Raw genomic sequence first — 288,358 nt, 5'->3', positions numbered from 1 at the left:
ATCTCTGTATAGTAACATCCCACACAGAGATGGAATTGAGGCATGCTCACTGTTCCTCTCCTCCCAGACCAACAACCAGAAATACAGCCCTCAGATCATCACAAAACTTATAGAATTCATTCTCACACAAAACTACTTCAGCTTCAACAGTGAAATATACCTACAGATGATGGGAACTGCTATGGGGACCAGGATGGCACCACAATATGCCAATCTGTTCCTGGCTGACCTTGAAGAGCGATTCCTGAATACCCAAATTCACAAACCCTACAGATACTACAGATACATTGATGATATTTTCATTGTTTGAACTGAAGGAGAGGATAAACTCAAACAATTTCATGATGCCTTCAACACATTCAATCCATTCATCAAACTCAAAATGGACTTTTCTACAGAAAGTGTAAACTTTCAGGACACCACTGTAACTATAAACAAGGATACAATACAGACATCTGTATATAGAAAACCCACAGACCGATCCAGCTATCTACACAATTCAAGTTCCCATCCGTCCCACACCAAGAAAGGCATCATATACAGCCAAGCCATCAGGTACCACCGCATCTGCTCCAACCCTGATGACAGAGACACACATCTACAAACGCTACCTGAGAAATTTAAACAAAATGGTTACAAACCAAGGACCATCCATAAGAAAATCCACTCTGCTCTTCAAACACCACGTGAACACCTGCTGCAATACAGAGAGAAACAAACCTCATCACGCATACCACTGTAAACCACATACAATCCTACCCTTGAGGAAATACGCAAAATCATCAAGGACCTGCAGCCAATACTAGCAGAAGATGAGGTGTTAAAGCAAATCTTTCCTGAACCACCCATCTTGGCCTTCAGACAACCACCCAACTTAAAACAAAAGCTGGTCAATAGGAAACTACCCACAGAAACATCAGATACAGACAATGAGACCAAACCCTGCACCAAATCGCGCTGTAAACTCTGTCAACACATCTGCACAAATTCTGAGGCCTCCCACACCAACAACACATACAACATCAAGGGACAATACTCCTGCACCACAGAGAATGTAGTCTACATGATACAATGCACCAAGTGTGACCTGGGATGTTACATTGGTGAAACCAGTCAGCCACTCAATAAAAATATGAACCTCCACAGATCGTCCATCAACAACCATAGAGAAAAGGACTATTGCACCCCAGTTGGACACCATTTCACCCAAACAAGTCACTCCCTACAGGACCTCAAAATCAAGATCCTGAAAGGAAACTTCAAGAACACCCAGGAAAGAAAGACATTTGAAGCCAAAATGATAGTTTTTTATGACTCCAAGAACAGAGGACTTAATGTGGATTTAAGCTTCTTATCCCATTATCAAAATTTCCTATAACCTTTGCTAAACTGTTTTCCCTCTCCCTGCTCTAACACTATTGCACCCCTGCTCCCCCTCCCCTGTCTAAGTCTTATCTTCAGTCTATGGTTCTGCAGTAAAATTGTCCTCTCTCCTCTGTCCAGCATAATCACCGTTCTCACCTCTGCTCTTCAGCCCCCCCTCATCCTTATCTGCAGTCTATCGTCCTATAGCTATACAATTTATGGCCCAACTTAATGTCCATTCTCCACATATGTTGTTTTAACCCCTGCATATTTTGTGAGATAGAACGTGTGTGTTATGATTCGGCTAGCTGGATGTGGATCCTCTGTGTCAGCGAGGGATTGGCGTGGACCGTGTCGGTGGACCGGTTCTAGGTTGCTACTGGTATTCACCAGAGCCCGCCGCAAAGCGGGATGGTATTGCTGCGGCGGTAGCAACCAGGTCGTATCCACCGGCAACGGCTCAACCTCGCTGACTGCTGAGAAGGCGTGGGACAGAAGGACTAGACAGAGGCAAGGTCAGACGTAGCAGAAGGTCGGGGAAGGCGGCAAGGTTCGTAGTCACTGGCGATAGCAGAAGATCTGGAACACAGGCTTTGGACAACACTAAACGCTTTCTCTGGCACAAGGCAACAAGATCCGGCAAAGAAGTGAAGGGGAAGTGAGGTTAAATAGACAGGGAGCAGGTGGAGGCTAATTAGACTGATTGGGCCAGGCACCAATCATTGGTGCACTGGCCCTTTAAATCTTAGAGAGCTGGCGCGCGCCCCCTAAGGAGCGGAGCCGCGCGCGCCAGGACGTGACAGCCGGGGACCGGGACAGGTGAGTGACTTGGGATGCGATTCGCGAGCGGGCGCATCCCGCTATGCGAATCGCATCCCCGCCGGCAATGTCAGTGCAGCGCTCCCGGTCAGCGGGTCTGACCGGGGCGCTGCAGAGAGAGGAACGCCGCGAGCGCTCCGGGGAGGAGCAGGGACCCGTAGCGCTCGGCGTAACAGTACCCCCCTCTTAGGTCTCCCCCTCTTTTTGTCCAGTTGTCACTCCACATGGGACGAGGACATTGGGAGCGATTGTAGAGTCTCCTTCTGGAGGACAGTGAAGTCCTGGGTATGCTCATCAATGGCAGGCAGTTCAGAAGGAGTGGGAATGGGAAGGGGGGGCAGAGGGTGAAGCTTGGCACGGGGCAGAGTGTTACCAGGACGGGGGCTATGAGGAGGCACGGCATAGTCCTGATAGGCCTTGGGGAGACCAGGTATAGAAGGAGACACTGAGGTTTGACAGACGGGCCTGGGAGGAGACGTGAGGCATTTTTTGTGGCAAGAAGCACCCCAGCTCTTGATCTCCCCGGTGGTCCAGTCAAGGGTAGGAGAGTGGCGTTGGAGCCATGGCAGACCGAGGAGGACTTCAGAGGTGCAGTTGGGCAAAACAAAAAGTTCAATTTTTTCGTGATGCAGTCCAATGCTCATGAGCAGGGGTTCTGTGCGGTAACGCACAGTGCAGTCCAATTTCACTCCGTTGATCGAGGAAATGTAGAGCGGCTTGGCGAGACGGGTCACAGGGATGTTGAACTTATTAACAAAAGAGGCCAAAATGAAATTTCCCGCAGAACCAGAGTCCAAGAAGGCCACAGCTGAGAAGGAGGAGTTGGCAGAAGGAGAAATCCGTACGGGCACAGTGAGACGTGGAGAAGAAGACTTCAGACCAAGAGACGCCACTTCCACATGAGCTGGGTGCGTGCGTGCGTTTCCCAGACGTGGAGGACAAATAGGGCAATCCACCAAGAAATGTTCGGTACTAGCGCAGTACAGACATAAATTTTTATCTCTGCGGCGAGTCCTCTCTTCATGGGTCAGGCGAGACCGATCCACTTGCATAGCCTCCTCGGCGGGAGGCACAGGGGTAGATTGCAAAGGATACTGTAAGAGAGGTGCCCAGAGATCAAGGTCTTTTTCCTGGCGGAGCTCCTGGTGTCTTTCAGAAAAACGCATGTCAATGCAGGTGGCAAAATGGATAAGTTCATGCAGGTTGGCAGGAATTTCTCGTGCGGCCAGCACATCTTTGATGTTACTGGATAGGCCTTTTTTAAAGGTCGCACAGATGGCCTCGTTGTTCCAAGATAATTCAGAGGCGAGGGTACGAAATTGGATGGCGTATTCGCCTACAGAAGAATTTCCCTGGACCAGGTTCAGCAAGACAGTTTCGGCACTACGACACTACGAACCTCAGCGAAGAAGGACTGTACAGTGGCAGTGACAGGACCATTGCGGTCCCAGGGCAGTGTGGCCCATGACAGGGCCTTCCCAGACAGGAGACTGACCACGAAAGCCAACTTTGACCGTTCTGTAGGAAATTGGTCCGACAACATCTCCATATGTAGGGAACATTCAGACAGGAAACCACGGCAGAGTCTAGAGTCCCCATCAAATTTGTCCGGCAGGGACAAGCGGAGACTAGGAGCGGGCACTCGCTGTGGAGGAGGTGCAGGAGCTGACGGAGGAGATGGTTGCTGCTGTAGCAGTGGCAGAAGTTGCTGTAGCATGGCGGTCTACTGCGACAGCTGCTGTCCTTGTTGGGCGATTTGCTGAGATTGCTGGGCGACCACCGTGAGTAGGTCAGCGAGACTTGGCAGTGGCACCTCAGCGGGATCCATGGCCGGATCTACTGTTATGATTCGGCAGGCTGGAGGTGGATCCTCTGTGTCAGAGAGGGATTGGCGTGGACCATGTCGGTGGACCGGTTCTAGGTTGCTACTGGTATTCACCAGAGCCTGCCGCAAAGCGGGATGGTCTTGCTGCGGCGGTAGCAACCAGGTCGTATCCACCGGCAACGGCTCAACCTCGCTGACTGCTGAGAAGGCGTGGGACAGAAGGACTAGACAGAGGCAAGGTCAGACGTAGCAGAAGGTCGGGGCAGGCAGCAAGGTTCGAAGTCAATGGCGATAGCAGAAGATCTGGAACAGAGGCTTTGGACAACACTAAACGCTTTCTCTGGCACAAGGCAACAAGATCCGGCAAGGAAGTGAAGGGGAAGTGAGGTTAAATAGACAGGGAGCAGGTGGAGGCTAATTAGACTGATTAGGCCAGGCATCAATCATTGGTGCACTGGCCCTTTAAATCTTAGAGAGCTGGCGCGCGCACGCCCGGACGTGACAGCCGGGGAACGGGACAGGTGAGTGACTTGGGATGCGATTCGCGAGCGGGCGCGTCCCGCTATGCGAATCGCATCCCCGCCGGCAATGTCAGTGCAGAGAGAGGAAAGTAATGTTTTAAAGGTTCCCTATATTTTCAAAATCTTGTTAGTCCAATAAAAAAGGTATTACAAGATACTGCAACTACCAATGATTTTGCTTTATATATATATATATATAGATATATATATATATATATATATATAAACAAACAACAAAAAACGTGGTTTCAAAATGGCTGGAAGTGCTCAACCCCAAATGCGGTTGTGCATTTATACTGGGGGAGCAGATCCTGCCCTTGTAGTCCGTTGCTAGGGGCGATCCCCAGCATAAAAATGCATACAATGGAGGATGCCTGCTGCGGACTACAAGTGCCACAATAGAATCCTACACCAGATAAACGGTGTGGATATGTAACAATTAGAATACAATACAAGAATATGGATGCACTACTGTGGTAGATGTAAACAATACATTGGCTATCCCTCAACACTGATGTTAAAATTGAGACATTCGCCAGTGTATCCTTATATGAAGGACACACCAGAGCCCGCACACCAACGCCAAGGTTTCTCATTTTGGTGCGAGACCTAACGCTAATCCTACCTGTGCTTGATAAACAGAACAGGGGCCAGTGGGCAATTACGGCAGCATTCGGCTGGCTCACAACCTCCTTCCAGATACCCTCCAGTGTTACTACGCACACATGCAATGGGAGGAGGGAGGCAAGCTGCAAGCCCCACCTGAGTTGGCTTTTAAGGGTGCCTGGCCTCACAGGTGCTTCCTTAATGCTGCCTGGTAGATATTCAAGGCGCATTAATGTTGGAGTTTACACACCTCCAAATTTAAAATTTAAACAAACAACAAAAAACGTGGTTTCAAAATGGCTGGAAGTGCTCAACCCCAAATGCGGTTGTGCATTTATACTGGGGGAGCAGATCCTGCCCTTGTAGTCCGTTGCTAGGGGCGATCCCCAGCATAAAAATGCATACAATGGAGGATGCCTGCTGCGGACTACAAGTGCCACAATAGAATCCTACACCAGATAAACGGTGTGGATATGTAACAATTAGAATACAATACAAGAATATGGATGCACTACTGTGGTAGATGTAAACAATACATTGGCTATCCCTCAACACTGATGTTAAAATTGAGACATTCGCCAGTGTATCCTTATATGAAGGACACACCAGAGCCCGCACACCAACGCCAAGGTTTCTCATTTTGGTGCGAGACCTAACGCTAATCCTACCTGTGCTTGATAAACAGAACAGGGGCCAGTGGGCAATTACGGCAGCATTCGGCTGGCTCACAACCTCCTTCCAGATACCCTCCAGTGTTACTACGCACACATGCAATGGGAGGAGGGAGGCAAGCTGCAAGCCCCACCTGAGTTGGCTTTTAAGGGTGCCTGGCCTCACAGGTGCTTCCTTAATGCTGCCTGGTAGATATTCAAGGCGCATTAATGTTGGAGTTTACACACCTCCAAATTTAAAATTTAAACAAACAACAAAAAACGTGGTTTCAAAATGGCTGGAAGTGCTCAACCCCAAATGCGGTTGTGCATTTATACTGGGGGAGCAGATCCTGCCCTTGTAGTCCGTTGCTAGGGGCGATCCCCAGCATAAAAATGCATACAATGGAGGATGCCTGCTGCGGACTACAAGTGCCACAATAGAATCCTACACCAGATAAACGGTGTGGATATGTAACAATTAGAATACAATACAAGAATATGGATGCACTACTGTGGTAGATGTAAACAATACATTGGCTATCCCTCAACACTGATGTTAAAATTGAGACATTCGCCAGTGTATCCTTATATGAAGGACACACCAGAGCCCGCACACCAACGCCAAGGTTTCTCATTTTGGTGCGAGACCTAACGCTAATCCTACCTGTGCTTGATAAACAGAACAGGGGCCAGTGGGCAATTACGGCAGCATTCGGCTGGCTCACAACCTCCTTCCAGATACCCTCCAGTGTTACTACGCACACATGCAATGGGAGGAGGGAGGCAAGCTGCAAGCCCCACCTGAGTTGGCTTTTAAGGGTGCCTGGCCTCACAGGTGCTTCCTTAATGCTGCCTGGTAGATATTCAAGGCGCATTAATGTTGGAGTTTACACACCTCCAAATTTAAAATTTAAACAAACAACAAAAAACGTGGTTTCAAAATGGCTGGAAGTGCTCAACCCCAAATGCGGTTGTGCATTTATACTGGGGGAGCAGATCCTGCCCTTGTAGTCCGTTGCTAGGGGCGATCCCCAGCATAAAAATGCATACAATGGAGGATGCCTGCTGCGGACTACAAGTGCCACAATAGAATCCTACACCAGATAAACGGTGTGGATATGTAACAATTAGAATACAATACAAGAATATGGATGCACTACTGTGGTAGATGTAAACAATACATTGGCTATCCCTCAACACTGATGTTAAAATTGAGACATTCGCCAGTGTATCCTTATATGAAGGACACACCAGAGCCCGCACACCAACGCCAAGGTTTCTCATTTTGGTGCGAGACCTAACGCTAATCCTACCTGTGCTTGATAAACAGAACAGGGGCCAGTGGGCAATTACGGCAGCATTCGGCTGGCTCACAACCTCCTTCCAGATACCCTCCAGTGTTACTACGCACACATGCAATGGGAGGAGGGAGGCAAGCTGCAAGCCCCACCTGAGTTGGCTTTTAAGGGTGCCTGGCCTCACAGGTGCTTCCTTAATGCTGCCTGGTAGATATTCAAGGCGCATTAATGTTGGAGTTTACACACCTCCAAATTTAAAATTTAAACAAACAACAAAAAACGTGGTTTCAAAATGGCTGGAAGTGCTCAACCCCAAATGCGGTTGTGCATTTATACTGGGGGAGCAGATCCTGCCCTTGTAGTCCGTTGCTAGGGGCGATCCCCAGCATAAAAATGCATACAATGGAGGATGCCTGCTGCGGACTACAAGTGCCACAATAGAATCCTACACCAGATAAACGGTGTGGATATGTAACAATTAGAATACAATACAAGAATATGGATGCACTACTGTGGTAGATGTAAACAATACATTGGCTATCCCTCAACACTGATGTTAAAATTGAGACATTCGCCAGTGTATCCTTATATGAAGGACACACCAGAGCCCGCACACCAACGCCAAGGTTTCTCATTTTGGTGCGAGACCTAACGCTAATCCTACCTGTGCTTGATAAACAGAACAGGGGCCAGTGGGCAATTACGGCAGCATTCGGCTGGCTCACAACCTCCTTCCAGATACCCTCCAGTGTTACTACGCACACATGCAATGGGAGGAGGGAGGCAAGCTGCAAGCCCCACCTGAGTTGGCTTTTAAGGGTGCCTGGCCTCACAGGTGCTTCCTTAATGCTGCCTGGTAGATATTCAAGGCGCATTAATGTTGGAGTTTACACACCTCCAAATTTAAAATTTAAACAAACAACAAAAAACGTGGTTTCAAAATGGCTGGAAGTGCTCAACCCCAAATGCGGTTGTGCATTTATACTGGGGGAGCAGATCCTGCCCTTGTAGTCCGTTGCTAGGGGCGATCCCCAGCATAAAAATGCATACAATGGAGGATGCCTGCTGCGGACTACAAGTGCCACAATAGAATCCTACACCAGATAAACGGTGTGGATATGTAACAATTAGAATACAATACAAGAATATGGATGCACTACTGTGGTAGATGTAAACAATACATTGGCTATCCCTCAACACTGATGTTAAAATTGAGACATTCGCCAGTGTATCCTTATATGAAGGACACACCAGAGCCCGCACACCAACGCCAAGGTTTCTCATTTTGGTGCGAGACCTAACGCTAATCCTACCTGTGCTTGATAAACAGAACAGGGGCCAGTGGGCAATTACGGCAGCATTCGGCTGGCTCACAACCTCCTTCCAGATACCCTCCAGTGTTACTACGCACACATGCAATGGGAGGAGGGAGGCAAGCTGCAAGCCCCACCTGAGTTGGCTTTTAAGGGTGCCTGGCCTCACAGGTGCTTCCTTAATGCTGCCTGGTAGATATTCAAGGCGCATTAATGTTGGAGTTTACACACCTCCAAATTTAAAATTTGTTCTGTTTATCAAGCACAGGTAGGATTAGCGTTAGGTCTCGCACCAAAATGAGAAACCTTGGCGTTGGTGTGCGGGCTCTGGTGTGTCCTTCATATAAGGATACACTGGCGAATGTCTCAATTTTAACATCAGTGTTGAGGGATAGCCAATGTATTGTTTACATCTACCACAGTAGTGCATCCATATTCTTGTATTGTATTCTAATTGTTACATATCCACACCGTTTATCTGGTGTAGGATTCTATTGTGGCACTTGTAGTCCGCAGCAGGCATCCTCCATTGTATGCATTTTTATGCTGGGGATCGCCCCTAGCAACGGACTACAAGGGCAGGATCTGCTCCCCCAGTATAAATGCACAACCGCATTTGGGGTTGAGCACTTCCAGCCATTTTGAAACCACGTTTTTTGTTGTTTGTTTAAATTTTAAATTTGGAGGTGTGTAAACTCCAACATTAATGCGCCTTGAATATCTACCAGGCAGCATTAAGGAAGCACCTGTGAGGCCAGGCACCCTTAAAAGCCAACTCAGGTGGGGCTTGCAGCTTGCCTCCCTCCTCCCATTGCATGTGTGCGTAGTAACACTGGAGGGTATCTGGAAGGAGGTTGTGAGCCAGCCGAATGCTGCCGTAATTGCCCACTGGCCCCTGTTCTGTTTATCAAGCACAGGTAGGATTAGCGTTAGGTCTCGCACCAAAATGAGAAACCTTGGCGTTGGTGTGCGGGCTCTGGTGTGTCCTTCATATAAGGATACACTGGCGAATGTCTCAATTTTAACATCAGTGTTGAGGGATAGCCAATGTATTGTTTACATCTACCACAGTAGTGCATCCATATTCTTGTATTGTATTCTAATTGTTACATATCCACACCGTTTATCTGGTGTAGGATTCTATTGTGGCACTTGTAGTCCGCAGCAGGCATCCTCCATTGTATGCATTTTTATGCTGGGGATCGCCCCTAGCAACGGACTACAAGGGCAGGATCTGCTCCCCCAGTATAAATGCACAACCGCATTTGGGGTTGAGCACTTCCAGCCATTTTGAAACCACGTTTTTTGTTGTTTGTTTAAATTTTAAATTTGGAGGTGTGTAAACTCCAACATTAATGCGCCTTGAATATCTACCAGGCAGCATTAAGGAAGCACCTGTGAGGCCAGGCACCCTTAAAAGCCAACTCAGGTGGGGCTTGCAGCTTGCCTCCCTCCTCCCATTGCATGTGTGCGTAGTAACACTGGAGGGTATCTGGAAGGAGGTTGTGAGCCAGCCGAATGCTGCCGTAATTGCCCACTGGCCCCTGTTCTGTTTATCAAGCACAGGTAGGATTAGCGTTAGGTCTCGCACCAAAATGAGAAACCTTGGCGTTGGTGTGCGGGCTCTGGTGTGTCCTTCATATAAGGATACACTGGCGAATGTCTCAATTTTAACATCAGTGTTGAGGGATAGCCAATGTATTGTTTACATCTACCACAGTAGTGCATCCATATTCTTGTATTGTATTCTAATTGTTACATATCCACACCGTTTATCTGGTGTAGGATTCTATTGTGGCACTTGTAGTCCGCAGCAGGCATCCTCCATTGTATGCATTTTTATGCTGGGGATCGCCCCTAGCAACGGACTACAAGGGCAGGATCTGCTCCCCCAGTATAAATGCACAACCGCATTTGGGGTTGAGCACTTCCAGCCATTTTGAAACCACGTTTTTTGTTGTTTGTTTAAATTTTAAATTTGGAGGTGTGTAAACTCCAACATTAATGCGCCTTGAATATCTACCAGGCAGCATTAAGGAAGCACCTGTGAGGCCAGGCACCCTTAAAAGCCAACTCAGGTGGGGCTTGCAGCTTGCCTCCCTCCTCCCATTGCATGTGTGCGTAGTAACACTGGAGGGTATCTGGAAGGAGGTTGTGAGCCAGCCGAATGCTGCCGTAATTGCCCACTGGCCCCTGTTCTGTTTATCAAGCACAGGTAGGATTAGCGTTAGGTCTCGCACCAAAATGAGAAACCTTGGCGTTGGTGTGCGGGCTCTGGTGTGTCCTTCATATAAGGATACACTGGCGAATGTCTCAATTTTAACATCAGTGTTGAGGGATAGCCAATGTATTGTTTACATCTACCACAGTAGTGCATCCATATTCTTGTATTGTATTCTAATTGTTACATATCCACACCGTTTATCTGGTGTAGGATTCTATTGTGGCACTTGTAGTCCGCAGCAGGCATCCTCCATTGTATGCATTTTTATGCTGGGGATCGCCCCTAGCAACGGACTACAAGGGCAGGATCTGCTCCCCCAGTATAAATGCACAACCGCATTTGGGGTTGAGCACTTCCAGCCATTTTGAAACCACGTTTTTTGTTGTTTGTTTAAATTTTAAATTTGGAGGTGTGTAAACTCCAACATTAATGCGCCTTGAATATCTACCAGGCAGCATTAAGGAAGCACCTGTGAGGCCAGGCACCCTTAAAAGCCAACTCAGGTGGGGCTTGCAGCTTGCCTCCCTCCTCCCATTGCATGTGTGCGTAGTAACACTGGAGGGTATCTGGAAGGAGGTTGTGAGCCAGCCGAATGCTGCCGTAATTGCCCACTGGCCCCTGTTCTGTTTATCAAGCACAGGTAGGATTAGCGTTAGGTCTCGCACCAAAATGAGAAACCTTGGCGTTGGTGTGCGGGCTCTGGTGTGTCCTTCATATAAGGATACACTGGCGAATGTCTCAATTTTAACATCAGTGTTGAGGGATAGCCAATGTATTGTTTACATCTACCACAGTAGTGCATCCATATTCTTGTATTGTATTCTAATTGTTACATATCCACACCGTTTATCTGGTGTAGGATTCTATTGTGGCACTTGTAGTCCGCAGCAGGCATCCTCCATTGTATGCATTTTTATGCTGGGGATCGCCCCTAGCAACGGACTACAAGGGCAGGATCTGCTCCCCCAGTATAAATGCACAACCGCATTTGGGGTTGAGCACTTCCAGCCATTTTGAAACCACGTTTTTTGTTGTTTGTTTAAATTTTAAATTTGGAGGTGTGTAAACTCCAACATTAATGCGCCTTGAATATCTACCAGGCAGCATTAAGGAAGCACCTGTGAGGCCAGGCACCCTTAAAAGCCAACTCAGGTGGGGCTTGCAGCTTGCCTCCCTCCTCCCATTGCATGTGTGCGTAGTAACACTGGAGGGTATCTGGAAGGAGGTTGTGAGCCAGCCGAATGCTGCCGTAATTGCCCACTGGCCCCTGTTCTGTTTATCAAGCACAGGTAGGATTAGCGTTAGGTCTCGCACCAAAATGAGAAACCTTGGCGTTGGTGTGCGGGCTCTGGTGTGTCCTTCATATAAGGATACACTGGCGAATGTCTCAATTTTAACATCAGTGTTGAGGGATAGCCAATGTATTGTTTACATCTACCACAGTAGTGCATCCATATTCTTGTATTGTATTCTAATTGTTACATATCCACACCGTTTATCTGGTGTAGGATTCTATTGTGGCACTTGTAGTCCGCAGCAGGCATCCTCCATTGTATGCATTTTTATGCTGGGGATCGCCCCTAGCAACGGACTACAAGGGCAGGATCTGCTCCCCCAGTATAAATGCACAACCGCATTTGGGGTTGAGCACTTCCAGCCATTTTGAAACCACGTTTTTTGTTGTTTGTTTAAATTTTAAATTTGGAGGTGTGTAAACTCCAACATTAATGCGCCTTGAATATCTACCAGGCAGCATTAAGGAAGCACCTGTGAGGCCAGGCACCCTTAAAAGCCAACTCAGGTGGGGCTTGCAGCTTGCCTCCCTCCTCCCATTGCATGTGTGCGTAGTAACACTGGAGGGTATCTGGAAGGAGGTTGTGAGCCAGCCGAATGCTGCCGTAATTGCCCACTGGCCCCTGTTCTGTTTATCAAGCACAGGTAGGATTAGCGTTAGGTCTCGCACCAAAATGAGAAACCTTGGCGTTGGTGTGCGGGCTCTGGTGTGTCCTTCATATAAGGATACACCGGCGAATGTCTCAATTTTAACATCAGTGTTGAGGGATAGCCAATGTATATATATATATATATATATATAGATATATATATATATATAGCAAAATCATTGGTAGTTGCAGTATCTTGTAATACCTTTTTTATTGGACTAACAAGATTTTGTAGAGACAAGCTTTCGGGATTCCTCCCTTTATCAAGTCATAAGCATTTCTGAGCTCACAAGGAGAAAACACACATTCTATCTCACAAGAAGAAAACACACTGTTACGCCGAGCGCTCCGGGTCCCTGCTCCTCCCGCCAGGGCGCTGCAGAGAGAGGAGCAGGGACCCGGAGCGCTCGGCGTAACAGTGTGTTTTCTTCTTGTGAGATAGAATGTGTGTTTTCTCCTTGTGAGCTCAGAAATGCTTTTACCAAAAGAGGTGCCGGTATTCCCCCCTAACCCCTGACAGCCCCCCCCCCCCCAGTTGAATTATCAGCTGCTCTGTCCTCAAAATAATAAATCCTCTTATTAGTTTGTGGATTTACCTGAGCTAGAAATAGGGCTGTATATATAGACATTGTACTGAGGGTCACCTGTATATATAGACACTGTACTGTGAGTGTGACCTGTATATATAGACACTGTACTGTGAGGTGACCTGTATATATAGACATTGTACTGTGGGGGTGACCTGTATATATAGACATTGTACTGAGGGTCACCTGTATATATAGACACTGTACTGTGAGGGTGACCTGTATATATAGACACTATACTGTGAGGTGACCTGTATATATAGACATTGTACTGTGAGGTGACCTGTATATATAGACATTGTACTGAGGGTCACCTGTATATATAGACACTGTACTGTGAGGGTGACCTGTATATATAGACACTGTACTGTGAGGTGACCTGTATATATAGACATTGTACTGTGAGGTGACCTGTATATATAGACATTGTACTGTGAAGGTGACCTGTATATATAGTCATTGTACCGTGGGGGTGACCTGTATATATAAACATTGTACTTTGAGGGTGACCTGTATATATAGTCAATGTACCGTGGGGGTGACCTGTATATATAGACATTGTACCATGGGGGTGACCTGTATATATAGACATTGTACTGTGGGGGTGACCTGTATATATAGACATTATACTGTGGGGGTGACCTGTATATATAGACACTGTACTGTGGGGGTGACCTGTATATATAGACACTGTACTGTGGGGGTGACCTGTATATATAGACATTGTACTGTGAGGTGACCTGTATATATAGACATTATACTGTGGGGGTGACCTGTATATATAGACACTGTACTGTGAGGTGACCTGTATATATAGACTTTGTACTGTGAGGTGACCTGTATATATAGACATTGTACTGTGAGGGTGACCTGTATATATAGTCATTGTACCGTGGGGGTGACCTATATATATAGACATTGTACTGTGAGGGTGACCTGTATACAGGCCCGTCGCTACCGGAGCGGCAAACCAAGCAATTGCTTGGGGCCCCGAGCTGGCTGGGGGCCCCCAGCAGAGCCGGTGCTTGCCCGTCCTGTAGCGACGAGGCACTTTGGGAGGCCCGCACATTTCAATGAAATTACCTTTATAGGGCGCGGGCCCCTTAAGAAACAAACCGGCAGCGGACAGGTCAGGGGCTGATACGTCACGTGCCCCGCGCAGGCACGCACGTCTACGCTAATCACCTGACCTGTCCCTGCCTACGTCCCCACGCGAACCTCCAGCATCCTCCGTGCAGTCACAGGAGCAGCAGCAGACTCATGCCGCTGCAGCGATCCGCGGCAGGGTAAGTAAACTGGGGCGGGGGGGGGGGATTGTATGGTGGTTAGGGGACTGCAATGGTGATGAGAGGTGTGTGTGTGTGTGTGTGTGGTGGGGGGGTGTTATGGGGGTGATGAGAGATGCAGGGGGGTGTTATGGGGGTGATGAGAGATGCAGGGGGGGTGTTATGGGGGTGATGAGAGATGCAGGGGGGGTGTTATGGGGGTGATGAGAGATGCAGGGGGGTGTTATGAGGGTGATGAGAGATGCAGGGAGGGTGTTATGGGGGTCATGAGAGATGCAGGGGGTTTTATGGGGGTCATGAGAGATGCAGGGGGGGTGTTATGGGGGTCATGAGAGATGCAGGGGGGTGTTATGGGGGTCATGAGAGATGCAGGGGGGTGTTATGGGGGTCATGAGAGATGCAGGGGGGTGTTATGGGGGTCATGAGAGATGCAGGGGGGTGTTATGGGGGTCATGAGTGATGCAGGTAGGGGTGTTATGGGGGTCATGAGAGATGCAGGGGGGGTGTTATGGGGGGTCATGAGAGATGCAGGGGGGTGTTATGGGGGTCATGAGAGATGCAGGGGGGTGTTATGGGGGTCATGAGTGATGCAGATAGGGGTGTTATGGGGGTCATGAGAGATGCAGGGGGGGTGTTATGGGGGGTCATGAGAGATGCAGGGGGGTGTTATGGGGGTCATGAGAGATGCAGGGGGGGTGTTATGGGGGGTCATGAGAGATGCAGGGGGGTGTTATGGGGGTCATGAGAGATGCAGGGGGGTGTTATGGGGGTCATGAGAGATGCAGGGGGGGTGTTATGAGGGTCATGAGAGATGCAAGGGGTGTTATGAGGGTCATGAGAGATGCAGGGGGGTGTTATGGGGGTCATGAGAGATGCAGGGGGGTGTTATGGGGGTCATGAGAGATGCAGGGGGGTGTTATGGGGGTCATGAGAGATGCAGGGGGGTGTTATGGGGGTCATGAGAGATACAGGGGGGTGTTATGGGGGTCAGGAGAGATGCAGGGGGGTGTTATGGGGGTCAGGAGAGATGCAGGGGGGTGTTATGGGGGTCAGGAGAGATGCAGGGGGTGTTATGGGGGTCATGAGAGATGCAGGGGGGTGTTATGGGGTGATGAGAGGTGCGGGGGGATGTTATGGGGGTGATGAGAGGTGCGGGGGGGTGTTATGGGGGTGATGAGAGGTGCAGGGGGGGTGTTATGGGGGTGATGAGAGGTGCGGGGGGGATGTTATGGGGGTGATGAGAGGTGCGGGGGGGATGTTATGGGGTTCATGAGAGGTGCGGGGGGGGTGTTATGGGGGTCATGAGAGGTGCGGGGGGGGTGTTATGGGGGTGATGAGAGATGCAGGGGGGTGTTATGGGGGTGATGAGAGATGCAGGGGGGTGTTATGGGGGTGATGAGAGGTGCAGGGGGATGTTATGGGGGTGAGTGGTGCAGGGGGGGGTATTATTGGTGTGATGAGAGGTGCAGGGGGGTGTTATGGGGGTGATGAGAGGTGCAGGGGGGGTGTTATGAGGGTGATGAGAGGTGCCCCCCCCCTGCACCTCTCCTCATCACCCCCCCATAACCCCCCCCCCCCCCCCTGGTTATAATAGTGATGAGGAGAGGTGGGGGGGGGAGTTATAGTAATGATGAGGAGAGGTTTGGCGGGGGGTTATGGAGGTGATGAGGACACAGAGGATAAGAGGGGTGTATATGTATATATCATGTGTATGCATGTGTGGCAGTATTGTATTCAGTGGATACAGTGTGGAGCGGCATTGTATTCTGGGTACAGTGTGTGGCAGTATTATATTTAGTGGGTACAGTGTATAGCAGTATTTTATTCAGGGTACAGTGTATAGCAGTATTATATTCAGGGTACAGTGTGGGGCAGTATTTTATTTAGGGTACAGTGTGGGGCAGTATTTTATTTAGGGTACAGTGTGTGGCAGGATTATATTTAGTGGGTACAGTGTATGGCAGTATTATATTCAGGGTACAGTGTGGGGCAGTATTATATTCAGGGTACAGTGTGGGGCAGTATTTTATTCAGGGTACAGTGTATAGCAGTATTATATTCAGGGTACAGTGTATAGCAGTATTATATTCAGGGTACAGTGTGTGGCAGTATTATATTTAGTGGGTGCAGTGTATGGCAGTATTATATTCAGGGTACAGTGTGGGGCAGTATTATATTTAGGGTACAGTGTGGGGCAGTATTTTATTTAGGGTACAGTGTGTGGCAGTATTATATTCAGGGTACAGTGTACAGCAGTATTATACTCAGGGTACAGTGTGGGGCAGTATTATTTTTAGTGGGTACAGTGTGGGACAGTATTATATTCAGGGTACAGCAGTATTATACTCAGGGTACAGTGTGGGGCAGTATTATATTCAGGGTACAGTGTATAGCAGTATTATATTCAGGGTACAGTGTGGGGCAGGATTATATTTAGGGTACACTTTCTGGCAAGGTTATAATGATTACTGTCTTCATGCAGAGAATGAGGATCTGCTGACAGTGAGGAGCCAATGATGTCTGGATGTCAGACTCTGCAGAGAAGATAGAGCTGGAGGAAGACCTGGTCTCTGGATGAGATGAAGAAGAAAAGAAGACGTCACTAAGGTCACTGATATCATTGTGTATTCTCCTGACTGTCCCATCAGAGCTGTAGTCACTTGTAAGTTCTGCAGTGATGATGGGTAAAACTGTGTCCAATCTGTGTCTCTCCAGCTGTTACAAAACTACAACTCCCATTGCCTGAGGCTCTCCAGACATGATGGGAGTTTTAGCTTTCCAACAGCTGGAGAACCACTTCAACCGAGGTGATCGGTGGGGGTCTCAGCAGTCAAACCCCCACCAAAAAAAATGGCCCTGGGTGGGGGGGGGGGGGTCTGGACAGGGGGTATGGGTAGGGAACACTGCTGCACCTAATGTGGGGGGAACACTGCTGCCCCTAATGTGGGGGAAACACTGCCTACCTAATGTGGAGGGGAACACTGCTGCACCTAATGTGGGGGGGACACTACCTACCTAATGTGGGGGGAACACTGCTGCACCTAATGTGCGTCGTATCGACGTTCGCTCACGTTGCGCTCCAAGAATTCAAGGGCCGGCGTTAGTATGTCCTGACGCCAGGCCTAGAGCGTGACGTGCGTGAACATCAAAGGGGGGGGGGGGCCTCCATGTCCATTTTGCTTGGGGCCCCCAAATTCCTTCAAACGGCCCTGCCTGTATATATAGTCATTGTACCGTGGGGGTGACATGTATATATAGACATTGTACCATGGGGGTGACCTGTATATATAGACATTGTACTGTGGGGGTGACCTGTATATATAGACATTGTACTGTGGGGGTGACCTGAATATAGACATTGTACTGTGAGGGTGACCTGTATGTATAGACATTGTACTGTGGGGATGACCTGTATATATAGACATTATACCGTGGGGGTGACCTGTATATATAGACATTGTATCGACGTTCACTCACGTTGCGCTCCAAGAATTCAAGGGCCGGCGTTAGTATGTCCTGACGCCAGCCCTAGAGCGTGACGTGCGTGAACATCAAAGGGGGGGGGCCTCCATGTCCATTTTGCTTGGGGCCCCCAAATTCCTTCAAACGGCCCTGCCTGTATATATAGTCATTGTACCGTGGGGGTGACATGTATATATAGACATTGTACCATGGGGGTGACCTGTATATATAGACATTGTACTCATAGGCGTGCGCAGCCTATTGCATTAGGGTGTGCACCCTAAAGCACAAACTCACGCAGCGCACGCGTGTGTGTGATATATATACACACATACACACTCTTGCTTGCATGCACACATACATAAACATACCTACACTCATAAATATCAATACAAACAAAATGAAAAACTTTATTAAAACTTTTTTTTGGATTGGAGGCTCCATTATACATACACTGTACAGCAATCATACCTCCATTATACATACACCGTGACTGTACAGCAATCATACATCCAATCCATTAATAATGGATTGGATGTATGATTGCTGTACAGTCACAGACAGTGTATGTATAATGGAGGTATGATTGCTGTACAGTGTATGTATAATGGAGGTATGATTGCTGTACAGTGTATGTATAATGGCGGTATGCTTGCTGTACAGTGTATGTATAATGGAGGTATGATTGCTGTACAGTGTATGTATAATGGATGTATGCTTGCTGTACAGTGTATGTATAATGGCGGTATGATGGCTGTACAGTGTATGTATAATGGTGGTATGATTGCTGTACAGTGTATGTATAATGGAGGTATGATTGCTGTACAGTGTATGTATAATGGCGGTATGATTGCTGTACAGTGTATGTATAATGGCGGTATGATTGCTGTACAGTATAAGTATAATGGATGTATGATTGCTGTACAGTGTATGTATAATGGCGGTATGATTGCTGTACAGTGTATGTATAATGGATGTATGATTGCTGTACAGTGTATGTATAATGGCGGTATGATTGCTGTACAGTGTATGTATAATGGAGGTATGATTGCTGTACAGTGTATGTATAATGGATGTATGATTGCTGTACAGTGTATGTATAATGGATGTATGATTGCTGTACAGTGTATGTATAATGGAGGTATGATTGCTGTACAGTGTATGTATAATGTCGGTATGCTTGCTGTACAGTGTATGTATAATGCAGGTATGATTGCTGTACAGTGTATGTATAATGGTGGTATGCTTGCTGTACAGTGTATGTATAATGGTGGTATGATTGCTGTACAGTGTATGTATAATGGATGTATGATTGCTGTACAGTGTATGTATAATGGATGTATGATTTCTGTACAGTGTATGTATAATGGATGTATGATTGCTGTACAGTGTATGTATAATGGAGGTATGATTGCTGTACAGTGTATGTATAATGGATGTATGATTGCTGTACAGTGTATGTATAATGGATGTATGATTGCTGTACATTGCATGTATAATGGATGTATGATTGCTGTACAGTGTATGTATAATGGATGTATGATTGCTGTACAGTGCATGTATAATGGACAGGGCCTTCTTTAATTTTGATTGGACCCTGGGCAAGCTATTTTTTTTGGTCCCCCCGGTCCCCCACCCCCATCCCACACACACTCAGGATCAGTACAGGATCAGTAATGTAATGTATGTACACAGTGACCTCACCAGCAGAATAGTGAGCACAGCTCTGGAGTATAATACAGGATATAACTCAGGATCAGTACAGGATAAGTAATGTATGTACACAGTGACCTCACCAGCAGAATAGTGAGTACAGCTCTGGAGTATAATACAGGATATAACTCAGGATCAGTACAGGATAAGTAATGTATGTACACAGTGACCTCACCAGCAGAATAGTGAGTACAGCTCTGGAGTATAATACAGGATATAACTCAGGATCAGTACAGGATAAGTAATGTAATGTATGTACACAGTGACCTCACCAGCAGAGTAGTGAGTACAGCTCTGGAGTGCTGACCAATTAGTTGCGGGTGTGGTCGTGCTTCAGCTGTGCTGTGTGTGTCTGCTGTGTCTCCTGAGCTCCAGGGAATTACCATCTGTTCCACCTGGGGCCTGCTTCCTCCTCCCCAGGGAAGGAGTGGGTTTCCAGGCATGAGTGAGGGAGGTGAGGCCCAGGCTTCTGCTCCTCGGACTAGGCCGCAGGGGAGCAGTAGAAGCCAGCAAGCGGCCTGTACATCGGAGGATTTGGGGGTGAGGCGTTCTACTAGGAGTCGCAGCAATGCTGCTCCAACTCCCCCCACAGAGGTGAGAAGCTGCAAGGCTGGATCCTCCTCGGAAAAGCTGGGTGCAGCCAGCGGAAAGCTGGGTTTGTCTGGAAGAAGGCAGAGTGCTCACGGAGGTGAAGCCGACCTCAGTGAGGAAGGCTGGGGAGTGCTGAGGACCCGGGAGTCTATTTCCACCTATACCTCCCGGGTAAAAAGTCACCTCCGTGAGTATGAAGACGCCTGTAAGGCCATCAGGAGGCTCCGAGAGGAACAGCGGTGTGCCCGTGCCAAGGCCAAGATTACTCCAAAAAGGAAAAAGACAGAGATCCAGGGGCAGATAAAGACACTAATGTCTGAAATACAAGTTTTGGAGGAGAGGAGAGCCGAATTATTGGAGAAGAGTGGTCCATTTAAAGAGAAACTGGAAAATGAGGAGCGCTTCAGGGTGAAAGAAGAAGATAAAAATAAAAGGTTGATGGGGCTGCAACCTGAGAGCCAGGTGGATGATGTGGAGGAGATGGAGGAAGAACAACAGCCAGATCCACCTGGTGGCCTGCGGCAACAGCAGCAGGCCCCGTACAGTGGGCCCCCTGCACAGCAACCAGCAGTATCACCTGCCGACTCAGGGGAGGACAGTGACAGCAGCTACCAGGGAGGGGCGCTAATGGCCCAGATCCGCATGCTGGAATCCTCAGTGTGTCCTCAGAACCTGGTGTTTGGAGATGAGCTCCCAAATGAGGCACCTGGGGGTAAGAAGAAAAAAAAGACCAAGCGAAAGCAGCAAGAAGTGGTGAGTTACATCTACACCCCCCTCCCTGTAAATCCTGAGTCGGCCGCAGGGTCAGCTCATTGTGCAAGCCCCGTTACCCAGCCCAGCCCGTGTTCTGTGGTGGACTCGGTGCAAAGGTGCGGGGAGAGTACAGATACTAAAAGGGCGCAGAGCTCCATGCCTGTTTGCAGTAGCAGGGATGGAGCAGAGAAGGCATCGGCCGCAAGGCCGTACAGTGAGGGCGGCCCAGCGGTGGGCAGAGAGGCAGACTCCGGTGCTGTAGTTCGCTCCCCTGTGGGAGAGGGGGGTGACTCAGTGCCGGAGGTAGTAAAGGGCATAACGGACACTCCCAAAAGTGAAGAAAAACGTTTGTTTTGTATTGGTGCCGCTGATCCCATTGATCAGCGGCGCCATGAAAAGACTGGAGATGATGCTGATGAGGCGGAGGGCACTAATAAGAACAGGGCTGGGGCCTCCTCTAGACCGGGCAAGCATGCTGCCCGGTCCCTTAAAGGGCCAGCGGAGGTTGTCCCAGCCCTAGTGCCCCGTGATGCTGAGGCAAAACGGGAAAAAATGTCATCATCGTCATCGTTTGCCGGATTATCTGTTTCTGGTCCAGCCAGTGTGAATGAGAAGGTAAATGGGGGTACGGGGTGTATGACTGGGGAGCGGATGGAGGTTAATGTTATTGGAGAAGGTGATTTTGCTGTTGCTGAAATTAGGGCTGGTGATGGGACTACAGATGATGTTATTGGAAACAATGTTGTTGGGCGAAGTGCTAATGTTGTTATTGAGGGTGGTGGGGATGTTGTCATTAGAAGTGGTGTAGGTGTAGGGTCTGGTCCGGTTGCCCCCCCAGTGGTGACAGATCATAGGAGTTATGCCAATGTCACTGCTGGGGGAAGTAGAATACTTACCTCGTCTCCTGACTCTAGGGACGGTTTATTGCAGCGACGTCTCCTGGAAGCTTTGAAAAAGGGGAAAAGGTCGATTAATGTAGAGGGTAGAGCAGTTGATCTGTCCTTCTGGATAGAGAGACACGGTCTCTCTGCCTTCCGAGAGGAAAGAGGGGGCGATACTGTGTGGTCCCTCCCAACAGCCAGGGCAGGTAGTAACCGTAGGAATGTGGTCCGTCTTCGGTGGCAGGGCGAAGATATGTGTCCTTCAAGGACCAAAGTGGTTGAGCTCTTGCTAAAGATGGGCTTCAAGGCAGTTGATATCTTTGCCTTGATACATCCCTACGGTGCTCCTGAATTCGATATCAGTTTTGTTCGGCCAGAGGGGCTTGAGCTTTTCTGGTCGAATTATGAATTGGTAAAGAATGAGCCCGGCTGGCGAGACTTTGCCGTACAGGCATTGTCTCGTCAAAAAGAAATCAAGAGAGTGACCGTTTTGACCCGTAACGAATCACTCTCTTGTGTTGACATCATCACCTGGTTAGGACGGTATGGCGAGGTAATGGGGGTCCCGCAGAAGAACAGGGACGAGTTTGGCATCTGGTCAGGAGCCTGGACGTTTTTGGTAAAACTTAAACGTTCAGGAAATACAGTTACCCATATTCCATCCTCTGCCTTTCTCGGCAGGGATCGTATCCAGATTTTCTACCGGGGTCAGCCGAAGCTCTGTCACAGATGTGGTGACCCCACACACTTCAGTGCAAACTGTACGGTGCAGAAATGTGCCTTGTGTGGGGGTGTAGGCCATCTTGCCGCATCTTGTGCAGAGATTAGGTGTCACCTGTGTGGTGACTTAGGTCACCCATTCAGTCGTTGCCCTCGTTCTTTCGCTAATGCAGTCTTGTCCCCAGCGGGTGAAGATCACGAGCCGGAATCTGCTGGGGAGGGGACTAGGAGGGGTGGAGGAACTGAGGGGTCAGTGAGGAACAGCAAGAGAAAGACACCAGCCCAACTAAGACGTCTTGATAAACGCCAAAGGGATAGGGTGATGGGGAAAGCCCGGGTTACTGGGACGACCTCTCATTCTGTCCCAGAGGCCAACCTTGCTGCTGAGACCCTGAGGGATGGCGAGCTGAATGAGGAGGTCAGGAGGATCCAGAATGAGGAAGGTGCCATCTCCTCAGATAGCGTGGAGGAGGATGATATGGGATGGCAGAAGGAGACACGAAAGCGGGGTACAAGTAAAAAAAAAAAGGGAGATTTGAGATCTTCTCCCACCCTGGTCCAGGTGCCAAAGGAAGGCAAAACTGACTCCCCTCTGGTTGGCCTTTCCAATCGATTCCGACCCCTCAGGGACATCTCCTCCTCTTTTTCGGAAGGGGAGGATGAGGGGGAGGTGGCAGAGGGGCTTCCAGGGGGCGCCGAGTCCTCTTCCCCTGGGGAGGTTATGTCCTCGGGGGAAGGGACTGGCCTAGAATCCGGAGACGAGGAAAGTAAAACGAGGTCTGGTGAGATGGACACTTCTATTTCTCTAAAGAGGGTGAAGAGTTCTTCTGATGTGGAGGGTGAGAAGGGGAGTGGGAAAAAGAAAGCTGTCTAACTCAATCACCCTTGATGGCGGCACCCTCTCCGTTGACTCTGGCATCCATTAATGTTGCCAGCATTAAGTCAGAAACAGCTTGATTTGCGGCCTATGATTTTTTTGCCCATATTAATGCTGATATTTTATTTTTGCAGGAGACCAGGCTAACAGATATGTCATCTATCTACAAGGCTAAAAGAGAGTGGAGGAATGGGCCCTCCTACTGGTCTCTTGGGGCCGAGCCGTATAGCGGAGTGGCGGTCCTTTTTACCGCAGCGGTAGAATGCCGACGGGTTATCGAGTTAGAAATGGGGAGGTGCCTGATCTTAGATGTCCTCATGAGGGGACAAGAACTTTGCCTTATTAACATCTACGGCCCACAGTCTAAGTGGGACCGGAAGTGCCTCTTTATGAGGATCAAGCCCTATCTTTTTACAAGTCGGCAGCTGGTCTTTGGAGGGGACTTTAATGCTGTCACGAGGCCCCAAGACAGGGGAGGTGCCAGAGACAAGCTGACTTATGATAGCGTCGCCCTTAATAGCATAGCGAGTGAGGCTCGCCTGGTGGATGTCCACATCCGGCACACCCCAGGCCACGCGGGATTCACCTATCATAGGGGTAGTTGTAGGTCTAGGATAGACAGGTTTTATTTAAAGGAGGAAGCCGTCTCTTCAGCAGTGTCTGTTGTTGAGGTGGAGTTCTCCGATCACTGTTTAATTTTGTTTTCTCTGAATGTCACAGAGACCCCCCGGATGGGCAGAGGCTATTGGAAGCTGAATTCGTCTCTCTTGGAAGAAGCGGAGATAAGACAGTCCTTTGAGGATTTTCTTCAGAGCCAGGTACCATTGCTGGGCCTTTGTAACAGTAAGTTAGAGTGGTGGGAGATCTTCAAGGAAAGGGTTGCGAGATTCTTCCGCCAGCTCTCGGGCCTCAGAAGCCTAAATAGGTACCGCTTGTACCAGGGCCTGAGGAAGAAACTTGAGAACCTTGTCTCGACTGGAGGTAGCCGAGAGGATATCTCCAGAGTGAAGTCCTTGCTGATGAAGTGCCAGTACGATAGGCACGCATCTTTGGTTTTTGAGAGGGATTACGGGAAGTACCGCTCGCCCGACCCTTACAGAAACTGCAAGATGTCAGTGAATAGTAAAATAGTCTCAGGACTGATTGATAGTACGGGATCCTTGAAAAGGTCCAGATCAGTGATCCTGGAGGTCGTCAGATCCTTCTACTCGCACCTCTTGGGAAGGAAGGATCTAGATCGAGATAAGGTATCAGCTTTCTTGGCTGAAACCATCCCTGAACCAGGAGTAGACCCCTCTCTTGACGTTTTGACAGAGATGATCCGGGAAGAGGAAGTCAGGATGGCTATTGATGGGCTTGCCCTCAAGAAGTCACCCGGTCTGGATGGCTTAACATCTGAGTTTTATAAGACCTTTAAGGACACTTTGGTTCCCCTCTTGACTGCGGTTTTTAATGAGTGTCTATCCTCGGGCACTCTGCCAAAGTCAATGAGGAGGTCAGCGCTGATCATCCTGTCAAAGGGTAAAGACCAGTCCCACATTGAGAATTGGCGTCCCATAGCACTTCTCAATCCGGACAGAAAGATTCTGGCAAAAGTGCTGTTTAACCGGCTGGTGGAGTTTGCACCCCGGCTCCTTTCGGGGGCTCAGCATTGCTCTGTTCCGGGCCGCAGTACATTCAGTGCTGTGCTCAGTGTCCGAGAGGCTGTGGAGCAGGGTAGGGCTGGCCACTGGAAGGGGTACTTGCTGTCCTTGGATCAGGCAAAAGCGTTTGATCGGGTTAACCATGAGTACCTCTGGTCTGTCCTTCTGAGATATGGCCTGCCAGGGGGTTTTGTTGATTGGCTTAAGACCTTGTATGTAGGGGCAGAGAGTTTCCCGCTTGTGAATGGTTGGATTGGCCGCTCTTTTGAGGTTGGGTCTGGTGTCCATCAGGGTTGTCCTTTGAGCCCTTTGCTGTACGTGTTTGCAATCGATCCTTTCCTTAGAAGGATTGGTTGTGGACCGTTGGCGGGGGTGAGAATGGACCTGGCGGTGCCGGATTCGGCTCTGAGGGTGGTAGCGTACGCTGATGATATCACCGTGTTTGTCTCCTCACAAGAGGAGGGCAGATGGTTGATGTCAGAGGTGGACCGCTACTCGGAGGTATCCGGGTCCAAGATCAATCAGGATAAGTGTGAGAGTCTCTGGCTGGGAGGGGGAGATCCTGATTTTAATCTCCCGGACGCCCTTCCAGAGCCCCAGGAATCCGCAAAAGTCCTCGGCATCGAATTTGGTCAAGGGGATTACCCCAAACAAAACTGGGACAGCAGGCTTAAGATCGCCGCTCAGAAGGTGGATCAGTGGAAGGGTTGGTCTTTGACCCTCCGGGAAAGGGTTAACCTGATGAAAACTTTCCTGCTCCCTTTGCTGATATATCTGGGCAGTGTATGCATGTTGCCAGAACTTCTTTGGACCCGGGTCTACAGTGTGTTCTTCCAAATGTTATGGGGGAATAGACTGAACCTAGTGAAGAGGGAGGTTACTTACCGTACGAGGAGACTAGGGGGGTTGTGTATGGTCAACCCTGTGGTGTTCCTAGTGAATACCTTTCTTAAGACCAATATAGCAAACCTCTGGTCAGAGAGGGCTCCTCCGTGGGTATCCTCCTGTAGGGGATGGTTTCGGCCTTTCTTCCAGGAATGGGAGACAGGAGGGCAAGTGAAGGATCTTCGCACACCACACGGGCATCTCCCGGCTTACGCTACCCCGGCTCTGAAGGTTATTCGTCGGTGGGGTCTGGGGATGTGGGAGATTAGGACTCTGTCGAGGAAATTCCTTGACAAGAGGGTCCTGTCTTCTCATTTCCAGAGGCCATTGGCGCTCAAGGACTGCCCAAGTCGGGATCTGGAGGTGGGTTTAGAGCTTTTGAATTCTATCAGGATCCCCTTGAAGTTTTGGGACTTGACTTGGCGCTGCTTCCATGGGAAACTGTGTGTGAGGGACAATCTGAAGTGCAGGAGCTCTGATGACCGGGGATGTCCCCGCGAAGAGTGTGGAGGCATGCTGGAAAGCATGGAGCATTTTCTGCTTCATTGTCCCTTTAACACAGAGGTTTACAACAGGGTGGGCGCTTCCATTGGTTGGCCTCGGCTGGCCAGTATCTCCTATGCAGAATGGGCCTATGGGGCATTCAGAAACCTTGGAGGCTGGGACCAGTGCACTTTATTCCTAGTCAGCTCAGTGGTCAGGTATTACACGGTGCACGGTGTTTAGTGTCGACGCACCGTAAAATCCTCCCTGTGGGTGAGGTGGTTAGGAACATTCTTGGTGACCTGGTGAAGGTGCGTTCTCTGGAGTACGAGAGGCTGGGTGCTGGCAGGGCCTCTCGTCTGTGGAGGGGCTCTGCCTTTAAAGTGCCTTAGCCTGTTGTCTCCCCCTGGTGGTGGGCTGATGCTGGCACATTAGTCTTTTTGTTTTGTGCTGTAGATATATGGTGATATAGGGCTTGCAGGCACTGAACTTGAGCTTTAGGGGTTTGTGTGATTGAAAAGCCTTATTGTTGTTTGTTGTTTGGTTTGTATAGTTTGTATTATTTTGTATATATTTGCTTTGTTTGTACATTTATGTATATGTGTATATATGTATATATATTGTTTTTTTTCTAGGGGTTGTGTTGTGTTGGGGTTTAGTGTTAGGTTGGGTGGTGGGTAGATGGGGGGAGGGGGGTTTCTGTGTGGGACCTTTTATTAAAAAAATGGACGTCTGTTATCATGTACTGGGGGCATGGGATGCGGGACCAGCTCAGGGCCAAAAAAAAAAAAAAAAAAAAAAAAAAAACATTGTATATTCTGTTTTTCTGTTTGCGGTGTTTGTTGGTGGTTTGACACATATTTATTATATTTATTATTTTGGGTGGGGAAATGCAACCGGACCAGTTTTTAGTTATTATTGTTGTTATTATTATTACTGTAAGTATTATTATTATTGTAGAGTGTTTAGTAGTTGTTGTTATTATAGCGGTGTGTTTGGTGAGAATGAGGCTGGACCAGAAGATACTTGGTTGGACATTTTTGGACTAATATGGACTCATTTTTGTATATATTATACAGGTGTATGTTGTTTGTATTATTGTTATGGTGATGTTCGTTCTTTTTGTAATGTTTTATATTTTTTAATAAAAGATCTACAGGATATAACTCAGGATCAGTACAGGATAAGTAATGTAATGTATGTACACAGTGACCCCACCAGCAGAATAGTGAGTACAGCTCTGGAGTATAATACAGGATATATCTCAGGATCACTACAGGACAAGTAATGTATGTACACAGTGACCTCACCAGCAGAATAGTGAGCACAGCTCTGGAGTATAATACAGAATATAACTCAGGATCAGTACAGGATAAGTAATGTAATATATGTACACAGTGACCTCACCAGCAGAATAGTGAGTGCAGCTCTGGAGTATAATACAGGATATAACTCAGGATCAGTACAGGATACGTACGGGGGAGGGGATTATCAGATTATGCATGTGAGGGGAGGATAATAATGATTATTATAATCCTCCCCTCACATATATGTAACATCTCCCCCTCACATGTATAATCTGATAACCCCCTCCTCACATTGATAATCCCCTCACATATAATATCATAATTAGATTATATGTGAAGGGATAATCAATGTGAGGAGGGGATTATCAGATTATACATGTGAGGGGGAGATGTTACATATATGTGAGGGGAGGATTATAATAATCATTATTATCCTCCCCTCACATGTATAATTTCCTCCCTTCTCACATTATATAATAAATCCCCCCCACACTATATAATAAATCCCCCCTCACATTATATTATAAATCCCCCCCCCACACTATATAATAAATCCCCCCCACACTATATAATAAATCCCCCCCACACTATATAATAAATCCCCCTTCACATTATATAATAAATCCCCCCCCACACTATATAATAAATCCCCCCTCACACTATATAATAAATCCCCCCTCACATTATGTAATAAATCCCCCCCACCCCCACACTATATAATAAATCCCCCCTCACATTATATAATAAATCCCCCCCCACACTATATAATAAATCCCCCCTCACATTATATAATAAATCCCCCCCCACACTATATAATAAATCCCCCCTCACATTATATAATAAATCCCCCCCACACTATATAATAAATCCCCCTTCACATTATATAATAAATACCCCCCACACTATATAATAAATCCCCCCTCACACTATATAATAAATCCCCCCTCACATTATATAATAAATCCCCCCCACCCCCACACTATATAATAAATCCCCCCTCACATTATATAATAAATCCCCCCCACACTATATAATAAATCCCCCCTCACATTATATAATAAATCCCCCCCACACTATATAATAAATCCCCCCTCACATTATATAATAACTCCCCCCTCACATTATATAATAAATCCCCCCCACCCCACATTATATATTAAATCCCCCCTCAAATTATATAATAAATCCCCCCCACACTATATATTAAATCCCCCCTCACATTATATAATAAATCCCCCCCCACCCCACACTATATAATAAATCCCCCCTCACATTATATAATAAATCCCCCCCACACTATATAATAAATCCTCCCTCACATTATATAATAAATCCCCCCTCACACTATATAATAAATCCCCCCCACCCCCACACTATATAATAAATCCCCCCTCACATTATATAATAAACCCCCCCCACCCCCACACTATATAATAAATCCCCCCTCACATTATATAATAAATCCCCCCCACCCCACATTATATATTAAATCCCCCCTCACATTATATAATAAATCCCTCCTCACATTATATAATAAATCCCCCCCCACACTATATATTAAATCCCCCTCACATTATATAATAAATCCCCCCCACCCCACACTATATAATAAATCCCCCCTCACATTATATAATAAATCCCCCCCCACCCCACACTATATAATAAATCCCCCCTCACATTATATAATGAATCCCCCCTCACATTATATAATAAATCCCCCCCACCCCACATTATATATTAAATCCCCCCTCAAATTATATAATAAATCCCCCCCACACTATATATTAAATCCCCCCCACCCCACACTATATAATAAATCCCCCCTCACATTATATAATAAATCCCCCCCCCCACATTATATAATAAATCCCCCCCACCCCACATTATATATTAAATCCCCCCTCACATTATATAATAAATCCCCCCCACACTATATATTAAATCCCCCCTCACATTGTATAATAAATCCCCCCACCCCACACTATATAATAAATCCCCCCTCACATTATATAATAAATCCCCCCCACCCCACACTATATAATAAATCCCTCCTCACATTATATAATAAATCCATCCTCACATTATATAATAAATCCCCCCACCCCACACTATATAATAAATCCCCCCTCACATTATATAATAAATCCCCCCCACCCCACACTATATAATAAATCCCTCCTCACATTATATAATAAATCCATCCTCACATTATATAATAAATCCCCCCCACCCCACACTATATAATAAATCCCTCCTCACATTATATAATAAATCCCTCCTCACATTATATAATAAATCCCCCCTCACATTATATAATAAATCCCCCCTCACATTATATAATAAATCCCCCCTCACATTATATAATAAATCCCCCCCACACTATATAATAAATCCCCACCACCCACCCCACACACACACACACACACACACACACACACACACACTATATAATAAATACCCCCCCACACACACACACTATACATACTCACATATCCGGCGGTGGGTCCCCTAATGCGGCCTGGATCCTGGAAGCTCTCTCCGCTCCTCTCTATGATGCCGCCCGTGACGTCGTACGTCACGTCACGTGACCATCTCCTAGACAGCCATTGCGGTACTGGCTGCCTGGGGATGAGTGACGACGACGGCGGCGAACATAAAAAGGCAGCGTGCGGCGCAATACGGGCCCATGGGGCAAAAGGGGCGAACTGCTTTTGGGCCCCCAGGAATTACAGGGCCCGGGGCAGCTGCCCCTTTTGCTCCACGGCCGCGGTGATTAGGGTGTGCCTGGGCACACCCGGCACACCCTGTGCGCACGCCTATGATTGTACTGTGGGGGTGACCTGTATATATAGACATTGTACTGTGGGGGTGACCTGAATATAGACATTGTACTGTGAGGGTGACCTGTATGTAAAGACATTGTACTGTGGGGATGACCTGTATATATAGACATTGTACTGTGGGGATGACCTGTATATATAGACATTATACTGTGAGGGTGACCTGTCTATATAGACATTATACTGTGGGGGTGACCTGTATATATAGACATTGTACTGTGAGGTGACCTGTATATATAGACATTGTACTGTGGGGGTGACCTGTATATATAGACATTGTACTGTGGGGGTGACCTGTATATATAGACATTGTACTGTGAGGTGACCTGTCTGTATAGACATTGTACTGTGAGGTGACCTGTATATATAGACATTGTACCATGGGGGTGACCTGTATATATAGACATTGTATCGACGTTCGCTCACATTGCGCTCCAAGAATTCAAGGGCCGGCGTTAGTATGTCCTGACGCCAGCCCTAGAGCGTGACGTGCGTGAACATCAAAGGGGGGGGGGCCTCCATGTCCATTTTGCTTGGGGCCCCCAAATTCCTTCAAACGGCCCTGCCTGTATATATAGTCATTGTACCGTGGGGGTGACATGTATATATAGATATTGTACCATGGGGGTGACCTGTATATATAGACATTGTACTGTGGGGTGACCTGTATATATAGACATTGTACTGTGGGGGTGACCTGAATATAGACATTGTACTGTGAGGTGACCTGTATATATAGACATTGTACTGTGAGGTGACCTGTATATATAGACATTGTACTGTGAGGTGACCTGTATGTATAGACATTGTACTGTGAGGTGACCTGTATATATAGACATTGTACCGTGGGGGTGACCTGTATGTATAGACATTGTACTGTGGGGGTGACCTGTATATATAGACATTGTACTGTGAGGTGACCTGTATATATAGACATTGTACTGTGAGGTGACCTGTATATATAGACATTGTACTGTGAGGTGACCTGTATGTATAGACATTGTACTGTGAGGTGACCTGTATGTATAGACATTGTACTGTGGGGGTGACCTGTATATATAGACATTGTACTGTGAGGTGACCTGTATATACAGACATTGTACTGTGAGGTGACCTGTATATATAGACATTGTACTGTGAGGTGACCTGTATGTATAGACATTGTACTGTGAGGTGACCTGTATATATAGACATTGTACCGTGGGGGTGACCTGTATATATAGACATTGTACTGTGGGGGTGACCTGTATGTATAGACATTGTACTGTGGGGGTGACCTGTATATATAGACATTGTACTGTGGGGGTGACCTGTATATATAGACATTGTACTGTGAGGTGACCTGTATATATAGACATTGTACTGTGAGGTGACCTGTATAAATAGACATTGTACTGTGAGGTGACCTGTATATATAGACATTGTACTGTGAGGTGACCTGTATGTATAGACATTGTACTGTGGGGGTGACCTGTATATATAGACATTGTACTGTGAGGTGACCTGTATATATAGACATTGTACTGTGAGGTGACCTGTATATATAGACATTTTACTGTGAGGTGACCTGTATGTATAGACATTGTACTGTGAGGTGACCTGTATATATAGACATTGTACTGTGGGGGTGACCTGTATGTATAGACATTGTACTGTGGGGGTGACCTGTATATATAGACATTGTACTGAGGGTCACCTGTATATATAGACTTTGTACTGTGAGGTGACCTGTATATATAGACATTGTACTGTGAGGGTGACCTGTATATATAGACATTGTACTGTGAGGTGACCTGTATATATAGACATTGTACCGTGGGGGTGACATGTATGTATAGTCATTGTACCATGGGGGTGACCTGTATATATAGACATTCTACTGTGAGGTGACCTGTAAATATAGACATTGTACTGTGAGGGTGACCTGTATGTATAGTCATTGTACCGTGGGGGTGACATGTATATATAGACATTGTACCATGGGGGTGACCTGTATATATAGACATTGTACTGTGAGGTGACCTGTATATATAGACATTGTACTGTGAGGGTGACCTGTATGTATAGTCATTGTACTGTGGGGGTGACCTGTATATATAGACATTGTACTGTGGGGGTGACCTGAATACAGACATTGTACTGTGGGGATGACCTGTATACAGAGACATTGTACTGTGGGGATGACCTGTATATATAGACATTGTACTGTGAGGGTGACCTGTATATATAGACATTGTACTGTGGGGGTGACCTGTATATATAGACATTGTACTGTGGGGGTGACCTGTATATATAGACATTGTACTGTGAGGTGACCTGTATATATAGACATTGTACTGTGGGGGTGACCTGTATATATAGACATTGTACTGTGAGGGTGACCTGTATATATAGACATTGTACTGTGAGGTGACCTGTATATTTAGACATTGTACTGTGAGGTGACCTGTATATATAGAAATTGTACTGTGAGGTGACCTGTATATATATAGACATTGTACTGTGGGGTGACCTGTATATATAGACATTGTACTGTGAGGTGACCTGTATATATAGACATTGGACTGTGAGGTGACCTGTATGTATAGACATTGTACTGTGGGGGTGACCTGTAGATATAGACATTGTACTGTGAGGTGACCTGTAGATATAGACATTGTACTGTGAGGTGACCTGTAGATATAGACATTGTACTGTGAGGTGACCTGTAGATATAGACATTGTATTGTGAGGTGACCTGTATATATAGACATTGTACTGTGGGGGTGACCTGTATATATAGACATTTTACTGTGAGGTGACCTGTATATATAGACATTGTACTGTGAGGTGAACTGTATATATAGACATTGTACTGTGAGGTGACCTGTATATATAGACATTGTACTGTGGGGGTGACCTGTATGTATAGACATTGTACTGTGAGGTGACCTGTATATATAGACATTGTACTGTGGGGGTGACCTGTATGTATAGACATTGTACTGTGAGGTGACCTGTATATATAGACATTGTACTGTGAGGTGACCTGTATATATAGACATTGTACTGTGAGGTGAACTGTATATATAGACATTGTACTGTGAGGTGACCTGTATATATAGACATTGTACTGTGGGGGTGACCTGTATATATAGACATTGTACTGTGGAGGTGACCTGTATATATAGACATTGTACTGTGGGGGTGACCTGTATGTATAGACATTGTACTGTGAGGTGACCTGTATATAAAGACATTGTACTGTGGGGGTGACTACTATTGTATCTCAGTAGTCTCCTGGGAGTTGTAGTTCACCAACACCTCTATTGTATCTCAGTAGTCTCCAAGGAGTTGTAGTTCACCAACACCTATATTGTATCTCAGTAGTCTCCTGCAGGGCAGTTTGAAGGAATTTGGGGGCCCCATGCAAAATAGACATGGAGCCCCCCCCACATGGGGCATTATATGTGAGGGGCACATGACACGGCTTCCCCCCCTGTCATGTGCCCCTCACATATAATGCCCCCTGGAACCGTTTCCAAGCTTGTTTATAGGGATCTGTATGGCTTTGATGTCCGACACTGATGGCGGTCAGCAACCTGGTACGCTGGTGAAAGTGAACAAGTACCTAGGAACTATATGTAAACAATCAGTACATTTGGAAGTGCATTAATGTGGATACCAAAAACGCATGAAAATGTGAACAAACACCGAGGATTATAAGATACATCGGACACTAAAGTACACATGTGTAATTGAACAAATACCTGGGACTTGTACATGCAAATAATTAGCACAATTGGAAGTGCAGGATTATGGACACCAACAAACGCATAAGAATGTGAACTAATACTGAGTGCCTGGATATATTGGACACTATGTGAAAAAATACTGACTAAGGTTGAATAAAAGGCTTTTTTCTGTATCAAGGAATTATCTATAATAGTGTCTTGAAAGTGTGATTAAAGGATATACTTCAACCTGAATGACCACCAATGTGAACAGTGCACAATTGTGTATGTGGTAATACATATGGAATTTTATAAAGAAAAACATAAAGATTGATATGTCAAACAGCATGGAAAAAAGTCTGAACAATTAATGGACTGTATGTTTAACAATATCTGTGTGACTGCACTAACTTGTCACAACAGTGGATATAAAGACTCGGACACTGGTGGCGGTCATATATTATTTTTGTATTTTTTTCAATTGTTTAATATTTTAGTAGGATGGAGTAAAAGTCATGTTTAAATGTATATTTTATATTATTTCAATTTTTGTGGGAGACTTGTATTTATATAATTTATTATATATATATATATATATATATGTGTGTGTGTGTGTGTGTATGTAATAAACATTTTTTTTTTATATAGTACACTAATGGTAACAGCATGACCGTACAATGAATAATAATAATGATCCAATGAAACCAAAATAAGCTTACTTGGTTCAGATGGTGTTGAGCGTGTGTGGCGGCAACCAGGTAAGGAGTGCAAAGTGTGTCTTGTCTACATTCAAGCATGGTGGTGGGAGTGTCATGGTCTGGGCCTGCATGGGTGCTGCTGGCACTGAGGAGGGAACCATAAATGCCAACATGTACTGTGACAAACTGAAGCAGAGCATCATCCCCTCCCTTCAGAGACTGGGCCGCAGGGCAGTATTACAACATGATTACGACCCCAAACACACCCACCTCCAAGATGACTACTGTCTTGCTAAAGAAGCCTAGGGTAAAGGTGATGAACTGGCCAAGCATGTCTGCAGACCTAAACCCTATTAAGCATCTTTGGTGCATCCTCAAACAGGAGGTGGGAAAGGGCAAGGTCTCTATCATCCACCAGCTCTGTGCTGTCATCATGGAGGAGTGGAAGATTACTACAGTGGCAACCTGTGAAGCTCTGGTGAACTTCATGCCCAAGAGACTTAAATGGGCACTCTCAATAAAACTAATTTTTGCTACTGCACTCCTTATGGTAATTTAAAAAAAGCTGCTACTAGGTGTCTCCCTACTTGTCCATAGCACATTTCCCCCAATCTTTTGCACAGACTTTGGACTCCTGCTGGCCTGGCAGAAGTCCAAAAGCGGGAAATGCTCAGGGGGGTATGTGCAGCCTTATCCAATTATAGCTCATCTCACACAGTTCACTGCTCTGGTCTGTGTGTAGCAGAGTGAGGGAGGAAGTTCTCCCATGTACAGCTTCAGATAATGTCATGCCTGCTCGGGAACGCACCTTCCCAGTCTGTGAATCTGACTGAAACTGAGCAGAAAATACAGAGCAATATCAAGGTAGAAAACTAACAAATAAAAATAAAAAATAAAAGTAGAGGGTGGTTTATCATGATGGGGGCAGTGAACTGGGAGGATAATAACATTTAACAAGATCATGAGAGGTATTCTTTAACCCCTTAAGGACCCAGCCATTTTACACCTCAGGACCCGGCCATTTTTTGCACATCTGACCACTGTCACTTTAAACATTAATAACTCTGGAATGCTTTTAGTTATCATTCTGATTCTGAGATTGTTTTTTCGTGACATATTCTACTTTAACATAGTGGTAAAATTTTGTGGTATCTTGCATCCTTTCTTGGTGAAAAATCCCAAAATTTGATGAAAAATTTGAAAATTTTGCATTTTTCTAACTTTGAAGCTCTCTGCTTGTAAGGAAAATGGATATTCCAAATAATTTTTTTTTTATTCACATATACAATATGTCTACTTTATGTTTGCATCATAAAATTTAAGTGTTTTTACTTTTGGAAGACACCAGAGGGCTTCAAAGTTCAGCAGCAATTTTCCAATTTTTCACGAAATTTCCAAACTCACAATTTTTCAGGGACCAGTTCAGGTTTGAAGTGGATTTGAAGGGTCTTCATATTAGAAATACCCCACAAATGGCCCCAATATAAAAACTGCACCCCCCAAAGTATAAAAAATGACATTCAGTCAGCATTTTAACCCTTTAGGTGTTTCACAGGAATAACAGCAAAGTGAAGGAGAAAATTCACAATCTCCATTTTTTACACTCGCATGTTCTTGTAGACCCAATTTTTGAATTTTTACAAGGGGAAAAAGGAGAAAATGTATACTTCAATTTGTAGCCCAATTTCTCTCGAGTAAGGACATACCTCATATGTCTATGTAAAGTGTTCGGCGTGCGGAGTAGAGGGCTCAGAAGCGAAGGAGCGACAAGGGGATTTTGGAGAGTACGGTTTTTTGAAATGGTTTTTGGGGGTCATGTTGCATTTAGGAAGCCCCTATGGTGCCAGAACAGCAAAAATCCCCCACATGGCATACCATTTTGGAAACTAGACCCCTTGAGGTACGTAACAAGGAATAAAGTGAGCCTTAATACCCCACAGGGGATTCACGACTTTTGCATATGTAAAAAAATAAAAATAAAATTTCACTAAAATGTGTGTTTCCCCCCAAATTTCACATTTTTGCAAGGGTTAATAGCAGAAAATACCCCCCAAACATTGTAACCCCATCTCTTCTGAGTATGAAGGCACCCCATAAGTTGACCTGAGGTGTACTATGGGTGAACTACAATGCTCAGAAGAGAAGGAGTCATATTTGGCTTTTTGAGAGCAAATTTTGCTCGGGGGCATGTCGCATTTAGGAAGCCCCTATGGTGCCAGGACAGCAAAAAAAAAACACATGGCATACCATTTTAGAAACTAGACCCCTTGTGGAACGTAAAAAGAAATAAAGTGAGCCTTAATACCCCAAAGGGGTTTCACGACTTTTGCATACATAAAAAAAAAAAAATCACTAAAAGGTGTGTTTCCCCCCCAAATTTCACATTTTTGCAAGGGTTAATAGCAGAAAATACCCCCCAAAATTTGTAACCATATCTCTTCTGAGTATGGAGGTACCCCATAAGTTGACCTGAAGTGCACTACGGGCGAACTACAATGCTCAGAAGAGAAGGAGTCATATTTGGCTTTTTGAGAGCAAATTTTGCTCAGGGGGGCATGTCGCATTTAGGAAGCCCATATGGTGCCAGGACAGCAAAATAACCCCCAGATGGCATACCATTTTGGAAACTAGACCCCTTGAGGAATGTAACAAGGCATAAATTGAGCATTTACCCCCCACTGGTGTCTGTCATATCTTTGGAACAGTGGGCTGTACAACATTTTTAATTTGCACAGCCCACTGTTCCAAAGATCTGTCAGACACCTGTGGGGTGTAAATTCTCACTGCACCCCTCATTACATTCCGTGAGGAGTGTAGTTTCCGAAATGGGGTCACATGTGGGGTGTTTTTTTTTTTGCGTTTGTCAAAACCGCTGTAACAATCAGCCACCCCTGTGCAAATCACCTCAAATGTACATGGTGCACTCTACCTTCTGGGCCTTGTTGTGCGCCCCCAGAGGACTTTACGCCCACATATGGGGTATCTCCGTACTCGGGAGAAATTGCGTTACAAATTTTGGGGGCTTTTTTCCCCTTTACCTCTTGTCAAAACGAAAAGTATAAGGCAACACCAGCATGTTAGTGTAAAAAGTTTATTTTTTTACACTAACATGCTGGTGTAGACCCCAACTTCACCTTTTCATAAGGGGTGAAAGGAGAAAAAGCCCCCCAAAATTTGTTAGGCAATTTCTCCCGAGTACGGCGATACCCCATATGTGACCCTAAACTGTTGCCTTGAAATACGATAGGGCTCCGAATTGAGAGCGCCATGTGCATTTGAGGCCTGAATTAGGGATTTGCATAGGGGTATTCTACGCCAGTGATTCCCAAACAGGGTGCCTCCAGCTGTTGCAAAACTCCCAGCATGCCTGGACAGTCAACGGCTGTCCGGCAATACTGGGAGTTGTTGTTTTGCAACAGCTGGAGGCTCCATTTTGAAAACAGTGGCGTACCAGACGTTTTTCATTTTTATTGGGGAGGGGGGCTGTGTAGGGGTATGTGTATATGTAGTGTTTTTTACTTTTTATTTTATTTTGTGTTAGTGTAGTGTAGTGTTTTTAGGGTACAGTCACACGGGTGGGGGTTACAGCAAGTTTCCTGCTGCGAGTTTGAGCTGTCGCGCAAAATTTGCTGCATTGCAAACTTGCAGCCCGATACTCACTGTAAGCCCCTGCCCATGTGAATGTACCCTGTACATTCACAGGGGGGGGACCTCCAGCTGTTGCAAAACTACAACTTCCAGCATGCACAGTCTCAGTGCATGCTGGTAGTTATAGTTTTGCAACAGCTGGAGGCACACGGGTTGGGAAACACTGAGTTAGGAAACAATGTTTCCCAACCAATGTGCCTCCAGCTGTTGCAAAACCACAACTCCCAAACATTCTCAGGCATGCTGGGAGTAGTAGTTCGGCAATATCTTTAGAGCCAGATGTTGCCGAACTGCAACTCCCAGCATGCTTGGAGTTGTAGTTTTGCAACATCTGGAGGACTACAGTTTGCAGACCACTAATACAGTGGTTCCCAATCATTGCCCTTCCAGATGTTGCAAAACTACTACTCCCAGTATGCCAAAACTGTCCAGGCATGCTGGGAGTTGTAGTTCTGAAACATCTGAAGGGCCAGATGTTACAGAACTACAACTCCCAGCATGCCTGGACAGTAAGGGCATGCTGAGGATGTGTAGTTTTGCAACATCTGGAAGGGCACAGTGGTCCAAAAACTGTGGACCTCCAGAAGTTGCAAAACTGCAACTCCCAGCATGCCCAGACGCCAAGGGCTGTCTGGGCATGCTGGGAGTTGTAGTTTACAGGGTCCCAATACAGTAAGTATGGGGGCCGGTCCCCAGCACTCCCCCGTCCCCCGCCTTCCTCCCGTCCTCTCTGGACTTCAAGGGGCCGGGCAGGACGGGAGGAAGTAACCGCCCCCCCCTCCTGCGATTGGTCGGTTAACTAACCGACAGATCGCAGGGTATAGGAGGAGGTGGTCGGTTTGCCACCTCGCTCTTATTCTCCAGCATGGCCCTGGCTGTCTGTGACAGCCGGGATCAAGCGAAATTACCGGGCGGTCGGGTCCCAGAGACCCGATCAGCCCACTATCGCCGCTGATCGCAAGGGCGATTTCCCTTGCGATTTGCGGCGATCGCCGACATGGGGGGCCCACATGGCCCCCCTCGGCGTTTACCCTGGATGCCTGCTGAAGGATTTCAGCAGGCATCCGGTTCCGATCTCTGCCCGGCAAGCGGCAGAGACCGGAAAACGCCAGGACGTACGGGGACGTCCTGGGTCCTTAAAGCCCAGGGTGCGGGGACGTCCCCGTACGTCCTGGGTCCTTAAGAGGTTAAAGGGGCATTCCAGGATTTTTTTTTTTTATTTGACTATGCTACAGGGGCTGTAAAGTTAGTGTAGTTCATAATATAGTGTCTTTACCTGTGTGTGACGTTTTCTCACAATTCTTCTGTGATTTTCACCCCAATATTTATTTTTAACAGCATACAAAATGATTGTTGTCTCGGATTTTTCCCAGCTTGCAATACGGCCAAGACCTGACTCACTAGTCAGCTGATGACAGGGAGCCTGTCTGCTTCAATGGGTGGAGGGAGCAATCTGCAACTAATGCAACAGCTGTAGGCATCCTGATTGAAGACCACAGGTCTGCAGCTCATTTATGTTTCAATGGATGGGGTGGCTGATGTGTGGGAAGGAGGAAAATGGTATCATGGGATTTGTAGGCAAACAAGAAAACTGAAAACAGGAAATACAAGTTCAGAGAAAGCTAGCCACAGTATTATGCTAATCTCACAGCATAGCCATTTAGCCCAAGACAAGTTCAGATCCTTCCTAAGCATGTCCATTACTGCCTGGCAGGTACGTACTAAAATCACCTTATGCTGGATAACCCCTTTAACCCCTTAAGGACGGAGCCCATTTTCACCTCTAGGACGAAGCCCTTTTTTGCAAATCTGACCACTGTCACTTTAAACATGAATAACTCTGGGATGCTTTTAGTTATCATTCTGATTCTGAGATTGTTTTTTCGTGACATATTCTACTTTAACATAGTGGTGAAATTTTATGGTAACTTGCATCCTTTCTTTGTGAAAAATCCCAAAATTTGATGAAAAAATTTAACATTTTGCATTTTTCTAACTTTGAAGCTCTCTGCTTGTAAGGAAAATGGATATTCCAAATAATTGTATTTGGGGATTCACATATACAATATGTCTACTTTATGTTTGCATCATAAAATTGATGAATTTTTACTTTTGGAAGACACCAGAGGGCTTCAAAGTTCAGCAGCAATTTTCCAATTTTTGACAAAATTTTCAAACTCGCAATTTTTCAGGGACCAGTTCAGGTTTGAAGTGGATGTGAAGGGTCTTCATATTAGAAATACCCCATAAATGACCCCATTATAAAAACTGCACCCCCCAAAGTATTCAAAATGACATTCAGTAAATGTTTTAACCCTTTAGGTGTTTCACAGGAAAAGCAGCAAAGTGAAGGAGAAAATTCAAAATCTTCATTTTTTACACTCACATGTTCTTGTAGACCCAATTTTTGAATTTTTACAAGGGGTAAAAGGAGAAAATGTATACTTATATTTGTAGCCCAATTTCTCTCGAGTAAGCACATACCTCATATGTCTATGTAAAGTGTTTGGCGGGTGCAGTAGAGGGCTCAGAAGCGAAGGAGCGACAAGGGGATTTTAGAGAGTACGTTTTTCTGAAATGGTTTTTGGGGGGCATGTCGCATTTAGGAAGCCCCTATGGTGCCAGAACAGCAAAAAAACAACACATGGCATACCATTTTGGAAACTAGACCCCTTGAGGAACATAACAAGGAATAAAGTGAGCCTTAATACCCCACAGGTGTTTCACGACTTTTGCATATGTAAAAAAACATTTTTATTTTTTCACTAAAATGTTGGTTTTCCCCCAAATTTCACATTTTTAAAGGGTTAATAGCAGAAAAGACCCCCCAAAATTTGTAACCCCATCTCTTCTGAGTATGGAGGTACCCCATAAGTGGACCTGAAGTGCACTGCGGACGAACTACAATGCTCAGAAGAGAAGGAGTCATATTTGGCTTTTTGAGAGCAAATTTTGCTCGGGGGGCATGTTGCATTTAGGAAGCCCCTATGGTGCCAGAACAGCAAAAAAAAAAAAACACATGGCATACCATTTTGGAAACTAGACCCCTTGAGGAACGTAACAAGGGATAAAGTGAGCCGTAATACCCCACAGGTGTTTCACGACTTTTGCATATGTAAAAAAAAATAAAAAAATTTGTCACTAAAATGTGGGTTTCCCCCCAAATTTCACATTTTTGCAAGGGTTAATAGCAGAAAGGACCCCCCAAAATTTGTAACCCCATCTCTTCTGAGTATGGAGGTACCCCATAAGTGGACCTGAAGTGCACTGCGGACGAACTACAATGCTCAGAAGAGAAGGCGTCATATTTGGCTTTTTGAGAGCAAATTTTGCTTGGGGTGGCATGTCGCATTTAGGAAGCCCCTATGGTGCCAGGACAGCAAAATAACCCCCAGATGGCATACCATTTTGGAAACTAGACCCCTTGAGGAACGTAACAAGGGGTACAGTGAGCATTTACCCCCCACTGGTGTCTGACAGATCTTTGGAACAGTGAGCTGTGCAAAATTTTTCATTTTCACGGACCACTGTTCCAAAGATCCGTCAGACACCTGTGGGGTGTAAATTCTCACTGCACCCCTTATTACATTCCGTGAGGGGTGTAGTTTCCAAAATGGGGTCACATGTGGGTGTGTTTTTATTTTTGCGTTTGTCAGAACCGCTGTAACAATCAGCCACCCCTGTGCAAATCACCTCAAATGTACATGGCGCACTCTCCCTTCTGGGCCTTGTTGTGCGCCCCCAGAGCACTTTGCGCCCACATATGGGGTATCTCCGTACTCGGGAGAAATTGCGTTACAAATTTTGGGGGGCGTTTTTCCATTTTACCTCTTGTGAAAATGAAAAGTATAGGGCAACACCAGCATGTTAGTGTAAAAATTATTTTTTTACACTAACATGCTGGTGTAGACCCCAACTGTTCCTTTTCATAAGGGGTAAAAGGAGAAAAAGCCCCCCAAAATGTGTTAGGCAATTTCTCCCGAGTACGGCGATACCCCATATGTGACCCTATTCTGTTGCCTTGAAGTACGACAGGGCTCCAAAGTGAGAGCGCCATTCTCATTTGAGGCCTGAATTAGAGACTTGCATAGGGGTGGACACAGGGGTATTCTATGCCAGTAATTCCCAAACAGGGTGCCTCCAGCTGTTGCTAAACTCCCAGCATGCTTGGACAGTCAATTGCTGTCCAGAAATGCTGGGAGTTTTTGTTTTGCAACAGCTGGAGGCTCCATCTTAGAAACACTGCCGTACAATACGTTTTTCATTTTTATTGGGGAAGGGGGGTGGTGGGGCAGTGTACGTGTGTATATGTAGTGTTTTACTCTTTATTTTATGTTAGTGTAGTGTAGTGTTTTTAGGTTACATTCACACTGATGGCGGATTACACTGAGTCTCCCGCTAGGAGTTTGAGCTGCGGCGAAAAATTTCCCGCAGCTCAAATTTGTAGCGGGGAACTCACTGTAATCTGCCGCCAGTGTGAATGTAGCCTGTACATTCACACGGTAGGGGGGTCAAAACTACAACTCCCAGCATGCACTGACAGACCATGCATGCTGGGAGTTGTAGTTTTGCAACAGCTGGAGGCACACTGGCTGGAAAACCTTGAGTTAGGTTCTATGACCTAACTCAGTATTTTCCAACCAGTGTGCCTCCAGCTGTTGCAAAACTACAACTCCCAGCATGTACTGATTGCGGAAGGGCATGCTGGGAGATGTAGTTATGCAATGGCTGGAGGCACGCAAGTACAATTCACAGCATGCCAAGACAGCCTTATGCTGTTCCTGAATGCTGGGAGTTGTAGTTTTGCAAGATTTAGAGGGGTTCAAGTTGTAAATCACTGTCCAGTGGTCTCAAAACTGTGGCCCTCCAGGTGTTGCAAAACTACAACTCGCAGCATGCCCAGACAGCAAACTGCTGTCTGGGCATGCTGAGAGTTGTAGTTTTGCAACATCTGGAGGGCTACAGTTTGAGACCACTTAGTGATCTACAACCTGAACCCCTCTAAATATTGCAAAACTACAAGTCCCAGCATGCCCACACAGCAAACAGCTGTCTGGGCATGCTGGGAGTTGTAGTTTTGCAACATCTGGAGGGCCACGGTTTAGAGACCACTGTAAACTGTGGCCCTCCGGATGTTGTTATTCAACAACTCACCTAGCAGGACCCGGAAGTATTGCTGCCGCTGCCGCCGCACGTGGGGGAGGATCACAAACGGGGATCCGGGATCCAGGTAGGGACCTTCGGCGCCGACCTTCCCTGGACGGTTCCCCCGTTTTGCCCGGACACCGAGAGGCACTTTAACCCCCCCTCCCCCGGTCTGCTATCGGTCGGTCGGTCGGCCGACCAATAGCAGGGATAGGAGGGGTGGCACCCCTGCCACCAAACTCCTATCCCTTTAGGGGGATCGAGGGTGTCTCGGACACCCCCGATCCCTCTTATTTTCCGGGTAACCGGGTCACCAGTGACCCGTATGACCCGGAATCGCGCAGATCGCAGGTCTGAATTGACCTGCGATTTGCGCGCATCGCGGTCATGGGGGGGTCTCGGCCCAATCACCGCTACCGGTGACGCGGCGCTCCCGGAACCCTGCGACGTACATGTACGTCGCCGCGCGCCAAGTGACACTTCGCGGCACCGTACATGTACGTCGCTCGTCGTGAAGGGGTTAAAGGGAACAAATCATCAGATTTTACCCCATATAATGCTTGGCAAAGCGTTATATAGGGTAAAACTTTATTTTCACCATTCCTGGGGGACGCTGCTGCCCCCAGGGATGGTGAAGATATGAAGTTATAAACTAGTCACCACCGCCGCCGTAAGTAGTCACCTGGGCGGGGAGCTCTTCTCCCCTACTCCCGTTCTTCGGCCGGGAGCGACGCCCCCTCCGCTTGATTGACGGGCCGCGTCATCACTCTGCTCCGTCTGTTCAGTGAGCGGAACGATGACGTGGCCCATCAATCAAGCGGAGGGGGCGTCGCTGCCGGCCGAATAACGGGAGTAGGGGAGAAGAGCTCCCCGCCCAGGTGACTACTTATGGCGGCGGCGGTGACTAGTTTATAACTTCATATCTTCACCATCCCTGGGGGCCGGAGCATCCCCCGCGAATGGTGAAAATAAAGATTTTACCCTATATAACGCTTTACCAAGCGTTATATAGGGTAAAATCTGATGATTGGTTCCCTTTAAGGCAGTGCTGGAAAATAATCGTGGTCACACAAAATATTAACACTATGGGCCCACTTTGGACATTTCCATTACACACTTTTGTTGCCAAGGTTTAGACATTTATGGCTGTGTGTCAAGTTATCTTGAGGAGAAGGCAACATTAAAGGAGAAATCCAGCCTCAATGGCTATCCACAGGATAGGGGATAAGTAGCTAAGTAGTAAGTTCCCAGCGGTCGGACCACCTGCGATCCCTGATCACATTCTATGGCACTACACCGGCTCTCAGTGAGGAGTGCGTGCTGCAGATGGCACATGCTCCATTCATTTCTATGGGAGTGGCGAAAAAACCTGGGTACAGCACACGGGCATCATCGGCACTCTCATAGAAATGAATGGAGCTTGTTCCGTCTATCGGTAAACTACACACACTGTTCACTGAGAGAGAGGTCGGACACTGGGAGAGCTGTAGAATCCCTGTGATCAGTTACTTATCCCCTATCCTGTGGCAGTGGCGTTGCTAGGGTTGGTGTCACCCGGTGCGGTAGAAAATGGTGTCACCCCATACCTAACCCCCCCCCCCCACATAAAAGTTTTTAGCCTGTTGTGACGGATGCCACTGGTATAGCGCATTGTGAAAAATTCCAGTATAATAATTAAATATACCAATTGCCACAGAATGGAAAAGCGCTAAAAAGGTTTTCACCATTTAAAACTACAACTCCCAGAATTACTTAAATGGGTACTCCGCTGGAAATTATTTTCTTTTGAATCAACTGGTGCCAGGAAGTTAAAATCTGAATCCTTCAAGTAAGTAATTTACAAACCTGTTTAACTTTCTGGCACCAGTTGATTCAAAAGAAAATGTTTTGCAGCGGAGTACCCCTTTAAGCAGTGGTGAGGTTATGCTGGGAGTTAAGTTTCACTCATCTAACTGCAGAACTTACAAGTGACTATAGCTCTGATAGGACATAATGAGGAGAATACACAATGATATCAGTGACTACAGGTGACGTCTTCTCTATAGTGAGGAGAATACACAATGATATCAGTGACTACAGGTGATGTCTTCTCTATAGTGTGGAGAATACACAATGATATCAGTGATTACAGGTGAAGTCTTCTCTATAGTGAGAATACAGAATGAGATCAGTGACTACAGGTGACGTCTTCTCTATAGTGAGGAGAATACACAATGAGATCAGTGACTACAGGTGACATCTTCTCTATAGTGAGGAGAAAACAATAATATCAGTGACTACAGTTGACGTCTTCTCTATAGTGAGGAGAATACACAATGATATCAGTGACTACAGGTGACGTCTTCTCTATAGTGAGGAGAATACACAATGATATCAGTGACTACAGGTGATGTCTTCTCTATAGTGAGGAGAATACACAATGATATCAGTGATTACAGGTGAAGTCTTCTCTATAGTGAGGAGAATACAGAATGAGATCAGTGACTACAGGTGACGTCTTCTCTATAGTGAGGAGAATACACAATGAGATCAGTGACTACAGGTGACATCTTCTCTATAGTGAGGAGAAAACAATGATATCAGTGACTACAGTTGACGTCTTCTCTATAGTGAGGAGAATACACAATGATATCAGTGACTACAGGTGACGTCTTCTCTATAGTGAGGAGAATACACAATGATATCAGTGACTACAGGTGATGTCTTCTCTATAGTGAGGAGAATACACAATGATATCAGTGACTACAGGTGACGTCTTCTCTATAGTGAGGAGAATACACAATGATATCAGTGACTACAGGTGACGTCTTCTCTATAGTCTTTCCTTATCTAATTCAGATGGAACATACCACCGGGTCCAGTTAAATGTTCTCTCTGCAGAATGTGACGCCCAGATGTCTCCTCACTATGTCAGCGCATTCTGATCCTCTATATGAAAATAATAATAATTATTATAAACCTGCCAGACACTGTATCCTCTAAATATAATAAACTAGTATACACTAGGGCTGCACGATATATCGCAAAAACAATCGAATCGCAATTTTTGCCATATATCGATATGGCCCGCGGGAAAATTTGCGATTATCTGCTCGGGCAGATCCCGTGTGCGGCTGCAGTGCGGGCCGGCCAGGGCAGATAAAAACAAAATTTAAATATTAAAAGTCTGTGTTTTCCAACCGGGGTGCCTCCAGCTGTTATGAAACTACAACTCCCAGCATGCCCGGACAGCCAAAAGCTGTCCGGGCATGCTGGGAGTTGTAGTTTCACAACAGCTGGAGGCACCCTGGTAGAGAAACACTGATCTAAGTAAAGGGCGCAGGGATAAAAAATAATTAAAACATTATGCTCATCTCTTCCCGGTCCCTGCATCTGTACACCTCCGTGCAGTCCCGGTGTCTCTATACAAGCTGTAGGACCTTTACCTTTAGCCAGTCACTGGCCGCAGCGGTGTCACATGTCAAGCCAGTGATTGGCTAAAAGGTAAAAGTCCTCAAAGGTCTGCAAACACACACAAACCTAGGGGAATATGTGACAAGGGGTGGAGGGGGCAGAATGTGACAAGAGGGGGAATATGTAACAAGGGGGGGGGGAATATGTAACAAGGGGGGGGGGAATATGTAACAAGGGGGGGGGGAATATGTAACAAGGGGGGGGGAAATATGTAACAAGGGGGGGGAATATGTAACAAGGGGGGGGGAATATGTAACAAGGGGGGTGGAATATGTAACATGGGGGGGGGATATGTAACAAGGGGGGGAATATGTAACAAGGGAGGGCAGAATGTGACAAGGGGGGGAATATGTAACAAGGGGGGGGGAATATGTAACAAGGGGGCGGGGAATATGTAACAAGGGGGGGAGGAATATGTAACAAGGGGGGGCAGGGGGAATATGTGACAAGGGGGAGGGGGAATATGTGACAAGGGGGGGAGGGGGAATATGTGACAAGGGGGAGGGGGAATATGTGAAAAGGGGGAGGGGGAATATGTGACAAGGGGGGGAGGGGGAATATGTAACAAGGGGGAGCAGAATGTGACAAGAGGGGCAGAATGTGACAAGAGGGGGGGAGATGTGAGATGTGAAATGGGCGGTGGGCATAAAATGGGTGAATAGTTGTAAAATTGAGGAGATTGGACATGACATAAGGGGATTTCACTATTTATTTATTACATTGCATCACATACCGAAATCACAATATTTAGGCCCAAAATCGCAATCGCACATTTTTCTCATATCGTGCAGCCCTAGTATACACTACACTCTATGGATATAAACCTCGCACACCGTGCCCCCAGCAGTAGCACCCCCATCATTCACCAGCTGATGCTATTACCACAGAACAGGGGGGTAGGGGGAATGGGGGGGCGAGGGTTGCCCTGGCAACACCCCCCAGCAGTAGCACCCCATCATCCACCAACACCCCCCCCCCCCATTCCCCCTTATGGTAATAGAATCAGCTTCTGGATTATGGGGGTGCTACTGCTGGGGAGGGTGCTGGTGGATGATGGGGGTGTTACTGCTGGGGGGTGCTACTGCTGGGGGGGGGGTGCTGGTTGATGATAGGAGTGCTACTGCTGGGGGAGGGGGGCGGGTGCTGGTGCATGATGGTGGTGCTACTAATGGGGGGGGGGGGTGCTGGTGGATGATGGGGTGCAGCCTCATCATCCACCAGCAACACCTCCCCCCCCAGAAATAGCACCCCCATCATAAACCAGCACCCCCCCACCCAGCTGGATGATGGTGATGCTACTGCTGGGGGGTGCTGGTGGATGATGGGGTGCAGCCTCCTCATCCACCAGCGACACCCCCCCCCAGAAATAGCACCCCCATCATCCACCAGCAATAGCACCCCCATCATCCACCAGCACCCCCCCCCCCCTTCTGGATGATGGTGGTGCTACTGCTGGGGGGGGGGGGGGTGCTGGTGTATGATGGGGTGCAGCCTCATCATCCACCAGCAACACCTCCCCCCCCAGAAATAGCACCCCTATCATAAACCAGCACCCCCCACCCAGCTGGATGATGGTGATGCTACTGCTGGGGGGTGCTGGTGGATGATGGGGTGCAGCCTCCTCATCCACCAGCGACACCTCCCCCCCCCCCCAGAAATAGCACCCCCATCATCCACCAGCAATAGCACCCCCATCATCCACCAGCACCCCCCCCCCCTTCTGGATGATGGTGGTGCTACTGCTGGGGGGGGGGGGTGCTGGTGTATGATGGGGTGCAGCCTCATTATCCACCAGCAACACCTCCCCCCCCCAGAAATAGCACCCCCATCATAAACCAGCACCCCCCACCCAGCTGGATGATGGTGATGCTACTGCTGGGGGGTCCTGGTGGATGATGGGGTGCAGCCTCATCATCCACCAGCAATAGCACCCCCATCATCCACCAGCACCCCCCCCCTTCTGGATGATGCTGGTGCTACTGCTGGGGGGGGGGGGTGCTGGTGTATGATGGGGTGCAGCCTCCCCCCCCCAGAAATAGCACCACCATCATCCACCAGCACCCCCCCCCCCCCTGCTGGATGATGGTGGTGCTACTGCTGGGGTGTGCTGGTGGATGATGGGGTGCAGCCTCCTCATCCACCAGCAACACCTCCCCCCCCCCCTAGAAATAGCACCCCCATCATCCACCAGCACCCCCACCCAGCTGGATGATGGGGTGCAGACTCATAATCCACTAGCAACAACCACCCCCCCCCCCCCCTCCCCAGAACTCCTACAGCACCCATTTTTTCTCTGTACCTGGCTGGCTCGGCTGCTCCAACTGTCCCCGGGCTCACTAGTGTGGGCCTGATCAGTGCGGACGGCGCGTGATGTTAGTGCCGTCCACCTAGCTCCGCCCGCCGACGTGTGCCGGAGCTACGGGGGTCAGCGCTGAGGACCGGGGGGTGTTCAGCGCTGCGGACCGGGTGAGGGGGTGGGTGCTAGCTGTCAGCGCCAACTGAGGACCGGGGGGGAGGGTTGTGGGGTGCTGTCAGCGCTAACTGAGGACCGAGGGGGGGGGGTGCTGTCAGCGGTAACTGAGGACCGGGGGGCGGGGGCAGGGCGCTGTCAGCGGTAACTGAGGACGGGGGGAGGGGGGTTGGGGGTTGGTGCTGGCAGAGTGGTGGTCACCCCATCAGCCTGGTGTCACCCGGTGCGGTCCGCACCCCCCGCACCCCGGTCACAACGCCACTGTCCTGTGGTGATATGTCAGATTGTTTTTTTTGTGGCATAAAAAGGTCTGCACACTACTTTTCTGTACCACTAAAAAAAATTGTATATGAACATATGTGTTTTTTTCCTTCCATAGTATTAATGGCATATGGTGCGGTATAGATATACATGTGTATATGTTAAAAATTACTTCTTCTTTTTTTTGGCTGGTGGAATATTGTTAGGCTGGGTTCACACTACGGTTTGTAACTACAGTTCCCGTATACGGCTGGGAGAAGGGGTGGGCGGGGCTTATTCGGGAACCATAGTTAATGTATGTCTATGAGCCGACCGGAGTGAACCGCAGCCGCCGGTCGGCTGCGTTTTCGGCCATATGCGGTTTCTCGACCGCAGGCAAAAATGTGATTAAGCCCCGCCCACCCCTCCTCCCAGCCGTATACGGAAACCGTAGTTACAAACCGTAGTGTGAACCCAGCCTTACATATGTTGCATATGTTTTTATGATATACGTTTTTGTGGTATGTTGGTATATGAGTGCTTCCATATTATATGTAAAAACCGTAAAACACCAAAAAAAAAAAGAAAAAAAAAGCAAGACGTTTTAGTATGTCACCAATACATTGATATACGTCCGTATATTACTCTTTTATTTAGTGGTATAGAAAAGTGGTGTGAGCAGAACCTTTCTATACCGTATACAAAATCAGAGACAATTGTACAGGAGACAAAACAGAGCCAAAAGTGACTTACTTTAGACTACAATGGAATAATGGAAGTCTATAGGTATACAACAGCATACATTTAGGTATATCCCCACATACTGCTGTGGTACAGATGTGATCAGACAGTCCCCATACAGGCTCCTGCCACTATGGATGGTCCTAGTCTGACTTGGACACCTCTGGCAAAGAGTGGCACTTGCTCTGGATGTTTCCGCCTCACCACCATGTATAAGGTGTCCATAATATATAGAACAATGATTCCCAACCAGGGTGCCTCCAGCTGTTGAAAAACTACAACTACCAGCATGCCCGGACAGCCTTCGGCTGTCCAGGCATGCTGGGAGTTGTAGTTTTGCCACAGCTGGAGGCACCCTGGTTGGGAGTTGTAGTTTTGCAACAGCTGGAGGCACCCTGGTTGGAAAACACTTATATATAATATGTAGACTCTCCAGCATACCTGACACCTGAGCATCAGTGGCAGTCACCCAGACCAGTGTCTCCCGACCTGTGGCTCTCCAGCTGTTGCAAAACTAAAACTCCCAGCATAATCTGACAGCCAATCTTTCAGGGCATGCTGGGAGTTGTAGTTTTTCAACAACTAGAGAGCCACAAGCTGAGGAACACTGATCTATACATTTATAGCCCAGCGCAGCTAGGGGGAGCACTTTAACTAACAGCCCCACGTGCTAAGCGTATGACCAACATAAGGCAGCTCCAACACACAAGGACATTCCATTGTCATGTGATGGATGAATGACTCCGCCTTCTTTTTGGCCTCGCGTTACCAGGGAGACAGGAAGCTCAGTCATGTGACTACTTTTCTCGCGAGATTTCCCCCTTCCCGGATCTTTGGTATGTGGCTGGCACAAAGTGACAGCGCGGCTGAGGGGTGAGAATGTGAATGTAACTAAGAAGTAAGTGGAGGAGACGGGCATGGTGCCCCCGGCGCTGCTGTGTGGTGTGAGCCATGTAGGTAATCTCTCGGTACTGCTGTGTGCCCTTTCCTGTACTCTTCCTCTGTTATTGGCACATATCTATCCTTCCTGAGTAGTAGGGTAGCGGTGCCCTGTGTACATATAGTATGGCTATCTATCTATGTATCATCTATCTATCTATCTATCTATCTATGTATCATCTATCCATCTATCTATCTATGTATCATCTATCTATCTATGTATCATCTATCCATCTATCTATCTATGTATCATCTATCTATCTATGTATCATCTATCTATGTATCATCTATGTATCATCTATCTATCTATCTATCTATGTATCATCCATCTATGTATCATCTATCTATGTATCATCTATCCATCTATGTATCATCTATCTATCTATCTATGTATCATCTATCTATCTATGTATCATCTATCTATCTATGTATCATCTATCTATCTATGTATCATCTATCTATCTATGTATCATCTATCTATCTATGTATCATCTATCCATCTATCTATCTATGTATCATCTATCTATCTATGTATCATCTATCCATCTATCTATCTATGTATCATCTATCTATCTATCTATGTATCATCTATCTATCTATGTATCATCTATCTATCTATGTATCATCTATCTATCTATCTATCTATGTATCATCTATCTATCTATGTATCATCTATCTATCTATGTATCATCTATCTATGTATCATCTATGTATCATCTATCTATCTATCTATCTATCTATCTATCTATGTATCATCCATCTATGTATCATCTATCTATCTATGTATCATCTATCCATCTATGTATCATCTATCCATCTATCTATCTATGTATCATCTATCTATCTATGTATCATCTATCTATGTATCATCTATGTATCATCTATCTATCTATCTATCTATGTATCATCCATCTATGTATCATCTATCTATGTATCATCTATCCATCTATGTATCATCTATCTATCTATCTATGTATCATCTATCTATCTATGTATCATCTATCTATCTATGTATCATCTATCCATCTATCTATCTATGTATCATCTATCTATCTATGTATCATCTATCCATCTATCTATCTATGTATCATCTATCTATCTATGTATCATCTATCTATGTATCATCTATGTATCATCTATCTATCTATCTATCTATGTATCATCCATCTATGTATCATCTATCTATGTATCATCTATCCATCTATGTATCATCTATCTATCTATCTATGTATCATCTATCTATCTATGTATCATCTATCTATCTATGTATCATCTATCTATCTATGTATCATCTATCTATCTATGTATCATCTATCCATCTATCTATCTATGTATCATCTATCTATCTATGTATCATCTATCCATCTATCTATCTATGTATCATCTATCTATCTATCTATGTATCATCTATCTATCTATGTATCATCTATCTATCTATGTATCATCTATCTATCTATCTATCTATGTATCATCTATCTATCTATCTATGTATCATCTATCTATCTATGTATCATCTATCTATGTATCATCTATGTATCATCTATCTATCTATCTATCTATGTATCATCCATCTATGTATCATCTATCTATCTATGTATCATCTATCCATCTATGTATCATCTATCTATCTATCTATGTATCATCTATCTATCTATGTATCATCTATCTATCTATGTATCATCTATCTATCTATGTATCATCTATCCATCTATCTATCTATGTATCATCTATCTATCTATCTATCTATCTATCTATGTTTCATCTATGTATCATCTATCCATCTATCTATCTATGTATCATCTATCTATCTATGTATCATCTATCTATGTATCATCTATGTATCATCTATCTATCTATCTATCTATGTATCATCCATCTATGTATCATCTATCTATCTATCATCTATCCATCTATGTATCATCTATCTATCTATCTATCTATCTATGTATCATCTATCTATCTATGTATCATCTATCTATCTATGTATCATCTATCTATCTATGTATCATCTATCTATCTATGTATCATCTATCTATCTATGTATCATCTATCCATCTATCTATCTATGTATCATCTATCTATCTATGTATCATCTATCCATCTATCTATGTATCATCTATGTATCATCTATCTATCTATCTATCTATCTATCTATCTATCTATCTATCTATGTATCATCCATCTATGTATCATCTATCTATCTATGTATCATCTATCTATCTATGTATCATCTATCCATCTATGTATCATCTATCTATCTATCTATGTATCATCTATCTATCTATGTATCATCTATCTATCTATGTATCATCTATCTATCTATGTATCATCTATCTATCTATGTATCATCTATCTATCTATGTATCATCTATCTATCTATGTATCATCTATCCATCTATCTATCTATGTATCATCTATCTATCTATGTATCATCTATCCATCTATCTATCTATGTATCATCTATCTATCTATCTATGTATCATCTATCTATCTATGTATCATCTATCTATCTATGTATCATCTATCTATCTATCTATCTATCTATCTATCTATCTATCTATCTATCTATGTATCATCTATCTATCTATCTATGTATCATCTATCTATCTATGTATCATCTATCTATCTATGTATCATCTATCTATCTATCCATGTATCATCTATCCATCTATCTATCTATGTATCATCTATCTATCTATCTATCTATCTATGTATCATCTATCTATCTATCTATCTATGTATCATCTATCTATCTATGTATCATCTATCTATCTATCTATCTATGTATCATCTATCCATCTATCTATCTATGTATCATCTATCCATCTATCTATCTATGTATCATCTATCTATCTATCTATGTATCATCTATCCATCTATGTATCATCTATCCATCTATGTATCATCTATCCATCTATGTATCATCTATCCATCTATGTATCATCTATCCATCTATGTATCATCTATCCATCTATGTATCATCTATCCATCTATGTATCATCTATCTATCTATGTATCATCTATCTATCTATGTATCATCCATCCATCTATGTATCATCTATCTATCTATGTATCATCTATCTATCTATGTATCATCTATCTATCTATGTATCATCTATCTATGTATCATCTATCTATGTATCATCTATCTATGTATCATCTATCTATCTATGTATCATCTATCTATGTATCATCTATCCATCCATCTATGTATCATCTATCTATGTATCATCTATCTATGTATCATCTATCTATGTATCATCTATCTATGTATCATCTATCCATCCATCTATGTATCATCTATCTATGTATCATCTATCTATGTATCATCTATCTATGTATCATCTATCTATCTATGTATCATCCATCTATGTATCATCTATCCATCCATCTATGTATCATCTATCCATCCATCTATCTATGTATCATCTATCTATCTATGTATCATCTATCCATCCATCTATGTATCATCTATCTATCTATGTATCATCTATCTATCTATGTATCATCCATCTATGTATCATCTATCTATCTATCTATCTATATATCATCCATCTATGTATCATCTATCTATCTATGTATCATCTATCTATCTATGTATCATCTATGTATCATCTATCCATCCATCTATGTATCATCTATCTATTTATCATCTATCTATCTATCTATATATCATCCATCTATCTATCCATCATCTATCTATGTATCATCTATCTATCTATGTATCATCTATCTATCTATGTATCATCTATCTATCTATCTATCTATCTATCTATGTATCATCCATCCATCCATGTATCATCTAACTATGTATCATCTATCCATCCATCTGTGTATCATCTATCTATCAATCTATTATCTATCTATTCATCATCCATCCATCTATGTACCATCCATCCATCCATGTATCATCTAACTATGTATCATCTATCCATCCATCTGTGTATCATCTATCTATCAATCTATTATCTATCTATTCATCATCCATCCATCTATGTACCATCCATCCATCTATGTATCATCCATCCATCTATGTACCATCCATCCATCTATGTACCATCCATCCATCTATGTATCATCCATCCATCTATGTACCATCCATCCATCTATGTACCATCCATCCATCTATGTATCATCCATCCATCTATGTACCATCCATCCATCCATCTATGTATCATCCATCCATCCATCTATGTATCATCCATCCACCTATCTATGTATCATCCATCCATCCATCTATGTATCATCCATCCATCTATGTATCATCCATCCATCCATCCATCTATGTATCATCCATCCATCCATCTATGTATTATCCATCCATCTATCTATGTATCATCTATACATCTATGTATCATCTATCATATTTATTGCTAATAGTTTTCCATTACTTTCTATGTATAGAACTGTTTCTATCTATCATATTTATTGCTAATAGTTTTCCATTACTTTCTATGTATAGAACTGTTTCTATCTATCATATTTATTGCTAATAGTTTTCCATTACTTTAGTGTTCCATTTCATTGCTCCATAGTTTCCATCAACATGTATAGAACTGTTTCTATCTCTGATGTCCATGCAGGGTAATACAGAGGTCACATGTTATTTCCCACAGTCCCCTCTGGTCTTTGATCTGCCCCATTGATCACACCAACAGGTTTGGGTGGAGCGATGGTTGGGCATACACCCTGCCTTTCCATTCATCTCTGGGGCTGACCAAGCTATCCCAGCATTGATCGTCCATCATTTTCCCATCACACCCACCTTGTTTCCTCTGCCTGGCAGTAGTCAGTCTTAAGCCTTTACCAATGATCCATTGTATAAAATATAAAAGGATTATTGTCCGTAATGGTAAAATAGATCATTGCAGCCGACATTCCTTTTCATTTAGCTGAATTCAGTTTTTTCCCCTATGCTTGCCCCCTTACTACCAGTGCGCACACGCTGTCAAGCTAAGGACCAAGTGGACATTACAGGGTTATGTTAGAGTTCACACATAGCTTTTAGTCAGGTTTTGTAGCTAAAACCAGGAGTGAAACCAAAACAGAGAAAAACTGTAGAGGAGAGATTTGCACCTTTTTCCAGTGTTTTATCCTGGATTTGGGGAAGAAAAGAAAAATATGTGAATTAAACACAGCCTCTCCCTCTATGTCTTTTGCATAACATTGTGTAATAGGCTGACACATTAAATGCCTAATAATAGCTTCCACTCTTCAGACCTGTAATGTGACTTTCTGCTCTTTCGCTGCACTCCTGAAACTAATCCACTATAAATCTATAGGTGCCGTAAAATGCAGCTTCTTCTGTGCTGTATACATACTGTATATCAGATGCTTTTAAAGGAACATTTAGCTTAAAGGAGTATTCCAGGATTTTTTTTTATTTGACTATGCTACAGGGGCTGTAAAGTTAGTGTAGTTCATAATATAGTGTCTGTACCTGTATAAGACGGTTTTCTCACAATTCTTCTGTGATTTTCACCCCAATATTTATTTTTACCAGCATACAAAATTACTGTTGTCTCAGATTTTTCCCAGGTTGCAATGCGGCCGAGACCTGACTCACTAGTCAGCTGATGACAGGGAGCCTGTCTGCTTCAATGGGTGGAGGGATCAATCTGCAACTAATGCAACAGCTGTAGGCACCCTGATTGAAAACCACAGGTCTTTTGTTTCAATGGGTGGGGTGGCTGATGTGTGAGAGGGAGGAAAGTGGCATTGTTGGATTTGTAGTCAAACAAACATAAGTCAAACAGGAACAAGTTCACAAAAAGCTAGCCACAGTGTTATGGTAATCTCATGACATAGCCATTTAGTCCCAAGACAAGCGCAGATCGTTCCTAAGCATGTCCATTACTGTCTGCCAAGTACGTACTAAAATCACCTTATGGTGGAGAACCCCTTTAAGACCAGAGTTTCTTTTCTTAGCTGTGCTGCTTGACAGGATGTGGCGTGGACGTGTTCTAGGGTAGTGGTCTCAAACTGTGGCCCTCCAGATGTTGCAAAACTTCAACTTCAAGTTGTAGTTTTGCAACATCTGGAGGTCCACAGGTTGAAGACCACTGTTCTAGGGGATATTTGGGGTTGTCAATCATACAAGGCTTGAGGTGTCCCTCCTCATATGCCTGTCTTTTATGTCTCTAGTTCCAAGGAGAAGATGAAGATGATGGCTGGGACCAAGCCCTGAATTGTAACTCGTAAATTGTTGGGGATTTGTACAGAAAGCGTAGGCTGTGTTCACACAACATTAACCCCCTGGTTGTCGGAAATATATCAGTGCTTGGAGCGTCCCGGCTTCCTCACCCCCAATCATGTCTTCTGCTGCACGCCGCACTTTATGATTCACATGCAATAAAAGAAAAGTTTTCCTGATCTTCTGAGGTGGTGAGTGCTATCCTTCACATCTATCTTTATGAATTGTAATTGAGCATTATGTGTCCTATTAGATCTAGCACCCCACCCATATAGCTCCTGCACAGGGATGTATTCTAATACACCCATATAGAGCACAGTGCCGGACTAAGGCTGCATTCACATCTCGTTTTTTGCAATACGGTTGTCGTATCCGGTTTCAGCAAAAAAAAAACGTATGGAACCGTATTCCAAACCGTATGCATAGACATTACATTGACAACCGTATGACAACCTTAACATCCGGTTGTGTAAGTTTTGCTTCATTTACGGTTGTATGCGTCTTGTATGCGTCTTTTTTTAAGTCTAGTTGAAAAACCGTATCCAACCTGTATACGGTTATTTTAAAATGGAGTTCTATGGTAACCGTATTGAACCGTATGTGCGTATGATTACATCCGGTTTGCACAATACATAAAACCGTATCCGTTTTTTTTCAAGGAAAACGTATTAAACGTATGCAAACGGATATTAGTTTTCAAATCGTATACGGTTTAAAAACGTGAGGAGGCATATACGGTTGCATACGTTTCGGTCCGGTTTGGAGACATACTTTTTTGTACTGAAACGGGATACAGGACCCGTGTTGCAAAAACGAGATGTGAATGCACTCTAACAGACTTTTTCTACAAAATGAGATATATGTTTGCCACCTGTCAGAAAGATATTCCGATGTTTACTGCGATTCACTAGCAGTGGCCATATTGAGTATAATGGACTGAATGAAGTCAACTAGGGACTATGTCTGGCCCATTTCCCAAAAATATAATGCTATTTTGCAGAACTCAAAAGCATGGTCAGATGCAGCTTGAGTTTTGTCTTTGTGTGGAAACAGTTTATTCTCATCTCTATTGACTTGCAGCTAACATCTGGCCGCTGCGCTTTTACATAAAAAAAAAACCAAACCTCAGTGTGGAGTTTTTGATGAACAAAACAAAGTGGTAACCCAGCCTTACATATATTTTCTGGGGGATGAATTAAAAGATATCCGACCCCCCCCCCCCACAAATACAGTGGTCCCTCGTTTGTCGAATCCATCGTATGTTGAGGGATTCATGCAATGTAAAGTATAGGAAGCTGTACTCACCTGTCCCCGCCTCTCGCAATGGTGTCTCCGCCACTCTCGATGGTGACCCCGGGCCTCCGCTGGGCTCTCCTGGTCATCTCCGGTCCTCTACTGGGCTCTCCTGGTCTTGTCCGGTCCTCCGCTGTCTTCTCCGGTCCTCCGCTGTCTTCCGCAAGGCCTTACTGGGCCAGCGTAGCGACGTCATTACGCCGCTGCGTACGCCATTCCTATTGGATGACGTGCACAGCAGCGTATTGACGTCACCGGAGAGGGCCGAGAAGACACCGGAAAACCAGCGCTGGACCCGAAGGGCACCCCGGAGCATCGTGGAGGGGTAAGTAATACTTACTGCACCACACGGGGAACATTAAGCTGCTATCCGGCAGCAGCTTAAGCATTTTGCGCTGTCAGATAGCAGTTAATGCGATGGCCCCGACATAAAAAAGCATCGTATGTCGATGCTGACATCGACATGCGATGGCCTCTGAGAGGCCATCGTATGTCGATTTGATCATATGTTGGGGCCATCGTAGGTCGGGGTGTCACTGTATGTATTAGTTGACTATGTTTAATCACTTTATCTTAATAGACCCTCAGTGAGTTCACTGCAGAAAGACTATTTTGTAGGTTGTCAATTAGAGTTGAGAAAACTTACAGTAAATTGGCTCGTAGCGAACCTCGCAGCTCGGCTGTTGATTACTTTAGTCTCCATAAAGTAGTTCAGCTTTCCAAGGATTCCAGTCGCCTGAAAAAGGAGGATACAGGCCTAGGAGACCTAAGACTGTCATCCCGGACTTTTCCAGGCAACCAGAGCCCTTGGAAAGCTGAACTACTTTACACAGACTAAAGTAATCAACAGCCGAGCTGCGATGTTCGCTACAAGCCAATTTACTGTAAGTTTGCTCAACTCTATTGTCAATGTATAATTTTAACATAGTGGAGAAGCCAGATCTGAACAGAGCCTTACCTATCTGTGTTCTCATTATGTTAGGGACCAGTGGAACCCCATGCACGTACAAATCTTGGATGATCCAGCCAATTTCAGTGGGATTTATAGCAATCTTATGGGTTTGGGGCCACCTGATTCTCCTCTGATGGCTGCTGTTGGGGATAGAAAGATTGGCATGTTAAAATCCTATCTTCTTGGGACAAATACGCTAACAAAAAAAAGTATATCTATTCTTCTCGTTCTTCCGTTAATACTATTAGTAGCAGCAGTGTAAGTTAGTGTTATCTCCCAGGGTAATCCGTCTACTATCTAATGGGTGTTATGGACAGGGAAGGTTTCTGCATATGTTGCTGGGGCTGCAGGGAAAATAACAAAGAAGCATACAATCATACATGAAGGTGCATAGAAAGAAAAGACTGAGACTTCTCATTTTAAATCCATTCCTGGATTGCCTGGATTTATGAATACAGCCTTGCCGCTCTGTAATTGTATGGTATAGCAGTTCATGCCCACGTGATCACCAGCATTAGTGTGCTGAAAGGCATGAATGTTTAACTTATTTAACAACTTCCAGCATTGCTGATAACCTGGGAATATGAGTCTCTTTACTGATAAATTTCCTCATGTAAAAAAAAATGATTACATCCAACTTTTTTCTCAATCCAAGCTTTGATGAATGAAGGAATTACTGTGTTTTTCAACGGCAGGGTTTGCTTTTTAGTAAAAAAAAAATAAATAAAAAATAATTCACTATATCTTATTGTCTGAAATCAGGTACCCTCTTGACCGCTTTCTTTTGGGTACCTCCATACAGGATTATCTACGATATAACCGCATGTTAGTCCACAATGACAATTCCGCACCATTGAATTCATATGGTTTTTCATGAGATTTCTCAATGCTTGCTATGTTTTTACCACACAAGTAAATGTCATTTTCTGTGGATTTGCCACACACATATCCACTGTTGAAAATCAGCCTTCCTTCCTGCATACAGAACATTGGAAGGTAAGATGAGAGAAAGCTGTGCGGCTATGAATGGCTAGACAGTTCTCTTAATGTTAAATGGCTTACAGATCTGCTGACCTGTGCGAATGCCATTGAACATTGAGAGAACTATTTGGCCATTCATAGCCTCACAGCTCTCTCTTACCTTACCTGCAGAAAGGGAGGCTGAATGCAATGTACATTTAGCTTCCTGGCAAGCAAATCACTGGAGCCAGGAGAAGTAAGTAAACCACCAGATCCCCAGCTAAATAGCCACAGAAGGGGTGATCAAGATCAGAGGCCGTGTTCTCACACAAACGCATTATCATTAGATTGCGCCTGAAATGGCAGTGACACAATTAATGTAACATTCCAGTTGTGATTGTTGCAAGAGGACGCCAGCAGGGGGAGTTCTAAGTTACCTTGCACTGCAAAAATCATGCTAGCCCTAATGTTTGACATGGAAGGTCTACGTCTTTTTGTTGAGCTCTCAGGAGAGTTAGGATTGTTACCCTTTTAAAGGGGTACTCCGCCCCTAGACATCTTATCCCCTATCCAAAGGATAGGGCATAAGATGTCTGATCGCGGGGGTCCCAATACTGGGAATCCCCGCAATCACCTGCACACTACCCCGGCATTCTGAACTTTTCGTTACAAACACTGGGTTCGGGCTGTGGTCATGACACCACGCCACGGCCCCTCGTGATGTCCCACCATGTCTCTCCAATAGACATGAATGGAGGGGGCATGGCTTGATGTCACAACCGTGGTCCCGAACCTAGCATTTGGAATGAAAAGTTCAGAATTCCGGGGTGGCGTGCAGGTGATCGCGGGGGTGTGTTCCCAGGGGCCGGACCCCCGCGATCAGACATCTTATCTCCTATCCTTTGTATAGGGGTTAAGATGTCTAGGGGTGGAGTACCCCATTAAAGAGTACTTCTCATGATCTTGTTAAATTTTATAATCCTCCAAGTTCACTGCCCCATCATGATAAACCACCTCCTTTATTTTTATTATTTGTTAGTTTTCTACCTTGATATTGCTCTGTATTTTCTGCTCAGTTTCAGTCAGATTTACAGACTGGGAAGGTGTGCTCCCCAGCAGGCGTGACATCATCTGAAGCCGTACATGGGAGAACTTCCTCCCTCACTCTACACACAGCCCAGAGCAGTTCAGTGTGTGAGATGAGCTCTGATTGGCTAAGGCTGCACCCCCTCCCCCCAGCACTCCAGACTGTATTTCCTGATTTTGGACTTCTGCCAGGCCAGCAGGAGTCCAAAATATGGGGGAAAATGTGCTCTGGATATGTAGGGAGACACCTAGTGGCAGCTTTTTTTAAACACAAATAAAATGTAGAAAGCTTCATTTTTTTATTTACCATAAGGAGTGCAATAGCAAAAATTTGTTTCAACCCCTTAACGCATAAAGACATTTATGAACGTCCATAAGCGTCTCCTGAGGTATGACGCGCGCTCAGCAGGTAAGCGCGCATCATACCCGGTGGGTCCTGGTTGCTACAAGCAACCAGGACCCTTGGCTAATGCTGGACATCGCCGATTGGGCTGATGTCTGGTATTAACTCTAGTTAATTAATTAACTCAAAGTTGATCGCTGCGTCTAAAGTGAAAGTAAAAGCTTCCTGGCAGCTCAGTCGGACTAGGACGCAGCAGAAGGGTGCCTTACCTGCCTCCTGCGCCTCCGATCGGCGATTGATTGCTCCAAGCCAGAAATCCAGGCTTGAACAATCAACCGCCGATAACACTGATTACTGCCATTGAATGCAATGACAGTGATTAGTGTATTGAATCAATGTACTGCATGTTATAGTCCCTATGGGAATCATCCAGGCTTGAGCAATCAACCGCCGATAACACTGATCCCTGCCATTGAATGCAATGGCAGTGATCAGTGTATTGAATCAATGTACTGCATGTTATAGTCCCTATGGGGAAAGCTTTTATAGCATGCATGTTATAGTCCCTATGGGGAAAGCTTTTACTTTCACTTTAGACGCGGCGATCAACTTTGATCGCCGCGTCTAAAGAGTTAATACCAGACATCAGCCCAATCGGTGATGTTCAGAATTAGCCACGGGTCCTGGTTGTTATTGCATATAACATTGCAAAAAAAAAGTGAAAAAAAAAAAGTTAATAAAGATCATTTAACCCCTTCCCTAATAAAAGTTTGAATCACCCCCCTTTTCCCAATAAAAAAAACTGTGTAAATAAAAATAAACATATGCGGTATCACCACGTGCGTAAATGTTCGAACTATAAAAATAAATCATTAATTAAACCGCACGGTCAATGGCGTACACGCCAAAAATTCCAAAGTCAAAAATAGCGTATTTGTGGTCCCCTTTTATACCATTAAAAAATTTATAAAAAGTGATCAAAAAGTCCAATCAAATCAAAAATTGTACCGATAAAATGAGCCCCGATACAGCCCCATACATGGAGAAATAAAAAGTTATTAGGGTCAGAATAGGACAATTTTAAACGTATAAATTTTCCTGCATGTGGTTATGATTTTTTTCAGAAGTACAACAAAACCAAACCTATATAAGTAGGGTATCATTTTAACCGTATGGACCGACAGAATAAAGATAATTTGTCATTTTTACCAAAAAATGTACTGTGTAGAAACAGAAGCCCCCAAAAGTTACGACATGACGTTTTTCTTCCATTTTGTCGCACAATAGTTACATAGTTACATAGTTAGTACGGTCGAAAAAAGACATATGTCCATCAAGTTCAACCAGGGAATTATGGGGTAGGGGTGTGATTTTTTTTTTCCATTTCGCCATAGATTTTGGGGTAAAATTACTGATGTCATTACAAAGTAGAATTGGTGTCTCAAAAAATAAGCCATCATATGGATTTTTATGTGCAAAATTGAAAGTGTTATTATTTTTAGAAGGTGATGAGGAAAAAACGAAAATGCAAAAACTGAAAAACCCTCCGTCCTTAAAGAGGCACTGTCATTGTTGAAAACTTTTCATATATTGCAAGACTCATTATAATATGACATTTCACAATATACACCTTTTAAAAAAAAAAATTACATTTTCACCTGAAATTCAAACTCAAAATAGCCACCACTAAGGGTCGCCTGTCTTTTAGCCAGACAGACTAGTCTAGATTTTACAGCATACTGGATACCGACTGTAAAGCATACCAGTATCCAGTATAGGAGATTTCTATTGTGTATCCAAAAGTACAGATAAAGGATGTGTGGACATGCTGGGAGCTGTAGTTTTAACCCCTTGGGGACGGAGCCCATTATGACTCTAAGGACGGGAGCATTTTTTGCAAATCTGACCACTGTCACTTTAAGCATTAATAACTCTGGGATGCTTTTACTTATAAATTTGATTCCGAGATAGTTTTTTTTCGTGACATATTCTACTTTATGTTAGTGATAAATTTTCGTTGATACTTGCATCATTTCTTGGTGAAAAATGCTAAAATTTCATGAAAAATTTGAAAATTTTGCATTTTTCTAACTTTGAAGCTCTCTGCTTATAAGGAATATGGATATTCCAAATAAATTATATATTGATTCACATATACAATATGTCTACTTTATATTTCCATCATAAAATTGATGAGTTTTTACTTTTGGAAAACATCAGAGGGCTTCAAAGTTCAGCAACAATTTTCCAATTTTTCGCAAAATTTTCAAAATCGGAATTTTTCAGGGACCAGTTCAGGTTTGAAGTTGATTTGAAGGGTCTTCTGGTTAGAAATACCCGATAAATGACCCCATTATAAAAACTGCACCCCCCAAAGTATTCAAAATGACATTCAGTAAGTGTGTTAACCCTTTAGGTGTTTCACAGGAATAGCAGCAAAGTGAAGGAGAAAATTCAAAATCTTCCATTTTTTACACTGGCATGTTCTTGTAGACCCAGTTTTTGAATTTTTACAAGGGGTAAAAGGAAAAAAATCCTCTCAAAATTGGTAACCCAATTTCTCTCGAGTAAGAAAATACATCATATGTGTATGTCAAGTGTTTGGCGGGTGCACTAGAGGGCTCAGAAGCGAAGGAGCAACAATGGGATTTAGGAGAGTGAGTTTTTCTGAAATGGTTTTTGGGGGGCATGTCCCATTTAGGAAGCCCCTATGGTGCCAGGACAGCAAAAAACCCCACATCGCACACTATTATGGAAACGACAACCCTCAAGGAACGTAACAAGGGGTACGGTGAGCCTTAACACCCCACAGGTGTTTGACAACTTTTTGTTAAAGTCAGATGTGTAAATGAAAAAAAAATATTTTTCCACTAAAATGCTGTTTTTTCCCCAAATTTTACTTTTTTACAAAGGGTAATAGGAGAAAATACCCCCCAAAATTTGTAACCCCATTTCTTCTGAGTATGGAAATACCCCATGTTTGAACGTCAAGTGCTCTGCCAGCGAAATACAATGCTCAGATGAGAAGGAGCGCCATTGAGCTTTTAGAGAGATAATTTGTTTGGAATGGAAGTCGGGGGCCATGTGCATTTACAAAGCCCCCCGTGGTTCCAGAACAGTGGACCCCCCCACATGTGACCCCATTTTGGAAACTACACCCCTCACGGAATGTAATAAGTGGTACAGTGAGCATTTACACCCCATTGGCGTTTGACAGATCTTTGGAACAGTGGGCTGTGCAAACAAAAAAATTTCATTTTTCATTTTCACGTACCACTGTTCCAAAAATCTGTCAGACCCCTGTGGGGCGTAAATACTCACTGTACCCCTTATTACATTCCGTGAGGGGTGTAGTTTCCAAAATGGGGTCACATGTGGGTATTTATTTTTTTGGGTTTATGTCAGAACCGCTGTAAAATCAGCCACCCCTGTGCAAATCACCAATTTAGGCCTCAAATGTACATGGTGCGCTCTCACTCCTGAGCCTTGTTGTGCGCCCGCAGAGCATTTTACGCCCACATATGGGGTATTTCTGTACTCAGGAGAAATTGCGTTACAAATTTTGGGGGTCTTTTTTTCCTTTTACCTCTTGTGAAAATAAAAAGTAGAGGGCAACACCAGCATGTTAGTGTAAAAATTTTTTTTTTTTACACTAACAGGCTGGTGTAGACCCCAACTTTTCCTTTTCATAAGGGGTAAAAGGAGAAAAAGCCCCCCAAAATTTGTAGTGCAATTTCTTCCGAGTACGGAAATACCCCATATGTGGCCCTAAACTGTTTCCTTGAAATACGACAGGGCTCCAAAGTGAGAGAGCACCATGCGCATTTGAGGACTAAATTAGGGATTGCATAGGGGTGGACATAGGGGTATTCTACGCCAGTGATTCCCAAACAGGGTGCCTCCTGCTGTTGCTAAACTCCCAGCATGCCTGGACAGTCAGTGGCTTTCCGGAAATGCTGGGAGTTGTTGTTTTGCAACAGCTGGAGGCTCCGTTTTGGAACACTGCTGTACAATACGTTTTTCATTTTTATTGGGGGGACAGTGTAAGGGGGTGTATATGTTGTGTTTTACCCTTTATTAGGTGTTAGTGTAGTGTAGTGTTTTTAGGGTACATTCACACTGGCGGGTTTCGGTGAGTTTCCCGCTAGGAATTTGCGCTGCGGCGAAAAATTTGCCGCAGCTCATACTTGAAGCAGGAAACTTGCTGTAAACCCGCCCGTGTGAATGTACCCTGTACGTTCACATGGGGGGGGGGGGGCAAACCTCCAACTGTTTCAAAACTACAACTCCCAGCATGCACGGTCTGTCAGTACATGCTGGGAGTTGTAGTTTTGCAACAGCTGGAGGCACACTGGTTGGAAAACCTTCAGTTAGGTTCTGTTACCTAACTCAGTATTTTCCAACCAGTGAGCCTCCAGCTGTTGCAAAACTACAACTCCCAGCATGCACGGTCTGTCAGTACATGCTGGGAGTTGTAGTTTTGAAACAGCTGGAGGCACACTGGTTGGAAAATACTGAGTTAGGTTCTGTTACCTAACTCAGTATTTTCCAACCAGTGTGCCTCCAGCTGTTGCAAAACTACAATTCCCAGCATGACTGATCACAGAAGGGCATGCTGGGAGATGTAGTTATGCAACAGCTGGAGGTACGCAACTACAACTCCCAGCATGCCGAGACAGCTGTTTTCTGTGTGGGCATGCTGGAATTTGTAGTTTTGCAACATCTGGAGTGCTACAATTTAGAGACCACTGAACAGTGATCTCCAAACTGTGGACCTCCAGATGTTGCAAAACTACAACTCCCAGCATGCCCAGACAGCAAACAGCTGTGTGGGCATGCTAGGAGTTGTAGTTTTGCAAGATCTAGAGGGCAGTATAGAGATCACTGTGCAGTGGTCTCTAAACTGCAGACCTACAGCTGTTGCAAAACTACAAATTCCAGCATGCCCACACAGAAAACAGCTGTCTCGGCATGCTGGGAGTTGTAGTTTTGCAACATCTGGAGGGCTACAGTCTAGAGACCACTATAGTGGTCTCAGACTGTAGCCCTCTAGATGTTGCTAGGCAACTACTCACCGGCTTCCGTCGCATCCGCCGCATATGCCACACGCCGCCGCAGATCTCCGTCGCCTCCCGCCGATCCCCGTCGCTCCGCTGCCTCTGGAGGGGTAAGTGGACTCCGGCGCTGCTCCTCTTCGTTTTCCCCGTTCTGCCCCGCCTATTGTGGGAGGGCAGGACGGGGAAAACGAAAGTAAACCCCTCCGCCCCTGATCTGCTATTGGTGGTCGCATCTAGACCACCAATAGCAGAGATAGGAGGGGTGGCAACTCTGCCACCTCACTCCTATCGCTTTAGGGGGATCGTGGGTGTCTTCTATTCCGGGTTACCGGGTCACCATAGACCCGTAATGACCCGGAATCGGCGCAAATCGCAAGTGTGAATTCACTTGCGATTTGCGCCGATCGCCGACATGGGGGGGTCTAATGACCCCCCCTGGGCATTTGCACGGGGTGCCTGCTGATAGATATCAGCAGTCACCCCGGCCCGGTCCGCGCCCGGCGCGCGGTGGGGGCCGAAATTCCCACGGGGGTATGGATACGCCCTTCGTCCTTAAGTACCAGGACGCAAGGGCGTATGCATACGCCCTTCGTCCCCAACAGGTTAAAACAGCTGGAGGCAACACTGCTCTAACATAGTTATTTACAAACATTGCAGCTTCAGTTGTTACTAAACTACAACTCCCAGCATGCTGAAATAGTCAAAGCTTTCTCGGACTTCTAAATGACAAAGAAGTTGATCAGACATTCAGGAGTCTGTGAAAGATGAATGACACACATAGTGACAGCTATGCTGATTAGCATCCAGCTTTACTAGGAGAAGATAAAACAGATAGAACATGTATTCATAAAAATGCTGTACTTTTATCTAAAAAAAATCCTTGCTCTAATTTTATAAAGATCTATTCTTATATTTATACATTTTATCCTGTTATGAATTCACCATAATGTCTTCTGATTACTGCAGGCAAGCTCCAAGTCTTCCTCTGACACATGACACAGCATAAAAGCAGAGAGGAAAGGGTTACAGAGTAGAGAGTACTGATTGGCTGACTGCACAGGCTTGCTCCTGTGAGGGAGACAGACTGACACGCCCCCTCCAGCCTGCACAATGAAAAAGTAACTCACCAGCAGATAAATGCTTATATCTCTGGATATATAGGTCAGAGACACGTAAAATTTATATGCACATGATCAGGATTGGGTCCTCAGTAACATATCCCTTTTTTTCTTTTCTTTTTTTTTTTTGCACTATGACAGATACACTTTAAGGGGTTAATGAGAGTGACTATTTAATCAGCAGTGATGTTCTTAGACTTGATTCACAAGTTGAAATTGCCTGATGGTTTTTCTTTTTTTTTTTTATAGTTTAATTTTTTTTTATTTTACAGGAAGCTTTGTTAAAGGAGAACTCCAGCCAAAATTAACTTATCCTCTATCTCCCGTTCTGGAGATCCCAGTGGTTGGACCCCCCACGATAAGCTACTTATCCAGTGGATAAGTTGTTTTGGCTGGAGTAATCCTTTAAGACCAGTTCTCTGTTTTCAACAGATCTGTTGTATTAGTTTGTATCTGTTGTTCACTAGTATAAATTCTTTTTAGGGTAGGGCCCTGCGGGCTGTATTTTGCTACGTATTTGCTACTGTGTTTTTTTCCCTACCCATTGAAGTCAATAAGTAGCAACATGAGTTGCAGAAAATCTGCACCAAATCTAGCACGTCTAACCCTACCCTTAGGTAACAAAGTATACATTAGCTTACCCTTTCGTTTCTATGGAGTAACAGATGCAAATGTACCCTATACGATTTTGTGGGGTCCATTTTATTTTTATTTTTTTATTTATGTATTGCTCAATGCAAAAAAAAAAGTCTCCTGCTAAAAATTTTTTAATATATTTTAATTGGAGGCATATTCTGCTGTATGGCATACAGTAGAATACATATTTTTATTACAAATATTTACAAAAAAACATGTACACTAAATGTACAGCAATAATGTTGTATGAACTCAGCCATAGTCAAGTACAACCTTATGTTACGTCCACAGGAGACGCCTTCTTGTGAACCTGACTTGTCTTCCTACATGTGAATTGTCATATGTCCTCCAGCCGACTTGTTTCCACATCCTCCCAGATTTTGGGCTTCATCTATGTTCTCTCCACTCTAGAGCTCCGCACCCATCAGTTCTTCCTTCTAATTTCACGATGGCTGTCAGACAGGATTAGGATGTGACATTGGCCTGTTCTGTTTTGTGTTCTGTATCTCTTCAGACTTACTTTGTCGGCTGGTTTGTGTTGCCCAGCTGCGTATTACAGATTTATTATCAAATTATTTACAAGCAGACAATGTGCAATTAGAAATTCATCAGAGGAGATCTGTTTTTATGGGTACTGTGAATCTGCTTTATGGTTCACATACATGTAGTAGCTGGTACCATATCATTGATCTTCCTGCTATTCATATGCACTTATAATCCTATTACACCTCAAAACTGTCTCTTAGGATACGTTCCCACCTGGCGTATTCGCAGCGTATTTCACACTCTGTAAAATCTGCAGCAGCAGCGGGAAATATGCTGCGTATGCCTCGCTGACCATACAAAAAAGCTTTCCCACGGCAGCCCTATGTGTGCAGTGAGTTTTGGAGGTGGGGCCATGTGCCGGCGTGACTGTGGCGCGGCTCTGCCTCCAAAACTCACTACACACATAGGGCAGCCGCCGGAAAGCCTTGTGTGTATGGTGAGCAAGGGATACGCCAGGTGGGAACGTGCCTTTACAGCAATTTATTTATTTATTTTTTGGTAAAGTGTGTCGAGAACTAGGGGTTGGGATGGTGAAAGTAACAGACACAACAACTTTTTTTAAAAAAATTTTTATTAAGTAGTTTTCTAACTGCTTAAAATTGCATATGGTCATATATTTTACTTGCATACAGTCATGGCCGTAAATGTTGGCACCCCTAAAATTTTTCTAGAAAATGAAGTATTTCTCACAGAAAAGGATTGCAGTAACACATGTTTTGCTATACACATGTTTATTCCCTTTGTGTGTATTGGAACTAAACCAAAAAAGGGAGGAAAAAAAAGCTAATTGGACAAAATGTCACACCAAACTCCAAAAATGGTCTGGACAAAATTATTGGCACCCTTTCAAAATTTGTGGAAAAATAAGATTGTTTCAAGCATGTGATGCTCCTTTAAACTCACCTGGGGCAAGTAACAGGTGTAGGCAATATAAAAATCACACCTAAAAGCAGATAAAAAGGAGATAAGTTCACTTAGTCTTTGCATTGTGTGTCTGTGTGTGCCACACTAAGCATGGACAACAGAAAGAGAAGAGAACTGTCTGAGGACTTGAGAAACAAAATTGTGTAAAAATATCAACAATCTCAAGGTTGCAAGTCCATCTCCAGAGATCTAGATTTGCCTTTGTCCACAGTGCGCAACATTATCAAGAAGTTTGCAACATGTGGCACTGTAACTAATCTCCCTGGGTGTGGACGGAAGAGTAAAATTGATGAAAGGTGTCAACCCAGGATAGTCAGAATGGTGGATAAGCAGCCCCAAACAAGTTCCAAAGATATTCAAGCTGTCCTGCAGGCTCAGGGACTCAGGGAGCATCAGTATCAGCGTGAACTATCTGTCAACATTTAAATGAAATGAAACACTATGGCATGAGACCCAGGAGGACCCCACTGCTGACACATTGACACTGCCAAATTGAACTTGAGTAAGCCAAAATCCTTCTGGTAAAATGTCTTGTGGACAGATGAGACCAAGATAGAGCTTTTTCGTAAAACACATCATTCTACTGTTTATCGAAAACGGAATGAGGCCTACAAAGAAAAGAACACAGTACCTACAGTGAAATATGGTGGAGGTTCAATTATGTTTTGGAGTTGTTCTGCTGCCTCTGGCACTGGGTGCCTTGAATGTGTGCAAGGCATCATGAAATCTGAGGATTACCAATGGATTTTGGGTAGCACTGTACAGCCCAGTGTCAAAAAGCTAGGTTTATGCTCGAGATCTTGGGTCTTCCAGCAGACCAATGACCCCAAACATACGTTAAGAGTTCTGAAGTGGCCAGCAATGAGTCCAGATCTAAATCCCATTGATCATTTGTGGAGAGATCTTAAAATTGCTGTTGGGAAAAGGTGCCCTTCCAATAAGAGAGACTTGGAGCAGTTTGCAAAGGAAGAGTGGTCCAACATTCCGCTGAGAAGTGTAAGAAGCTTATTGATGGTTATAGGAAGCGACTGATTTCAGTTATTTTTTCCTAAAGGTTTGCAACCAAATATTAAGTTAAGGGTGCCAATTATTTTGCCCAGCCCATTTTTGGAGTTTGGTGTCACATTATGTCCAATTTGCTTTTTTCCTTCCCTTTTTTGGTTTAGATCCATTACACACAAAGGGAATAAACAATGTGTTTAGCAAATCATGTGTTACTGCAATCCTTTTCTGTGAAAAATACTTCATTTTCTAGAAAAATTTCATGGGTGCCTATATTTACGTCCATGACTGTATATCAGTAGTACATATAACTATATGAATCAGGCAAAAATGGCATTTAAATCACCTTACAACATCCTGTAGTTTCTCTGGAGTAAAAGTTTTAGTCTGTAACATTTTACGGTAGATAATAATTTTTGATATCTTTGTCAAAACTCAGAATGCATTCTAAGTGTCTACATGTACGTCATGGGTCAGGAAGAGGTTAAGGGTCACCTGCACTAACTTGAATATACAAGTAAATTATGCGGGTGACCCTGTTTCTAAGGCTTCTTACCAGTGCAGTCCTTAGAGGGGTACTCCCGTGGCAAACTTTTCTTTTAATTCAACTGGTGCCAGAAAGTTAAACAGATTTGTAAATTACTTCTATTAAAAAATCTTATTCCTTCCAGTACTTATTAATTGCTGAATACTACAGAGGAAATGGTTTTCTTTTTGGAACACAGAGCTCTCTGCTGACATCATGACCACAGTGCTCTCTGCTGACATCTCTGTCCATTTTAGGAACTGTCCAGAGCAGCATATGTTTGCTATGGGGACTTTCTCCTACTCTGTACAGTTCTTAAAATGGACAGAGATGTCAGCAGAGAGCACTGTGGTCATGATGTCAGCATAGAGCTCTGTGTTCCAAAAAGAAAACCATATCCTCTGTAGTATTCAGCAACTAATAAGTACTGGAAGAATTAAGATTTTTTAATAGAAGTAATTTACAAATCTGTTTAACTTTCTGGCACCAGTTGATTAAAAATAAAAGTTTTCCACTGTTTTTACTTGGTAGGAAACGTTAGTAGCAGGGTCACTCACACTATCTACCTGTATATTCAGATTAGTGTGGGTGACCCTGCTGTGAATCAGAAGTGAACTTGGGGAGAGGAAGGGGATGATGCTGCAGTTTCTGTTTACTGGGGTAATTGTGAGAGTGAAGGGGGAACAGATATCCACCCAATTGTGGGGGATTTATGTATTTGTTTATAATTATGTTAATATGTTAAGATCGTAAACATGTTTACATGTGGCTATATCATAAACTGCTTACATAATGTGGTGGCTTTAGCTTAGATTTTACTTACAGGAATATTAGACTGTTAAAGGTTACCTATTGTTTTAACAAACCTCTGACTTTTGGTCTTCGTTTCATGTTGGAAGTTTTGATCAGTGGGGTACAGTTGCAGAAACCCTTACCAATCGCTTATACAAAGGGGAATAAGTGCCCAGCTGATCGTTTCTGCCCCCAGTACTTTAGTGACTGGTTGAGGTGTTTCCCCACTGGTCAAAACTTCCAACATGTCACTTTGATGTCACAGGTTTGCCAAATGAAATTGAAACAAAACATCTGCTTTTAGCCAATCGGGTACACATCTTATTGACAAGGGCCTGGAGAAATAATAAAGGTACAGCACAATGCAAACATTAAAGATAAGATTCTCATAAATTCATATATTATAGAGAATATAGGTGTTTTTGTTTAAAGTGTTACTGATGTTAACAAAAACTTTTTATATAATGTAGATAATACCATTATATGTATATTTGTAATATACATTGGTTAAAAAATGTGTATATTTTTGTTCCTATAGCTATTGCCTGTGTGTCTCGGTAAGAAGTTGAAATACAGGAAGTGAGGGTGGACAAGCAGGGCCCTGTACACTGAGGACAAGCAGGGCCCTGTACACTGAGGACAAGCAGGGTTCTGTACACTGAGGACAAGCAGGGTTCTGTACACTGAGGACAAGCAGGGCCCTGTACACTGAGGACAAGCAGGGCCCTGTGCACTGAGGACAAGCAGGGCTCTGTGCACTGAGGACAAGCAGGGCTCTGTGCACTGAGGACAAGCAGGGCTCTGTGCACTGAGGACAAGCAGGGCTCTGTGCACTGAGGACAAGCAGGGCTCTGTGCACTGAGGACAAGCAGGGCTCTGTGCACTGAGGACAAGCAGGGCTCTGTGCACTGAGGACAAGCAGGGCTCTGTGCACTGAGGACAAGCAGGGCTCTGTGCACTGAGGACAAGCAGGGCTCTGTGCACTGAGGACAAGCAGGGCTCTGTGCACTGAGGACAAGCAGGGCTCTGTGCACTGAGGACAAGCAGGGCTCTGTGCACTGAGGACAAGCAGGGCTCTGTGCACTGAGGACAAGCAGGGCTCTGTGCACTGAGGACAAGCAGGGCTCTGTGCACTGAGGACAAGCAGGGCTCTGTGCACTGAGGACAAGCAGGGCTCTGTGCACTGAGGACAAGCAGGGCTCTGTGCACTGAGGACAAGCAGGGCTCTGTGCACTGAGGACAGGCGGGGCTCTGTGCACTGAGGACAGGCGGGGCTCTGTGCACTGAGGACAGGCGGGGCTCTGCGCACTGAGGACAGACGGGGCTCTGCGCACTGAGGACAAGCGGGGCTCTGCACTGAGGACAAGCGGGGCCCTGCACTGAGGACAAGCGGGGCCCTGCACACTGAGGACAAGCGGGGCCCTGCACACTGAGGACAAGCGGGGCCCTGCACACTGAGGACAAGCGGGGCCCTGCACACTGAGGACAAGCGGGGCCCTGCACACTGAGGACAGGCGGGGCCCTGCACACTGAGGACAGGCGGGGCCCTGCACACTGAGGACAAGCGGGGCCCTGCACACTGAGGACAAGCGGGGCCCTGCACACTGAGGACAAGCGGGGCCCTGCACACTGAGGACAAGCGGGGCCCTGCACACTGAGGACAAGCGGGGCCCTGCACACTGAGGACAAGCGGGGCCCTGCACACTGAGGACAAGCGGGGCCCTGCGCACTGAGGACAAGCGGGGCCCTGCGCACTGAGGACAAGCGGGGCCCTGCGCACTGAGGACAAGCGGGGCCCTGCGCACTGAGGACAAGCGGGGCCCTGCGCACTGAGGACAAGCGGGGCCCTGCGCACTGAGGACAAGCGGGGCCCTGCGCACTGAGGACAAGCGGGGCCCTGCGCACTGAGGACAAGCGGGGCCCTGCGCACTGAGGACAAGCGGGGCCCTGCGCACTGAGGACAAGCGGGGCCCTGCGCACTGAGGACAAGCGGGGCCCTGCGCACTGAGGACAAGCGGGGCCCTGCGCACTGAGGACAAGCGGGGCCCTGCGCACTGAGGACAAGCGGGGCCCTGCGCACTGAGGACAAGCGGGGCCCTGCGCACTGAGGACAAGCGGGGCCCTGCGCACTGAGGACAAGCGGGGCCCTGCGCACTGAGGACAAGCTGGGCCCTGCGCACTGAGGACAAGCTGGGCCCTGCGCACTGAGGACAAGCTGGGCCCTGCGCACTGAGGACAAGCTGGGCTCTGCGCACTGAGGACAAGCGGGGCTCTGCGCACTGAGGACAAGCGGGGCTCTGCGCACTGAGGACAAGCGGGGCTCTGTGCACTGAGGACAAGCGGGGCTCCCGGACACTGAGGACAAGCGGGGCTCTGTGCATTGAAGACAAGCAGAGCCCTATACGAGAGAGAGAGCAGGGCGGCGGGCGCACTCATCGGTCGCACAGTGAACTCCGACGTGGTGCTGCTTCGCTTAAACGTGAGGTAACGTCACCCCCACGGTGACGTGACCTCACGTCTAAGCGCAGCAGCGCCACGTCTGAGTTCAAAGTGCCTCTCCCAGGCAGCCACTGCGGCCCTCTTACAGGGCTGCCGTGGCTGTGTGGGAGATGCAAAAAAAAAAAGCAGCCAAAAAAGCAGCCAGCAGCACTGTTCTCCGGGCCCGGGTGTCGCGTGCAAGACGCATTATCGGCAAAGTTAGATGCCGATACCGATAACTAACAAAATCGTGAATATCGGCCAATCCGATAATCGGTTGATCCCTACATTAATTTAAATGGAACTTTCGTTGTAATATGATTTGGAGCAGTATAAGTCAGCAGAATTACTCGAATAATTTCGTCTCCAATTCTTCAGTGTGAACATACCCTTAACCGGCATTGTGTTTTGCTGCAGTCACAGTCAAACCCACAAAAACAGACACTGCCCATAGAATAAGGGGATACGTTCTAATAATGGTTGGGTAGCCATTTTAAGTTTGGGTTCCCATTAGCATAGAAGAAATGCATTTTTACATCTGTATTATGGCCCCAAGTCATAATACTGATGTTTTAGACCTACATCAGACCCTCAGGACTTGCGACCAATAAATATTATACTAATGTGAACCCAGCCAAAGGGATAAAAGAGATTTACTATTTACTGTAAGGGTATTTTAACATGACGGAATGTCTGTCTGGAATTCTGCCAGAATATTCCGCTTGGATATCCCCATTGATTTCAATGGGATTCTGCTGTACTGTTCACACAGTTAATTTTCTGCAGCAGATGTTTCTGTCATGGAAATCTTGATTCCAGTATCTCCAGAAAGAATAGACATGTCTATTGTTTCTGCAGTTTTCGCTCAGAAATGCATTGCCGTCTATGAGACCACACATTTGCGAGCAGTCCTAACGCCCCCCGGATCTTGCAAATGTGTGGAATGTCCACCCGTGTTTTCAGGGTCCATTGTATGTTGAAAATATCATAAATTGAGGCCAATTCATGGGTGGAATGGTATCACTTGTGCTCAGTTTTATTCCTGCTCTTGGTCTACCATTGCTCTGGTAGCCAGTGGTTTGCAGTACAGTATTTGGGCATTTTTCCAGCACTAATATTTACTTCTTGAAATGACAAGGAAGGCCAGTGTTGTTCTATTTATTAAGGAAAACTGCAGGGAAGTTCACTCTGCGTAGTTGTACTTCTTTGTGTGTTACCTGACTTCCTTGTTTTTCTTCCTTCCTTCTATAATATGTGAATAGTTTATTTCTGTTACATTGTGTCTTTTATTACTTACATAGTAACATAGAAATCTTAGTTAAATTCCTTCAGTGTCCGTATAGAAAAGGCCATGTGACTTGCAGACGGGACCTCAGCTGAATTTAACGCTTCAAGACCCTAGGGCCTAGGTGTCCAACCTGCGATCCTCCAGCTGTTGCAAAACCACAACTCCCGTCATGCTATGTCAGATGTTTTAGGATTATTTAAGTATTTAGCTCAATAGAGTGATAACTACTGTATTTTGCACTACAGCTAGCAATATAAAAATTATTAAATTTTTTATTATACAAAGAGTACTATTTTACTTAAAGCGGAACACTGCTTTAATGCCTTATAGAAAGTAGATTTTTATTAATATAGATCAGTGAATTAAACATATTTCTCTGAATGACCCCTTTTAGGGTGCAATTACACATGTGACTGCTGCACATTTGCTGCTGTAGATTTTGCCTCCCATTAAAGGGCCACTGTAAATTACTTCTATTTAAAAATCTTAATCCTTCCAGTACTTATCAGCTGCTGTATGCTCCACAGTAAGTTCTTTTCTTTTTGAATTTCCTTTGTCTGACCACAGTGCTCTCTGCTGACACCTTTGTTCATATCAGGAACTATCCAAAGCATAGCAAACCAATCCTGCTCTGGACAGTTCCTAAAATGGACAGAGGTGTCAACAGAGAGCACTGTGGTCAGACAGAAGGGAAATTCAAAAAGAAAAGAACTTCCTCTGAAGTATACAGCAGCTAATAAGTACTGGAAGGATTAAGATTTTTAAATAGAAGTAATTTACAAATCTGTTAAAGGGTTACTCTGCTACCCAGCTACCGGAACATTGAGTTTCGAACGCTGTGTGCGAGCTTCCGTGTTCATGCCCCCTTCACATAGACTTGCATTGAGGGGGCAAGACGTGACGTCACATGACTGGGCGTGACGTCACGAGGGGGCAGGCGTGAGCACAGAAGCCCGCACACAGCGTTCGGAACTCAATGTTCCGGACCCTGGGTAGCGATGTAACCGTTTAAACTTTCTGGTGCCAGTTGATTTAAAAAAAAATTATAAATAAATACATTTCCAGTGGAGTACCCCTTTAATGTTAGTTAAAGCAGATCTGCAGCAGAAAAATGCACGTGTGAATTTATACACCCTTACAGTGTATAGAACTCCCTACTTCTGTTTGGTAGGTAGAGACCCTTAGACAGTGGTCCCTCAAGTTACAATATCAATTGGTTCTGAGACGACCATTGTATGTTGAGACCATAACACTATGGAAACCTGGTAATTGGTAGATAACTAATATAGATAAAGCAAGTCCTTACATATAAAAGTAAGAAAGATCTGCTGGGAGCTGTAAATCACGGTCTATGTCAGTGTTTCCCAAGCAGAGAGCCACCAGCTGTTGCAAAACTACAACTCCCAGCATGCCCGGACATGCTGGGAGTTGTAGTTTTGCAACAGCTGGGGGCACCCTGCTTTGGAAACACTGGTCTATGTAGAGGACAGGAGCTTCTTCGGATCCTGTACAGTACACAAAATGTCCTAAAAAAGTAACATGGAGTCGCCCTCACCTGGTGTCCAAAGGAGCAGCTAACCCTGGTTCAGGTAAAGTGTACAGAACATGTAATACCTCCCTGTACTGTAGGGGGCGCTACCAGACACCAGTCAGTGCATACACTTTAGGAATACTCTGGTTTTACCAGTAAAATATCCATTCTAATTGTTCAGTTCTTCCAGCCATTGACACAATTCACAGATCTGGACTGTCTGTAGAATTGTATGTTGAGTCTGGTTTCAACTTACAATGGTCCAGAAAAGACCATTGTATGTTGAAACTACTGGATGTTGAGGCCATTGTAAGTTGAGGGATCACTGTATTAAACATTACCACCTTTCATCTGTTGTATTGTCAGCAGAATTTAGAAACTAAGCCTTGGAGTTATTGCCTGCAGAGTTCTTCTTCTGTCCCATTATATGAATGGAATATCACTTCCAGCTCAGATCTAATTTGCCAAGATTGGCCCAATAACCAGAAGTACTATCTGAGGTAGCATGCGGTTCAGTAGTATGACCATTTCATTACATGTCCTTATCCTATCTGAAGCAAGAAGTTTGGATGAAGGTAATAAAATAAAAAGGCAAAATATTCCTTTCTCCAGGTCCATGTAAAGTCCTCCGCTCGATCCCCCTTACCGCTGCTCTAGTGCTCCGACCAGAGAGGTGGCGTTCCTCTCCACGTGCAGCAAACAAACAATAGATGAGGTCCGGCACAATAGTAGCAGGTAAAATCCGGTGCTTTATTCAACATGCAGAATAGCAAATGGTACAAGGAGACAATAGCCTACGCGTTTCGGGCTGTTGAGCCCTTAGTCATGGCATAAAAACATGGTGTAATAATGGACTTATATACACAGATATCCAGTCACATGATCATTAACACACACAGAGAATCAGAATAGATATAAAAAGCGGCATGGATCCAGACATATAATCCACCTATTACATATAAATACCTGGTTACAAAAAAGATATGAAAAGATATATATACATGTATAAACACACAGGGTATGTATATGGAAAATCTCCAGCCCTTTCTCAACGGTTTAAATTCAATTATCCATACATAGTACAATATTATGCTATATATATATATATATATATATATATATATATATATATATATATATATAAAGGAGGGCCTACGTGCACTGGCTAAACATATGGATTTTTATAGCACCTACTCCCCTGGTTTGAAGGAGTTTATTTTAATGGCCACTGAATTTTTGTTAAAAAATAATTTTTTTATGTTTAACGGCCATTTTTTCCTTCAAACCAGGGGGGCATCGATGGGGGCTAAATATTCCCCATCGTTCGCAAATATCTACATGAGCCAGTGGGAGGAGGAGATCATCTTTTCAGATACCAACCCATTCCAATCACACATTAAGTGGATGGGGAGGTATATAGATGATCTCCTCCTCATCTGGAAAGGGACAGAGAGGGAATTTGCAGAATTCATGAAATTTATAAATTGCAATAACCTTAATCTTTCGTTTACGTCTACTTTTTCACACAACAGCATTTCCTTCCTGGATGTGTGCCTATCCACCAGGAATAATAATATCGTGGTGGCTCCATACAGAAAGGAGAATGCGGGGAACTCCATATTACAAGCTAGTTTGTGCCATCCATCACATGTTGTGAATAATATCCCCTTCGGAGAATGGTGTAGGCTTAAACGTAATTGTTCTGAAGAGAGTACTTTTTTGAAAGAATCGGACATACTTTTTGAAAGGTTACAAGAAAGGGGATATAGTGCCTCTGTTCTGAGTAAAGCTAGAGATAAGGCGGCTGCTCTTGACGGATGTACACTTATATCACAAAAGCCCTATAGAAAAAATAAAATACAAAATAATTATTTGGCTCCATATTTCATTACACAATATAGCAAGCAGTATCATAAGATAGGACAAATTATCAGGAGATACCTACCTATATTAGAACAGGACCATATGTTCTGCGATTTATTACAAAATAATGTGAGAATGGTATCCAGAAGGGGACCTTCTTTGGGGACTATCCTTTCCCCAAGCATGTACAATAGTTCCATCCAAAATAAGGGAGATGGGGAAAGTAGATGGTTACGACATATTGGCAATTGGAAATGTGGCCACAATATTTGTGTCACGTGCAAACATATGCATGTGGACAAACATTTCCAATCTTACTATAATAATAAAATCTATCATATGAAGAATTACATTAATTGTAATTCTAAAAATATTATTTATTTAGCTTCTTGTGAATCATGTCATTGCCAATATGTTGGGTGTACTAGCAATACATTAAAAACTAGGATACGCAGACACATGTCTGATGCTAGAAATGCACTTTCATTTAATATCTCAGCTCTGTCCAGGCATTTTAAAAATACCCATAATGGGAATGTGGATTCCTTGCGGGTTATGGGAATTGAAAAAGTCAAAAGACCTGTTAGAGGAGGAAATATGAGAAGATTATTATTAAATCGTGAGTCCTATTGGATGTTTATGTTGGGGACTAGGGAGCCCAACGGACTCAATTTACGTCAGGATCTTATACTTACTTATTAATGTGTATCACTGATATTTTGTCCCGATGGCTTCTTCCCTATTTCTCCTATACCTCCATATATATGTATGTATATGTTTGTTTTATATATATGTGTACATGTGTATATATACATATTCATATATATGAATCTTATATATATATATATATATATATATATATATATATATATAGCATAATATTGTACTATGTATGGATAATTGAATTTAAACCGTTGAGAAAGGGCTGGAGATTTTCCATATACATACCCTGTGTGTTTATACATGTATATATATCTTTTCATATCTTTTTTGTAACCAGGTATTTATATGTAATAGGTGGATTATATGTCTGGATCCATGCCGCTTTTTATATCTATCCTGATTCTCTGTGTGTGTTAATGATCATGTCACTGGATATCTGTGTATATAAGTCCATTATTACACCATGTTTTTATGCCATGACTAAGGGCTCAACAGCCCGAAACGCGTAGGCTATTGTCTCCTGTACCATTTGCTATTCTGCATGTTGAATAAAGCACCGGATTTTACCTGCTACTATTGTGCCGGACCTCATCTATTGTTTGTTTTCTCCAGGTCCAGGTTTAGGTTATGTTCACAAAGCAGCATTTCTGTGTGGAGTTCTGAGAAAAAATTAAGCACAGAAATTCTACTACTTGACGTTAACCTTGTGGTTAATGGATTTTCCAATGTCAAAGGCATTGGAAAATCTGTATCAGGTTTTTGATTAAAAACGGATTCCTCAAAACTGGACTAAACTATATCAAAACGTGTGTACAAATTTTAACCCCTTTACGGTTTTAAAAAATGATGTCCGGTTGCATCCGTATACGTTTTTAACTTTTCACTCCATTATGAATAAAGTTTCACTTGTTTGATGGAAATTCCAAGAAAAAACATTCGGTGTCAAAAACCTTATGGTGAAAACCGAATGGAACCATACGCACATATGGTTCTGTATGGTTCCCATTGACTCCCATGTTAAAAAAAAAAAAAAAAAAAAAAGAATGTATACGGTTTTTCACCTGGACCAAAAACCGTGGTAGGCTACGATTTTGGGTACGGGAAAGAAACAGACAAAACCGTACAAGATGCAAAACGGACACAACCGGATGCATCTTTTGGCATCTGGTTTTCATTGGAGAGTCAGTACATACAGTTTCAATACGGTTCCGTACGGTTGTCACATTGAAAACGTATACAGGAACTGTATTGCAAAAACGTGGTGTGAACCCAGCCTTACACGGTAGATCCGCTGTGAAAAATCTACGTTCCAGATTTCACAATAAGAATGATCATATCAATTCTTTTTGCAGAATTTTGACATCAATGTGAATCTGAATTTTGTCTGGAAACTTTGTTTTGAGTGCAAAAAATTCTGCATAAATTCAGCACAAATTCCATGCACTTTCTGTGTGGAATCTGCAAAACTGCAAAAAATCCACAGCCAGCTTGGCAGAACAGAATCTGTGGAAGAAGGGAAATTCCAGCATGTAAACATAGTCTTAACCATAAGCAAAATACTCGGGTAAGAAGCTGCACACTGCACGCACTAAGATATATGCAAACACTGAATATTTGATTAATATTACATTGCATTTCAGCTGTATTACCTGCACTTTACCTGCAAGGTTCTTAGCATTGTTGTTTATTAAAATATTAAAATGACATTTTTCATTCACATTTATGAAATGGCTTTAAAAGGAATAATAATGGAGATGCCATAATCTATAATCGTACGTGGCCTTATAACAATGATCTCATTCAGTACCCTGATCATTTGATGGTCTGTTCCTCTTTTGTCATGTGTTGGGCAATGTGATCCAAGTGCAGACTGGATGGTTAGGGAAGTGATGTCTAATACTTCTCTTCTGCTGGAGGATTTGAGCAGATTACTTGTAATTTACACTTAAGTAAATGTGTTTATTCTAGATAAGAAATAAGCGGCTTTAGAGCATACACTTGTAATAAGCAACCACAAACCTAGTTATTTACCTCCACCTCTCTGGCTGGCAGCCATAGTCTTGGACTGTTATGAAGCTCTGGACATAGATATAATTCCTAAAAGTCAGGCTGCTGTGTAAGGAAGTAGGACATGGAAAGTTTACATTGTGATTTCGGCCTCCATAGAGAAATGTTGGAGTGTCTTTTTGTAATGGTTAACTGGATTAAAGCAAGGGAGGTAATAGGACTCGGTGTATAGCAAATTCCTGATACATTTCAAGGTTCATTTACTTTTCTTCAAGGTGTGTTATTTGTGTAAGGATCGCCTGTTATTTGCATGGTCCAGACCATTGACAGCCATTTCAATTCCTGGAAAGATTGGAAGGCATTGCAAATGTACCTTATTTCCACAGGCAGCCTGAGGATCCTTTCAGCCGTCCACTACAAGCTGTTTTGTAGCCAGATGACTTTCTAAGTATTACATTTCGTGACTATTTACAAACTACAGCTAGTATTACTTCTAGTATCAGGGATGTGGAAATCCTATCGCCCGACGCCCGGGACATGTAGTTCCAGGCATCGGGCAGGTAAATTTTTCATAGATTAAACCCTGTATCGGGCAAGCAGGGACAGACCGACTTCCGTGGGATGCAAGTCTGCACCTCACACCGGTGCTCAGTGTGTATGGAGAGGGCGGCGGCCCCTAGCTGATTTCAGTAGCCGGAGGCCACTGCTCAGAGACCCCTCGCGCCCCCCCCACCGGCGTTTCTGTGGTACAGGCCTGTCTACTTGATTGTTGCTGGGAGCAGACATGCGCTGCACAGGCACAAGTCTGCTCTTAGCCCCTGAGGTGCCGGCCGGTGGGTCTTTATTGTGTGTGAAAAGAGAGTTCATGCAGCATAGTGGCAAGCGGCTGAGCGCCACCCCAACGCTGTTGCGCCAGGACTACAGTTCTGATATCCACTCATGGCCGGCTCAGGTGAAGAGACTGAGCATGCAGGTGGCGGCAAAGGTGGTTGTATATATATGGTGTGTGTGTATGTGTGATGTGTGTATGTAATGTAGGATGTGGGGTGGGGTGGGCAGTGGCGGGTGTATGTATGATGTGTGCATATGTATGGTGTATATGTATGGTGTGATGTGTGGATGTGTGTATGATGTCTGTATGTGTGATGTGTGTATGTAATGTATGATGTGCATATTAGGACTGCACGATATGGGGAAAATGTGCGATTGCGATTTTGGGCCTAAAAATTGCGATTTCGATATGCGATGCGATATAATAAAAAAAATGGTGAAATCCCCCCATTTCATGTCCAATCGCCCCCATTTCACACGTACCCATTTTATGCCCACCGCCCATTTCACATCTCCCCCTTGTCATATTTCCCCCCCGTCACATTCTCCTCCCCCTCATTCTTGTACTGCAGCAATCCACTAGGTTTCCCGGGTGGTTTTCAAATCTTCTGCGGGAAACCTAGTGTGTTTGCTGTCGAAAAAGACCTTTCCCCATCAGCCAATCACTGGCTTGACACGTGACACCACCGTGGCCAGTGATTGGCTGAAAAGGGAAAGGTCCTACTAGTTGAATGGTGAAGAGAGGACACCCCGGACCGCACAGAGGGGAACAGCATCTGCAGGGACCAGGAGTAGGTGAGCAGAAGTTTTATTTTTCTCCCTGACCCTTTTACTTAGCTCAGTGTTTTTCTATCAGGGTGCCTCCAGCTGTTGTGAAACTACTACTCCCAGCATGCCCGGACAGCCTTTGCCGGTGGGCATGCTGAGAATTGTAGTTTTGCAACAACTGGAGGCACCCTGTTTGGGAAACACTGACCTTTAGTGCTGTATTTATCGGTGTATAACACACACTGGCATGTAACACACACACCCATTTTAACAGGGAAATGTAAGTTAAAAAAATAAATAAAAATGTATTATAATTTCCTTGGACTAAATGCCACATCATCCCCCCAACTTTGTTTTCTTTTGCACCTCAGTTTGGTCCCGTCCCCTCCAGTGTCATATCATTCCTCCCCTTTTATCAGTCCCAGTGCCACATTTACCCCTCTCACCGCCTCCCCCCATGTCTTATAATCACCCCCTCATCATTTCCCCCTGTGTCATCACCCTCATGTTACATAGTTACATAGTTAGTACGGTCGAAAAAAGACATATGTCCATCAAGTTCAACCAGGGAATTAAGGGGTAGGGGTACCTCCTATGCCATTCTTCCCATGCCTCATCATTCCCACCCCATGCTTCATCACTTTTCCCCTGCTTTTTATATATATATTTTTTTTTACTTTCCCCACCTCCTCCATCCTTCATCACTTCCCCCCCCTGCTTCTTATATTTCAAATTTTTTATTTTCCCTACCTCCCCCCCCTGCTTTTTATATATTTTTTCCTCTACCTCCCCCCTCCCTCATCACTTCCCCCTTTTATATATTTTTTTGCTTTCCTTACTTGGCTGCGGTTCGGCAGGCCAGGTCAGGCGGCGAGTCTTGCGGGCTGTGTGGTCATGAAGCAGATGAGTAATGTCCTCTCCCGGCTTCTCTGCGCGGCATCAGTGACATCACTTTTCATTTCCTGCAGTCGCCGCACTCCAAACTCTGACTTACGGCGGCTGCAGGAAATTAAAAGTCACTGATGCCACGCAGAGGAGCCGGGAGAGGACGTCATTCATCTGCTTCATGACCACACAGGCCGCAAGACCCGCCATCTGACCTGGCCTGCCGAAGCGCAGCCAGGTAAGGAAAAAAATAAATAAAATAAATAAATATAGAAAGGGAAAAGGGGGAATGATGAGGGAGGGGGGAGGTAAGGAAAATTAAAAGCACAGCGGGGAGGAGCTGCCGCTGGTCACTGATCTAAAGTGGCCGCGGCCGGGCTGCTAATACTTCACAAGCAGCCGCTACTGCGGCTGCTTTAAATCATTGACCAGAAGATTTATCGGCATATAACACGCAGGCAGGGGTGCGTGTCATACGCCGATTTGTTTTTACCTGCTCTGGCTGGCCCCGTCACGGGAGCCGGCCTGAGCAGATAATCGCATGTTTTCCGGAGGGGAGGGGGGGGGGGGGTATAGTACAGTATATTAACACAGAGTCACAGTATAGTATAGTATATTATCACAGTATAGTATAGTATATTATCACAGTATAGTATAGTATATTATCACAGTATAGTATAGTATATTATCACAGTATAGTGCAGTATATTATCACAGTATAGTGCAGTATATTATCACAGTATAGTGCAGTATATTATCACAGTATAGTGCAGTATATTATCACAGTATAGTGCAGTATATTATCACAGTATAGTGCAGTATATTATCACAGTATAGTGCAGTATATTATCACAGTATAGTGCAGTATATTATCACAGTATAGTGCAGTATATTATCACAGTATAGTGCAGTATATTATCACAGTATAGTACAGTATATTATCACAGTATAGTACAGTATATTATCACAGAATAGTACAGTATGTTTCACAGAACCATAGTATAGTACAGGATATTATCACAGTATAGCACAGTATGCCATCACAGTATAGCACAGTATGCCATCACAGTATAGCACAGTATGCTATCACAGTATAGCACAGTATGCTATCACAGTATAGTACTGTATATTTTCACAGTATGACAGTATAGTACAGTATATAATCACAGTATCACAGTATAGTACAGTATGCTTTCACAGAACCACAGTATAGTACAGTATATTATTACAGTATCACATTATAGTACAGTATAGTACAGTATATTATCACAGTATAATACAGTATGCTATCACAGTGTAGTACAGTATGCTATCACAGTATAGTACAGTATAGTTCAGTATATTTTCACAGAATCACAGTATAGTACAGTATATTATCACAGTATAGTACAGTATATTATCGCAGAATCACAGTATAGTACAGTATATTATCACAGAATCACAGTATAGTACAGTATATTATCACAGTATCAGGGCTGTGGAGTCGGCAGATAAATGTTCCGACTCCACAGTTTTTTGTACTTCCGACTCCGACTCCTCTGTATTAATATGCGAATGTATTTATAAACACTTACAGTTGAATCCAAGAAGCTGTTCCACCAAATTCTTCTAAGCTCTTCTAGCAGAGAGAGGTAGTTGGGCAGAAGCTGCTGCCTTCTCCTTTTTGTGTGCTGATCTGCTGCTGAAGATAGGGCAGTGGGGGGGGATCCAGGAAGGGGCATTTATTATAAAACATGATTTCCCTTTTAGAATCCCATAGTCATGTTTAAAGTTTAAGCTAGCAATCAAGTTTACAAGTTTTTATAGCCTTAGCTGAATGACAGCAGTTTTTCCAATGGTTTACAGCTTCAGTCTTGAAGTATTGACCCTCCATTCCCTTCACTTATACAAGTGTCTCTAGTCCTGCAAAAAACATATATTGCATTGTTTGCCGACTCCGACTCCAGGTCATCCGACACCGACTCCTCGACTCCGACTCCACAGCCCTGCACAGTGTAGTACAGTATATTTTCACAGAATCACAGTATAGTACAGTATATTATCACAGTATAGTACAGTATATTGTCACAGTACAGTACAGTATGCTATCACAGTATAGTACAGTATATTATCACAGTATAGTACAGTATGCTATCACAGTATAGTACAGTATATTATCACAGAATCACAGTATAGTACAGTATATTATCACAGTATAGTACATTATTCTTTCACAGAATCACAGTATAGTACAGAATATTATCACAGAATCACAGTATAGTACAGTATATTATCACAGTACAGTATGCTATCACAGTATAGTACAGTATGCTTTCACAGTATCACAGTATAGCACAGTATATTTTCACAGAATCATAGTATAGTACAGTATATTATCACAGTATAGTACAGTATGCTTTCACAGAATCACAGTATAGTCCAGAATATTATAACAGAATCACAGTATAGTCCAGAATATTATAACAGAATCACAGTATAGTACAGTATATTATCACAGTATAGTACAGTATATTATCACAGTATAGTACAGTATATTTTCACAGAATCGCAGAATAGTACAGTATATTTTCACAGTATAGTACAGTATGCTATAACAGTATAGTACAGTATATTATCACAGCATCTCAGTATAGTACAGTATGTTATCACAGTATTGTACAGTATGCTATCACAGTATAATACAGTATATTAGCACAGAATCATAGTATAGTACTGTATATTATCACAGTATAGTACAGTATGCTATCACAGTATAGTACAGTATATTATCACAGAATCATAGTATAGTACTGTATATTATCACAGAATCACAGTATAGTACAGTATGCTATCACAGTATAGTACAGTATGCTATGACAGTATAGTACTGTATATTTTCACAGAATCATAGTATAGTACAGTATATTATCACAGTATAGTACAGTATGCTTTCACAGAATCACAGTATAGTACAGTAAATCACAGTATAGTACAGTATGCTATCACAGTATAGTACAGCATATTATCACAGCATAGTACAGTATGTTTTCACAGAATCACAGTATAGCACAGTATATTATCACAGAATCACAGCATAGTACAGTATATTATCACAGAATCACAGTATAGTACAGTATATTATCACAGTATAGGACAGTATATTATCACAATATAGGACAGTATATTATCACAGTATAGGACAGTATATTATCACAGTATAGGACAGTATGCTATCACAGTATAGTACAGTATGCTATCACAGTATAGTACAGTATGCTATCACAGTATAGTACACTATATTATCACAGTATAGTACACTATATTATCACAGTATAGTACAGTATATTATCACAGTATAGTACAGTATATTATCACAGTATAGTACAGTATATTATCACAGTATAGTACAGTATATTATCACAGAATCACAGTATAGTACAGTATATTATCACAGAATCACAGTATAGTACAGTATATTATCACAGTATGCTATCACAGTATAGTATAGTATATTATCACAGAATCACAGTATAGTACAGTATATTATCACAGTATAGTACAGTATTCTTTCACAGAATCACAGTATAGTACAGTATATTATCACAGAATCACAGTATAGTACAGTATATTATCACAGTATAGTACAGTATGCTATCATAGTATAGTACAGTATGCTATCACAGTATTTTACAGTATATTATAGGGATGTAAGAAAAAATCGATTTGCTCGATTATCGCGATTTTTCACTTCGCGATACTGAATCGATTCAAAATATTTTTGAATCGATCCTTTTAGGGATGTGGAATTTGTATCTCCTGATGCCCGGAACAGCATGTCTTGGGCGTCGGGAGATACAAATTCCACATTTGTGGAGCCGGGCAGGCCGGATCTGACGCGGCGTCACTCTGGGTGTACGGAGCGGGCTCCGACACGTGCCCGCTCTGTACTCTGCGGCCCCCGGCTGATTTCAGTAGCCGGGGGCCGCTGATGCTTCGCCACCGCTAATATCCAGCATGCGGCACTCAGCAGTCTGTATGGAGCAGGCTCCGGACTTATGCCCGCTCCATACTCTGCTGCCCCCGGCTGTCCTCAGTAGCCGGGGGCCGCCGCTAATAGCCAGCATGCGGCGATCGCCGTGGCTGGCTATTAACCCTTTAGATCGCCGCTGTCAAAGCTGACAGCGGCGTCTAAAGGGATATGTGAATGCTCCCTGGTGGGCTAGTGGGGTGGATCACCCCCCGCAGCGCGATCGCGAGGGGGCGATCCACTGTGGAGGTAGCCGGAGGGTAGCTCTGCTTCCCTGCTCTCCGTGGCTCTGTCATTGATAGAGCCTGGCTGGACCAGGCTCTATCAATGGATCGCAGATCAATGGAGTTCAATAGAACTCTATTCATCTGTCTGAGGAATCTAATGATTCCTAAAAGACTAATAAAGTGTATAAAAAAAAATAAAGTTTTAATAAAAGTGTAAAAGACATTGTTTTTTTTACAGAATCGGGATATATCGCGATGTATCGTCACCTAGACAGTATCGCGATATATCGGGATATATCAAATCGCCACACTGGTATCGCGATTCGAATCGTATCGCCAAATTCTTGGCGATTCACACCCCTAGTATATTATCACAGAATCACAGTATAGTACAGTATATTATGATAGTATAGTACAGTATATTATCACAGTATAGTACAGTATATTATCACAGTATAGTGCAGTATATTTTCACAGGATCACAGTATAGTACAGTATATTTTCACAGAATCACAGTATAGTACAGTATATTATCACAGTATAGTACAGTATATTATCACAGTATAGTACAGTATATTATCACAGTATAGTGCAGTATATTATCACAGTATAGTACAGTATATTATCACAGTATAGTGCAGTATATTTTCACAGGATCACAGTATAGTACAGTATATTTTCACAGGATCACAGTATAGTACAGTATATTTTCACAGAATCACAGTATAGTACAGTATATTATCACAGTATAGTACAGTATATTATCACAGTATAGTACAGTATATTATCACAGGATTCCAATATAGTACAGAAGATTTTCACAGAATCACAGTGTAGCACATAATCTTCTCTGTAAAAGCCTTCAAATAAAGTTTTGCATGTACAGCTTCTAAGCATATCTATATGTGTCATATGGACAACAAGCCCTGTGTGGTATGTTCTTGCTTAGCAGTAGTCACCCAAATTCTTGGCGATTCACACCCCTAGTATATTATCACAGAATCACAGTGTAGCACATAATCTTCTCTGTAAATAGCCTTCATATAAAGTTTTGCATGTACAGCTTCTAAGCATATCTATATGTGTCATATGGACAACAAGCCCTGTGTGGTATGTTCTTGCTTAGCAGTAGTCACCTCCACATCCCTGTTAACTGGCTTCTGGATCATGGAGATTTTTGGTGGTTGTCCTGGTGAATATTTTTAGGAGGTCTCCTGTATCTCAGGCTCTACTTGATTGAGACATTTCCCACAAAACATGAATTTATATGTTTTGTTTTGTGTTTTCTTTCTTTACAAAATGTTATGCATTGATGCAATATTGTATGGCCGTGGCCATAACTGTAAAGTGCTGGGGTTCTAATTTCACAAAATATGTAGGTATAGGGTCATAGGGGAAGATTTATCAAAACCAGTGCAGAGGGAAAGTTGTCCAGTTGCCCATAGCAACCAATCAGCTTGCTTCTTTCATTTTGCTGAGGCCTTGTTAAAAATGAAAGAAGCGAGCTGGCTGGTTGCTATGGGCAACTGGTAAACTTTTACTCTGCATAAGTTTTGATAAATCTCCCCCTATTATAATGTACATTTTTTTTGTTGCTTTTAGCTCATTTTTGTTTGTCAGTATAAAAAATTTTTGGCAGTAAAATCGTAAAAAAAAAGGTTGTCCCATTAGAACATACCTATTTATGTTCTAAAGATTGGCATAAATCTGATATATACTGTATATAGCTCATTATTAGACACCCTTCCCTCCAGAACGGGACGCAACCTATAAGAAAACTTCCATTCTGCGCTTGGATGACTCACTCTGGATTTTTTACTGGCTATATAAGAAGGTTGATTTGACCTGCTTTGTGCTCTTATTAAGTAACTTATAAAAGGAAGTGATTTGTAATCATAGGTACATAATAAAGTATTGCTGGTTAACCTGAGCTTCAGAGATGGTATCCCACAAGTAGTATGCCAGCTGTCACCCAGACCAACCTTGGCCAGTGATTGGCTGAGTGGTAGCCATTAGAACATCAACAGGAATTAAGATAGTTAAAGGGTTACTCCGGTGAAAACCTTTTTTCTTTTAAATCAACTGGTGGCAGAAAGTTAAACATATTTGTAAATTACTTCTATTAAAAAAAATCTTAATCCTTCCAGTACTTATTAGCTGCTGAATGCTACAGAGGAAATTCCTTTCTTTTTGGAACACTGATGACATCACGAGCACAGTGCTCTCTGCTGACATCTCTGTCCATTTTAGCAACCATGCATAGCAGATGTATGCTAAGGGCAGCATGGTGGCTCAGTGGTTGGCACTGCTGCCTTGCAGTGCTGTGGACTTGGGTTCAAATCCCACTAAGGACAACAATAAATAAAGCGTTATTATTATTATAATAACGTCAGCAGAGAGAACTGTGGTCGTGATGTCATCAGAGAGCATTCCAAAAAGAAAAGAATTTCCTCTGTAGTATTCAGCAGCTAATAAGTACAGGAAGGATTAAGATTTTTTAATAGAAGTAATTTACAAATATGTTTAACTTTCTGCCACCAGTTGATTTAAAAGAAAAAAGTTTTTCACCGGAGTACCCCTTTAAGTGTGCTTTACTATTGTTCCTGGACATTCCCTTTAAGGGTACGTTCACACATACAGGACCCTGCGCAGATTTGATGCGCAGGATTTGTTACTGCAGATTAGAAGCTGTGCTCAGTCATTTAGTTTACATTGAAATCTGCAGCAGCGCATCAAATCTGCATACGTGTGAACATAGCCTAAAGAGGATTTATAGCCTCCTTGGGCCCTATACCACTAAATAGAAGAATGAAATCCACAGGATAGGCTGAGTCGCTGATCAGTGGGGAGCCAACACCCGCCACCCCTGCATTATACAGTGAATTGGGTGGGAAGCCCTGCAACCGTCCATAGTGGTAAGAGATTGAATTTACTTATGAATGTACAATTAAGCTTTGGAGGCAGAGTAGCAGACTGGAGGTGACCAAAGCACGTAGCAGTGTAGATAAAATGAGATTACCCTTTATTCCAGAAATGCTGGAGGGCATTGGTGACATCTGCAGCCAGGACTGTTAATATAGGATGTCTGCAGAGAACACTACTTTGTACGTTGTGTCTCCAGTTAGCAGCGGACGACACTGATTTTTAGGGTATCTTATTATAGTTTTGAACATTTAGGTACTTGTGCCTGGAAATAGCCTCTTGTAGATTATTCCTTGCTTCGCCTTCTGCGTCTCCTCAACTAAACTTTTTTCTATTTTAGTGATTGAAGCTGAATGGAGATGGGGTCGAGGGCACTGGTAGCTGTCATCCCTGTGGAGGGAATGACCTGTAACTCTTGTGTCCAGACCATTGAGCAAAAGATTGGTAGTATCAATGGAGTGCACAGTATTCAGGTAAGTTTTTTTTTCAGCTTATACCAGTTATTTTACTTACACTGATTTCTAATGAAGCCATAGTTGACTGAATGAACCTTAAAAATAAGAAGTTTATTAAATATACAATTATATATATTTTTTCCTGTTTTAAACTTCTGCTGGTGTCGGTGGTAGCACCCGCTAGCTTTCTGTTGTGTCAATATCTTTTGGGCAGCAGTGCACATCAATGTTTCCCAACCAGGGTGCCTCCAGCTGTTGCAAAACTACAACTCCCAGCATGCCCGGACAGCCAACGGCTGTCCGGGCATGCTGGGAGTTGTAGTTTTGCAACAGCTGATGGCACCCTGGTTGGGAAACACTGGTGTACATGCATGCACAGTTGCTGTCCATTCTATTGAGTCTCAGCACTGTGCATTGATTATTTTTATTGTTTTCTACTGAGTGGCTTACTTTCTGTAGACTGCCACTGTCCATACACTGAAAGATCAAGTGGCAGAGGGCAAGGTAGCGTGGCACAGGATGGAAGCAGACCAGAAAAGGAATGGGCTGAAGAATGTGTACAAAAGGGAGAATTATTATTATAATTTTTATTTTTTTTACTTGATAACATCAATAAAACTCAGGCTCCATATTAAAATGTGACCCTATTTCCAGTTTAAGGTATAGTAAGTGGTTGGTGGGGTCTGTATTTAGCTAGCTTTGGAAGTCCCTTTAGTGAGTAAATGGTTCCTTGTCCCCTTATGGAATGGAGCAGCATAGTCCATGCTCTGATACCTCTCCATGCTTTCACAGTAGGATTTCTGAAGATCGTCCGAATAAAGCCCCACACTGATGAGATACATATCTCCCTGGATTAACTTGTGTGTGTTTTGTTTTTTTTTATTTGTTTTTTTTTAAAAGTCAGGACTATGTTGTTTGTTTCTTTTATTTCACTTTTTGAAAGTCAGTTGTTTGTTTCTTTTATTTCACTTTTTGAAAGTCAGGACTATGTTGTTTGTTTCTTTTATTTCACTTTTTGAACGTCAGGACTATGTTGTTTGTTTCTTTTATTTCACTTTTTGAACGTCAGGACTATGTTGTTTGTTTCTTTTATTTCACTTTTGTAAAGTCAGGACCATGTTGTTTGTGTCTTTTATTTCACTTTAGTCAGAGAACCTCTTTACAGAGATTTCCCCATCTCAAGATTTTATCCCCTATCCACAGCATAATGGATAATCCGTCTGACCACCGGGACCCCCACTGATTCCTAGGGGTAAAATTGTCCTTTTATGTTTCAGACAGACACAGTAACAAGACCCTGCCAAACAGTTCCTCACATCTCCGCTCCCTTGACCATTGAAGTATTCCTGTCGTTAACAAGCCTGCACAGATCCCTGCTTGTCCCTCCCTTACTTCCTGTATTTGGACTCCTCACGGAGACACAGGCAATAGCTGCAGGAACAGTATTTTTTTTTACCCAAAAATACACAGATTTTTAAATCAATGTATATTACAAATATACATATAATAACATTATATCAAAAGTTTTTGTTAATGACAGGTACGCTTGAAATAGTGGACTGTGAAATTGCATTTACCTGCTTTCAATTCAAGTTTTCACTATTTAAAATGTATTTACATTATCATACTTTTCCCTTCTATGTAGGATACTTGTTTTTTTCCTTTCCCTGCTATTTGCAGATAGACTGTGCAGGGATGTGGAATTCCTATCGCCCGACGCCCAGGACTAGCAGTTTTGGGTGCCGGGCAGGTGCATTTGTCCGGCCCTTAGCCCGGCTTCGGGCAAGCAGGGCCGGGCCTGACAAGTGCTGCAGCGATCTGCAGTCTGTATGGAGCGGGCTCCCGACTCTTGCCCGCTCCATACTCTGCAGCCTGTGTCCTCGGAAGCAGAGCAGGGGAGATGAGATGCTGTGTATTTGTCATCTCTCCCCTGCTCTGCAGACGTGCGGGGGGAGATGAGGGGGCGTGGCTTCTTGCTCCCCGTGCAGACCTGCGTCCTCTGCCTTCACTCCCCCCAGCTGTAGCTTCGGAGATCTGAGGGGAGGAGGCGTGTCTGCACGGGGAGATGCCCGCTCCATACTCTGCAGCCACCGGCTGTTCTCAGTAGCCGGGGGCCGCCGCTAATAGCCAGCATGCGGCGATCGCAGCGGCTGGCTTTAACTCTTTAGATCGCCGCTGTCAGAGCTGACAGCGCCGTCTAAAGGGACATGTGAATGCTCCCTGGTGGGCTAGTGGGGTGGATCCCCCTCCCCCCGCAGCGCAAGCACGGGGGGAGATCCACTATAGAGGTAGCCGGAGGACTTGCCTCTGTTCCCTGCTGTCCCGCTCTGTCATTGATAGATCCTGGCTGGACCAGGCTCTATCAATGGATCACAGAGCACACAGATTAATAGAGTTCAATAGAATGATTCCTCATAAGTGTAATAAAGTGTAAAAAAAATAAAATAAAAATAAAAAGATAATAAAAGTTTGAAAGACACACATTAACCCAGTGGTCTTCAAACTGTGCCCCTCCAGGTGTTACAAAACTACAATTCCCAGCATGCCAGGACAGCCGTTGGCTGTCTGGGCATGCTGGGAGTTGTAGTTTTGCAACATCTGGAGGGCCACAGTTTGAAGACCGCTGCATTAACCCCTTCCATGCTAAAAGTTCAAATCACCCCCTTTTCCTATATAAAAACATGAAAACATAATAAAAATAAACATATTTGGTATCGCTTTGTGCGTAATTGTACAAGCTATTAAAATATAACATTATGTATCCCATACGGTAAATGTAAAAAAATACCAAACCACAGATTTGCAATTTTTATAATATCCCAGAAAAAAAAGTTAAAAAGCGATTAAAAAGTCAGATCAATACCAAAATGGTACCGATACAAAAAAACTGATTATGGTGCAAAAAATTTGCCCTCATACAGCCTGGTATGTGGGGAAAAAAAATAAAGCTACAGGGGTTAAAAAATGGCAATTAAAAAAGTTAGAAAATCTGGGATTGCTGTAATCAGGCGGCCTAAAGTATTAAACTAACATGTTACCTCAACCACAAGGTAAATGGCGCAGAAAAGAGAACCACCAAATCTGCAAAATTATCTTTTACTATTTCAATTTCACTTTCCTTAATATATATATATTTTTTTTTGGTTCAGAGAATGTTATTGAAAAATTTAAAGGTATCATTATAGTAGGTAGTTATGGCTATTATAGGGCGAGGAGGAAAAAATTAGAGCGTAAAAGCGAAAACAAGTAGATTTTTATCCATTTTAGTCCCGTGGACAAGTAGTTTTTTATAAAATTTCCACACCCCTGCTGTGAATTAAACACTGTTGCAGGAAATTTTGCGTTTACCTATAGTGTAATAGTTTTGGGAGACATTTGCTTAACCACTTTGATGTTACATTTTTCCAATTATTGATAACATTTGTGCAGTTTTCTCATTTGTTCATTAGTATTTTATTCCTGGATGTGATGTGATCAAAAATTAGCAATTTTAGTGTTCACAGTTTACATTGTTGACCATGCAGAACCAGCAATGTGATCACTTAATAATTTAGACAATTTCGCTTGTGACGATAATAAATGTTTGTTAAATTTTTTGTTCATATTTTTTATTTGAAAATGTTTTTTTTATTATAATTAAGAGAGGAGAAAAGGGTTATATTTCAAACACTTATATTTTTGCTTTTAAAGTTTACAGGTCATTTGCAAAAACTTTTTATGTAATGTAAAAAATAACATTACATGTATATTTGTGAAAATAATTTATTAAAAATGATGTTTATTTTTGTCCCTGCAGCTATTGCCTATATATGTCTGCAGTAAGGACATATAGGGCTCTATGTACCGAGGACATGCAGGGCTCTGTGCACCGAGGACATGCAGGGCTCTGTGAATAGCCTGCGGTTCACACAGTAGGATGAATGACAACTCAGGAACCTGCACAGAGACAGCTTTTCCTCACACTTCCTGTATTTGGTCTCACAGAGATACACAGACAATAGCTACAGTGACAGCATTTTCCCCCAAAAATATACACATTTTTAACCAATATATATTACAAATATACATATAATGTTGTTATCTACATTATATAAAAAGTTTTTGCAAACAACAGGTACTCTTTAACTGCGAGTGCACGGGGCTGACAAAAAAAAAAAGAGCTGCCAGAACTAAATTCTCACTTGCCATGGTGACCTGGTGCCTGGGATTTGTCAAGCCCTGGTGTATTATTCATCAAAGATCCCCACCGAAAATAGGTATACATGTTGCTTATTCTGCACAGTAGAATGGTAAAGCCCTTGGATCATTTATGTTTAACCCCTTAAGGACCAATACAAATAAACCTGTACACCCCTGAAAGACCAGGCCTGTTTTTTCAAATCTGGGATGTCTGTCTTTATTAGAGAATAACTCTGGTAACGTTTTGCCAATCGCGATAATTCTGACATTGTTTTTTTGTCACAAGTTGTCCTTCATGTACATAGTAAAAGTAAGCCGATATCATTTTGTAGTTTTTTTTTTACAATGCAAAAAATCATGAAATTTTTACAAAAAATTAAGATTTTTGCTATTTTAACACTAATAGGTTGCATATATTTATACATACTGACCAAATAGTTTATGAAACTTATACTTTCAGATGTCTACTTTATTTTGACATCATTTTTTTGTTTTTAATTAACATTTTAAATTAGTTAGAAGCCTAACAATTTAACTTGAAATTTGGAAAATTTGGAAAATTTGAAAAGTACATCTTTTTTTGTGTGCTATGCAAGGTTTGCAGAAATTAAAAGGTAGTAGAACATAGGAACACCCCCCCCAAATGACCCCATTTTAAAAACTAGACCCCTCAAGGTATTCGCAAATACCAAAGTCAGTGTTAAAAATTCGAAATTTGCAATTTTTCACAAATGCATCATTTGGGGGGCATATTTTTTGTACATCACTTCTGATATTGAAAGAAATGCACCCTATATTTTATTCAGCTGCTTGTCCCATGTTCGGAAATACCCCCGCTTTGGCCATATATGGTTCCTTGGCCGCGTGGTAGGACTCAGAAGGAGAGGAGCGCCATTTGGCTTTCAGGGCAGAACAGTACCCCCACCCCCACAAGTGACCCCATTTATATACTGCACCCCTACAAGTTATTGGCTGGACCAGGGACCTCTTTGATTGGTCCTTGGTCGGCTGGCAGTACAACGCGTCTGTCTGTGACAGTTAAGGCTCCTGATGGATATATCTGCCATGTTGTGGGAATAAGCACCCGCTCATGGCGAATATATCCATCACTGCTGCTGCTGGGTAGCTCAGTGTGTCCGCTCATGACTGCTGGCGGGAAATCCGCCGCTATGAGTGGACACACAAAGCTACCCAGCCGCAGCAGGGAGCTCATTACCGTGACTGCTGCATAATGTGTAGGATCACATGGTGGACATCCGCAGCATATTACATGCTGCGGATGTCCGCCAATGCGATCCTACACATTATGCATTTTTTTAAATTAGATTCATTTAATAAATGTATTTTTAATATATATATATTTTATTTTTTTATTTTATTTATTTTTACACTTTTATTAAATTTTTATTTATTTTTACACTTTTATTTTATTTATTTATTTTTACACTTTTTAATGCTTTGGAATACTCAGTATTCCAAAGCATTGCAGTTATATGCTGCCTGCCACTTTTCACTAGCAGGCAGCATATTAGGACGTCCCTCTGGCACGTCCTTTCAGGCAATACCCAGGGCAGACCTGGGAGTCTTTGTAGGACCCCCGGCTGCCCAGGTATGCAGCAGCACCCCGCGATGCTCCGGGGTGCTGCAGAGGAGACAGAGGGAGCCCCCTCCCTCTGTCAGAACTCCTCACAGCGCGCGGTCACTTCTGACCGTGGCTGTAAGGGTAAAACTGCCGGGAGTGAAGTGAACTTCACTCCCGGCAGTGCGGCACGTCCCGGCCAGCCGCGGACACACACAGCACCCCGCGATCGCGATTCGGGGTGCTGCAGGAGTGACAGAGGGAGCTCCCTCCCTCTGTCATAACACTTACAGCCCGCGGTCACTTCCGACCGCGGCTTTAAGGGTTAAAACTGCCAGGACCGAAGTTTACTTCGGTCCTGGCAGTGCAGCAGGGTCCCGGCTGTGTGATACAGCCGAGTCCCTGCCGCGATCTCGTGGGTGCACTGGGCAGCACCCACAAGAAGAATGGACGAGTATAGACGTCCAGGTGCGGGAACGCCCGCCAACCTGGACGTCTATACTCGTCCGTGGTCGTTATCGGGTTAAAGGAGTTATCACCATAAAGTGATTTTAGCCAGACAGTAATGGACATGCTCAGGAAGAATCTGTGCTTTTCTTGGGGCTAAATGGCTATATTGTAAGATTACCATAACGCTGTTGCTGTCTTTTTGTGAACTGGGTATTTCCTGTTGGAGTTTATTCTCTCAAACGTCAAATCCCATATCTCCTTGTTTGTAAGTTTGAGGTCACTTTCCTCCCTCCCACACATTAGCAACTCCACCGATTGAAACACAAATGAGCTGCATTCCATTCAAAGGACCAGTGTTTTCTAATAAGGGTGCCTACAGCTGTTTCAAAAATAGTTAGTTAATGAACTCTACCAGCCAGAGGTTGCTCCACCCATTGAAGCAGGACAGGCTCCCTTTGCTCACCTGACCTGACCTTGCACATGTCTCGGCCACACCGCAACCTGGGAAAACCTGAGACCTGAGTAATTTTGTATGCTGTTAAAGATAAATATTGGGCGAAAATCATAGAACAATTTCGAGACCACCATCACAGACAAGTCCAGACTCTGTGGGGGACATTTATCATTGTTTGCTTTGGTAAGCGTGTTCTGTGTGACATATTTATCATACTATCACAGGGGGTTGATAAATTTGGCTCACATAAGCAAAAACCAATAAATTCACTTAGGAATACCATTTTCTTAAATAAAATAAATGTTTAAAAAACTTATTCCAAAATACATTCCCTCAGAAGCCCTCGATAACCATTTTATTAACATTAAAAAAAAAAGGAAAAAAAAAACTCTGGTCATCTTCATAGTCCACAGGATACACGGATCTGAAATGAGAAGGGAAAAAAAAAAAAAGGAAAATAGGTTAGTATATTTATTGTAACGCACCCGCACATTTCCCGCCCGCGACGCACCGCATGACTACAACTCCCAGCATGCCCTTACAGTAAGAACATAATGGGAGTTGTCATGCAGCAGGGCTGGGGGGAGATGTGCAAGCGGGTGACAAGCTTGTCGCCTGACCCCACTGCATGACTACAACTCCGAGCATGCCCTTACAGTAAGGACATGCTGGGAGTTGTAGTATTGTTGCGTGGACGGGAGATGTGCGGCGGCAAGCTTGTCCCCCACCTGTACATCTCCTACCCGCTTGTCCCACCGTGTCTGTGAAAATGAAAGTAAAAAAAGTTGCACAAAAAGTCTCACCTGCAACTTTTTGAAAATGCTGTCATAGACACGTTTGTTAGCCAGTTCTGACTTTGCTTACTTGTGACTTTTTGAAGGGGCTTTGGAACTTTTATTTGCTTACGTGCAACTTTCCTGGACCACTGCAAAGTAAAAACTGAAAATTGCTTAGGTAGGGCAGATAGGTATTTTTTTCTTACCTACAAAAGTCGCACAAAAAATTGCTTAGGCGCACGTGCAACTTTTTGTACGACTTTTGTAAGCAAAAAAAGCTGTTTAAATCCCTTGATAAATCTCCCTCTATATTATGAACTACGCTAACTTTACAGCCCCTGTAGTTTAGTCAAATGGAAAAAAAAAATCATCATGGAATACCCCTTTAACCCCTTAAGGACCCAGGGCATATGGGTACGCCCTGGCTCCTTGGTACTTAAGGACCCAGGGCGTACCTGTATGACCGTGGGAATTTCGGTCTTTGCTGCGCCTGGCTATCACTGCAAATCGCTGGTCAATTCAGACCGGTGATTTGCGGCGATTCCGGGTCAATCGGATCTCTGGTTACCCGGAAAAAAAGGGTGAATGGGGCTGTCCGAGACAGCCCCATTCACCCTTACCCAGCAGGAGTGAGTTGGTACAGGTGCCACCTCACGATCATGTGATTGATTGGTCAGAACGAGTTGACCAATCACTGCCCTGCTGGACGGTGATCTGGGTGGCGATTGGGGCCGGCGGGGGTCCCCTCAGGAGCGGCGGTCCCGGTCCCGACAGCAGGAGCGGTGGCAGCAGTGGCGGCGGTCCCGGCGGCAGAATACAGCAGGAGGTGAGGCCTGTTCACATGCTGTTGCTTAGCAACAACTCTCAGCATGCACAGCCAAAGGGCATGCTGGGAGTTGTAGTTTTGCAACAGCTGGAGTTCCAACTACAACTCTCAGCATGCCCTTTGGTAGTCTGTGCATGCTGGGAGTTGTAGTTATGCAACAGCTGGAGGCACACTTTTTCATAGAAAAAATGTGCCTCAAGCTTTTGCATAACTACAACTCCCAGCATGCACAGACTACCAAAGGGCATGCTGGGAGTTGTAGCAGTGTGCCTCCAGCTGTTGCAAAACTACAACTCTCAGCATGCCCTTCGACTTTCAATGCATTCTGAGTGTTGCAGTTTTGCAACAGTGTGCCTCCAGCTGTTGCAAAAATACAACTCCCAGCATGCACTGATAGACTGTACATGCTTGGGAGTTCTAGTTTTGCAACCGCTGGAGACACACAGGTTGTGGAACACTGAGTTAAGTAACAAACTCTCAGTATTGTGCAACCAATGTGCCTCTAGCTGTCGCATAACTACAACTCCCAGATGTATGGTCTGTCAGTGCATGCTGGAAGTTGAGGAGAAGCTTGAAAAGAGAACCCTTGTGGAATGGCGCTGTGTCTCCCTCCGAATGAAGAGAATGGACTAGATTATTTTTGAAAGGTTCACAGTGGAACCGTTTTTATTGAGTATAGAAAATAAAAAAACATGAGATGACGTGTTTCGGGATGTGCCCTTCCTTCCTCAGATCTCATGTTTTTTATTTTCTATACTCAATAAAAACGGTTTTACTGTGAACCTTTCAACAATAATCTCCAGCTGTTGAAAAACAACAACTCCCAGTATTGCCTGACCGCCACTGTCAAGGCATGCTGGGAGTTTTGCAACAGCTGGAGACACAGTTTGGGAAACACTGCCATAGGGTATTTTGGTGGCGGATGCAAATCCCCAAAACAGGCCTCAAATGCGCATGGCACTCTCTCGCTTTTGTCGTATTTCAAAACAACAACAGTTTAGGGTCACATATGGGGTATCTCTGTACTTGGGAGAAATTGCGTTCCAAATTTTGGGGGGCTTTTTCTCCTTTTACCCCTTATGAAAAGGTAAAGTTGGGGTCTACACCAGCATGTTAGTGTAAAAAAAAAATATTTGCCCCATTCTTTTAATTTTCACAAGCGGTAAAAGGATAAAAACATCCTCAAAATTTGTAAGCAATTTCTCCTGAGTATGGAACTACCCCATATGTGGGTGTAAAGTGATCTGCTGGCACAGAAGTGAGAGTGCACCATGTACATTTGAGGGTCTAAATTGGTGATTTGCACAGGGGTGGCTGATTTTACAGTGGTTCTGACATAAACACAAAACAATAAATACCTACATGTGACCCCGTTTTGGAAACTACACCCCTCACGGAATGTAACAAGGGGTATAGTGAGCCTTAGCACCCCACAGGTGTTTGACAAATTTTCATTAAAGAACATACCCCATATGTTGATGTAAAGTGCTCTGCGAAATTAAAGGCCATGTGTGTTTACATATCCCCCATGGTGCCAGAACAGTGGACCCCCCCCACATGTTACCCCTTTTTGGAAACTACACCCCTCACAGAATTTAATAAGGGGTGCAGTGAGCATTTAGACCCCACAGGTGTCTGACAGATTTTTGCAACAGTGGCCCGTATAAATGAAAAATAAAATTTTTCATTTACACAGCCCACTTTTCCAAAGATCTGTCAAATGCCAGTGGGGTGTAAATACTCACTGCACCCCTTATTAAATTCTGTGAGGGGTGTAGTTTCCAAAATGGGGTCACGTGGGGGGGGGGGTCCACTGTTCTGGCACCACGGGGGGCTTTGTAAACGCACATGGCCCCCGACTTCTATTCCAACCAAATTCTCTCTCCAAAAGCTCAATGGCGCTCCTTCTCTTCTGAGCATTGTAGTTCGCCCGCAGAGCACTTTACATCTACATGTGGGGTATTTCCATACTCAGAAGAAATGGGGCTACAAATTTTGGGAGGCTTTTCTCCTATTACCCCTTGTGAAAATGAAAAATTTTGGGTAATTTTTCATTTTCACATCCAACTTTTGCGGAAATTTTTGTCAAACACCTGTTACGGCTCACTGTACCCCTTGTTACGTTCCTTGAGGGGTTTAATTTCCAAAACAGTATGCCATGTGGGTAATTTTTTTTGTTGTTCTGGCACCATAGGGGCTTCCTGAATGCGACATGCCCCCCAAAAACCATTTCAGCAAAATTTACTTTCCAAAAGCTAAATGTGACTTCTTCTCTTCTGAGCATTGTAGTGCACCCGCAGTGCACTTGATGTCCACACTTGGGGTATTTCCATACTCAGAAGAGATGGGGTTACAAATTTTGGGGGGCATTTTCTCTTATTACCCCTTGTAAAAATGTAAAATTTTGGGGAAAACCAGCTTTTTAGTGAAAAAAAAATGTATTTACACATCCGACTTTTACACACCCGTGGGGTGTTAAGGCTCACTGTAGTCTCCAAAATAGTATGCCATGTTGTTTTATTTTTTTTTGCTGTTCTGGCACCATAGGGGCTTCCTAAATGTGACATGCCCCCAAAAATCATTTAAAAAAAACTCACTCTCCAAAATCCCATTGTCGCTCCTTCCCTTCTGAGCCCTCTACTGCGCCTGCCGAATACTTTACATACACATATGAGGTATTTCCTTACTCGAGAGAAATCGGGTTACAAATCGACAAAAAATTTCCACGGACATAAAGTAGAATACCGTATATACTCGAGTATAAGCCGAGTTTTTCAGCACGATTTTTCGTGCTGAAAACACCCCCCTCGGCTTATACTCGAGTGAACTCCCCACCCCCAGTGGTCTTCAACCTGCGGACCTCCAGAGGTTTCAAAACTACAACTCCCAGCAAGCCCGGGCAGCCATCGGCTGTCCGGGCTTGCTGTGAGTTGTAGTTTTGAAACCTCTGGAGGTCCGCAGGTTGAATACCACTGCGGCCTTCAACATCATCCAGCCCCCTCTCACCCCCTTTAGTTCTATACAGTATCTATAGTACAGTTCTATACTCGCCTCCGCTCGCCGCTGGTCCAGTGCTGCAGGACTGTCCAGTGAGGAGGTCGTCCGGTGGGATAGTGGTTCCGGGCTGCTATCTTCACCGGGGGCGCCTCTTCTAAGCGCTTCGGGCCCGGCCCCAGAATAGTCACGTTGCCTTGACGACGATGCAGAGGTACGTTCATTACCAATGTACTTCTGCGTCATCGTCAAGGCAACACCTCTATTCTGGGCCCGAAGCGCGGAGAAGAGGCCTCCCCAGTGAAGATAGCAGCCCGGAACCACTATCCCACCGGACGACCTCCTCACCGGACAGCCCTGCAGCACCGGACCAGCGCCGAGCGGAGGCGAGTACTGTACAGAACTAAAAGGGGTGAGAGGGGGCTAGATGATGTCGAAGGCCGCAGTGGTCTTCAACCTGCGGACCTCCAGAAGTTTCAAAACTACAACTCCCAGCAAGCCCGGACAGCCGATGGCTGCCCGGGCTTGCTGGGAGTTGTAGTTTTGAAACCTCTGGAGGTCCGCAGGTTGAAGACCACTGAGGGCGGATGATGACAAGAGGATGATGAAGGGGGGTGTGGGATGATGACAAGGGGATGATGAAGGGGGGTGTGGGATGATAAGGGGATGATGAAGGGGGGGTGTGGGATGATAAGGGGATGATGAAGGGGGGGTGTGGGATGATAAGGGGATGATGAAGGGGGGGGGTGGGATGATAAGGGGATGATGAAGGGGGGGGTGGGATGATAAGGGGATGATGAAGGGGGGGTGTGGGATGATAAGGGGATGATGAAGGGGGGTGGGGATGATAAGGGGATGATGAAGGGGGGTGGGGATGATAAGGGGATGATGAAGGGGGTGGGGATGATGACAAGGGGATGATGAAGGGGGGGTGTGGGATGATGACAAGGGGATGATGAAGGGGGGGTGTGGGATGATGACAAGGGGATGATGACAGGTGATGATGATGAGGGTCTGGATGATGACAGGGGGGGGGATGATGTATTTCCCACCCTAGGCTTATACTCGAGTCAATAACTTTTCCTGGGATTTTGGGTTGAAATTAGGGGCCTCGGCTTATACTCGAGTCGGCTTATACTTGAGTATATACGGGTATGTCACCAAAAAACAATCTCAGAATCAGAATGAAAAGTAAAAGCATCCCAGAGTTATTAATGCTTGAAGCGACAGTGGTCAGATGTGCAAAAAATGCCCGGGTCCTTAAGGTGAAAATGGGCAGGGTCCTTAAGTGGTTAATGTATTCATGGGTTATCTACCGTATTTGCTGAACAAGTTTTTTCAGGAGAAAAAATTATTTTGTCTTATAATTGAGGTCATTTTAAATTCAGGCCTTAAGGGAGACAACGACAAAAGGTATTACATACTTGCCATGTGGTGGAGGCCCGATACTCTTCATTGGCTCTAGACTGACATATCATTGCAGGCAAAAGGGATGACAGTAGACTGCACTCACCGATCGTAGTGTCCCTTTATTATGGCAGATAAAGCATTGTCACTTCAAGCAGGCAGAGACAGTGAAAGTCAGGGGCACACAGGACAGGACTGTTTTGCACGACAAGCACGCTTCTACGCGCCGGGAATCAGTCCTGTTCTGTGTGCCCCTGCCTCTCACTGTCTTTGCCTACTTGAAGTGACAATGCTTTATCTGCCATAATAAAGCGACACTACGATTGGTGAGTGCAGTCTACGGTCATCTCTTTTGCCTGCATTTTTCTTTCTGTATGGACTTAGCCCCGCTATATTCGTAGTCCATAGGATTGCTAGACTCCTGCTCCAGATGCACATCGCTTCCTAGTTGTGCAGGTGCTGGTCTTCACCTACCTTCTGCCCACTGACTGTCATTTCATTAAGTGAAAGATTACTTCCTCCCAGCGCTAGACATTGCTTGGAGGTGCGCACTGGAGCCGGGTACAGCAGCGGAGGCGCATGAGAGGAACAGTACCAGAGGCTAGGTATACATGAAATGGAAGGAATAAAGTTTATTCCTCCCCATTTCATAACCAATTTCATAGGGCACATGGTATGAGGGGGATGTGGAATGAAGGGGGACTTGGAATTCATTGAGAAGTGACACATGGAATGAAGGACATGGTATGAGGGAAATGAATATGGAATTTCCTCCTCATCCTCAGGCAGCACAGATGTATTTGTTTGCTGCCTTCAGAGGAAAATAGTCTTAGGCCTTTTGGGTTTTTTTTCTTAAAAAAAAAAAAAAAAAAAATATATATATATATATATATATATATATATATATATATATATATAGCACCCCTCCCCACACATACACCTGCATGTAGCCCTGGTATTTGTTTAAAAACGGGCAACAGTTCGATTGGGTGAATTTGCTTGGTAAACATCCATGAGCAAACAGTATACAACTATTGGTGGAGTTATGATTATTATGGTTATGCAACAATTGTGTCTGTGTTGTCAATAAAGGTAAAAGTGTTGTCTAACCAGAGATAATCCCTTTCAAAATGCAGCCACTCTTCCCTGAGTTGCACTTTAGTAAGAGGAATCGTGACCTTGGAGGTATTTGCAGGGGAAATGTAGGATGTAACATTACATGGCAGCCTTTCAGATAAACGACTATCTATGGTCCGCTTTAGTCCTCCACAATATTAAAGGCGCCTACAGAATGCTTCTCTGTTATGACTTGATAAAAGGGGTCCCAAGCTAGAAACCTTCATCTATTATGTCCATTTTGCCCTAACGGATGACTGAGCTGATGATAAATTAAGACACCTTCCTTTAGTCTCACATTTGTCAAGATCTGACACCTGATGGTCCCACACATGGCTGAATCACAATAAAAGTTCAATATTCTGTTCACTTCTTTCAGTCAATGAATGTGTGTTTTAATTTGTGATCTTACACATGACCAACTTTCCTGACATAATTCAGCATTACATTGTGCATAATTCTAAAAATGATCAGGAGCGGATATGCCATTATTAATGTGTACGCATCCTAGAATAAAATCCTTGTAGAAAAGAAAGAGTAGGCAATTAGTTTGACCCTTTTGCTTGCAAAACAGTCACTATGCTGAGTAAGAGCCTATAGTCTGCTGACAGTCTCATGATTCTCATGAAGAATTGGAGAAGTTCTGATTCTAAATGAAGCAATTCAGTAGTTCATCAAAACTGCAGTGATAGCATTCAGGCCAGAGAGCTATTATTCATTCACATGTACACCCTGTAATAATTATTAACCCTGTGTGGAGTCTGTGTTCGCTTCCATACGTACTGTTTGTGAAAACCAGGATTGGATTTCAGCAGAAAATAAACTATTCTGGGTTTTGTTCCTATGTTTGTAAAAATACAGATTAATTTGAACTTGTATTTCCAGGCTACTTGTAAATGTTAGGTCGCTGCTGAACCTTTGTAAGGTTGGACGCACACACACACATACACATACACACACACACACACACACACACACATACACACACACACACACACATAAAGGCTGTGATTTTTTTAGCCAAAAGGTGAAAAACCATAAATTGTTCGTATAAAAAACTAATTACATTTCATAATTTCACCTTTAAAAGTGAACAGATACATTTTAGTATGTGCTTTATAAGTTGCCCTTTACACAGGTAGCTGCTTTAGACTCTTGGGTAATATAATGCTTGGATCTTTGGGGTGTGAGGTGAAGGTCTCTCTGTCGATTTTATTCCACTATGTCCATTTATGATGTAATTAAAGGCGTTATCCACCATTAGGTGATTTTAGTATGTACCTGCCAGGCAGTACTGGACATGCTTAGGAAGGATCTGTGCTTGTCTGGGGTGAAATGGCTATGTTGTGAGATTACCATAACGTTGAGGCTATCTTTTTGTGAACTGGATATTTCCTGTTAGAGTTTGTTCCCTTTAAACAGTTAAACGGTTTTTACCTTGTCCTCTACGTGCTGTCATTCTCCGGCAATCTTCTTCGGTATCTTCAGCTCCAGGCCTTACTTGGAGCAGGGGCGGAGCTTAGTGACATCACTGCTGTTGTACTCTGCTGGGTCCCGCTGCTAGCAAACAGCAGCGGTGATGTCACTAAGCTTCGCCCATGTTCCAAGTCTGTCCCGGAGCTGAAGATACCAAAGAGGATTGCGGGAGAACCACAGCATGGAACGGGATAAGGTAAGTACCGTTGTCATCAGTGTCACCTGCATTACCTGTCTGTACCAACAGGTTAGTGCAGGTGACACTGATGACAGATTTCCTTTATGCTACAAATCCCATAATTCCTTGTTTGTAAGTGTGAGGTCACTTTTCTCCCTTCCACACATCAGCCAGCTCACCCATTGAAACACACCTGTGATCTCTTCAATGCAATAGACCAATGTTTTCTGACCAGGGTGTCTCCAGCTGTTGCAAAAACATAATGATGTTCCTCCCACCCAGCGGTCACTCCACCCATTGAATCAAAGACAGGCTTCCTCTGAACACCTGACTAGTGATGTAATGTCCCAAGCCGCTCTGCAACCTGGGAAAACACTTTTGTATGCTGTTAAAATTAAACCTTGGGGCAAAAATCACAGAAGAATTGCGAGACCACCATGAAACACAGGTACAGACTCTATATTATGAACTACACTAACTATACAGCCCCTGTAGTACAGTCAAATAAAAAATCTTTGAATACCCCTTTTAAAGGGGTTATCCAGGAATTGAAAAACACTCCAGGTTGGGTGTGGTTCTGCAGCTCAGTTCCATTAAAGTGAATGGATCCAGGTTGTAATACCACACACAACCTGGAGACAGACAGACGGAGTGGTTTTTGAAACGAATAAGCTCTGTTTTTCAATTTCCGGATAACCCCTTTTAAAGGATAACTGCAGCGGTATGACACTTATCCTCTATCCACAGGATAGGGGATAAGTGTTTGATTGCGGGGGTCCGACCGCTGGGACCCCCGCGATCTCCCTAACGGGGCGCCGCCATTAGCGCTCATGGTGAGCGCTAAGGCGCGTAGCGTCGACCTAGAGGTCAACGGTGATGCCCGTCTCCTCCCCGTCCCCATACAGTTCTATGGGGGAGGCGGGGAGGCACGAACGCTGCCTCCCCGCCTCTCCCATGGAGATGTATGGAGGAGGCGTGCCGGCTGCAACGTCATGCTGCACGGACAGCCGCGGCCCCGTACAGGAGATCACAGGGGGTCCCAGCGGTCGGACCCCCCGCGATCAAACACCTATCCCCTATCCTGTGGATAGGAGATAAGTGTTAATCAGGCTGCAGATGTCCTTTAATGGGGTATTCCGGGATCTAAGCTTTTGTCCCCTAAACTAAAGTGTTACATCATGTCTCCAGTCTTGGAAACCCGGAAGTTTTTGACACTGGAGACGCAGCCTGCATACAATGTGGGTGCTGCAGCGAGATTGCAGAGGGTCCCAGCGGCGCCCCCCTGGATAGGGGATAAAAGCTTAGATCCCGGAATACCCCTTTAAGGTTCGGTATTTTCAGGCATATTTCATTGCTGAATTGCTGACATTTTTTATCTTTTTATTTTAACTTTAATGTGCTCTATGTTAAGTCTATTGGAAAGTGGTTGTGCACACAATATGTAAAAATCAAAATAGTATGTATTTTTTACAGCCGTGACATGCATTTTTCACAATTAGTTATAACATCTATTTAAACAAAGGTATACCGTAACTGTATATATTTAGTTTTTACTATAAATTCTTAACTCACTTTACATTAGTTCAACATTTGCCACTTTGACCTCAATACTTCACTTTTAGTTTGATATAGTCTATAGTTGTTTACATACACTTACATACATGTAGTTTTTGTGTAGTGAAGTCACACAGACATTGTAGCTGTTGCTTTTCACTGCTTTGATTTGCTTTTAATGTAATTCACATTGTTCTAACAGCAGCTTCCTGGTGATTGCAGACAACCCTTCCCTGCAAGGCATGCTGGAGACAAATGTCATAGACAATAAGAATTAAATTAGCCTTTACCAACTAATGGATGTTCTCATTGCTTCAATTATTCTTTGTTTCCCTTGTTGTGATGTTTATCCAAATTGTGTGCGAGACTTTGATTTTATACTTTTTATACATTTTTTATACATTTTCAACATCCACAAACAATATGATTGTGGAATTATTTCATATGAAATGACATTTGAACATGTTGCATTATACTCATGCAGTTATTTCCCTGCTTGCAGCATTATACAGCTGCAGTTTGATTTTGCTATTTGTTTTCTCTTTTTATAGAAGGTTTTTTTTTTTTTCTTTAAAAAAATTGCAGAAAACTGTATATAAAATCTCATTGAAGTTTTGCACTTAAAGGTTACTGTCATGTAAAATAAAACTTTTGATGTATCATTCAAACATGTGAAACGTTTTGATTGGTTAATGTCTGGGTGCTAAGACCCCCAATGATCTATAGAATGAGCAGGGAGAAGCGCTCAGTTAAGTGCTTATGTCCCTGACATCTTTTTGCTTCAGGAGTTGGATTCTATATAAAGTCTATGGAGCCCATCTCCTGCAGCAAGAAAAAGACAGGGAGAGAAGTACTCCGCTGGTCACTTCTCTCCTCTCCTTCTAGCGATTGATGGGGTCACAACACCCAGACCCCAACTGAGCAAAACTTTTGACATGTTATGCGGAATAACTTGCATGTGGCAGTAGTTTAAAAATGTTATTCTTTGTCTATTATATTAAATTCTGAACAGACCTCAGAAACCATTTAGTGGGAGATATATGCAATGATAGGTCTGTAGGTCAGAAAGAAGAGTGGGTAGAGGGACACGCTTTCCTGCCGAATCATACTACACCCAGGCTTTGTTTGTAGTAGAACCTACAAGGCATGTACTGTAGGTCTGCCCAGGAGCAATAAAATGGTTGCTGAAGTGCACATAACTTTTAAATAACTTTTAAAGGGATCGTCAGAGTTATTTAAATAATATTTTAATAGCCTGCAAGGATGATAAAATATAATAACAAAATATGGTATACTGACCTGTTGTATCCTTTTTTTTCTGATGGTTCTAATTGGTATAGCCCGCCCCCCCCCCCTTTTTTTACATTGCTCTATTATTACTGCTATATTTGTTTTTGTGACTGCCATTCGTGCTTTACTCCTGTTTTTTGCTTTGTTTAGTAGGTTGTATTATTGAGATATTTATTAATTTACTTGTTTATTTATATACCTGCACTTACTTCAATAGATAAGCATTTGATCTTATTGTATATTAGGAGTTATTGTGTGGGGGTGACGGCTTACCTTGGTCTCCCCGTTGTAATGTGACTCATTTTGAGCCGTTTTTAGTGTTTTTAAAATAGTTTTTCTGTAATATATATGTTAATAAAGCATTTTTTGATTATATGTAATATTTGTGTGGGAGAGCATCGTATCAGTGTTTTCCTTGAAATAGGGCTGTCTAGTGTGGCTGGACTGAGATCGCTGCAAGCTGAGAAGTGAAGCACATAACTGTGCGCATGTCAAAAGTTTTGTATGACGGGGACGTTTTTAAGCATAACTCATTAAACTCAATAATAAATTTAACTGTACCCTGAGTAATGGCTGCAATCAGTCAGAAGTTTATTATCTTTGGCTGGGTGACATGGAGACCCTGACCAATTAAACTTTTGACATGTCTCTATGTCTCTGTTTATGCAACTCCCATTAAAGTCAGTTGAAGCTACTCAAAATGTTAAAACGGCCTGCTTGGCTGTTTTCTGCTTCTGACCTCCTCCAGCACCACTTAGGGGTGTAACAAGTCAGCGGCACATGCGCTGAAGTGAATATTGATAAAGGGGCAGGTGGAATAGAAGGGAACTGCTGCCATGAGTGTTGCTATAAGAGCAATGAGAGTGTCTTCGTTACCAGTTTCTTTGAATTGGGTTAACAAGGTTAGAAACAGGGTCACCTGCACTGTAAAGCTGTGTATCAAGTTAGTGCCCTCCGGCAGTTTCCCTTTAATAAGATGGGAATGCCCCATAAAAGTGACCTCACAGCCCCATATTGTCAGCTGCATGTAGCTTTAAAATATGATATTGTGAACATATTTAGACAAAAACAGAACAAAAATGAATCAAATGACAAATAAATAAAATTAGACACAACCGGTTGCGTTTACTCTTCATCTCATGTATCATATCCAGATTTTTGGCTGGATTTGTTGCTCCTCTGTTTTGCTTGGCTACTATATGCCATCTCTGTTTACATTACAGGTATCGCTGGAAGGGAAAAATGCTGCGGTTATTTATGACCCTACACTACAGACGTCAGAAGCTCTGCAGGAAGCTATTGAGGATATGGGATTTGAGAGTGCACCTGTTACCACAAACCTGCAGCCTGTACCTACAGAGAGCACCCTTCTCTACACATCATCAGAGCAGTCTACAGAGACCATCTGCACTGGCCTCCTAAAGCTGAAAGGAGTCCTGGATGCTACGAGCTCTCCTGATGGTGCAGTCAGTGTGATGTTCATACCCTCAGCCCTGAATACTGACATCATAATTCAGCAATTTCCAGGACTTAGTCTTGAAGCAATGGTTGCAAATAAGAGATCTTCAGCTTCTCAGGACAATCAAACTGTAGATGTCCTGGTAAAGATGAAGGTGGAAGGCATGACCTGCCATTCCTGTACTAGTACTATAGAAGGAAAGATTGGGAAACTCAAAGGAGTCCAGCGTATTAAAGGTAATATTTCCTGCAGGTTTTTTCTATTTTAAAAACTGAGGACAGTCCACTTTATCCACTATATTATTCCATGTATTATACCATACCAGCTGTTTTGGTTTGTCATGTTGTTTTGCTGTAATACCTATATAACTACACTGCAGTATCTTCTACATATAAACCTTTTGTAGCATGACAGCTCCAACTTGAATGTTTCTTGCGATCTTTATATGCAAAAGTCACGTAAAAGTTGCTCGCACATTATTTTCGGACATTAACATATTGCCTGATTCTCAGCACCTTTCTTATCTCTTATTTAAATGGTGTATTTTACATAAGCTTTAGCTGTTTCATATTGAATGCATCAGCCATGCAAGTATCTCCTATAGGTCTGACGTATTTCAGGTGTTATGTCGCTGGCTTTCACTTCAAACCTATGCGTGTGTACACACGTGTGTAAATTACTTCTATTAAAAAATCTTAATCCTTCCAGTACTGATTAGCTGCTGAATACTACAGAAGAAATTATTTTCTTTTTGAAACACAGTGCTCTCTGCTGATGTCACGAGCACAGTGCTCTCTGCTGACATCTCTGTCCAGAGTAGGAGAAAATCCCCATAGCAAACATATGCTGCTCTGGTCATTTCCTAAAATGGACACAGATGTCAGCAGAGAGCACTGTGCTCGTGATTCAGCAGACAGCACTGTGTTCCAAAAAGAAAAGAATTTCCTCTGTAGTATTCAGCAGCTAATAAGTACTGGAAGGATTAAGATTTTTTAGTAGAAGTCATTTACAAATCTGACTCCAGGTGATTAAAAAAAAAAAAAAAGTTTTCCACCGGAGTACCCCTTTTAAGGAATGTTGCATCTAGTTTAAAAATAAATATATTATATACATGTGTGTGTGGGCCATCCGAGGTAAGCAATGCATTTGGAAAGTCTTCAGACCCTTTTCACTTTTTACACATTTTGTTACATTGTGGCCTTGTTCTAAATTAATGAAAAAAATCTATTTTTTCCTCATCATTTACGTGGACATAAGTCAGACCCTTTACTAAGTATATAACTCAAACACCTTTGGGAGCTGTTGGTAACCCCCAGACTTCTCAGGTATTACAATGGATTTGCCATTTTTCTCTGTAGATCCTCTCAAGCTTTGTCAATTTGGATTGGGACTGTCACTAGAGAGCCATTTTCAGATGTTCAACATCATAGATGTTGAATTGGGTTGAATTCAGGGCTCTGGTTGGGCCGCTCAAGGACAATAGCCAGGTAGCCCCTGTGTTGTTTTGGCTGCTGGCTAAGGGTCATTGTCTTGGTGAAAGGTGAACCTTTGGCCAGTCTGAGGTTCTACGCACTCTAAATAATGTTTTTATTAAGAATATCTAGGTACTTAGCTTCATTCAGCTTTCCCTCAACCTTGACCAGTCTCCATGAACCCCCTCCCCAACATGATGCTGCCACCACTATGCTTCCTTGTAGGGATGATATTGGACAGGTGATGAGCAGTGCCTGATTCAGTAAAGTAGCAATCTTTGCAGATGATACGAAACTCTGTAAAGCGGTAAACACTATAGAGGACAGTGCACTGTTACAAATGGATCTGGATAGGTTGAAGGTTTGGGCTGGGAAGTGGCAGATGAGGTTCAACACTGATAAATGTAACACAAGGCTTCATAACAGAAAGTGAAGTGCTGGCACTGCTCTCCCTCTATATATTCTCCCTTAAGTAGTCTATATGCGCACTCTAGCTAGCAGAGTATCTTCATGTGGTGGTGCTCATGTACTGTGATAGTGATAGGATGAATGCAAATCCATATAGTTAAGAAGAAAGTACAGGCAACTCACCACGTTGTTGTAACTTCGTGTTTATTACTGGGACATGCAGGTAAAGCGGCTCCACGCCACACCGGGATGCTGAACACTAGTGCGTTAATCGGTTAACGCACTAGTGTTCGGCATCCCGGTGTGGCGTGGAGCCGCTTTACCTGCATGTCCCAGTAATAAACACGAAGTTACAACAACGTGGTGAGTTGCCTGTACTTTCTTCTTAACTATATGGACTGATAAATGTAAGGTTATGCACATGGGGAGAAAAAATCTGGGCTGGGATTATGTATTAAATGGGAGAACACTTGGGACAACTGACGTGAAAAAGGACTTGGGAGTCTTGGTTAACAGTAAATTTTGCTGTAGTGACCACACATAGAATACTGTGTACAGTACTGGGCATCAGTGTTCAAGAAAGATATAGTGGAGCTGGAGAGGGTTCAAAGACGGGCAACCAGAGTAATACGGGGAATGGGAGGACTACAGTACCCAGAAAGATTATCAGAATTAGGTTTATTAAGTTTAGAAAAAAGAAGGCTTAGAGGCGACCTAATAACTTTGTATAAATATATTGGGGCAGTACAGGGATCTCTCCCATGATCTATTTATACCCAGGACTGTATCTATAACAAGGGGGCATCATCTACGTTTAGAGGAAAGAAGGTTTCTACACCAGCACAGATGAGGATTCTTTACTGTAAGAGCAGTGAGACTGTGGAATTCTCTGCCTGAGGAGGTGGTCATAGTGAACCCTGTAGAAGAGTTCAAAAGGGGTCTGAATGCATTTTTGGAGAATAATAACATCACCGGTTATGTATACTAGATTTATAGGGACAGAACGTTGATCCAGGGATTTATTCTAATGCCATATTTGGAGTCGGGAAGGAATTTTTACCTCTAGTGTGAGGGTTTTTTGCCTTCCCCTGGATCAACTCAATAGGGACTCATTAGGGTTATAGGTTGAACTTGATGTACTCTGGTCTTTTTTCAACCTTATGAACTATGTTACTTTGATTTTCTCCAGACATGACACTTACAATCAAGGCCAAAAAGTTAAATCTGTTGTATGAGACCAGAGAACTTGTTTCCCACATTTAGGTGCTTCTTTGCAGACTGCCTACTATGCTATAAAGCACAGATTGTGAAACGCTGTGATGATGGTTAAAGAGTACCTGTCATCAAACTAAACTTTTAATATATTGTTCCTTATGTAATTATTAGACACTTTGCTATTTACTTGCTGTTAGCATTCTCAACCTTTTATATGTTTTTAATGGCCCTGTTCTGTTCCTTGCGCAAGTCAAACAGTTAGTTTGACCAAACGCAAAAACACGGGGGCTCAACCTCTATATCAGAGTTCATATCAGGGGGCAAAGCAGTATATCCCAATAGCCATATACAAAACAAAAGGAGAAAAAAAGCAGATATACTAAAATCAGTCACAATATTCTGTATAAAATATGAATCTTTATTAGCAAAATATATATAAAAATACATAGATACAAAAAGACACAGTACAATTAAAAATAATTAAAATTGCTCTAACCAGAGCAACCTCCTACAAAAACATGAGGGGAGGATATAACCCCCCTCAAGAGGGCACATGTATATAAATGGTAGGCAGATAATACTGCTTAGTCTGTCTAGAGCCCCAACTTCATGTATAAACCATATATGTTACCATACAAATTACACAGTATAACATCAAAGCAAAGTAATGCTACCCTATATTTTATTCACAGAATTAACTGGCTACCCTACAGAGCAGAAGTATAGCAATGAATGTAAAAGTAAGACATGCAAACCAGTGCAGGATACCAGACAAGGGGATTAGACGGATGCAGGTATGAACAGGTCACAACATGTGCCCCCCACAGTGCCGCACACATTCTGTCATTTTTAGGCAACTTCCTTAGGGGTGTGACGGACTGAGCAGTATTATCTGCCTACCATTTATATACATGTGCCCTCTTGAGGGTTGTTATATCCTCCACTCATGTTTTTGTAGGAGGTTGCTCTGGTTAGAGCAATTTTAATTGTTTTTTAAATGTACTGTGTCTTTTTGTATCCATGTGTTTTTGTATATATTTTGCTAATAAAGATTAATATTTAAAGAGCATATTGCTGTTACTGATAGGTGTTCACTGCATTTTATTATATCTGCTTTTTTCTCCTTTTGTTTTGTAAACAGTTAGTTTGGTCTCCTCCCGGCTAGTTAGTTTAGAAAATATGGTTTGATGACAGGTACTCTTTAATCTTCTGTTAGTTTCTTCAATCTGCTCACATGGTCTTTGGAGCTTAGCCAGAGTGACCATTGGGTTCTTGGTCATCTCTTACAGAGCCCTATTCCTTTGATTACTTTTGTGGGATAGCCAACTCTAGGAAGAAGTATAAAATAAAAGACCAGAGGACAGCTCCTCGTGTGTTACCCCAATAACAGTGTTGGGGGGGGGGGTGCAGGCTGTATAGAATGGCTGCTCACCTTGAGCATATAGATTATATGTGTATCACCCCGTATAGGGGTATGAGAAGAGGAAATGGATCCTGTGCAGCCCAAAGGTCCAGGAACAGCCAACTGGTGCCTTGTAGAATTGCTAGGATGAGAGGTTGAGGAAAAAGACCTTGGCAGCAGGTGCTTGGATCACCACTTGGGTCATGGAGATTAAATATTCAGCAACTTTTATTGATGTACAACAATAACACGTTTCAAGGTTATTCAACCCCTGCTTCAGATTGACATACATAACAACCCCTTCTTCAGAGTACATACATATCATACATGAGGGGTTTATATAGGCATGCTCATTAACAAACAAAATGGAGGACAGTGCAAAGGGAATAGGTCAAAGTAATGTGAAATGGTATAATTGAGTACAATATTAGCTTAAAAACTACTAGGGGGTATATCATACATTAAAGGGGTTCTCTGGTTCTTAGACATCTTATCCCCTATACAAAGGATAGGGGATAAGATGCCTGATCGCGGGAGTCCCGCCTCTAGGGACCCCCGGGATCTTGCATGCGGCACCCCGTTTGTAATCAGTCCCCGGAGCGTGTTCGCTCCGGGTCTGATTACCGACGACCACAAGGCCGGCGGCGTGTGACATCACGCCTCCGCCCCCGTGTGACGTCACGCTCCGCCCCTCAATGCAAGCCTACGGGAGGGGGTGATGTCCCGGTCCGCCAGGAAGAGGAATAAGAAGCTTACCACCGGCCTTTCCCAGTCCATTCCGGATTTTTTCAGAGCCTCCCCCGGGCCCAACATGGCGCTGACTTCCCCTCAGCACTCTGACATGGCTTCTGATGATGACGAAGGTGCAGGCCAGTATTCAACGACTCTTCCGAGCGGAATTACAAAAGGCAGTCACAGACTTTACAGCGCAAATCCATGACCTGGGCCAGCGTGTCTCAGAGAATGAGTCGAAATTAGATGACCTGGCAGATGCAGCTGAGGCGGACCGCAAAGATATTGACTCTCATAGTCCTAAGCTGGATGCCCTGGAACTTAAACTGGAGGACCTCGAAATCCAATCGCGACGCACGAATATTCGCATCCGAGGGCTTCTGGAGGGTGAGACCAACCTTAAGTCGGTGGTCGATACTATGTTCCAGGCCCTCGTGCCTCAAATGGAGCCGGAGCTCCTCTGCATGGACCCGGGTGCATAGGGCTTTAGCCCGTCCTCGATCTGCTGACCTGCCACGGGACGTGGTCCTCAAATTGCATTACTCTGAGGTGAGAGATCAGCTTCTGTTTGCTGCCCGTAATATGCCCGCACTCCTGGGGATGCCCCCCGAAGTGAAACTATATGCGAATCTTGCCCCGTCCACCCTTGAACGATGGCGCCAGCTATGGCCGGTCACTCTGGCCCTTGTCCGAGACAATATCAAGCACTGCTGGGGTTTCCCCTTTTCCCTTGCTTTCCAAATGAATGGATATTCCTATACTGTTCGGTTACTATCTGAAGCGTTGGAGGCCCTCAACAAGGAAAACATTGCTTGCTCGTCTGCTCCTGCTCCACCTAGGAATGCCCCTCGCCCATCCCGTACCTGGTCCCAGATACCCCCTTCCCCACGTCCTGGCCCGGCAGACAAGCCCCCTTCCCAGGGACGTTGACCATTTCACACCGAGGATTTTTTGGTTCCACCTTTCTCTTTCTGCTGAAGCTGGGCGCGACCGGATTACTGTGCCCTACACCCAGAATATGGGTCTGGAAGTATGCCAGGCTGTCCCACTACTAGCTCTTGCTTTCCAGTTTGTTTTTGGTGTTTCTGTTTTTATTTTTGTGTTTCGTTTTCCCCTTTTTTCCACCCCCCCCCCCTGTTGGTTTGTTTGTGGGCTATGTTTAACTTTGTCGTGGTGTCTCCCCTATGTAGTTTTGTTGGTCAGTGCACCCCTCCTACCCGGTCCTTGTGTGTTTACCATGTGCAAGATCCTATCCCATAATGTCAGGGGATTCAACTCCCCAGCGAAAAGAAGTAAAGCGTTCAGAGATTACTTGAAATATCACCCGGACTTCATCTGTATACAAGAGACTCACTTCACGCCTGCATCTTTCCCCAGGTTTTTACACCACCGTTATTCTAGAGTGTATAAGTCGAATTTTCAATCCAAATGTAGGGGTGTTCTTATCTGTATTGGTAATAATGTGCCATTTGAGGTTGTGCACTCTTAATTTGATGTGAATGGCCGCTATGTCATTCTTTTGGGTTCCCTTTATGGTTGCAATCTTTGTATTGTTAATTCCTATGCTCCCAATGTTGATGCCATTCCGTTTTTTCTTGATATGTGTAAGCTTCTTGCTCCCCTGTCCTATGATGTCTTGATCTGGGCAGGTGACTTTAAATTTGTATTTAATACTAGCTTGGATAGGTCCTCCCCAACCCCTTTACTCCCTTCACTCCGCTTTCACTGACCTGCAATTAACTGATGTATGGCGCAAACATAATGGCTCTGCGCGGGGTTACATATTTTTCTCCCCCTCGCAGCTTCATTATTCCCGCATTGATTGGATTTTGGTCAATTCTCCCACCCTTCCTAAACTTTTGTATGCCCGTCATGCCTTATCTGTATGGTCTGACCATGACATGATGGTAGCTGAGTTGGACCTTGTGGGTGGCCCAACCTCTCCTTTCCGATGGAGACTTAATGAAGCCTTGTTGACCAATCCAGTGGTGCAGTCATCTATCAAGGCTGACCTAGATTCTTACTTTACTGATAATGTCTCACCGACCTCAGAGCCTATTTGGGTCTGGGCCGCCCACAAGGCCTACATCCGAGGCCGATTCATTTCCGTAGCATCAGGCCTTAAGAGGGAACGCACTCGTCACCAGGTCATGCTTGAACACAAACTTGCTCGGTTGTCCCTGGCTCACCAGCGTCACCCTTCTACCTACCTATTTCGGGCGCTGCAGGATGTTAGGGTGCAGCTGAACGCTGATCTCTCCTATAAAGTAGAGAAAGCTCTCCATTAGACTAAGGCCACTTATTACTGCTTTGCCAACAAGCCTGATAAACTAGTACGGATGCTCCAACAGAAGCATCACCTTAATTATGTTCATAGTGTCTGGCTGCACCCTGGCTCCCGCACCTCCCACCCTGACCGCATCTATTCTGCTTTTCACTTATTCTTTTCCTCTCTCTATTCTGCTCCGGACTGGCCTCCCTCTTTCTCTTCTCGTTTTTCCTCTTACCTCCGCTCTGTCCCCCTGCCCACTCTCTTCCCAGATGACAGGGACTCCCTAAATGCCCCTATCACCTTTGAGCAAGTATCCTCTACTATCTCTGACCTGAAGTTAGGCAAGGCTCCCGGGCCTGATGGCCTTCCCGCCTCCTATTATAAAAAGTTTTCGGCTATTCTTACGCCCCATTTAGTCTCACTATATAATCGCCTCTTTCACGCCCCTTCCCTCCCCCCTGAATTCCTGGATGCTCTGCTCACTGTCATTCCCAAACCTAATAAAGATCCATCTGTCCTCTCTAACTATCGCCCCATCTCTCTCATTAACCTTGATAGTAAAATTCTTACCTCCATTTTGGCACATAGATTGAACCTCTTACTCCTCAACTTGTTCATGCCGACCAGGTTGGTTTCATTCCTGGACGGCAGGCATCAGACAATATTAGGAGAACCCTCAATATCATCCACTGGGCTAATACCTCATCCACCCCCCTCATGCTTCTAGCCCTTGACATAAATAAGGCATTTGACAGTGTGTCCTGGCCTTATTTACATGCAGTACTTGCACGCTTTCAGGGTACCTTTATCCATATTCTACGCCTGCTATATTCTCGGCCGTCAGCCTACCTCAAACTCCACACCTGTTTTCCCCGTGTCATTTCCATATTGAGAGGGACTCACCAGGGGTGTCCTTTATCCCCTGCCTTATTTACATTGGCCATGGAGCCCCTGGCGACTCTTATTCGCTCCTCCCCCGATGTCACTGGAGCTGTAATTGGTGATGAACAATATAAAGTCTGTCTATTTGCCAATGACATCCTCCTTTCCCTTTCCCGTCCTTTAACCTTTTCCGCCTTCTATCCGACTTCTCCTACTTCTCTGGCCTTACTGTTAATGCTTCTAAATCTGACGCCTTATTCTGTAATGTCCCTCACTCTTCCCGTAAATTGATATGTTTAAATTTTAACTTCCCTGACCCTAAGGCTATGTTCACACTACGGAATTCTCGCGGAATTCCATTAGCGGAATTCCGCGGTGGGAACTTACCATTAGTGTGAATGGGTCTCCGTGAGACCCGTTCACACTGCGGAATTTCCGCTGCAGACAATTCCGCCGCTGAAACTGTAACGCGCAAAGAAAGAACATGTTCATTCTTTGTGCGGATTCCGCGAGCACTGCATAGCCGTCAATGGTGACGGCTCAGTTCCCCGCGGCCCCAGCGCCGAAGCTCTTTCGGCGGCGGCCGCCAGGCGGAATCTCCGCTCGTGGAATTCAGCGAGCTGAGATTCCGTAGTGTGAATCTACCCTCTCCTACTTAGCGGTCTATTTGACTCCCTCTATTTCCCAACTATACTCAGCCAACTATTTACCTATGTTCCATTCCCTCAGATCGGATATGCGCTCTTGGGATGTTCGTCATCTCTCCTGGATCAGCAGGGTGGCTACGATGAGAATGGTACTCTTACCGAGATTGTTGTACTTGTTCCACCAAAGCTTAGGTGGTCTTTCTGTCTCTAATTTTCTAAAATATTATTACTCAGCCCACTTGGCCCAAATGGCATGGTTCCTGGCGCCCTACTCCGCCCCTATTCGTTTTCTGCCCTCATGTGTTCTCTTCAACCTGTCTCCCGATATGTTCCTTCCTCTGCTTTGCTCACCCTGTACTCCCTCTTTGTAGCGGCTGGTCCGGTTCCGCTTCCGACTCCAGTCCCCTTCTTCACCTCTTACCCCTCTTCTTGGTAACCCAGCCTTTTCACCTGGACTTCTCTCCTCTGATTTCACCTGGTGGATCTCCCAAAAGCTTACCACTTATTATGCTTTCCTTGTTTGGGGTGACCTTCTGACCCTGGATGGTTTTCAGACACGCTTTTGCCCTCCGGAGTCAGAATGCTTCCGCACTCGACAAGTTTTTTTCTTTCTTCGGTCTTTGAATCCCCCCCCCCCCCCCCCCTCTGCTTCTGTCCTCTCTAGATTCGAACACTTACTGCTTTATTCTCCGACTCGTAGGGGCTTGTTGTCTGTGATCTATAGCTAAATTAATGCTCCCCCTCCTGATATAAAACTGCCATTTATGTTAAGATGGGAAAATGATCTACACTTATCTCTGCCGATTACAGCATGGCATTCCTGTTGCATCTCAATTAGCAAATGTAGTTGCCAGGTCTCCCTTACGGAGACCTCCCTTAAGATCCTTCATAGGGCTTATTATGTCCCATATCGTTTACATCGTATGTTCCCCACTTCCTCGCCACTATGTTTCCGAGGCTGCTCGTGTACTGGTACTATATATCATATTTGGAGGTCTTGTCCCCTGATTAAACGATTCTGGTCCTCAGTGGTCTCTATTCTTAGAGAGATCACTGGTTTCCCTTGTCCATTACAGCCTGCCTTTTGCATTTTTAGTCATAAGCCTAACCGTATGCCTCATAAATTGTTCCGATTAACACAGTTTGGCATGTGGCAGGGAACTGGAAAACCTCTACACTCTCCGTCGACAGGGTGGTTGATCGTGTTAATTCCATTATGATGTCTGAAAAACTTAATGCTATGCTTGAAGATTCTGTGGCCCTATTTGATCGCCTCTGGTCTCCATGGATGTCCTCTTCGTACTGTCCTGACATTAGATATACTTTTACCCTGTACTAATTGATGTTGCACTGATTTTGTCTTTTCGTGACCTTTAATTTCTACACCCTGTATTTCTTGGATTCAAAATATGCCCACATTTCCTTTTGATATTTGTTTGATTCGGGTTGTGTCCCGAACTGTTATTCATGTTATGCCAACTCTATATTTCTTAATAAAATGTATACGTTTGATACTAAAAGGGTATGTTTATTGGTATAAATTATTTGTGTGGATGCCGTCTAAACAGATAACAGCAAGTGGCTGATGGAAATAAATAAATAAATAATTAGCACGCAATTGATGATTAATAAGATAATGGGCAATATAGTGATTCTTAGATGTAAAAATATGGCACAAATGAGGAGAATATAAAAGGGATGAACATGTAAATACAAAAGGCAATAAAAATATTGTAAAAACATGCTAGGAATTCAATAAATATATACAAACAATATATATATATATATATATATATATATATATATATATATATAGTCAGAAAAATATGAACATATATATATATATATATATATATATTTATATATATATTCTGAAATAAAAAACTGAAGCCATATATATATATATATATATGGATATTTAGGGGTAAAATCAAACTATAAGTTGCTTTCGATACACTCATTAAGGCCTGAAGGGTACAGGGTACGTAGCTTGAAAAGCCAAAAGTTTTCACATTGGTGTAAAGCATTAAACCTTGTGGAATGTCCTTATCTATGGATTCAATGGTGGTCATGTGGGTTTTTACCTGAAAAATTTCCCCTGTGTTGCACGACTTTAATTCAGTTTTGTCGCATGTGAGAGCATGGGGCAACACATGCAGTGTGGATGGTTGCATTTAAAACAGCCTGCCTTAAACAGAAACGTCCGATTCTTTTTATTAAGGTTTTTGAGGTTACTAGGGGCAAGTATATTTTTTAAGGATCTTGCTCGACGATATGTGACACAGGGTTCCGGCAGGAGGATGGACCGGAGAGAGGGGGCGTCCAACAGAATATCCCAGTGTTTGGTTAAAATAGACTTAATTTGTTTACTGTTGTTAGAAAAAGTGGTAATAAAATTGCAAGATCTCACGTTGGGTATATCTTGACTACTTGTAGGGTTGATGGTAGGTTTAGATAGACATTCAGCTTGAGTAAGTAGGCTGGCACGTTCACTTGCAGCTTTAATGATGCAGGATGGGTACTTCTTGGCTTTGAAAAAAATATTCTAGGTCAGCGGTGCAGCCGTCCCAAACAATAAAAATATCGTCTATATACCATCTATAGTACTTACAGTTTTGGAAAAGAGAGTGATGCTAAACATAGTTTTTTTTCAAAATGCAAAACTTGGCGCGAAATGCGTCCCCATTGCGGTGCCTTTTAACTGCTTGTAGATCTTGTTTAAAAAGGAGAAATAATTGTGGGTCAGGATGAAATAAATCTTTTTTGAATTGGGGGTATGTGGTCATCTACAGCAAGGTAATAGAAAATGGCTTCTACACCCAGATTGTGATTGATGATGGTGTACAGAGATGAGATATCCATAGTTACAAATTTAAAATGGTCCTCCCATTTGATTTCTCAAATAGACATAATAAAATCGGTGGTATCTTTTAAAAATGCCTCAGAAACCCTATCAACAAACACTGTAGCAATGTTAACTTGAATTACCAAATGCATTGTGTCTCCAGACACGTATCTACTCGTCACCAAGGCAATTTTTCAGAATGTTCAATGACCACCATTGAATCCATAGATAAGGACGTTCCACAAAGGTTTAATGTTTTACGCCAACGTAAAAACTTTTGAATTTTCAAGCTACGTACCCTGCACCCTTCAGGCTTTAAAGTGTTCTCGTCAGATCCAACTAAATTTTTTATTTTTTTAATTAGAGATGCACCGATATATCGGCGGCCGATACATATCGGCCGAAAATAGCTGTTTCGGGGAAATGCTGAAACAACAAAAAATGTGCCGATAATGACCCACCTCCCCTGCCCGCCCACAGCAAAAGTTGCGAACACTGCCAGTGGCAGAGGCACTCGTGGGGGGTGCAGGGGGGCCGGGCGCAACATCTGGGGGGGGGGGGGGTGCGCTCTCCGGGATAGGAATACTTCTTTTTATGTGCCCGGGCCGGCTCCCGTGTGTGGCTGCAGGCGGGGGCCGACCAGAGCATATAAAACCTAGTACTGTATACTAAAAACCAGGGGGCCTCCAGCTGTTGTGAAACTACAACTCCCAGCATGCCCGGACCGGCAAAGTCTGTCCGGGCATGCTGGGAGTTGTAGTTTCACAACAGCTGGAGGCCCCCTGGTTTTTAGTATACAGTATTAGTTTTTATATGCTCTGGTCGGCCCCCGCCTGCAGCCACACACGGGAGCCGGCCCGGGCACATAAAAAGAAGTATTCCTATCCCGGACATCCCTGTGTCCCGAAAAATCTTTTCGGGACATAAGGATGTCCGCCGGTCACTCACCATTCCCCGGCGTCCTCCTGCGATCCTCCTTCGGTCCCTCGCTTCTTGGCCTCTATGGTCGTACGCACGGGACGTCACTGACGTCCCGTGCGTACAACCATAGAGACGCAGGAGGACCGCAGGATCGTCGCAGGAGAACGCACGCCGGCCAGGGCCTGGTAAGTGACCGGCGGCGCGTCATCTTCTTCAGTGTTCCGGTCACCGCTCCCCCGGTCCCGGCACCTACTGCTATGGTCCATAGGCCATAGCAGTAGATGTGACCCCGGGCCGGAGGAGCGGTGACCGGATCACTGTGGGGGCAGCAGTACAGACATACAGCCTCCAGCCATACACTGTATATGGCTGGAAGCTGTATGTCTGTGGGGTGGAGGGAAGCTGCCTACTATTGTGGGGGAACTGCTGACCTAATGTGGGGGGGAGCTGCCTAATATTGTGGGGGGGAGCTGCCTAATATTGTGGGGGGGAGCTGCCTAATATTGTTGGGGGGGAGCTGCCTAATATTGTGGGGGGGGGGGGTACTGCCTACAAATGTGGGGGGAGCTGCCTAATATTGTTGTGGGGAGCTGCCTAATATTGTGGGGGAACTGCCTACTATTGTGGGGGAAATGCTGACCTAATGTGGGGGAGCTGCCTACTATTGTGGGGGAGCTGCCTACTATTGTGGGGGAGCTGCCTACTATTGTGGGGGAGCTGCCTATTAATGTGGGGGAGCTGCCTACTATTGTGGAGGAGCTGCCTACTATTGTGGGGGGGCTGCCTACTATTGTGGGGGAGCTGCCTACTAATGTGGGGGAACTCCCGACCATTAGCTGGCAATCTAATGTGGGGGAATCTAATGAGCGGAGCGCTGCATTTTACCAGAAGACGGGGAGAAGTCATTTTCGGTTTCGGTATCGGTTTCGGCCGGACATTTTTTTTTTTATTTCGGTTTTGTTTCGGTTCTGAAATTTCCATTTCGGTGCACCTCTATTTTTAATATATCACTCTGTACCTAATCCTGACCATGTGCATCTAATTTTTATGTGTCTAGCACCTTTATTTTTGTTGTAGTTATGCAAAAGCTGGGGGAGAGCAGTTTGGAGACCACTGTGTAGTGGTCTCCAAACTGTAGCCCTCCAGATGTTGCAAAACTTCAACTCCAAGCATGCCCAGACTGCCCAGGCATGCTGGGAGTTGTAGTTCAGCAACATCTGAAGGGCCAAATGTTACCGAACTACAACTCCCGGCATGCCTGGACAGTCTCGGCATGCTTTGAATTGACATCTGGAGCGCTACAGTTTGGACACCAGTGCATAGTGGTCTCCAAACAGTGCCCCTCAAGATGTTGCAAAACTACAACTCCCAGCATGCTAAGACTGTACAGGCATGCTGGGAGTTGTAGTTTTGCAACATCTGGAAGGACAGTGGTCTCCAAACGGTGGCCCTCCAGATTTTTCAAAACTACAACTCCCAGCATGCCCAGACAGCCAAAGGCTGTCTGGGCGTGCTGGTAGTTGTAGTTTTGAAACTTCTGGATACAGCTGTGAAGATCACTTTACGGCGATCTTCACAGCTGCATCTGACACCGCCCCCACTTGCCTGCCGCCCGCCTCCTGTCAGCTGCCGGTCCTGGTCCCCGCGCCAGAGGTAACTGCCGCCGGTCCCCGCTGCACCATTGCCGCCATCTTTCCCCCTGCTCTGCCCCGACAGGAAGAGTGGGGGAAATGAACTTTCACCCCGCCTCTGCCCTGCGATTTGCCGGTCAGTCCTGATATGCCAATCGCGGGGGATATGCCCTTGGTCCTTAAGTACCAGGGCTAAAGGGCATACTCATACTCAATCGGCAAGGTAATTGCCGATACCGATAATGTCCAAAATCGTGAATATCGGCCAAACCGATAATCGGCCGATCCCATATCCCCCGACATGCGATGGCTCAGACATATGATCAAATCGACATACGATGGCCTCTCAGAGGCCAACGCATGTCGATGAATGTCAGCATCGACATACGATGCTTTTATATGTCGGGGCCATTGCATTAACTGCTATCCGACATCGCAAAATGCTTAAGCTGCTGTTGGATAGCAGTTTAAGCAGCCCGGACAGGTTCACTTACCTATCCCCGCTGCTCCATGTCCTCTTCGCGATCCTCCGGCGTCTTCTGCATCTTCTCCGTTGTCCGGGCCTCGCTTTCCGGTGTTATTACATCGCTGTGCACGCCGTCCCGGCGCACAATGTAATAACGTCACCAGAAAGCGAGGCCCGGACACCGGAGAAGATGTGGAAGACACCGGAGGATCCAGAAGAAGACACGGAGCAGCGGGACAGCATCGGGAGCCCCTGGGAGACCATCGGGAGCGGTGGGGACAGGTGAGTATAAATGTACTTTTACTATTGCATAAATCCCTCATCAAACGATGGATTCGACAAACGATGGGTCGTTTGGAACGAATTACCATCGTATGTTGAGGGACCACTGTATATACATGTGTATTATCTTATTAATCATCAATTGTGTGCTAATTATTTATTTATTTCCATCAGCCATTTGCTGTTCTCTGTTTAGATGGCATCCACACTCAAATAATTTATTCATACCAATCAGCCATACCATTTTCCTGCTTTTCTGCTTTTCTCATGCCCATATTTACTGGTTCTTTATTATTAATGTATGATATACCCCCAGTAGTTTTTATGCTAATATTGTACTCAATTATACCATTTCACATCACTTTAACCTTTTCCCTTTGCACTGTCCTCCATTTTGTTTGTTAATGAGTAGGCATATATAAACCCCTCATGTATGATGTTATGTATGTACTCTGTCAACCTGAAGAAGGGGTTGAATAACCCCCAAACGCGTTATTGCTGAACATCAATAAAGTTGCTGAATACTTCATCTCCATGTCCCAAGTGTTATACTTCCATTGGTGATCCAAGCGCCTGCTGCCAAGATCTTTTTCCTCAACCTCTCATCCTAGCTCTAGGAAGAGTCCTGGTTGGTTCCCTTTAAAAATTGTTGAGGCCTTTGTGCTCTGGGAGCACAGTGTAACAGTAATATTTTGTACCCTTCTCCAGATCTGTCTCCACTCAATCTTGTTACTGAGCTCTACAGGCAATTTTTTTACTCTCGTGATTTGTTTTTTTCCCTACTATGCATCGTCTCCCCCCCCCCCCCCTACATCGAATGAATTATCAGCCACATCGGGGAACTAATGATATGTAACCCGCGGGCACTGCTCTGCTTCTCCTCCTGTCAGCCACAGCGCTGGCCGCTGTCACCTCCCCCTGCAAGCGCTGAAAGCCAGTGAGCCGCAGGTGCAGGGCTCCTGTTCTGATCAGAAGTTACGCGAAACAGACCCTCTGCAGTGCCTGCGGCTCACTGGCTTTCAGCGCTTGCTGGGGGAGGTGACACCTTCCGTTCTCCGTACAAGAGTAAAGTTATACTGTAAAGAGTGCACACCACAGGATCAATATTCATATAGTAAACATGTTTTATTTTATTAGATATCAAATACATATGGAAAAAGACAGAAAGAGCTAAAAACAATTAAAAGGCTCTAAATTGAGCCACCTCTACAACATGGGAGAGGGGCCATGAACCCCCTTCTCACCAAGTCCCGTCCCTCTATAATACAATGCAATGGCTCAAGCAGTGGTGCTAACTAATAAGATAATACACATACAACATCAAACTATGTCACCGAATAAATAATCCTGAATATAATGAAAAGGAAAATACGATGTACAAAGAGAAGGTATATAAATGCATATCACCAGTGCACAGCAACCACAGAACAAAGGAGCCAAAAAGATGGAAAGCGGGACGGGACCCCTAAAGCCCCACGCGTTCCGTCACCGTTTGTGACTTCCTCCCTGAGGAAGTCACAAACGGTGACGGAACGCGTGGGGCTTTAGGGGTCCCGTCCCGCTTTCCATCTTTTTGGCTCCTTTGTTCTGTGGTTGCTGTGCACTGGTGATATGCATTTATATACCTTCTCTTTGTACATCGTATTTTCCTTTTCATTATATTCAGGATTATTTATTCGGTGACATAGTTTGATGTTGTATGTGTATTATCTTATTAGTTAGCACCACTGCTTGAGCCATTGCATTGTATTATAGAGGGACGGGACTTGGTGAGAAGGGGGTTCATGGCCCCTCTCCCATGTTGTAGAGGTGGCTCAATTTAGAGCCTTTTAATTGTTTTTAGCTCTTTCTGTCTTTTTCCATATGTATTTGATATCTAATAAAATAAAACATGTTTACTATATGAATATTGATCCTGTGGTGTGCACTCTTTACAGTATAACTTTACTCTTGTATAGAAAGTTCTTTGCTTACTGAGTAGTAGCACCCACTGTATGAATTGGTGAGCCCCCCTATTTTTGCATTGATTACCTTCCGTTCTCCGATCAGAACAGAAGCTCTGCCCCTGCGGCTCACAAATCATTAATTTCCCGACATGGGGAGGATGTGCAGCGCTGTGGCTCACAGGAGGGGAAGCAGAGCAGCTCCTGCGAGTACCATATGATTAGTTCCCTAATGGGAGGAGAGAGCTCTGCGGCTGATATTTCATTCGTGGGGGGGGAGGTTGGCGGGGAGGTAAAGCAGAGCAGCGCCCGCGGGTTATATATGATTAGGTCCCCATCATGCTGCGGGTGATAACTCATTTTGAGGGGGGAATGAGGGGGGAAAAAAATATCGTTAAATACTGTGAAACCACCATAATTTAGAAAAATACAGTGATATACATGTTTGGTCATACCACCCCGTGCACTACTATAGGCTTATGTTGTCCCTACTGTGTTCATCTAGAAGGTGATAGAATTGAGTAGAGGAGACTCCATTTTTGTGTTCAAAGACTCCATTTTGTATGAAGACTTGATTATTCTCGGTCTAAGTGACTGTATTCTATCTTTGTGTCGTGATTTTGAATGGCAGGTAGTGTTGGAAGGAACGTTGGGTGACTGCAGCCCCATACAGGCTTTCCACACACAAATTGGGCATCCGCCAACAGAAGACGTCTCGGCCTTTGGGGTCTAACCTAACAAAGGCAAATAATCATTATGAGGCTGATGCCAATTGCCCCATACTAAGGGAAATAATCTTCCCTACTCCATATTAGGCAGTCAGAATAAATTCCTGGATCAACATTCTGTCCCTATAGATCTAGTATCCATAACCTATAATGTAATGACTCTCCAGAAACACGTCCAGGCCTCTTTTGAACTCTTTTATTAAGTTCACGATGATCACGTCCTCTGCCAGTGAGTGTGCTGATGTATAAACCTCAATGATGAGAAGGTGGCATGTGTTACAAAAATGGTAACAAAAAAAAATCTTGTGGCTGTCAGAATATGGCAAATTAAAAAATTTTAAAATCCAGTCTGAAGTTCATTCAAAGTGAACCTTATTCAAATAAGCCACATTGTCTGGTAACATGATGTGGCTGTGGTCATAGGGGGCAAAATGTTATTTATTGAAACTGTTTGACTGCTTTATGCCTTTAAGAGCTTTGGTAAATGCTGTGCAACTTTTCCATTTTGGCAGTGACCCTGGACAGTCAGGAAGCTCACATAATGTACCAACCTCACCTCATCACTGCTGCAGAAATCAGGAGCCAAATAGAAGAAGCTGGTTTTACAGCAACGATCAAGAACAAAGCCCTTCCAAAACTAGGAGTCATTGATATTGGACGCTTGACTAATGCTCAGACTAATGGTATTGGAGAAATAGCAAAGACAAGACCAAAGACTCTTAGTGACCTAACCACAGCTGTTTTCCAGGTGGATGGCATGCACTGCAAATCATGTGTTGTGAACATTGAGAGTAACATTTCGTCACATCCTGGGGTGTCCAGTGTTGAAGTATCATTAGAAAAAAAATCGGCAGTTATTTATTATAACCCAAATGTCCTTAATCCAGATGCACTATGTAGGGCTATAGAATCTTTGTCACCAGGCACTTTTAGAGTCAGACTTTGTAATGGCCTGGAATGCAGTAACCCTTCGATGATTGAAAGCTTTTCAGGAACCAGTAATACAGAGCAAATATCTTCTGACCGGGAACATCAGGACATGTCGTCTAAAGTCACTGTAGTGAGCATAGAAGGGATGACTTGCAATTCTTGTGTGAAATCTATTGAGGGTGTCATCTCTCTGAAGCCAGGTGTAAAAACTATCAGTGTGTCTCTGGCAAACAAAAATGGGACAGTAGAATATGACCCTTTGGTTACCAGCCCTGAAACTATCTGTGCAGCCATAGAAGATATGGGATTTGATGCCTCACTAGCTGGTAGGTTAATTTGTTTTCCGACTGTGTATTCTTTTTATACTGTCACAATGTCTTTAATGTTAGAAACAGCACATGTATATTCTTAATGGAAAAATTGGATGTTTTTTTTCTGCTTAGTCATCTTCCATGGAGACATTAGTTTGCATTGTTATGGTAACTTTCAGCCAATAACTTTGAGCCAAAGGTTGTAATATTCCCAAATGTTTCTTGGAATATTATTGAACTTTGTAGCTCATCAAGATAAAAAGTTAGCTTTCCAATGTCAATGAAAAGAAAAACATGCTGCAGAAGCATATAACATTGCTTTTCTATCTGCCCCAGTTTGAAACCACCAAAAATCCATTTGTTTTAGGGTCTTTGTCCTGTACTTCCCAGTTGAACAGTTGTTCAGCACTACACTTCCCAGAATGCATGGCTTTCCCTCAGCTATTCATCACAGTTCTCCCACCCTTTCTACTCCCTACCACAGCAATCCTGCCAGTTCACTGCCCAGAGCAGAGAAGAAAAGATGGTTTGGCTTGAAATGTGACTTGTTCCAAAATTGCGACAACATTTAAAATACTGGTGCAAAGTAAAGGCCCTATTACACCTTGCATTTATTGGACAAACAGGCCAATATTGCCCTGTGTAATAGGACCAGCGATCCACTGACAAATAAGCAAGCACTTGTTCATTGGCTGATTGGGTCTTTTGACCCGTCAAAAAATGTGTGGCCGACAAGTGATGGCATCAAAGGGCAGCACAAAGAATCTAGCAATCTTTTATAATTATCGAACCATATCATAGGCTCTGTATATGACAGCTGATAAGCTAGGGCCATCTAATAGGACCGTAAACCAACTAATAGTTTGTATAAAACATTTGACCAGTTTAAAGATCCAATAACTTTATCAATGTAAAGGATCCTTAGACCTTCTGGCCTAAGCTTACACTTTCTAGGTATTACATAAGATTAGTAACAACTCAAAACCAGAACATACAAGGGTTGCTGTGCCCACTATATATAGACCCCAAAAATATAGAGCACCAAGAACATATGTATATAGAACGGAATCTTTATTGAAAATAAGTAAAAAAAATTAGAAAATGTGTACAGAAAAAGTATATAAGGCACAAGAAATATAAGAAACACTCAAGGAAAGAATATGTGGGGTTAAAAGAAAGGACAGGAAGACATGCATAGGAAGAGAGCTAAAAGGCAGTAGGATGACTAAGCTGGACGAAGGGAAAAGGCAGAATAAAGCAATCCTGTATAAATAATGTACAGCCTCTATATAAGTCACCCCTTGAGGAAACATTTGTATAGCGAAATGTACGTTGGGTTATGTATGTGGTGGTTCTGGGGAATTACGTGCAGAAGGTGGTTAAGATCTCTCTTTTCTGCCTGTATCTATTTCCTCTTGATTACAATTATTGTGGTAACAGATTAAAACTTTTTATTCAGATCATCCCTCACGACAGCACCACATGAGATTGCCCCCTATCTGCATAGGAACTGGAAGCACAAGAGAGGTTTAAAGACCCCTCCCTCCATACCCCCTCATTGTTTCCTGTTCCTATGGAGCAGGGGTGCAGAGAGGTATGTACCTGTTTTCCTGTGGGCTGTGTATGGTAAAGCTCAGGCGGGGTGAGTCGGTCGCCATCAGCCTCCCTCTCTTCTTTTCTGTACCAGGTCGTGGCCTGTTCCTTGGGCGCCTCTCTGGTCCCGCTTTTGGTCCCCTGCCGCGATCCGGGAGTTTATGCAGGGAACCTAGTTCATCTGGCCGGCCTTGGGTTCCCTGGTTCCCCAGCTGCTTCGTGGTTCTGCTGGCGGGGACATTGTGCACATGCGACACGGCACGTGCATACTTCCTCTGTAATTGGCCTGAGACCGGAAGTCCAGCCCCCAGGATGGTGGCACCCACCGGAAGATGCCAGAATCTGAATTCGGGAGGTGGGCACCAAATTCAAACCCTGGGACATATAATGGAGCCCAGGTCTATCCAACATCCTCTTGATCACCATGGATAGTTCGGTCTCTTCCCGCTCTGTATCTCTGGAGCGCACTGGACCCAGCAAAAATTGGCAGGGGGATTCTACCTCAAAGAGTAAACTTTGGGGTATTCCTTTCCAATGTAAAACCGTGTTTAGCCCAGTCTTAGACAAATTCTGGAACAAGCCGCGGACAGGAAAAAAGTCTTACCTAAAGAAAAATCTACCAAACGAAAAACTCATTTTCGTTCCTTTTCCAAAAAACAAGCAGTATAAAGGAAAGGGAAAATCCAGTAGATGGAGTTACCCAAAGGGAGGCAAGAGCAGATAACGAGGCCTAGGACATTATTCCAACCTATTCCTAGTTCCAAAGCCCAATGGTTCCTTCAGGACCATTATAAATTTAAAGGCATTAAACAAATGTATTACATACAAAAGGTTAAAAATGGTAACGTTGAAGTCTGCCATTTCACTAATCCAGAAAGATCCAGAAAATCTTGGATGGTGACTATTGACTTAAAAGACTCTTATTTTCATCTTCCTATCTTGGAGCCTCATCAGAAATATCTATGGTTTGCAGTCCAGTTAGACAAAAAAGTCTTTCATTACCAATTCAAAGCTCTTCCCTTTGGAATATCCTCGGCACCGAGGATATTCACAAAGGTGATGGTGGAGGTAGTAGCTTCCCTGAGACTAGAGGGGATCGCCATCATTCCCTACCTAGATGATCTACTGATTACTTCCAATTCTTATCACCTTCTATCTCTGCCTATCCAGCGGACAGTGTCATTCTTACAAGACTTAAGCTGGATAATAAATTTCCAGAAGACAGATCTCTCTCCCTCCAGAACCAGATTTCTAGGCATGATCCTGAATTCAGAGGTACAAAAGATCTTTCTTCCAGTAGATAAAGTATCCTCTATTTAGCAGAAGATAAAGGAGATAATGCGAAAGAAAACTGTTACCTTGAGAAAAGCCATGTCCTTGCTGGGGTCCATGACTTCCTGTATACCAGCTTTACCCTGGTGTCAGTCATTCCAGAACTCTTCAGTCACAAATACTGAAGACCTAAGATCACTCTCAGTTCTCCCTAGAGAACAAGATGAAGGTTCCTCTTATTGTAAAGAAATCCCTAAAGTGGTGGCTGAAGAAAGAAAATCTTCTTGTTTGGGTACCATGGATCTCTCATCCATCTATCTCCATAACAACAGATGCCAGTCGGTTGTGTTGGGGAGCTGTGGTGGAAGATCTCCAACTTCAGGGTTCCTGTTCTCAAGAAACTTGAACCTGTTCCTCGAATTATCGAGAGTTAAAGGCAATATTCAAAGCTTTAAAAGCTTCAAAAAATCTAGTGGGGGGCCTTCATGTAAAGGTCTATTCGGACAATGCTACAGCAGTGGACTTTATCAATAATCAGGGCGGAACCAGACACACCACCCTGAAGATTCTAGCAGAGAATGTATTAATTTGGGCAGAACTAAATGTGTTATCCCATGCTGCAGTACATCTGAAGGGAATAGATAACCCAGCAGCCGATTTTTTAAGTCACCATGTTTTGGATCCAGGGGAATGGTCCTTGAATGCTCAGGTTTTTCTCTCCCTGACTCAAAGCTTGGGCCTTCGGGAGATAGACTTATTTGCTTCTCAGAAGAATTGCAGAGTTCATGGATTCTTCTCTCTCAACCCAAGAGAAAACCCTGAGGCGGTGGATGCTCTTCAGCAAGTATGGTCCTTTATTCCCGCATACACATTTCCGCCAATTACTTTAATAATGAGAGCTCTTCAGAAGGTGAGACTAGGAAGAGGAAAATTCATCTTCATAGACCCAGTGTGGCCGAAAAGAAGCTGGTTCTGTCATCTAAAAGAACTTGCCATAGTGGAGCCCATTCTTCTTCCTCAGAGGGATCATCTATTGTGCCAGGGCCCTCTATTCCACAAAGATCTAAAGAATTTCCAGCTGTCAGCCTGGCTATTGAGAGGCTTGTGCTAGAACAAAAGGGTCTCTCTAAGAGGCTAAGTTTCCCCTTGGTTTTTTTTCTGGCAGTTTTTGGAAAACTGCCGCTGCAGTTTTTGAGCCAAAGTCAGAAGTGGATCCATAAGGGAGGAGAAGTATAAGTCCTTCCATTATATTTTCCATTCCTTGTGAATACACTTCTGGCTTTGGCTCAAAAACTGCAGTGGCAGTATTCCAAAAACTGCCAGAGAAAAAAACAATTGGAAACTTAGTTGACACCCTCCTAAAAAGTAGAAAGGATTTTACATCCTCCATTCACCTTAAGCAGTGGAACATTTTTTATCATGGTGTGGCTCCTCTCCTCCGGATCTTCTTAACCCAGATATTAGATTTCCTGCAGGGTGGTTTTGATTTAGGTTTATCTTTAAGTACACTAAAAGTTCAGACGGCAGCTCTTGGCTGTTTTTTTTTATGTCAGCATTGCTGAACACAAATGGGTCAAAAGGTTTTTTTTCAGCAGTATCCAGAATAAGACTGATAATATCTAATCATGCTTCCCCTTGGGATTTGACTCTTGTATTATCATTTCTAACTAAAAGTCCCTTTTGAGCCTTTATCAGAATCAGCTATCAAGTTTACCTGGAAAACAGTTTTTCTAGTGGCAATAACATCTGTCAGAAGAGTAAGTGAAATCCAAGCCTTGTCTATTGATTACCCTTACTTTACAGTGCTTGATGATAAGATCATATTAAAGCTCAATCCTGCCTTTCTTCCAAGAGTCGTCTCATTTTCATAGATCTCAGGACATAATTGTTCCCTCTTTCTGTGTCAATCCAAAGAACAGAAATGAACAAGAGTTCCATAAACTGGATGTCAGGAGAGCGGTCCTACATTATCTGGAGACTACTAAGACCTGGAGGAAAGACTCTAACATGTTTGTTCAATATCAAGGACCAAAAACAGTGACCCCCGACCTACGATGGCCCCGACTTATGATAATTTCAACATGCGATGGCCTCTCAGATGCCATCGCATGTTGAAGGCAGCATCAACATACAATGCTTTTTTATGTCGGGGCCATCGCATAAACGGCTATCCGGCAGGCAGACCGCCTCAGTCTGTCACTCACCTGTACCGGCGCTCCGGGCCGTTCTCTTCGGGATCCCCTGCATCACTGGCGCTCTCCATCGTCGTCTTCACGTCATCGCGCATGCCGTCCTGTCATCCAATAGGAGCGGCGTGCGCAGCGACGTGATGGCGGCAATGAAGAGATGCAGCAGAGACGGTCCGGGGACACGGCGACAGCAATGGAGGGCGACATCCAGGGCAGCGGTGAGCGGCGGGGACAGGTGAGTACTGTATGGTCTTCAACCTGCGGACCTCCAGATGTTGCAAAACTACAACTCCCAGCATGCCCGTACAGCCGTTGGTTGTCCGGGCATGCTGGGAGTTGTAGTTTTGCAACATCTGGAGGTCCTCAGGTTGAAGACCACTGTCTATACATTGCACGGATCCATCAACATACGATGGTTTCAACTAACGATCGTTCATTTGGAACGAATTACCATCGTATGTTGAGGGACCACTGTAGAGGGAAAAAAAGCATAAAAAAACTCTATTTCCAGATGGCTTTAAATCGGCAATCAGTCATTCTTATACTGCTGCAGGTCAAGATGTTCCAGTAGACATTACAGCTCATTCCACTAGGGCGCTTTCAGTCTCCTGGGCTGAGAGAGCTTCGGCCTCTCTAGAACAAATGTGCAGAGCGGCTACATGGTCTTCTCCGCACACCTTCTTCAAGCATTATAAGCTGGATGTGGCCTCTTCTCAGGACCATAGGTTTGGCCGAAAGGTGCTGCAGACCACGGTCCCTCCCTAAATCTACATTTATCTGGTATGTCGCATGTGGTGCTGTCGTGAGGGACGATCTGAAAAGTCTGAATTATAACTTACCAATTATTCCGTTTTCATGAGTCCATCACGACAGCACCTATTTATTCCCACCCTTATTCTTATATGTATATTTAATAACTGCTCTCTTAGTAATTTATAAACACTTAGGGGGTATAGAGGGAGGGGCCTTTTAAACTCTCTTGTGCTTCCTGTTTCTATGCAGATAGGAGGCAATCTCATGTGGTGCTGTTGTGATTGACTCATGAAAACTGAATTATCGGTAAGTTATCATTCCGACTTTCCTATTAGGAGTTGCAGAAATAGTTTGCACCAGGTCACATTTTCAAGCTCCTGAAAATGATGCATCCTTTACAGTAAGGATGCAGTCTGATGTGTTTTATCATCTGGGTCAATCCTGTATAATGTATGGGATTTAGCATTTTTTTCTTTTCTTTTTTCTCTTCTGGCTGTTGTAGCTTTTCTTTAAAAGTATCTTCTGGCTTGTTTGTGGGAGGATCCTTTTTCATCTCTCTTTAGGTAACCAGAATATAATAAACATACATTTCAATGTATTAGTATGTAACATAATTATGTTTGTTTTTAACACTATACAACATTTTCTTTTTTATTTTTATTTTTTTTCTACAATAAAGGCAATGTTTTTATTTCCCTCACATTAGGCCTGTTACCTGAAATTACTCTGGAACCCACACACAAACCTCAACGCAATTCTTTCCACTCAAAAGAAGGCTTCAGTAAAGAATCCCCTGAGCACAGCAGTCAGGAGACCAGAACAACCAGCAAATGTTTCATTCAGGTCTCCGGCATGACATGTGCATCATGTGTAGCCAACATAGAAAGGAATCTCCGCAAGGAAGATGGTCAGTTTGTCCCCTGATACCGATTACATAAAGATTTATAGAATTGTACCACAAGTTACATTTCCATCACACTTCATTTAAGGGGAAGGGGTGTAGATACCTACCTTCCTTCAATGTACTGTGTCTTATATATATGAGGGAACATTTATCATTGTTGTCTTTGTGAAGCTAGGTTGACACAACTGTTCTTTCCCGTCCTGATATTCTCCCATTATTGCTGCTAAGAATGGTTCATACTAACAAAAGGATGCAAACTGATGCAACAGGATGCCATTTGTCTCTTATTTTAACTGACTATTGAAATCTAAATACCGTATTTATCGGCGTATAATACGCATTTTTTAGGCTAAAATTTTTAGCCTAAAGTCTATCTGCGTGTTATACGCCGATAAGCCGCTGCAGTTCAATGGTTTAAAGCGGGCGCTTTAAATCAATGAACTGCAGCAGATTTTGCAGGTCCAGAGACCTGCCGTCCCTGTCAGATTCTCTGCCCCTGCCTATCCTGGGGTCCAGAGACTGCCGGCGCCGCTGCCCCATTGCCTCCACCATCCCCGGTTTTTCTGACCCCGAGAAGCCCCCAGGAAAGGCAGGGGGAGAGAGGCCGTCACTGCCCGCTTCACTCCCTCTGCCTTTCCTGGGGTCTAGAGCCCTGCTGCCGCCGTATCTCTCCCCCTGGCTATTGGCGCCGCTGCCCCATTGCCTCCCCCATCCCTGGTTTTATAATTACCTGTTGCCGGGGTAGAGTGCGCGCTGCTTCTGGCTCCGGTGTGGCGTCTCCTGCATCGTTGCTATGCGCTGCGCTATGCAATGACGAGTGACGTCGCGTTGAAGACGTCACTCGTCATTGCGCCTCGCACTCTCCCCTGTAGATTACACTGTGAAGTCAAGCACTACTTTTGTTCAGGCACCAGTTAACCAATTTATGATTCAATGTGTGTGTGTGTGGGGGGGGGGGGGGGGGGGGAGAGGTAAAGTAGCACTTCTTTGACATGAAATCTGTGCAGATTCTGTGTCTGGCAACCTGGGTACAAATTGGTCCTACTGAATAAGTTACACCCAACCACACAAGCTGTAGATATTTATCAGAAATCCATTGGTATGTCTGAGACATTTTCAGCAGATTCTACAACATATTTTTGTTTCTGAAAATTCAGATGTATGAATACACCATAATACTCTCCTCTTTAGCCTTCATAACAGCATTTGTAAGTAGGATAACTATGGTCATTCACCCATCCATGTTGCTATCTATATAATGTAAGTTTTGTATTGTTTAAACCTAATAAACACATAAAACATGATGTGTTGTTTACTTGGCTGTACGTTTTGTTCTTTTTAGGTATTCATTCCGTCTTAGTAGCTTTAATGGCGGGCAAAGCTGAAGTGAGATATAACCCAATGATTATACAGCCCTCAGGCGTTGCTGAACTAATCCAAGAACTTGGCTTTGAGGCAACTGTCCTAGATGACTATGACCAAGGAGATGGTGTCCTGGAGCTCGTGGTAAGCAAACTAAACTGATCTGTTCTGATGGGACTTTGTAATGTGTATTGTAGCCTAAATCAATTTTCATCAAACTCCTGGTAAGAAAAAATGTCATGTGTCTGTGTACTTCTATGCTTTCTCTTCTATGTCCTGATTCACTCTGTGCAGTTTTCTAAATCTGCACCCATCCTAGATCTGTGCTCAATATCCACCAAGACTCATGCTCTGAGTCACACTCACACTCCTTCAAAATAAAGAGAATGCTGGACATTTCTGAATGTTTTCTGTATTGTAGCCTGATGAACATGATCATTCAATGGCCAATTTTTGGAGTTTATTGATTTACTACATTATATTTTTCTATGTCATCATGGATAGTTAAATTCATACTAACCACAGCAAAAAAAGAACACAAAAAACACAGATACAGACAACTGCATTCAACAATAGTAAAAAAAAGGCTGCTTCACTCCATGTATCTCTATGGAAGAGCCATAGATACACAAGCGCTAACCCCTGCTCTGTGTACAAAGAGAGTCTCCCTGTGTAAACCATAGATATTCAGGCATGTTGGGAAGCGTGCTGCTGCTGTTTGGAGCCTCCATGGTTTCCTACACCTGTAGTTAAACCTGACTAAATAAATGATCATGGCATAGCATCCAGTGAAATTCATACCCTAAGGTCCTTCTGTGCACGGATTATTTATTGTGTATGGTGATATAGAAAGTAAAAGTCCACTAACTTCACCTGCACTAATATAGGGCATATGTGTAATGAACCTTTTAATGCTGGAATTTTTTATTTTATTTGCACTTTTACTATTTTGGCTTTTTTTTACAGGTTAGGGGCATGACTTGTGCATCCTGTGCCCATAAAATAGAATCATGCCTGATGAAAACTAAAGGGGTACAGTATATCTCTGTTGCCCTTTCAACAAATAAGGCTCATGCTAAATATGATCCTGAGATCATCGGGCCTAGAGACCTCATGAAGATTATTAATGTAAGTGTCTGTGAATATAGTAGAAAAACAGCTGCACTATTCCTAGTGTGGAGTGTGCTAAAATGTGGCCACTAACTATTAATGCAGACATTTTTATCTTTTAACCTTTTTTCTTGTTATCCAGGATTTAGGATTCAGTACATCTTTAGTTAAAAAAGACAGATCTGCTAGCCATCTGGATCACAGGGCCGAAATACAGAGGTATGTTTTCATGATCATATAAGAAAATTAAATTTCTCTTCATGTTCCTTGGATCATGGTCAGGCATTCCCTGGAAGATGACATTAGTCAGAACTGTCACAACCTGCTCAATATGCTTAGAGTTGTGTCATGCAGAGCAGTCAGCAGATCCCAGCTAGAACATACGGTTAACTAGAATTATGGAATTCTTCACATGTTCCCATACTGACCTTCCTTAAAGTAGAGCGTGTTTCATTTATCAATGAAATGCTATTCTCTATAAAATGAGGAAGTGACATGTACTTGCTGTACATATTTACTTAAAACTTGATGGCAGGCATTTTGTAAATGGGACATTTTGACAAGTGATATTGAAGCACATTAAAAACTTTGTACACTAGGGGAATTCTTTGTTCAGTAAAAGAGTTTTTTTCAATCTGGGGAGTTGGCACATGTGTTCATTACACAGTCCTCCCAGTTCACTACCCCTATCATGATAAACCACCCCCTGCCTTTATTTTTATTATTTTTAAATTTTCTACCTTGCTATTGCTTTGTATATTCTGCTCAGTCAAATTCAGACTGGGAAGGGGCGTTACCCAGCAGGTGTGAAATCATCTGAAGCCATACAGGGGACAACTTCCTCCCTCACTCTGCTACACACAGCCCATAGCAGTTCAGTGTGTGAGATGAGCTCTGATTGGCTTGGCTAAGGCTGCACACACCCCCCTCAGCATTTCCTGATTTTGGACTTCTGCTAGGCCAGCAGGAGTCCAAAGTCTGTGCAAGAGATGGGGGGGAAATGTGCTCTGGACAAGTAGGAAGACACCTAGGGGGACATGTATCATTGCCTTTACACCATTTTTTACTTCTACAAATTTTGTGCAATTGTGCTTTTTTTTTTTGCATTTGTGCTGCGTTTTTTTTTGGTGGATGCTTTTCTAAAGTTGTTACCTGTTTGCTGTACCGTACCCCAATTTATGCAGTGGACTGGTATGTATCATTTGCGCAAAAATATATGGATGTTTTTTGTAGCGCAATTGCGCTTATTTTGCTAAAATCTAAGACTGCTAGCAAGGACACGTAGAAAGTGTCAGATGCTGGAGGATGCAGGAGCCAGCCCTCAGCACTGCAGTACTACTACTACTCCCATCATGGGACAGAATCTGTCTCATGATGGGAGTAGTTGTAGTACCGTAGTGCTGAGGGACGGCTCTTGCACATCCCCCAGCTGCGCGATTCTATTGGGACTGTTAGGACTACTACTCCCCTCATGGACAGACTCCGGGACTGAAGGAATAGCTATTCACCAATCAGAGCTCCAGTCTCCCTACCTGGTTTGTGGCTAACGCTAAGCCCAGCTTAGTAATGGATTCCGTCTACAAGACGGCGCCCACTACTAAGCCTGAAAATTCAATTATAAAAAACACGACACATTGAAAAAAAAGTTATTTAAAAAAACATTCCCCCACAGCCCTCATTAAGCCTTTTATTGACATTAAAAAAAAACGCTGGTTATCCTCTCAATCCACCGAATCTGACGTAGTCCTTCACATTCACGTATCTGAAATGAGAAGAAAAAAGAAAGGTTAGGACATTTTTGGCGCTCTCTCCTGGGGAGTGCGCCCATACTGTAGTGTGTAACAGGGAGCATCCTATAGATGGCTGTAGATACAGGATAGCGTACAAAGACTTAACCCAGAACTGCTCAGCAGCAGCGTGGGTTAGCGTTTTCCTTGCTGGGGTTCTGTATAGTATACATGGGTACACTATGCACCCCTGTATACTATACTGCCGACGGAGGTAAGTAGTGATGCTCTGCACCCTGTAAATGTATATCCTATACATCACTCCTTAACTCCTTACACTCTGTGGGCCGGGTGCTCTGCAACTGTCCCATAGAGTGGTACCTGAAGGCAGTGAAAAAAATTGCCACAGGGTACAAAAATGATTGTTTGCACACACCAGCAAAAATGCAAGAAAAGAAAAAAATGCAAGAAAAACTGCCAAAATGCAGGAAAAAGCTGTGACAGTTTTTCTGGCGTTTTTGCTGGTGGACAAAAAACCTCAGTTGAATCCGTGCCTCAAAGCAATAGAACAAAATCTCTGTGTCCACTTTTCCTGTGAGGTGTAGATCAGGTGTACAAATAGAACTGTGTGGAGATATAGAACTTTGCACAAAATTTATCATGGGTCATGCACAAGTATGGTAAATTTGCACCAAATTTAGACCAACCAAAATGATCTACAAAAAACGTCTACCTACACCAGGGGTCCTCAAACTACGGCCCGCGGGCCACATGCGGCCTGCCAAGGACATTTATCCGGCCCGCCGCTGCCTTGGACATCCCTGTGTTCTGAAAGATGTTTTCGGGACACAGGGATGCGCTCTCGGAGGCCCCGCGTTTACTTTAAAAATGCAGGGGCCGCCGGGAAGGTGATGCACGCAGGGACGTCACTAACGCCGTGCGTGCGCCCATAGCAACAGAGCGCAGAGGAGCGGGGCAGTGATAAGGACGTGTGCTGGCCAGCTAGGTAAGTGTTACCGGCGGCACGTCAGCTTCGGTGCTCCGACCACCGCTCCTTCAGTCCCGGGACTTACTGCTATGTCCAGACCGGAGGAGCGGTGGTCGGAGCACTGAAGTGGTGCAGAACACAGGCATACAGCCTCCAGCCATACATGTATGGCTGGAGGCTGTATGTCTGTGGGGGAACATACTGCTCCTAATGTGGGGGAACTATACTGCACCTAATGTGGGGAGCTATACTGCACCTAATTTGGGGATCTATACTGCACCTAATGTGGGGGAACATGCTGCACCTAATGTGGGGAGCTATACTGCACCTAATTTGGGGGATCTATACTGCAGTATCACTGAATCAGATATCAAGTCTATAAGCCAAATGATAAAATCACAGAATATTAGACCAATTAAAATATTACTTTTAATACGAGCCCATAAAACAAGGGTACCACAAAATTAATGACAAACAAATATAATTGATACAATAAGGTGAAAAGGTCACCATAAAAGATTCAGATGTGTCTGATAAAGCACATAACACAGATCACATCGACCACTCCTGGGTCCGAATAAGATATAAACCAAATTCTCAATAAGTATACAATATATGCGTCTAGCCAGCCCTAGCCCCAGATGACACAGGGAGGGGTACAGGGAGGGACAACAGGGGGGCCGGGCTCGGGAACCTATCACTCCCTACAATAATCCCTGTTACCGGCCCTAATCCTTGGAGGAATTGTCGCCCTGAAAAGGACGGTCCCGCATCGGAACCTCCTATTCTATGCTGTATTATCCCTGCACACAACTAACTGGCTATTCAATTGACTGCCTCTCTGACCGGGCAAAGCCCTAAATACTACGTGTAGAATAATTACACAATAGATATAGATAATGAGAGGGATGAAGATTATTACCACTGAGAGATATTAATAGTAAATAGTATATGTGTGTAGATAGAGACCCCCACTAGTATATATCTAGATGATGCTGATAATATACTGATTAAAGTGATTAGCTTAACCTGATGCACGGTATTAGTACACAGATGTATGTGAATGCAACAAATACATGTAGCTAAGTAATTAGCCGAACATAATGCTAAATATTAGTACACAAATATAAGCAGAAGCAGCAGATACATAGAGCAAAGCATAAATTGTTAGTGCGTACAAATAACAGGTATAAATGCTATATGCACAATAATCAGATGGTGGGGAGCTATACTGCACCTAATGTGGGGGAACATGCTGCATCTAATGTGGGGGAACATTATACTGCACCTAATGTGGGGGAACTATACTGCACCTAATTTGGGGGATCTATACTGCACCAAATGTGGGGGAACATGCTGCACCTAATGTGGGGGAACATTATACTGCACCTAATGTGGGGGAACATTATACTGCACCTAATGTGGGGGAACATTATACTGCACCTAATGTGGGGGAACATTATACTGCACCTAATGTGGGGGAACTGTACTGCACCTAATGTGGGGGAACTGTACTGCACCTAATGTGGGGGAATTGTACTGCACCTAATGTGGGGGAATTGTACTGCACCTAACGTGGGGGAACTGTACTGCCAACCCTAATGTGTGGGAACTACAACCTAGTGTGGGGGATCTATACTGCCAACCTAATGTGGGGGGAACTGTGCTGCGTACTTAAAGTGGTAGTCCACTAATAAGATATATAAGTGTGCATAGGAATTGTTCATGTTTTGTTATCTATAGTCCGGCCCTCCAACGGTCTGAGGGACCATGAACTGGCCCCCCCGTTTAAAAAGTTTGAGGACCCCTGACCTACACCAACATTGATACATGTCCCCCTTAGTGCTTAGCAGTTTAGCAGCTTTTTTAAACACAAATAAAACATAGAAAACTTTGTTTTATTTTTTTAAACAAAGTACAAATTTGTTTTAATGAGAGTGACCATTTAAGTACACACAGAACAACTGTTAAGTTCTATATTAGATATTATGTATTCACAGTTTTTATTGGGTTGTAAGCTTGATTTGAACTGGAAAAGCCTTTTACTGCCCTTATCTCATGGTTGCTTCAGCTTGAATTGTGAGCCATGGTCTAATATTTTTTTCTGTGAACATGCACAAGAAGAGGAAGAAATTACAGTTTAAACTAGGGGTGTGAATTGCCAAGAATTTGGCGATCCGATTCGAATTGTGATACCAGTGTGGAGATTCGATATATCCCGATATATCGTGATACCGTCTAGGTGACGATACATCGTGATATGTCCCGATACATCGCCCCCCAGGGAGCATTCACAGATCCCTTTAGACGCCGCTGTCAGCTTTGACAGCGGCGATCTAGTAGTCCGGCGCACTCTTCTCATTTTATCCCGTCCGGGCTGCAAAATAAAAGAAAACGCACTTTATCTTACCTGCCAACGAGCCCCCGGAGCTGCGGTACAGGTGTTCGGTCCCCGGGCTGTATTCTTCTTACTTCCTGTTAGCCCGGCACGTCACACGGAGCTTCAGCCTATCACCAGCAGAGGCGGGACATCGCTGCGGCCGGTGATAGGCTGAAGCTCCGTGTGACGTGCCAGGCTAACAGGAAGTAAGAAGAATACAGCCCGGGGACCGAACACCTGTACCTGAGCTCCGGGGGCTCGTTGGCAGGTAAGAGAAAGTGCGTTTTATTTTGCAGCCCGGACGGGATAAAAATGAGAAAAGTGCGCGCCGGAGTACTCCTTTAATAGCCAGCTGCGGCGATCGCCGCATGCTGGCTATTAGCGGCGACCCCCTGGCTACTGAGAACAGCCGGGGGCTGCAGAGTATGGAGCGGGCACGAGTCGGAGCCCGCTCCGTACACCCAGAGCGCTGCCGCGTCAGATCCGGCCTGCCCGGCTCCACAAATGTGGAACTTGTATCTCCTGATGCCTGGGACATGCCGTTCCGGGCATCAGGAGACACAAATTCCACATCCCTAAAAGAATCGATTAAAAAATATTTTGAATCGATTCAGTATCGCCAAGTGAAAAATCGCGATAATCGCGCAAATCGATTTTTTCTTACATCCCTAGTTTAAACGCAAATAACTCTATTCAAACTTTACTTCTGCTTAAAGGGGTTATCCAGGAAAAAAACTTTTTTTAATACAGTGGTCCCTCAACATATGATATTAATTGGTTCCAGGAGAACCATCATATGTTGAAACCATCATATGTCGAGTACATATGTCTATGTAAAAATGGTAATAGGTTCTGGGGCCTTGGAACCATTGTATGTTGAATACATATCTCTATGGGAAGCTGCTATTTGGTTCTGGGATGACCATTGTATGTGGAGTGTATGGGGAGTGTTTAACAAACCAGGGTGCCTCCAGCTGTTGCACAACTACAACTCCCAGCATGCATGTACAGCCATTGACTGTCTGGGCATGCTGGGAGTGAGTTATAGTTTTGCAACAGCTGGAGGCACACTGATAGGGAAACATTGATGTATGGGGTGTATAGTGTGTGTATATGTATTGTATGTGATATGTGACATCGCATACAGTACTGTACAGTTCTTTAAATACCTTCAAGGGGGGACAGAATGTCCTCCATTACGATCCTGCCGACTACAGCTCTATAGGAAAGGAAGGGGAGGGCAGCCAACAGCTCATTGGATGCCTGCAGCAAGATGCTGCAGGCTATTGGCTATGGCTGCATTGGGAGGCCGGGGCTTACACGGAGCTCACAGTGGAAGCCTGCGTGAGTTAGCAGGACAGCATGTGAGTAACAGGAGGCAGAACAGGGCACACGGGGCACATTAAACAACAACAATCTGTCAGTTGCTGAAGTTGTCAGCGCTGTCAGATAGCTGTTTGTACGATGGCCCTGACACACAGCAGCATCATATGTCGATGCTGCCTTCAACATACGATGGGCTCTGAGAGGCCATCATATGTTGAAATTATCATATGTCGGGGCCATCATAAGTCGGGGGGTCACTGTATATCAACTGGGTCCAGAAAGTTAAACAGATTTGTAAATTACTTCTATTAAAAAAAATCTTAATCCTTTCAGTACTTCTGAGCTTCTGAAGTTAAGGTTGTTCTTTTCTGTCTAAGTGCTCTCGGGAGCTGTCCAGAGTAGAAGCAAATTCCCATAGGAACTGCACTGCAGAATAGGCTTGCTATGGGAATTTGCTTCTACTCTGGACAGCTCCCGAGACACGTGTCATCAGAGAGCACTTAGACAGAAAAGAACAACTCAACTGCAGCAGCTGATAATTATTGGAAGGATTAAGATTTTTTAATAGAAGTAATTTACAAATATGTTTTAACTTTCTGAAGCCAGTTGATCTAAAAAAAAGTTTTTCCTGGAATACCCCTTTAACTTATATGTTTTTTTGTAAGTTAGGCAAATGTAATTTAAGTTTGTTTTTTTATGTTTTAGAAAAAATGGTCACACTTACTACAGTGTTTGTATTATACTAAAATGGTAACTTATTTCAAGCTTCTTCCCTCCATTGGCCTATGTGATCTGTAACATGTTTGTAAATATTTTATCTATCAAAAATGATCCCTTACCCTTAAAAAAAAAACAAAGTCATGGGCGCTAGGTGTCTTGCTTTCTTGCAGATTGCTACCCACTGCCTGTTGTTAGTATGCTAGGATGTAACACAGAAAGTGGGGCCATTGCTTAATACTGTACAGGAGAGAAAGCCTGGACTAAGTGCACTCAAGCTTAGCTTTCTTATTATCTCTGGTCACCAATAAAGTTATGGGTAGCTGTCCCTTGTATAGCTGGTTATCACAATTAGATGCAGCAGTTCACTGCTTAGTCCAGGGCTGCTTTTGTAATATAACTTCTCTCTTAACGTACTCTATATACATATAATATATATAAGTAACTTTTTTTTTTATATAGGAAGTCATACACCTATATTTTAAAAGTATGTTGATATATATATTATGTGCTCCACTGCAACAGACCTCAGTCTTTGCACACTGGTATAGCTCATGGCATGACGTCATTTGGCCCACTGACATTTAGTTTGCATCTGAAGAACAACTCAAAACTAACTGGACAGTCATATTGTAAATACATGTGTATAAGTAAATTGTATTATTCCCTTTTTTATATAAGTAAGTTCTTGTTCTGTGTTCTACATGTGTTCCATTGATCTAAAATCTAGGGGACTCCCTTCTGTAAGTCTGAAGTGCAGTGGCTGCTGCAGGCAAAATGCTTGGCTGATTGCGGGCTTTCCTGGCAAAATTAGCTGTTTACTGGAAGTACAGAAGGAGGACCCGGGTTACTGAGTTGTGGCTGCACTCTAAATTAGCCACTATAAATCTAATTCAATCGGTGTAATCTACGCTTTAGTATTTTGGAGGACTGATAATTTTCTATAACTGTTTTGTGCTTATAAGTCAGCTTTGATTTCAGTTGAATGTACAGGGTGGGCCGTTTATATGGATACACCTTAATAAAATGGGAATGGTTGGTGATATTAACTTCCTGTTTTTGGCACATTAGTATGTGTGAGGGGGGAAACTTTTCAAGATGGGTGGTGACAATGGTGGCCATTTTGAAGTCGGCCATTTTGCATCCAACTTTTGTTTTTTCAATAGGAAGAGGGTCATGTGACACATCAAACTTATTGGGAATTTCACAAGAAAAACAATGATGTGCTTGGTTTTAACGTAACTTTATTCTTTCATGAGTTATTTACAAGTTTCTGACCATTTATAAAATGTGTTCAATGTGCTGCCCATTGTGTTGGATTGTCAATGCAACCCTCTTCTCCCACTCTTCACACACTGATAGCAACACCGCAGGAGAAATGCTAGCACAGGCTTCCAGTATCCGTAGTTTCAGGTGCTGCAGAATGGGCAAAACAAAAATTGGAACAGGACCCTCAGTTTACGCACAAGATTTTTTTCAGTGATGAGGCAAACTTTTATGTGAATGGAGAAGTTAACAAACAAAACCACCGCTATTGGTCTGACACTAACCCACATTGGATAGATCCCTCCAAGACTGTTGGAACACAAAAATTGATGGTATGGTGTGGTATATGGGGTACAAAGATAGTGGGGCCATTCTTCATCAATGGAAACCTCAAGGCCACTGGATATGCGAAATTGCTACATGATGATGTGTTTCCCTCTTTATGCACTGAAGCTGGCACGTTCCCTGAGTTTTTCCAGTAAGATGGTGCACCACCACATTATGGGTGTCAGGTCCGAGCAATCCTAGATGAACAGTTTCCTGGAAAGTGGATTGGTCTTCGTGGGCCAGTTGAATGGCCCCCAAGGTCTCCCGATCTGACCCCCTTAGACTTTTATCTTTGGGGTCATCTGAAGGCAATTGTCTATGCTGTGATGATATGAGATGTGCAGCACCTGAAACTACGGATACTGGAAGCCTGTCTCCTGCGGTGTTGCTATCAGTGTGTGAAGAGTGGGAGAAGAGGGCTGCATTGACAATCCAACACAATGGGCAGCACATTGAACACATTTTATAAGTGGTCAGGAACTTGTAAATAACTCATGAAAGAATAAAGTTACGTTAAAACCAAGCACATCATTGTTTTTCTTGTGAAATTCCCAATAAGTTTGATGTGTCACATGACCCTCTTCCTATTGAAAAAACAAAAGTTGGATTCAAAATGGCTGACTTTAAAATGGCCGCCATGGTCACCACCCATCTTGAAAAGTTTCCCCCCTCACATATACTAATGTGCCACAAACAGGAACTTAACCAATTTTATTAAGGTGTATCCATATAAATGGCACACCCTGTATTAATTCTATGATTCACTGTTTACTCTGTAAGGGTCTATTCACACATACAGTATCCTGTGCATACCTGGACCCTGCAACATTCAGCTTAATAGCACATTTGGACGATTTTCTGCACATAAGCATTTTATTTGGAGGCAAACTTCTACATGCGGGAAGTAGACCGAATGTAGTCTCTATATTAGTGTGTTTGGGCCATAAAGCTGAATGAACCCACTGCGAGTATGCCACAGTTGATATCAGTATACCTTTTTGGCCTGTTGCCGATGTATTCTACTGAATATACATTTTCCACTTTATTTGTAAATAGAAAGAACCCTGCCATTTTTATTTCTAGAGGATGTGATCTGTGATGATCTCTTTTCAAGGTGGAAGCGATCGTTTCTGATTAGTTTGATCTTTTGCATTCCTGTAATGGGACTGATGATCTACATGATGTTCATGGACGACCATCACACAATGCTTTATCACCACAATGTGACTAAGGATGATATAACAACCTATCACCCTACCATGGTCTTGGAATATCAGGTCATGCCAGGCTTGTCCATTATGAACCTGCTGTCTTTCCTGTTGTGTGTTCCTGTACAGGTAAATGATTGCAACACTAAACAGTCATTAATATTTACTATTTTATACTGAATAAGAAATTGCAACAGTTTTTGTTCTCTTTGTCACTATGGCCTTGTCCAGTGCTATAGCTATACATTCAATAGCTTTTTCATATTACAAATGTATGTCTATTCTGACTACACAGTTGAACATTTTAAGATATGAATGGACCATTAAATTTGAATATTGTTTAGAGGCTGCTTCTGTAAATCTGTTGATGTTTTAGTTTTTAGGTGGATGGTACTTCTACATTCAAGCATACAAAGCCTTGAAGCATAAGACTGCTAACATGGATGTACTTATAGTTCTAGCCACCTCCATTGCTTTTATTTATTCATTGGTTATCCTTCTGGTCGCAATGTTTGAAAAAGCCACAGTGAACCCAATTACCTTTTTTGACACCCCACCGATGCTTTTTGTCTTCATTGCATTGGGCCGATGGCTGGAGCATGTGGCCAAGGTAAGCAGCAATTTGCATTATTACATCAGTGATGGCAATAAAAAAACAATATACACTTATCACAGGATCAGGAGGCCACTTACTAGACATAAGTACAGGTATGACTGTATGTTTCTAGCTTTAGTGCACATTTGGAGTTGCTCCTGATGTGTACATAAACATGCCCATAGTCTATAACAGGCCATACTATTCTAATGATATGCCGAACATCTTAAGGACATTGGGGGAGATTTATCAAAACCTGTGGAGAGGCAAAGTTTCCCATAGCAACCAATCAGATCGCTTCTTACATTCTTAACAAGGCCTCTGAAAAATGAAAGAAGCAAGCTGACTGGTTGCTATGGACAACTGGGCAACTTTGTCTCTCCACAGGTTTTGATAAATCTCCCCCCATTGAACGTAAATGTCCTTCCTGATCCACTGGGATGTCCTGTACATGACTCGAGCATCGAAACAAACGTGAGGATGTCCGCTATTAACCCTTCAGATGCAGTGATCACAGGAGATGCACAGATCACAGCATCTGCGGCAATGCAGCACTTTAAATGAAGGATCGGACCGCCCGGCAGCATGGCTGCAGGGATCCGATCATCAAAGATGGCGGACGGAGGTCCCCTCACCTGCCTTCAATTACAGATGCTTAGGCTTGATGTTCAGAATTGATCTTATATGTACACCACAAATGCGTTGAGCATAGATCTTTAGATTGTATAGAAGTCATATTACACTATTTGGGACAGTAGTGACTGGTGCCCCTGAGTTATTATGGTTAATAGTTGTTTTTCATTTTGAGTGATTTAGGAATATCAACAATTTTAATCTCAAATCCTACGTTTGTTTTGTGTCATCCATGGTGAGCGTTCATTCTTGTTGGCATTAGTGTTTATAGTGACTTCTACTTGCTACCTTCAGATGAGCGAGATTAACAGATTGAGCAACACTTTTGATCATTAAATAATTATTAAAATGCCCCATTTTTAGACTTCTTTCTTAGGTTTACATTAGGGCTGCTACTCTCAATTATTTTTATTGATTATTTGTTTCAGCCCTCCAAACCTGTCTCTGAGCTGTAGTCCAGTTTACCTGTTTTCTTCCACCAGATGGAGCTTCATGACATCGCTGCTGCTGTTTCCCCAAGCCTGCTCATCGTGAGGCCCAGAAGAGAAGCAGCAGCAGTAACATCATGAAGCTCTGCCTGGTGGCTGAACGGAGGACCGCGGCTTGTAGACAGGTATGTAGGGCTGAAACAACTACTCGATTAACCAACAATAACATAACATAGTTCATAAGGTCGAAAAAAGACCAGAGTCCATCAAGTTCAACCTATAACCCTAATGATTCCTTACTGAGTTAGATAGATCTAGAATCCATAACCTGTAATGTTATTATTCTCCAAAAATGCATCCAGACCCCTTTTAAATTCTTTTACAGAGTTCACCATGACCACCTCCTCTGGCAGAGAGTTCCATAGTCTCACTGCTCTTACAGTAAAGAACCCCCATCTGTGCTGGTGTAGAAACCTTCTTTCCTCTAAATGTAGAGGATGCTCCCTTGTTATAAATACAGTCCTTGGTATAAATAGATCATGGGAGAGATCTCTGTACTGATATATTTATACATAGTTATTAGGTCGCCCCTAAGCGTTCTTTTTTCTAAACTAAATAACCCTAATTCTGATAATCTTTCTGGGTACTGTATTTCTCCCATTCCCCTTATTACTCTGGTTGCCCACCTTTGAACCCTCTCCAGCTCCACTATATCTTTCTTGTACACTGGTGCCCAGTACTGTACACAGTATTCTATGTGTGGTCTGACTAGTGATTTGTACAGTGTTAAAATTATTTCCTTGTCGTGGGCATCTATGCCCCTATTGATGCACCCCAGGATTTTATTTGCCTTGGCAGAAGCTGTCTGACACTGGTCACTACAGCTAAATTTACTATTAACTAAGACTCCCAAGTCCTTTTCCACGTCAGTCGTCCCAAGTGTGCTCCTATTTAATACATAATGCCAGCCAGGATTTTTCTTCCCCTTGTGCATTACCTTACATTTATCAGTGTTGCACCTCATCTGCCACTTCCCAGCCCAAACCTCCAACCTATCCAGATCTATTTGTAACAGTGCACTGTCCTCTATAGTGTTTACCGCTTTACAGAGTTTAGTATCATCTGCAAATATTGCTACTTTACTATTTAACCCCTCTACAAGGTCATTAATGAATACATTAAATAGAACAGGACCCAGGACTGACCCCTGTGGTACCCCACTAGTAACAGTCACCCAATCAGAATAAGTACCATTAATAACCAGCCTCTGTTTCGTATCACTGAGCAAGTTACTTACCCACTTGCACACATTTTCACCCAGTCCAAACATTCTCACTTTATGCACCAACCTTTTATGTGGCACCGTATCATATTCTTTGGAAAAATCTAGATATACGACATCCAGCTATTGTCCGCTGTGGCAGGCAGCACCGACATCAGATTGCTAGGTAGCCCAGCCAGTGCCAGTTAGCACCTCATTAGCATATCCCAAAAATAGTAGATTAGGACCGAACGGCATGGCGGATCTGGGCACGGTAAACATCAAACTGATCAACATCCCACGTACTACCAGCCAGTACCGCTGGTTAGTGCGGGGGGAGAAAGCTGACAGTTTTCTTTTAAATATTGGCATTCATGTTTAACCTTTTTGCTATTAATATACGGTAGTTAAAAAACATTTTGGGGTTAGTTTTTCTGTCTCTATTTTTGCAGCTTTTATCTTTTTTTTTTTTTTTTTTACATAATCATAGACATTTTCACCCAGTCCAAGCATTCTCACTTTATGCACCAACCTTTTATGTGGCACCGTATCATATTCTTTGGAAAAATCTAGATATACGACATCCAGCTATTGTCCAATCTGGAGCTCCCCTCCTCATAAAAGCTGATCAGGTTAGTTTGACAGGTCTGATCCCTCATAAAGCCATGCATTTATTTTTATCAAGATACTCCAAAATAGCATCCCTTAGAAAACCCTCAATCAATTTACATACAACGAAGGTTAAACTAACAGGCCTATAATTCCCGGGGTCACTTTTTGACCCCTTTTTAAAGGAAAAATGTCAGCTTTCTCCCCCCACACTAACCAGTGGTACTGGCTGTAAGTGCAGGGGGACGCTGATCCATTTGTTGCTTACCATGCCCGGATCCGCCGTGCCGTTCGGCCCTAATCTTCTATTTTCAGGATATGCTAATGAGGTGCTAACTAGCCCCGGCCGGGCTAACTGGCACTCTGACGTCTGTGCCGCTGGCCGCAGCACTGCCCAGCTCATGGATATTCCTCCCCTCTCTCTTCATTACAGAGCGGGGAGAAGAGGGAGAGGCGGAGGGAGGGGAGGAATATTGATGAGCTGGGCGGCGCTGTGGCAGGCAGCACTGACATCAGATTGCTAGGTAGCCCAGCCAGTGCCAGTTAGCACCTCATTAGCATATCCCAAAAATAGTAGATTAGGACCGAACGGCATGGCGGATCTGGGCACGGTAAACATCAAACTGATCATCATCCCACGTACTACCAGCCAGTACCGCTGGTTAGTACGGGGGGAGAAAGCTGACAGTTTTCTTTTAAATATTGGCATTCATGTTTAACCTTTTTGCTATTAATATAGTTAAAAAACATTTTGGGGTTAGTTTTTACTCTCTTTGGCAATGAGTCTTTCTGTCTCTATTTTTGCAGCTTTTATCTTTTTTTAATTTTTTACATAGTTTACATTTTTCTCCATAGCATTTTAAAGGAGAAGTCCCATGTAGAAAAAGTATTGTGTTTTAAATGCAGAAGCAAAAGTTATATCACTTTGTAAATCACTGACTTTACCTATCTTGTATGTAAAACCTGTTTTTCTAGCTTCTTTGTTCAGAGAGGAAGTTCAGCAGCTCCTGTTCTGATGACTTGCGACGCCCCCATTGAGCTGCATTATGCTGGGGGCCGTGATGTCACAATTTCCCATAGTTCTGTGTGCTGCCATTAGCTCAGCCAGCTCTGTGCACGGCAAGGGAACCTCCCATGTGCAGCTTCAGCCAATCATAGAAGCCCCAGTGAGCTGAGCAAGCGTCTTCATCTCCTCGGCAGGGAAGCATCTGACAGCCAGCTCAGTGTTTATAAGAGCAAGAACGATGTCCCAAGAAGAAGCAGAGGGGGAGGGGAGATCCCTGCTATCCCCTGCACTGATCACAATCTGACAGCAGGTCAGTCTGAAAGAACAATGTCCTGAGAATAGAAGCAGGGGGAGGGGAAACACTGAGCCTGCTGTTAGGAAAGTGATCAGTGTCTAGGTCAGTGTATCCCAACCAGGGTGCCTTCAGGCATGCTGGGAGTTGTAGTTTCACAACAGCTGGATGCACCCTGGTTAGGAAGCACTGGTCTAGGCTGGGCTACTTCTGTGATGAACTGAAAGGCATTATGGGAGACAGGAAGTCAGGGACCTCCATGGACCAGGAAGTACCGATCTTTCAGAGGGGATTGCAGGAGAAGGGAGAGGGTGAGATACATGATGAGCTGATGCACTTTCACATGATATTAAAAAAAAATTTGTGACTTGGTCCATGATACTACTTCTTTAATGCTTCTTCACTGCGATCCTATTTTAGTAGTTTAAATGCTTTATTTTTGTTGTTTATTGCCCCCTTAACATTTTTATTCATCCATATTGGTTTTCTTTTATTTCTGACCCTTTTATTCCCATAAGGTATATAAATCTTACAGTGAGAATTTAAGATATTTTTAAAAGTCTCACATTTAGTGTCAGTATTCTTGTTTTTGAGGACATTATCTCAATTTATATTGTTAAGGGTTTCTCTGAGTTGATCAAACTGTGGTCTTCCTGAAGTTCAATGTTTTTGTGGCCTCTCAAGAGATTCCCTTATTGAAGAACAAGCTATAATGTATTATATTATGATCACTATTTCCTAGGTGTCCTTCTACTTGCACATAAGTTACTCTGTCAGGTCTGTTGGATAATATTAAGTCTAGTAGGGCGCCCCCTCTGGTCGGGCCTTCACCATTTGGGACAGATAATTGATTTTAGCTATAGTCAGAAACCTGTTTCCTTTATGAGATTCACAGGTCTCAGTCTCCCAGTTTATATCAGGATAGTTAAAATCCCCCATTATCACATCATTCTGATTTGCTGCCTTGTTTATTTGCCTCAGTAATTGATCTTCTGCCTCTTCAATTATGTTTGGTGGCTTATAGCAAACCCCTATCAAAAGTTTTTTATTTTCATCTCCATATATTTCTACCCATAATCTTCTGGACTTCGTCAACATGCAATTTAAAGGTGTATGTTTTTCTTCCTATCCCTATTAACTATTCTAACCCCTCCCTCCGCTCCACCCCCAGGTATATTAATAAGTCCCCCCTCTCTACTATCTTCCCCCCTCTACATTGTAGGTTCCCTTCCACCAGTCCCTAGTTTAAACACTCATCCACCCTTCTAGTCATCTTCTCTCCAAGCACAGTGGCACCCTCCCCATTAAGGTGCAGCCCCTCCCTACGGTACAGCTGGTATCCGACAGCGAAGTCAGCCCAGTTCTCCATGAACCCAAACCCCTCCTTCCTACACCAGCTTCTCAGCCACTTGTTTACCTCCCTGATCTCCCGCTGCCTCTCTGGTGTGGCTCGTGGTACAGGTAATATTTCAGAAAATATTACCTTTGAGGTCTTTGCCTTAAGCTTACGGCCTAAGTCCCTGAAATCATTTTTAAGGACACTCCACCTACCTCTTACTTTGTCATTGGTTCCAATTTGTACCATGACTGCTGGGTCCTCTCCAGCACCACCCAGCAACCTGTCAACCCGATCCGCGATGTGCCAAAGTCAAGCTTTACTTCACATTACCTTATCACACCCTAACAAGGTTTTTTTTAAACCCGTACACATGTTCACACTCACATCACTAACCTTTTTATTCTATCATACACCTTATACACCACTCTCACACTACACTCCCATACCCTATTATTAATACCCACTCTTTCATGCCCCCCTTTTTTTACTCATACTACTCTTGGGGTTTTAATAAATTTGTTTAAACCATATTTAACACTAATAGCTACTTATTTAACTATGAGAGTGGCATCAATTATTAAGCTATACTTCATATTTTCTCACTTTCTACATTTCCACACATTTAATTGACACTACGGTCCCCCCTGCTCACTAGGTAGACATTTACATATGCTCCTTTTTCCCTCCCCTCTTTTGCATGTCACTTTCACTTTGGCACTGTGTGTTCACCTTGCACCTGCACGTTTTTTCACAGTTGTCTTCCGTAATATTTTATTCCTCCCCCTTCCCCCCTTCTTTTCCCCTTCTTTTTCTTCCCCCCCCCCCCTCTCCCTTTTTCCCCCCCTCTCCCTTTTTCCCCCCCTCTCCCTTTTTCCCCCCCTCTCCCTTTCCCCCCTCCCTCTCCCTTTCCCCCCCCTCCCCATCCTTTCCTTTCCTTTCTCCCCCCTTTCCCCCCCCCCTTCCCCTCCCCCTTTCCTTTTTCTTCTGCACGCTATGCAGTTTACTTTTGATTTTCATGTTGTTGTACTGCCATTGTGCAGTGCAGCAGCATGAATATCTCAAAAATATGCACTTGCATCCGCATAACATGTGACCCTAATATGGGCAATATATGTACTTACCTAAATTGTGCACTTATTATGTATTTACCTAAAATGTGTACCCATTATGATTTATTGTATTTAGTCCCCGATACGTAATTTATAGTATGGTGATTTGATATAGAAATGAATATATTATATTTATGTTTGAATTGATTGATAAACCGTGCCTGTATATAACTATAACTAACTATCTAGCACTACGAACTCCCGCAATAGTCGGGATTTCCGCACTTGAGTTACCTCCAGGCCTCGCTTTGATAGCAAGGCTTGGCCTTCTACCTGATGGTGGGACAACTCTGGTATACGATTGGCCCTTACATCCGAGCCTCGCTCTGGAAGCGAGGCTTGGTTGTTTCGTGACGCTGTGGAGCCCTCTGGCGCGGCTTCCCGATGTCACGTGATGCGCGCTGACAGGTGTATCTGCTCCCGGACCTCGCTATGAGTGCGAGGCTTGGTAGCAGTGATTTATGGGCGACTATGACGCTCTAATTATACCACGTGTTTTAGTCCTTGGTTTTAATTGGCTAAGTCTCTGCATATTATACATACCCCACACTCTATTGACCACACCCCGGAAGAAGCCTTCATTGGTGAAACGTTGGGTGGCGGGTGGCTTTAGCGCTGTACTCCTTGCTCCACTTGGTAAAGTATTTCGTTATTTCTGTCTAGTTCAGGTTTTGCCCTACCCATAATGTGTTATTGATCCCCTGAGACTTCCTTGTCTGCTCTTTGATTTTTTGTACTTACTTGCGATCCGAGCATATTTGCTGGATCCGACTCTAATATTTAATCTACAACCTATGAGCAGTAGCCTCCCTCATTAATCCACGGGAGTCAATACTTATTGTGCTTTAATTATTTAACCCTTCCCCTGGCAGACAAGCATAGCCCCCGTTTCTCTCTCAGCACTTTTTGGATTCATACTTACTACTATATATGTATTCTTTTAAATTATTTTAAATGTCTTGTCATTTTGGATTCATGTTAATAAAGTATACTTTGTGATATTTATGTCCTGTTTGACGCCTTTTTCTTTATGAATTTAAGCCAGGAAGACAACACACTGTTCAGCGATCCCAGTCTTTGTGACCGATCACTTTGTCTGTCCCCCACTACCAGTACCTGTCTGGCCTGCCCTGCACTCCTCCCTCCCTCCCTACTGGAGCAGACACCCTCCTGGCGGTCAGAGGCAGAGTCCTGCTGCAGCACTGCTAGCTCTGAAATGGCATCCCCCTCATCTGCCAACCGGGCAAACTTGTTGGGGTGTGCCAGTTCAGGATTAGCCTCCCTGACACTTTTCCCTCGACCACGTTTTGTAACTGTAACCCAGCTAGCTGGTTGACTGTCGTGCACCTCCGTCCCACTATCCTTCCCCACCTCTACCCCAGAGAGTACTTGCTCAGTGAGCAGGAGACTCCTCACCAAGTTGTCAATGTGTCTCAGTGTTGCCAGTTGCTCCTCTAGATCCAGGATCTGGGCTTCCAAATGAACAACTCGCACACATCTCGCACAACAATATCCACCCTTAAACTGCTGTTCAAGGATTGCATACATTGTGCAAGATTCACACTGGACTGCCTTTTCCAACATGGAGGCCATATTAGATTTGGGGATTGCAAAAATTAACAGTAAAACAAAAACCAGTCAAATATTTCAATTAAACTCCCTGAATTTTAAGTCCCTTAATTTTAAGTCCCTCTCATTTTTATACTTACACTCACTTGTATACTCCACATTCTTGTATACACACACACAATCACTAGCTCAAACAATTGCTTAGTGTTGCTTATATAGTTACCAGATATCACCTCTCTCTTCCACTGCCTGGAAATGATATTTTTTTTAAGTGAGTCACAAGGGAGCTTTGTTGGGTGACGGATTAGAACTTATAGGGATACAATGTGACAGTCAGTATTTATTGTGTCTTCAGAATTTTAAAATTAAAATAGCAAAGGAATAAAACTAAAATTAAGTCTTCTGTCAAATTAATGTGCACAAATTCTGATGTTAAAATTCAGAATGTGTTCAAATCTTTTCAAGGGCAAGACATCAGAAGCCCTGGCTCGACTCATTTCACTGCAAGCAACTGAAGCTACCATTGTAACACTGAGTCCAGACAATTCTGTCTTAAGGTAACATTCTTGTTTCTTGCTTATATTGATTTTTTATTTATTTTTTTATTTCATTTGATATATAGCAGTGGTCTCCAAAATCTAGAAATCCAGATCATGCAGAACTACAACTCCCAGCTTGCTGGTAGTTGTAATTTTGCAACTAACATCTGGAGGTCCACAGTTTGGAGACCACTGATATATAGTATAATTTCCAGATGTGAAAAGTGTTCCAAAAGAAATTTACTTTTTAAATGTACTGCAGCACATTTTAATTACAACTGTATATCTATACAGTCTGAAGAATGGATGCTATTTGCCACATAGATCTCCATGGACCTTTAGCCTGTACACTTTTGTACTTTTCTTTTTAGTCTGACAATTGTATTAAATACATATAAGGCTTTTAAATCGGTGCTCAACAAATCCCAGAGAAGTTCGTCCTAGCACCTAGATTTTTGTCTATGAAGCGAGTGCAGGAGCTGCGCTCTAGGGATCAACCGATTATCTGTTTGGCCAATATTATCAGCCAATATGCACGATTTTGGACATTATCGGCAATTACCTTGCCGTTATGTCGATAATGCCCAGCCCGCCCCCCCGGCCAGAGACCGCCGCTGCCCCATTGTCTCCCCCATCCCCGGATTTATAATTACCTGTTCCCAGGGCCTGGGGTCCGCGCTACTTCTGGCTCCTGCAGTGTCCTGCGCTATTGCTGTGCGCTGCGCAACGACTAGTGACGTTCTCAATGCGACGTCACCGTCAGTGCGCACAGTGACAGCTCAGGACGCCACCAGAGCCAGAAGTAGCACGGACCCCGGGCCCCAGGAACAGGTAATTATAAAACCGGGGATGGGGGAGGCAATGGGGCAGCGGCAGTGGTTGGACTCAGGACCGGCAGGGGGAGAGAAGCGGGCATCTGTAGTCTCTGGCCAGAGGATACGCGGAGGGGGGGGGGAATTTGGTGGGGGGGGGGGGGCAGCGGTGGTGGTGGTTGGACTAGGGAGGATCCCAGGACAGGCAGAGGGAGAGAAGCGGGTGGCGGCGGCAGTCTCTGGCCCCGCAAAAGCCGCTGCGGCCCCTTGAAAAAGGAAACAAAACGGCGTTGGGGAGCGGAGCACGGCACTTCAGAATGGGCAAGCCCTAATCAGCACCTTATGCACTGACATTTTTTTGTTGCGAGTAGCTATTGCACTCTGATACGGCTGTTAGTTAGACACTGGGAGGCTTCTTCCCGGAGGGTTTATTCACCCAGCCGGGGTCCCCAGTGTCTATATAGGATTGATTCCTTATTGTGCAGGTGCACTGAATATAACTCCTACAGAGTTTTTCCCAGATTATTATAATAGTGTCCGTGTCTCTGTACTGTTGCTCGGCCTGTGTTTGGAGGTCTTTGTCCATTTTAGCCTCATTTTGGTCTTATGTCCCATTTTTTTATTGATTCAATAAAAACTTATTATGATATACATCAGGGATATATATCTATTTATTTGAATATTTTATTTATATATATATATATATATATATATATATATTTTACATATGTAGTGTATGGACCAGTATCTTACTTTTTATATCAGTGAGAGATCTATATTGCAGTTAACATTTTGTGTTTGATATCTCTCTATTATATTTGATACATCCCTATTATATTTTTGTACATTTTTGTATTTTTGTATATTTGCACATATACTTAGTTTATCATACCATGTCCAACTAAGGGTTAATTACCCTTTTGCTCAGAGGTTTCAGGACAGCTGCTGTTTAATCTCACTTATTGAAAGGGGGTGTTTTTCCTTACATTGTATGTCTATTTATTGGGGGTTTCATTACTGTCTTGTATGCCTTGATAAAGGGTTCTTCCTGAAATGCGTCAGCGTTTCCATGCTTTTATTCCTTTTTCCCCCTTTTTTGTGATCATTTTAAAAAGAGGAAAATAAAGCTTGCTATTTTTTACCATATCCTGACTGGAATCTGGAGTGCTGGTTTCCTCCCCTTTGGGAGTTACTTCCTACATCCCACTTATGTAAGGCAGTTGCGATTACGTTGCTTCCCATTATTAACCCTTTAGATACCGTTATCAGTGCTGATAACATATAGTTGCATAGTTAGTACGGTCGAAAAAATACATATGTCCATCAAGTTCAACCAGGGAATTGAAGGGTAGGGGTGTGGCGCGATATTGGGGAAGGGATTGGATTTTATATTTCTTCATAAGCATTAATGTTATTTTGTTCCAGGAATGTATCTAATCCTGTTTTAAAGCTGTCAATTTTTCCAGCTGTGACCAGTTCCTGAGGTAGACTGTTCCATAAGTTCACAGTTCTCATGGTAAAGAAGGCGTGTCGCCCCTTGAGACTAAACTTTTTCTTCTCCAGACGGAGGGAGTGCCTCCTCGTCCTTTGGGGGGGTTTAACCTGGAACAGTTTTTCTCCATATTTTTTTGTATGGGCCATTAATATACTTATATACGTTCATCATATCCCCCCTTAAACGTCTCTTCTCAAGACTAAACAATTGTAACTCCTTTAATCGCTCTTCATAGCTAAGATGTTCCATGCCCCATATTAGTTTAGTCGCACGTCTCTGCACCCTTTCCAGCTCCACAGTGTCCCTTTTATGGACAGGTGACCAAAACTGAACAGCATATTCCAGGGGAGGCCGTACCAATGCTTTATAAAGGGGGAGTATTATGTCCCTGTCCCTTGAGTCCATGCCTCTTTTTATACATGACAATATCCTGCCGGCTTTGGAAGCAGCAGCCTGACATTGCATGCTATTCTGTAGTCTGTGATCTACAAATACACCCAGTACCTTCTCTACCAGTGACTCTGCCAGTTTAATCCCCCCTAAGACATACGACGCATGCAGGTTATTAGTACCCAGATGCATAACTTTACATTTATCCACATTAAACCTCATTTGCCAAGTGGATGCCCAGACACTTAGTCTATCCAAGTCATCTTGTAACCTATACACCTCCTCTATAGACTGTACCGTGCTACAAAGCTTGGTGTCATCTGCAAATATAGAAACAGAGCTGTTAATACCATCCTCTATATCATTGATAAATAAATTAAACAACAGCGGGCCCAGTACAGAACCTTGGGGTACACCACTAATTACCAGGGACCAATCAGAGTACGAATCATTGACCACCACTCTCTGGGTACGATCCATGAGCCAGTGTTCAATCCAGTTACAAACTAAAATTTCCAAACCCAAAGACCTTAACTTACCTGTCAGACGTCTATGAGGGACAGTATCAAATGCTTTAGCAAAATCCAGAAACACTATATCCACAGCCATTCCTCTGTCAAGGCTTCTACTCACCTCTTCATAAAAGCAAATTAGATTGGTTTGACAACTTCTATCCTTAGTAAACCCATGCTGGCTATCACTTATAATACTATTATCCCCTATGTATTCCTGTATGTAATCCCTTATAAGTCCTTCAAACAATTTACCCGCAATGCACGTTAAACTTACCGGTCTATAGTTTCCTGGGGAAGACCTAGAGCCCTTTTTGAAGATTGGCACCACATTCGCCTTACGCCAGTCCCTTGGCACAATACCAGACACCAGTGAATCTCTAAATATCATGAACAGGGGTACAGATATTACTGAACTTACCTCTCTATGAACTCTTGGGAGCAATCCATCTGGCCCTGAAGATTTGCTTACATTTATATTACTTAACTTACCTTGTACCATCTCTACATTAAGCCAGTTCAGTACATTACATGATGTGTTACCAGCACTGACCTGTCCATTGTCAGCTCCTTCTTCCATAGTATATACAGAACTAAAGAACCCCTTCAGTAGCTCTGCTTTCTCTTTATCGCCTGTGACAACCTCTCCATTATCATTATTAAGGGGTCCTACATGCTCTGTCCTTGGTTTTTTTGCATTGATATATCTAAAAAAATATTTAGGATTAGTTTTGCTTTCTTTGGCCACCTGTCTCTCATTTTGAATTTTTGCTGTTTTTATTACATTTTTACAGATTTTATTAAGCTCCTTGTACTGTTTAAATGTTATAGCTGACCCATCAGATTTGTATTTTTTGAAGGCTATTTTTTTGTTGTTTATTGCTCTTTTAACATCATTTGTCAGCCATGTGGGATTTAGTTTTAATCTTTTATATTTGTTCCCCTTTGATTTAAAGATGTCCCATTTACCTTCTGTATCAGTATTTGAGAACACCTCCCCCCAGTCTATGTCCTGTAGTGCAGCCCTCAGCCCAGGGAAGTTTGCCTTTTTAAAGTTATATGTTTTTGCCTTCCCCGCCTTTAAAGGTAGAAATTAAACATTTCAAGCATTTAAAGGTAGAAATTAAACATGCTGGTAAGCTCAGGGTGTTCATCGGACTCTAGCAGCATGATTGCAGGGTGTCCGATGATCGATGCCTTTGCCCGCCGGATCAATGCCCCAATGACGTAGCCAGACTGGATTAATGGAGCTCCGATCACACTGTATAATTCTATGCAAAAGATTGGATATAAAAATCCCATATGGGGACTTAAAAAATTTAAAATAGAAAATTAATTATATAAAAGATAAAATTACCCTTTTCCCATTTTTCCCCCCAAAAAGAAATAAAAATATTAAACAAATTTGGTAACGCCATGTGTGACATTGTCAAAACTATTAAAATATAATGTTTATTGTCCACATGGTGAACTGCGTTAACATAAAGAAAAACAAAATGGCAAAAATCTTGGTCTTATTATATATCAGAATTTTTTTTTTATTTTTATAAAAAGCAAAACAAAGACAGGTCACAGTGTAAAAAATAAGCCATCATACAGCCCTGTATGCGGACACTTGAAAAAGATATAGGGGTTAGAATAGGACAATTTTAAGTAGTACAATAGAAATAACCATATAAACTATATAAACTGGGTATTGTTTTAATCACATTGACCTACAGAATAAAGAGAACATGTCACTTTTCTCATAAAGTGTACTACGTAAAGACAAAAAAAAACAAAATATGCAAAATTGCATTTTCATTTCTATTCAAGTTAAACAGATTTGTAAATTACTTCTATTAAAAAATCGTAATCCTTTCAGTACTCATGAGCGGATGAAGTTGAGTTGTTCTTTTCTGTCCAAGTGCTCTCTGATGACACTTGTCTTGGGAACCGCCCAGTTTAGAAGCAAATCCCCATAGCAAACCTCTTCTACTCTGTGCAGTTCCCGCGACAAACAGAGATTTCAGCAGAGAGCACTGTTGCCAGACAGAAAACAACAACTCAACTTCAGCAGCTGATAATTATTGAAAGCATTAAAAAATGTTAGGAGCCAGGATTTTAACCTATAACTTTTTTATTTTTCGACCTACGGAGCTGTGTGAGGGCCTATTTTTTGTGATGTGAGGTGTTGTTTTTACCGATACCACTTTAGCATAGTATTGACTTTTTAATCATTTTTCATTTCCTTTTTTTCTGGGATGTGATGTGACCCAAAATCTGCAATTTGGGTATTTGGAATTTTTTTTTTTCATGCCATTGACCCTGCTGGATCAGCATTGTGAATTGGAGCACAGGTCCTCCAGGTATGCGCACCATAACTGTTTAGCTCATTTAATTCCTTAAAGGGGTATTCCAGCTAAAAACATTTTTTTTTATTTCAACTGGCTCCAGAAAGTTAAACAGATTTGTAGATGACTTCTATTAAAAAATCTTAATCCTTTCAGTACTTATGAGCTTCTGAAGTTGAGTTGTTCTTTTCTGTCTAAGTGCTCTCTGATGACACATGTCTCGGGAACCGCCTAGTTTAGAAGAAAATCCCCATAGCAAACCTCTTCTAAACTGGGCGGTTCCCGAGACACGTGTCATCAGAGAGCAATTAGACAGAAAAGAACGACTCAACTTCAGAAGCTCATAAGTACTGAAAGGACTAAGATTTTTTAATAGAAGTCATTTACAAATCTGTTTAACTTTCTGGGGCCAGTTGATATATAAAAAAAAGTTTTTTCCTGGATGGGGTTATGGGGTAAAAATCTTGGCTCCTAACATTTTTTAATGCTTTCAGTAATTATCAGCTGCTGACGTTGAGTTGTTGTTTTCTGTCTGGCAACAGTGCTCTCTGCTGAAATCTCTGCTTGTCTCAGGAACTGCACAGAGTAGAAGAGGTTTGCCATGGGGATTTGCTTCTAAACTGGGTGGTTCCCGAGACACGTGTCATCAGAGAGCACTTGGACAGAAAAGAACAACTCAACTTCATCCGCTCCTAAGTACTGAAAGGATTACAATTTTTTCATAGAAGTGGTTAGTTGTTGTGGGCATAATATACAGTTTAATTTAAATGGCCACTTGTTTTAGGAGAGTTGTATTCCTTGTATTAGTCCTGTGTTATGTCAAATCCAGACCGTATTTTTAATACAATGTACAGTTATTTATGAATTTTCTATATCACAGTGAGGAGCAGGTTGACGTAGAATTGGTCCAGAGAGGAGACATTGTGAAAGTGGTACCTGGTGGAAAGTTTCCTGTGGATGGACGAGTTATTGAAGGCCATTCCATGGTGGATGAATCTCTTATAACAGGTACTTGTTGACACTGTAGAGAAGTCTCCAGTTGTTGTATAACAAATATTGTAGCATTGTTTGTATAAAGAAGGATCGAGCATATTAAATTCCAGCATTTGGTGTTGAGTGTGCGTGTTTATTGGGGGGGGGGTGAAATAGATGTCAGCTGAACGGTGTGTATGAGCAGCTAGTGTTTTGTAATTGTACCCTAAAAAATCTGGGCCATGGTCTATAACCAAATTCTTTAGTGTAAGAAGGGGGTTAAGCTGTCGACTGTATAACATACGTCTACCTTGACAGCTAGCCAAGCATTGCACGCACTCTAAGGAAAATTACAAGACCCAGCCTAAATACACTGGATATCGGAGTGGATACACAAGATATCGGATTTACATTACAAAAAGTGCTTTTGACGATCCTACTATATCTATCAATCTGGCTGACTATCCCCATATGCCGGCAGGCTCCACTGTGATCCAGAGCCACTGTGTACAGAAATGTTGTGCTCCCACCGCAACACAATCTGGCAAAAGTAATTCTATTCCCATGCCCCTTTAAATCTTCTTTTACATTCTTGACAAGGGGCACGCACCTCTCTTTCTCTCTTTTTGTTGCAGTACCTCTAGTAGCAGAGAGACCAAGATGAAACACAGGTCATGGGGTGGGGTTTCTGCACAGTAGAGAGCCTAGACTGAATGCATGTATCTTAAGACAATGCATCTGGGGAAGCACCATTTGTTAGTGTCATTTTATTGTTTTATATTACAATTAATGTTATTGTGTTAAAAATATTCCTGCCTGGTCTTTTCCATGAATGTGGACTTAGTTCCTGTCAGGATCCAGACTGGTATGCGGGAGGACACGGGTGTGGGATCCTCTGTGTCAGTGAGGTGATGGCGTGGGCCGTACCAGGGGAACGGAATCTAAGGGGTTACTGGTTTTCACCAGAGCCCGCCGCAAAGCGGGATGGACTTGCAGCGGCAGGTAACCCCCAGGTCGTTCCACCCGATAGCGACTCAACCTCACTGACAGCTGAGACAGGCGCGGTACACAAGGACAAGGCAAGAGCAAGGTCGGACGTAGCAGAAGGTCTGGACAGGCAGCAATGGTTCGTAGTCAGGGGCAACGGCAAGGGTCTGGATACACAGGCAATGGAACACACAGAAACGCTTTCTCAAGGCAACAAGATCCGTCAGGGACAGGAAGGGGAAGTGGGTTTATATAGTGTAGGGAATGTTAGGAACTAATTGGGCCAGGCACCAATTAATAGTGCACTGGCCCTTTAAATCTGAGAGACTCGGCGCGCGTGCGCCCTAGAGAGCAGGGCCGCGCGCGCCGTGACTGAGCAGAAGGACGGGGCCGGTGAGTGACACGGGATGCGACCTGCGGGCGGGCACGTCCCGCCACGGGGATCGCATCCCCGCCGAGGGACACAGAGCAGCGCTCCCGGTCACACTCGCTGACCGGGGCGCTGCAAGCAGGGAAGTGACGCCGCGAGCGCTCCGGAGAGGAAGCGGGGCACGGAGCGCTCGGCGTTACAGTACCCCCCCCCCCCCCCTTTGGTCTCCTCCTCTTTTTGTAGCCCAGGAACCTATGGATGAGCTCCTTGTCGAGGATATTGTCATCGGGCTCCCAAGACCTCTCTTCGGGGCCACAATTCTCCCAGTCAACAAGAATTTTTTTTTTACCTCTGACGACCTTGGAGGCGAGGATTTCTTTTGCCAAGGAAGGACCCAGTGACAGGAGCAGGAACAGTGACCTTGTGGGAAAAGCGGTTAAGAACGAGAGGTTTGAGAAGGGATACATGAAGGGAGTTAGGAATACGAAGAGAAGGAGGAAGATGGAGCTTGTAGGAGACAGGGTTGATTTGACTTTTGACTCTAAATGGCACGAGGTAACGAGGACCCAGCTTGTAGCTAGGGACACGAAACCGAATATATTTGGCAGAGAGCCACACTTTGTCACCAGGGGCAAAGACAGGAGGAGTTCTTCTCTTCTTATCCGCATGTTTCTTCATGCGAGAAGAGGCCAGTGAGAGCGACTTTTGAGTCTCCTTCCAGATAGAGGAGAAGTCCCGGGTCAATTCATCTATGGCAGGAACTCCAGATGAAGTGGGGATGGGGGGAAGCGGGTGACGGCCGTACACCACAAAGAACGGAGACTTGGCGGATGACTCAGAGTTTTTGAAATTTTACGAGAATTCAGCCCAGGGTAACAGGTCGACCCAATCATCTTGGCGGGAGGAGACAACATGTCGCAGGTAGTCACCAAGGATCTGGTTCACTCTCTCCACTTGTCCATTGGACTGTGGGTGGTAGGAGGATGAGAAATGTAATTTGATCTTTAATTGATTACAGAGAGCTCTCCAAAATGTAGACACAAATTGAGCCATTTAGACACAAAAGTGAGCCATTTTGGAAAAACGATCAAAGACCACCCAGATGACAGTGTTGCCATGGGATACAGGAAGATCTGTGATGAAGTCCATGGCTATGTGGGACCAAGGCTGTTCAGGCACCGGCAGCGGATGGAGAAGACCGGAAGGCTTCTGACGAGGGGTCTTGTCACGTGCACATACAGTACAGGCTCATACGAAATCGGTCACATCCTTTTCCAAGGAGGACCACCAATAGTGTCTGGCAATCAACTGTAAAGTCTTTTTGATTCCAGCGTGACCAGCCAGAAGGGATCCGGAGGCGAAGACTGGGAGGAACATAAGTCTTTCCTGGAGGGGTAGGCACCAGAGAAGCAGGAGCAGAAGAGATCAGACACTCAGGGGGAATGATGTGCTGAGGAAGGGTCTTGGCTTCAGAGGCATCGGTGGTACGAGATAGAGCATCAGCTCTGACATCCTTGTCTGCGGGCCGAAAATGGATCTGAAAGTTAAAACGGGCAAAAACAACGACCACCTAGCCTGGCGAGGATTTAGCCGCTGGGCGGATTGGAGATAAGACAGATTTTTGTGATCAGTATAAATGGAGATGGGGTGAAGGGATCCTTCCAGAAGATGTCTCCACTCCTCAAGGGCCAACTTAATTGCCAATAGTTCACAGTCTCAAATGGAATAGTTTTTCTCTGGAGAAAAATCTGCAAGGGACATTTTTTCCTTTAGCGGATTTTTTAAGGAGAACAGCTCCGGCTCCAACAGAGGAGGCGTCAACGAAGAAGGGCTTCTGAGGATCTGGTCTGGACAAGACAGGAGCAGAGGAGAAGGTGGCTTTGAGGTGGTTAAAGGCTTTCTTCGCCTGTGGCGGCCAGGATTTCGGATTAGCATTCTTCTTAGTCAGTGCTACAATAGGAGCAACGATGGTGGAGAAGTAGGGAATGAATTGACGATAATAATTTGCAAATCCGAGAAATCTTTGGATTGCTCGCAGACCAGTGGGATGAGGCCAATCCATTACCGCAGAAAGTTTATCAGGGTCCATTTGTAGACCTTGTCCGCACACAATGTATCCCAGGAAGGGAAGACCGCTGCGTTCGAATAGACACTTCTCAATTTTAGCGTAAAATTGATTTTGACGTAATCGTTGGAGCACTTGGAACATGAACATGGAGGCGATGTTCCTCTAGGTTGGAGAAAAAAATGAGGATGTCGTCAAGGTAGACTACCACACTGGAGTACAGCATGTCCCGAAAAATCTCATTAACAAAGTCCTGAAAGACTGCTGGGGCGTTGCATAGACCAAAGGGCATGACTAGGTATTCAAAGTGACTATCTCTGGTATTGAAGGCGGTTTTCCATTCGTCGCCTGCTCGAATACGGATGAGGTTATATGCGCCCCTTAAATCAAGTTTGGTGAAAATCTTGGCACCTCGCAGTCGGTTGAAGAGTTCGGAGATGAGAGGCAGAGGATAGTGATTTTTTTACGGTAATTTTATTGAGGCCGCGGTAATCAATACAAGGGCGGAGAGATCCATCTTTTTTAGAAAAATCCAGCTCCAGCTGGAGAAGAGGATTTCCGGATAAAGCCTCTTTTGAGGTTTTCTTGTATGTACTCAGACATAGCTTGTGATTCCGGGACAGAAAGTGGGTAAATCCTACCACGGGCTGTGTGGTACCAGGGAGCAGGTCGATAGGGCAGTCATAGGGTCTATGCGGAGGTAATATCTCTGCTTGTTTTTTTTTACAAAAGACGTCTGGAAAGTCCATATAGGCCTTAGGAAGACCTGGCAATGGAGTAGCCATGGAGACTTGGCAGGAAGAAACTGGGTGGAGACATCGCTTGTGGCAAGAAGATCCCCAGCTCTTAATGTCCCCGGTGACCCAGTTGAGGCTAGGTGAATGACGTTGGAGCCAGGGCAAGCCCAGAAGAATTTCAGAAGTGCAGTTGGGTAGCACAAAAAATTCAATGTGTTCATGATGGTGAACTCCAACAGACATAAGTAGCGGTTGAGGGCTAGTCCAGTCTCTCTCCATTGACGGATGAAATGAAGAGAGGTTTGACCAGACGGGTGACTGGAATTTTGAATCTGTTGACTAGGGAGGCTTCAATGAAACTTCCTGCGGAACCCGAGTCCAAGAAGGCCACAGCGGAGAAGGAAGTAGCATTAGCAGGTATAGCAATCCGCACAGGTAAAGTCAGTCGTGGAGAGGTAGAATTCACTCCTAGCAATGACTCTCCTACTTTGACTAGGGGAGTGGGTGCGTTTCTCAGACGCGGAGGACGAATAGGACAGTCTTTTAGGAAATGTTCGGTACTTGCACAGTATAGACACAGGTTTTCATTCCTACGGCGAGTCCTCTCTTGTTGGGTCAGGCGAGACCGATCCACTTGCATCGCCTCCTCAGCAGGAGGCACAGGAACAGATTGCAAAGGACGTTGGAGGAGAGGAGCCTGGGAGGAAAACCGCCTGGTGTGAACAAGATCCTTTTCCTGACGAAGCTCCTGGCGTCTTTCCGAGAAACGCATGTCGATGCGGGTGGCCAAATGGAAGAGTTCAGACAGGTTAGCGGTAATCTCTCGTGCGGCCAGGACATCTTTAATGTGACTGGATAAGCCTTTCTTGAAGGTCGCGCAGAGGGCCTCATTATTCCAGGAAAGCTCAGAGGTGAGACAAGCCCGTAAACTGATAGCTCAGTATTGGTTGCCGCCCACTATAGTAGAACTGATTGCTAAACTGAATCACATCATTAGATTGGAGAAGGCAGTGTACCAAAAAGAAAAGCATTACGTAAATTTGAATCTATCTGGGGTCCCTCGCTGGATACCCCCTGGGTACTTTCTGCATACTTATGCAGATCTTCTATGGAAGTGCTTTTGGGGGGTAATGGGGGCCCTGGCCGTTGATAATGTCTGTGTCTTATTAGCCAATTCCCCCCGTTTTTTGTTAATGCATTATATGTGCAGGTCTTTTTGTGTCCTCCGAGTCTGCCTTCTTATTTGACCACTTTTTTCATGTCTCTGTGCCTGTGTGACTGTTGTACGCCATGAGTTATACTTTTACTGTATGATGTGTTTTATACTTTCTCCTGACCACCATATGCCTCTTATTTATGGCTGCTGAGGAGAGGACACTGGGGTTGGGGGGGGGGGGGGAGGGAGTTTGTCTCTTTTTTTGGGGGGGGGGGGGTTTAGGGGAATATTGGATTGTTTTGTATGTCTTTTATCATGAAAATGTGTTCAATAAAAATTTTCTGATTTAAAAAAAAAAAAAAAAATGTCTCCAAAATGGGGGCACGTGTGTGTGTGGGGGGGGGGGGGGGGGGGGTCCACGGTTTTGGCACCATGGGGGCTTTGTAAATGCACATGGCCCCCGACTTCTATTTTAACTAAATTCTCTCCCCAAAAGCTCAATGGCACTCCTTCTCTTCTGAGCATTGTAGTTCGCCCAGGGAGAACTTTACTTCCATATATGGAGTATTTCCATACTCTGAAGAAATGGGGTTACAATTTTTGGGAGGCTTTTTCTCCTATTTCCCCTTGCGAAAAAGAAAAATTTGGTGTAATACCAGCATTTTAGTGAAAAAAATCTAATTTTTCATTTTCACATCCGACTTTAACCCCTTAAGGACCCGGGGTTTTTCCGTTTTTGCATTTTTGTTTTTTACTCGTTACCTTTAAAAAATCATAACTCTTTCAATTTTGCACCTAAAAATCCATATGATGGCTCATTTTTTGAGCCACCAACTCTACTTTGTAATGACATCAGTCATTTTACCCAAAAATCTATGGTGAAACGGGAAAAAAATCATTGTGAGACAAAATTGAAAAACAAAACGCCATTGTGTAACTTTTGAAAACACAGTCAATTTTTCGGTAAAAATTACACCTTCTCTTTATTTTGTAGGTCCATATGATTAAAATGATACCCTACTTATGTAGGTTTGATTTTGTCATACTTCTGGAAAAAATCATACACTACATGCAGGAAAATGTATATGCTTAAAATTGTCATCTTCTGACCCCTATAACTTTTTTATTTTTCCGCGTATGGGGCGGTATGAGGGCTCATTTTTTGCGCCGTGATCTGAAGTTTTTACCAGTACCATATTTTCATTGATAGGACTTATTTATCTCAGGCAGTCAGCAGTCATTCAGCGATTGGACAGCGAGGAGGCAGGTAGGGACCCTCTGGCTGTCCTGTAAGCTGTTCGGGATGCCGCGATTTAATTGTGCCGATCCCGAACAGCCCTCTGAGCTAACCGGCAATGGTTTACTTTCACTTTAAAGGCGGCGTTCAACTTTGAACGCTGCGTCTAAAGGGTTAATAGCGCACGGCACCATGATCACGCCGTGGCCCAGCGTTATAGAACGGGAGCGGACTCATGACATACTGGTACGTCATCGGTCCTGTAGGGGTTAACGAAAATTCGTGAAACACCTGTGAGGGTTTTTTGCTGTTTTGCCACCATAGGGGCTTCTTAAATGCGACATGCCCCCCCAAAAACCATTTCAGCTAAAAAAAATTCCAAAAGCCAAGTGTGACCCCTTCTCTTCTGAAAATTGTAGTGCACTTGACGTCCACACATGGGGTATTTAATTTTGGGGGGCATTTTCTCCTATTACCCCTTGTAAAAATGTAAAATTTGGGGAAAAATCAGCATTTTAGTGAAAAAAAATATTCATTTACACATAATTATTTTTAGAAAAGTCGTCAAACACCTGTGGGGTGTTAAGGCTCACTGTACCGCTTGTTACGTTCCTTGAGGGGTGTAGTTTCCAAAATAGTATGCCATGTTGGATTTTTTTGCTGTTCTGGCTTCCCAAATATGACATGCTTCCCCAAAACCATTTCAGAAAAGCTCACTCTCCAAAATCCCATTGTCGCTCCTTCCATTCTGAGCCCTCTACTGCGCCCGCAGGACACTTTACATACACATATGAGGTATTTCCTTACTCGAAAGAAATTGCGTTACAAATTTTGTGGGATTTCTACATCTTTTAAAAATTCAAAAACTGGGTCTACTAGAACATGTGAGTAAAAAATTAAGATTTTGAATTTTCTCCTTCACTTTGCTGCTATTCCTGTGAAACAGCTAAAGGGTTAACAAACTTTCTGAATGTCATTTTAAATACTTTGAGGGGTTCAGTTTTTATAATTGGGGCATTTATGTGGTATTTCGAATATTAACCCCTTAAGGACGCAGCGTTTTTCCATTTTCATTTTTTCCTCATCACCTTCTAAAAATCATAACACTTTCAATTTTGCACCTAAAAATCCATATGATGTCTTATTTTTTGCGCCACCAATTCCACTTTGCAGTGACATTAGTCATTTTAATTTAATTAACGATTTTTTTTATAGTTCGGACATTTTCGCACGCGGCGATACCACATATGTTTATTTTTATTAACACAGTTTTTTTATGGGAAAAGGGGGGTGATTCAAACTTTTAATAGGGAAGGGGTTAAATGACCTTTGTTAACTTTTTTTTTTCCACTTTTTTTTTGCAGTTATAGCTCCCATAGGGACCTATAACACTGCACACACTGATCTCCTATGCTGATCCCTGCAAAGCCATAGCTTTGCAGGGATCAGTCAGATAGGGGCTCGATTGCTCAAGCCTGTAGCTCAGGCTTGGAGCAATCAATCCCCGATCGGACGCCGCGGAGAGAGGTAAGGAGACCTCCGCCTGCGTCCCAGCTGATCGGAACATTGCGATTTTATCGCGATGTCCCGATCAGCCCCACTGAGCTGCCGGGAACTGTTCACTTCCGTTTTCAGACGCGACGTCTGAAGTGTTAACAGCGCGCGGCACAACGATCGGTGCCGCACGCTGTTAGCCCAGGGTCCCGCCTATCGTTAGCAGCCGGGACCGACCCCGGTGTGATGCGTGACCCCGTTTTTCACACCAGGCTTAGGGCGTACAAGTACGCCCTAAGTCCTTAAGAGGTTAAGGCCCTTCAAATCCACTTCAATACTGAACTGGTCCCTGAAAAATATCAATTTGCTGAACTTTGAAGCACTCTGATGTCTTTCAAAAGTAAAAACATGTCAACTTTATGATGCAAACATAAAGTAGACATATTGTATATGTGAATCAATGTTTCATTTATTTGGAATTTCTTTTTTCCTTACCAGCAGAGAGCTTCAAAGTAAAAAAAATATATATATACAAATTTTTCATGAAATCTGGGAATTTTTCACCAAGAAATGATACAAATATCGAGGAAAATTTACCACTATCTTAATGTAGAATATGTCACTAAAAAACTTTCTCGTAATCAAATTCATAAGTAAAGGCATCCCAGAGTTATTAATGCTTAAAGTGACAGTGGTCAGATGTGCATAAAATGATCTGGTCCTTAAGGTGAAAATGGGCTTGGTCCTTAAGGGGTTAAGTTTTCCCTTTATTTTTTTGAGCAGTGTACAATGGTCTTCTCTAGACCATTGTAACTTGAACCCATGCTCAAAATATTATGCTACTGACAGTCCAGATCTGCAAAATGTGTCAATGGCTGAAAGAAACGATCAATCACAATGAGCAATTCGCTGTTAAAACACCTGTATTACTGAAGTGTATGCACTGACTGGCTGTCTGGTAGCACCTCCCTACAGTACAGGGAGATATTACATGTCCTGTACTACTCTTTACCTGTGCCAGGGTTAGCTGCTCCTTTGGACAAAAGGTGAGGTCGGTTAAATTTTACTTTTTTGGAATATAGTGTGTACTGTACAGGACCCTGAAGAAGCTCCTGTCCTCTTCGTACACAGTGATTTACAGCTCCCAGCTGCTCTTACTTACTTCTATGTGTAAGGACTTGTTTTATCTGTATTAGTTATCTGCTTATTTTTCTTTACTCCTCACTTTTTACTATTTTTGGATGATGTTTTGGAGGCTTCAGAACCAATTACTAGGTTTTCATAGAGTTATGGTCTTGTCCTGGAACCAATTAATATTGTAACTTGACAGACTACTGTACCCCAATAACCCCTTTCTTTCCCCACTCACTATGTATAGTACTGTACAATAAATAATCCCAGCACAGTGCCAGCCTTTTCACTAGCACCGTGTCATGGCATAGAAGTAAGGAGTAGGTGCTGTGCTGTTATTGGCCTGACAACTAAGAGGCAGGAGATCCATGTGTTTGTATTAAGGCAAACAGCCCAGCTTTGGTCCACTACCTGAAATCAGAAGAATGAGAAATAATTGTGCACCAGAGAGAGAGTTTTCAGCAGTGCTATAGCAGAAGCAAAAGCACTAAAATAACCTTGTTACCACTCTGAGGATTTAATATAACATAACCATGCCCTTTTAACTACTTAGTCTAACTAAGCCTAACATTTATTTAAGGGTCACACATAGCCTATATGCAACGCATTTCACACTTCATGAAATTTGCTGTGCAGCAGGAAATATGCTGCGTATTCTCCTATGAGCAATACACAGGGCTGTCCTGTGTGTGCAGTAAGGTTTGGAGGCAGGCCTGCGTGTCACAGTCATGTTGGCTTCCTGAGCCCGCCTCCAAACCTCTGTAGGTAGCCCTGTGTGTCTGCTCATAGGCTAATACTCAGCGGATTATACGCAGTGTGAAATATGCTGCGTATATGCTATGTGTGACCCTACCCTTACAGCACATTCTTCAGCACTTACAACTCATTGGAGAACAGTCTTTCAAATTAAAATAATTACATTTATCATAGTTAATGTTTATATAATTTTATCAGTCTGTGGTAAACCTTGGAAGTAGTAATCATGGCATTAACATGGTTATAGCATATTGTGGAGCCATATTTGTTGTGACTTTTATACAGTGCGTTTGTAGGAAAGAATATACATAACCTTTCTTCAGCATTTACTGTATGATCTCAATCTATATCATGATCTTTCCTAGGTGAGGCGATGCCTGTAACTAAAAAGTCAGGAAGCAGCGTTATTGCTGGCTCAATTAACCAGAATGGCTCCTTGCTTATCTCTGCTACTCATGTTGGTTCTGACACTACCCTCTCACAAATAGTTAAACTTGTGGAAGAAGCTCAGACATCCAAGGTAACAACTTTTGTTAACAATTTCCATAAGCAATTTTTCCAGACACTCAAATGTTTATTTTGACTTTTAGCAATGATGTGTACTTCTCCACATAAAACATATGACCATCTATCGCTAGCTTAATATGAAATCTGAATAAAACCAAAAACATAATATTGCCTATAATAAGTGTATGCACGCCACCACAACCATGCCTACACTTATTATAGGTGATATTATTTTTTGGTTTTATTTAGTACATATTAAAGGTTAAGTTTTAGCCCTACATTGTGATATTATTGAGGTCTTTTCTTTCATTTGGTGATTTGTTGTTAAATACCTCATAGTCATCTAGTGCAGAGAGGCACATCATCTACTATTGATTTAGCTCAGTGATACTTAATATGAAATCTGGCAACATTGGCCTTCTGGATGTATAAAGTCTGGCCTTCTGGATGTATAAAGTCTGGCCTCCTGGATGTGTAAACATTGTCAATTCTAAAATGTTTGGTACCCACTAATTTCTAGAAGGGAAATACAGTAACCCCCCGACCTACGATGGCCCTGACATACGATCATTTCAAGATACGATGGCCTCTCAGAGGCCGTCGCATGTTGAAGGCAGCATCAACATACGATACTTTTGTATGTCAGGGCCATCGCATAAATGGCTATCCGGCAGCGCAGACTGCTTCAGCTGCCACCGGATAGCCGTTAACGGGGCCCCGTGTGGTCCGCTGACAATCACTTACCTGTCCTTGGGGCTCCGGCGCGTCCTCTTCAGGATCCCCTGCATCGTCGTTGCTCTCCATTGTCGTCATCACGTCGACGGAGAGCGAGGATGCCGGGGAAGCAAAGGCCTTGCCGGACCATCGGGGACACCCCGGGGAAGCGGCGACAGCGATGGAGGGCGACATCCAGGGCAGCGGTGACGGTCCGGAGCGGTGGGGACACGTGAGTATAACCTCCAATACCAGTGGTCTTCAACCTGTGGACCTCCAGATGTTGCAAAACTACAACTCCCAGCATGCCCGGACAGCCGTTGGCTGTCCGGGCATGCTGGGTGTTGTAGTTTTGCAACATCTGGAGGTCCGCAGGTTGTAGACCACTGTCCTATACTTTACATTGTACGGATCCCTCAACATACGATGGTTTCACCAAACGATGGTCCATTTGAAACGGATTACCATCGTATGGTGAGGGACCACTGTACTCTATAGATGGTCTAGATGCCTTCACAAAGCTCAGACATTTGTTACAGGGTGGCGCTCTTTCCAGGAAGAGAAACCAATGAGCTGCTGCACAGAGGACTAGTATTCTATAGGGCCCTTTCCTTCAGTAAGTCAGTGGTGGCCCAATGTCATCAAAATTGTCATCATGTAGTGTGTGTCTATGACATATCATAAAATGTGAGAGCTTTTATAACGCAGCATAAAAATTCCTTCAAAGCTGCCCTGTGAACTGGGCAATGTGATAACCACAGACCCTGACTAATAAAAACCTTTCACATATCATACAGGCATATCATAACTTTTGGTAAATGACTGTAACATTGTTTCATTCCTTAAAAAAGCGGCGTGCAGACTAGATATCTTCGTATTGTAAAGCAATGTTGTTTGTCACAGTTAATTTTATGCATAAAGCTTTATAAATGTAAATTGAACTTACCGTATTTTTCGCCGTATAAGACGCACTTTTTCTTCCCCAAAACTGGTGGGGGAAAAGTTGGTGCGTCTTATACGGCAAATACACATTAAAACCCTGTCCTATGACGGCGGTCCCTGCGGCCATCAACGGCCGGGACACGTGGCTAATACAGGACATCACTGATCGCGGTGATGCCCTGTATTAACCCTTCAGACGCAGCGATCAAAGCTGACAGCCGCGTCTGAAGCGAAAGTGACACTATCCCGGCTGCTCAGTCGGGCTGTTCGGGACCGCCGCGGTGAAATCGCGGTGTCCCGAACAGCTTACAGGACACCGGGAGGGTCCTTACCTGCCTCCTCAGTGTCTGCTTCGTGCCGGGATCCCCTGCATGGCTGGCGCTCACCTTCGTCGTCATCACTTCGTCGCGCACGCCATCCCGTCATCCAATAGGAGCGGCGTGCATGGCGACGTGATGGCGGCGACGGAGAGCGAGGATACCGGGCAGCAGAAACGTTCTGGAGCGACGGGGACACCCCGGGGGCACGGCGACAGCGATGGAGGGCGACATCCAGGGCAGCGGTGACGGGTCCGGAGCGCCGGGGACACGTGAGTATTACCTCCTATACCAGTGGTCTTCAACCTGCGAACCTCCAGATGTTGCAAAACTACAACTCCCAGCATCTGTCCGGGCATGCTGGGAGTTGTAGTTTTGCAACATCTGGAGGTTCGCAGGTTGAAGATCACTGTTCTATTCTTTACATTGTATTTGGTTCAGTCTTTTTTTTTCTAGATTTTCATCCTTAAAAATTGGGTGCGTCATATATGCCGGAGCTTCTTATATGGCGAAAAATACGCTAATTTATTTATTGATATCATACCAATATTTCCTATCTAAGAACGTTATCTATATTTTCTCTTCTAGGCTCCAATTCAGCAATTTGCTGACAAACTCAGTGGTTATTTTGTCCCTTTCATTGTAATAGTTTCTGTTATCACTCTGTTTGTCTGGATAATTATTGGCTACCAGCACTTTGAAATAGTAGAGAAGTATTTCCCTGTAAGTATGAGTGAGCTGAATTGTGTTACACATTTAAAAGCGATGTATAACTTGTTCTGTTTTTATTGTTTTTTTACTTCTAAAATGCAAAATCAAGCAACTGCTCTTGTCATTTCACATATCCCACTCTCTTTGCTCTCCCCACCTTTCTTTCCATTGCTAAAAATGGCAGCATGAGATGGAATGAGAGGATGTTGTACACATTAGAGTAAATGTTATTAGGGAATAGATAAAGCGTCCATAGGCTGCTGTGGGAGAGGGAGAAATCTTGCAGCATCAGTGAAAAAGGACAGCAGAACCTGCAAAGGGAGGGGAGAGGGATCACATGTATCGGCAGCTTTATATTTTAGAAAGAGGAGAAATTGCAGCTTTTCAGGATAAGCTTTATTGTGTATACATGATATTTAGCACTTTTTCTGGCCAATAAATATATTTTAGATGGCATATTTTTAATCAGATTTCAACTTTGCATGCTTCAACTCTAATTTCAGTATATACTCGAGTATAAGCCGAGTTTTTCAGCATCATTTTTCATGCTGAAAACGCCCACCTCGGCTTATACTCGAGTGAACTCTCCGCCTGTCAATCCCTTTTCAGTGGTTTCAAACCTGTGGACCTCCAGATGTTGCAAAACTACAACTCCCAGCATGTGACTAGTGACGTTGCCTTGACGACGACGCACAGGGACGTTGCGCATGAATGTCCCTGTGCGTCGTCGTCAAGGCAACGTCACTAGTCCGGGCCCGAAGCGCGGAGAAGAGGCCCCCCCGGTGAAAATGGACAGCCCACAATGACTAATCCTCCCCACCGGGCGGTCCCTGCAGCATAGATGGCCCGGACCAGCTCACCCTTCGTTCCCGCCGAGGGGAGGTGAGTACAAAACAAAAGGGGGGTCCGGATGATGACGAAGGCCGCAGTGGTCTTCAACCTGCGGACCTCCAGAGGTTTCAAAACTACAACTCCCAGGATGTTGCAAAACATCCTGGGAGTTGCCATCGGCTGTCCGGGCATGCTGCGAGTTGTAGATTTGCAACATCTGGAGGTCCGCAGGTTGAAGACCACTGATGAAGGGATTGACAGGCGGTGATGATGAAGGGGGGGGGATGATGACGGGGGTCTGGATGATGACGGGGGGGGATGATGTATTTCCCACCCTAGGCTTATAGTCGAGTCAACAACTTTTCCTGGGTTTTTGGGGTGAAATTAGGGGCCTCGGCTTACATTCGGGTTGGCTTATACTCGAGTATATACGGTAGTTCTTCCTGATCTAGTTGGTGGAGCCTAGTCCATCATGTAAAGACAAAGATCTTTCCCCCCTGAAATATTGATAGCATTATTCTGGAAACTTCTGTCTGAATGGAGCAGCAGCGAGCAGGCTCAACAACTGCTTCATTTGTTTTCTGTGGGAGTGCCAAATATGGCCAAGTGCTGTACTTGGCTATCTTAAGCACTTCCATAGACCATAAATGAAGTGGTAGTCATGTATGTGGGTTTAAACCCAAAGTTAGGGCATGTTGATGTAATACATGACCTTTTTATTATAACATTTAATTTTAGAGCTCAGGCCACTTGCAGTTATGTTTATAAAGAGGTCTTTGTTCTTTTCACAGGGGTACAACCAGAGTATTTCGAAAGGAGAAGTAATTGTCCGCTTTGCTTTTCAAGCGGCTATCACAGTGTTGTGTATAGCATGTCCTTGTTCACTTGGTTTGGCAACACCAACTGCAGTCATGGTTGGTACAGGAGTTGGTGCTCAGAATGGGATACTGATTAAAGGAGGTGAACCCCTGGAAATGGCGCACAAAGTAAGCTATTTTTTACCTTTATAAAGATTAAATGTTCAAGCTTAAAGGGGTATTCCAGGAAAAACTTTATTTTTATTTTTATATCAACTGGCCCCAGAAAGTTAAACAGATTTGTAAATGACTTCTATTAAAAAAATCTTAATCCTTCCAATAATTATCAGCTGGTGAATTTGAGTTGTTCTTTTCTGTCTGGCAACAATGCTCTGCTGACATCTCTGCTTGTCTCTGGAACTGCACAGAGTAGAAGAGGTTTGTTACGGGGATTTGCTTCTACTCTGGACAGGTGTCCTCAGAGAGCACTTAGACAGAAAGGAACAACTCAACTTCAGCAGCTCATAAGTACTGAAATGATTAAGATTTTTTTGTAGAAGTAATTTACAAATCTGTTTAACTTTATGGAGCCAGTTGATATATAAAAAAAAAGTATTTTCCTGGATTTAACCTGGTAAGGACCCATGATGTACCTGTACGTCATGAGTCCGCTCCCGCTCAATAAAACGTTGCCGATTAGCTCAGGGAGCTGTTCGGGATCGCCGCGGCGAAATCGCGGCATCCCGAACCGCTTACAGGACAGCCGGAGAGTCCCTACCTGCCTCCTTGCTGTCCGATCGCCGAATGACTGCTCAGTGCCTGAGATCAAGGCATGAGCAGTCAAGCGGCAGAATCATCGATCAATGGTTTCCTATGAGAAACCATTGATCAATGTAAAAGATCAGTGTGTGCAGTGTTATAGGTCCCTATGGGAGCTAGAACACTGCAAAAAAAAAGTGCACAAAAAAAGTGAATAAAGATCATTTAACACCTTCCCTATTAAAAGTTTGAATCACCCCCTTTTCCCATTTAAAAAATAAATAAATAAACTGTAAATAAAAATAAACATATTGTCAGGATCCGGATAGGTATGCAGCGAGGACACTGATGGTGGATCCTCTGTGTCAGTGGGGTGATGGCATGGGCCGTACCAGGGGAACGGAGTCTAAGGGGTTACTGGTTTTCACCAGAGCCTGCCGCAAAGCGGGATGGACTTGCAGCGGCAGGTAACCCCCAGGTCGTTCCACCCGATAGCGACTCAACCCCAGCTGACGGCTGAGACAGGTGCGGTACAAGGGACAAGGCAAGAGCAAGGTCGGACGTAGCAGAAGGTCAGGGCAGACAGCAAGGATCGTAGTCAGGGGCAACAGCAGAGGGTCTGGAACACTGGCTTGGAACATACAAAAAACGCTTTCACTGGCACTGAGGCAACAAGATCCGGCGATACCAGGAAGGGGAAGTGGGTTTTTATAAGGAGGACACAGGGTATGTACTGATTGGGCCAGGCGCCAATCAATGGCGCACTGGCCCTTTAAATCTCAGAGAGCCTGCGCATGTGCGCCCTAGGGAGCGGGGCCGTGCGCGCCGGGACTGAGCAGACGGAGGACGGGACAGGTGAGGGGATTGGGATGCGAGCCACGGGCAGGCGCGTCCCGCTACGCGGGTCGCATCCCCGCCGGTGACACTAATGCAGCGCTCCCGGTCAGCGGGTCAGACCGGGGCGCTGCATGGAGGTGAACGCCGCGAGCGCTCAGGGGAGGAGCAGGGACCCGGAGCGCTCGGCGTAACACATATGTGGTATCGCCGCATGCGGAAATGTCCGAATTATAAAGATGTGTCATTAATTAAACCGCACATTCAATGGCGTACGCGCAAAAAAAATCCAAAGTCCAAAATAGTGTTTTTTTGGTCACTTTTTATATCCTGAAAAAATGAATAAAAAGCGATCAAAAAGTCCAATCAATACAAAAATGGTACCGCTAAAAACTTCAGATCACGGCGCAAAAAATGAGCCCTCATACCGCCCCATAAGCAAAAAAATTAAAAACTTATAGGGGTCAGAAGATGACAATTTTAAACGTATAAATTTTCCTGCATGTAGTTATGATTTTTTTCCAGAAGTAGAACAAAATCAAACCTATATAAGTAGGGTATAATTTTAATTGTATTAACCTACATAATAAAGAGAAGGTGATATTTTTACCGAAACATTTACTGTGTAAAAACGGAAGACCCCAAAAGTTACAAAATGGCGTTTTTTTTCCAATTTTGTCTCACAATGATTTTTTTTCCGTTTCGCCATAGATTTTTGGGTAAAATGACTGATGTCATTGCAAAATAGAATTGGTGGCGCAAAAAATAAGCCATCATATGGATTTGTAGGTGCAAAATTGAGAGTTATGGTTTTTTTTAAAGGTAAGGAGGAAAAAACGAAAATGGAAAAACCCAGGGTCCTTAAGGGGTTAATTTACTTCCTATAAATGGAACCACCATTATATACACATTGCTCTAAACTGATAGCTAAGGTCAATTGCAAAAATGTTTTACCTTGCTTTATATGTTAGTTACTGTACAGCATGCACTGTGTAAATGGTATGTCTTTGACTTTATATGCTGTAGCTGGATCTGTTCATTCCAAGGACACACATACTATATACCCTGTGTGCATGGATTATGGTCTCTGATTACTGTCATTTTGATATTCTGAAAGCTAAAAATAAAAAAATTTTGTTTGCTCAGGTCCGAACTGTTGTGTTTGATAAGACTGGAACAATTACCCATGGTTCTCCTGTAGTTATGCAAGTGAAGCTTTTAGTAGAAAGTAACATTATGCCTTCAAACAAGCTACTGGCAATTGTAGGGACTGCAGAGAGCAACAGTGAACATCCCCTTGGAACAGCAGTCACCAAGCACTGTAAAGAGGTAAGAATCTGCTAGCTTTACTTGTGTGAATAGTGTTTAATCTTTTCGCCGATGACAGGTTTGGGACAGTTTTGCCAATTTCCGCATACATAGATAAAACCTAAGATATAAATGTAAAAAATGATTGAGTTTACTCCAATATATTTTTTGACAATGGAGGTACATTATAAGATTTCCACATTATAAAAGTTTCATCGTGCATCTTACACTGATAAGCTCTCATATACTGACAATACCTGTCTAATCCCATTATTTCTGAAGTAGTGAAAGTGCAATACACAATTTACACCTTGTCATTATTCACAATTTTTGGGTTATTACTGAAGGATTACATTAAAGCCTATACACTCTATACTTGTAGTGAAAGTTAGTGGGAGATATATTTAATTGTTTGGGGTTTTATCTCACAGGATCACAAAGGGGTGATTGTTAATTTTTATTTCTTTTTCTTTTAACAGGTCCTTAACACACAGATCCTGGGCACTTGCTCTGATTTTCAAACAGTACCTGGATGTGGGATCAGATGCAAAGTCAGTAACATTGAACATATTTTTAACAGCACCAACCAAACAGCAAATGTAAACAATAGCAAAAATGCCCTGCTTGTCCACATTGATGGAAAACATGAGGACTCTGATTCCCAGAAAGCAAGTGAGTGCATGTTTTATTCTTGCCAGTAGTTGGCTATTGAATAGAACACCTTGGCATTGTGCTTTACCTTGACTGTGCTGCCTTGTATAATCCACCTATCTCCTCTCTGCTCTTCTGCTTTTCCTCCCTCCTTATCTCTTTACTGGCTACTCCATGCCCGGCACATTCAGATTTAAACTGTTAATGAATAAAAAGGTTGTCCACAACCTGTCCCCTCCATACATATCTGACCTGATCTCCCGATTCCACCCTTCATGCGGTCTCTGATCCCCACAAGATCCCCTCTTGTGCTTTCCCCTAGTCTGCTCCTCAGACAACCATCTCCAAGATTTCTTCCATGCTTCCCCTGCTCCAACAAATCTGACTTTCAACCACCATTACAAACTTCAAGAGCAAATTGAAAATCTGTCCCTTTAGAATAGGCTAAAACCTACAATAGCCTACTATCACTGTAATGCACTATGAACAGCTACTCCACTCAACAGCTGTCTCCCTTCCTTTGCTTTGAAGGTTGTAAGCTCTTTTAGGGTCCTCTTTCCCTCTCTATCACAGTAACATAGTTCATAAGGTTGAAAAAAGACCAGAGTTCATCAAGTTCAACCTATATCCCTATTGAGTTCCTGCTGAGTTGATCTAGAGTCAGAATAAATCCCCGGATCAACGTTCTGTCCCTATTAATCTAGTATCCATAACTTGTAATGTTATTACACTCCAAAAATGCATCCAGACCCCTTTTGAACTCTTTTTACTGAGTTCACCATGACCACCTCCTCCGGAATAGAATTCCACAGTCTCACTGCTCTTACAGTAAAGAACCCCTGTATGTGCTGGTGTAGATAGAGACAAATGGACTTCAAAGGTACGGTGGGTCTTTTGCGGCGCTGACTCAGAACAGGCACATCAGGTGAGTATAAAAGGTTTATTAAAATGCTATTTTAAATGGCATTTTAATAAACCTTTTATCCTCGCCTGATGTGCCTGTTCCGAGTCAGCGCCGCAAAAGACCCACCGTACCTTTGAAGTCCATTTGTCTCTATCTACTTGGTTGGGAGGCTGCAGACCGGGCTCTAACAATTCTTACACGCTGTCCATTGTTGTGTGTGAGCTCACACAACCATCTGGGGTAAGCGGTTTTAAAAAGAATCCTTCTACCAATACCTTCCCAGTCGGTTTTATGCTATGGAACGCTCACTTTTATATTTCTGTGCTGGTATAGAAACCTTCTTTCCTCTAGACATAGAGGCTGCTCCCTTGTTATAGATACAGTCCTGGGTATAAATAGATCATGGGAGAGATCTCTGTACTGTCCAATTACATATTTATCAGTCTGTCCTTTACTTTGTTAATGTTTATTGTACTTGTTTTTAAGTTATAAAGTCATGTATTTTTATTTCTTATCAGATGAACAGCACCCTGGAATTAAGGGTGCTCTAAAAAAACAAAAAACACTTGGATGCAGCAATCACTATTGACTGCAACATCTAGTGGGTTGATCTCCAATCCTGGTTGCTGCTTGAGGGTCTGTACAACACAGTGTATGGAGCGGGCTCAACTCCTGATGCACATGTACATCAGATATTGGGAAGGAGTTAATTGCCTCTAGTTTATGCAAAACATGCAATTTCTTACTTTTTAAGGTATCACCTGGTGTTTTTTTAATTTCCTTCCCAAAAGTCCATGTAATGTAAAAAAAAAACAATGTCTAGACATGGGAAATAGTTTTTTTTTTTTTTTTCTCCATTATTCAAATTAAAAATTATGTTTTGCATGGTTTAACAGGGAAATGTAATATTTAAAGGAAAACTGTCAGCCTGTTTAACCACACTAAACCCAATACACTGGGTTATAATGTGAGTGAACAGGAGTCAAACGAGGGGGTCACTTGGTTAAATATGTCCAGTAGGTCCTGAGATATGTCCCCCAGAAGATCCTCTGCTCATTGGACTCCTGTTCACCCACACTACCCAGTGAATTTGGTTTAGTGTGGATGACCAGGCTGACAGTTTTCCTTTAACCCTTAGCAAGGTAAAAATAAATCATTTTTATTTCTTATACATCTTGCCTTGTGCAGCTTCTTCATCACATCAGACATACTCTGTTCTTATTGGGAACCGGGAGTGGATGAATCGAAATTTCCTTAATTTGAAAAGTGAGACTGACGCTCTTATGTCCGAACATGAGAAAAAAGGTCGCACAGCTGTCCTGGTTGCTGTTGATGGTAAACAATATAAGCTGTGATGATTGAACATTACTGACCTTGACTAAATAATGTGTTTATGGTACAGTCATGCATATTGTGCTTTTTTCAGGTGTCCTTTGTGGAGTAATAGCTATAGCTGACACTGTGAAGCCAGAAGCAGCATTAGCAGTTTATACATTGCGTTCAATGGGACTGGATGTTGTATTAATGACTGGAGACAACAGCAAAACAGCAAAAAACATTGCCTCCCAGGTAATCTGTATTACCTACATGCCATCAGTTAAAAGGCTTACAGTCATGGCCGTAAATGTTGGCATTTTTAAAGAAAATGAAGTATTTCTCACAGTAAAGGATTGCAGGAGCACATGTTTTGCTATATACATGTTTATTTCCTTTGTGTGTATTCGAACTAAACCAAAAAAGGGAGGAAAAAAAGAAAATTGGACATATTGTCACACCAAACTCCAAAAATGGGCTGGGTAAAATTATAGGCACCCCTAACTTCATATTTGGTGGCACACCCTTTGGAAAAAGAGAACTGAAATCAGTTGCTTCCTATAACCATCAATAAGCTTCTTACACCTCCCAGCCGGAATGTTGGACCACTCTTCCTTTCCAAACTGTTCCAGGTCTCTCTTATTGGAGGGCGCCTTTTCCCAACAGCAATTTTAAGATCTCACCACAGGTGTTCAATAGGATTTAGATCTGGACTCATTGCTGGCCACTTCAGAACTCTCCAGCGCTTTGTTGCATCCATTTCTGGGTGATTTTTGAAGTATGTTTGGGGTCATTGTCCTGCTGGAAGACCCAAGATCTTGGACGCAAACCCAGCTTTCTGACACTGGGCTGTACAGTGCGACCCAAAATCCGTTGGTAATCCTCAGATTTCATGATGCCTTGCACACATTCAAGGCAGCCAGTGCCAGAGGCAGCAGAACAACCCCAAAACATCATTGAACCTCCACCATATTTCACTGTAGGTACTGTGTTCTTTTCTTTGTAGGCCTCATTCCGTTTTCGGTAAACCGTAGAATGATGTGCTTTACCAAAAAGCTCTATCTTGGTCTCATCTGTCTACAAGACATTTTCACAGAAGGGTTTTGGCTTACTCAAGTTCATTTTGGCAAAATGTAGTCTTGCTTTTTTTTATATCTCTGTGTCAGCAGTGGGGTCCTTCTAGGTCTCCTGCCATAGTGTTTCATTTCATTTAAATGTTGACGGATAGTTTGATGCTCCCTGAGCCTGCAGGACAGCTTGAAAATTTTTGGAACTTGTTTGCGGCTGCTTATCCACCATCGGGACTATGCTGCGTTGACACCTATCATAAATTTTTCTCTTCCGTCCATGCCCAGGGAGATTAGCTACAGTACCATGGGTTGCAATATTCTTGATAATGTTGCACACTGTGGACAAAAGCAAATTTAGATCTCTGGAGATGGTTTTGTAACCTTGAGATTGTTTATATTTTTCCACAAATCTGGTTCTCAAGTCCTCAGACAGTTCTTTTCTCCTCTTTCTGTTGTCCATGCTTAGTGTGGCACACACAGACACACAATGCAAAAACTAAGTGAACTTCTCTCCTTTTTATCTGCTTTCAGGTGTGATTTTTATATTGCCCACACCTGTTACTTGCCCCAGGTGAGTTTAAAGGAGCATCACATGCTTGAAACAATCTTATTTTTCCACAATTTTGAAAGGGTGCCAATAATTTTGTCCAGACAATTTTTGGAGTTTGGTGTGACATTATGTCCAATTTGCTTTTTTTCCTTCCTTTTTTGGTTTAGTTCCAATACACACACATATACATGTGTATAACAAAACATGTGTTACTGCCATCTTTTTCTGTGAGAAATACTTCATTTTCTTGAAAAATCTCAGAGGTGCCAACATTTACAACCATGACTATATATACCCATTCAGTACCTAGATGTTCACTGTCATTTCCACTTTCCTCAATTTGCTGTTGAATGCTTGTTGTTGGGTTTAAAATGTCTCCAGTAATAGAGACACCCAGATGGAACACTGGAAGTAGGGACAAGGCTTAGCATGTGCTTTGTGCAGGAGAGAGAAAAAGACAGTGTACCTGCATCTGTGAGTGTCAAAGGACTACACTGTTAATGCTCATCTCTCATGCTCATTGTACCTTGCAAAGCCAGTGCAATAGTAACACTTTCTACCCCCACATGCCATCTATAGTTGTGTACTGTGCAAATCACCCAGCACTCAGCCCAGCTGCCACTCCCTGAAATGTAGAAAATAAGATATAACTGCAGCATCTCAGGGCTCAATAACAGCAGTGAGGGCTCTAAAATCAACTTCTTACCACCCTGAAGGGTTGATCAAACTATATGTTTTTTAACAGGTTTAAAAAAAGGTTTTTTTGGAGTTTTTTTTATGTTGGTACACTTTACTTACATGTTCATGTCCTGTCTAGTGTCCCCTGGGTTGTATTGTTGGATGGGGCACATTTGTAATTAGAGTAAAATAATGCAGAGTTCTTTTGTTATGTTAAATTATATTTGGGGCAATAAAGTAATTACATAAAATGAATTTATGGGAAAACATACCAAGAGTGTAAAGTAGTTGTTATTATTACTTAATATTAACTTCTGCACGTAAATATAATAAATAACTTAGGGATCCGTATGTTTTCAGTTACTGGTCTTCAGATCAAAGCATTAACAACATTAATTTGAGGACAGAGAAGAAACAAGGGGCTCCACATTACTAAAAGCATACTTTTCTGTTTCTTATTACTGCTTCAGTAAAACAAATTTTAGGTAGAGAGTCTCTGTTAAGTCATTTTATCGTCAGTTCTGTATATGGTTCAACTATGTGGCTGCCAAAAGTGACTCCACTTTGTGGCAACAAAGTTATTTATCGTCTACAATTAATATATTATTTGATTGGTAAAATAAACATACATTATATATACATTTTACCCTTTTTTTTCACAAGGTTGGAATAACCAAAGTGTTTGCTGAAGTGCTGCCATCTCATAAAGTAGCCAAGGTAAAGCAGCTACAAGATCAAGGGACACGAGTGGCAATGGTGGGAGATGGAATAAATGACTCCCCTGCTTTGGCAATGGCCAATGTGGGAATTGCCATAGGGACTGGAACAGATGTAGCCATTGAAGCTGCCGATGTGGTGCTAATACGGGTAAGTCTTAAAGCTTTCCTTATTTACTCATTACAACTAATCACACGATTGCCTATGCTGTCTGCTCTTACCATGCAGAAGCTGAGTTGTCAGCAGCAGCTTTCCTCCTTGTTGGTGTTTTGTTATCTCTGTCTATGGTTATATGTGGTTTAATCCATTGTCCATCAAAGTATATTTATGCTGTTCAAGAAAACATTGCGTACTAATAGATGTGAATATAGCCTTAGAAGATACATGCCTTACAGTTAGAGTTGACTAAATATAAATTTGTATTTCTCATGCAGAATAATCTCCTGGATGTTGTTGCCAGCATTGACTTATCACGCAAGACTGTGAAAAGAATAAGAATAAATTTTGTTTTTGCCCTGATTTACAATCTCATTGGTATCCCTATAGCAGCAGGTATGTAATGCCAGCCTAAATATACTCAAGATTCATTATTTAGGAACATGTGGACAAAAAATGCCATTAAATGGATACTCTGGAGTAAAAAGAGGTGTCATCAAATCAACTGGTGCACAGATGTGTGTATTATTTCTATTTGAAAAAAAAAAAAAAGTCTTAGTACTTATCAGCGGCTGTATGCCCATGGAGGAAGTTGTGTAGTATTTGCCATGAGACATGGTGCTCTCTGCTGCCATCTCGTTTCCTGTCAGGAACTGTCCTGTAGCAAGAAATCCCCATAGCAAACCTCTCCTACTCTGAACAGGTTCTGATGTTCAGAGGTCGTAGCAGTAAGCAACTTGTCTGACTGAAAAGAATACACAACTTTTTCCAGTGCATACAGCAGCTGATAAGTACTGGAATGATTAAGATTTTACAATAGATGTGATTTACAAATCTATTTAACTTTCTGTCACCAGTTGATTTTAATTTTTTTTCCTTTGGAGTACACTTTTAAGTCTTACAGGCCAAGCACAGTTTAATAGGCTTAAAGTACTGAATTCAGGTTACATTATGTTGATTTTACATATATCAAGCCATTGTCCAGGTAATTAATGATGTTCTTAGAGGATAGAGGAGAGCCACTGACACATGGTAATCTTTGCTTACTACACTACCCAGCTTTCTGGTTTAGAAGTAGACTGAACCGGCTTACGTCACCCCAAACAATAATTTGCCTGGCTATACAGCAGGTTCATATGGCAGCTGGTTTATCTTAGCACATTTGTTATATTTATATGCAATACTGAATGAGTGCTAAAGCAAAAATACTCTTATTTCTGATAATGCTATCTTTGCTCGATTTTCACATGACTTTCCTTAGGTGCTTTAACTTCTATGGCCAATACTTATGATTTGTCATCATTGTTTGATTGGTGGAGGCCTTACCACCTGTCTGCACAGAGTAGAGACTGTGGAAAGTTAATTTACTGGTTTACACAGACACATTGGCTTGTTCAGTGGTTTTGCCTGACATTGCAGCATGTCCCTCAGAAATGCTACACAATCCACCAATCTAACATCGCTGATCTCTCCTAAGAAAAGGCCATTGGTTGTCCCCAAGGACCCTTTAAAGTGGACCTCAGGTGTTGTGGGTACTTTTATGAAAAGTCACTGTAGCACAGCACTGTACACTAGTTATTTTTCTGACTCCATTTGATTTTAAATTTCACACCAGAATACCATAACCAAGCGCTTCTTCTACCTACTTCTTGTCGTCTATAACTGTGCATTAAGAGATGAAGCTTCCTCCATAGCACCCGTAGCTGCGTGAGTCCCGGTGCTGTGAATTACGCTGCCTACGTGTGCTATAAAGATTGAGCAGGAAGCTTCCTCTCTTAATGCACTGGTAAAAGTGACAGGGAGAACGTGTGCTTAGTGCCACATTTAAAATAAAAGGGGGACCCCACTTCTGCCAGAGAGAGTGAACCAACCTATCACATACAGAGAGCGTGCACACAGAGGATTTGGAACACCGATCGGTCGGCACCACTCGCAATCTCCATCTATCAGTATACCGTTTATTCCATATAACGGAGGGGGTAAGAGGTGTTAACTCACCACACTACCTAACCACCCAACTTTTGTTTGAACTATTTCCATAAAACTCATAATTGCATAAAGAGACTATCATTACAAATACTTAAATAATGGACTTTGCAAAGCCACTGATTACCAGCACATTATAAGACAGGATCAAATATATGGACTAACTTTTTTAATATATATATATATATATATATATATATATATATATACATATATATATATATATATATATATATATATATATACATATATATTTTAGCTTCTTTTATTGGTATATTTCTGAAACTTCTTATTGTTTTATTCTACTATACATATACTGTACGAATATCTGGAATCACAAGGGCCCTGCGACCTATATTAATTAATATTAGATTAATATATTTTTAATATCAAATAAATCCATATAACCTTAAAGACTGTGATCTGGTTGCCTTTGTAATTTTCTTTTACATCCTTGATTATAGGACTTTATAACAGTAACCTCTGTTATAGGAAGGTTGAGTGAGCTGCACCCAAACCCCTTTTTACTTTAGATTTAAAAACAAAGTCCAGTAAGTGAGGGTGGGCTAGTACTCCTCTGTGTCTGATAGGTAAGGAGGGAGCACAGAGGAGTCCTATCAGACAGGAGAGAGCACAGAGGAGTCCTATCAGACAGGAGAGAGCACAGAGGAGTCCTATCAGACAGGAGTGAGCACAGAGGAGTCCTATCAGACAGGAGAGAGCACAGAGGAGTCCCATCAGACAGGAGTGAGCACAGAGGAGTCCTATCAGACAGGAGAGAGCACAGAGGAGTCCTATCAGACAGGAGTGAGCACAGAGGAGTACTATCAGACAGGAGAGAGCACAGAGGAGTCCTATCAGACAGGAGTGAGCACAGAGGAGTCCTATCAGACAGGAGTGAGCACAGAGGAGTCCTATCAGACAGGAGTGAGCACAGAGGAGTCCTATCAGACAGGAGTGAGCACAGAGGAGTCCTACCAGACAGGAGTGAGCACAGAGGAATCCTATCAGACAGGAGTGAGCACAGAGGAGTCCTATCAGACAGGGGAGCACAGAGGAGTTCTATCAGACAGGAGAGAGCACAGAGAAGTGTCAGACAGGAGAGTGCACATAGGAGAACTGTCAGACAGGAGAGAACTTAGAGAAGTACTATCAGACAGGAGAGAGCACAGAGGAGTCCTATCAGACAGGAGAGTGCACAGAGGAGTAATGTCAGACAGGAGAGAGCACAGAGGAGTCCTATCAGACAGAAGAGAGCACAAAGGAGTCCTATCAGACAGGGGAGCACAGAGGAGAACTGTCAGACAGGAGAGAGCACAGAGGAGTACTATCAGACAGGAGAGAGCACAGAGGAGTAATATTAGACAAGAAAGAACACATAGGAGTCCTATAAGACAGGAGTGAGCACAGAGGAGTCCTATCAGACAGGAGAGAGCACAGAGGAGTGCTATCAGACAGGAGAGAGCACAGAGGAGTGCTATCAGACAGGAGAGAGCACAGAGGAGTACTATCAGTCAGGAGAGAGCACGGAGGAGTCCTGTCAGACGGGAGAGAGCACAGAGAAGTCCTGTCAGACAGGAGAGAGCACAGAGGAGTCCTTTCAAACAGGAGAGTGCACAGAGGAGTAATGTCAGACAGGAGTGAGCACAGAGGAGTCCTATCAGACAGGAGTGAGCACAGAGGAGTCCTATCAGACAGGAGTGAGCACAGAGGAGTCCTATCAGACAGGAGTGAGCACAGAGGAGTTCTATCAGACAGGAGTGAGCACAGAGGAGTCCTATCAGACAGGAGTGAGCACAGAGGAGTCCTATCAGACAGGAGTGAGCACAGAGGAATCCTACCAGACAGGAGTGAGCACAGAGGAATCCTATCAGACAGGAGTGAGCACAGAGGAGTCCTATCAGACAGGGGAGCACAGAGGAGTGCTATCAGACAGGAGAGAGCACAGAGGAGTCCTATCAGACAGGGGAGCACAGAGGAGTCCTATCAGACAGGGGAGAACAGAGGAGTCCTATCAGACAGGAGAGAGCACAGAGAAGTACTATCAGACAGGAGAGAGCACAGAGGAGTCCTATCAGACAGGAGAGAGCACAGAGGAGTACTATCAGACAGGAGAGAGCACAGAGGAGTCCTATCAGACAGGGGAGCACAGAGGAGTCCTATCAGACAGGAGAGAGCACAGAGGAGTCCTATCAGACAGGAGAGAGCACAGAGGAGTACAATCAGACAGGAGAGAGGACAGAGAAGTACTATCAGACAGGAGAGAGCACAGAGAAGTAATATCAGACAGGAGAGAGCACAGAGGAGTAATATCAGACAGGAGAGAGCATAGAGGAGTGCTATCAGACAGGAGAGAGGACAGAGAAGTACTATCAGACAGGAGAGAGCATAGAGGAGTACTATCAGACAGGAGAGAGCATAGAGGAGTGCTATCAGACAGGAGAGAGCACAGAGGAGTACTATCAGACAGGAGAGAGGACAGAGGAGTACTATCAGACAGGAGAGAGCACAGAGAAGTAATATCAGACAGGAGAGAGCATAGAGGAGTACTATCAGACAGGAGAGAGCACAGAGGAGTACTATCAGACAGGAGAGAGCACAGAGAAGTAATATCAGACAGGAGAGAGCATAGAGGAGTACTATCAGACAGGAGAGAGCACAGAGGAGTACTATCAGACAGGAGAGAGCACAGAGAAGTAATATCAGACAGGAGAGAGCATAGAGGAGTGCTATCAGACAGGAGAGAGCACAGAGGAGTACTATCAGACAGGAGAGAGGACAGAGGAGTACTATCAGACAGGAGAGAGCACAGAGAAGTAATATCAGACAGGAGAGAGCATAGAGGAGTACTGTGCTTCAGCTTGGACAAAGCCATGATTTTATCAGCCATGATTTCTATATAAAGGAAATAACATTTTCTTATGAAGTATATTAAAAAGGTTAATGTTTTGCTAAGATGTACAACATAGAAAACTGTTTGGATCTGACAGTGCCCATTTAACTAAATGGACACTACAAGCAAGCACATGTACGTTTACACTTTAAATTATCATTATTATTTTACCTGCAGCAATAATGCCTGATTCCAAATTTGGTCATATATTTGATATGTTTCTAACTACTTCTACCCTTGTTGCAGGTGTGTTCATGCCAATAGGGTTGATTTTACAGCCCTGGATGGGATCTGCAGCTATGGCTGCCTCCTCAGTCTCTGTTGTTGTTTCATCTTTGCTGCTTAAACTGTGAGTGGTGTTTTTACCCCCCCCCCATTGCTATAATTGATTTTTGTGACGAAATTTTCCTGTTAACATTTTTTTTTTTTTTTTTTTTGTTAACATATGGCGACTATATTGGTAAAAGTAGATTACTGGCAGCGGCATGTAGTCTCCATAGCTACATGGTGGTGATTGTAGGCAAGGCCATATGTAGACTCATTGGGGTAGATTTATTAAAACCAGTGCAGAAGAAGTGTGATGCAGTTGCCCATAGCAACCAGAATCATCTGCAAATATCAGAAGCAATCTGGTTGCTGTGGGAAACTGCTCCACTTTTCCTTTGCATAAGTTTTGATCTCCTCCATTGTGTAGAAAAACTCTCCTTCACAAGGATGAAACTCACTAGTGGCAAATCTATAGGTATTTCCCCAGTACGCTAATGTTTAAACCTATTATACCGTGTCATGTCTCAAGGCTCGATATCAGTCAAAATAGAAAGACCTACCTGTAGATAGAATCTGTTACACAGATTTGTAAATTACTTCTATTAAAAAATCTTAATCCTTTCAGTACTTATGAGCTTCTGAAGTTAAGGTTGTTCTTTTCTGTCTAAATCCTCTCTGATGACACTTGTCTCGGGAAACGCCCAGTTTAGAAGAGGTTTGCTATGGGGATTCTAAACTGGGTGTTTCCCGAGACAGGTGTCATCAGAGAGGATTTAGACAGAAAAAAACAACCTTAACTTCAGAAGCTCATAAGTACTGAAAGGATTAAGATTTTTAATAGAAATAATTTACAAATCTGTTTAACTTTCTGGAGCCAATTGATATATAAAAAAAAAGTTTTTTCCTGGAATACCCCTTTAATGTTGAGAGAATTTTCTGTAGTTTTACCTCATGATGGCTACTGTCATGAATTTGTACCCCCATAAACTAATCATAGGGTGAAAAAGTTCTTTAAAACTACAATTCAGTTATACCTTTTGCTGCTTTCAAGCAGCTTTGATCAGGCTAAAAAATGCTTTATATGATGGTCAGCAACAGTCGGATAGGCGTGGCTATGCCCCACGGCCGCCACTCCTATCTCCTGTCAGCGCTGGGACCGCTGTGTGATTGACACACTGGTCCCAGCGCATAGTCCCCTAATTATCCTTATCTGTGGGCGGCAAACATTCAAATTTTTAAGAAAAAACTGTGCCCGTTCTCCTGTCTGCTTACAGTGCCAGTTCAGCAGGCGGTAGTTTTCATTGCAAGCACTCGTTAGAGGCTTTCTATAAAAACTAGCTGCCCGCAATGCAGCATCGATGATGTTAACGCCGCGTACTTGGGCCATCAAGAGAGAGCGCTCGCGGCCCGCAGCACCTTTGAGATTTCTTCACATCAGCAGCACTGTAGGAAGACAGAAGTTTTCTTCACAACACTGGTGCTGGGCTGCGGGCGGCTAGTTTTCATAGCAAGTGCTTGCTCTCGGCCCCAGTGCGCGGTGTAATGCTTTGCCTCTAGCGAGAGTTTGCTATGAAAACTAGCCGACCGCTGTGCTGGCACTGTAAGCAGACTGGAGAAAGGGCACTGTTTTTTCTTATATATTTGAATGTTTGCTACATTCAGATAAGGATAATAAGGGGCCTATGTGTTGGGACCTTTGTGTCAATCACACAGCAGTCCCAGCGTTGACATACAGGGAATAGGTGTGGAGGCCTCGGGTCATAGCCACGCATATCCGACTGTTGCTGATTGTCTTATAAAGCATTTTTTAGCCTGATCAAAGCTGCTAGAAAGCAGCAAAAGGTATGCCTGAATAGTAGTTATAAAGAGCTTTGTCACCCTGTGATTAGTTTATGGGCGTACAAATTTGTGAGCGTTGCACTTTAAGCTAGTGTCCATATACACAGGAAATGCTTGCTGCTATCCACAAAACAACATAAATATATCTTTATTCTCATTTGTGCAGTTACCGCAAGCCAAGTCAGAAAATACTGGAACTGAGAGCTCAAGGTCAGCTGAGACAATGGTCACCATCAGAAATTAGCGTTCACATTGGTATCTCAGAAAACCAGAGAAGTTCTCCAAAGCTCAGCATGTTCGACCGCTTTGTGAACTACAGCCGTGCTTCCCTTAACTCCTTTCTGTCTGACAAACATTCTCAGCAGAGTGTTTCACTTAATGATCCTGACAAACATACACTACTTCTAGAAGACCCTAGAGGAGAAGAGGACACATTTCTGTGATCAGAAGCACCAAAATTTGTTAATTAAATATGTACTGACAATTTATTTTATCTGCTATATACAGATAAATGAAAGAATATACCTAAGAATCAGTGTGGATGAACTTAGTGAGCCAAGGACGCTTGTCACAACAATGACGTACCAATGAGCCTTTTGTAGCTAACAAATCAATGCAATGCAGTGACACCTTGTGGCAGGAAGGTTTAAGACATTGACTTGCGAGCTTATGTGCCTTATTGCCTTGAGACCATTATCATAGATTGACCAGGACACTTGATAACGCTGTCATCTTATGAACACTTTTTTATGTTGTTAGTAGGCCATATGCCCACTCCATACATTCTTCCTGTTGAATGCGGACAAATATCTGGCCCAGCTCTCATACAATGCCAGATATGTTAGGTCACTGGGATGGTTTCAATCTCTCTACTTGACCTTCACAATCAGTGTTGCAAATTTGGGAAAGCAGTAAATAATTTTCTTTAATTTCACTAAGTGCCACCCTCCCCCAATAAAAAGATAGTAACTCTATGCTTATCACACCGCTATGTGATTGTATTACTGCACTGGTGGATAAAGTTAGTCTTTGCTCCCACATACAGTAAGATGCCCTAAAATTTGCCGAAAACCTGTTTTTGCAAAGACCCCAATCTGAACCCAGAAGCCACAAAGATGTTCCAAAGAACCAAGAGTCCAAGGAAGATTATTTTGGCTTAATTTATTGCAAGGGTTGTATGGCTATTATGTTGTCTTTTTCCATATCTGTATAATTTTGTTGCAGTTTGCCACTATTTATTCCTTATTTGAAGGAAAACTTCCAAAACTTCTATATAAAATTCCCTAATGTGTTTTAAACATGTGACATTGTTTCCTAAATATTTTATTTCTATTGTTGTGAAAGTTTTTTGGTATATGCCATTTACTCTCATGTTTCAAAAACTATTCTCATAGTGGCTCTAACATAAGACCGTAAAATGCAGTTCCCGTTTTACTAATGGACAGAAAAGAAAACATAAGAAGAAATTTGATCAGATTCTGTAAGGCCTAATTCCTCTAGTCATCAGGTATGTTCACATGCTGCAGAACAGGTGCAGAAAATATGTTGATCCGCAGCGTGTAAATGTCAAGCTGGCCATGCATAGAAGGAAAAAAAATCGCTCATGTGTGTATGGGGGCTTGTCTGCTGCCACCAACAACAGTTGGCGTAACTATGCCCACACATGATGACCAATAGCTGCCAGATGTTGTCACAACATCGGCAACATTCTACAGCTTTTGGTTACCGTGTGCAGGTGTGGTTTCACCTGCAGAAAATGTTTGCAACTAGCACTTGTCTTGGAAGGTATACTTTCAATACCTGCAGAAGAAGACAAAACAGGTAAGACCTTTTCTGCTCTCTGGAAACCCCTTTAGGCTGCGTGTTCACAGACAGATCCGCAGCGTATTTTACGCTGCGGATCCGCCGACGATGGACCCCTACATTGTGCCTCCATCTGCTCCCTGAGCTAGGCCGAGGGCAGCCGCAATGTGTGCAGCGACTCACACATCACAGCGTGTCTGCTTGTAGCGACAGATTGCTGCTATGAGCAGGCACAGAGGAGGCACAATGTAGGGGTCCATTGTCAGCGGATTTGTCCATGTGAAAAAGGCCTTAAACATAAATATTTATGGTGAAATCGGCAGAAATTTTCTTAAAGGGAAACTTTCCGTTTTTTCCTTGAATTATTTTTTTAAGGGGGTTTTGAACATTCCTTTTCATGAAGTTCTGCAGCCAAAGCCAAGAGTGGATTTAAAAAATCAGGAAAATTAGGGATCATTACCACTATGGAGATTCCATCGGCAGCAGATGCCGGCTGAACAAACCAGTACTAGTACCACCTCTATAGACAGATATGCATTTTAGAGTGCATTTCACTGAAAGAAGGAGCTTGTTAATGTTTTCGGGGGAGCCTGGAGTCCAGAATTTCCATGGCAAAAATACCATATTGTAAATGGCGCAGCAGAGTCCCATTGAAAGCACTGGGAGGCTGCTGCACTATATTTTTCTGTAGCCCTGGCACAGAGTTCTGCTCGAAAAATTCGTAAAAATTGTAAATTGGCCCATAGATTCCTATATATCTTTCCTCCCTTTATGATCCTCTCCTGGCAGTGGCTTTAAAATTGCATCAAAATAAATTCATAAAACACAATAAAGGGATTTTTATACAGAATTACAGAGGTTTAATGTACAGGATGAACCATTTATATGGATACACCTTAATAAAATGGGAATGGTTGGTGATATTAACTTCCTGTTTGTGGCACATTAGTATATGTGAGGGGGGAAACTTTTCAAGATGGGTGGTGGCCATTTTTAATCTAACTTTTGTTTTTTCAATTGGAAGAGGGTCATGTGACACATCAAACTTATTGGGAATTTCACAAGAAAAACAATGATGTGCTTGGTTTTAACATAACTTTATTCTTTCATGAGTTATTTACAAGTTTCTGACCACTTATAAAATGTGTTCAATGTGCTGTCCATTGTGTTGGATTGTCAATGCAACCCTCTTCTCCCACTCTTCACAAACCGATAGCAACACCGCAGGAGAAATGCTAGCACAGGCTTCCAGTATCCGTAGTTTCACGTGCTGCACATCTCGTATTTTCACAGCATAGACAATTGCCTTCAGATGACCCCCAAAGATAAAAGTCTAAGGGGGTCAGATCAGGAGAGCTTGGGGGCCATTCAACTGGCCCACGATGACCAATCCACTTTCCAGGAAACTGTTCATCTAGGAATGCTCGGACCTGACACCCATAATGTGGTGGTGCACCGTCTTGCTGGAAAACTCAGGGAACGTGCCAGCTTCAGTGCATAAAGAGGGAAACACATCATTATGTAACAATTTTGCATATCCAGTGGCCTTGAGGTTTCCATTGATGAAGAATGGCCCCCACTATCTTTGTACCCCATATACCGCACCATACCATCAATTTTTGTGTTCCAACAGTCTTGGAGGGATCTATCCAATGTGGGTTAGTGTCAGACCAATAGCGGTGGTTTTGTCTGTTAACTTCACCATTCACATAAAAGTTTGCCTCATCACTAAACAAATTCTTCTGCGTAAACTGTTGTTTAATTTATTTATCAATGATATAGAGGATGGTATTAACAGCTCTGTTTCTATCTTTGCAGATAACACCAAGCTTTGTAGCACGGTACAGTCTATAGAGGATGTGCATAAGTTACAAGATGACTTGGATAGACTAAGTGTCTGGGCATCCACTTGGCAAATGAGGTTCAATGTGGATAAATGTAAAGTTATGCATCTGGGTACTAATAACCTGCATGCATCGTATGTCTTAGGGGGGATTAAACTGGCAGAGTCACTGGTAGAGAAGGATCTGGGTGTACTTGTAGATCACAGACTACAGAATAGCATGCAATGTCAGGCTGCTGCTTCCAAAGCCGGCAGGATATTGTCATGTATCAAAAGAGGCATGGACTCAAGGGACATAATACTCCCCCTTTATAAATCATTGGTACGGCCTTACCTGGAATATGCTGTTCAGTTTTGGGCACCTGTCCATAAAAGGGACACTGCGGAGTTGGAAAGGGTGCAGAGACGCGCGACTAAACTAATATGGGGCATGGAACATCTTAGCTATGAGGAGCGATTAAAGGAGTTACAATTGTTTAGTCTTGAGAAGAGACGTTTAAGGGGGACATGATAAACGTATATAAGTATATTAATGGCCCATACAAAAAATATGGAGAAAAACTGTTCCAGGTTAAACCCCCCCCCAAAGGACAAGGGGGCACTCCCTCCGTCTGGAGAAGAAAAAGTTTAGTCTCAAGGGGCGACACGCCTTCTTTACCATGAGGACTGTGAATTTATGGAACGGTCTACCTCAGGAACTGGTCACAGCAGGAACAATTAACAGCTTTAAAACAGGATTAGATACATTCCTGGAACAAAATAACATTAATGCTTATGAAGAAATATAAAATCTCATCCCTTCCCCAATATCGCGCCACACCCCTACCCCTTAATTCCCTGGTTGAACTTGATGGACATATGTCTTTTTTCGACCGTACTAACTATGTAACTATGTAACTGAGGGTCCTGTTCCAATTTTTGTTTTGCCCATTCTGCAGCACCTGAAACTACGGATACTGGAAGCCTGTGCTAGCATTTCTCCTGCGGTGTTGCTATCAGTGTGTGAAGAGTGGGAGAAGAGGGTTGCATTGACAATCCAACACAATGAGCAGCACATTGAACACGTTTTATAAGTTGTCAGAAACTTGTAAATAACTCATGAAAGAATAAAGTACGTTAAAACCAAGCACATCATTGTTTTTCTTGTGAAATTCCCAATAAGTTGGATTCAAAATGGCCACCATGGTCACCACCCATCTTGAAAAGTTTCCTCCCTCACATACACTAATGTGCCACAAACAGGAAGTTAATATTACTAACCATTCCCATTTTATTAAGGTGTATCCATATAAATGGCCCACCCTTATCTTTCCTATGTTCTTTTATGAGCAGTAACTATATTTTCCCAATACATCCTGTATTTTGGAATTATAGCAGTAATGTTTGTCTGTAACATATATTTATTGTTTTTATTTAATTTTTTAGACATATATTTACTTTATTTCCTTTACATTATATAAAGAACTATGTTTTATGTATTGGATTTAAACACATTTCTTCACTTGTTTTACTCAACTAAAATATAAACTTGATATAGCAATGCCCTGTGATTCTCCTTGCTTAGTTTTAACAGTTTTTTCTGACAGGAGTTTTTGGTAATATTTCACCTCTGGTAGCCATGGCAGCTTTCAAGCTTTTCATTGTACAAATGAAAGAGTAGAGGAGAGAAGACACCTTGCACATTATTAAAATTACACTCTGCTCTTCATAAGCACAGGTACAATGCAATTATGCAATTTTGTGGATTATTATTTTTAACCCCTTCAGAACACAGGATGCACAGGTACGCTCTGATGTCCTGGTGCTTAAAGGGGTATTCCAGGAATTTTTATTTTATTTGACTATGTTACAGGGGCTGTAAAGTTAGTGTAGTTCATAATATAGTGTATGTTGCTGTGTGTGATGGTTTTCTCACAATTCTTCTGTGAATTTCACCACAATATTTATTTTTAACAGCATACAAAATAACTGTTGTCTCAGATTTTTCCCAGCTTGCAATGCGGCCGAGAACTGACTCACTAGTCAGCTGATGACAGGGAGCCTGTCTGCTTCAATGGGTGGAGCGATCGCTTGGTGGGAGAGAGATCAATCTACAACTAATGCAACAGCTGTAGGCACCCTGATTGAAAACCACAGGTCTTTTGAATGGCTGCAGCTCATTTATGTTTCAATGGGTGGGGTGGCTGATGTGCGGGAGGGAGGGAGGAAAATGGAATTATGTTATTTGAAGTAAAAGAAAACTAAGACAGGAAATACCAGTTCACAAAAAGCTAGCCACAGTGTTATGGTAATCTCACTACATAGCCATTTAGCCCAAGACAAGCGCAGATCCTTCCTAAGCATGTCCATTACTGTCTGCCAGGTACGTACTAAAATCACCTTATGGTGGATAACCCCTGTAAGGACACAGGACCTGTACGCCTTGGACGTTTCCGTTCACCGATGGTAAACCATCGCTTAGCAACAAGTCCCAGCATGCACAAAAGGGCCTCCGGCAGTTGCATAACTACAACCCCCAGCATGTACGGACAATTAAAGGGCATGCTGTTAGTTGTAGTAGTGTGCCTTCAGCTGTTGCATAACTACAAGTCCCAGCATGACCTTCGGCTGTCAGTGCATGTGTAGAGTCGTAGTTTTGCAACAGCTGAAGGCACACTGGTTATGATACACTGAGTTAAGTAACAAACTCTCAGTGTTTTGCAACCAGTGGGTTTACAGCTGTTGCATAACTACAACCCCAGCATGCACGGACAGCCAAAGGGCATGCTGGGAGTTGTAGTAGTGTGCCTTCAGCTGTTGCATAACTACAACAACATCCAGGTGCTCTTGTGCAAACTGTAAACATGCAGCAATGTTTTTTTTGGACAGCAGTGGCTTCCTCTGTGGTATCCTCCCATGAAATCCATTCTTATTTAGTGTTTTACGTATCGTAGATTTGCTAACAGGGATGTTAGCATAAGCCAGAGACTTTTGTAAGTCTTTAGCAGACACTCTAGGATTCTTCTTTACCTCATTGAGCAGTCTGCGCTGTGCTCTTGCAGTCATCTTTATGGGACGGCCACTCCTAGGGAGAGTAGCAGCAGTGTTGAACTTTCTCCATTTATAGACAATTTGGCTTACCACGAACTGATGAGCAGCAAGGCTTTTGGAGATACTTTTATAACCCTTTCCAGCTATATGCAAGTCAACAATTCTTAATCGTAGGTCATCTGAGAGCTCTTTTGTGCGAGGCATCACTCACATCCAGGGCCGGCATTAGGGGGGGGCAACCCAGGCAGTTGCCTAGGGCCCCCATCCCCCAGGGGGCCCCCTGCCGGCTGCTCAGTAGGGGGGGGCAACTGTTTTAAAGTGTCCGCAGCGTCAGCTGCTTGTTAAAGTTTAGCAACTCGGCCGCGGTCACTTTAAAACCATGACCAGCGGCAGACCCGGACACTTCTGCTTTCGCAATTTTTCACATCTCCTTACCTGGCCGCGCTCCGCAGGCTCAGGTAATGCGGCGGGTCTTGTGGGCTGTGGGGATAATATTACGAGTGACGTGTCCTGCCGGGTCCTCTATGCGGTGTCAGGGTAGTCACTCCTCATTTCCTGCAGCTCCGGTGTAGTGAAAAAAACTGTGTCTTGAAGCGTTCTGTGTCTGCGGCTGCAGGAAATGAGGAGTGACGTCCCTGACGCCGCATAGAGGACCCGGCAGGACACGTCACTCATCATATTATCCCCACAGCCCACAAGACCTGCCGCATTACCTGAGCCTGCCGAGCGCGGCCAGGTAAGGAAATATGAAAAATAGAAAAAGTAGGGGGGGGGGGGGAGAGGGAAACTACTGTATACTGCCAACCTAATGTGGGGGAACATATTGCCATCCTAATGTGGGGGAACATGCTGCCAACCTAATGTGGGGGAACATACTGCCAACCTAATGTGGGGGAACATACTGCCAACCTAATGGGGGGGGGACTGCAACCTAATGAGGGGGAACATACTGCACCAAATGTGGGGAAACTATACTGCCTACCTAATGTGGGGGAACATACTGCCAAGCTAATGGGGGGAACATACTGCCAAGCTAATGGGGGGAACATACTGCTAACCTAATGGGGGAGAACTGCAACCTAATGTGGGGGAACATACTGCCTACCTAATGTGGGGGAACATACTGCCTACCTAATGTGGGGGAAATATACTGCCAACCTAATGTGGGGGATCTATTCTGCCAACCTAATGTTGGGGGAAGCTATACTGTCTACCTAATGTGGGGGAACATACTGCCAACTTAATGTGGGGGAACTGTACTGCCAACCTAATGTGGGGGAACTATACTGCCAACTTAATGTGGGGGAACTATACTGCCAACCTAATGTGGGGGAACTATACTGCCAACCTAATGTGGGGGGAACTATACTGCCAACTTAATGTGGGGGAACTATACTGCCAACCTAATGTGGGGGGGGACTATACTGTCTACCTAATGTGGGGGAACTATACTGCCTACCTAATGTGGGGGAACTATACTGCCAACCTAATGTGGGGGAACATACTGCCAACCTAATTTGGGGGAACTGCAACATTATGTGGGGGAACTATACTGCCAACCTAATGTGGGGGATCTATACTGCCAACCTAATGTTGGGGAACTATACTGTCTACCTAATGTGGGGGAACTATACTGCCAACCTAATGTGGGGGAACATACTGCCAACCTAATTTGGGGGAACTGCAACATTATGTGGGGGAACTATACTGCCAACCTAATGTGGGGGATCTATACTGCCAACCTAATGTTGGGGAACTATACTGTCTACCTAATGTGGGGGAACTATACTGCCAACCTAATGTGGGGGAACTACAACCTAATGTGGGGGAACTATACTGTCTACCTAATGTGGGGGAACTATACTGTCTACCTAATGTGGGGGAACTACAACCTAATGTGGGGGAACTATACTGCCAACCTAATGTGGGGGGAACTACAACCTAATGTGGGGGGGGGCTATACTGCCAACCTAATGTGGGGGAACAATACTGCCTATCTAATGTGGGGGAACTATACTGCCAACCTAATGTGGGGGAACTATACTGCCAACCTAATGTGGGGGAACTATACTGCCAACCTAATGTGGGGGGAACTATACTGCCAACCTAATGTGGGGGAACGTTACTGCCAACCTAATGTGGGGGAACATGCTGCCAACCTAATGTGGGGGAACATACTGCCAACCTAATGTGGGGGAACATACTGCCAACCTAATGGGGGGGGGGACTGCAACCTAATGTGGGGGAACAAACTGCACCAAATGTGGGGAAACTATACTGCCCACCTAATATGGGGGAACATACTGCCAAGCTAATGGGGGGAACATACTGCCAACCTAATGGGGGAGAACTGCAACCTAATGTGGGGGGAACATACTGCCTACCTAATGTGGGGGAACATACTGCCTACCTAATGTCGGGGAACACATTGCCAACCTAATGTGGGGGGAACTATACGGCCTACCTAATGTGGGGAAACTATGCTCCCAACCTAATGTGGGGGAACAATACTGCCTACCTAATGTGGGGGAACTATACTGCCAACCTAATGTGGGGGAACTATACTGCCAACCTAATGTGGGGGAACTATACTGCCAACCTAATGTGGGGGGAACTATACTGCCAACCTAATGTGGGGGAACTTTACTGCCAACCTAATGTGGGGGAACATGCTGCCAACCTAATGTGGGGGAACATACTGCCAACCTAATGTGGGGGAACATACTGCCAACCTAATGGGGGGGGACTGCAACCTAATGTGCGGGAACATACTGCACCAAATGTGGGGAAACTATACTGCCTACCTAATGTGGGGGAACATACTGCCAAGCTAATGGGGGGAACATACTGCCAACCTAATGGGGGAGAACTGCAACCTAATGTGGGGGAACATACTGCCTACCTAATGTGGGGGAACATACTGCCTACCTAATGTGGGGGAACACATTGCCAACCTAATGTGGGGGGAACTATACTGCCAACCTAATGTGGGGGATCTATTCTGCCAACCTAATGTGGGGGGATCTATTCTGCCAACCTAATGTGGGGAAGCTATACTGTCTACCTAATGTGGGGGAACATACTGCCAACTTAATGTGGGGGAACTGTACTGCCAACCTAATGTGGGGGAACTATACTGCCAACTTAATGTGGGGGAACTATACTGCCAACCTAATGTGGGGAACTATACTGCCAACCAAATGTGGGGGGAACTATACTGCCAACCTAATGTGGGGGGGAACTATACTGCCAACCTAATGTGGGGGGGAGAACTATACTGCTAATCTAATATGGGGGAACATACTGCCAACCTAATTTGGGGGAACTATACTGCCAACCTAATGTAACTATACTGCCCACCTAATGTGGGGGAACTATACTGCCTACCTAATGTGAGGGAACATACTGCCAACCTAATTTGGGGGAACTATACTGCCAACTTAATGTTGGGGAACTATACTGTTGACCTAATGTGGGGGAACTATACTGCCAACCTAATGTGGGGGATCTATACTGCCAACCTAATGTTGGGGAACTATACTGTCTACCTAATGTGGGGGAACTATACTGCCAACATAATGTGGGGGAACTACAACCTAATGTGGGGGAACTATACTGTCTACCTAATGTGGTGGAACTATACTGTCTACCCAATGTGGGGGAACTACAACCTAATGTGGGGGAACTATACTGCCAACCTAATGTGGGGGGAACTACAACCTAATGTGGGGGGGGCTATACTGCCAACCTAATGTGGGGGAACTATACTGCCTACCTAATGTGAGGAAACTATGCTGCCAACCTAATGTGGGGGAACAATACTGCCAACCTAATGTGGGGAACTATACTGCCTACCTAATGTGGGGGAACTATGCTGCCAACCTAATGTGGGGGAACAATACTGCCTACCTAATGTGGGGGAATTATACTGCCAACCTAATGTTGGGGAACTATACTGCCAACCTAATGTGGGGGGAACTATACTGCCAACCTAATGTGGGGGGAACTATACTGCCAACCTAATGTGGGGGAACTTTACTGCCAACCTAATGTGGGGGAACTATACTGCCAACCTAATGTAGGGAACTATACTGCCTACCTAATGTGGGGGAACTATACTGCCAACCTAATGTGGGGGGAACTACAACCTAATGTGGGGGGGGGCTATACTGCCAACCTAATGTTGGGGAACTATACTGCCTACCTAATGTGGGGAAACTATGCTGCCAACCTAATGTGGGGGAACAATACTGCCTACCTAATGTGGGGGAACTATACTGCCAACCTAATGTGGGGGAACTATACTGCCAACCTAATGTGGGGGGAACTATACTGCCAACCTAATGTGGGGGGAACTATACTGCCAACCTAATGTGGGGAACTATACTGCCTACCTAATGTGGGGGAACTATACTGCCAACCTAATGTGGGGGAACTATACTGCCTACCTAATGTGGGGGAACTATACTGCCAACCTAATGTGGGGGAACCATACTGCCAACCTAATGTGGGGGGGGACTATACTGCCAACCTAATGTGGGGAAACTATACAAAAATATAAAATTGTACTATTCTGATCCCTATAACTCTTATTTTTCTGTATATGGGGATGTAGGAGGGTAATTTTTTGCGCTGTGATTTGTAGTTTTTATCGGTACCATTTTTGTTTTGATGGGACTTTTCAATAGCTTTTTTAGATATTTTTTATGGTATTTGAAGTGACCAAAAATGTGCAAATCTGGTTAGTGCACTATTACGACTTTTGGGGCCCCTCTTTTGATTTTGCCTAGGGCCACGCTAAGCCTAAAACCGGCCCTGCTCACATCAGGCAATGCTTTTTGTGAAAAGCAAACCCAGAACTGGTGGGTGTTTTTTATAGGGCAGCTGTAACCAACACCTCCAATCTCATCTCATTGATTGGATTCCAGTTGGATGACACCTCACTCCAATTAGCTCTTGGAGATGTCATTAGTCTAGGGGTTCACATACTTTTTCCACCGGCACTGTGAGTGTTTACATGGTGTGTTCAATAAAAACATTGTAACATTTAATTCTTTGCGTGTTATTAGTTTAAGCAGACTGTGATTGTCTATTGTTGTGACTTAGATGAAGATCAGATCACATTTTATGACCAATTTGTGCAGAAATCCATATAATTCCAGAGGGTTCACATACTTTTTCTTGCAACTGTATGGTGTATTTCCGTACTCGGGAGAAATTGCGTTACAAATTTTGGGGGGCTTTTTCCTCCTTTTACCCCTTATGAAAATGTAAAGTTGGGGTCTACATTAGCATGTTATTGTAAAATAAAAATAAAAAAATTTACAATAACATGCTGGTTTTGCTCCATACTTTTGAGAACGGAACATTCTGAGAACGGAAATACCCCATATGTGGACGTAAAATGCTCTGCGGGCGCACAACATGGCTCAGGAGTGAGAGCGCACTATGTACACTTGAGGCCTAAATTGGGGATTTGCACAGGGGTTGCTGATCTTAAAGCGGTTCTGACATAAACGCAAAAATATAAATACCCACAGGTGACCCCATTTTGGAAACTACACCCTTCACGGAACGTAACAAGGGTGATAGTGAGCCTTAACACCCCACAGGTGTTTGACAAATTTTCATTAAAATTGGATGGGAAAATGAAAAAAAAAAAATTTCACTAACATGCTGGGAAAATAGGAAAAAAAAGCCCCCCAAAATTTGTAACCCCATTTCTTCTGAGTATGAAAATACCCCATTTGTGGATGTAAAGTGCTCTGCGGGCACATTACAATGCTCAGAAGAGAAGGAGTGCCATTGGGCTTTTGAAGAGAAAATTTGTCTAGAATTGAAGGCCACGTGTGTTTACAAAGCCCCCATAGTGCCAGAACAATGGACCCCCCCACACATGTGACCCCATTTTGGAAACTACACTCCTCATGTAATGTAATAAGGGGTACAGTGAGCATTTACGTCCCACAGGTATCTGAGATATCTGGAACAGTGGTCCGTGCAAATGAAAAATGTAATTTTTCATTTGAACTTCCCACTGTTCCAAAGTCCTGTCAAACACCAGTGGGGTGTAAATACTCACTGCACCCCTTATTAAATTTTGTGAGGGGTTTAGTTTCCAAAATGGGGTCACATGTGGGTCCACTGTTCTGGCACCACGGGGGGGGGGGGGGGGGGGCGGCTTTCTAAACTCACATGGCCCCTGACTTTCATTCCAAACAAATTCTCTTTCCAAAAGCTCATTGGCGCTTCTTCTCTTCTGAGCATTGTATTGTGCCAGCAGAGCACTTGACATCCACACATGGGGTATTTCCATACTAGAAGAAATGGGGTTACAAATTTTGGGGGTCATTTTCTCCTATTACCCCTTGTAAAAATGTAATATTTGGGGGGAATTTTTTTTTTTTCATTTACACATCCAACTTTTACAAAAAGTCGTCAAACACCAGTTTTCAAAATAGCATGCCATGTGTTTTTTTTTGTTTTGTTTTGTTTTGTTTTGCTGTTCTGGCACCATAGGGGCTTCCTAAGTGACTCCTTCTGTTCTGAGCATTGTAGTGTGCCAGCAGAGCACTTGACGTCCACACATGGGATATTTCCATACTCCGAAGAGATGGGGTTAAAAACTTTGGGGGGAATTTTCTCCTATTACCCGTTGTAAAAATAAAAAAAATTGGGGGAAAACAAGCATTTTAGTGAGAAAAAAAATTACATTTACACATCCAACTTTAACGAAAAGTCGTCAAACACCTGTGAGGTGCTAAGGCTCACTGTACCCCTTGTTACGTTCCTTGAGGGGTGTAGTTTCCAAAATAGTATGCCATGTGGGGTTTTTTTTGTTGCTGTTCTGGCACCATAGGGGCTTCTTAAATGTGACATGCCCCCCAAAAACCATTTCAGAAAAACTCACTCTTCAAAATCCCACTGTCGCTCCTTCCCTTCTGAGCCCTCTAGTGCACCCACCGAGCACTTGACATACACACATGAGGTATTTCCTTACTCGAGAGAAATTGGGTTACACATTTTAGGAAGATTTCTCTCCTTTTACCCCTTGTAAAAATTCAAAAACTGGGTCTACAAGAACATGCCAGTGTAAAAAATGAAGATTTTGAATTTTCTCCTTCAGTTTGCTGCTATTCCTGCTAAACATCTAAAGGGTTAACCTTTTGAATGTCATTTTGAATTCTTTGAGGGTTGCAGTTTTTATAATGGGGTCATTTATGGGGTATTTCTAATAAGAAGGCCCTTCAAATCCACTTCAAACCTGATCTGGACCCAGACAATTTTCAGTGTAGGACCCGGCCATTTTGATTTTGAAAATTTTGTGGAAAATTTGAAAATTGCTGCTATACTTTGAAGCCCTCTGATGTCTTCCAAAAGTAAAAACATGTCAACTTTATGATGCCAACATAAAGTAGACATATTGTATATGTGAGTCAATATATAATTTATTTGGAATATTCATTTCCCTTATAAGCAGAGAGCTTCAAAGTAAAAAAAAGTCAAAATTTTCAATTTTTTCATAAAATTTTAAAATTTTTCACCAAGAAATTATGCAATTATCGACAAAATGTTACCACCAACATAAATTAGAATATGTAATGAAAGAACAGTCTCTGAATCAGAATGAAAGATTAAAGCATCCCAGAGTTATTAATGCTTAAAGTGACAGTGGTCAGATGTGCAAAAAATGGCCGGGTCCTACACTGAAAATTGTCTGGGTCCTTAAGGGATTAAGTTCATAATGGGCTTGGTCCTTAAGGGGTTAATAATAAAAAAAAGTATACAAATATATACATTTTGCTAAATGTATTACCCAAGCAGACCGTAGCAACCTATAAAATACAGCGTTAACACACCATAAAAAGTAAGTGCACCTCTAAACACTATATACTGTATTTTCCCCCCTATAGGACGCACCGGCATATAAGACGCACCCAATTTATAGGTGCAAAATCTTTAAAAAAATTAAGATTTTGAACCCAATAGTGGTCTTCAACCTGCAGACCTCCAGATGTTGCAAAACTACAACTCCCAGCATACCCGGAGAGCTGTTGGCTGTCCGGGCATGCTGGGAGTTGTAGTTTTGCAACATCTGGAGGTCCGCAGATTGAAGACCACTGCATAGGAGGTAATACTCACGTGTCCCCGCCGCTCCGGACCCGTCACCGCTGCCCTGGATGTCGCTCCATCGCTGTCGCAGTGTCCCCGTCGCTCCGGAACGTCTCTGCTGCCAGCCGGGTATCCTTGCTCTTCGTCGCCACCATCACGTACGTACGCACGTACGCGACGACGTGATGACGAAGGAGAGCGCCGGCCATACAGGGGATCCCTGAACGGAGAAGACACAGAGGAGGCAGGTAAGGTCCCTCCCGGTGTCCTGTAAGCACTAACCCGGCTATTCAGTCGGGCTGTTCGGGACCGCCGCGGTGAAATCGCAGCGGTCCCGAACAGCCCGACTGAACAGCCGGGTTAGTGTCACTTACCCTTCAGACGCGGCGGTCAGCTTTGATCGCCGCGTCTGAAGGGTTAATACAGGGCATCACCGCGATCGGTGATGTCCTGTATTATCCGCGGGTCCCGGCCATTGATGGCCGCAGGGACCGCCGCGATATGGGTGTATTAGCCGTATAAGACGCACCGACTTTTTCCCCCCAGTTTTGGGGAAGAAAAAGTGCGTCTTATACGGCGAAAAATACGGTACTTCCTGAAAGGAGACAACCTGACAATTTCAGTTGTCTTCATGTTCTATAGACAGCTAAGTCCACCTCCACATTACTTTATGACAAAGTAGGAATTACTTTAAAAAAAGTGCATTAAAACATAAGTTTGTCCCTAAAGCTCATATCCAAGCACAGAATTACAGTGGGGATCAAAAGTTTGGGCACCCCAGGTAAAAATTTGTATTAATGTGCATAAAGAAGCCAAAGAAGGATAGAAAAATCTCCAAAAGGCATCAAATTACAGATTAGACATTCTTATAATATGTCAACAAAAGTTAGATTTATTTCCATCATTTACACTTTCAAAATAACAGAAAACAAAAAAATGTTGTCTGCAAAAGTTCGGGCACCCTGCAGAGTTAATATCTTGTACTGCCCCCTTTGGCAAGTACCACAGCTTGTAAACACTTTTTGTAGCCAGCCAAGAGTCTTTCAATTCTTGTTTGAGGTATCTTTGCCCATTCTTCCTTACAAAAGTCTTCCAGTTCTTTGAGATTTCTGGGCTGTCTGTCACGCACTGCTCTTTTAAGGTCTATCCATAGATTTTCAATTATGTTAAGGTCAGGAGATTGTGAAATCCATGGCAAAACCTTCAGTTTACGCCTCTTGATGTAATCCCCCGTGGATTTCGAGTTGTGTTTAGGATCATTATCCATTTGTAGAAGTCTTTAACTTCAGCTTTTTCACAGATGGCATCAAGTTTGCATCCAAAATTTGCTGAAATGTTATTGAATCCATGTTCCCTGTGCCACTGGCTGCAATACAACCCCAAAGCATGATTGATCCACCCCCATGCTTAACCGTTGGACAGAGGTTCTTTTCAATAAATTCTGTTCCCCTTCTTCTCCAAGCGTACCTTTGCTCATTCTGTCCAAAAAGTTAAATTTTAACCTCATCGGTCCACAGAACTTGTTTCCAAAATGCATCAGGCTTGTCTATATGTTCATTTGCAAAGTTCAAACACAGATTTTTGTGGTGAGGACGTAGAAGAGGTTTTCTTCTCATGACTCTTCCATGAAGACTAGTGTTGCTCGCGAATATTCGCAATTCGAATATTATTCGCGAATATCGCATATTCGCGAATTTCGCGAATATAGCGCTATATATTCGTAATTACGAATATTCGTTTTTTGTTTTTTTTTCACAGTACACATCACAGTGATCAGCCCTCTCTGTTTCCAGCTTGTGTGGTGTAAAGAAGGCTGTAATACTACTGTGTGAGACTGGCGTGCGAAAATTTGCATATGCGAAAATTAGCATATGCTAATTTTCGCATATGCGAATTGTCGCATGTGCGAATTTTCGCATATGCTAATTTTGTATATGCCAATATTCACATATGTTAATTTTCGCATACGCGAATATTCGCATATGCGAAAATAAAACGAGAATATAACGAATATTCGAATATTCGCGAATATATGACGAATATTCGTCCATATATTCGCGAATATTCGCGAATTCGAATATGGCCTATGCCGCTCAACACTAATGAAGACCATATTTGGACAAGTATCTCTTTATAATGGAATAGTGTACCACAACTCCAGTGTCTGCCAGATCTTTCTGGAGGGATTGTGCAGTCAAACGTGGGTTTTGAATAGTTTTTCTCACAATCCTGCGAGCTGTTCTGTCTGATGTTTTTCTTTGTCTTCCAGATCTTGCTTTAACTTCCACTGTTCCTGATGACTGCCATTTCTTAATTACATTCCCAACAGAGGATATTGACATCTGAAAACATTTTGCTATCTTCTTATAGCCTTCTCCAGCTTTGTGAGCATCAATTATTTTTAGTTTCAGATTTCTAGATAACTGCTTAGAAGAACCCATGGTGCTGATTGTTGGGGCAAGGTCAGATGAGTCTGGGCATTTAAAACCTTTGAGATTGACATCACCTGGTCTTCCCAGATGATGATTGAGAGCAATCTATGACACTGGCAAGTCTCAGCTTTGCAAAGGGGGCAGTGCATGCTATAAATTCTGCAGGGTGCCCAAACTTTTGCAGACGCCATTTTTTTTTTGTTTTCTGTTATTTTGAAAGTGTAAATGATGGACATGAAATTTAACTTTTGTTGACATATTATAAGAATGTCTAATCTGTAATTTGATGACTTTTGGAGATTTTTCCATCTTTCCTTGGCTTCTTTCTGCACATTAAATTTTTTTTTTACCTGGGGTGCCCAAACTTTTGATCCCCACTGTACACACAAAAACAATGTTAAAATATTAATATATACAACAACCATGAACCTGAACAAGAACTTGTGCTCTGAAAAATGCTAATACAGGCCATGTAACTTTTTGCTGTCCTGTATTGTACTCCAGAAATTATTACTAAGCTACCAAAATATTCATTTTTTAGTGCATAGCATAACATACATGTAAATACAACTTAGTAATACAAGCAATCACCTTAATGCAACTTTGAATTAAAGATTATAACAAAAAAATTGCTTAAAAATGCTAATTTGTGACGAAATGCATATTCAAGCAGAACCCCTTTTGCTAATGTAATGTAGTGTAAGAAAAAAAAAATGTCTACCTTCTCAGGAGCATGTGCTAATAAAAAGCCAAAATGGCTGGAGTGCCCCTACCATTTGTTTATGCAAATTAAGTTGGTATTATGTAAATATACAATTTTCTGTCCCCCGTACAAACTTACACTAACTAATAACTAGAGATGAGCGAACTTACAGTAAATTCGATTCGTCACAAACTTCTCGGCTCGGCAGTTGACGACTTATCCTGCGTAAATTAGTTCAGCCTTCAGGTGCTCCGGTGGGCTGGAAAAGGTGGATACATTCCTAGGAAAGAGTCTCCTAGGACTGTATCCACCTTTTCCAGCCCACCGGAGCACCTGAAAGTTGAACTAATTTATGCAGGAAAAGTCATCAACTGCCGAGCCGAGAAGTCCGTGACGAATCGAAATTACTGTAAGTTCGCTCATCTCTACTAATAACCTTAAATCCCTTAGCTAAAAGCTGTTTTCAGACAGGTGCAATATGGGTGCTCCTATATTATTGATTGACTTTTGATATTGACTTTCCTGTGGTTCATCAGAACATTCATCAGGTGTAGAGCACCAAAGCTCTGGTTCTGATGAACTGTGGGAGGTTGAAGTATTGTTTCCATTATTGAGGTGCCCCCCATATTACACCCATTGGAAAGTAGCCAAGTATGGAAAACAATCTTTTATGCAGTCTGTGGGGGGAAAATATTTTTTTGTATTGTTTTTTTACTTTTGTTGAGAAAATAGTCTACAGCAGTTCCCAATTATCGAAACACTTGCAACAAAGATAAGTGCACACTTGACCAATGCCTTTGTCCAAAGGGTATACTAGTCCATGAATCCAAAGTAACAGCATCGTTAGGCGGAGATGTAGGGAAAAAAAACTCTTATTCCTCCATTGCACAGTGCAGTCTTTCAACTCTATTGTGTCTTTGCTAGGAAAAGTCAGAGACAACAGTAAAATAAAAACATTTGCCCTACAGCACTTCTAGGTATGGGTCCTGTGCATAAAACCGGGCTGTGTGTTTTGCTTGATTGTCATGCTGGAATACCCATCCATGACCCTTTTTTAATGCCCTGGCTGAGATTCTTACCCAAGATTTGACGGTACATGGTCCTATTCATTGTCCCTTTTAATGTGTTGAAGTTGCGCATTCCTTTTAGCAGAGAAACACCTCCATAGCATAATAGCGCAAATTTATCAAAACCTGTGCAAAGGAAAGGTAGAGTAGTTGCCCATAGCAACCAATCAAATTTTATAATTTTTATAAAGACCTCTGAAAAATGAAAGAAGCAATCTGATTGATTGATTAAATAAATATGTACTGACAATTTATTTCATTTGCTAAATACAGATTCATGGAAGAATATACCTAAGAACCAGTGTGGATGATCTTAGTGAGGACACTTGTGACTTGCGAGCTTATGTGCCTTATTGCCTTAAGACCATTATCATAGATTGACCAGGACACTTGATAATGCTGTCATCCTATGAACACTTTTTTTATGTTATTAGTAGGCCATATGCCCGCTCCATATATTCTTCCTGTTGAATGCGGACAAATATCTGGCCCAGCTCTCATACAATGCCAGATATGTTAGGTCACTGGGATGGTTTCAATCTCTCTACTTGACCTTCACAATCAGTGTTGCGATTTTGGGAAAGCAGTAAATCATTTTCTGCCACCCTCCCTCAATAAAAAGATAGTAACTCTATGCTTATCACACCGCTATGTGATTGTATTACTGCTCTGGTGGATAAAGTTAGTCTTTGCTCCCACATACAGTAAGAACATCCCCTAAAATTTGCCGGAAAGCTGTTCTGGCAAAAACCCCAATCAGAACCCAGAAGTCACAAAGATGTTCTAAAGAAGAAAGAGTCCAAAAAAAGATTATTTTGGCTTTATGTAAAATCGGAGACTAGGGATTTTTTTTTTATTGGGGGAGGGGCTTATTTACTTTCATTTAAACTTTTTTTTTAACCTTTTTTTTTTTTTATTACTCACAGGGGACTATTTACTGCAATCTTTAGATTGTAAATACTGATTGGTGCTATGCAGACCAGAGAAGATCATTGCTGAAAATGGTGGGGAGCAGGTAAGAAAAGCCCTGACAGCCATTTTTATTCATCACACAAGCGCAATTGCACTGCGATTGAACCATCAACATGGATTGACAATCCATGCAGGGCACAACAAATAACCACATGGCGTAAATACAGGGCATACACAACAGCCTCTACTTTTTTATTTAACTAGCTGAGTAGCTGGTGTTGCCCAGTCTTCCTACCTGAACTTTGCATCAGAGGGAAAACAGTCTTTTAAGACTCCTGAAGCCCCAGCAGTGATAGACTGCTCGTCCACCCCTTACTGCAGCAGCGCTGCTTTACCCTCTCCTTGTCCCCTTGTCTTCTCTGCCCTCCCCCCTTCTTCCCTCAGCCGACGATAAATCTTTTCTCTGCCTACCCTTTCCCTGCCCCCCAACTATTTTCGGAACCTGCCTCCCGGATGGTTAAATCATTCTTTTCTGTGATGTGTGTCCAGCAGCAGGATGTTTAAAACTTCCAGGCAATCTCTGTAGTCCAAGAGTAATATGATCAGATGTTCTGGAAGTTTCATGCATGTCTGTGGGACTTCTAGTACCAAAACAATTCGGTTGGAGAACTTTTTTTATTCTATTTTTATTTGTACTGTATTTTTCCAAACCGTTTTGTAGCATTTCTGCTGTTTTTGCTGTGGTTTTCCAAAATGACAGTGAAAATTACACATTTTTACAGTGATATGCACAGTTGCCGTAAAATACCAATTTTTTTTGCAGGGATTTTGGAAAATCATGGCAAAAACTGAAAAAAAAAGAAAAAACTGCAAGAAAGCATTATGTTACCTATTTACTATATATTACATGATCTAATAGAAATGACAGTAGATAAAGCTGGGAGTAGTCTGTGAGCTAGAAGAAGCGGTTTAACAGGTAATGAGGTCATCCTGTGGTTTACAGAAGGTCACATGAACCAGGACTTAACTACCTTTTGCCTTATTAAGCCATGTTACTTTCTGTGTCAGGCTGGTGATCACATGACCAAGTTAGAGTAATAAAATGCATTGCTGTGCTGAAGTAAAACAAATATAGTTCAGACATACCAAAATATCTTAAAGAGCATGATTTTATTAATTAACCCCTTAAGGACGCAGCTCATTTTCACCTTAAGGACGCAGCCCTTTTTCGCAATTCTGATCACTGTCACTTTAAGCATTAATGAAAAGTGGTGGATAAAATCCAGGAAAACAGGAATTACCATACGGCGCTTTTACTCCTTGGACAGATGCAGGCAACAGTCCATATGGCAGAGGAAGAGCTCAGCACAAGCTCAAAACTTGAAGTTGCACAATAAAGAATTAAACCCCCCCCCCCCCCCCCCCCGTCGCTTCCCTACCAGCTCCGCTGTCTCCACCGATGATCGGCGGTCCCCACGGCATCTTCTTTCCAGGTACGGGCCGCCATCTTCTCCCCCTGTTCTGCCCGACATCCAGGGGTGGGCACAGCGGGAGGTTTCCATGGCAACCCCCTGTCGTGCACTGCCATTAGTCAGAACTCATTTCTGACTAATGGCAGGGGATAGGAGGAGATCGCAGCACTGCAACCTTGGTCCTATCCCTCAGGATGATCAGGGCTGTCACTGACAGTTTCGATCATCCCTATTTTCCGGGAGATCGGGTCACCAGAGACCCGATCAGCCCGGAATAGGAGAAAATCGCATGTCTGAATTGACATGCGATTTTCTCCGATCGCCGACTTGGGGGGGTCTCAGGACCCCCCCTTGGCGATGTGCCGGGATGCCTGCTGAATTATTTCAGCAGGCATCCCGGTCCAGTCCCCAACTGGCTAGCAGCAGGGACCGGAATTCCCACGGGCATATCCATACGCCCTACGTCCTTAAGGACTCGGGATGCAGGGCGTATGAATACGCCCTACGTCCTGAACAGGTTAAATACAGATTTTAAAAATACATGGGAAACATACAAATCATAAGGGTAATAGAAGTATAAAGCGAAATAAGTGTAGAATGGTCTATTCAGTAAACATGCTGTAAATATACGTGCAAACTGTCACGATTCGGCTTACGGGTTGTGGATCCGCTGTGTCAGCGAGGGATTGGCGTGGACCGTGCTAGTGGACCGGTTCTAAGAGGCTACTGGTTTTCACCAGAGCCCGCCGCAAAGCGGGATGGTCTTGCTGCGGCAGTAGCAACCAGGTCGTATCCACTAGCAACGGCTCAACCTCGCTGACTGCTGAGAAGGCGTGGGACAGAAGGACTAGGCAGAGGCAAGGTCAGACGTAGCAGAAGGTCGGGGGCAGGCGGCAAGGTTCGTAGTCAGGATGGATAGCAGAAGTTCAGGTACACAGGCTTTGGACACACTAAACGCTTTCACTGACACAAGGCAACAAGATCCGGCAAGGGAGTGCAAGGGAGGAGATCAGATATAGCCAGGGAGCAGATGGAAGCCAATTAAGCTAATTGGGCCAGGCACCAATCATTGGTGCACTGGCCCTTTAAGTCTCAGAGAGCTGGCGCGCGCGCGCCCTAGAGAGCGGAGCCGCGCGCGCCAGCACAAGACAGCAGGGGACCGGGACGGGTAAGTGACCTGGGATGCGACTCGCGAGCGGGCGCGTCCCGCTGTGCGAATCGCATCCCCAACGGCCATGACAGTGCAGCGCTCCCGGTCAGCGGGACTGACCGGGGCGCTGCAGGGAGAAAGACGCCGTGAGCGCTCCGGGGAGGAGCGGGGACCCGGAGCGCTAGGCATAACAGTACCCCCCCCCTTAGGTCTCCCCTTTTTTTTGTCCGGTAACTGCCTCCCCTGGGATGAGGACACCGGGAAAGAATGGAGGGTTTCCTCAATGGCAGGCAGTGCAGCAGGAGTAGGAATGGGGAGGGAGGGCAGAGGGTGAAGCTTGGCACGGGGCAGGGTGACACAAGGACGGGAGCCATGAGGAGGCACAGAGGCTTGCCTGACGGGACTGGGAGGGGGGGAGAGGCACTTCCTAAGGCAGGCAGAGTCCCAGTTCTTGATCTCCCCGGTGGTCCAATCAAGGGTGGGAGAATGAAGGCGGAGCCATGGCAGACCGAGGAGGACCTCAGAGGTACAGTTGGGGAGAACGAAGAGCTCAATCCTTTCGTGGTGGGGTCCAATACACATAAGGAGGGGTTCTGTGCGGTAACGCACAGTGCAATCCAGTCTGGCTCCATTGACCGCGGAAATGTAGAGCGGCTTGACGAGACGGGTTACCGGGATGCGGAATTTATTCACAAACGACTCCAAAATAAAATTACCAGAGGCACCAGAGTCCAAGCAGGCCACGGCTGAGAGGGAGGAGTTGGCTGAAGGAAAAATCCGCACGGGCACCGTTAGACGTGGAGAAGCAGACTTGGAACCAAGAGACGCCACACCCACGTGAGCTGGGTGCGTGCGTGCGTTTCCCAGACGTGGAGGACGGATAGGGCAATCCACCAAGAAATGCTCGGTACTGGCACAGTAAAGACAGAGATTTTCTTCCCTACGGCGATTCCTCTCTTCCTGGGTCAGGCGAGACCGATCCACTTGCATGGCCTCCTCGGCGGGAGGCCCAGGCGTAGACTGCAAAGGATGCTGTGGGAGAGGTGCCCAGAGATCTAAGTCTTTTTCCTGGCGGAGCTCTTGGTGTCGCTCAGAAAAACGCATGTCAATGCGGGTAGCCAAATGGATGAGTTCTTGGAGGTTGGCAGGAATCTCTCGTGCGGCCAGCACATCCTTGACGCGACTGGATAGGCCTTTTTTAAAGGTCGCGCAGAGAGCCTCGTTATTCCATGATAACTCGGAAGCAAGAGTACGAAATTGGATGGCGTACTCGCCCACTGAAGAATTACCCTGGACCAGGTTCAACAGGGCAGTCTCGGCAGAAGAAGCTCGGGCTGGCTCCTCGAAGACACTCCGGACTTCAGCGAAGAAGGCCTGGACTGTGGCTGTGGCAGGATCATTGCGGTCCCAGAGCGGTGTGGCCCAAGACAAGGCCTTTCCTGAAAGAAGGCTTACTACGAACGCCACCTTAGACCGTTCTGTAGGAAACAAGTCCGACAACATCTCCATATGCAGGGAACACTGAGACAAAAATCCACGGCAGAGTTTAGAGTCCCCATCAAATTTGTCCGGCAGGGACAAGCGGAGGCTAGGAGCGGCCACTCGCTGCGGAGGAGGTGCAGGAGCTGGCGGAGGAGATGGTTGCTGCTGTAGCAGAGGCAGAAGTTGCTGTAATGTGGCGGTCAACTGCGACAGCTGCTGTCCTTGTTGGGCAATTTGCTGCGATTGCTGAGCGACCACCGTGGTAAGGTCAGCGAGACTTGGCAGCGGCACCTCAGCGGGATCCAAGGCCGGATCTACTGTCACGATTCGGCTTACGGGTTGTGGATCCGCTGTGTCAGCGAGGGATTGGCGTGGACCGTGCTAGTGGACCGGTTCTAAGAGGCTACTGGTTTTCACCAGAGCCCGCCGCAAAGCGGGATGGTCTTGCTGCGGCAGTAGCAACCAGGTCGTATCCACTAGCAACGGCTCAACCTCGCTGACTGCTGAGAAGGCGTGGGACAGAAGGACTAGGCAGAGGCAAGGTCAGACGTAGCAGAAGGTCGGGGGCAGGCGGCAAGGTTCGTAGTCAGGATGGATAGCAGAAGTTCAGGTACACAGGCTTTGGACACACTAAACGCTTTCACTGGCACAAGGCAACAAGATCCGGCAAGGGAGTGCAAGGGAGGAGATCAGATATAGCCAGGGAGCAGATGGAAGCCAATTAAGCTAATTGGGCCAGGCACCAATCATTGGTGCACTGGCCCTTTAAGTCTCAGAGAGCTGGCGCGCGCGCGCCCTAGAGAGCGGAGCCGCGCGCGCCAGCACAAGACAGCAGGGGACCGGGACGGGTAAGTGACCTGGGATGCGACTCGCGAGCGGGCGCGTCCCGCTGTGCGAATCGCATCCCCGACGGCCATGACAGTGCAGCGCTCCCGGTCAGCGGGACTGACCGGGGCGCTGCAGGGAGAAAGACGCCGTGAGCGCTCCGGGGAGGAGCGGGGACCCGGAGCGCTAGGCGTCACACAAACCTTGTAAGTAGTAAAATCATTTGAATAATCTGCAAAAAAGTTAATTGGATACAATACAGACTATTCTACAAAACCACTTTGGGTTCTGTGAAGTGGTCTGTATTGTATTCATTTTACTCTTTTGTCGATTATACAGAAAAAGAAAAAAATTAGCTTACATAACAAACACATCAATATCACCCAATCCTCCAGACAACTCAACTGTTCAGTTGTTTGTCCCACCTACACAAAACTAACATGGCAAACTCTATAGTCACATTTATCCCATTTAACAAAAACAAAAAACACATACTACCTTCCCACTAACAGAAGTAAGCACCCTTTTCCTACCTCCTTCCTAATTCCCCCCCCCTTTACCCCCCCCCCCCCCCCCCCGCCCACATTTCACCCTCTCCCTTACTCTTTCTTCTCCTCCCTTAGTCCAAGGTTCTTAATAATAAAGCCTCATACAGTCCTGAATCTCGAAATTGTACCCAGTTTCTCCAGGTACAGAAAAATGTAGTGTTATTATTTTGTCTTGCTGACCTTAAGTTTCCCATTAAGTACACTTCATTAACCTTATCAAGCCACATTTCCATTGTGGGTGCCCTCTCTTGTTTCCATAATACCGGAATGCAGTTCCTAGCAGACATGATTAAATATCCTACCAGTGAGTTTTTATATTGTTTTAAAGGAATATCGCTGTATTGTAGCAAGAAAAATGCGGGGGTGAAAACTAGATCCTCACCTATTATTTTCCCACTTATCTCATGTAATTTTCCCAGAAATTTTTCAACTTCGGGGATGACCAAAAGATATGCAAGAAGTTACCCTCCTCTTCTCTACATCTCCAGCATATCCCTTTATCCTCCCTGTTCCCCCTACCTCGCATTATTCTTGGGACCCTGTGTCACTGTCTTATAGGTCGCCTCCGGAAGGCGCAATCTCACTGCAGACAAACGTACCAGTGCCCAGATCCTGTGCCATTGTTCCTCTGTTATCTGAATTCCAAGGTCCCATTCCCACTTATTTACATATGATAATCGTAATTCTCCATTAACTGACATCAATAATTTATAACTCTTAGACAAGATATGCTTTGAGAATTCTTCTGTATAACATAATTCCTCAAAATTCGTAGCTTTCCCCAAATAATGTCAGGACGAGGCCCTTTACTTAGGAAATGCCTAAATTTCGCACTTCTCCAATACCCCAATGGCACAGGGTCCAATGTATCCCTTTCTCTTGTGTACTACCCCTTCTCAGGTGGCCTACTCTAAACTTTTCTCCCTCGATCCACTGTCTAAATATTGGATCTTCCACACTTGGGGAAAACTTCGGATTTCCGATAATCGGAGTCATCATTGAGTTGTTCGGCAGCAACTCTCTCCGCACCAAAGCCTTATCGCATACTGCCCATGTGGCCCCTATCATAGGATCTTGTCGCATTTCTTTCAAGTTTATACCTCGGCACCATGGTAAACACTGTAATGGAATTGATGTTGTCGCTTGTTCTACCGAAACCCATAATTTTATATTAGCATGCTTACACCAGTCCACTACACGAGCTAAGTGTGCTGCTATATAGTATCCTTTTAAGTCCGGGGGTCCTACCACTCCTCTCTCTTTTGGGCGGCATAATGTCTCCCTCTTCAATCTTGGTTTTACCTTCCCCCAAACAAATTTCTGCTGTATACTCGCCAATGTCTTATAAAATGCCTGCAGAAGTTTCAATGGTACACATTGAAACACATATAGAATCCTCGGTAGGATAATCATTTTAAGTAGCGCGCACCTCCCAAATCATGAAAAAAGCCCTGATGACCATTTTTCACATTGTTGCTGAATTTCCTTTAATATTGGGGCATAATTTAGTTTAAACAGCAGACTCAAATCAGAGGGAACCAATATTCCCAGGACCGTAATTACTTGCTTTCCCCATTTAAACTTAAACATTAAATATAATTGACTTAATTCTTCCTTCCCCAAAGTGATGTTAAGGGCCTCTGATTTTCCCCAATTAATTTTAAAATTAGATAATCTTGAATAATTTTCCAATTCTTTCATTAGGATCGGTAATGTAATCTGTGGTTTCAAAATATAGAATGTCAAGTCATCTGCATATGCTGCTACTTTATGTTTGATAGCCCTTACCTCCACACCCTCCATGTCTTTACTTGCTCTAATCTGACATAAGAGAGATTCTAAGATCAGAGTGAAAAACTCAGTATCAGTAGTATGAGAGGGGCCATCCCCCAAGGTCATGATTGACTTGTCCTCAGCCATATTACAGAACAGACGTTGAATAAGAATTTCCACACAACACTGTGAAGAGAAAAACAAGTAGAAATAAATACCCTGAGTACAACAGAAAAACCTCTGAAATAGATGTAAAATATATATAGTTATAACATAGGGTTGTAACTAAACTCTATTGGCTTCTAATGCGTTGCAGAGTATTGCAGTAGCAAACATAGAAACCAATTAGGTAATAGCACCTTCCGGCCAATAATCGCAATCTCCGCTGCGCCCGCTGCAGAAGTTGTCTACAGCCCGAGCGCAGCGCAGGATACTAGTGAGTCCAATGCGAGAGCCGACGGGGGCGTGTTCACGTCCTGGCCGAAGTCTCGCGAGAGCCGTGAACGTGCCCTGCGTAAGGAACGCAGGTACGCACGGCACCAAGAAGAAGGGCGGGGCCGAAACAACAAGCCCTGCTGACGTCACTCGAGATGGCGGGCGCCCCGAGAGGATACGGGGAATACGCCACCACCGAACAACGTCGCACGTACAGGTGATGTAGACCGGGAAGGGGGTAAACTATTACTACAAATAAATGCAGTGCTAACCCGGCGCAATGACCAGGAGAGCCCTACCTGAACAAGGGGAAAAACTGAGCCGGAGTATGAAGTATATACTCCTGCTGCCTAAACCATGAAAATTCACAATAGATATACCACATAAACTAACTAGCCCTGTGTATAAAGAACAGGGCTAGGAAAAAGATAATTTCCACACAATCACAAGAGAAACACTGAAGTACTTATCTGTAATGCTCCAGGTATTGAGCAGAAAGAAAGAGGAGGAGGATGGAGTTACAGCTGGTTTTATATGGAGTTAGTTGGATGGGATTGGTGGGAATGGATAAAGGGTGCGGTTAGTTGCTAGGTAACCTGCATCCTATTATTATTTTTTCTTTCACTGTTGAAGTTATGGGCATGTTCTTTCTGCTATTGGGCGTAATAAAGAAGCATTATGCATTTTGATACGAGCCTCCTGTCTGATATAAAATTTTAAAATTAGATAATCTTGAATAATTTTCCAATTCTTTCATTAGGATCGGTAATGTAATCTGTGGTTTCAAAATATAGAATGTCAAGTCATCTGCATATGCTGCTACCTTATGTTTGATAGCCCTTACCTCCACACCCTCCATGTCTTTACTTGCTCTAATCTGACATAAGAGAGATTCTAAGATCAGAGTGAAAATAAGGGGAGACAGGGGACAACCCTGTCTAGTCCCATTTCTAATCTCAAGATCACCAGAGAGTATTCCATTGACTCTGACCCTTGCAGATGAAGTCTGATAAAAATCTCAAAATCCAGTTCAAAAAGTTGTTTTCTAACCCTATGTATCTTAGGGTCTCCTCCATATAGGTCCAGTTCACCGATCAAACGCCTTTTCCGCATCAGTCGATAGCAACATCAGCTTTATATCCCTTGACCAGGCGAACTGGACCACAGTTAGAGTTCTAATGATGTTATTCCTGGCTTCTCTTTTCTCAATGAATCCCACCTGATCATAGTGTATAATCCTTCCCAGGTACCCGGACATCCTACTGGCCAATATCTTTGAAAATAACTTTAAATCAATATTTAGCAAAGAAATTGGTCTATAACTTGTACATTGTTGTTACGCTATGTGCTCCGGCCTCACACGCTGGCCGTGAGCGCATGGTCCCCTTACCTTCTGCTGCCGACGGCGCATGCGAGCCCCAGTTCGTCACTCTCCAGGTGTTTCCCCTGCCTCTGCTTCCGCCTCTCTGCTCCGGCGCGCATGTCCCCGTCCCTTTGGGCGTGCGTGCATCGGAGCTTTTAGATTTAAAGGGCCAGTACGCTCATTAGTGTAACCACCTGTGTCTTGTTGATAAATTCCTCCACCCTCTTCAGTTCTCTGCCGGATCTTTGTCACACCCCCTGAGGAAGCCATTCAGTGGTGAAACGATCCTTGGGGTTGGTAGGTAAGGTCTGGCATACTTGTTCCCTCTGGTCCTTGGGTTTGGTCCCTTTGTTTATTCCCTCCTTGCCCTCCTGCTTGCGTTCAGCAGTATTTTGGTGCGTCTTTACTTTTGACATTTATTCCTATTGCCCTCTGACCTCATACTTATGTTTATTACCTCTTTTAGTTCCAGTCCCCACCTACCCATCTGTAGTCTTTTTCGGTGCCTTGTTTTTATTATGTATATGTACTGTTGTTTTTAATCGATGATACACTTTAATAAAGATTTTGTAAATTTTCCTTCTATTTGCTGTTTATTTGTGCATAATTTTTTCTGTATTTTTGGTGGTGCTTCTATCATGCACATTACTTACCTCTTTGAGGTATAGTCTCTTATGTAGGTGTCTATCTTTGTTGCCTTCCATAGTATTGCCTTGCCGTGTACCAGATCTCCTGCTCTTGTGACCTTGACCTTGCTTCTCTGCCGACTGCCTACTGAACTTCTGCTACGTCCCGACTACGCTATTGTGCCGCCTGCCCTGACCTACAGCTATCCTGACTACGAGTTGTCTCATCCCTTCTGTGCTTCGCATCTCCTCAGCCGCCTGTGTGGTCGAGTCGTGTGGTCGGTGTAGCGACCTGGGTGTCGCCTGCAGCTGCAAGCCCATCCTGCTTTGCGCCGGTCTCTGGTGAAGACCAGCGGCATCTTAGACTCCGCTCCCTGGCACGGTCCGAGTCATCTGCCACACAGGTCCAGCAGATCCAAATACACCGGAGTTCCTTTCTTCAGAAACGTGAGTGTTACAATTGTGAGGCATCTTTACCTTCCTTTAGTATCAGGGTTATCTGCGCTCTGGTTGTGTCCTTATGTAATACTTGGCCTTGAGCCAATGAATTGAATCCTTTAAAGGGGTACTCCGCCCCTGGCATCTTATCCCCTATCCTTTGGATAGGGGATAAGATGCCAGGGGCAGAGTACCCCTTTAAAGGATTCAATTCATTGGCTCATTGGCTGCTGGTGACCCCGGGATTGCCGCTGCGGCACCCCGCCATCATTACTGCACAGAGCGAGTTCGCTCTGTACGTAATGACGGGTGATACAGGGGCCGGAGCAGTGTGACGTCATGGCCCATCCCCTTAATGTAAGTCTATGGCAGGGGGCGTGATGACCGGCACGCCCCCTCCCATAGACTTGTATTGAGGGGGGCGGGCCATGACATCACAAGGGGCGGAGCCGTGACGAAACGATGCTCCGGCCCCTGTATTGCCCGTCATTACGTGCAGACCGATCTCGCTCTGCGTAGTAATGATAGCGGGGTGCGGCAGCAGCGATCCCCGGGGTCCCCAGCAGCGGGACCCCGGCGATCTGACATCTTATCCCCTATCCTTTGGTTCCAATACAAAATTAAAGGGGTTACCCAGGAAAAAACTTTTTTTTTTTATATATATATCAACCGGCTCCTTAAAGTTAAACAGATTTGTAAATTACTTCTATTAAAACATATTATTCCTTTCAGTACTTATGAGCTTCTGAAGTGGAGTTGTTCTTTTCTGTTTAAGTTCTCTCTGATGACACGTGTCTCGGGAAACGCCCAGTTTAGAAGAGGTTTGCTATGGGGATTTGCTTCTAAACTGGGCGGTTCCCGAGACACGTGTCATCAGAGAGCAACTAGACAGAAAAGAACAATTCAACTTCAGAAGCTCATAAGTACTGAAAGGATTAAGATTTTTTAATAGAAGTCATTTACAAATCTGTTTAACTTTCTGGAGCCAGTTGATATTTAAAAAATACCCCCTGTTTAATATTTGGGAGATATATTGATGCTAAGGTTATCCGTTGTTGTGCAATCGCCCCCTTCACAAAAACAAATCTACCCTCATCTTTACTACTGTTTATATAAGTCCATGGGATATTTTGTGATATCAGGATACTAGTGCCTTTAGTTTTAGGGTTATCTGTTCAACTATGATACGCGATTGGATTCTTATTCGTAAAAACAAACTTATGTGATGGTAAATAATGTATCTCTTGTAGGAATGCTATATCTAAACCTTCTGTCTTCAGTAGATTAATCAGTATTGAATGTTTACCCGCATCCTGTAAACCTCTCACATTAAGTGAGCCTACTGTCAATTTTACAGTTTTCTTAGTTGCCATTATCTCACACCTTTACTTACGGGGTTTACTAGTAACCCCACTTATAAAAGAGATACTATGGGAGGGGAAAACCCAATCCTCAAAAAAAAAAAAAAAAAAAAAAAGCAAAAAAAAAAATGAAAAATAAAAATAAAACCTTCCCAAAAACTTTTGGCAATTGCCTATTTCCCAAAGCCCTACTAATAAAACCATGCACAGGTTGGATTCACCTGTGCACGAAGGGAAAAAATAAAAATATCAGGCCCCCTTAAGGGTAAATGGGAATACAAATAGCAAAAAAAATGTATCAGAAGTATGGAGAATCATGAGTGCGGACTGACTTACTTTCTTCCGGTACCCTTACTCCCAGCCTCATTTTAGTAACCCTTTACTAAACATCCTCCTAAACCCTACAAAAATAATGAAATCTCTATATACAGTGTCACAACATTTATTAAACCGCTATTAATTCTCTTCCCCTTTTTTCTTTTTCTTTTTTTTTCTGTCTCTTTCCCATTCTTTTTTTTGCTCCTATATCCTCTACCTGCCCCTCAAAATACTAGACCCTACCACCTTAGTTTTTCAAATCCGCTTCCATCTAAACTTTTGGTGCAAAAGGAAAACAAGCAAAGAAAAACATCTGCTTCCTCTCCCTATAATACATCCCCTACTCACAAAACAGCGGTCATCGAGCGCTCCCATTTTCCCTTCGCCCCCCATGTATATAAGTCCCAGTCCAGCAAGTTCCCAACATCCACAGGACTAATTTTAAAGAAAACAAATAACTCTGGTAGCTCCTCATGTCTATGCAGGAAAAAATTTGCGTATAATATTTTACCACCAAATGTAACGGGTGGCCCCATCTATAGGTTCCTCCCACTTCCTTGATTTTCCCCAATAACGGGTGCAAAGTACGCCTCATTTGTAAAGTGCGAGATGAAAAGTCTGAAAACAGCCGTATCTGGGCCCCCTCAAATTCAATAATCTCCTTCTGCCTTGCAGCTTGCATAATCGCATCCTTGTCAGAGAAATAGTGTAATCGGCATATTATGTCTCAATGTCGTTGCATCTCTCTATTTCCATATCTTTTGACTCTATGTACTCTATCAATCAAAAATGTAGCCTCCAATGGTCAACCAGTAACTATATTAAAAATTTCAGTTACACGTCTATTTAAATTATGTTGCTGATGAAACTTGGGCACTCCTTTAAGCCTTATATTATTCCGTCTCCCTCTGTTTTCTTGATCATCTAGCTGTAATGATAATTTTTCCACTTGATGTGATGTTTTAATAACTTTTTCCTCTAAGGAGACTACTTTTCCTTTCAGTATTACTGTGTCCTCTTCCGCTATTTTAATACGTGATGTTAACTGCTCAATGTCCGCTCTAATCTCTCTCACAGCTTGTTGTTGGGACTTGTCAATATGTTTGACTGCCCCCTCCAGGTCATTTTTAGATGGTAATGCTTGGACCGATGCTCTTATCATTTTTAACTCAGAATGTGAACCTGAGTATGCCCCACTTTGATCCCTAGAAGGGAAAGTCTCTCCTGTGGCTCCTTCATCTCTGTGCCATATTGTCATTCCCTCTCTCCTGCCCCCCCCCCCCTTGCTCTTCATTTACGATTTCACTATTTAAATAGCCATTCTCTGGCCCTGCAAGTCCGTCAGCTGTATGACCCACATTAGCCTCTTGCACCATAGTACTCATTTCAATAAATTGCATATCATGACTTTCCATAGGGGTTAATTTTACCTAGAGGTTCATTTTACATAGGGGTCCATTACCTTTATTTTGCTCACCCACTTCTTCTCCCCTTGTAGCTGCTCTCACATGTGAGATGGCGTTCTCCCGCCTCCTCTCCTCCCGCCTCTGATCCTCCAATTGTTCGGCCGCGTGTCCCGCTTGACTATTTTGCCGGTTCTCCACCGGGACCACGCTCTCCACTGCCGGCAACAAGAAGCACTCCATCCTCTGGTATCGCAAGACTTCTCGTGGGTCTGCACTCTCGGACGTCTGGTCAGCTGTTCGCTCGCTAGTTCCGGTGGCTCCCAGAAGGCCTCTGCGCCTGGATGTTTCTGATTGCTTTGCACGCTGAACACGCTGGGAGATACGGTAAGGAAACTTCACCGGCGATTTCCTTCGCATTGGCATCCCGGGCTATCACGCGCTCCGGGAAGAGAGTTTCAGAGGTACACTCTTTAGGACACTGAGTAAGTGCTGTAGATCTGAGACACCTCTGCTATACGATTTGCAGCGTATAGAGTCCCAGGTACAGGGTGCAGAGAGAGGGTGCAGAGAGATGAACATGAATTAAGAGCTTTCCAAGATAGCTTTCCGTGATAGCTAATAGATAATAGCTGATATCTGATAGCTTTTCTGGGTTAATCACTGCTCATGTCGGTACACGGTACTAGGAGCTCAGCCAAGCTACAACCTCACTCCTCCATGATTAGGCCAGTTCTGTCTGTTTTATTATTTCATGCTTTCCACTATGTGCAAGTAGATTTTCTTCCTTGAGGGTACTATTGGGTTGGACTTGTATATCCTTTGCTATTGCTTTTACTACATATAGCTTTTGCACGTATATTTGCGTCACAAATACCATAAAGACCCGTCCTTCGGCCCTGGTCTTCTTCTGCATTCTGGGGTCCAACATGTCAGACTGCACTTAGCTTATCGGCAGCCGCATTGATGTGCCGTCTCATCCAGTAAAACTGAGCGACAGTATCATGTAACGGCCCATTACATTACACTGCCGATCAGCCTTTTACCAGCCTAGGCGGGACATCTCTTCAGTCGGCACTAAGCTTGGCGGAGTCTAGTCTGACGTGTCGGGCCCCAGAAAGTCAAGTGACAAGCCAAGGTCATACTTTGTAAGAGGACATACGCAAGAAAGTCTTAACAGAAACACTAGTGCACAGGCAACTTCTTGACAATGGAGCTGTCTGATATAAATGATCTAAGATGGTGATTGGCTGGGGCAATTTTGAGTGCATGCACTGGCCCTTTAAGGGGCAAAAAGGTAGTATGTGAGCAAAGGACCGAACCACGTGGACAGAAGGTAACCTGGCAGCTGTGTTTGCTGGGAAAAAATGTATGCCGGCAGCAGAAAGCCACTGGCATTACAGATAGAGAGAGTGGAAGGGAAATCTGGTGACTGTGCCTATTTGTTTATATAATCTAGGAAAGGAAACCAAGGCGCTCCTTAGCGTAACAACACAGGGAGATGCCGCTTACCACAGTTGACTGTGTAACCACATACACAACAATGCTAATCGCGTGTAGAGGCAAATGTAATCTGGCCTGCAGCCGTCCTGCGCGGGTAATGCACAGAAACAGTAAGAACTTCATAAGGAATAGCAGGACTGGAGCGGTACTGACTGGAATCTATCTATTTCTCCATTATGCAACGTGTTTCGCTGCTCATGCGCGGCTTCATCAGGCATGACAAAGAGCATAGCAATGTTCATTATATAGCAAGATATTAACCCTATCCAGAACAACAGATGAGCAAATATACAAAGCACATCAACCAAAGATCAATGCCCACATTAAGTGTGCTCAGATGGTGCGAATAACCACATTACAATCTGTATGCATGCAGGTATGCAAAACAAAAAGGCATGCCTACTTTAACACCTGTACAATGAACATTAAAAATATTTATACATACATTTTCAACAAGAAACCTTATACACACCATTATACACATGTAAAACAAATTATATCCACATAGAGGAAACTTATTTGTCTTATTTTGGAGATTTTTTATGTATTTTATTACTATCATCAAATAGTTTTTTTATATATATTTTATTAATAATTATTTGTTCAATGAAAAAGGAAAAATAGATGACAGAATAGAGACTTTATCGAACATTTTCGATTGTCTCATTTAAACCTTGTGGAGTCAGTGTTGCCAATTTTAAAATCCAGAATTTTTCACAATTTATTAGCTGAACACTGACCGGAATCGTCTCCAGTATAGTTAGCTGAAGGGAATCCATTTTATTCTGATGAACTGTTTGGAAATGTCTTGAAATGCTGTGAAGCATGTAACTATTTTAATATTTGACCGGTGTTTATTCATGCAGGACCGCACTGTTTGTACAGTGCGGCCCACATATTGCAGACAACAGCTGCATGACAGATTTTTCCCCGGATCGGAAGGATTCAAAGGTTGTACACATGAATAAACACCGGTCAAATATTCAAAATAGTTATATGCTTCACAGCATTTCAAGACATTTTAACACAGTTCTTCAGAATAGAATGGAGTAATTCAGATGGATACTCTTGAGAATCGCAGTTCTAATAAGAACAATTTAGGAAAGAGAATGTCCAGCACTGAAAGCACGATGCAAGAGGGTTTATGGAACAATATATCAGCAAACAGCAACAGGGATCATGGAGTGACGTGTTTCAGCGACCTTAGTCGTACTAAAAGTGTACGACTAAGGTCGCTGAAACGCGTCACTCCATGATCCCTGTTGCTGTTTGCTGCTATATTCTTAAATAAACCATCTTGCATCATGCTTTCAATGCTGGACATTCTCTTTCCTATATTGACCATGTTCGTGGTGTCCGCACGAGTCCGTGCATGGAGGCGGTGGTGGTGAGATGAACTACAACTTGTTTTACTCTAATAAGAACAATTAGTACCGTAATCAGTAAAACCAATAGGAATGGATACTACGCAAAATCTCTACCACACACTGGGAGAACCTTCAGACTTTAGTGATCATGGTATCTCCGCTGCCAGGTAAGTCATTCCCCCTCCTTCATCAAAGAAAAAGTGGAACCATCTGGAATCCTAGTTCATGTTCATGCTCTGCCTCCTTCCCATTTAGCTTCTTGCTGCACAGCTTTGGCTGCATTTCTTACTGTATCTCTCCCTATTAGCAATTACGATTCCTTAGTTCAAATGACTGCTCTTTAAACTCCCACCTAACCCGCTTCCCTCCCACTTCATAGACCTCACCAAAACCTTAACCAGTTCCCAATTATCTGGCAAGTTGATATAGCTCCCTCTCCTTCATGCTGTACAAGTAATTCACCAGTAGGTGGCACTGTGTCTTCTACTTGGTTCACTCAGAATGTAGGTAAAGGGAATCTATCTTGAGATTTTACCCTATATAACCATTGGCAACAGGTAATACAGGGTAAAATTAGCTTCCATACCATATCTGGCTGGAAGTCTTCAGGGCCAGCAGCGATCCTGAAGAAAATACATTTTAACCCCTTAACGACGCAGGACGTATATTTACGTCCTGCACCGACTCCCGCGATATGAAGCGGGATCGCGCCGCGATCCCGCATCATATCACGTCGGTCCCGGCGCTCATCAACGGCCGGGACCCGCGGCTAATACCACACATCGCCGATCGCGGCGATGTGTGGTATTAACCATTTAGAAGCGGCGGTCAAAGCTGATCGCCGCTTCTAAAGCGAAACTGAAAGTGACCCGGCTGCTCAGTCGGGCTGTTCGGGACCGCCGCGGTGAAATCGCGGCGTCCTGAACAGCTGACCGCACACCGGGAGGGCCCTTACCTGCCTCCTCGGTGTCCGATCGGCGAATGACTGCTCCGCGCCTGACATCCAGGCAGGAGCAGTCAAGCGCCGATAACACTGATCACAGGCGTGTTAATACACGCCAGTGATCAGCATAGGAGATCAGTGTGTGCAGTGTTATAGGTCCCTATGGGACCTATAACACTGCAAAAAAAAATGTAAAAAAAAAAGGGTTAATAAAGGTCATTTAACCCCTTCCCTAATAAAAGTTTGAATCATCCCCCTTTTCCCATAAAAAAAATAAGTGTAAAAAAAAAAATAAATAAACATATGTGGTATCGCCACGTGCGTAAATGTCCGAACTATAAAAATATATCATTAATTAAACCGCACGGTCAATGGCGTGCGCGCAAAAAAATTCCAAAGTCCAAAAAAGCGTATTTTGGTCACTTTTTATACCTTTAAAAAATGAATAAAAAGTGATCAAAAAGTCCGATCAAAACAAAAATCATACTGATAAAAACTTCAGATCACGGCACAAAAAATGAGTCCTCATACCACCCTGTACGTGGAAAAATAAAAAAGTTATAGGGGTCAGAAGATGACATTTTTAAACGTATAAATTTTCCTGCATGTAGTTATGATTTTTTCCAGAAGTGCGACAAAATCAAACCTATATAAGTAGGGTATCATTTTAACCGTATGGACCTACAGAATAATGATAAGGTGTAATTTTTACCAAAATATGCACTGCGTAGAAACGGAAGCCCCCAAAAGTTACAAAATGGCGTTTTTTCGTAGATTTTGTCGCACAATGATTTTTTTTTCGTTTCGCCGTGCATTTTTGGGTAAATGACTAATGTCACTGCAAAGTAGAATTGGCGATGCAAAAAATAAGCCATAATATGGATTTTTAGGTGGAAAATTGAAAGGGTTATGATTTTTAAAAGGTAAGGAGGAAAAAGCGAAAGTGCAAAAACTGAAAAACCCTGAGTCCTTAAGGGGTTAAAGATGCCCTATGCTATATGTAAAGTAGCAGCAAGTAGTCCCCAGTGGTGCCTTCTTCCTGAGATAGTCATTGTGCTCCAGGCTTTAATTCACGCCTGCTATGGCATGATTGACAGTCCAGGTACTGCCAACATCACCGCTCTGCACAAAAATCTCATGCAGAGTGGTAATGCCAGCAGTGCCTGAGCCTGTTTGGCTGCATTCACACCACGTTTTTGCAATACAGTTCTTGTATCAGTTTTTTTTAATAAAAAACGGATTCCTCAAAACCAGACTAAATTGTATCAAAACTTGTGTACAAATTTTAACCCGTATACGCTTTGAAAAATGTTCGGTGGCATCCGTTTTATAAGAAAAATAACTATACGTTTAAAGAGAATTTATGAATATAGTTTCTCTTGTTTGATTGAAATTCCAAGAAAAAAAACTGTGCAAAGTCAAAAACCATATGGTGCAAACCGGATGGAACCCGTACCCACATACTGTCCTGTGTGGTTCCCATTGACTCCCATGTAAAAAAAAAAAAAACGTATATGGTTTAATAAGGTTTTTCACCTGGACCAAAAACATGGTAGGCTACGGTTTTGGGTACAGGAAAGAAAAAATGGCCAAAACCGTACAAGATGCAAAACAGATGCAACCAGATGCATCAGGTTTTCAATGAAGAGTCAATGTATACGGTTTTCAATACGGTTTTCAATACGGTTCCGTACGTTTTTTTACATTGAAAACTTATACAGGAACTGTATTGCAAAAACGTGGTGTGAATGCACCCTTAACCCCTTAATGACCACGGACGTAAATGTACCTCCTGGTTTGGCGGTACTTCGCGCACCAGAGCGTACATTTACGTCATGTGTATGACCGCGAGCATCGGAGCGGTGCTTGCATCATACACGGCAAGTATCGGCTGCTATCAGCAGCCGGGGACCCGCCCATAATGGCCGACATCCGCGATCGCGCGTATGTCCGCCATTAACCCCTTAGATGCCGTGATGCATCTGTGGCAATGCGCAAGTTAACATGGATGATCGGATGGCACGCAGCGCTGCCGCGGCGATCCGATTTTCTGTAATGGCGGACGGAGGTCCCCTCACCTGCCTCCGTCCGTCTCCCGGCGTCTCCTGCTCTGGTCTGAGATCGAGCAGACCAGAGCAGGAGATAGCCGATAATACTGATCAGCGCTATATCCTATGCATAGCACTGAACAGTATTAGCAATCAAATGATTGCTATAGATAGTTCCCTATGGGGACATAAAAAGTGTGAAAAATCTTTAGATTTTTTGTTAAGCGGTACAAAAATATAAAAGTATATAGTCATGGGTATCATTTGAATCGTATTGACCCACAGAATAAAGAACACGTCAATTTTACCATAAAGGATACAGTGGGAAAAGGAAACCCTCCAAAATGTGCAAAATTGTGGTTTTCATTTAAATTCCCTCCCTAAAAAAATGTGGGGAGTTTGCTGTTCATTTTATGGTAAAATGAGAGGTTTGATTACAAAATACAATTGGTCACGCAAAAAAAAAGCCCTTATATGGGTCTGTAGATGGAAATATAAAAGAGTTATGGATTTTAGAAGGAGAGGAGGAAAAAACAAAAATGCTAAAATTTAATTGGCCTGGTCCTTAAGGTTGAAATGGGCTTGGTCATGCTGGGGAAGATGTGAATACAGCCCGAGGCTGCAGGGAAACTTAAAAAATTATTTTCTCCAGGATTACTTCTGGCCCTAAAGGCTTACAGATATGATAAACAAGCTGATTTTACCCTGTATAATCTGTTGCCATTGTTATTGTTAGTGGAGATATATAAGATATATTATGATGGGAAATTTGTTGCACCTGAGCATTTCTTACTCATAGATTGTTTCCTTCCTAATTGGTTCCTAAGTTTCTGTCTCTCCAGGTCATGTAGTTTTATGCTCATAGCTCATTTGCTCAAAGTCATTTGGGCAGATATAATTGTTCCCTTTCTAGCCCTTATTCAAGCGTCAGGCATGGTAAGCAGCAGTGTCGCCACTTGCATTGTAGATCTCACAGCAGTTTCTTGGGAAGGTGACAGCCAATAGAAATTAAAGCCTTTTTCACCAGAGAGTTTATGGAATCCTCTCAGTCCAAGCAACCTGTGGAGGAAGGCAGTCACCACAAATGTACTTAGAGGTGTAAAGCATGGCACAACATCATGATTCATGCCCATCATAACACAGGTAACACTGACTTTATAAGCTACCTACTAGGTGCTCCTACAGCAGATGGTTACATAGTACAGTTGAAATAAGACACATGCCAATCTTTGGTTGAACCAAAATGTCTGTTTGCACAGTTATTAAGTAAAATTTTCCCAGGGTTGGTGCCAAGCCTTAGCATGCACACCTCCTCCCTGCCACATCCCTCTTTGACATGACCAATTGATATACAGTTCTCAGTAGTGAATGTTGTACCCTCTGCATCAATCATGCAGTGCAGGAAATGCTGCAGGAAACTGGAGGCGTGAATGCTGAGGCTCAGCACCACCTCTGGGGCACTTCAGCTTGTAAGGAATATGCAATTTTATAACTGCAAATCGCCCTCAACCAAGACAAAGGTGTGCTTTATCTTCCAATGAGCTATCTGTTTGTGTCTGTAACTCTGGTGCTAACATATTCCCTTTAAGGGTATGTTAACACGTGAATATTTTTGCTGCAGGTTTTGTTGTCCATTGACTTCAATGGCTAAAAATATCTGCTACAGTGGGGATCAAAAGTTTGGGCACCCCAAGTAAAAAGTTGTATTAATGTGCATAAAGAAGCCAAGGAAAGATGGAAAAATCTCCAAAAGGCATCAAATTACAGATTAGACATTCTTATAATATGTCAACAAAAGTTAGATTTTATTTCCATGATTTACACTTTCAAAGTAACAACAAAAAACAAAAAAATGGCATCTGCAAAAGTTTGGGCACACTGCAGAGTTAATATCTTGTACTGCCCCCTTTGGCAAGTATCACAGCTTGTAAACGCTTTTTGTAGCCAGTCAAGAGTCTTTTAATTCTTGTTTGAGGTATCTTTGTCCATTCTTCCTTACAAAAGTCTTCCAGTTCTTTGAGATTTCAGGGCTGTCTGTCACGCACTGCTCTTTTAAGGTCTATCCATAGATTTTCAATTATGTTGAGGTCAGGAGATTGTGAAGGCCATGGATTTGGAGGTGTGTTTAGGATCATTATCCATTTGTAGAAGCTATCCTCTCGTTAACTTCAGCTTTTTCACAGATGGCATCAAGTTAGCATCCAAAATTTGCTGAAATTTTATTGAATCCATTTTTCCTTCTACCCGTGACATGTTCCCTGTGCCACTGGCTGCAATACAACCCCAAAGCATGATTAATCCACCCCCATGCTTAACAGTTGGACAGAGGTTCTTTTCATTAAATTCTGTTCCCCTTCTCCAAACGTACCTTTGCTCATTACGGCCAAAAAGTTCAATTTTTAACCTCATCGGTCCACAGAACTTGTTTCCAAAATGCATCAGGCTTGTCTATATGTTCATTTGCAAAGTTCAAACGCTGATTTTTGTGAAAAGGACGTAGAAGAGGTTTTCTTCTGATGACTCTTTCATGTAGACCATATTTGTACAAGTATCTCTTTATAGTGGAGTAGTGTACCTCAACTCCAGTGTCTGCCAGATCTTTCTGGAGGGATTGTGCAAACGTGGGTTTTGAATAGTTTTTCTCACAATCCTGCGAGCGGTTCTGTCTGATATTTTTCTTGGTCTTCCAGATCTTGCTTTAACTTCCACTGTTCCTGATGACTGCCCTTTCTTAATTACATTCCGAACAGAGGATATTGACATCTGAAAATGTTTTGCTATCTTCTTATAGCCTTCTCCAGCTTTGTGAGCGTCATCTATTTTCCGATGATGATTGAGAACAATCCATGACACTGGCAGGTCTCAGCTTTGCAAAGGGGGCAGTGCATGCTAGAAATTCTGCAGGGTGCTCAAACTTTTGCAGATGCCATTTTTTTGTTTTCTGTTATTTTGAAAGTGTAAATGATGGAAATAAAATCTAACTTTTGTTGACATATTAGAAGAATGTCTAATCTGTAATTTAATGCCTTTTGGAGATTTTTCCATCTTTCCTTGGCTTCTTTATGCACATTAATACAAATTTTTACCTGGGGTGCCCAAATTTTTGATCCCCACTGTACAGAAAATCTGCAACAGATGTGCAACAGAAAATATGCATGTGTGAACGTACCCTTAAATGCCACAATTCCTTCCACTGCAAACCACTGAGTCACCTGGTATATCAGGCAGCTTCGGCAGTTCCATCCTGCTTGCTTACTAGTGTTCCAGTGAATGTTCTTCTGTTTCTGTGTACAACCTTTGCTTGTTATCCTAACAAATCTCTGTCCTGAATCCTGCTTGCCCCCAACTAATGAACGTTTTCTATCCACCCTGACCTGTTGCCTGACTGAATGAATGTATTCTACCAGCCAAGATCTCAACCTGCCCTCAGATTTCTCACTTGCCTGACCCCTTGGTGCATTACATCAATGTTTCTCTGCCTACAAGGCCAGCTGCATTGAACTACTGATCTGTCCTCTTTTGCAACTGTACTACTATATTGGTGGTGGTGGCTCATTTATCCAAGATGGCTCACTTCATCCCACTGCTAGGTCTACCCTCTTCTACTTACCTTGCCAGCCTCTTTGTGGAATACCTCTTCCATTTACACTGTGCCTCTGCATATTGGGTCCCATGCTTATTATGTGAGCAGCGAGAAGCAGGCCCATCTGTTACTTGGCAAAACTGCTAAATGGGTATTCCAGCCCTGAGTCCTTTTATAAGACAATAAGCATTCACACTCAACATCATTGTTGGCATTGTTGGCATGGGTTGTACTTGCCCAGCAGAACACCAGAGGATCTTGGGGTAGGCCTAGGTTCTAACAGAATAATGCTGCCCAAATGTTGTATTGTGGGACAATAATTTTAAACATGGGTAATGGTGTGTCTATTAGTTACTAAAATTAAAACACATTGTTTAAAATATTACAGGCAGGAATTCCCATACAATGCGAGGCCAGAAGACACAATAATTGTACCTATATCTATAATTCTAGTAACCCTTATGTAAAACACATTAAAGCCTATTGGAGATATATGGATGATGTCCTAATTGTGTGGGATGATACCAGAGAAAAGTTTGAGGACTTTGTTCAACATCTTAACTCAGTTAACACGATGAATATGATGTTCACAAGTGTCTTTGGAGGTGACAGCCTGGAGTTTTTGGACTTAAAATTACTAGTCAGAGATGGGGTATTGGTCACACTAGGCTTTAGGAAAGAGGTGGCGAAGAATGCGATTTTACACTATGATAGTTCGCACCCATCTCAAGTGAAAGACGGGATTCCATATAGTCAATTCCTGAGGCTTAGAAGAAACAATAGTGACCTTCAGGACTTTGAAAAACAAGCAAGTGAATTAGCCTCGAGGTTGTCAAGGAGGGGTTACCCTGATAAGGTGATCCGAAAAGGGTATGAGAGAGCTTAACCCTTGGATAGGAGGAAACTATTATATAGGAACAGACAGCAGAAGGATGCTCCTCAGAAGGAGAATAAACGTTATGTGTTTTCCTTCAAAAATGGCCCTATGAATGAAATAATAAGATCTACATTATATAAGAACTGGTATCTCCTGGCCTCGGACCCTGATATTACAGAATTTTCAGAAAATAAACCTATAGTGACCTTTAAAAAGAATCGGACTATCCATGATTTAATCAAGATAAGGAAAAATTAATATAGTATGCAAGAGAAAAAACAGGAAAATTGGCTTACAAAAATTTTTCCATATGGTAATAAGAAATGTGGCTCATGTACCTTCTGCAAGTATAATGCTAATTCTACTGGAGGTACATTAGGAGGTACTAATTTCTTTGTTAAAGAATTAATTACCTGTCGCAGCTCCTTTGTTGTGTACTTCATGATATGTGAATGTAGAATGTTTTACATTGGTAAGACGGAACGCCAATTGAGAGTGCGGTTCCGCGAACATCTTTATTCGGTGAGGAAAGGAGGAGGATCCCCTCGTTTTGTTAAACACATGCAAGAAGTACACAAAGGAGACTGTGAAAATCTGAAGTTTGGTGGCCTGATGCGCATCAATAGTAGGCAGGGCAATGTAGATAGGAGACGGGCTTTACTGCGAGCTGAGGCTCATTGGATTCTTACTTTGGATGCACAGGGCCCAATGGGGCTGAATGATAGACTTGATCTATCTCCATTTTTATAATTTTAAGGTAGTTCATTAAAAGTAGTATTCTAATAGTATACATGGTAATAGGATTAGGTTAGTTTTTTCATTATTTCCTTACCTGTTGGTTTGTGGCATACATCATCTTGATCACATGATCCCAGCAGGTGCACTATTTTAGGTTGCACAGCGCGATGACCTGAATGAGGCCGGATGAAGCGCATAGTGATTGCGTGAAACCGCCGGCAGTCGCCTTCTCTGAGCGCTCCACTTCTGATATGCCCGATCGTGGATTGTAGGCACCGTTTGAGTGAGGCCGGAATTGCGGTACCCTTGCGGTGAGTGCAGGTGTGGTTTTTTTCTATGTTTGCTCTTTTACTGATATCGTTCTGTTTCACCTAGCACCGCCGATGGGACCCCATGTGCAAGTACCTATCTGTTGTATACCTCCAAAGTGTATCCTTTGTTTTTAGACCCTGTGGTAACTAGCAGTGCCACTTGTTCTTCTTCTACATTGGTTTTCATTTCTTTGTATTTCTGAGTTGAGCACGCTAGTTGAAGGGGCATTATATGGACATGGAGGTTGCAGTACAGGATGGGGATTTAGTACCTGATGCGGGCAGACAAGATGCGGGAGCGTTTTTTTTGTCTTGTAATTTACAAGACGAGCTGCAAATTTTAAGCACTAAAACACTGGAGCACCGGGTGTATTCACTTGCAGATAAAGAAGCACGTCATTTTTGGTCTATCAATTCATTGCAAGCCTATGTAGAAGCAGGCCGAGCCCCAAGAGGGTTGAGAAGTTTTAAAGTTCCTTCTCAGTTCCAGGACAGTGAAGTGTTTGTAGATGCATGGAAAAAAGCACATATGCAACATGCTCTTAATTTAGTGGGGATTGTCTTGGAACAGCATAAACAGGAGCATATTAAAATCACTGAGGAATTGAATAAAGCTAAACTGGAAATTAAAACTAGGATGTCAGATAATCAAGGAAATATATTTTTTAAGAATTTGGAGAAAAAGATGAATCTCTTGCAAATAGAAATTAAAGAAATCAAGAGGGACAAATTTGTTCGCGATAAACGTGACTACGACACGAATAATGTTTTTTAATGGAACAGTCAGAATAAAGGAAGAAAATCAGGGAGATATTATAATTACAATAACAAGAAAAAATTCTATCGTAAACGACGAAGCCAGGATTATTGGACGACGGAGTCTGAGACAAGTGCGTCTGATGAAGCCGCAGGTGAACAGGGTTCAGGAGTAAAAAACCCACAGGGTCTCCCTTTAGAAAGAAGGTTAGGAGAGGAGGTAGAAAGAGAAAAACCCAGAGGCAGGTTTTATCAAAAACGCAAGGGTGTATCTTGGAGGGATTAGACTCATTTGAGAATATAGTTGAAAATCTTACTGACACTTTTATTCCAGAGGAAGTATTACAGGTCCTTTCTAAGGGTCTGAATTTTGGTGTCACGGAGGAGTTCAACTATCCAGGTTTTGAAATTGATCTTTACAAAGCAGTGAGGAAAATTAATTTGGATACATTTTTTGCACAGAAACCTAATAAAATAGGTCAGCAGAAATATGAAAGTGATTTACCATGCAGTGTAGGACCGTTAGGTTTTTCCCCTTTTTTTGGCTTTAGTACTGAGGAATTAGAATGCACTAAAGTGTTAGCGGAATTAGCTGCAGATGTAGGTGATTTTGGTAGTAGTATCCCTGAGGCCACTAGTGAGAGTAGTCGGTTTTGTGGAGGGAATCCTTCATTGTTCAATCCACCTTTAACCCCAGGAGGACCGATTGATTTATTTTTCAAGGCTGTTAAAAAGGACATTAAAGCACTCATATATCCCAAAGCACAATGCAATTTGACAGAGAATGAGCAGAAGGGTTTACATTGGTTATCTGAACACCAAGAATTATGTGTGTCTAAGGCTGATAAAGGAGGGAGTGTGGTGATATGGACCTCAGCACAATACGATCTGGAGGCGATGCGTCAGCTGAATGGACATGATACTTATGAGAAACTATCTTGTAATCTTACCAATAGGATCAAAGAGAAACAGGATGCACAGGGCCCAATGGGGCTGAATGATAGACTTGATCTATCTCCATTTTTATCATTTTAAGGTAGTTCATTAAAAGTAGTGTTCTAATAGTATACATGGTAATAGGATTAGGTTAGTTTTTTCATTATTTCCTTGCCTGTTGGTTTGTGGCATACGTCATCTTGATCACATGATCCCAGCAGGTGCACTATTTTAGGTTGCACAGCGCGATGACGTGAATGAGGCCGGATGAAGCGCATAGTGATTGCGTGAAACCGCCGGCAGTCGCCTTCTCTGAGCGCTCCACTTCTGATATGCCCGATCGTGGATTGTAGGCACCGTTTGAGTGAGGCCGGAATTGCGGTACCCTTGCGGTGAGTGCAGGTGTGGTTTTTTTCTATGTTTGCTCTTTTAACAATAATTATACCGATTATAATCCCAGTGTAAAATGTATACAGCTCATAAAGTGCATATCAATCTATCTATATAAAACTCAATGTGTGTGTTTATGTGTGTATGTTCCAGCATCAAGTCCAAACGGCTAAAGATATTAACATGAAACTTGGCACACATGTTACTTATATGTCAACAACAAACATAGGATAGGTAATTTAATCCTTACTCACCCCCATTTGCCAGGGTCAGGTTTTTGTTTAACCCCTTAAAGAGTACCTGTCATCAACAAAAACTTTTAATATGTTGTTCATAATCATTAATGAAGACATATTGTAATATATCTTCATTAAAAAATATTAATATTTATACCAGTTTTTTCATTTTATACTTTTGGCCACTAGGGGTCTCTCTTCTATGCCTGGTCTGCAGGCAGCTTCCTATGCTTTTCATAGTAAGTGTACAGCTTTTAGGACTAATGCTGAAAGGGCACTGGTCCTTCCACAGGAAGTTATGTACTCTCAGCTCATGACTCGCTCCCAGCCTGGAGCAGCACTGTGAGCTACAAGCCTACACATGCCTCTCATATAACAGAGGCCAGTCACCTCCCCCTCCCCCCTTCTCTGTGTTCTCCCTGCCCCTCACCACACGTTATCTTATACATTGTATTATCTCACTGCACTCCCTGCTCTGTGCCCCCCCCCCCTGACATTCATCTGAATTACTGCCTCTGTAATTGCTCCCATTGCCCCTGGTTCTCAGCATTAACTTTTTTAGTGCAGAGAGACAGAGGAGAGAGAGAGAGACAGAGGCTGCCGTCCCTCCCCTGTACTTAGTCTGTATGCACACTGCAGAGCAGTGTTTCACAACCAGGGTGCCTCCAGCTGTTGCAAAACTACAACTCTCAGCATGCCCGGACAGCTGTTGGCTGTCTGGGCATGCTGGGAGTTGTAGTTTTGCAACAGCTGGAGGTACCCTGGTTGGGAAACACTGCTGCAGCAGAGTCCCGGCCAGGTATCATGTGACATCATGCCTGCCGGGACCCGCCCCCTTCCACCCCTCAGAAAGACAGTGCTCCTGAGCTAATGAAGAGGGATAAAAAAAAGGTATTTCCACAGCATTTAAACCTCAATAAACACAGGAATAGGCATAGTTAGAGTAAGGGAAAGAAGGGGAAGGGGATCAAGGAAAGTTTAGTTGATGACAGATACTCTTTAAGGACCCAGCCAATTTTCACTGTAGGACCCGGACATTTTTTGCACATCTGACCACTGTCACTTTAAACATTAATAACTCTGGTATGCTTTTACCTTTCATTCTGATTACGAGATAGTTTTTTCGTGACATATTCTACTTTATGTTAGTGGTAAAATTTTGTCGATACTTCATTTCATTTTTCTCGGTGAAAATACTTTCATTTTTCTCGGTGAAAAATTCCCAAATTTGATGAAAAAATTTAAAATTTTGAATTTTTTTTAACTTTGAAGCTCTCTGCTTATAAGGAAAATGAATTTTCCAAATAAATTATATATTGATTCACATATACAATATGTCTACTTTATGTTTGCATCATAAAGTTGACATGTTTTTACTTTTGGAAGACATCAGAGGGCTTCGAAGTATAGCAGCAATTTTCCAATTTTTCACAACATTTTAAAAATCTAAATTTTTCAGGGACCAGTTCTGTTTTGAAGTGGATTTGAAGGGCCTTCTTATTAGAAATACCCCACAAATGACCCCATTATAAAAACTGCACCCCTCAAAGTATTCAAAATGACATTCAAAAGGTTTGTTAACCCTTTAGGTGTTTCACAGGAATAGCAGCAAATTGAAGGAGAAAATTCAAATCTTCCTTTTTTACACTCGCATGTTCTTGTAGACCCAGTAATTGAATTTTCACATGGGGTAAAAGGAGAGAAATCTTCCTAAAATGTGTAACCCAATTTCTCTTGAGTAAGAAAATACCTCATATGTATATGTCAAGTGTTCGGCGGGCACAGTAGAGGGCTCAGAAGGGAAGGAGCGACAGTGGGATTTTGGAGAGTGAGTTTTTCTGAAATGGTTTTTGGGGGGCATGTCACATTTAGGAAGCCCCTATGGTGCCAGAACAGCAAAAAAAAAAAAAACACATGGCATACTATTTTGGAAACTACACCCCTCAAGGGGTCCAGTGAGCCTTAACACCCCACAGGTGTTTGACGACTTTTCGTTAAAGTTGGATGTGTAAATTATTTTTTTTCTCACAAAAATGCTAGTTTTCCCTCAAATTAAAATTTTTTACAAGGGGTAAAAGGACAAAATGCCCCCCAAAATTTGTAACCCCATCTCTTCTGAGTATGGAAATGCCCCATGTGTGGACGTCAAGTGCTCTACTGGCACACTACAATGCTCAGAAGAGAAGGAGCGCCATTGAGCTTTTTGGAAAAAAAATTGTTTGGAATGGAAGTCAGGGGCCATGTGCGTTTACAAAGCCCCCCCGTGGTGCCAGAACAGTGGACCCCCCCACATGTGACCCCATTTTGGAAACTAAACCCCTCACAGAATTTAATAAGGGGTGCAGTGAGTATTTACACCCCACTGGCGTTTGACAGATCTTTGGAACAGTGGGTTGTGCAAATGAAAAATTTAATTTTTCATTTTCACGTACCACTGTTCCAAAAATCTGTCAGACACCTTACATTACATGTGGGGTGTAGTTTCCAAAATAGGGTCACATGTGGGTATTTCTTTTTTTGCGTTTATGTCAGAACCACTGTAAAATCAGCCACCCCTGTGCAAATCACCAATTTAGGCCTCAAATGTACATGGTGTGCTCTCACTCCTGAGCCTTGTTGTGCGTCTGCAGAGCATTTTACGCCCACATATGGGGTATTTCCGTATTCAGCAGAAATTGTGTTACAAATTTTTGGGGTCTTTTTTTCTTTTTACTGCTTGTAAAAATAAATAGTATGGTGCAACACCAGCATGTTAGTGTAACATTTTTTATTTTTTTTACTTTAACAAGCTGGTGTAGCCCCCAACTTTTCCTTTTCATAAGGGGTAAAAGGAGAAAAAGCCCCCCAAAATTTGTAGTGCAATTTCTCCCGAGTACGGAAATACCCCATATGTGGCCCTAAACTGTTTCCTTGAAATACGACAGGGCTCCGAAGTGAGAGAGCGCCATACGCATTTGAGGACTAAGTTAGGGATTGCATAGGGGTGGACATAGGGGTATTCTACGCCAGTGATTCCCAAGCAGAGTGCCTCCAGCTGTTGTTAAATTTCCAGCATGCCTGGACACTCAGTGGCTGTCTGGAAATGCTGGGAGTTGTTGTTTTGCAACAGCTGGAGGCTCCGTTTTGGAAACACTGCCATGCAATACGTTTTTAATTTTTATTGGGGGGGACAGTGTACAGGGGTGTATATGTTGTGTTTTACCCTTTATTATGTGTTAGTGTAGTGTACCTTGTACATTCACATGGGGGGGGGGGCAAACCTCCAGCTGTTTCAAACCTCCAACTCCTAGCATGTACTGACAGACCGTGCATGCTGGGAGTTGTACTTTTGCAACAGCTGGAGGCACACTGGTTGAAAAACCTTCAGTTAGGTTCTGTTACCTAACTCAGTATTTTCCAACCAGTGTGCCTCCAGATGTTGCTAAACTACAACTCCCAGCATGTACTGATCGCCGAAGGGCATGCTGGGAGATGTAGTTGTGCAATAGCTGGAGGTACATAACTGCATACCCCAGCATGCCGAGACAGCTGTTTGGGCATGCTGGGATTTGCAGTTTTGCTACAGTTTTAGAGAACACTGCAAAGTGATCTCCAAACTGTGGGCCTCCAGCTGTTGCAAAACTACAAATCTCAGCATGCCCAGACAGCAAACAGCTGTTTGGCATGCTAGGAGTTGTAGTTTTGCAAGATCTGGAGGAATACAGTTTGGAGATCACTGTATAGTGGTCTCTAACTGTAGCCCTCCAGCTGTTGCAAAATTACATATTCCAGCATGCCCAAACAGCTGTCTGGGCATGCTGGGAGTTTTAGTTTTGCAACATCTGGAGGGCTACAGTTAGAGACCACTGTATAATGGTCTCAAACTGTACCCTCCAGATGTTGCTAGGCAACTCACCGGCTTCTGTCTGATCCAGCTGCACTACGTCGCCGCCCATCTGTTGCCCGCCCGGACCGGTAAGTGGATCTTCGGCGCCCTTCCCCGTCGTTTCCCCATCCTGCCCCGCCTATTGTGGGTGGGCAGGACGGGGAAAACGAAAGTAACCCCCCGCCCCCGATCTGCTATTGGTTGCCGCGTCTAGACCACCAATAGCAGGGATAGGAGGGGTGGCACCCCTGCCACCTCACTCCTATCCCTTCAGGGGGATCGTGGGTGTCTTGGACAATCACGATCCCCCTTATCTTCCAGATCACCATAGACCCGTAATGACCCGGAATCACGCAAATCGCAAGTGTGAATTCGCTTGCGATTTGCCGCGATCGCCGACATGGGGGGGTCTAATGACCCCCCTGGACGTTTGCACGGGATGCCTGCTGAATGATTTCAGCAGGCATCCCAGTCCGATCCCCACCCGGCAGGGAACGGAATTCTCCATGACGTATGCGTACGTCATGGGTCCTTAAGTACCAGAGTGTCATGACGTACGTGTACTTCAAGGGTCCTTAAGGGGTTAAAGTCCCATACAAGTCTATGGGAAATATATGTTACTGCATAACTTCCAAACAGCTGGAGATATTGCGATAATACTTGGCCACATGTTACTTATATGTCCACTTAAAATATAGGACAGTTAATTTAATCCATAACTACCCCCATTTGTGAGGGTCAGGGTTTTTGTTAAAAAGTCCCATGCAAATCAATGGGAAATGTATGTTCCTACATAACTTCTGTACGGCTGGAGATATTTCAATACCTGGTGCACATATTACGGGTCGGGATAGGAGGTCGAGATATGAGGACGGGAAAGGAGGATGGGATAGGAGGACGGGATAGGAGGTTGGGATATGAGGATGGGATATGGGGTTAGGATATGACAACAATATATGAGGACGGGATATGAGGTCAAAAGCTTTCTCCGTTGTTTATTTTCCTCCCCAACAAGGATTAGGAAGGAAAAACTGGTCAACGCCGGGTACTCAGCTAGTCAATAATAAAGTGCATATCAATAGTAGATTCTTGTCCCTCTACCACTAATATGCCACTTACTCCTATAGAAATCATATACTATTCATGAGCCAATACAGGTCTCAAAGAGTTAATCCACAGTCATGGAGATAGGGTATAGTGGACTTATAACCATATACATGAATGCTGTAATGTCCAATTTTACAAAGTGTTTGGTATGTTACCCATTGTAGATCAGTGTCTGCTCACTACTGCTACCCCTACAGCTGTTTCGGCTCCTTCTTCAGGGAACACACTACTTGTTTGTCCTCTGCTCCCTTATATACTAATCTGCCTGTATCCCACTTCCAGAACGCCACGTGCATTTCCGCCCACCTCGTGGTGATCATGTGATCCGGCACACATCTCGAGAGATGCAGGAGACTCTCGCGTGAGTCCACTTGCATCATTGTATCTCTGTGCATGCTCAGACAGTGACATTGTCAGACATGCGCAGGATACTCCTAGCTGCCACGGACACGAGCGCTCCCACTATACTTCAACGATGTGCACACTGTTTTGATCTGCCGCAGCATTATATGGTGATGTGCTATATTTCCAAATATCCTAGGTATAGTAGAGTTGGCAACTGATCACCCTAAATAAATGATATGTGTACCACTAGTGTATATATTTAGTACATCACAATAAAGTGACCTGTGCAAAATACATAAAATTCCACTAGTGCATGTCTTATTACAATTTATTGCTCTGTGGCACCTGGCAATGCATGTCATTATCTGCAAATATGATGAAATGTTACTTATTATGCTCAATGCCATTTCAGTTGAAAACCTTACTTAGTTTCACCATAGGTTAATAAAATATCCAGCTATTATTGCTGTTTCCTCTATATTTATAGAGATATGACATGCTGACCAGAACTCACGTTACACCAACATTTAATCCTTAAAAAAGTGCATACTCACAATCATCATATAAATATTTTTAACGTGATTGTGATACAAAAATAATTTCACATATAAATATAAAATGTGTATACATCATCACAGCGCTAGATACTATATAGAGAGAGAGACAGCGGATTCACTCTGTGAGACCTATATTGGCTCATTAATAGTGAATATTTATAATTTCACATATAAATATAAAATATGTATACATCATCACAGCGCTAGATACTATATATAGAGAGAGAGACTGCGGATTCACTCTGTGAGACCTATATTGGCTCATGAATAGTATATGATTTCTATAGGAGTAAGTGGCATATTAGTGGTAGAGAGACAAGAATCTACTATTTATATGCACTTTATTATTGATATGCACTTTATGAGCTGTATCCATTTTACACTGGGATTATAATCGGTATAATTATTCTTTTGTCTTCTGGCCTCGCATTGTATGGGAATTCCTGCCTATAATATTTTAAATAATGTGTTGTTAATATTTTTATTTGAATAAAATTGATATTTGTACTGGTTTTTCTTCAGTATACAATGTTTTGAATAGAGGATTCTGTTATAATGGCATTAGAAAGGACAGATTACTAGAAATATATGGTGAAATTACTGTCCAAGAGACCTTTGTGTTACTAAAATTGTCAGAAAGTACTTATAAAAAATGTAGACTGTATTGTATATGCTATATGAAGAATATTTTATTTAATAACTCAAATAGTTTACATGATTGATTAAATTATAGTAGATACAAATATTAAACAGCAGAACACTGTAGACAGGAATTTGAACTACACTAACTTTACAGCCCCTGTAGCACAGTCAAAAAAAAAAAAAAGATCCTGGAATACTCCTTTAAATGTGCAATTCAACAGCACTGTGAAGTGAAAAACTATTGCCAGCTGTACTTTCACGGTCAGTGGCGGTCACCCCCATAGAGGATAATGAGATGTCTCACATTTTTGAGAACTTTCAGTGAGCGGCTAAGAAACTCATAAATCGCATGGGTTGCTAACTTTCTCATACGTTGTTTCATATCTCCAGTCTGGCAGCTGTCCTGACAACTATGATAATGCTTAAATATAAAATTGCATAAATATTCATACTCAAAACAAGACATATATACAGTACACTATCCTTTTTAAAAGGTTTACATAAATATTTGCATATGGTAGCTGAGAAATACTTTAATCTTTTTCTACCTGAGAGTGGGAGAGAAAAAGAGAGACCGACACAGGTGCCTTGTGCGTTACCACTAAACAGGGATAGCAAATTAAAACAAAGTCACAGTGAACGGGCAGGACTTGCCCCTAGGTAGTGGCCGCTCACCTTGAGCAAATAAGATATTCGCATATAACCCACACTGTGGGTGACAGAAAGGCTGGAACTGCTGCTGAGCCTGGGTCCCAGGGAAGGGAATGATCCGATCCTGATAGAAGTGGAGGCGAAGAAGGAAAATTTGACCCTTACAGAGATGCTGCTAGTTCCAGAGTAATGTAGATGCCAACCAGAAGTATTGGTAAAAAACACCAGAGTGGTTTATTAGAGCATAAGAGGACAATGAAGTACACAGATGACGCGTTTCGGGGGAGCCACCCCCTTCCTCAGATCAGTGTGGAAGGGGGTGGCTCCCCGAAATGCGTCATCTGTGTACTTCATTGTCCTCTTATGCTCTAATAAACCACTCTGGTGTTTTTTACCAATACTTCTGGTTGGCATCTACATTACTCTGGAACTAGCAGCACCTCTGTAAGGGTCAAATTTTCCTTCTTCGCCTCCACTTAATTTTTTTCTAGGGCACTATTTACTATCGAATAACCTCTGCACCTTATTATATACCTGTGTAGTACATTTTTGCTTTTTACTTTTCAGCTATGAAATATTGCAATAAAAATACATTTCTGGATTTATTGGAGCAAAAGTGGTAACTGTGAGCTATCTGTGACACTTTCTAGATTTTCCACCATTTGAATTACACCTTGAATCTGGTCTTCCTGTAGGACATTTCCAGCATTGGATAAGAATTTCTTTAGTAGAGATTCTCGGCTTAGAGGTTTTCTCCAGTGCCCATAAAAAGTGTCACATTTTCCAGTAATCATGTCACCATTTTTAAGCAGCAGGGACACTTCTCCATACATCTTGTCAAAGTTGGCTTCATTGTCCTCTGGATGTTCCACTACTACTTTGCTTAGGAGATTATGGATGTCCTTACGAAACATTCTGTCTTCATTGAACGAACTGATGTTGACTTCACCGTCCAGTAGAGCAGTGCAGGCATTAAACTGGAAGGAGTGACGAGCCTGGTGTTCTGAATCAGGGTGGGGTCTATTAATGTATTTAGAGACTGGAATTCTGAGTACAATAGTTTGAATGGCGGATGGGTTAAATGAGTCATACTGTTCTTCAAACCTGCTTCTCACAGAGACAGCAGCATCAGCAATCCAGTGCATTCCTAAATGTGCTGGGAAAGACTTGAAAGCAATGTCTTGTTTCTCAAGAAGAAACTCATAATGCTTTCCTGGTGAAAGGAGAGCCTTAGGCTTATAGTCACCATAAAATGCACTAAAACCTGAACAGCCAGGCACATCGTCTAGTATAAGAGAGTTTGCCTCCATACCATTAGCAGCCAGAATTGCAGCCTCAAGGCCTAGTCTAGTTGCATTGCCAATGTGTAATGGTTTAGCTAGAGTGGCAGCATTTGCCATTGGAGCACCTGCAAGAGAAGCTGCAATAGCCAAGGCATGGGTGCATTGATCTTTGTCTAATGAAAGTAGTTTGGCTGAGGCTGCTGCACTTCCCATGGTGCCAACAACAGAAGGTGGATGAAACCTGTTTTGAGGAAACATAATTTTGTAAATTAGTTCCTTTATAAAATAATTTTCTTAAAGGGGTACTCCGCTTCCCCAGCGTTCAGAACATTTTGTTCCATCATGGCCATGCCCCCTTGGCTGTCTTTCCCCCTCCTATAGATTTTCATTGAGGGGGCGTGGCAGTGATTTCACAACCCCGCTGCTCACACCCAACGTTCTAAACGAACACCGGTTGCAGCACAGAGAACGTGGGGTCCCAGTGGCGGGACCTCCACGATTAGACATCTTATCCCCTATCCTTTGAATTGAGGATAAGATATCTAGGGGCGGAGTACCCTTTTAAGCAGTAGTGACTATGCATTCAGTGGCGCTATGTACTCACTTTTTTGGAATACTCTTTGCTTCACTAGAAAAACTCATAAGCCTTCCTTGTATTTCTATCCCCACATTGAAAGCTGTCAGGAGATCATTCCCGGTGACTCTTTTGTCATGTGAAAGCAACTGAGAGAGTGCCAGGATTGCAGGAAGCACAGCACCCGATGGGTGAGTGGCAGGGTGCCATGTATCATCAAAGTCCATGGAGTGTGCCTGTGTAAATAAGGATATTTGGGAAGATTTATCAAAACCTGTGCAAAGTAAAAGTTGCCCAGTTGCCCGCAGCAACCAATCAGCTTGCTTCTTTCATTTTTAACAAGGCCTCTGCAAAATGAAAGAAGCAATCTGATTGGTTGCTATGGACAACTGGGCAACTTTTTCTTTTAACAGGTTTTGATAAAACTCCCCCATTATGTTTACAAGCCTAGTTCTTCTTCAGCTTTATGACTAATGTTACATCATTTATACTTTTTATTGTGTTAATATTTGCTTTTACCATATATATTTTTCATATATATATATATATACTTACAGCAACACCATTAACATAAGCTGCAAGGGTTGGTGACAGCGTTAAACCTTTTTTGCCGTAGACTGAACAGAGGGCAGGGCTACCATAAGAGGAGATATGCAGGTTCTAAAATACAATATAAACAGCAATATAACCAACACTATATCAATATGATAAAATACAACTATCCAAGGTTATTAATAACAAGGACATAACTTTTCCTCTGGAAACTTTAGTAAATATGTTATTTTTTTTATATTTTGGGAACACACCTCCTTTTCGGTGGATATGCACTCTTTTCCTGGCAGCCACACCCCTTTTTCGGGTTTTCTGAGTAAAATGGAGTTGATCGGGTTTTTAAATTTTTTGGAGCAAATTCTGGTGCAGACACAATTTTTGGCGCAAGTTCTGGCACACAACCCGACAAAACAAATAAGGTTTACAATGGTAAATGAGGGCCAATGTCTCTAGGGATATTTCACCTGTTGTTGCTTTATAACTTAAGCTCAGGAAGCAATATATACAGCAATAATGATCTATTAAAGCAGAAGGAAATTGTGTATCTACATTGCAGTACCTACAATCTGATTTCACCTTTATTATTGGTTCCTTCTAATGATAACGAAGTGTAACCATACAGGACATTGATATTAATTTACCTGGCAGTATTTCAGCACAACGTCAAAAACATGTGTTGTGCTTCCAATCAACCCCACGCCAATGTTGTCCAGTATCATGCGTTTACTTCTGTGGCAGACAACATCAGACAGATGCTCAGGGCGCATCCCATTGATAAATGATGCAAAACTGCTGGTGACTGTGTCCTCCACCTGGTTTCCAATAACCACTAAAAATAAATATATCATAATAAGTAATTAAAGATATGTATATAATCCAAGAACCCATTGTTCAATTGTATACTCACGAAGCATGGTTTGTTTTATTTGTGCTTAATAAAACTTTGTATATGGTCAGTGTGTTACCATCAATCTGGCCATGTAATATAAGTATTAAATGAAGTTCCGTTTTAAAGTGTACAGGTCATTAGCAAAAACTTTTATATAATGTAAAAAACAACATTATATGTACATTTGTAACATACTTTGGTTAAAAAAAATGTGTATATTTTTGTCCCTACAGCTATTGTCTGTGTATCTCTGTGAGAAGTCCAAATACAGGAAGTGTGGCTGGACAAGCAGGGCTCTGTACACTGAGGACAAGCAGGGCTCTGTACACTGAGGACAAGCAGGGCTCTGTACACTGAGGACAAGCAGGGCTCTGGGCACTGAGGACAAGCAGGGCTCTGTACACTGAGGACAAACAGGGCTCTGTACACTGAGGATAAGCAGGGCTCTAGGCACTGAGGACAAGCAGGGTTCTGGGCACTGAGGACAAGCAGGACTCTGTACACTGAGGACAAGCAGGGCTCTAGGCACTGAGGACAAGCAGGGCTCTGTACACTGAGGACAAGCAGGGCTCTAGGCACTGAGGACAAGCAGGGCTCTGTACACTGAGGACAAGCAGGGCTCTGTACACTGAGGACAAGCAAGGCTCTGTACACTGAGGACAAGCAGGGCTCTGTACACTGAGGACAAGCAGGGCTCTGGGCACTGAGGACAAGCAGGGCTCTGTCCACTGAGGACAAGCAGGACTGCACACTGAGGACAAGCAGGGATCTGTACACTGAGGACAAGCAGGGCTCTGTACACTGAGGAGAAGCAGGGCTCTGTACACTGAGGAGAAGCAGGACTCTGTACACTAAGAAGAAGCAGGGCTCTGTTCACTGAGGACAAGCAGGGATCTGTACACTGAGGACAAGCAGGGCTCTGTACACTGAGGACAAGCAGGACTCTGTACACTAAGGAGAAGCAGGGCTCTGTACACTGAGGACAAGCAGGGCTCTGCACACTGAGGCTCTGTGACATACTCCTGGCTTACACATCTGGATGATTGACAAGCCAAGATCCTCCACAGAGCCCTGCTTGTCCTGCCCTCCTTTCCTGTATTTGGTCTCCTCATAAAGACACACAGGCAATAGTTGCAGGGACAGCATTTTTTCACCCAAATATATACACATTTTTTACCCATTGTATATTACAAATATACATTTAATGGTATTAGCTACATTATATAAAACGATTTTTACTAATGACAGGTACACTTTAAGGACACTGCATAGGATGTTTTGAATTTAATATAGGATTTACCTTTCACAGCTGACTTGTGAATATGTCTTGATAGTTCATGAAATTTCTTGGTTTTCTAGAAGAGAAACATTGTAACTAGAATATTTGCTGGTGGACACATTACCTTTCATCTTTATGTTAATAAATATAGGAGATGCATAGCATATAAAGCTGTCAGCTCTATCTTTTTTTTTTTTTTTAGTAAATACTTAAATAATTCACATAAAACTATATATTATGACATTACTTCATTATCCACAGTATTGATTAGACAGTGACTGTGTACAAAGACACTTTATTGACATTGGGAATACTAACACACATATCTGTCACTTTATTAAGGAAGAATAGAAGAAGAACAGGACAACTCAGAGTTCTAATGCAAAGTGCTCCAGAACTATTATTTTATGCAGAATGCAAGTATTTAATAAAACAGACAGGAGAGCTGACAAATTGCCTTTGCATTTTTAGCCTTTAAGTGTTGGTTAGCTATGGTTATGTTCACCCAGTATTTTTTAGGTGTATTTCATTTGCAAAAAAAGGGTCTGCAAAATCACATTCACATTCATAACATTAATGTGCTCAATGTAAGTGAATGGGAAAGTGGTTGTGTGTGCACACAATATGGCGCATTTTCTACAGCCGCATAAATAAGTTACATGGCATTTAATTACATGGCTGTATAACTGCAACCATATTTAAACATATTGGGGGAGATTTATTAAAACCTGTTCAAAGTAAAGATGACCAGTTGCCCATAGCAACCAATCAGATTGCTTCTTTAACTTTTTGAAAAGGCCTTTAAAATATAAAACAAAAGGCAACAGAGCCCTTCTGTGTGCGATCTTCCAGACCAGGTCGGATAATGTGGGTGAGTGAGGAACGCACTCACCTGGTCGGGTTGTGCATATTCCAGGCACAACGCTGATGTGGGCTTAAAGTAGCAACTGCTGCGGCTTCCCACGCTGGATCCACCGGCGTGTGAGAGACAGTGAAGGAGGAGAAAATCGGAAGCAGAGATCGTGCTGTTGCAGAAAGGTTCAAGGATACTGGTGGAAGTCTTAAATTCTTTTATTCTATTCACACAACGCGTTTCTGGATATTAATAATCCTTTCTTCAGGCGCGATCACGCCTGAAGAAAAGATTATTAATATCCAGAAACGCGTTGTGTGAATAGAATAAAAGAATTTAAGACTTCCACCAGTATCCTTGAACCTTTCTGCAACAGCACGATCTCAGCTTCCGATTTTCTCCTCCTTCACTGTCTTTAAAATATAAAAGAAGTGATCTGATTGGTAGCTATGGGCAACTGTTTCACTTTCCCCCTGCACAGATTTTGATAAATCTCACAAACAACCACTTTCCCCATAGACTTATATAGAGCACATCAATGTTAAAAATACGGACTTTTTAAAATTTTTGTACAAATGAAATATGCCTGAAAAAACTGCCTTATAAATACCTGAAATGTACTGTGTTTGCCATCCAAGCATTGTCCTGAAAAGCTTTAATAGGGTGTACTGCATGATAAACCACTAGAGGGTGACTGACTTTCACAAACTGTGCTTTTTCTTAGTAGCTTATTTCTATATTAAATTTATATTCATCCTGCAACATGTATGTGGTATAATTAAAAAGATTCAGTAAACTGCAATGATTTAATATGTACAAGAAAACCTTCAGAATTTTCTTTATTATATATCAGAAATTTGCTTTCGCGCATTGCTATTCAATGGATTCTCCTTTTTTATATTGCTTGTAAAAAACAGTTGATGCTAATATTGTAAAGCTATTTTAAATGTATGTGTATACAATTAAGAAATCTCAATTATTTCATTTAAACTTAGTAAATAACCTCCATTTCGAAATATTAACAGAACATAGAAAAGTAGTAAATAAATGGCTAACAGTAAAGGTGATGGAAAGATGTGATTTCAAACTGGAATTCAATTAGCTTTAAGACTGCAGTTTTGTGTGACATTTTTGTGTTATCACAGTTATTAACAAATAAATAATAATCATCATCATTAACATGATAATGCAAGACTCTTATATATTCTTTATAATAACTCAACTGGTGGATTGAGGTAGAGAATAAAAAAAATAATAGAAACTGAAATAATTTATGCTATAGTAAACATATAAATAATATATACATACTTATATGTACCAAATATACAACAATATAAGTAACATTTACAATTGAAATTCTGCAGCAAATTAAAAGCAGCAAAGTAAAGCTATTTTTCCTATAAATCTACACATACAAAACAGCATGAAAAAAGACTTAAGAAAATTGTTGAAATATCTTTGAAAAGCTTACTTGGACAAGTGTGGAAAGCATCTTGAGCACACTGTATGTTCTGAAATGGGAATTTTGGGGTGCTGTGTTGCTGTCTAGAAGTCTCTATCTCTGTCAAATGGTGCTTAGATATATATATATATATATTTTTTAAGTTTATTTGTATTTATCATAGTAAAGGAAATAGGTGGAGTTACCTGAAAAGTTTACACCCAGGAAGCAACTGGAACATTATTATGGGAATTTTTGAGGAAGTTAAGTACCTGACATCATACCAACAAGCTTGAATCCTCAGTCACGTCACTTTAGTCATTATCTTGCAGGTTTCTGTTTCTGAGAATCTGATTCAATGACAACATGATAATATTGGAACCTTACAGTATCAAATGCCCTGAAGCCTCCTCAATGACTTCTCAACTTAAAGAATTTGTTCTAGCACACTTACTAAGGAGGTTATTTTGAATATAACCTATAAAGTACAAGTTTGTATCTAAGTATCCTACTATGGAAATTATGGGATTTTATACAAGTTCAAACACTGTAACCAATAGGTAATGCTAAATATTCAAAGCAAACAGAACTCTCTTATTTGGAAATGTGTTGATTTTTAGGATAGCAAGGAGCAGCAAAGGTAGCATAGTTTGGGGGGGGGGGGGGCATGAGGGGGGAAATGTAACCCAAATGTTATAATATAATTCATATACATATGTTCTGGCAATTTAAAGAGTATCTGTCATGATCTTGATACATTTTTTTAAAACACTCCCAGTTTACTCCTCCATCATGATAAACCACCCCCTGTCTTTATTTTATTTTTTTTTAGCTTTCTACCTTGATTTTGTTCTGTATCTTCTACTCAGACTAAGTCAGCTCCACAGACTGGGAAGGGGCGTTCCCCATCAGGGGTGACATCATCTAAAGCCCTGCTGGGGAGAACTTCCTCCCTCACTCTGCTACACTCAGCCAAGAGCAGTTTAGTGTGAGATCGGCTTTGATTGGCTCAGATCGCATCCCCTCTCCTCCTCAGCTCTTTGCACTGAACTCTACAGTGTGTCAGATCTGCACAGTAGCTTGCAAAGGGAGCTGAAATATTTAGCACAATATCAGTACTACGCATTGCAGGCATTATTACCTTACAGTCTAGCTCAGCTCAAAAAATTAGGAAGCTGAATGATTCAGCTCTATACACTGTGCTGAGCTCAGGTCCCACAAGCAGAACTGCAGGCAGGACCAGAAGGAAGACCCCTGGTAGCCAAACTTTTAGGGTTAATTTAACACATAGCATACATTTTACAAAATGTATTAAGAAGTATATTAGAAAATTTATTCAAATAGGCTTATCTATAACATATAAATTTTTATTAAAAATGATAGGTACCATTTAATATGTCTTCTAAAACTGGATGTGGTGGATGGACAGATTGTACTTAGCCTGATTCATAGGCTTTACAATTCTTATAATCTGTTATTATACCTTCATTTTAGTATCATACATGTATTTTTTTTCTCATGACAGCATGATAATAATGGAGCCTTACAGTATCAAATGCCCTGAAGCCTCCTCAATGACTTCTCAACTTAAAGAATTTGTTCTAGCACACTTACTAAGGAGGTTATTTTGAGTATAACCTATAAAGTACAAGTTTGTATCTAAGTATCCTACTATGGAAATTATGGGATTTTATACAAGTTCAAACACTGTAACCCTCACTGTCCTCAAGACCCTCACTGAGTTCAACAATGAAAAATTTTTTTTTTTTAATTTAACAAAAATGCAATGTGAAACCAGCAATAATAAATATCTAACAGTATGCAACTGTATCTTAAAATATAAATAGTATGGGTAAATTATATGTACAATGGTACATGATGATGTCAAACACCTTGAAATCTGCCTAAAATAGAAAATATCTTGTAAAGCAATCCATCCTTATCTTACTTATCAGCTGGACTTCTATTCTTAGTCATCCTAAAGTAATAAAATTCTGACAATAAAACCCAGGTGATTTTACAGGGAAATGTAGCTATTTCTAAAGATGAATACACATCAATTTGGATATGTTTACATTCCTAGTGATTTAGGCTGTGTTCATTCTGTGCATTTTTGTTGCTTTTTTCAAATCCATTTTGTGTTCTGATGGGTGAACGCCCAAGTCCCTCACGGAGTTCAACAATGACATTTTTTTATTTTATTTACCAAAAATGCAATGTGAAACCAGCAATAATAAATATCTAACAGTATGCAACTGTATCTTAAAATATAAATAGTATGGGTAAATTATATGTACAATGGTACATGATGATGTCAAACACCTTGATATCTGCCTAAAATAGAAAATATCTTGTAAAGCAATCCATCCTTATCTTACTTATCAGCTGGACTTCTATTCTTAGTCATCCTAAAGTAATAAAATTCTGACCATAAAACCAGGTGATTTTACAGGGAAATAAAATATGGGGTTATTTTATCTGTGTCTGGGAGTTTCTGGGTAGATATGGAAAATGGAGTTGTTGGATTCTTTTTTTTCTATTTTACATCCCTGCTTCACCATTGTTTAGCCGTATTACTGTATATGTGAGACCTATACCTTCAGTTTTGTTCAATGAAATGTGCATGAAATAGGTCTATTATAGTGTTTAGTTATTTCGAGTTAATAAACAATGAAAACTTTGGAAACTGGAAGTCACCAGAACTTATGTCTTAACCCTGGAAGGTCATAATGGCATCTTTAACACCTAAAAGGGTTATCTAGTGAAAACCGTTAGGGGTCCCAGATAGCCGCTTTGAAAGAGTGACTCAGCTCAGTAGGAAGTTGCAGACCTTACTTAGCTGGGTACTAAAGGGAAAACCTTTTAGATATTTAGAGATTCACTGGTGTCTGGTATTGCGCCAAGGGACTGGCGCAAGGCGAATGTGGTGCCAATCTTCAAAAAGGGCTCTAGGTCTTCCCCAGGAAACTATAGACCGGTAAGTCTAACGTGCATTGTGGGTAAATTGTTTGAAGGACTTATAAGGGATTACATACAGGAATATATAGGGGATAATAGTATTATAAGTGATAACCAGCATGGGTTTACTAAGGATGGAAGTTGTCAAACCAATCTAATTTGCTTTTATGAAGAAGTGAGTAGAAGCCTTGACAGAGGAATGGCTGTGGATATAGTGTTTCTGGATTTTGCTAAAGCGTTTGATACTGTCCCTCATAGACGTCTGACAGGTGTACTTGTAGATCACAGACTACAGAATAGCATGCAATGTCAGGCTGCTGCTTCCAAGGCCAGCAGGATATTGTCATGTATAAAAAGAGGCATGGACTCGAGGGACAGGAACATAATACTCCCCCTTTATAAAGCATTGGTACAGCCTCACCTGGAATATGCTGTTCAGTCTTGGGCACCAGTCCATAAAAGGGACACTGTGGAGCTGGAAAGGGTGCTGAGACGCGCGACTAAACTAATATGGGGCATGGAACATCTTAGTTATGAGGAGCGATTAAAGGAGTTTAGTCTTGAGAAGAGACTTTTAAGGGGGGGGATATGATAAATGTATATAAGTATATTAATGGCCCATACAAAAAATATGGAGAAAAACTGTTCCAGGTTAAACCCCCCCCCCCAAAGGACAAGGGGGCACTCCCTCCATCTGGAGAAGAAAAAGTTTAGTCTCAAGGGGCGACTCGCCTTCTTTACCATAAGAACTGTGAACTTATAGAACAGTCTACCTCAGGAACTGGTCCCAGCAGGGAAATCGAACAGCTTTAAAACAGGGTTAGATACATTCCTGGAACAAAATAACATTAATGCTCATAAAGAAATATAAAATCCCTTCCCCAATATCGTGCCACACCTCTACCCTTCAATTCCCTGGTTGAACTTGATGGACGTATGTCTTTTTTTCAATCGTACTAACTATGTAACTATGTAACCTGTCACCATGAAAATGCTATCTAATCTATTACCATCATGTTATAGGATGTGAAAAGCTGAAAAGATTAATATATATGGGGGAAAGCAGTTTAACTTGTCAAATATTTATTGATATCCCTGTTCTTTCTATTCTTAAGAGGCCAATGCAGAGTACTAATCAAAAATGGATCACACACTGGACTCCCTAGCATGGACGTCATTGACTTTATTCACTAAATGAAGAGTAACACAAATCAATAGATCAATTAAGTGAGGCATGTAGAACAGACTACGCATACAATGTTCTAAAGAGGAGAAAAAGGAGAGCTCTTCTTGGTGTGATAAAAGAGAGATAAACAGTATAAAAGTGAAATAAGACAGCAGCTCACCAGATTTGGTTGTGTAACATACACAACAATGGTAAGCGCATCAAGAGGTAATGTATCCGCTGCCCTCCAGGTATCTGACGAAGCTGCTTTCCTGCATCAAAACGCGTTGCATCTTGGGAAATAAATTATCTCGATTTTATCTGATCTCTATTCCTTTTGTATTCTGCACCACGTGGAGCTAGCGTTCTCCTTGAAGCCAGACCGATTGAAGACGCATACAATGTGACAGGTTCCCCTTAGCAGTCATGCAATGCTACATTTTCACTGCGTCTTCTGAGGCAGGGGAAATGTCTAACTACAAGCATTATTTTGAGCAATGTAACCGTGTACATCCCCAGTAGGTAAAGCCCAAAATACTAGTGTATAGTTAATTGCACTTCAATTTACATTTCTACTGTAGCTCCTCAATGCCAAGAGCACTCCCCAGACCATGACTCTCCCACCACCATGCATGACTGTATTCCAGATACTTGTTTTTGTGTACTCCTCACCTGATAACTGTCACACACACTTGACACCATCTAAACCAAATAAGTTTATCTGTGGTGTCATCGGACCATAGGACATGATTCAGCAAACTGTTTGTGTGCTTTCTTGTGCTTCATCTTTAGAAGAGGTTTCCTTCTAGACCAACAGCCATGCAGTGTGCTGCATATGGTCTGAGCACTGACAGGCCCCCAACTCCTTTAACCTCTGCTGCAGTGGTGGCAGCATTCATACGTCTATTTACCAAAGACAACCTCTGGATATGACGCTGAACAAGTTCACTCAACTTCCTTGGTCAACCATGGCAAGGCCTGTTCTGAGGGAAACTACTGCAGCTCAGTCTCAGGGCCTTGAAAATCTTCCTATAGCCTAGGCTTTCTTTATGTAGAGCAATGATTCTTTTTTCCAGACTATCAGAGAGTTCCTTGCCATAAGATGCCATGTTGAACTTGAGTGGCAGAAAGTGTAAGAGCAATAACACATGACATAGTGGAGGGAAAAATTACTAACTGGACCCAATTTGGACATTTCTACATGGAAGTGTACTCACTTTTTTTTTTTTTTACCAAAGTTTAGACATTAATGACCATGTGTTGAGATATTTTGAGGGGACAGCAAAATGAAACATGTCAGTTCTTGAGGAAATTCAGCTAGGAATATCTGTCGTGGGAAGATAGCTTTAAAGGGGTATTCCAGGATTTTTTTTAAATTTGACTATGCTACAGGGGCTGTAAAGTTAGTGTAGTTCATAATATAGTGTCTGTACCTGTGTGTGACGGTGGTCTCACAATTCTTCTGTGATATTCGCCCCAATATTTATTTCTAACAGCATACAAAATTACTCAGGTCTTGGGATTTTCCAGGTTACAATGAGTCGAGACATGACATCACTAGTCAGAAGTGCAAAGGGAGCCAGTCCTGCTTCAATGGGTGGAGCGACAGGGTATAGGCACCCTGATTAGGAAACACTGATCTTTTGAGCTTATTTGTGCTGCAATGGGTGGGGTGGCTGATGTGTGAGAGGGAGGAATGTAACTTCACACAAGCATGGAACTATGGGATGTGTAGTTTAAGAGACCAAATTCGAACAGGAAATACCCAGATAGCCTGGCAGGTATGCACTAAAATCACCTTATGGGGGATAACCCCTTTAAAGTTTCACCAAATCAGTATGGGGGAGATAAATCTCCCCCTATATGTCCTCTTTCATACAATGCCACAAAAGGGCTGTGCTCAAGCCAGAGTGAGCTTATATAATGCCAGCGCTTGTGTGCTACATGTGAGCTGCATTACATTGGGATTATGTCCATGTTGTGTCTCACATGATCAGAAATCAGCTGACCAGCTGCTACAGAAACACACAGTGCTTCTCCTGAAAAGTGCTATACATCTCTGTAGAGAGCAAATTATCGCTCACCATCATATGAAAAGGTGTTTTACATTGTATCTGTATGTCTCTATATACAGGTGTAATAGTCACACCTGGTCAGGCATCACATTCTGTACTCTGGCCACTCAGAAGCTGCAGGTACCTGGCAAATCATCTCCGGCGTCAGCTTTCACACCATTAAAGGAGGGATATTTAGGTCCTTGTGCAGCCTCTAGCCTTTTCTTGTGATTTTAGCTCATATGTCATTACTGCCCGTTTGCATTGTGTATTTGACCTCTTCTTTGTGACCAGTAAGGAGGTGTGGGCACGCTAAAAGGCAGGGACAGGGCCCACCTCCTTATGCATGAACTGACGTGACAGGATCATGAGCCTTACCGTCTTTGATTTTATTAGAACAGACATGAACCCCACGAGAGCTCTGGTGGGCCAAATGCAGAACCTTACTAATCTGGTCCAGAAATAAGATAAGAAAATAAATTAGCACAAGACATCTCAAACGAAGACTTAGTTAAGGACTTAACTGAGAAAATTTGTGACCAGGAGCGAAGTTGGAACTGCAAATTAAAGGGGTACTCCACTGGAAAACACTTTTTTTCAATCAAATGGTGCAAGAAAGTTAAACAGATTTGTAACTTACTTCTATAAAAAAAAATCTTAATCCTTCCAGTACTTATCAGCTGCTGTTATGCTCCACAGGAAGTTATTTTCTTTTTGAATTTCCTTTCTGTCTGACCACAGTGCTCTCTGCTGACACTTCTGTCCATTTTAGGAACTGTCCAGATCAGGATAGGTTTTCTATGGGGATTTGCTCCTACTCTGGACAGTTCCTAAAATGGACAGAGCTGTCAGCAGAGGGCACTGTGGTAAGGCAGAAAGGAAATTCAAAAAGAAAAGAACTTCCTGTGGATCATAACAGCAGCTGATAAGTACTGGAAGGATTAAGATTTTTTAATAGATGTAATTTACAAATCTGTTTAACTTTCTGGCACCAGTTGATTTAAAACAAAATGTTTTCCAGTGGAGTACCCCTTTAATCTCCCTGACTGTTTTTCTGGAAACTGGAAGGCGTTCGGGGGCCTTTTGCAAAAGTTGCTAATTCTATTTTCATTTTAGACCCTTCTTTTCAGGTACTGAAGCCCAGAGAGTTGGGATTATGATGTCCCTGTTGCCCTCTGTCTGTTTTTTCAATGTTGCTCATTTACCCACCTGCGCCTGCGGTGGAATACATGCAGTTAGTTTCCAGCTTGACCCCAGAGGAACACAAGAGAATATGTTGGAGCAAGGGACTTTGGGGGAGATTTATCAAAACCTGTCCAGAGGAAAAGTTGCTGAGTTGCCCATAGCAACCAATTAGATTGCTTCTTTTATTTTTCAGATGCCCTTTTCAAAAATGAAAGAAGCAATCTGGTTGCTATGGGCAACTCAGCAACTTTGCCTCGGGACATGTTTTGATAAATCTCCCCCTACATTTCTACTGCAGAGAGGATGGTCACTTCATCAGGTCCTGTATTAAGTGTCTACGGCCAGGTGGTCATCAGGGAGGCCACTTGGGCGCACAGTTATTTCCTGCAACTCTGAACTTTAAAGGGGTACTCCGCTGCTCAGCGTTTGGAACACTGGTGCCGGGAGCTCGTAACGTCATAGCTCTGCCCCCTCATGATGTCATGCCCGACCCCTCAATGCAAGTCTATGGGAGGGGACGTGACAGCCGTCACGCCCCCTCCCATAGACTTGCATTGAGGGGGTGGGTGTGATGTCGTGAGAGGGCAGGGCTATGACGTCACGAGCTCCCGGCACCTGCTCCAGTGAAACAGTTTGTTCCAAACACTGAGCAGCGGAGTTCCTCCTTTAAGCCTGGCAAAATTGCTCTGGGGACCGTTAATGTGTCAGCTGATTTCTGAATTAGAGGGAGGTGATATTGAGGATCCTGAGGCCCCTTGCAAAAGGGGTGGGTACTGTAACATTCACACTTGGCAGGCATCACATGCTGCGCTCTAGCTGCTCAAGAGCAGCAGACGCTGGATCAATCAGCTCTGGCATTGGCCCTCACACTCCAAGAGGCAGGATTTATAGATCCCTGCTCAGCCTTAAAGGGGTACTCCGGTACTAGACATCTTAACCCTCTATCCAAAAGATAGGGGAAAAGATGTCTGATCGCAGGAGGTTTAACAGCTGGGTCCCCCGTGATCTCTGGCCTGACACCCTGGCGTTCTGAACATTTATATTTAGAACACCGGCTGTGCTAGGCTTCGGAGCAGCCATGGTTGTCCCGCCCCCGCCATTCATGTCTATGAAAGAGACAGAGATACAGCGTTTGTGTATCAGGCTGTGGAAGCCAGTAATTCAGCATGGAGCAAAGATTGCTCCGTGTATGCGGATTACCTGGTGCGTGCAGGAGATAACAGGGGATTTCAGCGGCCAGACTCCCCGAGCTCAGACACTTATCCCCTATCCTGGGGACATAAGAGTACCTCTTTAGGCCTTTGCTTGGGATTGTAGCTTATACTTCATTCACCAGTGTTTGTTCCTGCCCATTTGTGTTGTGTATTTGACTTCTGCTTTACATGCTTTTTTGTGCCCTGACCTTTTCCTTGACTTCCATACATTGTTTGTTATTTTAACTTTGCTAAACTTTAGTAGTGTGGGGAATGGCACCATGGTTGGGGTCACTCTATTAATGAGAAGGGCACCCCAAAAGGCAGAGACAGAGAGTGCAAGTCAGTTCAGGGCTGCAGTTAACCCTGCCCTGATGTGACATCAGGTAAATGGGAAAAAACTACCAAGAATTGCTGTTGATTCTTTTTCAGATTCTGGCATCCCCTTACAGACTTAGGTTTTCTCTGACATAGAACTAGAAGAAGATGAGAGAGAGAAGATTTTGGCATAGAAAAGGTTGCACATGAATACTACTTTAACTCTACCGATATTGACACCCAATTGTCAGCCATTAGAGACAGTATGGCCATTGAGGAGGTTGTCCAAACAAAGACTTTCCACAAATAAATGTTTAGGAGCCTTAAAGCAAAAAAATTAATTAATAAATCCTACCTTAAAAAAATTGATCTGTAAAGAGTGGACTGACGTACAAAAAAATGCCCATTCAATCCTATGGACTTAAAAATATGGGAGACCATCACAAATTTTGATGTCCAGGTTGCAAAAATTTTCAAAATAACTCCGATTCCTATTGAGGATTCCTCACAATTGAGAGATTTCATGGATAAATAACGGAAGATTTACTCAAATTTGTTCGGGAGTCATCTGCTTGTACTATTAGAACCAATGTAGCGGCCACATCAGAAGTACGTAATATGTTCATCTGGTTTTAATGAGATAGAATACTACATCTCCTTAGGTACCCCTAGAGATACAATTCTGGAGTCCTTTCCCTTAATCAAAATGGCTACAGGACTCCTTGCAGATATCTCAGCAAAAATAGTCTGGTTTGGCTCCAGATCTGCCTGCCTTTTCAACTCGGCCCATAAAGCCATCTGGCTTAAACTTCAGTCTGAAATGGATAAAAAAAGATTTCCCAATATATATATATATATATATATATATATATATATATATATATATATATATTGTGACGATCTGCCTTGGGGATTAGCTCTGGGATCGTCCTGGACCATGCCACAGGATGCGTTTCTTCTCAATGAACCAGCAAACAAACGCTTATAATGCAAATCTGGCACCTTGCCAATTTTATTAGACAGGTTGCAGGGAAAGAAATAAATAAAAAGCAGGAACAAAACAAAATCCTAGACCGTCTGGTCACTGACTAAACAGATCAGCTTGTCCTGACTAACAACCGCTGAGCTTCCCTCAGCCGGTTATACATATGTCCCCTGCAACCTTCTACTCACAATTCATGTCACTCTTTGAGCCACTCATAGCTCGGGCTGTGTACTCCTCAGCAGGCTCTGTCTCTTCCCTACAGCCCACATGCTGTCTCCTAGGAAGAGCCCACATTAGACTGAGTCTCCATCTCATATACACCTCCCTTCCCTCCTGCCTCATTACTTAAGAAGCAGGTGAGAGCTTCTGCAGGGTGAGCCAAGGAAATACACCCTTTCCTTGCCACACTGCCACAATATATATATATATATATATATATATATATATATTGTACAAAAAACAGGCATTTTGGACAAACAAGTTACCTTCCAGAGATTTTAAGGATAAAAGTAAACAGGATCGCTGGAGCTACTCTAAGGCTGGGTTCACACCACGTTTTTGCAATACAGTTCCCGTATCAGATGTTTGATAAAAAACGGATTCCTTAAAACCTGACTAAACTGTATCAAAATGTGTGTACAAATTTTAATCTGTATACAATTAAAAACTGTATATGGTTTGAAAAATGATGTCCGGTTACAGCAGTTTTTTAAGAAAAAAAAGTTTTTTTTAACTTTTCTTTCCATTATGTATAAAGTTTCACTTGTTTGATTGAAAATTCAAGACATAACCTGTGTAAAGTAAAAAACTGTATGGTGAAAACCGGATGGAACCGTACGCATATACGGTTCTGTACTTTTCCCATTGACTCCCATGTTAAAAAAAACGTATACGTTTCAATACAGTTTTTCACCTGGATCAAAAACCGTGGTAGGCTACGATTTTTGGCACGGGAAAAAAATTGACAAAACCGTACAAGATGCAAAACTGACACAACCTGATGCATCTTTTGGCCAACGGCTTTCAATGGCGAGTCAATGCATACGGTTTTCAATATGGTTCCATACGGTTTTCAAATTGAAAATGCATATGGGAGGAAAGGGAAGAAATGTTCTTCTCAACCCTAATTACACCCCCTTCCATTCTTCCTCCAAACAATGATGGGGCTTGGTGGAGAAGACTCTTGAATAACATTAACCCTTTAAAGGGGTATTCCGCCACTAGACATTTTATCCCCTATCCAAAGGATAGGGGATAAGATGTCAGATTGCCGGGGTCCCGCTGCTGGGGACCCCGGGGATCGCTCCTGCAGCACCCCGCTATCATTACTGTGCAGAGTGAGATCGCTCTGCATGTAATGACGGGCAATACAGGGGCCGGAGCATCGTTACGTCACGGCTCCGCCCCTCGTGATGTCATGGCCCGCCCCCGTCAATACATGTCTATGGGAAGGGGGCGTGGCGGTCGTCACGCCCCCTGCCATAGACTTGCATTAAGGAGACGGGCCGTGATGTCATGAGGGGCGGAGCCATGACGTCACGCTGCTCCGACCCTGTATCGCCCGTCATTACGCACAGAGCGAACTCGCTCTGTGCAGTAATGATGGCGGGGTGCCGCAGTGGCGATCCCCAGGATCCCCAGCAGCGGGACCGCGGCGATCTAACATCTTATCCCCTATCCTTTGGATAGGGGATAAGATGTCAGGGGCGGAGTACCCCTTTAAGGACCATTTTTGCATTTTCATTTTTTCATCATCACCTTTTAAAAATCATAACGCTTTAAATTTTGCACCTAAAAATCCATATGATGGCTTATTTTTTGCGCCACCAATTCTACTTTGCAGTGACATTAGTCATTTTACCAAAAAATCCACGGCAAAACGGAAAAAAAATCATTGTGCGACAAAATTGAAGAAAAAATTTCATTTTGTAAATTTTGGGGGCTTCCGTTTCTACACAGTGCATTTTTTGCTCAAATTTACACCTTATCATTATTCTGTAGGTCCATAAGGTTAAAATGATACCCTACTTATATAGGTTTGATTTTGTCACACTTCTGAAAAAAATCATAACTACATGCAGGAAAATGTATACGTTTAAAATTGTCATCTTCTGACCCCTGTAACTTTTTTGTTTTTCCGCGTATGTGCCGGTATGAGGGCTCATTTCTTGCACCGTGTTCTGAAGTTTTTATCGGTACCATTTTTGTGTTGATCGGACTTTTTGATCGCTTTTTATTCATTTTTTATGATATAAAAAGTGACCAAAAATACGCTATTTTGGACTTTGGAATTTTTTAGCGCATACGCCATTGACCATGTGGTTTAATTAATGATATAATTTTATAGTTCGGACATTTATGCACGCGGCGATACCACATATGTTAATTTTTATTTACACAGATTTTTTTTATGGGAAAAGGGGGGTGATTAAAACTTTTATTAGGGAAGGGGTGAAATGACCTTTGTTAACTTTTTTTTTTTCACTTCTTTTTTGCAGTGCTATAGCTCCCATAGGGGGCTATAGCACTGCACACACTGATCTCTTATGCTGATCCCTGCAAAGCAATAGCTTTGCACGGATCAGCGAAATAGGGTCTCGATTGCTCAGGCCTGTAGCTAAGGCTTGGAGCAATCAAACTCCGAGCGGACGCCACTGAGAGAGGTAAGGAGACCTCCACCTGCGTCCCAGCTGATTGGAACATCGCGATTTTATCGCCATGTCCCAATAAGCCCGATTGAGCTGCTGGGAAGCATTTACTTTCGTTTTCAGACGCGGCAATCAACTTTGATCGCACGCTGTTAGCGTAGGGTCCCGGCTATCGTTAGCAGCCGGGCCTGACCCGGTGTGATGCGGGGTAGCAGCGTTTTTCACACTGAGACCGGGCTCAGGGCGTACAGGTACACCCTGAGTCCTTAAGAGGTTAAAGGGGTACTCCCATGGAAAACTTTTTTATTTAATCAACTGGTGGCAGAAAGTTAAACAGATTTGTAAATCACTTTTATTAAAAATCTTAATCCTTCCAGTACTTTTTAGGGGCTGTATACTAAAGAGAAATCCAAAAAAGAAATGCATTTCCTCTGATGTCATGACCACAGTGCTCCCTGCTGACCTCTGCTGTCCATTTTAGGAACTGTCCAGAGCAGGAGAAAATCCCCATAGCAAACATATTCTGCTCTGGACAGTTCCTAAAATGGACAGCAGAGGTCAGCAGAGAGCACTGTGGTCATGACATCAGAGGAAATGCAGTTCTTTTTTTGATTTCTCTTCAGTATACAGCCCCTAAAAAGTATTGGAAGGATTAAGATTTTTTAATAAAAGTGGTTTACAAATCTGTTTAACTTTCTGGCACCAGTTGATTTAAAAAAAAAAAGTTTTCCAGGGAAGTACCCATTTAAACTCTTAAGGACTCAGGGCGTACCTGTACTCCCTGAGCCCCGTCCCGGTGTTTAAAACGGGGTCACGCCGTGACCCCGCATCACACCGGGTCGGTCCTGGCTGCTATTCATAGCCGGGGCCCTGGGCTAACAGCGTGCGGCATCGATCGTTGTGCCGCGCGCTATTAACTCTTCAGACGCGGCGATCAAAGTTGACCGCCGCATCTGAAAGTGAAAGTAAATGCTTCCCGGCAGCTCAGTCGGGCTGATCGGGACATCGTGATAAAATTGCGATGTTCCGATCAGCTAGGATGCAAGGGGAGGTCTCCAAGCTTGAGCAATCGAGCCCCTATCTCACTGATCCGTGCAAAGCTATGGCTTTGCAGGGATCAGCAAAAAAAATGGGTTTCCTTGCCTTCGTGTTTGTTAGATCAAAGCATGGGACTTTTATTGGTTCTGGATATAAATACAGAAATTTATTAGATCAGGAGAACTACAAATGTCATTTATCGCTTATATTACACCACAAAACTTTAGTAACATAGTAATATAGTACATAGGGTTGAAAAAAGACCAGAGTTTGATTTCCCCTGATCCAGTCTGGAGCTCACCTACTCATAAAAGCTGATCAGGTCATTTATTTTTAATCAAGATACTCTAAAATAGCATCCCTTAGAAAACCCTCAAACAATTTACATATTGACCCCTTTTTAAATATTGGCACCACATTTGCCATGCGCCAGTCCTGGAGAACAGTCCCTGTTACTATAGAGTCCCTGAATATTAAGAATAGGGGTCTGTCTACTAAATTACTTAATTCCTTTATAACACGGGTGCCAGAATGCCATCTGGACCTGGCGATTTGTCTATTTAGATTTTTTGTAGGCGGCACTGTATTTCTTCCTGTGTTAGACAGGTGACCTGTACTGGGGAGTTTACCTTATCTCACTGTATTTAATCTGGCATTTCATTTTCCTCGGTAAATACCGTGGAGAAGAATTTGTTTAATATATTTTCTTTTTCCTGATCCCGTTTAGAATTTCTTCCTCATCATTTTTTAACCTGTTAAGGACCAAGGGCATATCGGTACGCCCCGAGTCCGCTATAACGCGGGACCCGTGGCTAATAGCAAGCGGCACTAATCGCGGTGCCGTGCGCTATTAACTCTTTAGACGTGGTGTTCAAAGTTGAATGCCGCGTATAAAGTGAAAGTAAATCATTGCCGGTTAGGCATGAGCAGTCAAGCTCAAGAATAAAGATCATTTAACCCCTTCCCTAATAAAAGTTTGAATCACCCCCCTTTTATCATAAAAAAAACTGAAATGCCCGAACTATAAAAATATATCGTTAAATCGCACGGTCAATGGCGTACGCGCAAAAAAAATCCAAAGTCCAAAATAGGGTATTTTTGGTCACTTTTCATATAATGAAAAAATGAATAAAAAGCGATCAAAAAGTCCGATCAATACAAAAATGATACCGATAAAAACTTCAGAACACAGCGCAAAAAATGAGTCCTCATACCGGCCCGTACGCGGAAAAATAAAAAAGTTATAGGGGTTAAAAGATGAGAATTTTTAACATATACATTTCCTGCATGTAGTTATGATTTTTTCCGAAGTACGACAATACCCAACCTATATAAAGAGGGTATCAAAATAAGACAAAAAGTGGATCCGGCACTGCAATCCACCTATATCCCGTTCCGGAAAAAGTCTCTGCCAGCGACAATAAACCTGCGGGGCTATGCTGAGGGTGCACTCCAAGCCGAGCAGTATGCAACTTGCAAATGAAGAAAGGAAAAAGCAGATGCACTCACACAGGTAATCTTGCCAGACAAAATCTTTATTCGATATCCATAAAAAGGTACAGCGGGTAGACGCAGAGGAGCAGCCTTGCAGCGACAGACTGTTTCCTGCATTCCTTTATTCGATATCCTTTTTATGGATATCGAATAAAGATTTCATCTGGCAAGATTACCTGAGTGAGTGCCTCTGCTTTTTCCTTTCTTCATTGCAATAAGTAGGGTATCATTTTAACTGTATGGACCTACAGAATAAAGATAAGGTGTTATTTTTACCTAAAAATGCACTGCGTAGAAACGGAAGCCCCCAAAAGTTACAAAATGAAATTTTTTCTTCAATTTTGTCGCACAATTAATTTTTTTTTCATTTCGCCGTGGATTTTTGGATAAAATGACTGTCACTGCAAAGTAGAATTGGTGGCGCAAAAAATAAGCCATCATATGGAATTTTATGTGCAAAATTGAAAGCATTATGACTTTTAGAAGGTGATGAGGAAAAAATGAAAATGCAAAAACGGAAAAACGCTGAGTCCTTAAAGGGTTAAGCCCCTGGGTTTCCCAGATAATCCAATCTGGATTGAAGATAGAGTTCAAGAGCTTTCCGCCTGACAGGTTCCAGGTTACTCAGGTGACTTCCTCTACAGAATCAATATATCTTCTAAAAGGGATTTAAAATCTTCTATGCCTGGGTGCAGAGATACCGGTATCTCCTGACCAATTAGGTCAGGGTCTGATCGACATGTCATAAGTTGTTTTTAATGACAGATATATATATATATATATATATATATATATATATATATATATATATATATATATATATATAGAAAAAAAAAGCTAATTCTCTGTATTCATATTTTCTCTCAAATTGAGCTTATAATTCAAAGGCTTTAGTATTTTGCTCCTTTCTGACTATAAACACAGTGTACAGCTTACCAAGAAAATGAAATACAGAATTCATAAATGATGAAATAATAAATCCCACATTAACAAATTGTTACTATAAGACTAATTTTAAGGATGAAGGAAAATGGTCTCTAAAGTCTGATTTACTAGGGAATGCCCCTAACAATAATGACTCAGTTTACAAGGTATTGTAATTGTCGCTTACATTGTTACTTCCTACCTTGTAAACCGGTGAGTGATTTTTTATGAATTTTTCCTCTTGCAACATCAAGAAGACAACAATTAACAACGAACCAGGTGTATTACAATAATGCAAAACAGGGAGAATAACATAAGATACCAGCTTTTTTAATGACTAAACTGAGATTTCAGGCTGTGCTTTACATTCTTCTGGAAGGAATGGAAAAGATAGACATACAAAAATGTGTAAAAAATTAAATTAAATAAAAAAATAAGATCAATTTGGTTCACATTTACATATTGTTTTTTCTCATTTTAGTTTCTTCTTTACTCAAGCTATATTGTACATTAAATTAAAAGAGTACTCCGGTGGTGTAGTTCTCCTTTAATAATAGACATCTATTATTCCCACTACCCTGATGTGCAGTAAGAGTTTATCAATGGTCTTAGGAAATTAAAGGAGTTTTCCCACCCTCACACTCATCTGTGTCTAATATGGGTGGATTTAACCACTGGCTCCCCCACATATCACAATAACAGGGGTCCCATGTCCCACAGCATACAGTCATGGACGTAAATGATGGCACCCCTGAAAATTTTCAAGAAAATTAAGTATTTCTCACAGAAAAGCACATGTAGCACATGTTTTGCTACACACGTTTATTCCCTTTGTGTGAATTGGAACTAAACCAAAAAAGGGAGGAAAAAAGGCTAATTGGACATAATGTCACACCAAACGCCACATATGGGCTGGACAAAATTAGTGGCACTCTTAACGTAATATTTGGTTGCACACCCTTTGGAAAAATTTACTGAAATCAGTCGCTTCCTATAACCATCAATAAGCTTCTTACACCTCTCAGACGGAATGTTGGACCACTCTTCCTTTGCAAACTGCTCCAGGTCTCTATTATTGGAAGGGTACCTTTTCCCAACAGCAATTTTAAGATCTCTCCACAGGTGTTCAATGGGATTTCGATCTGGACTCATTGCTGACCACTTCAGAACTCTCCAGCGCTTTGTTGCCATCCATTTCTGGGTGCTTTTTGAAGTATGTTTGGGGTCATTGTCCTGCTAGAAGACCCAAGACCTCAGACTCAAACCCAGCTTTCTGACACTGAGCTGTACAGTGCGACCCAAAATCTGTTAGTAATCCTCAGATTTCATGATGCCTTGGACACATTCAAGGCACTCAGTGCCAGAGGCAGCAAAACAACCCCAAAACATGATTGAACCTCCACCATATTTTACTGTAGGTACTGTGTTCTTTTCTTTGTAGGCCTCATTCCGTTTTCAGTAAACAGTAGAATGATGTGCTTTACCAAAAAGCTCTATCTTGGTCTCATCTGTCCACAATATGTTTTCCCAAAAGGATTTTGGCTTACTCAAGTTCATTTTGGCAGAATGTAGTCTTGCTTTTTCATGTCTCTATGTTAGCAGTGGGGTCCTCCTGGGTCTCCTGCCATAGCGTTTCATTTCATGTAAATGTCGATGGACAGTTTGCACTGACACCGATGCTCCCTGAGCCTGCAGAACAGCTTGAATATCTTTGGAACTTGTTTGTGGCTGCTTATCCAGTATCCAGACTATCCTGCGTTGACACCTTTCATCAATTTTTCTCTTCCGTCCACGCCCAGGAAGATTAGCTACAGTGCCATGGGTTGCAAACTCCTTGATAATGTTGCGCACTGTGGACAAAGGCAAATCTAGATCTCTGGAGATGGACTGGTAACCTTGAGATTGTTGATATTTTTCTACAATTTTAGTTCTCAAGTCCTCATACAGTTCTCTTCTCCTCTTTCTGTTGTCCATGCTTAGTGTGGCACACAGACACATAATACAAAGACTAAGTGAATGTCTCTCCTTTTTATCTGCTTTCAGGTGTGATTTTTATACTGCCCACACCTGTTACTTGCCCCCGGTGAGTTTAAAGGAGCATCACATGCTTGAAACTATTTATCCACAATTTTGAAAGGGTGCCAATAATTTTGTCCAGCCCATTTTAGGAGTTTGGTGTGACATTGTGTCCAATTTGTTTTTTTCCTCCCTTTTTTGGTTTAGTTCCAATACACACAAAGGGAAAAAACATTTGTTACTGCAATCCTTTTCTGTGAGAAATACTTCATTTTCTTGAAAAATGTCAGGGGTGCCAACATTTACGCCCATTACTGTAAATGGAGAGGTGGACAGACATACTGTGCGTGTGACTTATTCTACTATATTCCTGATGCTGCTCCATTTATACAGGGGGAAACAGGTCCCAGCAGTCTGACCCTCACTGATCAGATGCTTATCACCTATCATGGGTATAGGCAATGAGTGTCTTTGGGGAAAAACTACTTTAGGTCACCTAGATGTACTATTTTATCAAGAAGATCACATGATCATGACTACTTCAGTATAGTGCAGTGTCAGGAGAATGTATAAACTGAAATGCCTGTCTTTGGTTATGTTCAGACTGCCGTATGATTTTGGTGGTCTAAATAGTTTTATGTTCCCCGGCCAGGGAATAGTTAAAGCCTTTGGCTTTTCATCCAATATCTCTTTGGGTGTGTCTAGATATGGCCAGCTCACTCTAGCTTCTGAGCTGGTGATTGACATCCTTTCATGCTTGACATGCTGCTATGGAGCTCTTGGTGAAACAGTCTTTGTTTGAGCTTTTAATCTACTATTTTTTCATTAGCATGCACTTTGTATGTTCTGGTTTTAGCCATGGTTATGTAGCATGCTTATCGTAGATTTTAATCTTTGTTTGGTTGGTTGATTTTAGGATTTGTATATCCTTTCTGTTATGTATCTGTTCACACTATGTCTGAGTCTTGCTTGTTACCTGTGCTCTGTATGTTATATTCCTGTTTGGTATTCTGGAGTCTATTCAGACTCATCCGGTTCTAGTCTAGTGTTTCATGTGTTATATTTCTGTTTCCTACTGGATCAGCATCTTGTCCACACAGTGGAGTGTGTCTGCTGGCCAGTAGCCTAATTGGCTTTATTATTAATGGCTACTCGTGTGAACAGTGTCCTGTATTTATATCCTGTTAGGTTGATCTGATCTTTGTCCTTTGTACTTGTGCCTGTTTGTGAACAGTGTCCTGTTAGTATTTATATTCTGTCTGGTATATCTGGTCTAGTAGTTTTCCGTTTCTGGCCTGTGACCGACTATGTATTTGTGTTTTTACTCCACTGCGCTTTAGCGCAGGAAGGGACTGGCGCCCAGTTGTCGATCCATCATTTAGGATGGATGGGCAAGTAGGCAGGGAAAGTGGTTTTAGGGTCAGTTTAGGGCTCACTATCCCTGTCTCCCCCAGTTGGTCTTGACAATAACACTCAAAGTAAATCTAAGGTAAAGAATTTATTTATGTATTAAAAAATAAGAGTTGATGAGAATCCTCACCCTAAAGATATTAACCTTTTGTTGCTAATAAAGAAAGGGGTTATGGAACTCCTGAAACATATATCTAGTTATTGATTCAAATTTTTTACTTTACTATCAACACTACCCTGAACTCAAATCTTTTTACCCCTGGAGCACATACTCTTGCACCATCACACAGAAGCAGCAGGAGAGAAACTGAGCAATGTGCCACCAAACATCTGTGGCTCTGGATTTCCCCACACACAGCACATACTCGGACAGCCTGCCAGCCAGCAGTGACTGCGAGTATTGCTGGACCTGAATGACTCGGAACATCAGATCAAGGATATCGGGACCATTGGTAGAGTAAGTAGTGCCACAGCATTATCCTTTTACCAACAGGAAATGATTACACCCACATGAATTGATTCTAGAAGAGACTGCAACCTATTGCTTGCTGAACATTACATTACAGGAACAGTCATCTTCCTCATCATCACAGATTGTACCAAGAACTGTAACCATACAATACATTCTGATCACTGATCACCACTGGGAGAGACTATTTATTTACTTATAGGAACCTACAGGGACCTTCATCACTATTGCATTTTTTGGATCACTGAGCCTATATATGGTTGGGTGGATATTAACCCATTGTTGGATATTAACCAATATGTTTTCTCGTGACATATTCTACTTTATGTTAGTGGTAAAATTTTGTCGATACTATAATTTCTTGGTGAAAAATTCCAAAATTTTATGAATTTTATGCATTTTTTTAATCTTTGAAGCTCTCTGCTTATAAGGAAAATGAATATTCCAAATAAATTATATTTTGATTCACATATACAATATGTCTACTTTATGTTTGCATCATAAAGTTGACATATTTTTACTTTTGGAAGACATCAGAAAGCTTCAAAGTATAGCAGCAATTGTCCAATTTTTCACAAAATTTTCAAAATCGAAATTTTTCAGGGACCAGTTCTGTAAAAGGAGAGAAATCTTCCTAAAATGTGTAACCCGTTTTAGTAAGGAAATACCTCATATGTGTATGTCAAGTGCTTGGCGGGTGCACTAGAGGGCTCAGAAGGGAAGGAGCGACAGTGGGATTTTGGAGAGTGAGTTTTTCTGAAATGGTTTGGGGGGGGGGGGGGCATGTCGCATTTAGGAAGCCCCTATGGTGCCAGAACAGCAAAAAAAAAAAAAAACCACATGGCATACTATTTTGGAAACTACACCCCTCAAGGGGTCCAGTGAGCCTTAACACCCCACAGGTGTTTCACAACTTTTTGTTTACGTTTTTGTTAAAGTCTCTTATGAGTATGGAAATACTTCATGTGTGGACGTCAAGTGCTCTGCTGGTGCACTACAATGCTCAGAAGAGAAGGAGTCACATTTGGCAAATTTTGCTGAAATGGTTTTTGGGGGGCATGTCCCATTTAGGAAGCCACTATGGTGCCAGGACAGCAAAAAAAAAAGAAAGAAAACTCACATGGCATACTATTTTGGAAACTACACCCCTCAAAGAATGTAACAAGGGGTACAGTGAGCCTTAACACCCCACAGGTGTTTGACGACTTTTTGTTAAAGTTGGTTGTGAAAATAATTTTTTTTTTCACTAAAATGCTGGTTTTCCCCCAAATTTTCAATTTTTACAAGTGGTAATAGGAGAAAATGCCCCCAAAATTTGTAACACCATCTCTTCCGAGTATGAAAATACCCCATGTGTGGACGTCAAGTGCACTGCGGGCGCACTACAATGCTCTGAAGAGAAGGAGTCACATTTGCAAAAATGGGGGGGGGCATATCACATTTAGGAAGCCCCTATGGTGCCAGGACAGCAAAAAAAACACCTGTTTTGGAAACTATACAGCTCAAGGAACATAACAAGGGGTACAGTGAGCCTTAACACCCCACAGGTGTTTGATACAGTAAATGTTCATTAAGTGGGATGTGAAAAGGAAACATTTAATTTTTTTACGCTAAAATGCTGGGGTTACCCCAAATTTTTTATTTTCACAAGTGGTATTATGAGACAATGTCATTGTAAATTTGTAAATATATTTCTTTGGAGTAAGGACATACCTCATATCTGGGCGTAAACAGCGTGCACACCGGTCTCAGAGGTGCAGGAGCGCAGTCAGGGCCTTGAGCTTTGCATTGCTGCCTATGGAGCCAGAACAGCGGGACCCCCCCTCAAGGAGCATTACATGGGATAAATAACTGGGGTACACTAAATAACTAAAATGGGGTACAGTGGGACATAAAATTATAAAACAGGTTATGTTCCCAGAATGATGACCCAGAGCATAGCCAAAACTAAAAAAAAATATGCCCACCCCAAACCCTATGCTCTGAATCATCATTCTGGGAATGTAATGTGTGTGGCCATCCCTAACCTGTTGCCTCAAATGCTCACACCGCTCAGGTGGAGAGAGAGTGCTGCGCATTTGAGGCAACAAAAAAAGTCCACGATGATAGTGACTCAGTGACCCATGACCCATTTTTGGAAAAAATACCCCCAGAAGTCTTATCAGGTTATATATATATATATATATATATATATATATATATATATATATATATATACATATATATATGTATATATAAAAGAGTTTTTGGGCAATTTAGTGGTTTTATGTAATCTGGACTTGGTACATTGGAGTCAAATTATGGAAATAGGGAAAATAGGGAAAATGTAGTACTCCATGGAAGTGTGTGATACTCCCTGAAGCAGTTTTTAATACAGAGGCCCGGATGATCGGAGCAAGTGTCACACTGAGTGGTGGTGTCCTTCCGTATCCCCCTCCTGTGACACACTCTGTATCTTTTCTGGGATCGTCCTGGCACCTCTAACTTCAGTTCCTTGGGAAGTCCGGCCTGCTCTTTCCCGGTCGCCAAAGATCAGGACCTTTAGGAGTTCTTGGAACTGGAGGAATATCCCTTTGTTGCCAGCGTACTGGGACAGTACAAAAGAGTTGTACATGGCAACCTGTACCATGTAGACCGTGACTTTTTTTTGTACCATACCCGTGTTTTCCGCAGAAAGATCAACTCCCCCCATATACCGATTGTAGTCCAGAATACAATCGGGCTTGAGGACTGGTGTTGTGGTACCTCGCACAGGGACAGGTGAGCTGCCATTACCATGAATTGTGGTCAGCATAAGGACATCCCTCTTATCCTTATACCTGACCAGCAACAGGTTTTCATGGGTAAGGGCACAGGACTCACCCTTGGGCATAGGTGTCTGGATCAAATTTAGAGGGAGGCCTCTCTGGTTTTTCCGTATGGTCCCACAAGCGGACGTGGATCTGGCGGCAAGGGATGTGAACAAAGGGATGCTGGTATAAAAGTTGTCCACGTACACGTGGTAACCCTTATCCAGCAATGGGTGCACCAGGACTCAAACGATTTCCCGCTAACACCCAGAGTGGGGGAACATTCTGGGGGTTCAATACGGGAATCTCGTCCCTCATATACTCTAAACTTGCAAGTGTACCCGGAGGTACTCTCACAAAGTTTGTAGAGTTTGTTTGTGTTGAGGGGGGGGGGAGTGGGGGAGTATCTACTGTGTGTCTGGTGTAACTTTATTTATATCTATTTTTTTTACTCCTACCTGTCCCTGTGATGTAATCTGTCCCTGCTCTATGGGGGCTTCTTGTCTTCTGAGGGGGCTCCGATCTCGGCAGAGGGGGGGGTCCACGGCTCCTTCCTGCAGCTCTGACCACTGACTGTACTCAGCCAGCCGACAGAGCTGCGGGAAGATGCTGTTAACCCCTCCCCTGCTGGCCGGCCAATAGCAGCGATCCTGGGGAGTGACAAAATCGCCACCTCCCCATAGATACAGGAGGTGATTGGGGGTGTATCCTACATCACCCGAATCATGGCAAATCGCGGGTGTGAATTCACCTGCGATTTGCCACGATCGCCGACATGGGGGAGGGGGTCTGGTGACCCCCTGGGCATTTGTCACGCCCCCTCCCATAGGCTTGCATTGAGGGGGTGGAGCGTGACGTCACACGGGGCGGAGCCTTGACGTCACAAAGCTCCTGCCACGTGATCGACAGTAATCAGACCCGGAGCGAACACGGGGACTGATTTTAAACGGGGTGCAGCGTGCAAGATCACGGGGGTCCCCTTTGGATAGGGGATAAGATGTCTAAGCGCCGGAGTACCCCTTTAAGTATTTATGTACAGTTAACCTTAGTGATTCTTTTCACACTCTGAGCTGCACGGATTCCTTTTACAGTATCAGTATAATATAAGTAAAAATAAGTTAAAAAAAAAAAAAAAAATGTTATAAAAAAATCTAAGCTAAGCAGTAGCAAAAATTTTCTATTTGCCAGGAAAAGTTTCTGTCTAATTTTATGAGTTATTTCAATTTTTATCTGTATTTTTCCTTCATAGCATTCTTCACATCAGGGTCCTTCAATCCATTATGACATGTCCATTATTGACACATAATGGTTTTAAAACTGATGTTAACAGAAGTAAAATGGTAAAAGATTTTGTAAAACTTGCATATAAAATAACAGACTGTTTTAACTGTTAAAACATCCATTTATGTCCGTTAATGTCAGGTATTTTACAACCATTTTTTTTCTGAGCCTGCTAGTAGCAATAACAGATGAAATTACAGATAAAAATAACAGAGTATGACAAAGTTACCACCATAGATTTTAGTGTTAAATGACTACATCCGTTATTACATCTGTTATTTATGGGGAAAAAACTTGCACACACATATTTTCTGCATGCACGCATTTTCTCTACTCAAAAAGAAAGCAAATTCAATGCAACAGAAAATGCCAAAATACAGTGGAGATTAAAATTAAAGCACATTGACATGAATGGGATCAGTTACCTTCTTTTTCATCTCCGTTGCTCATTTCTATAATAGAGATGAAAAATGGTGATGTTAACCCAGCCTTAGCTCTTGCAACATCAACATAATTTAAAAGCAATTCAAACTATTGTTAAAATCTTTTTTTTTTTTTTTTTTTCACTGAGAGGTCATTAGAGACATGTTACATAAAATCCTAAATAGTCTTTTTTGTAATGGAGAATGAGACACCAGGATTTTTCTGAACATGCTCTACAATCTTCTAAGTGGAAAATAATGAGAAAGTAAATGCTTTTTTGCGTTATATCATAATTTGCAGCAAACACTGGCTTACACACATGACTTATGACACATACGTTATGCGTTATAGACACTTTTTAGAAATGTTTGTGTCTTTCTGGGCAAAGAGATGTTACCAGTGGCGTAGCTATAGGGGTCGCATCTGCGACCAGACCCCTACACCAGGGGGGCCTGTAGGGTTCCCATACCACAATGTTGGCTTTGTTCTCCACCCTGTATGAGTAGAGCGCTCCTACAGGCAGCGCAGTGCAGGGATCATAACTGTCACACATCGGGCTGTGTGCGAGGACCTGGTGATTTAATTTCCATTTGATCAGTCACATGAGTGGGAGGAGCCTGACTGCTGTGTTGTACAGTCCCTGAGGTTCCTGTATTGGAAAATGTGCTAACAAAGGTATAGTACACACATGTACACATACATTGCAGGTCACGCACATCACTATATACATTACACACACATATATACACTGTAGGTCACACATATCACTATATACATTACCCACACACACATTGGGGGACATTTATCAAAAGATTTAGACAGCTTTTTCCCGTCTAAAATTGTCGCACAGAAAGTCGCTGTCTATACTCGTGCGACTTTTTTGCAACTTTTGGTATAGAGGACTTTTAGTTCACTGTAGCATAGTAGTCTATAATAGATCAAAAAATGCAGTCGACCAGAATTTATCAATTGCAACTTTTTGCAGAAAAATATGCCGAAATGCCAGCCCATGCTGAAGCAGTCTTAAATAAAATCTAAACTACAGTCCGTGCGCAAAATGCGACAGTTCATAAATTAGGCGCACAATAGACCTGTTTGGTATTCTGGAGTCTATTCAGACTCATCCAGTTCTAGCCCCCTTCTTGAGAGTTTTCAGAAGGCGGTTGTGAACAATGGGAAAAGTGTAATAAAAAAAAACTGCTAAAAAGCCTACATTCCAAGAAAGGTGTGCATTAACAGAATTAACTAAAGATAACAGAGTGGTTGGGAATAAGGCAGATAAGGGGGGGGGGGGGCACAGTACTATGGGACAAAGAGTTATACTTACAAGAAGCCAAAAAACAACTTAGAGATGGAAATGTATATATAAAAAATTTAAGGGAGATCCCACAAATATATTTTCCAAGGAAATCTACATATTGCTAGAAGAAGCATTAAGTAATGGGATAATAGATGCTGTGACCCAAAAGCCCTAGTTAACAACCACCCCAGGATACCCATTCTGTATTTGCTCCCGAAGGTGCAGAAGGATACGGAGAGACCCCCAGGACGCCCTATAGTCTTGGGGGTCGACTCCATCCTTCACCCTTTGGCAGTATATGTAGATGGTTTTCTACAGAAGATTGTGAAAAAATTTAGGAATTGTCTAAAGGAATTGTCTAAACGAGTTTCTAGATCATATAGAAAATATAGAAGTTACGAATGAAACATTGTTATGTACATTAGACATTAAAAGCCTCTACACAAACATCCCTACCCAAGAAGGTTTAATTGCAGTAAGAGAAGAATTGATTAAAGACCCTACACAGTGTAACTCAAAGATTGGGTTTATAATGGATCTGCTGGAGATGGTGCTTCTTAAAAATTATTTTAGGTTTGTTGAGGGCTTTTATTTACAGGTACAGGGGACTTCGATGGGGTCCCCTGTCGCACCTAGTGTCGCAAATATTTTTATGTCAAAATATGAAGAATCCTTTGTGAATTCATTTTCGATAAGCATCTATGTTAAAAAATGGATTCGTTACGTGGATGACGTTTTCTTAGTATGGTCAGGTTCTTTGGAACAGCTAAATGAATATGTTATATTATTGAATGAATGTCATCCACTGATCGAATTCACTATGGAGGTGCATCACCAGCAGGTCAATGATTTAGATGTAGAAGTGTACAAAAAGGGGACTAAGTTAGAATCCATGTTATATAAAAAAAGAGGCAGACAGGAATAATGTATTATTGAGACAGAACCAGCATGTCCCCCAAACGTTCAAGGGAATACTCAGAGGACAGTTAGGAGAATGTGTGATAAGGAGGAGGATTATGTTAAAAATAAAGAAATGTTAATCCAAAAATTTGTGGAAAGAGGATATGAGGAAGAGACTTTAAGGAAAGTAGGGGATGAGGTACAAAAAAATCCCAAGAGAGAAGACAAAAAAAAGCTAAAATATAAAAAGAGAAGAGAATTTTTCCTTTATTTCTACTTATGAATGTCACGCTCAGCTAAATAAGAAAACTGTTAATAAATATTGGGGGCTACTGCTGGCTGACCCCAAATACGGTAAGATCTTTGGGAGACCACCTAGATTTATTTATAAAAAAGGAAAATCACTAGCTAATTTTTTAGTTCCTGCTGACATGAAAAATAAGAAAAAATCCAAACAATAATTTTTGAAGGCTAAAAAGAAAGGGACCTTTCCATGTTTGGGTTGTCAGAATTGCAATGGCATTATTAAAACAGATTGCATCTACCATTCATTGAGGGGTACTAAAATCCCCCTTAAAGGTTGGTTCAATTGCAATTCCAAACATGTTGTCTATATGCTTAAATGCCCGTATGGCCGTGTGTTTGTAGGCCAGACAATGATAAATGTGAAGCGCCGGATTAGCGAACATCGTTCTGCAATCCGGAACAAGAAAACTATAGTGTCCTGGAGTCAAACTGAAACAGCTAATAGGTTTGGAAAAACAGGGGTAGCTAAAAAAAAAAATTTGAATTTGGGCACCAAGCCAGCGAATTATGCTGGATGGTTATCGAAAGGAGTTCAGAAGAAAACATAAAAAGAAGGTTGCTACAAAGAGAAGTTTTCTGATTGAAACATTGAATTAATTGAACCTGTATTTTTTTTGGCCATTGCAACCAATAGGCTCATTGTGGTCTATGGGGATCTCACAGCATGTAAAACAGTAAGATAAGCAGGACCATCTCGGCAGCACAGTGGAATGGGAGACCACCACTGGTTCGAGTCCTGGCAGTCACGGATCACTAGAGGGGCGGAACATTGTCTGAAAGCCCGTAGCAAGGCCTGACAGTCGTTATAATCTAGTAGTTTGAAGATGACTTGGCCGAGTTGGTTTTGTTTCCCAGGTTGCGAAAATCGTATGCTGTCATTGCGGATCCCAGGGTCTGGACCTAGTCTGTGTGCCCGTTCCCCCCGGCAATAATGGTCGAGACCAAGGGCGTCAGAGAGTTTCATTTCACAGACCCTGAAGATCAGAAGTTGGTATTTGTCCAGAGTCCCACTATGCGCAAATTGTTCCGCCGAGAGCAGTTTTCTAGGTCATCTAGTTTAGCCCAAGCAGACTAGATCTGATACACAAGCAGACAAATCGGCATGGACCCTTTCCAGCGTTTTAACATCACTTTGGACCTCCGCCACCGTAGTCATGTTTTGTGCAAGATTATCAAAGGCAGCTGTAGTCGTGTTTTGTGCAAGTTTATCAAAGGCAGCTTGTAGGGTTGCTTCCAGTGTCCTCTGCAAGTCAGGCACAATCTGGGCCATTACTTGTGCCGCCAGCATTTTAAAATCAAACAGAGGCTGGCCTGCTGTAGTGGGATAAGAAGAAAGGGCTTCTGCAGGCTGTCTCTCTAACAAGAGCTGGCTAGAAGATGCCGCAGATGGTAAAAGGACATGTGGGTCCTCGGTAGTGCAGGGAAACTAGAGAGGAGGGGTGTTAAGGGAATCTCCCGCCGCCATCTTAAGGCCGTCTGAGTCAGTGAGGAGCATGGAAGAGGCAGCCCCCGGGAATACAGTGCTAACCTACAGAGGTGGAGGAGTGGAGGGCGATGCAAGCAGTCTCACAGACGAGGCACTGAGTAATCCAGCAGCTGTCTGGTATGAGAGGAGAGAGAGCTGGTGCTTCTGCTTTGCAGCCGCAGGACCACACGGTGCTCATGCTGAGCGCTGTGAGGAGGCCGAATAAGCTCCGTATTGAGCCTGGGTTTTCTAATGGCTGTGGAGTAAATAACGCTCCATACAGCCAAGTAAGCACTAGGAGCAGGTGGCCAGGTGTTGAGGCCGTCGGGGGGGCTATGGTGTCGGCTAGAGAGATGTGGTCAGGGCCGAGAGGAGCGGGAGCTCCTTTAGCTGCATCCTCTCATGGTAGCGTCGGAACCAGAAGTCCTATTCATGTTCATTCATGTTTTATTCATACAAAGTTACATTTAGAATATTGTTAAAGGGTTTGTCCGGGCAAAAATAAAAATTCTTTATAGCTGGGGTCTTGTAAAAATAACAAACAGACTGTACCTTCCTATCCCCCACCACTGGCATGCTGACTCTCACAGTCTCCTGCCTTCTAGGCTTCTTCCTGGTTTCTGTGACGTTGCGACCATGCAGGGCCAATTAGTGTCTGTCAGTGATTTCGCATAAAATTGTCTAGAAGAAAACAAACAAAGAAGGAAGAGTGCTGAAGTTGCCCATAGCAACCAGATTTCTTTTTTTATTTTTCAAATGCCACATAGACTATAGTAATACACTACTTTGGTTCATTCATAAAATGTTCATGTAACTACACCTTGTCGCTTTGGCTCTAGTTTTCTATTCTAATCTCTATAAATTTATTGATCTTAAAGGGATGCTCCGATGGAAAACTTTTTTTTTGGCAGAAAGTTAAACAGATTTGTAAATTAAAAAGCTGAGTTTATGGTACTCAATCTGCTTGGTATGTATTGTTCGAGATCTCTATCCTGGTGGTTTCCTCAGACCACCTTGAAATTGAAAGAAAAAGTAGTGATAGTAGTGGATGAGATCTCAAGGACTGGGGAATAAAGGGTGTGAAGTAACTGGAATGGAAGAAGATGCAGGGAGTTGAATAGATAAATAGATACAATGTAATAGATGCGAATATAGATAGTTACTATGACTCAGAGGATGTGTGGTGCTTAATAGATGCAAGGCTGGGGATCAAGTATGGAAAAATAGAGAGGTAGATGTATTGTGTAGATGCAAATGAATGGTGACTGTTGTGTGTATGTCTACTATGTTGCAAAATGTATCAAGTGTTTCTGAAATAACTACTGCAATAGATGTATAAATTAAATCGAAAAAAAATTGGGGTATGTGCAGCTCACAATATAAATTAATCGAGGCTAAATGGAAAGTATTTACACCAAAAAAATACTAGTACAAAATAATATATAAGGAAAAAAAGGGGGGGTACCAAATGCCTCTAGACTAATACCATAAAATGGTACATGATGATGGAATTATAGAAAAAATAAATAAATCGGACTGTGCTTCACTTTAAATGATGTACAAATTTAATATAAAAAATATTACAAATAAGACATAAAATAAATAATGCAAATCTAATACATAAATGCCTCCTACCACAGGGCCCTTGTGGGGAGGTATGATATTTGAATACAAAGCATATATTAAAAATTTTTTAAATATA

At 43.1% G+C, this 288,358-nt stretch overlaps 2 protein-coding genes across 5 annotated transcripts; one reads left to right on the top strand and one right to left on the bottom strand.

The window, feature by feature from the left end:
* Positions 1 to 51,498: 51,498 nt before the first annotated feature.
* On the top strand, positions 51,499 to 198,816 carry ATP7A (ATPase copper transporting alpha). Of its 4 annotated transcripts, none has more exons than XM_056537730.1 (24): positions 51,499 to 51,656; positions 57,787 to 58,026; positions 92,880 to 93,012; positions 112,497 to 112,968; positions 131,091 to 131,834; positions 138,333 to 138,533; positions 139,873 to 140,036; positions 140,859 to 141,020; positions 141,145 to 141,221; positions 150,848 to 151,070; positions 151,318 to 151,551; positions 160,248 to 160,339; positions 166,744 to 166,871; positions 177,134 to 177,288; positions 179,837 to 179,971; positions 181,582 to 181,776; positions 184,327 to 184,509; positions 184,968 to 185,160; positions 187,232 to 187,378; positions 187,470 to 187,612; positions 190,319 to 190,522; positions 190,807 to 190,924; positions 195,654 to 195,756; positions 197,680 to 198,816. In XM_056537730.1, the coding sequence occupies exons 3-24, from the start codon at positions 92,893 to 92,895 to the stop codon at positions 197,954 to 197,956; spliced, it is 4,470 nt and encodes a 1,489-aa protein (XP_056393705.1). In that variant the 5' UTR covers positions 51,499 to 51,656; positions 57,787 to 58,026; positions 92,880 to 92,892; the 3' UTR covers positions 197,957 to 198,816. The 4 variants fall into 4 exon arrangements, with proteins under 4 accessions (XP_056393705.1, XP_056393708.1, XP_056393707.1 ...); XM_056537732.1 differs by having other exon boundaries at positions 51,500 to 51,601; XM_056537731.1 differs by having other exon boundaries at positions 51,530 to 51,660.
* A 53,121-nt stretch (positions 198,817 to 251,937) lies between these two features.
* LOC130291896 (cis-aconitate decarboxylase-like) lies at positions 251,938 to 286,461 on the bottom strand. The gene is made up of 7 exons (XM_056541329.1): positions 286,323 to 286,461; positions 265,722 to 265,801; positions 256,063 to 256,117; positions 254,515 to 254,702; positions 253,877 to 253,981; positions 253,352 to 253,557; positions 251,938 to 252,988 (listed from the first exon to the last, which is right to left on the bottom strand). The coding sequence occupies exons 1-7, from the start codon at positions 286,459 to 286,461 to the stop codon at positions 252,067 to 252,069; spliced, it is 1,695 nt and encodes a 564-aa protein (XP_056397304.1). The 3' UTR covers positions 251,938 to 252,066.
* Positions 286,462 to 288,358: the final 1,897 nt, after the last annotated feature.

This window comes from Hyla sarda, chromosome 9 (genome assembly GCF_029499605.1).
Source record: "Hyla sarda isolate aHylSar1 chromosome 9, aHylSar1.hap1, whole genome shotgun sequence".
Lineage (NCBI taxonomy): Eukaryota > Metazoa > Chordata > Amphibia > Anura > Hylidae > Hyla > Hyla sarda.
Note: the sequence above shows the minus strand (reverse complement) of the source record. Positions and strands in the feature narration are given on the sequence as shown.

Bases quoted from the DNA above. Each gene is read 5' to 3' on its own strand.
- ATP7A (XM_056537730.1), top strand. From the start codon at position 92,893: ATGGAGATGGGGTCGAGGGCACTGGTAGCTGTCATCCCTGTGGAGGGA. The intron at 166,872-177,133 runs GTACTTGTTGAC...GATCTTTCCTAG, and splicing joins GGATGAATCTCTTATAACAG to GTGAGGCGATGCCTGTAACT. The intron at 185,161-187,231 runs GTGAGTGCATGT...TGCCTTGTGCAG, and splicing joins CTCTGATTCCCAGAAAGCAA to CTTCTTCATCACATCAGACA.
- LOC130291896 (XM_056541329.1), bottom strand. From the start codon at position 286,461: ATGGCCCAGATTGTGCCTGACTTGCAGAGGACACTGGAAGCAACCCTA. The intron at 253,558-253,876 runs GTAAGTATATAT...TTATTTACACAG, and splicing joins CTTATGTTAATGGTGTTGCT to GCACACTCCATGGACTTTGA. The intron at 252,989-253,351 runs GTGAGTACATAG...TCCTCAAAACAG, and splicing joins GCAAAGAGTATTCCAAAAAA to GTTTCATCCACCTTCTGTTG.